This window comes from Python bivittatus, unplaced genomic scaffold (assembly GCF_059951505.1).
Source record: "Python bivittatus isolate LINGU-HERP-01145 unplaced genomic scaffold, Pbiv_v1 ctg000480_np1212, whole genome shotgun sequence".
NCBI classification, from domain to species: Eukaryota; Metazoa; Chordata; class Lepidosauria; order Squamata; family Pythonidae; genus Python; species Python bivittatus.
The window spans coordinates 85292264-85580621 of NW_028277075.1; the positions used below are offsets into that span (position 1 = coordinate 85292264).

The window sequence follows — 288358 nt, forward strand, 5'->3', positions numbered from 1 at the left end:
ACTTCCTACTGGTTTCAGACGTGGGCGGAGAACAAAATTCAGAGGAATTCAGCTGAGCAGGTTTCTGAGCAAGGCATTAAAAAGGAGGAAAAGAACGGGAATGGCGATGACTCAAAACAAACAGCGGAGCAAAGTCAGAAATGAGCAGTTTTCTTTTAATCCATGCACTCACGCGATTTTTTTTTAAAGGCCTTTCTCAAACCTCCCCAACGTCAATGGCCGGGGAACTCTCACAGGTTTGCAAGACCTGTTTTGAAGAAAGGAAGGGGCACACGGGGGAATCCCAGAGCCGAGGGCGACGTGCGAAGGGACTCGAAAGAAATACGGGCCAGCGGCTGGAAATAAAACCAAACAACCAATTGCAGGCAGACTTGGCGCTTCCGTTTCCTGAAGATCGTGTCGTTACTAAAGAAACTCTGGGAATCAAGATTAGGAGAAACGAAAGTGAAAATGCTACAAGCTGAGCCTGACTCGAAAGAGTTTTGCCGCTGTCAACAAGATGGCGGAGGGAACGAGGCTGTGCCCCTTTCCTATGCTGGTGCAGGGAGACTGGGGGAGCCCCGATCCCCCCAAAACTTTGAGAAACAAAATTCTTCGCTACTTCCAGAGCCGGAAAAAATCGGGAGGTGGAGAATGTGAGATCCTGCAGCAAGCGGGACAGATCTTGGTTTGCTTTGTCCAGGAAGAAGGTAGAGGAAGCGTCTTATTCTTTCTCGGTGCGGTTCCTTGGGAATTTTTACCGTCCCCCCCGCCCGCGCCCCCGCCCCCCGTTCCCGTCCAAATTTCCCCGTGCTCGTTTGCTGTGGGAGCGACAGAAGCTTTAAATGCGGCGTGGCTAGGAAAAGGAGGCTGGAATTCTGAATCTGTTCCCTGGCGGGCTAGCATGCTAGTTTTCCGAATCACAGTATCAGTTTTGCTGAACTCAACACAGTTCTTCTGGCGACATATCGGATTGTTGATAAAGTTGGAACGGAAATTAAGATGCTCTTAATGGGAAAAGTCGCTTATTTCCCCTCCCCCCAGTTCTTTCCACCCCTCCCCCCTTTCCAACCCCCAATCTCTCCAAAGCAGTTTGAAAACTATCTGCAGTCCAGTAGATTTTGGAATGCTGATAAAAAGAACCAAAGATTACTACTTTCTGGCAGTGTACAAACCATTTTAAACTCCAGACTTGGAAGTATCATCCTTATCAAGCCTATTTAATTGGCCATCTTAAGATGTGGAAAGTAGTTCAAACAAATTAAACGAAGATTGAATGCACCTTTTACTTGTATTGATGTAGGAAAGCTGGGGGGGGGGGGCGTGTATTGCTGAACTAACCAGTATTAAGCATGGTTGCAAACAGGTTGCATTTGCTGCCTCTTGTCTTTGTAAATAGAAATATTCTAATGGTTCCTGAAATTTATTTGTTTTACTGATGCAGTAAGGCGAAGAGTTCTCTCCCAGAAGATCCATGAGCTTGATTTGGCCGGAAGAGGGACATTACAGCTGGAAGTCTCACTGTATGAAACACTGGGCCCAGCTAAAGATAATGTGCCTAAGAAGAAAATAATTCCTGAGAAGGTAACATTAACTTCATAGATTTCATACCTTCAAAGAAAGATCAGCTGAAGTTTCAGGCAGCACATTCATATACTAATATTCCCCCTTCCATTTTATTTTTAGGCTCTGAAGGAAGAAGAACAAGCAAGAGAGATAGGTAAATTGTTGCCAGGTTTTAAAACATTGAGACAGTTTTATTTTGGGATGAAGGGAAATTTTGGAGATGGAAGCAGTCGCTGATGACAGCACATCCTTGGTTTTTACCTGCCAGTTCCATAATTCTGTGAGGAGCAGATGATCTATCTAGGCAGATTTTTAACTGTATTCTAGAGAAATATTCTAGAAAAGTATAGAAAAAGGCAACTCAGATGTTCAAAAGGATGAAAGAGCTATTTTATGAGGAAAGATGATGATGTTTGGGGCTTGTTAGCGTATAGAAAAAGGCAAGAAAAAATGGGACATGGTTGAAGAGTCAATACTAATACACAGTATGGATAAAGTGGCTACAGAGAAGAATGGTCCATTCAGAATATTAGCATATGGGGTTTTCCAGTGATAGTGAACAGTGGAAGAGAAAAGGAAGCACTTTCTCATAAAATGCACAGCCAACCCATAGAATTTGCTACTTTAAGATGTGTGTGCAGCTACTAGTTTGGGTTGCTTTAAAAGGGATTCAACAAATTCAAGAAGGGTTCAGCTAAATGTAATGTGTATTTGCTTCTTTCAGTGCAGGTGCAGTAAACCAGCTGGGAACATAAATATTCCTCCGCCTTTTCTATGACCCTTTAAAAATTAGTTACAAATTGTGGCTTACGGCAGTATGTAAACTCACTACTTTCTTTAAAGTTTATTTATTAAGCATAGTGTTAATAAGTTGGCATTTGCACATTTACTTCGATGAATCACTATGGATTGCTATGGATATTGCTCTTTAGTTGCCAGTATGCAGGGGTAAAATTGAGTTAATGCCTCCTACATCAATATCTGAATTGATCTTAAATGGAAACGGGGAGGATGATAATTGAGCTGAGTTGTTTGAAAAAGAGTACCCTGGCACTTTTAAATATAAAAATTAAAAATAAGTAACTTCAGTAAAAAACAAAAAAAAGTTTAAAATATGTAAATAAAATGTAAAAATAGTATGATATTATTATTATATTTTTATCCTGCCTTTTTTATATATAACTCAAGGTGGCAAACATACCTAATTGTCCTGCCGCCTACTTTTTTCCCCCACAACAACCACCCTGTGAGGTGGGCTGGGTTGAGAGATAGGAACTGGCCCAAAGTCACCCAGCCAGCTTTCATGCCTGAGATGGGACTAGAACTCACAGTCTCTCCTGGTTTCTAGGCCAGCCACTTAGCCACTACACCAAACTGGCTCTCTGGTCTATTTAAGTAACTTAAAAATATAAGCTAACATTGTACAGCTGAATCTTTTTATTTGTTCCTTTTTGAAATTAGAAGCGCAACAAGACTGCCAAACAGAGAATGTTATCTTAGTAAGTGAGTCAGCTGGGCAAGATCCATGTGCTGAGAATGATATTTTTGACTCCTCTCAAAGATCTTCACAAGTAGTTCTTGAAAATATTGATGAAAGCATCCAACTGAACACATTAACACTACTGGTAGATAATATCACTGCGCTTTCAGGAGATAATACCTTCCATATTGAACAGATAAGTGAGATGAAGGCTGCAGTAGTAACCTTTCAACAAAGCACTGGTAAGATCTGTAAGCTTGTTACTCAGATATGTAATATTTGGAGAATCCTGTGATGTATGATACCCTTTCCTAGTCTGGCGTGCTTCCAATATGTTGGATTGCAGTCCGTCACCCATAGCCACTTGGGGATTACAAGAGTTTGAACCCAACACAGCTATGGGAGCACTATAGCCCTTACGAAACCTGTCCCAAATCTGGGTCCCTTAAACGTTTTTGCCTTCAGTTCCCATCACTGCTGATCATTTTCTATGCTGGCAAGGACTGATCAAAGTTAGAGTCTGGAACACCTGGAGGACCTGAAGCTGAAGAACATTGTTGTATTACATAACACTTATTCATGTCTCAGTTGTTTCCCCAAAAGATTTTAAGATGCAAACTCTCTTGCTTCCATGCCTGCAGATTCTGAAATGCTGATTAATTCGCTCTTTCTAATTTCACTTCAAAAGGCTTTTTTTGGGGGGGGGGGTGTCATGGATTTTTTTTGGGTCATGAGTCAATGGCCCTGCATGACACTTATCTATCCTTTACCCTATCCTTATCTATAGCCCTATTTTGGAGGGCTATATTCTTTTTACATTGCTAAGTCATCTGAGTGATGGCTAAAGGAAAGTGTTAAAGGTAAATTGCTGCCATGAGACCACTTGGCCATATACTTTGTAGATGTGTTTCTCACAAGTAGATAAGAAAATACGAGCTGCCTTGTATGCCAAAAAACTATCTAGTTGGTTCAGCATTCTGATTCTAAAGGGTACGAATGGATGGAAGACGCTTGCTCTTTCTCCCACTTTTGAAAGACAGATTCATAATTGGGGGGGCGCTGTTCACCACTGCTATACTTCCCTTGTTTCCCAGTTCCACTGCATGATCTTATTTATTCACTCAATCTATATTCCACCCTTTTTCTCAAAAGAGCACTCAGTTCCATACAAAAGATTGATCTGAGCATGCAGGTTGTTTTTAATCTGCTACGAAATTCCTGGCGAAAGAGATGTGTCTTCCCAGATTTTGTCAATTTTGAGAAAATGGGAACCACCTGCAAACTCAACTCCTGGTGACCATATGGATACCTTCATGTAGTTTTCTTGGCTACAGTATGGAAGTGGTTTGCTTTTGCTTTCTTACAGGATGTTTTTCCATTCCCAGTTTAACTTTCAACTCGGGGTACTCCCTAGAAGTACCCTGTCCAAATAACAACCTGGGATTTGCTTAACTTTTTGAGATTGGCCAAGGTTTACAAAAACATACTGAGAATACAGATCTGTTGCAACATTGTAATTGAATCTTTAAAACTCTGTGTGTGTGCGCACAGAAGTGAGGAGGAAGCATACATTTAAGATCTTTTGCTTTCTGTTTTCAGCAGCTGCAAATTTTCTCAAGCAATGTACCAAGTACCCCAGATTCCAGCAGTACCAACTTACAGCCAGGCCTCTTGAATTGACTCACGTAGTCAAAGTTGAAAACATCCCAGCTGGAACATCCAAGGAATTCATAACTCTCTACTTCGAAAGTCCGAAACATGGAGGAGGGCAGGTGTCTGATATACAGATGTTACCCATGGAAGATTCAGCTTTTGTTAAATTCAGTGACTGTCAAGGTAATTGCTTCATTTTTACAAAAACCAGTTTGCTAACACTTGGCTTGAAATCAGAAACTCTGATATGGGAAGTTTGGTCACATAACAGTATTGGGCCTGGCACATGCATATCAACTGAAGTCCAAACGGCAGAATTGGCAGGGAAGACACAACAGCAGTAACCCTAAACTGGTTATTACATCGCAGGCCAAAGGTAGGAGCTTGTGAGACAGGCACTGTGCATTTCTTTGGCCTCTGCTGTTCTCCATGGATGTGGTTTATAGCTTGTTGAACATGTCTGGAAATACTTCACTCATGCCTATTGATTGGAAGAATGCCAATACTGTTTCTCTATCTGAAGAGAAAAATAGCAAGAGGAAGTGTAAAAACAACAGGGGGAATAAGTTTGTCAAACTTGCCTGGGAAGGTGCTCAGCGGAATTCTGACTGAAAGAGTTTGAGAAATGACATGGGCAAAATTTGGGAAGAGTGTCACAGCTTTATGTCAGGCAGGGCATATGCAGGGTAAATTTTTGCTCTTCAGCAAGTCACTGAAAAATGTATGAATGTGAGAAAGTGTACAGGTAGTCCTCATTTAACAATGTTAATTGGGACTGGAAACTCTGTTTTTAAGCGATGTCATAATTTGAAAAACCGTGTGACTGCGCTACTTAGCGATGGCAGTCCTGGTTCCCGTTGTTAAATGAGGACCATGCAAGTTGTTAAGCAAGGACCTCACATAACTGCGACTTCCAGCTTTGCATGTTTGAAGCCAGCAGAGAAGGTCACAAATCATGATCACATGGCCATGGGGACTCTGTGACAGCCATAAGTACAAAGTCTGGTTGTAACTAGGACTCATTCAATGCTGTCATAAGTTCAAATGGTGGCTGAAGGAGGGGTCATTAAATGAGGACCACCTGTATTGTATGCTTGTTGATTTAGAGCAAATGCATGATAAAAGGAATGGGCTTGAATTACGGAACATTTATTGAAGATATGGAGTGGAAAGTTGGTTGCTGAAAGAGATAAGAGTATTATATGATGGAAGTAAAGCAAGTTTGAGTGATAAATGATGGAAATAAGCATAAATATCCTAAGGTTAATGTTTTTGTGGAGCCCCATCATGTTTTTATTGTTATGGTTGTTTTTAATCTGGGCTGTCATGTTTTGTTTTATGTTTTTCACTATTTTAACTGTGTATCTGAATTTTGTAAACTGCCCAGAGTGGATGGCCATAATAAATTTAATTAATAATAATAAATAATTAATGGAAAGCTTAGTGAATTGTTCTGTTTTGAGCAGAGAATAAGACAAACATATACAGTGGTACCTCTAGTTACGAACTTAATCCGTTCCGTGACTCTGGTTGCAACTCGAGTTGGTCTCAAGTCGAGATAAATTTTCCCATAAGGTTCAGTATAAATACGGTTAATCTGTTCCACCCTCCGAATTTGGTCGCACCACGAGGCAAATTTCCCCATAAGGTTCAATGTAAATATGGCTAATCCACCCTCCGAATTTGGTTGCACCCTGAGGTAAATTTCCCCCATAAGGTTCAATGTAAATACGGCTAAACAGTTCTGAAACATATGCATTTTATTTTTAAACCTCAAAAACCTTCCAAACGCCACAAAACACACCACAAGCCTCACCGAACGTCTCCTTGCTACCGCGATCTCGCCCACAGGAAGCCGCGACCGCGTGGCAGCAGGGAAAATGGCCGCGGATCCGGTCCGTAAGTAGAGGCAAGTTCGTAAGTAGAGGTACATTTTTGGGGCCGGAGCTGGTTGTATCTCGAAAATGTCGTAAGTAGGGGTGTTCGTAAGTAGAGGCACCACTGTATGATGTGGATGAAGTATAAGGAATATTTGTGGTGACTTTGGAAGTGCCTTGGTTGGGGACATGAATATGCACATACATTTGTTTACAGATGCTGCTTTGTTGTTTGCTGAAATGCTGAATCATTTGCAGCAAATGTTAGATTGTATGGTGCAACAAGGAGCATGGGTCTAAAAATGAGTGTATCAGCGATATATTAGGTAGTTGTGTTTGATGGGAAAATGGAGTGCTATTTGTGCTATACACAAATGGCAAAAAACTAGGGCAAGTGGATGACCATGTGTACCTTGACAGAATTCTTATAAAAGAAGGGTTGAGGAAATTTTAAGATGCACAAATGTTGGCAGAAGGATACGGTGCATTATGAGAAATGAAATGAACAATAATGGCAGTGTATACCCACTTTGTTATATAGAAGTGTGTGTTGGGTTTGTCTGAACAAATATAAAACTAACTTGAATGCAGTCATAATAGGGTACTTACGAAGTGTGCATGTCTCACAAGAATGAATGGGTACTGGATGAATGTGGCTTGAATACAAAAACGAATGCCCAGTATGAAAGAAAAATGAAGTAGATTGAGGTCTTACAGAGAGAATGAATAAGGATTAAATTGCAAAACAAATATACAAATGAAGCATTGCTTGGGTTGAGAGAAAGAGATACACTGAGAAAGTTGTGACTGGATGGAGTTGATATATCCTCAAGAGGAGAAAAATGAGAACATAAAGAATAAAAGGCAATGAATTAGAGTATGGATGTAGTGGGAAGCAAGGATAGTTGACAAGGGTATAAATATATGAAGTTATATAGTGAATGCTATTGGTGTAAAATAGATTAAGTATATTTCCTTTTCGTTTTCTTACTTCATAGATTAGTTTCTTTAGCTTTCTATTCTTACTCTTTGCCTTCACTTTCTGCAGCAATTCTTATTCTGAGAGGGAATAGCATGACTGATATATATGTACAAACCTATCCTTAGACTCAAACTATACATTACAGTTGGTTGTTTGTTTTTTTTTGCTTTAAATTAGAGATGGGGAACCTGTGGCCTTAGAGATGTTGCTGAACTACAGCATCCCTCATCCTTTGCACAGCCATGCTATTTAGGACTTCTGGGAGTTGTAGTTCAGCTGTTACATGGCCACAAGAAAACTAAGTGGCCTCTGTCAAGAACTACATTGCTCACGATGAGGGGAAGATAAATTTTTCTACTGCAGAGAGAAAGAACAAAAGCTCAGGTTTAAAAAAAAAATTAAAAAGAGAATTGTACCATATATAGACCTGGTACCACAGAGGGATGGTACCACAGAACTTAAGGCTGCTTTGACCACCCTATGGGCGGGAGGGGAATTCTGGGTTCCATTACGTATGGAAGGCAGTATATCAGCAATGAGCAAATGAGTAATGTTGGAGATTTTTTTTTAAATGTTGGTGAGGAATCCCTAATTGATTGTTAGAAGCTGTGTTCCAAGAAATGCAAGTATTGTGTTCATTTTGTAAATATGTGGCTTGACTGTTCACCGCATGGTATCTGAATTATATCTGTTTATATTGCAACTTCTGATTCAAATTCTCAGTATATTCTATTTTATTTATTTATTTATAGCTGCCCTGACAGTATTGGAAAAGCAGCATTCATTTAATGGCCAACCAATCCTGCTTTATCCATTCTACGATTCTTTGGATACAGTTTTGTATGGAAAGGAGAGGCCACAAATCAAGATGCCAGAGTCTATCACTGTCCCTTTAGATCCTTATATATGGAAGTTTCTACAGGGAAAGGATACATTAATCCAAGAAATAGAGAAAGAAATGGCCAACTCTTTCTGTGAACTAATGTGGCCGCAGGTAACTTGTGAGCGTCCAGAGGTTATAATGTCTCCTTCAGCTATCTTAAGCAAGCAAAGAAGGTCCATAAAAGAATTGGTTAGGTCTTGGAAAGATAAAGTTTCTGAAGAGTTCACAATCATCCTGTCAAAGTTCAGGACAGTTAAATGCAAAATCATTCCAGAAGCATGGGAGACCTTAGAAAACAAGATGTTAAAAAATGTGTTGGCTGTGCCGGATGACTCCAAAACTTGTGTAACTCTAGCTGGTTTTGCATTCACTCTGGATAGTGTGGAGAAAGAGTTGAAGGAGTATATAGAACATTTGACCAATGATGCTGAAATAACCAGGCAAACTTTACAGGAAACATTGTCAATTTCCCCAGTAAAGTATAAAGTTTTGCAGCATATCTTGCTAGAAGAGAGTATCTGTGAAGAAAACACTGGGCTAAAATGGTGCTACAATGCTTCAGCAAAGCAGTTGCAGCTGAATGGAATACCTGCAGAAGTTTACAAAATGAAAAGTGACTTACTGGAGAAGATACACAGCATAGTGGAGAAAAATGTCAATATTCACTCTTCTATTTTTCAGTTCCTACAAAATGCAGACCCTGAAAAGGTGTCAGAGAACCTATTTAGGGCAAATAAAATTAATGCTGCCTATGAACTTACACGTGATTCTGTAGCATTGGTAGAACATTCTCCCAAAGGTCTCTTAAAAGCAGAGGAACAAATGAAGAAAGAGTTGAATCATGAATGCATTATATTGAAGGACCAGGAACTTGTCCGCATAAAGAAATGGAAGAATTTAGTTAAGCATCTGCAGAGCCTATACAATTCTGTCGAAGAAAGTGTAATAATTGATGACTGCATTGATTCGGGAGAAGATGCTAAAGTTGTTGTGGCTGGTTATACAAAAGCAGTAGCAGATGTTTACCAGCAACTTTCTGATTTTGTTGAAAGAAATACCCAGATGACAAAAGTAATTCCTACCAAGACAGTGGCTGTTGTACAATTTATAGAAAAGGAAAAGCAGAAGGTTTGGTGTGATTTGAAGAAGAAAGGCCTGACAATTAATTTTGGACTCCAGACAAAACAGAAGAACATTGTCTTGAGTGGACCTAAAATAGAAGTGGCAAAGGCAGCAGTGGTGGTGGAGCAAATGCTATCTTCACTCTATTCCATGAATGTAGTGTTTGATAAGCCTGGAGTGAAAGCCTTTTTCACAAACCAAGCAGATTTCTATGTTAACCAAGCAAAAACAAACTTCAGCTGTTTGATCAGATTGCAAAGAGATGGTGAGCAAAATGGAGACTCTGCTGAAAATGTAGAACACCTTCAGACCCAGGTAAATTTAAAAGATGGTGTTGTGATACAGGTCTGTATGGGAGATCTGACCTGTTACCAAGCTGATGTTGTGGTCAATGCAGCAAATGAAATGCTGAAGCACATTGGTGGCCTCGCAGATGCTCTGCTAAAAATGGCCGGCCCACAGTTACAAGATGAATGTGATGATCTCATACAGAAACATGGACATCTAAAGCCTGGTTGTGCAATAATCACAGGAGCTTGGAACCTGCCATGTAAACAGGTGATTCATGCTGTTGGGCCAAGGTGGAACAGTGCTGACAAAGAAAAATGTATACAAATATTAAAGAAAGCTGTAAGGGAAAGTTTAAAACTGGCAGAAACATACAACCATCGCTCCATAGCTATCCCTGCCATAAGCTCTGGGATTTTTGGATTCCCAATAAAAGAGTGCACTCATTCCATTATAACAGCCATTAAGGAAACCTTAGAAGAATCTTCTGAGAATGGCAGCCTGAAACAGATTTGCCTGGTAGATATGACCCAAAAAACAGTTCAGGCTTTTTCTGATGCTTTGAATGAAGTGTTTAAAAGTGGACCACCCCAGCCCACATCACTGTCTCCTCTATCAGTCAGTCAGCCTTTGGAAGGTGAAAAGGATCTTGTCATGATTTCTGTTGAAGGTCTGAAACTCTTCCTAGAAGAAAAAGGCATTGAAGATGCTATGGTAAGCATTTATATTAGCAGACAGACTGTTATCTTAAATGTAGCTAGGATATATTTTTATTCTTGAAATATACAGTTCATATTATGCTTCTAAAATGCTGATATTTCACAAAATTGGCATCTGAATACTGCCGTCCCCAATGTCTAGATGGATTTGTTGTGCTGGATTAGAATTAGATGCACAGCTTGGAGAATACTGGAATAATGTTTCAATCTTGACTAATTTTAAAGGCTGTTGTCTTTGGAGAGAAGACTGAACCAGGGATGTGCTGCATGACTTTGCTCTAGAAAATTGTACTTTTCACATCTGGACAAAAGATGTGGACTGCATTTCCATACTATGTTTATTCAGTGGGTTCTGTTAATGGAAAGGACATACTTAGCCCTTGATAAGAGAAGGAAGGAACTGCTGGTGATTTCCCTGCCTCTCCTCTAACCTCTTGAATTAATAATCTGTGCCAAATTGGGAAACAGTTTATTACAGTATGAGTCAAGGTGATGGGAGTTGCAAGGAATGAGCAGCCCTTTCCCCATACCATTCCCATTCCCTTTTGGAGTCTCCAGTGGATCAAAGATGTTTCATTTGTTTAGGGACTGTTTTCTCCTTGTAATACCTTTGTAATAGCATAATGCGTCAAAAAATACTCTGACAACCTAGGAGCTCAGTATGTGTATTACAATCTTGTTATATGTAAACCTCTTGGAAATAATTTTAACGTGGCTTTGATTCTAGACGGATGTTGTTGTAACCAGTGTTGGTGAAGATCTAAAGCTTGGTGTAGGCCCACTTTCAAAAGCTGTGCTGCAGAAGGCTGGAGACAAGCTTCAAGATGAGTATCATCAAGTGGTCCAAGGTCAAGGAGCCCTCGATGACTGTATAATTCAAACATACGGGCATAACCTTGCCTGTGTTTTCTTGTTCCATGCTATAGTTCCACAGTGGGATGCAGGAAAAGGGAATGCAATGAAGGTACTGATTCATTTTGCTTCCTTGTTTGCTGTAGTTGTCTTGGAATATAATGTTCATGAGTCAAAAGGGAGGATTGTTTGTACATGAGATTAACAATTCGGGTTAAAGAATATGGGGTTCCAATATTTCCTTTTATGCTCCCTGTGCATATTCAGAGCAGTTTTTTGCACCTTGCCAATATTTTCCTGGGCATTCTCAATGGTGCTGTCATACAGTTTTGGTCTTACATCAGCCTTTGTGTACCAGCTGCTTAGCTGTTTCATCAATTTGTACTAAAGTTACAAAGCATGTATGCTAAATTGTCCATTTTATTCCTGATTGCCGTATATACTTGCTAAAATGCACCTAAAAAATTAGGTTTGGCTTACAGTCAGGACCAGAAATATTGGAACAAGGATAACTGTTTTGGCACTTGGCCTCTGTACACCACCACATTGAAGTTGAAAGGAAACACACCCAGATGGGAGCGAAGTCAGGACTTTCAGCTGTAATTCAAGGGGTTTGGCAAAAGTGGGGCACTAACCATTCACGAAGTACATCCAGTGGCATACACACACACACCCATCGTTGGTGGCTCTTAAGTAATGGAACGAATGGCTAACAAGCAGCTGCATGGCCAGGTGTGGCCTGTTTCCTGGGTATTCCATGACCAATCAAGCAGATAAAAGGCCTGGAGTGGTTCTGAGTGTTACATTTGCGTTTGGTAGCTGTTCACTGGAACTCTCAACATGAGGTCCAAAGAGGTGTCTGTGCGAGTGAAGGAGGCCATCATTAGGCTGAGAAAGCAAAATAAACCCATCAGAGATAGCAAAAACATTGGGAGTGGCCAATACAACAGTTTGGAACATCCTGAAAAAGAAGGAATTAACTGGCAAGCTCAGCAACAGCAAAAGGCCTGGAAGACCACGGAAGACAACTAAAGTGGATGACTGCAGAATTATGCTCATGGTGAAGAGGAACCCTTTCACAACATCTAGCCAGGTCAAGAACGCTCTTGAGGAGGTAGGCATGTCGTTGTCAACATCTACAGTCAAGAGACAGCTTTATGAATGTAAATACAGAGGCTTCACAACAAGGTGCAAATCACTGGTAATGCTCAAGAACAGAAAAGCCAGATTAGACTTTGCTAGCAAACACCTAACAAAGTCTGCCCAGTTCTGGAATAAGATTCTTTGGACTGATGAAACCAAGATTAACTTGCACCAGAATGATGGGAAGAGAAAAGTATAGAGAAGAAAGGAACAACTCATAATCCAAAGCATACCACATCATCTGTCAAACATGGTGGAGGCAGTGTTATGGCACGGGCATGTACAGCTGCCAATGGAACCGAGTCACTAGTGTGTATTGATGACCTGGCTGCTGATAAAAGCAGGATGAGTTCTGAAGTGTATAGGGCTATACTTTCTGCTCAGATTCAGTCAAATGCTGCCTAACTGATAGGACACCGCTTCATATTGCAGATGGATAATGACCCAAAACCTACAGCAAAAGCTACCCAAGAGTTTCTCAAGGCAAAGAAGTGGAATGTTCTTCGGTGGCCAAGTCAGTCACCTGATCTCAAACCAATAGAGCATGCTTTTCACTTACTGAAGACAAGACTGAAGGCAGAAAGACCCACAAACAAGCAGCAGCTGAAGGCAGCTGCAGTAAAGGCCTGGCAAAGCATCTCGAGGGAGGAAACTCAGCATTTGGTCATGTCCATGGGTTCCAGACTTCAGGCAGTCATTGACTGCAAAGGATTTTCATCCAGGTGTTAAAGGCAGTCCTTATGTTTGTAATGATGATGGTTTGTTCCATTACTTATGAGCCACCAACGATGGGAGTGTGTGTATGCCACTGGCTGTACTTCCTGAATGGTTAGTGCCCCACTTTTGTCAAACCCCTTACAGCTGAAAGCCCTGACTTCACTCCCACCTGGGTGTGTTTCCTTTCAGCTTCAATGTGGTGGTGTACAGAGGCCAAATGCCAAAACAGTTATCCTTGTTCCAATATTTCTGGTCCTGACTGTATCTGCGGATGGGCTTATCCATGAGTATATATACTAATACTTTTCTAAAGTACCCATATATACTTGCAGAGAAGCCCATCCATGGATAAGCAGACCCTAACATTTTTAACTAAAATACCATGAAAAGTGTGGGTCAGCTGGGTGGCACACTTTTCATGGTATTTTGGTTAAAAATTTGGGAGTTGGCTTATACCAGAGTGTATACAGTATGCCCTCTTCCTAAAAATCAAAGGAAGCATGAAGCCAAGATCTATCTTATCTAGTATGCTAGATTCCAGCAATTTGCAGAATCCGGCTTTTTTGTCACAACATAGCCACTGGTTTTTCCAGTGGATCCCTGTTGCCTTTCTGCCACCTTCTTTCTGCATCGCAGAACCAAAAACCCAAGAAGTGTTCCAGAAAGAAGACGGATACCTTTTTCTTCCTTGAGGATCTCATGTTATTTTAGGAAGTTACCCATTCATCCTTCCTAATTTAATGCTGAGTTCTCTAAGCATCTTGTTGGCTGAGTATTGCTGGAAAAAAAAATGGGAACTGTAATTCCTGAGCCCTGAAAGTGAATCTACTTGTGTATAAAAGATCTCCCAGATGATACATGTGGTACATCTGGAATTGTAATGGTTTAGACGGAAACTTTTGAGTCAGTTGGGGTCAGAGGTAGTGATGGGCCGAAATCACCCAAGAATACCACGGTCAAGTAGGGGTGTGAATCCCTCTAATTTTAGTTGCTTTAATCAGAATAACACATTAGATCTCATACTATCAACATTTCTATCTGTTATTTGAGGTACTTCTTTGCAAGCCTTTCTTCTATACTAGAGCCATAGTTTTGATGCAACTGAATATGCTGAGTTGAAGCTGGATGTACTGTACCTCTCTTCACATGTTTTTCATATCCATGCCTTTATGTGTGAATGAGGTGGATATTTAAATAAAATACATGAACTCTTCATATCTGTTTTGGCTCTAAATTAAGACTTGTGGATAATACTTGGCCCTTTAAAGCGTATTTGTGAAATATTGCTTTATATTTTACAGAAACTTAAAAATATTGTGAGGAAATGCCTGGAGAGGACTGAAATGTTGTCATTAACGTCTATCTCATTCCCAGCCATTGGGACTGGTGGTTTTCATTTTCCACATTCTGAGGTGGCTAAATATATGTTTGAGGAAGTGCTTCAGTTCAGTAGACGGAAGAATTTCAATTCCCTTCAGAAAGTTCATTTTCTCCTACATCCAAAAGATAAAGATAATATAAAGGTAACATTGTTACTTTTCTGTCATAAAGTCTTCCAAATAAGGAATTGCACTTTGTTTTAAAGATACCTCAGAAAGTTTACCTTGAAAAAATAATTATAAGTTTCCAACAAAATATTAGGAAAACAGCAGCAAAGCTGGACTACTGGATGGGCATCTATTCCCCACAAACATTCATAGTGATGGAGCTGGTCCACACATCATTTTAAGCTACAATGTGATTTGCTTGATTTTGGCTAAATGTTTTGTGCTGTTCTGGTTTGTGGTGTAGTATGTTCAGATCCACCCAAACATGGTTTATCCCATAAACTATGATTAAACATTCTGTGCAATAGCGTAACATAGGACTCTCATCATATTTGGCTGTCTCTTTCCTCTTCTACTTAATCATCTCTTCTGCTCAGAGATAAAGAATTGTGGTACTAATGTTGTCAGTGATGGCTTTAGAGACAGACCAGTCAAGCAATTACCCATGGCCCCACTGTTTGCATGGGGGGGGGGAGGGCAATTTTGGCATAATGTTAGTAATTTTGTAAAAAAAAAGCTAGGATTAATAGCTTGCTGGCTTCCCCCTAGTCAAGCAGCTGATACATTTTATTTAAGATATTTGATACACCTATTTTTAATAGAAACACTCATTGTATCTTGGAGCCTCCAATGACACTCTCCCCCAGGACCCCCACATCTCCAAGTCCACCACCCTCAGCACTGTTATTGAAAGTTTAAGAGAATTGTTCCATGGTGTTATTGTTCCTACTTTGCATAGTTTTTGGAAACATGTGGATAACTTTTTCCCACAGGCATTTACAGAGGTTTTTCGATCTGGGATTGGTGGGATTCTTAAGGCTGTGCCACAGAGCAATGAAAAAATGGCAGGTAATAGATGGGCTCAGTTGGGCAGAACCTCCTTCTTTCTCCACCTTTTTCTTATTATGAGTTCTAAAGCTATATTAGATCCTAGCAGAATGTAACATGAGGGATCTGTGGACAGGCCTCCTTTTAAAAAAAGTAATAGGAAAGAACTACATCTTCAGAAGATGTTTTACATTTTCTTTCAGAATGGCTATAACCACCCATATGAAACCATAGTGTGGTTTGTTTGGTTTTGGTAGTTAATGCAGCATACAAATACAGTCATTGTTGTTTGTGAGCCATTGTTTAGTGTGATACATAAACTAGGATAGGATGGCTTGTTCAACAAACCCTAGATGATTACAGTGTTTACCTGAGTTATTATAGTGCATGAACTGAGTCACATTTTTTTCCTGTTTGAAATATCCTCTTCCTCACTAGCCAAAGATCTGTTTCAGTGCAACGTATGCAGTTTCAGTGGCCCTTTGTGGGGCAGCTTCTATTAAAATTTTTGGAACTTTGCTAGATCTTGATCCTAGATCTTCTAACTTCATCCTTTGGTAGTCATGGAAAAATCAGCAAAGTTTAGTGGCATCTTAGATGTATTGGATGTCCAAGGTGCCACTTTAAAGAGTTGTGCAGATCTTATTTCACCTGGATACATTAAAAAAAATGGATTACAATGGATTTTTTTACGGGATCTTGAGATAGGTATTTGTATCTTTTACAAAGAATAGGAGGATAGGGCTTAGTCCAGGGATATCAGTGCTATAACTAAATCATACTGCTTCTTTTCTCAATCACAGGTTTCTTCGGATCCCTTTCTACTTCAGTTTTAGGAATTAATGAAATGCACATTGGATCCATTGCATTCCAGTCAGTCACAGGGAACATTACAAAGGAAGATACAGATGTCATTGTAAATGTAACCAATGCAAACTTTAATGCCAAATCAGGTATTTAATTTCAAATGAACATCTTTTGAACATCCTAATGTGCTAAATGCTCATTCTTGGCAAGAGAAAAGGCTATTTGCATATGCAAAAGTGTGTGTCCATATGTGCGTGTGAATGAATGAATGAATGAATGAATGAATGAATGAATGAATGAATGAATGAGAGGGAGAAATTAAGATTCATTGAAATAGCTGAGGAATTTAAAACTCAGTTTTCTTGTAATCAGAGTCAATATTTCATGGTTTGACTCTGTTGGATATATTAATGCAGTGTCTGATTCAATCCCCATCTCACAAATAGACTTTTAAGAATATTCTTAATGTAAAATGTTTGCAAGCAAGGAGAGATTGTGGTAAAGCTCAGTGTTTACTTTCGTATATGCCTCCCTTCTCATTTCTTTACAGGTGTCTCCAAAGCAATTTTGGAAGCTGCTGGACCTGAAGTTGAAGCAGAATGTGCAGTACTTGGTAAGGTGCAACAAGTGGTCCCATTGGGTTAGATAGTAGAGGATTTGGGGAATTTCAGTTCCCTAAACATGGTTTGCATGGTGTTTCCTATGTTGTTTAATTATAGTTCTGAATATATTTGTTAGGTGCTATTTTGTACATATGCTGTTGTTGTTGTAAAGAAAGATCTACAAATCAGCAAGAGGCAACATGCTGATGAAAAAGAGGAGATAAATAATATATGGACCAAATTAGGAAGCCAGGCACAAAACCTACACAGAATTTTCAGTGGATTATTTGTGTTGCAGAAGGTAGAGTTTAGTTAAAAACTAAATTTGGAGCCCTCTTTTTCCATCTAGTTCCCACTAGAGCATTGGAAATTGTAATCCCAACATGTTTGGGCTGGGGAAAGAGGCTGTGTTTGGCCATTAGATGGAAACACACCTGCAAAAAGGCATTTGGAGATTTCTGATCATCTAATTGGAGCAGAGATGCAGCTTTAAGCTATGCTGTTATATCTGCCAGGTCTCCCTTGTTGACCTGTGGGGATTGAAGTGCACCACATCTGGAGGTTATCTGATCACCAAAGGCTGCCCTAAGACACTATGGTCAAATACTAAATGATGTTTCTGCTGCATATAAGGAACTCTAACTTGAATGGCTTTGTCAGTCTTCCTTCCTTGGCCTGCCTTTCTATCAAGAAAATACTCCATGAAGATTAGCAGTACTGTCAGTTATCTATTAGAAGCCTGGCAAAAGAAGTGCATCTTTATAGATTTTCTATGTAGAGAATTGGAGCCATTTGTAACTTATGAGTAAGTGCATTCTGTGGCCTGGGGCCATGCAGGAGAAGGCCCTCTCCTGTGTTACCAATAGAGGTGAATATGTATAGCTCAGGGTTGAACTGTGGTGTCCTTGGGGTTCTCTGAGCTTGGTTCTTTTCTTGCAAACGTTTCATTACCCAGCTAGGTAACATCTTCAGTGCTAAAATGGGATGGGTTTTGCTCTCTATTTATGTACTATGGCCTGCCTTGCCAGTGTTGGTGGGAGTTTTGTTTTGCTCCTCTGGTAGTTCTTTGATTAGCTTATGTTTACTGCTTGATTGTGTGCCTGGTGGTAACCTTTGCTTATCTGGGTGATGATTGCTGGTGATTGATTGCTGGTGAGGCGATCTTCTGGTCTTTTGTCTCTTTTGAATAGTATGTAGATGCTGTTTATCTCTATGTGTCTGTTAATTGCTGCCTTGTCTGAATACCAGGCTTCCAAGAATTCTCTTGCATATTTGGATTTAGCTTGGTCTAAAATACTGACAGTTTCCCAGTTAAAACTATGGTTGAGTCTGTCCACGTGTTGTGAGATTAAGGAATTTTCATCATGTTTTCTGACTGCTAGTTGGTGCTTGTGGATGTGCTCTGCTAGTCTTCTGCCTGTCTGTCCTATGTAGTGTTTGTTACAGTCCTTACACTGTATGTTGTAGATAACTCCTGTTTTTTCTTCTTGGGCTACTGGGTCTTTTGGTTTACTTAGGGTATTTTGGAGTGATTTTGTTGGTTTGTGTGCTACAGAGATGCCATATGGTTGTAATAGTCTGTTGGTGGTTTCTGAGATGTTTCTGATGTACTCAACCTACCTTTTTTGAGGTTCCACTCAACCTACTACAACACAACCTACACAAGCTATGAAAAGGATCACACTACCATACTTCTGATGTATCCCTTGGCCATAAGCAAGAAAAAGAGAGAGTGAGAATATGGGGTCTTCCTTATTTTCTCTACATGTGCCAAAGAACTTGTGGGAGGACTATATTTCTACAGTTTGCTGAAAAAGCTGAGTGTTCTTCTTTAAGTCAATGTGCCAAAAATGACTTGGTGGTAGGCAGCAAAGGGCAAGCAATTGTCAGACAAAGTTTATAGTTGGTGCTGTCTATTAAGAAATGTATTTATAGATAATCTACCTCTACAGTATACTGTATGCCAAAGACAGTTCATGGAGAAGCTATCATTTTCACTTTTCCAGCCTCTCAGCCTCACAATGGATTTATAACGACACAAAATGGCAGTCTAATCTGTAAAAGAATTATTCACCTGGCTCCTGATTCCAGCATCAAAACTCAGGTCTCCAAAGTGCTTCAGGAGTGCGAAGCAAAAAAGTATGCCTCTGTTGCCTTCCCTGTAATTGGAACAGGTTTGTAATTTTTTTTCCAGAGAATCATTGGTGCTTCTCCAGAATAGGGTTTTCATTAAGGAGGGGTATATGTACTAAATCCTAGTGACAGTTTCCTAAATTAGGTCACTGTTAAAAAATGTGAACTGCTGCAATGGATTTGCAATACTAGGCTAGCATCATGTGGACAAGTTCCAGTTTTCTGCTATGGTTCAACATGGCAGAGGAGCTGACATTTCTCTGTATTCCATCCTCAAAACAAAGTAGGATCAATCTGTTTTGTTATTGCTGACTTCTTAATTTCTCCTTCATGACTTCTCTTCATTTGCAGATGGCAGCAGCACCTGGTGTACTTAGTACTTGGATGAGAGGGAATAACAGAGGTGTAGGCTATACAGTGGTACCTCGGGTTACGAACGCCTCTGTTAACAAACTTTTCAGGTTACAACCAGCTCTGGCTGCAAAAATTTACCTCGGTTTGCGAACTCCGCCTCGGGGTACGAACAGGATACACAGCCATTTTCCCTCCCGTGACACGGTCCGCAGCCATTTTCCCTCCCGTGACACGTGGTCCGCGGCCATTTTTCCGCCCCTGACACGTGGTCCGCGGCCATTTTTCCGCCCCTGACACGTGGTCCGCAGCCATTTTCCGCCCCTGACACGTGGTAGGGAGGGGGACTCTCCCTCCAAGCAATAGCCGCCTCCCTGTCCTCCATGCCAGAACGGATTAACGGTAATTACATTGAACCTTATGGGGAAATTTCCCTCGGGTTGCGACCAATTCGGGGTGCAACCAGAGTCACAGAACGAATTAAGTTCGTAAACTGAGGTTCCACTGTACTTAGAAGTTGAAAAAACATCCTGGAAGAATGCAATGGGAAATCATTTATGTATTACTCTTAAGAAAACTACATGAGTATATCCACGAAGCCTTTAGGAGTTCAAGCTTGACTTGAAAGACATTTGACTTGACTTTGCTGTTGCCTTCATCCTGGTTTCAGGTTTTTATCCTAGATCTTGGGCCAATAACCTGGGGTCCAATACTCTTTTTCTTGTGGCCTTTTGAACCTTTACCCACCACATCGTGGGCATACCTGGGGGGCAAGAGGGGAAAATGATGTATACATCATGACATAATGGAATGGCTTGCATTAGACATGATGTAGCACCATGAAATGTGTTGTCAACATTTTCATGTCATTGCAGATTGTTATGGGTGCTGCTGCATGACACTACCTAATTTGAGAAGCATAATTGTTAAAAATCGGTTTCAGTTTTTGTGTGGATAGCACAATAGTATAGCTGCACAAATTCTGTAATTCACTTAACACATTTAAGAAACAAAAAAGGATAAAACTAGCATGGTGAACAAATGCCCAAACAAAGAAGTCCCCAAAGATTTAAAAAATCCCATAGATTTTGCATGCCCCCACCAGAGGTGTCTGTTGAATCTGGAGATTTTGTTAGAATAACAAAAAAATGTGTGCCATGACGTTACAACCTGATCTCCACCCCTTGCGTATGTGTGTGCAATGTCACAATGCACATATAAAAGGGGTGGATTTGGGATTGCAATCCAGATTTCAACATTTTCCCCCATGTGGCCATCCATTGCCCCCACTTTGAATCCAAACCCCCAACTCTGCATCATTGTGCCATGCATCAAGATTTTTGCCTTCATGCCTTGAAAAACATTAAAATGAGGTCCTGGCTGCAAAAGATCTGCCTGCTCCTGTAGTAGATCCAAGGGAAAAGTGTGGGAATAGAGAGCTGCTTCTTTGGGCCAGCACCCCATATCAGGAGATTCTAAAGGCCAAGATTGACCCAAGTGATGGAAGATAGCCAAGAAGTACATTAAATTCATGGTACATCTCTATTCTAGAAGGGAAATAGGCAACATATTTTACTTGATTGATTGATTGTTTGGCTGTTTTAAAAATGCACGTTGATTTGTGGGAACATATGAGAGTAATGCTATTTATCAAATTTAGCAACTCACCTTCCAAATGTAAGATTCTTGCATATCCTTGAATCATAGCCTGAATGACCAATAGGGATGATGAGAATTGTAGTTAAATATCTGGAGGGTTGCCCATCCTTGCTTTGAATCTCTCATTCTAATCAATATTAATGATAAGTGTAATGTATTGTTTTTTCTCTGTTGCATCTGATACAGGTCAGGCTGGAAAGAGTCCTGATGAAGCAGCTGATGATATGATCAGTGCAATTGCTGACTTTGCTGGAAAAGAGTTGCCCCAACACTTGAAAATCATTAAAGTTGTTGTTTTTCAGCCACATATGCAAAAAGCCTTTTATACCATTTTGAAAAATAAAGAAGGACTTGCATTGCCCACCTCAGAATCTATGTTTTCTAAGTTTAAAGGCAAGTGCAAGTATTGGGTTCATTTACATTCCTGTCAGTGTTCTTTTCCATTCTTTCCTGTTTGGTGTGCACTTACAGAATTTCCCTTTTGCTTACAGCATTTCTAACTGGTAGGAAGTCACCTGCTAAAAAGAAACGTTGTATAGTGTTGGAGAAGAAGATTGAGAGGACATCATTTGAGATCTGTGGCGAACACAGGAAAAATGTGGAAGATGCTGTAGCCTGGCTAAAGAAATTGATTTTCCATGAACAGACAGAAAATTGCATTGTTGATGACTTGATAGACATGTTTGATGATGCTGAGATAAAGAAAATGAATGATCTCCAGAAAAGATTGCAGATTGCCTTTCAGCTGGACAAGTTGCAGTCTCCTCCTGTCCTATTGGTATCTGGTATCCCCCGGGATGTCCTCACTGCCTCTACAGAAATTCAGAACCTATTAAAAAAACTTAAAGCTGACCAGGAAAAGAAATCCAAGGCAGAACTTGCTAAGGTTTTGGTTGAGTGGCAGTATTGTACAAAGGGGAATGTCTTTGTAGCTTTTGATATGCTGAGCAACCTTGATTTAGAAGATGCTAAAATCAGCAAAAAGAAACACATTCAAGTCCAAATTCAGGGACAGAATTTCATAGCAGACCTGGACAGGATGTGTGTTGTGGATAGCCAAGGAAAAAGTATACAAATTAACCGTGTTGGAAAGGTTGGAGGTAATGAGTGTCTTAAATAATTGAGATTGCATTAGTAGCTAGATGACTGTTGATCACCTCTCAAAAATCTCCTCCACAGGTTTTAAAGTGTGAAGGGAGAAGGGCAAGGGTACAAGACAGATGTATATGCATTATCACGTGGAACTTTTTTTTTTAATTAAACAAGGTGAACAGGCCATTTCTATGATTGGCATCAAAACCTGACTGCCAATTCCATATGTGCAAGGGTTATTCACATGCAGAGCAGGTATTCCATCTGTCCTTTTTCCAGCAAGAATTGTAGGCTTGTTTCTACCTTTTTGGTAGAAACTGATAGTATTCCTTTCCCCAAGGTGAAGGAAGCCAAGGTTAAGTTGGTACAATGCTTGTGAGTTCCAGTGTGCCTGGAGGCATCTTTCTTGGCATATATCAGGCTTCCTTCATCTGAATTTGAGGGTTTTTAACTTTTTCTTTAAAAAGAATAAGAATAAATAGGAAGGTGGTATGTCTTCCAGGCTCTAGAATCATCTTTATTCACAAGAATGTATTTGGATTCCATTGTAAGCACTCTAGGCGTATGGGGACTAGAAACAGTCACTGACAGCAACTCTATTAGAGTAGATGGTTGTTAAGTATGTCTTTTGAAATTGGACATGTCCACTATGGTAGCCAGTTTCTGAAAACATCTGTAACATGTTCTCAAAAATCTAAATTATTTTACTTGATCAATGTTTAAGGTGACCAAAAACAATTTCTTACCCCAGAGGTAGCTCTTAAAAAATGATGCCCAAAAAGTAAAAGCATTTACCATTTGTAAGCTTGTCTTATTGGCACTGAGCAGAACAGAAACTTACAAGACTATCAATAGTTCTTTTTTGGAAGCTAAATTTAAAGGAAGGGAAGGTGGTCAGTTGCTGCAGGAAAAGAGACAAAAGAGATGTGGTTTACAAGTGAGCAAAATGAAAAGATGGGGGAATTACAGTTGTTTGGAAGTAACACTAAGACTCATGCCTTTTAGTTTATGAGTGCTGTCAGGACAGTTGTGATGATGGAAGAAAGTGACCCTGTGCATGAATGTCAGACCACTGTGAAGATTTTTAAAATAAATGGAATGTTTAGCACAAGGGGAAACACCTCAAATTCCACTGATTTAAAGCTTACACACACTGCTGTTTTCTGGTGGGTTATGTGAATATGTTAACAAAATATTTATTTTGCAGACAAACTATTAGAATCCCTTCCTAAACAGTGGGAAAATATGAAAGGAAGTCATGTCAAATTGGTTTCGCTACAGCCTACAGCAGGAGAATATAAGGAAGTTGAAAAAAAATTCCAGATTGGCTGCCCTACCTACACAATTGAAAAGGTGAAATTTGACTGAGCAACAAGTTTCTGTATTCCAGCTGTTAGGTGGCTATCCATTGAATCTTCCAGAATTCTGAAAAGGGTCACTTTTGAGTTCCACAACTCTACATTCCGTAGAATACCAAACAGGCTTTTGTTTTAAATGCTTGAGTGGTTTGGTGCAGCTACTTGGAATCTGGCTGGCTGCAAGCTTGGCTCAAGAAGTTGTGATACATTGACATGGGAAGATAAATTACATTAAAGTAGGATAATGTGCAACATCCTGCAAGTGACAATATTCAGGCACCCACTGTATCTGTACAATTGGAGTATATGTGTGCAAGAAGCAGGAAAGGGGGGAAGGAGAAAAGAGCTAGAATAGCTAGGAAATACGTTTGTGGTTCACCTTTATTTATTTGAAGTCAGTGTCCATACTCCTTCACCATTTTACAATCTGAAAAATAAAGCATTTAATCTGGAGGTCAGCTAGTAACAAAGACTGTTGAACTCCTCTCCATGTCCATGTACCAAGACTGGAGTAACAGTCTTTGTTACTCCATGACATGGTTGTTGGTGTGCTATGTCTACCTGTGAACTGGGTCACAAAGCTTACCCATCCTTGCTGAGTCATTGTCTACACCTTCTTTCCCCACCTTCAAGTGTCTTCTGATCACCAACCACCCCAATACTGACAATTGAAACTTTATGTTGTTCTAGTAATTCGATCTTCCATAGTTCCAAGTGGTGGGCATAATAAATCTAGATCTACAGTAGTTGCTTTTGCATGCATTTGCCCCATTTGTTTAGCAATAATAACATTCCAAAGGGAACATAACTTAATGAATCTTGCTGCCATGATTTTCACGAGGAGCATTTTCTGAAGTTCTTACCCAAATAAGATAACAGTGAACTGGCCTTTCCATAGTCCAAAATAGCCACCATAGAAATTGCATTTATTTTGCCTGTGGTAAACTGCTAATGATACAGTATTAGGGATTCAGTCTATAAATATTTTTATGGTTTTAGTAGTTTTATTGTTTTTAATGATTTTTTGTGGTTGCTTTGTTTTTGTATTTTTAAAAATTTTTAGCAGTCACAGCAGTGAGATGGGCAGATATATAAATTCAACAAATAAATAATAAAAATAAATATGGTTCCTAATACCATGCTTGCTGAATAAAGGGAATGCAGGGGACAATAAGATCTTTTTGGTGAGAAGTAACACGTAAGAGACTTTTCTTGCCCATTCTTCACTGCAACCTTTCTTCTCAGATTGTTTATTTCTAATCTCAGTATAGTCACCAAGGGATCATGACAAAACTCTCTGGGAAAGTTAGTTGTATGATAAGGAATGATACTGATAAATGAAAAATAAAGTTCTATATTTGCAATCTTTGTAGATTGAAAGGGTTCAGAATCCTTACCTCTGGCAAGGCTATCAAGTCAAGAAACAGCAAATAGATAAAAAAAATGGCCATGGAAACAATGAGAAAATCCTTTTCCATGGGACTCCCAGTTCCACACTGATTCCAATTTACCAGACTGGCTTTAACCGCAGTTATGCTGGAAAGAACGGTAAGATCATTCTAAACAGATTTAAGGAGATATGACATAAAGCATTATGTTTCAAAGATGTATAAAGATCTTTAAAAAGCAGCTTCAACAGCTATTCAAATATCTAGTCATGAACAACCTAATGAAAGTAACCCTGGTCTTTATGATGTCTTTGTCTTGCTATTTTCAGTGAAACTTATTTTCATATAGATGCACGCAAGGGTGCAGGCATAGCTTGCCAGGTTCCTTACTTTTTAAATTAACTATTAATATTAATGCAAAAGCTGACTTGTTGCAAAACAAAATTCCAACCTCCAGCGTTTCCAAAGATACTTCTGGTACGGATCCTGTCAGCTTTCCCAGAAAAATAATGGGCAACTGCAGCTTTGTTTGGACGATCAGGAAGGTGTAGGAAGGACAGTCCTGTAGGGCTATGAGGACTACTGGGGGGCTACCAGTCCTGGGGAGCTACAAAGGGTAGCATGTTACATTCTAATAAATGTGTGCTATGTAGCCAGTTATTCATCCTGGGTGCTCATAGTGTGTTGGATTCCAAATGGATCCTCCAGTCAAATTATCTATCTGATTCTATTTGTCTATCTCTTGTCCTGTCCTGTCCTGTCCTGTCCTATCCATCATGGGGAATAGCCATGAGTAAGCTTGTGGTCCACGTATAACCAAGCTTGATAATCAAAATGATCCTTCAGTAGGGGCACCTTGCAAGGTTTAGTGGGAATCTGATTTTTGTTTTTTTTAAAAAGACATCCCTACAGAAAAACGGAAAAAAAGACTTGTTGAAAGGAACACACTGTCAAAAGAAAAGGAGAGGTTAAATGCTAAGAGAACAGCTTTATACTGTCATATCTCTCTTTAAATAACAACAAAAATGCTTGTAAATAGATAATGTACTAGATAAATGATTATAATAAAAAGGTAAATGTGTTATAAAAATAACATTTAGAATCAAAGTGGCAATTGATTATAAAATAAATACTTTATAAAAGTATTAAAATTGTCATAAGAGAGAAACATTGTAAACAGCTGCAAACTCTTAAGATACACTGTGTTGGTTTGAATGGCCACTTTCTGGGAGCAGGGGATTATAAAACTGAGATGCTACCACTACCACTTTCATGAAAAATAAAAGTTTCAGATTCCTTTCCATCAATTTGGTGTGACTGAATGAACATCAGTGGCTTTTTTAAAAATGTACTTTACTTGAATAGATTGGCTAGGTAATCTAATATCTGCAAAGAAATTCCATATTTGATTATTTTTAAGTAATGTCACAATTCATCTCTCAAAGCTAAAGTACCAATAGTGGTACTTTGCATTGGTTTTCTTAAGCATCTTTTAATGTTTTAAACCTTTTTTTTCCTGGTTTCAGCTGCGATGATTGGTAAAGGGACCTATTTTGCCATCAGTTCAAACTATTCTGCGGATGATAGATACTCCACCCCAGACCTTCATGGCAAAAAATACATGTACGTTGCCCGTGTTCTGACCGGAGATTATTGTGTTGGAAGAGCAGGACAAATTACACCACCATCCAAAAATAATGGTGGGTTTGACTTATACGACAGCGTAACTGACAACATGACTCAGCCATCGATGTTTGTTATCTTTCATGATGCTCAGGCTTACCCAGAATATCTAATTACTTTTAGAAGATAAGTTAACAGGCAAAAGGTGATTTACTTTTCCTCTCCTCTTACACTAAAAGCAAGTAACTTGAATGAACCTTTTTAGAATACTTGTCACTTGAATCTTGATCCAGTAGTTGGCTTCTCTCAGAATGGCAAAGGCTAAAATAATAGTAAGATCCAGTAGAGATCAGCAAATGATGTTGAATTCAAGGTAGAGAGGGTAGAACATGAAGATTTTCTGGATAGAGAATCTACTTGGAAATGGTAAAACACTGAGCATTGCAGTCTTGAAAAAGCAATGAGGATATATGTCTAGGAATGATCTATAAAGTCTGCCTAACTTACACTAATCAGCTTTTCAAAGGGTCCGTTTCAGTTTCAGTGAAAGTCATTATGCATGGCAGATGAAAGAAAACAACGGGTGCTTTTTCTAGGGGGACACACTGCTGCTTAAAACTGCCTGTTCCAGGTCAGTATTTTCTCTAAGTAATCTTTTCTGGTGGCTCTGCCCATACTGAATTTCACCATCATGTTGCTTGTCCTGTCCCTCCACTGATTTATCTGTATTTTCCAGGAGTATTCAGCACCTATTTCTGCATGCTAGAAAATTGCATTTCCTTCTGGTGCTTAGCAAGTTATGAGCGAGAATGTATTTTTCATTTCTAGAAAAATAGTTAGCAACAACATGCGTGAATTAAATACACCTATTATTGCTTGACGGTTTGCAGGTAGTGAGAAACCAAAGCTCAGCTGTAAAGCTGGGATAGTTTGTGCTACTTTCCATCTCTGCCTTAATCTGGACTGCTTCTATACTTAGAGTATTCTGCTATGCAGTAGAGAACAGCTGGTGAGAAATGTTACTATCAAATGGCTGTTAGAACAAAAGCCAGTTGCGCTTTGTGGCATTGTGTCAGAGACTGAAAAACAGTGGATCCACCCTACAGCCATGAATTGGTCACTCCAGCTTTAGAAAGCTGGTGGCCTCTTTGAAAGGACATGGATCCCACAGAGAAGCTGTAGAACATAGTTGTTTTCAAATACTGCCCTTACTACTGCATGAAAGAGTTGCATCCAGCTGCTAAACCTCACGAGTCAGAAAGTAGGCAAAGAGCACCAGAAAGAGCCATCTTCCAACTCCAGAGGAGAAGCTGCCTCTGGTTGGTCCTCCCCACTGCCATAAAGAAATACCATACCAGAGTGATATGTCCACTCCCATCCTGCCAGAAGATGCCAGTAGTTTATTAACAAGCATTATCTTGGTCTAAGTACTGAAGTGCCTGCATTTAAAATATGTCCAAGAATTACCTCTGTCATATATTCCAATAAAGTTTGTCTGAAAAATGCACGTTGTCTTCATGCTTATTCTTACACTGCAGGAGGGATGGCGGCTATAGGGGAGTTCCACTGGTTTAAACCAGAGTTCAGTACAGATGGCCTCCCAGATATTTCAGCTCCTCAACTGGCCTTGCTGATGAGAGTTGGAGTTTGTTGGAGAGCCATCTATTGAGCATCACAGAGTTTGGGAAAGCTTGTAACCATACAGAAAACTTGAATTTGTTTCACCTTGCATTGTGCCAACAATTCTACTTTTGCATTCAATATATGTGAATCAGAGGGGTTTCCCCCACTTCCTTTTCTAATCTGATTAGGGCACAGCAGATTACTATTCTCCTGGAATCATGTCATCTAATCAGGAAAAAGAACACCTACACCAATTTGCCATGCAAGGCCTAAAGTCCTTTTTATTAAAATTACCCTTGCAGTGCCAAATACTGGACAGTTCATGGTCAAAACAAGGCATGTTTTCCCTAAATAAAAAACATTGCAGGGGGGAAATCAATTCTTAAAGTTGGAGGAGAGTGGTATAGGGGTTAAAGAGAGTGGTGGTTAATGTGCTGGACAAAGTTGGGGAGCCTCAGGTTCAAGTCCACTGATGCTGGAGAACTTTGGACGTCATTTAGTCTGAGCTATTCCATAGGGTGACCGTTGTAGGAATAACAGATCTCATGTAAATCACCTTTTGCTCTTGGAGGAAAGAGAGTTATAATTCTGGTACGTATATAACAAGTCTCTTGAACCAGAACGAATCACACTACACACAATTAGAATAAGGTTTTTATTGGTTCTAAGTAATATTTCACAATTGGCCATGGAACACTTCTCTTCCAACACATACTGGCTGAAACAAAGCAAATGAATGGTATACCATGTGGAAATCAACGATTATGCTTTCAAGCCACTGCTCTCTGGAAAGAAAAGGCTGCCCAAAATAAAAAAAAAATGCATTGTTTCTCCCAAATAAAGACCTGTGAATAAGGAAGGGGAATTGTCTTGGATTAGAAAATGCCACTGAAAACAACGGGCTAGTGTGAGAAAGTTTAGTAGATAGAGTTTTAGAAACTAGTATTTTATATGAAATTAATTTTAATGGTTACTATTTCAATTATTGATTCATTTTCTCCTGAGCCTACTCTATTTTGGAATGTGGTTTCTGGGAGGTACCCACGGGGGAGGGGGGGAATCTCCAAGATCGGTTACAGCTGCAATCGGCAACCTTAAGTTGACAAAGTAGAGAAGCAAGGCACTGGCCAAGATTTTCACCTGCCCTTTCATTTATTGCCTATTCTTCCCCGTGGGGGAGGCAGGGTGCCATCTTAAATTCAGTGCCCATCTCCTTGGAGGTAAATACACTATTACTTTTCAGCCACTGAAAGGAGAGGGCAGTAAAGAAATTGCATTAAAAATGGGAAGAAGACAGTGATATAGTTCTACAATATTTTTACAGAAAGTGTCCTAGCAGCAGAATACAGGCTCCTATGTTTTACTGAAATTGGGGCATAAAAGTAACAATCTACTAAGAATATGCAAAAGTCTTTGAAGCATGAGACATCCCAGCAAGCAAGCATCCTTCCTCAGTTTGGTAGGATCATAGTTACTTCCACTGTCTAGATCATGTCTTGGAATAGGCAATGGGAAATCAATGGGGCGACGTAGGGGAATCTCATCCGACTGGGTACGAAGCATCAACAATGTCAAATTCTTCTCAGCCACTATCCTGCTTTAAGATTGTTTTACCAGATTAGGGATACCAGATTGTCATGTAAAATACAACAGTTCTCTTTTAATTCTGAAGATTCGTAACACGCCAAGGGCACAGACAGGAATCTTGCAAAGGGAAATTACCAGCTGGGATTCAAAAAGATGTCAAACGTTGTAATCATAGAGGCTCACTATGCATCTACTCATATCTAGGGTCCTTTGACAGTAACACAACTGCAGTGAAGAAATTAATACAGTTTGGTTCTATGTAATATTTTTGGATTGCAGCTTCAGTCAAAAGCATTAATTATTTGACCTTGCATCTGTAATCCTAAATGTAACACCATTAATTCAACAAATATTCTGAATTTCATCACTTTATACTAGATAATAAGGAATTCTGCCGAAGCTAATCCTTAATAATAATTAATCTTCCTCCACCACCATGTGCTAACTTAAAATGATATATATTTAGACAAGCTAGAAACTCTGGATTGCTGGCAGACATAAAAATGCTTATTCAATTCCTTTTGCCTTCAGCTCTTCTCTAACCCGTTTCAGATAATGAGGATCAGGGTAACCAAAACTAGAGGGGAGACAAGAAAGAGACTTGGTTAAACCAAGGCAGTACTATACACAAATGTTTAATAGCAATATCCAATGCTGAACTGAACTGTTTAAAAAAATACACTTATTTAACAGGGTACTTCTGAAGTATGAGTAAGGAATAAGTCGATGTATGTAATTAGATACAGTGAGATGGGTGGTGACAAATTTGAAATATATATATATATATAAATTTCATACAAAGATCTTCCTGATTTTTACAATTTCTACTGAAAACAGCTTACCTCTATAGTTCCTTAAGAAGCACACATTATAAAGTGTGCCTGGTAGACTTCAAGAAGCTAATGAACACTTTAGAACTGATTGTTTTGAAAAAAAAAAGATTTCTAGTCATATTTTAAAACAGATTCTATTCCACTGAAGGTAACTTTAAAGAGAGAGGCTTGGGTTCAGGGTCCTCCTTTGCAGAAAGCAGGGCTCCTGATTTTAAGGGAGGTTAAGAAAATTCATGGAAGGAAAACATCCCCATCTTCTTCCAGGCTCTTTGCCTACAGGCCCTTCCCAACTCCCAGGTTCCCCCCTTCAAACAATGGGGGATAGGAAAAGGGAATTTGCTCTGAAGAAGAGGAATTCAATCAGCATCCCTGCTCTTCATCAAATTCAATCCCACCCATTCAAAACATATTTGAAACACTTTAAAGAAAAACAAACCACAGAGCAGATAAAGGGTATTCCTACTATTACTGCATGGGAAGACTGATTACCACATAGCATTAGATCAACCATTCCTAGCATACACTGTATTACAAATCCCATGATCTCAGGCAACATGGGCATTGTAATCCCATATACCTAGAGGCCACCCAACAGGGGACAGTTGTATTAGGCTGTTTCACTGACAGCAAAATATCTATTTGTGATTAAAACCAAGAAATGTTTGCTCCACTGTGCTTGGCAGCAGCTGATTTGCTGAAATGGACTTTACTAGCACTTAGTGAGTTCAAGAAAAATCAAAATTGCACGCAAAATTATATCAGAGGAAATGTACTACTATTTCTTGAAAAAAAAATAACAACAAAATGTTGAACTTACTTTCTTTGTCCTCCAGACATACAAGTTTTGTGATGAATGTCATTCCAGGTAATGACATCAGTCATACCAGTTGTTCGTGACTGGCCCACTGTGAAAATCAAATCTTGGTCAAAGGCCCGTTGCAGCAGCTTCAAAATTTCTCTTCCTTCCTTGTTGTCAGGTAAGTATGCTTTACGGCACGTTCCGAAATAACGTCTCCCTGGGTGAGGATGGCCTTCCTGGTTTGGAAACAATATCAAATATTAACATACGCCGTGTATTTCAGATTCCTTTGCAAGAGGCTAACTGTTGTGCATCTATTCTGATCTAAGTGGAAAAGATGCAGCGGAGGGGGCATGGGCATGTTTGCCTCACTTGTCAGAACCTTCTTAAAAAGCAGTGCCTTTTCCTGGCACTGACAGGGTAGAATTGCAACCCCAGGAAAATATGTGCTCGAGTTACAGAAGCATTAAGGAGGCACCAGCAGCCTTAGTGCACCCTGTCATCCTCTCCTTAACGTGAACACATATTTTCCTGGAGCTGCAAGGCTTCCTGTGAGCCCAGGAAAAGACACAGCTGCTTTAAGGAGGAGCCAAGATGTGCAACACGCTACCACTCCTCAATCAGCATCTGGCTTCCAACAATGGGCCAGCCAAATGTTTCTAGGAAAGGCTCTCAATGAATTGATAGCTCACCTTTTCTTAGCTTCAACCACAAGCAGGATCTCCCCTCTACTGAAGATATAAAAATGGACTTCCTTGCAATGTGTTTGCTTCCATTCCATTCCACCCCACTCCCACAAATAGTCTGTCTGCTGTTTGCACCAACTGACCGTGCTCAGATCTTTTTAGATGGTCAGAAAACTTCCACTGAGGAACTTGAGAGATCTGACAAAAGAGGGACATAAAGGTGCCCAACCCCACCTACAGTAAACTCTTGGTTTTATCTATTGATTTCTACAGTAGCTCTTGTGACTGTCCCTGGAGACGCAGAAAAATAAATTCTCAACGTGACATAGGAAATGATCCAGGTTCTAACCCACTGAAGATAATGAGTTTTCTACAAATAAACCTGTGTCCCCAACCTGGCACCAAGGACACCAGTGCCAGCAAAATATCTCAGTAATCATCAGGCTCCTGATTTTATTTCTGTAAAATCTATTTTAATTCAAAATAAATGAGAAGCTTGCCTGTCAAAAAAAAAAAACAGCCTCAAGCAAAACCCAATAAAATATCTGGGCCCCACATAGGCTTTGCCATTTCAAGTAAATAGAAGAGTGGGGTGGTTGCAGCCAGACCTTCACCCCTATCCAAAATTGAAGCCCTCCTTCCCATAAACAGAAAGGTCTTTGGTACAAAAGGCAAACAGACTATTCGGGGAAGTGGGGTGAAATGGAGTGAAGGCAATCCCACTGCAAGGAGGCGCACCTTGAAAGGCCACCCTACAGTAAGTGGAGGATGGAGAACAATTTCATTATATCCCATAAATGGGTGCTTTGTGATTACCTATGTCTGCCATTGTTATCATTTTACAAGGGAAATGGACATCCTGTCTGAGAAAGAGCAGTACTGCTGCTCCAGACTTCTTCATGTCTATATAGAAAAATAAAAATACCCTCCCCCATCTCAGCCCTATTCAGTACCACCTCTTGGTCAGCCTTGAGTCCTGATTAATCAGTTCCGAGATGGATGACAGATTTTCTACCACGGGAGAAACAGGATTTTAATTTGTAAAACTTATTTTTCAAATCTCAGGATAACCCAATACTTTTTTTCTTGTCCATGTCAGAATAGGTTTTGGTTTTGCATATGTACAAACCAAGCCGATGAAATGATATGACAAAAAAGCTTCAACCAACTTCAAACCTTAGTTTCAAATTGCAACTCACTGTCAAAAACTGAATCATAGCTTATTGCCTAGAGTGCATTAAACTAAACTAATATAATATCTTATATTTCTATGCTTGTATTGATGGTGTGAGCTGCCTAGAATTATATGGAGGCTAAGTAGGACATAAACATTTCACAAGAAATCCCGATGGAAACATGCCATTTTATAGAACACTGCAACAGCTGTGATTGCCCAATTAGGAACCTAATCAAAGAGGCTACATTTGATTAAGAAAAGGGTTAGATCAGTGACGGCGAACCTATGACACACGTGTCAAAGGTGACACGCCACGTTTTGGGTGACACACCAGCATTCACCAACACCTGACAACTATTTTCCCTGTTACCAAAGAAACTCAGTTTGTTTTACTGATATTTCATTTTTGTAATTATTTGACATTTCTTTATATAATACATAGCACTACACATGATTGGACTGTACTTTTTTTTAAATAAATGAATATGTAAAGAATTGTTTCTCTTTTGTTCGGTGGGGGGAGGTGACATGCCAGCAGTCATTTTCTGAATTTTTGACATGCCGAGCCCAAAAGGTTCGCCATCACTGGGTTAGATGCACTTTTAGATGGGAAGGAAAACTTAACCATGGGACTCCTGAAAACTTTACAAGAGACAAGTCCAGTTTCTCACCACTTTGCCCATTCTGGATTTGCTTGTTTGTCAAACCATGCCATTTTCCAGATCCAAGCCACAATTCTTCCCTGCATAATAAGGGGCAAAATTACACACTTATGTTTTGCCCATTGGTGCAAATAGCTTCATGGTGGGCAATTTGAATTGGGAAACTAGCACAGGGAGAGAGATTAAGCCCCATCAACCACTTGTGTTAGCTTTCCTAGGATAATCGTGGTTCAGTATATTTGGCCATGGAACTCCCGCTGTCACCTCTGGCCGCAACTTCAACTCTGAGGAGACATAACGGCAGGTCAATACATACTCCACTTTAGCCTCTGCGTAGATGTTTAGAAGATAGTGAAGATTTCTAGATCTCTTGCTTTCACATTCCCAACTGAACTATTACACCATTTTCTTGGAAAGTAAGCATTTTTAAAAAATTGAAATACAAAGGGTGACTAAGTATTTCATAGGAACATCATACTGTTGCTCAAACTTACTGTCTGAACGCCATCAGGTATACTGTAAGTAATAATGATGGTTCCAAAGTCCTGATAACCAGGAAGGGAAAATTTAGCTTTGACGATGTCCATCGTCCCTGGGGGCTGATTTCCTTTTACCTTCCCATAGACGTGATTGCACACGGGGCAGACTGGTTTGTGTTTCCTTGCCTCTCTTATGCAGCCTGCACAAAATGCGTGTTTGCATTTGGGTAGCACTTCTTTCTGTTGGATTTTAGACAGGCAGATGGAACACTCCTCTTCTGGTTTGACTTCTGTTGCCTTCACTATTGGCTGCTCCTGAGAAGGACTTTGCTGCTTTTTGTAATGACTTTGTGTCTCAAAAGATGCACCTGCAGCAACGTCAACACTGGAACTAGCAATGGCTGTTGCTTCACTATTTACAGCTACAGATTCCTCAATATTCAGAGACTTCATGATGTGCTTCTCAGCAGAACATACATGTTCAGGAAGACCAGAAAGGATCAGGGAATTTTCATGTTGAGACAGTTGTACTGTGGGATATTCATTTTGGAAAGATGGAAATAAATCCTTCAGCTTTCTTTTCCCATCTGCCTTAAGTTTCAAGGGAATTTCTTTTTTACATGGCTGTTCTAAAATCTTCAGATATATAAACTGGAAATGCTCATAAGCATGTGAAGACTGATCCGAAGATGCATGTGACTGGGGCATAAAAATGATACATGTTAACTGACCATCACGACAGCTTCTTACCTCCATTCTAGTACAATATTTATGGTTTATCAATGCAATTTCTTGACTTAACTTTGTTTTCAGAAATTCAAATACGGCAGAGGCAACTTCAATGCCAGTTCTCTGTAAGTGGGGATCATTTTTTTTACTCCAGTTCTTTGCTGCCATTTCTTCTAACAATGCCTTTGCAGCTGAAACTTCCTTTGCGGGGCCTTGAAGAACAACTGTATCCTTGTGTTTTTTAATAATAATATTTTTGCATTTGCTTTTTATCATCTCACATGCATGGCTCTCAATGAAAGGAACTATTTCCTGTTTTAGATCTCCTGCTACTTTCTGGAAAAGCGAGACAAAATCCTGCTGAGCTTTCTTCATAGAATCTGGGTTTCCCATTGAAGCAAACCAGACAGAAGTCATTCCATTCTCACTGTTGTTTGTGGTTAGCTTCACACTGAACTTCTCCTCTAGTTCTTCAATTTGTTCCTTGTAGGCTTGTCTAAAATATTCAAAGATACCTGAAGGAACTTCCATGCTGGCCAGTTCTTCTAAATCATCCCTATATTTTCTGTTGCGGTCTCCCTTTCCTTCGCTCCAATTGTCCTGCTTTTTAGGCTGTGAAAATTCACTGCTACGATGGTCTCCAAGGAGTTTCTCAAAATGACGGTGTAACATTTCAATATCCTCATAATCTCCCACCACCTTTTCAACACTAAGATGATTTGAGCATCTCTCTATTTTTAAGGTGGGACATACAGCAGTCACCTGATTTCTCTCCTCTAGAGTGAGCAAGTCAGTATTCAGGGTGGCAGATACCTCAAGAAATATCTGAAAAGAAATGGGGGGGGGAAGCACATAAGAAATGTGAACCAATACAATAACAATGGTGCACCAGATTTAACATAAAAGTCCATTTTCTACAGCGAAGACTTCCAATGTGAGATATCTCCCTCCTTCTTGCTACTTCTTCACTCTCTGGTATCAGCCTATTCCTTGGAAACATGGAGAGGAGGCTTCTAAGAAACAAGTGGTCCAAGCACAGCCAATATAATCACCTACACTTGGGGTTTTAAGGAGGCCTAAAGGCTAATAAATATTGCAAGTTAACAAATGTATAAAAAGGGGGAAGTCAGAAACTTAATAGCTTTAAAAAAAATTTTCTTTTTTACTTTTTTGAATTTGTTAAACTTGTTTTGTTCATCTATATTTCCTTCTATTAACATATGTAAACACACACACACACACAGAGTTATACCAAATAACAATACAATGGGGATATCAGTATCAAGTAATTTAGCCTATGACCAAAATCTTCATTATATAACAAATACCTTGATGTATGCTCTTTACTTTTTCTTTACTTCTTGCTTTCCAATGTTATACTTTGGACAAAAAAGCCAATAATCATAATGCTTGTAACACTGATAACTTAAATTGTAACTAATAATAAAAGAATATCCACCTTTCTCTAAGTTATCTAAATAATGGAATGTTAAGAATTTAAGTATATTACATAAATATCATTGTATTGAAATAATATTGTATCAAGATTTATACTACCACAATAAAAAGGAAAAAAGAAAGAAGAAACAAATGCCCTTTCCCCCTCATTTCCTCTTTGCTTGGATAGCCCCACCAAAAATATTTCCACCTTCCCCCATTCACTAGGGGTAGTTGGGAGGAGCAGACGTGCTCCAAAGGCCATCATTTTGCTGGTAAACATACAATCACCTCCAGGGACTCTGGTATGTGGAATGCCACACACTGCAATATTCTTTGTAAATGGCAGAGAGCAAGCTTGGGTTTTGGAAAAAGTGAATAAGGGAGAAGGCTTTCAGTATTTCCATATGTGGGATGGGGTTTCTTAGCTGTTCAGATCAATTTAGAAGGACAAGATCATCAAAATAACAAGTGTGATTAATGTAAAATATTTAACGTAACAACAATCATCCACAGAGGAAAAAACCAGCTATAAATTTGATGTAATGGTAAATATCTTAAGCTCTTCTAAAGCTCAGTAAAAAGACAGATCTTTCCATTTAGGAAAGAGAGTTTTGGAACCATTACTGAGAAAAACATTCCACTGCTGTTTGAGTGGAAGAGTTATTTATTTATTTCAAATTTGGTCACTGCCCATCTCTCTAGAAAGTTATGGCCTTGCAGATATGTAGGGCAGATCAACAGTTTTCAATTTTGTGAAATCAATAGATGTTTGGAAAAGTAACAGCAACATTCAGAGGTAGGCTCCCAAGCAGCTGCTGATTTCATACTCTATAATATTATATAACATTATATAGGTATGCATATAGAGATGTACAGTACTGTGCAAAAGTTTCAGGCAGGTGTGAAAAAATGCTGTAAAGAATGCTTTCAAAAATATATATTGTAATTGTTTATGTTTATCAATTTACAAAATGCAAAGTGAGCAAACAGAAGAAAAACCCAAATCAAATCAATATCTGGTTTGACTACCCTTTGACTTCAAAACAGCATTAATTCTTCTAGGTACACTTGCACACCGTTTTTGAAGGAACCTGGCAGGTAGGTCAAGTTCTTGGAGAACTAACCACAGATCTCCTCTGGATGTAGGCTGCCTCAAATCCTTCTGTCTCTTCATGGAATCCCAGACAGACTCGATGATGTTGAGATCAGGGCTCTGTGGGAGCAAAACCATAACTTCCAGGACTCCTTGTTCTTCTTTATGCTGAAGATAGTTCTTAATGACATTGGCTGTATGTTTGGGGTCGTTGTCCTGCTGCAGAATAAATTTGGGGCCAATTGCACGCCTCCCTGATGGTATGGCATGAAGGATAAGTATCTGCCTGTATTTCTCAGCATTGAGGACACCATTGATCCTGACCAAATCTCCAACTCCATTTGCAGAAATGCAGCCCCAAACCTGCAAGGAACCTCCACTGTGCTTCACTGTTGCCTGCAGACACTCATTACTGTACCACTGTCCAGCCCTCGCCGAACAAGCTGCCTCCTACTACAGCCAAAACTTTCAAATTTGGACTCATCAGTCCAGAGCACCTGCTGCCATTTTTCTGCACCCCAGTTCCTATGTTTTCGTGCGTAGCTGAGTCACTTAGCCTTGTTTCCACGTCGGAGGTATGGCTTTTTGGCCGCAATTCTTCCATGAAGACCACTTCTGGCCAGGCTTCTCCGGACAGTAGATGGGTATACCTGGGTCCCACTGGTTTCCGCTAGTTCTGTGCTGATGGCAGTGCTGGACATCTTCCAATGTCGAAGGGAAGTAAGCATGATGTATTAAGTTTCCTTGGCCAACCACTGCATCTACGGTCTTCAACGCTGCCCATTTCTTTGTGCTTCTTCAAAAGAGCTTGAACAGCACATCTTGAAACCCCAGTCTGCTTTGAAATTTTTGCCTGGGAGAGACCTTGCTGATGCAGTAGTACCACCTTGTTGCTGTGCTCAGTCTTGCCATGGTGTATGACATGTGACATGAAACTGTCTTCCACAACCTCACCTTATTAGCAGTGTTTTGGCTGTTCCTCACCCAGTTTTAAGCCTCCTACACAGCTATTTCTGTTTCAGTTAATGACTGTGTTTCAACCTACATATGAAATTGATGATCATTAGCACCTGCTTGGTATAATTGGTTAATCATACACCTGACTCTAATCCTACAAGATCCCTGACTTTGTGCAGGTGTACAAAGTGTGCAAGTGTAAGAATTGATGCTGTTTTGAAGCCAAAGGGTAGTCACACTAAATATTGATTTGATTTAGATTTTTCTATTGTTCACTCACTTTGCATTTTGTAAATTGATAAACATAAACAATTACAATATATATTTTTGAAAGCATTCTTACTTTACAGCATTTTTTCACACTTGGCTAAAACCTCTGCACAGTACTGTATGTTCAACCTGAACAACTAGTGTTCCGCTACCTTTATTCCTAACTGGGCTATGAAAACAGGTGGGAAAACATGGGTAATGGTGGAAGAAAACATATCCCATCCCGTAGAGTTCCTGAGACTTACTCCCAAGGGGATATTATCAAAATGTGTCTCTACTATAATTTGACTCCACTCCTGCATTAAATTCCACAGTTACAATTAGATAAGCAAAAGGATAAGTAAATATAAGTTTGCTTAAGTAAGCTTCTACTCTGACCTACAAGTATAAAATTGCTTAAATAAGCTTCTGTGTATTCCCATGCAAGCATGTTTCCAGCAATGCACTAAATGTACTAGTTTCTAAAACAAGAAAGTTCTAGAGGAGGATGAGGAATGCCAAAGGAGTAATAAAATTCAACCCACGGTCTGCAACAAGGAATCAGATGATATTTTTTAAAAGGGGGATGGATAGGTTTAATTTTAAGAACATTTATTATCATCAGTTTCTGGGATTTGGGGCCTCTAGTGGAAATATCTAAGTGTTAAAGAGTTGGGAATAAACCTCTGACTCTAGTCCCCCATCTCCAGAACATGCTGACTGGAGTCATATGACACACTGAGGCCAAATGGGTTCTAGGAACTCAAGCAATGCACCCTCAGATTTGTATCAGTGCAAATGATGGCACACTTGAGGCTGGTTGCCATGATAATCCTTAACCCAATTTCACTGGCTGCTGTAGACTAACCATACCCACCATGCTACCCTACGCAAATGCCCTGGGAGACCCTGTCAACATCCCTATTTTACACCAGGAATTTAGGGAAATGAGGAATGTTTTGCCCTTGAAATTTTCCAGTCTCAAAACAGCCAGCTCAAGAACTCCAGATATGAAACAAAATATGGGCTTCAAGAGTTCTATCTCGAGGGCTGAGTAAAACAGGGATGCTTTTCCTAGCTTTGTGTCTGACAAGCAGGCAGGCAGCCAGAAGAAGAACAATAACAAAAAGGGCACACCAAACCTGTGGCTTGAATTTGCTAACTGGTAGGGTGGGAGGGTCATTATTATATAAAATTAATTTATAGAAAATACAATGTCTCACAACATTGAAGATTTAGGATTTTCACGGCCACCAATATTGTGGGGACAGTTGGGAGCTAATATAAGCATTCTACATTAAGCAAACTTAGAGGCTTACCTTTTTTGTAACACTTTTATTATCAGCTGCACATATTTCCTTTTGCTTGCTTTTAAAATCATTCTGAAGAGGCAAAGAGTTTGAAGAAGAAAGCGAAGTTGAAACTGAGCATATCAACTTGTTTGGAAACACTGTTTCTTCAGCATCAATCACGGTCATCTCCGAATCTGGCAAAATTCTTATCTCCAGGGTTTTCCCCCCAATTTCTACAGCATGGCCATGATGGGCCTTCACTCGGTTCTTTACTACATCAAGTTAAGAAAAAAAGAATTATTGAATATATTTGTCTTGCATATATTTTTTTAGTTATTACACTATAACAGAGTTCACACATCACACAAAGCCATGAAGCTGTTTGTTTAGCATTAGCATTGTATGAACTCAATCACAGTAGTTTGTAAATCTTATATTTGTATATGTGTATTTGTCGGTGTATATATACACACATATACACAGCTTAGCAGTTTATAGAAATCTAGCTTGCATGTTTAAAGCATACTGCTCCTGAAGCCCCAGAGATGCTGAAATGATGTCCTACATCATTCATAGGTCAGATTTAGACACCTATATAGGTTTAAACCCAACTTACCTTGGTAATGGAATTGCGTATATAACAATTTGGCCAGGCAGCCTGGCATTTCATGTAAGCCAGTTTATGAAATTTTGTGCATGAAGTGAGAGGCTGGTAGAAGAGTAAAAGATTGTTCTCTCTAATCTGACACAACCTCTTTATTCATGGAATAAGACCCCCCTCTATGGCCACTGCAGGAAGTGGCTGTGGAGGCAGAAGAGATGGACCACTATAACCTTCCCTGAGTTGAAGATTCTGCACTTCAAGTCCCAGAGTTCTCAGCAGCAACCATGCTGGCAGGGAATTTGAGAAGTCCATGCATTTGGAGGACAGCCTGGCTGATTATTCAAACCTCTCCATTATAAATACACTTGGAAGATTGGTGTATTACTACTCACTGAGAGATTAGTTTCTTCCCATAGTTTTCCCATGCAAGCAACTAGCTTTTCCTCTGAGTAATAAGGATGTGTTGAAATTTATGGGGTTACTCATAAGGCAACATCACACAAAAGCAGCCAGAAGCTTTCATGGTTCCTGCCACATTATAACTGAAATTAAACCAAAATCAAAATGAAACTCTCTATTGTAACACAAACAAATCTCAGTCTAATCCAAAAAGCTTAGAAATTCCTAATAAAATTTGTTTCCATTTCCATCTACTGGGGGAGAGAGACATAACAGAGCTTCGGCTGGATTGCCTGTCAGCATCTACACAGCCTTCTTCAAATGCTTTTTACCCGTTTGGAAACTCAACCAATTTTTTTCCTTAGCTCAATGCTTCCCAAACTTAGCAGCTTCCAGAGATGTGGGCTCCCAAAGTTCCCAGGCACCAGAGCCATTTCTGAGAATTCTGGGAGTTGACATCCAAATCTCTGGAAGTTGCCACAGTTGGGAAATATGGCTAGCTCAGTAGTTTCTTACAGGGGAGAAAGAAGTCCCCTAGTCTGTAGGCTCTGGAAAACATATGAACGTGTGACTTTGCAGAACACATTGGTTCATGAAAATAATTCCTCCTTCTAGTGTTAAAGCAGCCATGTCCTTTGCAAAGCTAGTACAGTTGCTTTGAAGGCCATCCCCAGCTGCCTGCCTGTGTCTGTTCAGGAAGACAACCCTTCTGCCAGGGTTGCTAGCAAGTGAGACAAGATGTGTGAACACACCTGCACAGACTCCTGGAGAAAGTTTTTGAAGCAGCTGTGCTGCCATTTCCAGAAGATGTGGCTGTATTAAAGCTTCAAGGGGTGGTCCTCTCTCACCAAAACACTTTGTGGAGGGCCGTTCTCAAATGGTTTGCAACAGCCATGCTAATCTGTATCATACCAGAAGGCAATTGATTATTAAGATCATCCAGTCTATGATGGATGGATGCAAAACACTCATCACTTCCCTCCTTGAAAAAAGCCGTTTCATGGGATTTTTTGGGAGCTGCAGTCCCCTAACTCTAATGTAAGCCAAATACAGGGTACAAAAGCACTTGCTCTAGCTGCAGGACAGTGTCTCAGAAGAGCACTGAAGTTGATGAGATCTGTTCTGCACTAGAAACAATCACACAATTTAAAAATGGCCAAGTCTGCCCTTTGGGGTTGCTGTTTCTATGCCTGCAAGAATGCCTTCTGTATTTTGGTTCCGTATGCACAGCACACTTTTAAACCATGGTTTACCAACTAGAAATTACTATGTCTCAGTGTGTTCTGGCTAACCCATAGTGTGGATTATTTTAATCATAGGTTAACATGTGTCAACACAACAATCAACACACAGGCAAGGAATAGGGACTTAAATCGGCACTTTTTTCCCCCAAGGAGGGGAGAAAATAGTATTGCCCTGGTTCATTATGTAGTAAAATCCCAAGCTGCAAGACAGGTGAAGCGAATATGCTATGGCCAGGCCTTTCTGTTGAATTTCAAAAACTAAAGATAAGGGGCACATTTCCACCCGGAGATCAGTCTCCAATGCTCCTCCTTCTCTTGCATTCTTGTTTCCCACATAGCTGGCTGCTGTTTGAGATTATCACTGCCCCTGACCTAAACCTACCCTTTTGAAAGACATTTCGGGATTGAGCACAAGCGTTTGCCAATACCCTCCACGAAATGCTTGGAAGCATTTCGGGGCTTTTAACAGCCTCGAAGCAATCTAGCAGGGGAACTGGCCTGAGAGAATACCCAAGAAGAAAGGTTGTTTATTAGCCTTCTGCCGATCACGCATGTATTGGAAAACCAGCCCTTCCCGGAGTGTGCGTGTGTGTGTGTGTGTTTAAAGTCCTAACATAGCGCGTCCTCCCCAAACTACCGTGAAATTTTATCGGAGGCAGAGCGGGATAACTACAATAGCTCGAAAATCCCACTGGAGCCATGAACACCGCCCGATCGCTCCTCCTCGCGCCGCCCGATACCTTCTTCCGACCAGAACCTCACGGAATAGATGCCCCGTTCACGGTCTTCCATTCGCACGTCGCATTCGCCGCCGCCGGATTTCTTCGGGGACTGGAAATGGATGGCCAACTTGGCCTCCAGCCTCTCTACGAACATGTTGGGAGGGAAGACCTCCACAAAGAGCGGGGTAACGCGGCTCGCCATGACCACAGCTTCTTTCTGGGCAAGGAAACTTTCGCTTTCGTTTCTTCCTTCGCAAGCGATCTCGCCCAAGATCCCTTGCACGGCCGTGACGTAATCCTGCGCCGCGCTGCAGCTCCGGAGTCCCGCGCCGCCCGCTGCCGGGCCGGGAGGGCGGCAGCCGGCGGGAAAAAGGGTTCTTCCTTCCTCGCGCGGGGCTTTTTCTCTGCCTTCGACAGCCAAGTGCCCGGGGGGACTCAGCAGCTGAGAGGGCGTTCCCCCTTCGCCACAGTTTCTAATTGTGCCAGGCCCTTCACAATAATAACCCGTGTCCCTTTGAGGCTCTTCTCGTAATGAGTGAAGTCGCTTTTCAAGTGGGATTTCCCATCTAGGAATTGTTGCTTCTGTGTACTTTGGATCTTCCCCACTTTAGAATGGGAGATTTATAGCACAGACGAGAGAAACATAATATGAGTACATAATATGCTTAGAGAGAGCCAGTTTGGTGCAGGGGTTAAGGCACCAGGCTAAAGAGTGGGAGACGGTGAGTTCTAGTCCCGCCTTAGGCACGAAGCCAGCTGGGTGACCATGGGCCAGTCACTCTCTCTCAGCCCCAGAAAGAAGGCAAGGGCAAACCACTTCCGAAAAACCTTGCCAAGAAAACTGTAGGGACTAGTCCAGGCAGTCACCATGCCTGAGCGTGCGCACACGCACACAAAATATGCTTAGAAGTAAGATCCACTGAGTTCAAAGGACTTATTCCCAGCAAGCTCTGGATCAGAGGGCAGCTAATGGTTAATCTCATGCAGTCCTGGATTAAAGCAAAACAAGCATGTGCTTAGGGTACTAAGGCAAGGCAACAGTCAGATAAAAACAGATAAGGAAGAGTGGCAAGCAAGGCAACAATCAGATAACAGAAATCTGAGTCTAGGGCAGAACTATAACCCAAGAAAGCATATCAGATGAGACCCTCCCTAGTTCTCACAAAGATAAAGGGAAGGAAAGGGGAAGCGTATTCAGACTTGCAAGATTCTGTTACTGTAAACTTATAATAAAAGTTTTTGTTTTTTTTTAATCTGCGCTCAGTCATTACCGACTCTGCAGTGACTACTTGGACGAGTCCTTGCAGTTTTCAAGGCAATTGTTTCGGAAGTGGTTTGCCAGAGCCTCCTTCCTAGAGCAGAGCCCAGCTGGCGAGCGCAGGAGGTGGAGTTTCCGTTGCTTCGCGCCCTTTTCGGGTGCGCGCGGTTTTTCGCGCTTACCAGCAACTGCTCCTGACTCCTTTTTTGCAAGGCGCCGCCAGCATTTTTCCTCCCACCGGAGTGAGAGTCCCCATTTATCTACTCACGTGAGTTTTCGAACTGTTGGGTTGACAGGAACTGGGGAGGAAACAGGAGCTCACCCTGCTAACACGAAGGCTGGACTCGAACCGCTGAAGCGGCGACCATTTCTGGCCGGCAACTTTCAGCGTCATTAAGCCGCTGCGACACCGCGTCCCCTATAATAAAAGTACTGTAATATTATTCATAACTTTGTTCATAACTTTTGTTTTCTAGTCTGGTCTACCTTGAAGGGCTGACAATGCCACAGAGATTTTCCCCCTAGCTATCATGCCCTTCCCCTTCATGGATCACTGCCTTGTCGTGGCGAAGGGGCTTGCATAACTCAGTGAAGCCATGAGCTATACCATGCAGGGCCACCCAGGACGGACAGGTCATGACAGTTCTGGAGATGGGCGGTTGAAAAATTTAATAAATAAATAAATAAATAAAATGTGGTCCACTGGAGAAGGAAATGGCAACCCACTCCAGTATCCTTGCCAAGAAAACCCCATGGACAGCGGTATGGTTCATGGGGTCACAAAAAGTTGGACACGACTTAACGACTAAACAACAACAATCATGCCCTTAACTCTTTCACAGCCACATTTGACTTCAGTTTCAATACATTTTTGTATTTGCATTTTCCCCTTATAATAATTTTATTAAAAATGCATTTAAAAAGTGTGTTAATATTTGCATTTTTCTTTGCTCTAGTTATAAGTAAATAATTTGCTTATATTGCTTACTACTATTTAGTGTTAAATAACTTTTTTTAAAAAAAAAAAAGTTTAGATTTAATATAGTTGTGGGGTTAGGGTTAGGGGGGATGGCCTGGAAGAAAACTGAATTTTTAATCTCTTGTTTCACCTTCAGCACTCGTTGAGTCTTAATGTCTTGTCAGTTAAGTAATGGAAGGGCCAAGGGGCACCATTGTTGGGTTATGCTGAGGGCATCAGTTAGCCATAACCCAGCCCTGCTCTCATGGGAGGCGTTGTGGCTGACCTCCATGTAAGCTTCAGTTCTACAAGGCAAAGCTCTGATTTTTAAAAACTTTTTCCAAATGAGCGGGGAAGAAGAATATTTAGCCAGCACTCTAATCCCAAACAGGTAGTCTAATCCCAAAGCTCTAAATATCAGTTAAGAAGATTAGCCACTTTATAAAGGTAAATATGATAAGTACATAAATTGCTGCTCTTCTGTACCTGATTGATCTTTGAAAAATCGCAGAAAAACCAGTAGTTTATCTTAAATTCCACTGATTTTAATGAATCAGGAGTCAGACCGGATCCTGTTTTTGAAATAGCATTTCCCCTGAAGTTTGTATGGGTCCATCCCTGTTATGCTTCTGAAGGGCATTGTTTTGATACACAATTTTATACTCTCTCATAATGTGTGGGCATGCATGTGACAGTGCACTCTATCTTACTTATAAAGGATTAACTTGCTTTGTAAAGACCACAGTGTTTCTTTCCCCCCACCTTATCTCTTTGTTGAATGCCCGATTGCCTTCCAAGAGAGCACACCATTCCCCCACCCCATTTCCTTTAGAAGCAATTAGCCAGATGCCTGACTGAACAAGTAAGCTATAAATTAGATTCGTACCGGGCAGGCAGAGACACCAAATTCGAAAGAAGTTACAAAGAAGGCCAGAAGAAATTCCAAAGAGGAACAAAGAAGAGATAAGGACCGACATGGGCGATTTCCTTGGTAACTAGAAGAAAAAAGTTAAACTTAGATTCACCTCTTTAGGATCCACCTTTACTCCTCCCTGGGTTATCCCAAAAATCCCTTATATGGACATGAGGGGATGTATGAATCTGATTACATTTGTGGATGCCTATAAAATCTTTGTTGCTTGCTTTGCAAGGTGTGGTTCTCCTCAACACGTTGCCACTGTGTTGAATGAGCCATCCAGAATATTTATTGGCCAATAAACTTCTGTTAGCTAAAAATAAGCCTCATCTCAAGTTAATTTGGTTCTCTAAACTTGGGTAAATGAATAAACAAAGGCTAGTGCCTAACACTTCCAAAAATTTGTAAGGCCTGTTTTTTCAATAGGCCCTGGGATAAGCAGGGTGTTTTCTGATCCCATTTGGTCTATGTTGTTTGTACAGGTAGTCCTCAGGTTACAACAGCAATTGGGACCAGAATCTCCATCACTAAGTGATGTGGTTGTAAAACGCAATGTCATGTGACTGCATTGCTTAGCAGTGGCAGTCCCAGTCCCTGTTGCCGTTGTAACCCCAGGACCACACGGGTCGTTAAGTGGGAAGAGGTGGAAGTCCCAGGCAAGTAGGCCAGCAGGTGTGCAGCCACTGTTGGGGGGGGGGGGCTGTGGACAGGCACTCCAGAGCCTGAGTAGGTGTATGGGTACTGTGGGGGGTGCTATGAGCAGGCACTACAGAGTGCAGGTGGGTGTGTGAGTCCCCAGGGGGGCAGATGATGCTGTGGGCAGTAGCTATGGAGCATGGGCAGGTACGCAGTTGCCACGGGGAGCAGGAGGCTGCTGCGGGCAGGCATTATGGAGTGTGGGCAGTCAAAAAAGTGGCAGGAGTGACTTACAACTTCCCGCCGGCTCCCCATTGACTTTGTGGGAAGCCTGCAGGGAATGTTGGAAATTGTGATCCTGTGACCATGGGGACGCTGCGACAGCTGGAACTCCAAGGACCGGTCATAAGTGCCTATCATTCAGCACCATCATAACCCAAGGACTACCTATATTGTTGTTTCCCTGATGTGAGTGGCTTATATGGCTTTCTGTTGGCTAGGTTTTGCCTATTTTAAATTGTTCTTTTATTTTAGTACATTGCCTAGAGTTGCTTCAGTGACTGAGGCAGCTAATGAATTGATATAGTCAGGAAAGAAATATCATGGGTACTTGTCAAATGTACCTAAACTCTCAGAAGTTGAAGATGTAGATGAAAGTGGTATTAGTTACTGAAATGACTTTGGAAATAATCAGGGGCATCCACAAGCCGGGTCAAAATCTGCAAGGTGGTGGGCGTGGTATTGTGATTCAAGCCCTGCCCCTTTTGTACCTGCGTGTAACATACATTCATCATTTATTACGCAAAATGCATGTTTTTTGCAGATACCAAGAGAATTGTCAGACACCAAGTATTCCTAATATTTCCCCCCCAGACTGGAGATCTTCAGCTGTCCAGAATTTGTTGGACTGCAATCCCCTCATCTTTGGCCAATGGCCTGGTGGGAACTAGTCCAGGATATCTGAAGGGCTACAACTTCTTCAGCCCTGGATTAAGTGCTAAGAAGCCACTTGACAATGGCATGGAGCTTCGGGCAGGGATCTCCATGGTAACTGGGCCAAAGGATTCTAAGGGAGGGAGCTGGTGTGTTCAAGGCAGTTCCTAGCTCCTCAACCCAGGGAAATGGAAGAAGAAAATAAGGACAACTAAGAGGCCACCAGAAAGAACAGGATCAAAATGGGGAACATGATGAAATTGCTAGTAAGTGAACAGAAAGGAAGTTTCAAACGGAGCTGTCCCAGCCTATCATGGAAGAAGGGTCATGGACATTATCTTGGAAAAGGCAGGGGAGGCTTAAGGAAAATCAGTGTGAAAGGACCAAACCGTTAAGGTGTTGCAAAATTTTTTTTCCCCCACTAAAAAAGTCCAATTACACATTCCCATTAAACTCTACCTTGGAATTAAATGTAAAACCAGAAAAATTGAGGTTTATTGGCATTTGTGATCACTGGCATATCCAGCTATCATTACTGTTGGAAGGTCTGATGGTAATACTCGATGCTGATACAAGTGGGGAAAAAATAATAAAGGATAAAAAATTTCTATGAACAATTGAGTTAGATGTGGGTTTGTTACAGTGTGCAATGCTTTTCACAGTATTGCCAAAATGCTTAAAGAAACATGCAACCCTCTTTCAAAAGACATGCTGGGGGAGGGGGTGGGGGTTGCACTGTATGGTATCACCATATGTATCACATGTGTCTGGTTTGTGTCTTATAAAATAAATCAATAAATTATTTGGTAAATTCAATTATATAGTAAAAAATGCATGCTATATGTTTTGTGGCGGGGGGGAAGACATACCACTTTTGCAGTACATGTTATTGAGATTACAATCCTATACAGTATATATACATGCTTGTCTGGCTTTTCATGATTTTTTAAAAATATCTGTCTACCTGAGAGAGCCAGGGTGGTGTAATGGTTAAGGCATCAGGCTAGAAGCCGGGAGATGGTGAGTTCTAGCCCCGCCTTGGGCATGAAGCCAGCTGGGTGTCCTTGGGCCAGTCACTCTCTCTCAGCCCTAGGAAGCAGGCAAGGGCAAGCCACTTCTGAAAAACCTTGCCAAGGAAACTGCAGGGACTTGTCCAGGCAGTCTCCAAGAACTGAACATGATTGAATGGAGTAAAAAAACAACAACCATTCTCTCTCTCTCTCTCTCTCTCTCTCTCTCTCTCTCTCTCTCTCTCAATCATCTAATCTCCAGCCCACTTTAGAGCTCACATGGCTTATTCCAGAAGGGAACCAGGAAGATACTTAATTACTTTAGCCTCCCCAACCAGCAAAGACCCTTTCTCAGAGACAGCTTGATATTTTACCCTTCTTGCTTCTTATTGGAAGATTTAGTGAAGTCCCACGTGCATGAAAACCTGTCCATGTAGCACAAACGCTACTAAGACCATCACACATATGCTTTTACATTTCTCTTTTGCCAATGCAGCTGAAAAACTTTCATTCTTCCTCTGTTGACATATGTTATAGGTCATAATGAAGTTTTCTTCTTGATTCTCTCCTCTCGGATAAGGAACAATTTATTACATACAACGTCACTAGATTTTGCCTGTCAGCAATGAAAATTCACAAGTAGATAATTAATGGTACAGAGAATGAGTAAACTTACGGAGAATTCCTCTTTTACTTTTATTATTTATCTGTTTTTACATCCTTTTGTAACCTTCAGAGACCCTCCTTTAGTTTGCAGTATTAGTATTAATATTAAGATATTTTTTCTAGAGATATCTTTGTGTATTAATATTATAGTATTGTGTTAGCAATCCTAGCTTTTAGTTATCTTTTATCTATTACAAGTTTCAGTGCTATTATTGAAATGGGTGTAATTTTTCCTGATCGTATTTTATAGTGGTCTTTGACTGAAATGAAGATGATAGAGAGATAGAGATATAGATATTACTAATTTATTTTATCAAGTTTATATGGCCACCCATCCCACACAAAATGACTCTGGGTGGCATACAATAAAATATGATTGATAGATAGATAGATAGATAGATAGATAGATAGATAGATAGATAGATAGATGACAGACAGACAGACAGACAGACAGACTAATCCTGTGTACATTCTGAAAGTAAATCTCATTAAATTCAGTCAGGGTTACTTCTAAGAAAATGTGTTAACTTAGCATATGGCTTGCATAGCGCAAATGGATTAAAACTTTGGCCTCCTTTTGTTGCATTGTTTCAGAAGAGAGATTGTTAAATTGAGGATTTGCAAATAAAGATCATATTCATAAACATTAATGTCAGTGGCTCTAGGTAGGAAATATTATTCTGATTGTTCTGCTATTATTTTCACAGACTTCCAGTTCTGAGACTACTCGAAAAGACAGTGCAGGTAAATAGTCTTGGTATCTTTTGTCATACAGTTTTCATTGAGGTTCCTTCTTTGCAGAAACAGCAGAATAAAGGCAATGGAGACAGAAATGTAACTCCTCTCAAGATTCCTGTACTCCAGAGATCCTCATACTACAAACTTCCATCCTGCATGCATGAAATTGTACATGTATGCATATACTGCTACATACAAGAAGAGCCCTGACTGTATCCAAAGATGCCTTTCTTCTAAATCTCTAATTCACCTGTGATGTGACGCTGATATAGCTGTTAAGCAGTTTATCATTTTGTTAGGGTGTGTCAAGCCCCCAAACAGTAATCAAGAAAGCTAGGGTCTCACGAAGTCTCAGTAGGCAGGTGTATTGCAAGGAAAAAGGGGTTAGGTTACAGAATCTTAGCAATCGAATATGCGTGTACTTTGGCCTCCATTTTATCTGCAAGTACATTAAGGTGAGTCTTCCTTGATGTCTTTGATCCTCTTTCTAACTCCCTTTTGATTTGTTTATGAGATGTGAACAGAACATCCATCTGGTCTTGTTCTACACAGTTTTGCAAACATTCCTTCTCATTCCCAGGCTCAAAGAATTCCATTGCTGGTTGGGACATTCAGCTGACTTCCTATCGTATCAATAGGCTAAAAATGGGAATGGTTAATGTCACAAGATTACTACATCATTTATGTTAGGGGAAGGGGGCATTCTGCAGAAATAATACCTTGGCGGGTAATTTTCTTTCCCAGGAGTAGAGGGGAGTAATTTCTTCAAAAATGTGCAGCAGGAATGTATGTTCATATTCGCCCAACCCACCAAATGTTAATTTCCATTTATCTCCCTAGAAATTAGGATTCCAATGGATGAGGAAATGTTATCGATTCCCATCAGTAACAGTGTTTATGCAATTCTTAAGAGAAGAGAGAACTACCTGTGTAGCCTGCTTCAGAAGAAGTTTGGCTGTATTTGTGTCCTTAAGAGCATAAGGAATCCCATGGAAGTATATCGGAAAGGCCTGAAGGAAGGAGTTGAAGTTTCTGTCTGGGTAGATGATCTCACGAGACATGAGGCTGATGCTTTGGTGAATGCAGCCAACGAATACCTGCATCATTTTGGAGGTCTGGCCTTTGCTCTCCTGAAAGCTGGTGGGCCAGAAATTGAAGAGCAGTGTAAACTTTTCATTGAAAAGAATGGCCCACTCAGCGCTGGCCAGATTGTGGTCACCAGTGGAGGAAGACTGCCCTGTAAGCAAGTTATCCATGCAGTAGGTCCAAGGTGGTCAGAAGATCAAAAGGAAGGATGTTGTCTCAAGCTGGAAGCTGCCATAATAAATATTCTGAAATACGTTAATGCTCCAGAAAACAATATCAAGTCTGTGGCCATTCCTGCACTGAGTTCAGGAATCTTCAATTTTCCTCAGGATTTGTGTGCTCAAGTGATTGTGCAGACAATCAGGAACTTTGTTCAACTTGCTCCATTATTTGGCTACTTGCAAGAAATCCACCTTGTAAACATTGATGAGACCACAATTGATGTCATGAAAAGGGCTTGCGAAGAACTGCTGGGTGTTAATGATATTGTGTCTCTATCGGGTACTGCTGATTCTATCACAGTCAATGAACTCTACCTGCAGATCAAAAAAGGGAATATAGAAACACAGCAAGTAAGTTGCTGTATGCTTAAAATCCTTATAGAAGGCGTGGATACGTTAGCTCAGTGTTGTCCAAACTTGGCCACTTTAAGATGAGTGGACTTCAGCTCCCAGAATTCCCCAGCCAGCCATGCTCATCTTAAAGTGGCCAAGTTTGGACAACACTGCGTTAGCTGCTGAATTTGAAGCGGGAGGCCAGACCCCACATTTGGCTTTTGTTTTGCTGCTGTGTGGTTGAGGCTATGATCACTTTTCTCATTATTTAAGTTTTAAGTACTCACAAGTACTGCATAAACAGTATTGTAAAGTAGGTTTCTTATCTTTTGAAAGAATGGATAGATTCTAGAAGTTCACTGCTTGTTCTTGTTTCAGGGATATTTCTACAGTATATTATTAGTAGTATTATACGTATGCAAGGAGAGTTCTGTTTACATATATTTCTTCTTGGCCAAAGGATGCTTACTTTTGTTTCCATTTTTCCAATGGGAGGAAGAAGGCAAGTATCTTGTAGATTATAATGTTTCTTGTGGGTGTGATGGCATGCCAAGAATTTTTTTTTTTTCCCTGAGATGCAGAAAACCATTAGACATATTGTAGCTCTACTGAAAATTATAGTTGTATTCCAATTACATGATGAGGAAGATACCTGGGCGACATCCAACATTAAATAAATTTGTTGCTATTCATTCAACAGGATATCCTGTGTGTTCCATTCCCTCTATGCCTGCCCCAAATGTGCTGTTGGAAGTCCCTGAACCGTACAGAACAATTCTGGTGGATATACATTCTGCCCTTTAGAATGCATCTCTTCTGAAGCGGGGGGAAGATTCTTAAGATTTCTTGCTACTGATGGAATAGTGTTCCTGCCCTGTAGAATTCCTTGTTCTGTAGAAACCTGGCATGAACAGGTTTCACATTTTACATTACTCTCTTCTAGGCTGCTATAATTATTAATTCTGTGACCGTGCAAGATGATCTTTCCCAAGGAACTGTTTCAAGAGCGATTTTGGAAAAGGCAAGTCCAGCTATGCAGGAGCAATTTATCTCTGAGTTACAGAAACTTCCATCAGACAGGCCCAATTTCATATACACGAAAGGATTCAATCTTGATTGTGAGTTTGTGCTCCATGTGGTTTGGCCATCTCACAGTGAAGGCAACAGGCAAGAGGTGATGTCATTTTCTATTAGCTTTACAGTATTTCATTCATAGGAATTTGGGGGGAAAATCAGCCTATATAATTCTATTTCTTTCTGGCAGGTATTAAAAACAGCCATTTCTAAAGGGCTTTTCAAGACTCAGGAGCAGCAGTTGTCATCCGTTGCTTTTCCTCCTCTTGGAATTAAAGATTTACATTTACCATCCAATGAGGTGGCGGAAATTATGGTGGAAGAAATCATGCATTTTGCAGAGGAACACACTGGGAAGAAGCTGGATGTCTACATTGTGATATCTCTGGACAACAATGATGTTTATGAAGTAAGATATTGAATGTTCCTTGCAAGTAGATTACAGGGGCCTAAGGAAAGCATATGGTATTATGCAGCTAGTATTGTCCTTGAGACTCAGGTTGCTGTCTTTGTGCTATTACAAGCAAAACTATTATGAGATGGAGAGTTGCTTTTCATTGTCCTGTAGAATATAGTTATTTGTGCTATTTGCATGGCAGATGAAAATGTTGATAACTGCTAATATTCTTGTCCTTTGTAACTTTTTTTGAAGATACTTATATCCTATGAATATAATAGAATCAGAGGGTTGGAAAATACCTTAGAGGTCCAACTCACTGCCCAGGACAGGAATCCTCATACAATCCCAGACAAATGGCTGTCCAACCTTTGCTTGAAAGCCTTGAAATTTATGTTGAAAATTTGTCTAGCAATCCATCTGATTATTAGCTTATTTGGTCTCTTACTCTGTAGCCATATGCACCATTCTCAGCCAGATTAGAAAAAGTGTAAATATATTAAGGTGGGATAACAAAGAAGGTGAGTGTCTTGCAGGCAAAATCTTTGAGGAAAGCTGTTTAGGAAAGGACAATTAAGCTATGATGTAATAGCCATCTTCTGATTTTTGAAAGGAGGTAATATGGAGGACCTTTGTTTTCTCTTTCTTCAAAGGTAGGTTATAAATCTGTAGCTCAAATAAGGAGAAAGGACTAAAAAAGAACTGCCTGGTAGTATAGACTTTTTAACAGTAAAACACCTTGCCTTGGAAAGTGAGGATCTCTTCCTCGCTAGTGGTATTTACTCAAAAGCTGGTTGACAATTTAGCAATTTGTAATAATGGATTTCCTGCATTGGCCAGAAACTGGATTAGATAATCTCAGAGGTTCCTTCCCAGTCTTTGATTATACAAAAAGCAATAAAGAAATTAATAGACCAAGCATGGAGAAAAGTCTTAATAATAAAGGAGGTAGTTAAAAACAGACCCTGCCCAAATAAAAATAGCTTATTGAACAACATTTTGTATATTGTCCAAGATATGCAATTTCAAAAGACAGCGCAATATATCTTCTTGTGAATGACAGCACAGTCTGCCATAATCCTTTGAATTCAGCATGGGTTGAGGACCTCCTCTACTCCAGACCTTTCCCTACAAGTTGAATTTCTTGCTGGGTTATCAAAAATCTGGGTCAGGAAAACAATGGCAAAAGTCCACTGAAAATAACTGTGTTGTGTTTACTAATTATTACAAATGATATAGTACTTACTCTGGGACATTAAGTCAGTCTTCTATTCTAAATGTCAGCTAAACTGTTAACATCAGTTCTATCTTCTTACTCTTCATGTGTTTGTCGGTAAATATGACTAAGAGTAAAGTCCTATCTATCTTACAGAGACTGATGAAAGCTTGCTGTTTTTTTGAAAGATAATCCTTTGTATTTATGCTGAAATTATACCAAACTCAGATGTCTGAAATTAAAGAACAATCTTTGTAATCACCGTAGCATTATGTATTGCTTGCTTCGCCAACTGAATTTCCAATCTATCCCACGCATTCAATATTGGGGACACACATCCCACTGAAAACTTATTGTTACTCTAGTTGCCATTTGACATGTTCATGGTGTAATATGAGCAAAAGATCCAAACTAGTGGTCATACTATGCCAATTATTCATTATTCCCTTCTTTTTAAAGGCTTTCTCTGACAAGCTTATGTCGGCGAAAAAGAAACTAGAAGAAAAGATGGACTGCAGCGATATTGATACAATGGGTAAAAATAGATAGGAGAGTTAAAATTTATTGAAATTCTCTGCTTAATTAAGTTATATGAACTGAAAAAGATTATTTGTCAAGACCCTGTCCTATTCAGATGTTAAGAGTGGGGAGACATGAACTAAAGGAAACTTTGTTGACAGTGATTCATCATTCATTATATTCCACTTACCCATCATCTAATGTCATTGTTTTTGACAATGGTGGTGATCCTATCCACTGTGGTTTGTAAATGATGGTTTTTGGTTTAGTATGAAATATGAACCCAGCCATTTGTGGCTTAGTCAGCAAATATGGTTTAAGAAGTTGTGACTTGGTACACTGTGAGAACCCAGCCATAGAAGGAGAAGCTGAAAGGTGGGTGGGATAAAAGAAGGGCTAGGGAGAATTAGTCAAGATAGGAAGGAGGAAGCATTTCAGGTGGGAATTTCCTTTAGATTTTAAAAGCTGGAAAATCTTCAAAAATCTTAACTCCTAATCTTATATAATCTTATCTAAAAGTGAATCTGATTTTGCTCAATTAAAGCTCCTGAGTAATTGTGTCTTAAAAATTGCAGAATTTGTACAATATGTATTGTATAAAAACATATTAAATATCTCAAAATTATAACCATACACCACTTCATATACTACCTGTTGTTCTTTAAACTATTCAGTTCTTTGGTTTTGAGAATTTCATCAACTCCATCCAAATATAACTTTGAGAAAGGCATTCATTCATTCATTCATTCATTCATTCATTCATTCATTCATTCTTTTTATATTTGTTCTGCAATTTGATCCTTATTCATTCTCTCTCTGTGACCAAACTACTTCAACATTCTGGTCACTCACTTTTGTATTCAGTTCACTTTAATTCAGACCCATTCATTTTTTACTGTATCACTTCTTGTTCTATTACATTAATTTTGTAAGTAACTTAATTCCCACTGCATTCAGCTTACTTTTACGATTCTCCTGACTTATCCAGTTCTCACTTGCATATCACAAAGTAGGCAGAGAAAGGCACTCTTATACCCAGCCATTTTCACATTTCTTTTGACAAACATTCCTCACAATAGGCCATATGTTACCATCTTCCTTTCCACTAGCATTTCCATGTCTTAAAAATTCTCCATACATTTTCTCATCTTTAAAAAAATTCTCCAAGGTACACAAATTAATCTTGCTCTGCATTTTTCTCCATTGTTATAATAATTCACTTTATTTTTCCTGTCTAGCACTGCTACCTTGCTCTTTGATTCATTGATTTTCAGACCCATGCTCCTCATTCATCATATAGTGTAACGTTTGCTACAAATCGTTTGGATTCTCAGCTAACATAACATTGTCTGCATACAAAAGTGCCCATATACTCACGTCCCCAATTAACACACCTCTAAAGTCACCTACAGCATTCCTGGTACTTTTATCCATAAATGCATTAAACCATTAGAGATGGTGACATCTACAGGGTCCCACTGCTTTTATCAGAGTGACATAAGGTCACAAGCTCTGTCCCTTCTGGGCATGCATGCACCAGTATGATTCCCCATACTGGAGAAGGGTCAGGGCTTGTATCACAACCCTGCAATGCTGCTTTGGTCAGTCTGACTTTCCCTCCCCCTGCCATTTGCAGACACTACTGACCAGGAGGACATTCACAAAACATGCCATTTATTCTCAGACATGGTTTACCTCCATCATAGATCACTCTTACCACATTCAGTCTCAGTTTTGGTCACTGATCATTCCACCAAGCAATCTCTTCCATTTGTGCAATCCCACACACTGCTGTGGCTCTCTGTAATATAATTCTTTTTACTTTGTTCCAAATAGCTTCAGTGTTCTCTTTCCTTATGTCCACTTTCCATGTGTTCTTAATCTTCTAATACATTTTCATACAGGACTTGGACTTTCATTTTCAGTCTTTCATTATAAACATCCATCATGCTTTTAGATTTATAGACATTCCTTTGCAATGTGTATATATGAATTTATGCTTAAACTACATCTTCAAAACAATACACTGTTTTCTAAGCAGACATTTGTCCAACAGTCACCATTTTCATCCCCTCTTGAGTCCCCAAATGGTCATCACTTTTTTGGAACTATCTAGTCTTATTCCTAACTATCCATTCGTGTCACCTATCGGAATAATTTCCCCCCAGATTGCATTCATTCAGATGCAATCATTCAGCAGTGCAAACCTTTTTTCTTTGTTTAACCAGAGATACAGACTGATGTCCAGGCCAATCCAGGTTGTGAAAGAAATGGGCCATTTGTGGAACTTATAGGATGCAGCCATGATATTTTGGAGAAAGCAGGGCTATGGCTCAGAGACATCATATTGGTTGAGGAAACTGGACGGATTGTTATAAGAAACCACAACATTTTAAACCTGAGCAGTGTCCAGCCTCTTGAACTGTCTCATCTCCAGCAACATTTTGGCATTACCATACTGGAGAGCGTAAGTGGAACAGGGACAGCCCTTGAGATTGAAGGGTCTCCCCGAGCTGTGATTGACGCAACCTTTGCAATTGAATTCATGCTACAGTCTACAGCCAAGCAAGAACCTCTGAGGATCGATGGTATGTGGCACTGTATAAACATATTTCATTGATAACAGATATTAATATAATCTTTACCAATTGACAGAATAATTTACTGAGAATCTTGGTTTCATTAACTTTTTAAAGGCAGACTTCCAGCCCTTAGAAAAAGCAGTTTAGAAATTTACAGGTAATCTTCATTAAAATTAAAATGAGTTTGGTTTCAGCATCTCACTCTGAATTGTCCGATGCTTGCTAACAGCAAATAGTGGATGGGCAGAATGCAAATAACCAAAGAAACAGAAACAAAAGTGCATAGACATAAGTTATACATTTAAATGTTTGTATAATGACTTTATACTTATAATGTAGAAAGTAGTAAAAATCCATGTTAGATAAATTAACAGAACAGAGAATTTCATCTGTAGAAATATCATTTGTACAAATGTCCCTATTCAGAACTAACAAATATGGGTGTTTAAAATATTTTTCTCATTTGAATGTGTCTGTGTGCGTATGCGTGTATGTACAGTCTCAATTTTTATTCTGTTATTTTCTACAGTTGCTTTTGGTATTAGCTTTGGTTTATTTTTCTTTTTAACTCTTCTTTGTAGTGATTTTTAAAAATTTTATACAAAAAATAGTTTTTAGGGCAAGTTATAGCATAGCATTATTCTATATTTATTTTTTTCCTTTTGTAGAACAAATGGAAGAAAAGAACATAATTCCATTCCTTTAAGTTTTCAGCTTATTTTTTCCGTCTGAAAGTCTTGGTTTAATTTCTATTAAGCAGTGTATTATCTGCATCCAGGATCTTTGGAGAGCTATCCTCATCAAGAAGGGCATGTGGAAATGGCAAGCAAATGCTGTTTTCAAATCACTCCAATAGAGTCCTACCTTCAAGAATTCAAGGACAAAGAAAAGCAGCTTGAAAAAGCTGGCCTCCGGGTTCTAAAGGTGAATGGCAAAATAAAGCTGGGAGAATATTGTGTTACATTATACCAGGGTTTCTCAACCTCATCAACTTTAAGATGTGTGGACTACAACTTCCAGAATTCCCCCAGCCAGCATTCTGGGAGTTGAAGTCCACACATCTTAAAGTTGATGAGGTTGAGAAACCCTGCATTATACAGTAGTTGTACCAAATTAACCAAGACTTAAACAAGATTGAAATCAGTCTAATGATTGACAGGGTTTCATTGATACAGAGTTTCTGGATGAGCCACACTGCAAGTTACACTGGGCATTAACTGGTTGCCACTTCTCCCTTTCTTTGAAACAGCCGACTGTTCAATACCAACAGTCAGGTTTGGATCTCAGGCTAGCCTTCCATGAAGGGAAAAAAAAGATATTATTTAATCCAGCTGAGGGATCTGGCAGCTGACTTTTGCTGATTTCCCATTCTGCAGCCCCAAGCATGATCTTCCATACAGCTCTGGAGGGGCCCCAAGTCCCCTGAAGCAGCTTTTATGGAGTCATATTGGCCTGTAGGAGTTAGCACAACTTGCCTCCCTCTCCCCTCCATTATCAGGAGTATCCTATAAGCAGAGGCTGCTCATGGAAACTTGGGAACTAATCATAAGTGTGATATAACTGTTGCTGTTTTTTTTTTTAATCAAATATGAGTCTTGGGGTGAATAGAAAATGTATTGCTCTGAGAAGATCATAAGATGGTGTCTGCCTGCTACAAATAATGAGCTCAGGCTAGATTTCAGAAGAGGCTACTGAGATCCCAAAATATGTGTCTAAATAAAATGAATAAGCAAGCCTGAAAAAAGGATAAGAACTAACAAACAATGACCTAATTCCTATTGTGAATGGAGAAATAGGCAGACTTAATATTGCGCAGAAAACAAATCCATATCTGGAACAAAATCTTGACTGAACATTGATTTATTTGTAAAGAAAACAGATAATCCTTGACTCAGATGTTTCTTTGATTCAAGCTACTTGGACTTTCCCAGATTTGGGGAGATGTCAAAATCCCACTGTTTTCCAGCTTCAGTTCAGCAACTTCTTGAGTTCTTTAAGTTCTGCCTTAAATGTCTAAAATGACCAAAGGTTTTCTCTGTAGTCAGCAGAGGGAGGAGCTGGGGTTATTTGCTGTTGGATATATAACAGACAGCATCTCCCCCCTGAGGAAACATTTGATTGAACTGGAAAAAAAAGCAGACCCTGCACCTGCAGGAAAAACGCTAGGAAGGAAAAAAATCTCTTGCTTGAGGAAAGATGTGCTGGAATATGCAATTTTTGCTGGTTGGCAGGTGAATTACATTCACAACAGTTATATTACTGGTAATAAACAGAACACATCCTTATTTTTCATTTGTATTGCAGATAGAGAAAATATATAATCCTCTTTTAGAATCTACCTTCCAAAGGATAAAAAGAAAAATAGAAGGAAGAAATACTGGAATTCCAGTATGTCACAGACTGTACCATCATGTCCCAGCTCAGTACTGTAGTCTGGTGTGCAAAACTGGATTTCAGAAAACTTACTCCTCATCACAAGGTAAACCACATACGTTCCTGTAATGGTGTAAAAAAACAATATTTTTCAGCATATTAAATGCACTATTCATGTGCAGATGGAATACATTTGAAACAACACAAACAGACCTAAAGTCAGTATTCTACAACTGGTTCTTAAATTTTAATTTCTATACTGGTGAGAAACAAGACTGGAGTTTTCATTCTTAGGTTTAAGGAACCTAAACTAGATTGTTTAAACCCTAAACTAAGGACTAGATTGTGGTACCTCTCCTTTGCCCTCTCAGGCTTCACATCTAGGCTTGGCAGTAAATAACAGACCACCAGACACTTAACCCTTAATTCACCTTTCAGCTAGACAAGGCAGAAGATTCCCAGAAAGATTAGAAGCTAGAAGGTAGGCAAGAATGCAGCCTCAAACATAGCAGCTGATTCCCCACTGCAGAGCATATATCTAGGCTCCAAGGTACTGTATAAACTCTAGGCTTCTCCCTCCTGCCCATTTGAATCAACAGGTATTTGGGTGGTTGTTTGATGGCTGTAGTATACCAAAATACCATTACCTAATGGCCCCCTTTTAGCCTGAGAATTAGTGGGGCCCACCTTTCCAACCTCAGCTATGATTACCCTATTTCTAATTGTTATACATAATTATAATACTGGGTATTTTCAGCATGGTTCCTAAGTTTGTTTACTGTAATCAAGTTAGTTCTCATGATTCTACCTAGTATATGGTTGACTGACTAAATATTATGCAGTCAGCTAGTCCTAATGAAAACGTGATAAAACAGCCTACACTTTGTTTTTCAGATCAGAAATATGGAGCTGGCATCTACTTTAAAAAGAACCCCAGGAAACTTATAGCAGATACCAGAGAAAAATGTGAAATGGACCACTTGATCTGTGTGTTTGAGGCAGAAGTTATAACAGGATCATACACAAGGGGCAATCGGAGCTATGTAGCACCACCATTAATTAATGCAAGCAGTATGAAACTTTATGATAGTGTGGTTGATGATATTCATAACCCTGAAATCTTTGTCATTTTTAATAGGGAGCAAGCTCTACCACTGTATTTATTGACTTGTTCTCTGCTTTGGAGCCCAGTTCAGAAGGCAAGTTTGGAAGCATCGTCCCAGAATCTCTGAAGCCTTAATGTTAATTGAAGTACAGGCATTAGTTCTGTGTTAGATTAGGTAACAAATATATAGCAGTTCTGTAGTGCAATGAAAAAAAAACCCTGCAACACTACGTTCTTGAAGTCTCCTTATTGTTTAATGTTATTTCAACAAAAGGCAGTTAAAATCATGTCATAATTTTATTTAAAACAGAACTGCTGCAGTCACAAGTCCTTATATTAAAATACCAATTTTAAGCAATCTGAACAAAAGGGTTTTTTATACAATAATGTGTATTGCAGAGTACACTAGAGTTTTTGTCTATCTAATTTCCCCAAATTAATCTCTCATAAATTCAGAAATTCTCAATCAGAATTCCAAGTAATTTCATATTTATATAAAGGGACTACAATCAGTACCGGGTAAGTGACCTACAATTGTGCAATGGGACTTACACTTGTTCTCAGCATTCCCATCTTTTCTGAGTGTCTGAGCAGATTTGTGGAGAGGGGTGAAAGCATTTCATAGATGAATGTGATTCCATTGGTAGTTAAATATAATTGGACTAAACTCTGTGTTTCTTAGGAAGGTTAATTGCCAAATTTTACAATATCTACAAGTATGAATTTTAACATGATAAACCAGATCATTCATTCATTCATTCATTCATTCATTCATTCATTCATTCATTCATGGATGGTACATTGCAGCACAATAACAATTTTGCACCTCCAATTACACTTATATATGTAGCACAAATATTTAGGATTGCAGTATTATTTAAATGTAGTACAAACTTTCAGGTTAGGGTTTTTCTCAATACTGCATGTTGCATTATCTGAAGAAGAGTACAACTACTGTGAGACCCAAGTATTTAGATGATATTAAGTTTCAATTACCTATTTTCAGACCTCCCATTCTGTTGCAGATGATTAGAACAGTGTAGCAATTCTGTGAATTATATGTATCATATAGCTTATCTAGTCACATTAAAAGGTATGGAAAAGTACATTGTGATGTTTCTGGTGCCATCAGGAAATTCCATTCTTCTCTCTTGTTTGCAGAGATGATAATTTAATGTATAAGAAAACAATTTTTTTTCTTTCTAGTATTTGTTATAACTGAACTATTTTGCACTTAATTTTAAAAGAGAGCTATTACTAGATGTCCACAAGTTAATTATCAAGAATAGATAGAAACCAGTTAACAAGAAATTAGAACTGAGTGTAAAGTCTTCTGTATAAAATGTCAATACATGAGGACTAATATATTAATATCAGTATTTAAGGAGTTCAATAGCTCAGTAAAATGTTGAATACTCAGAAACAATATTTGAAATTTGTAATTCACCACACATAGATTCTAGACTATAAGAACCGCTTCCATCTGCAGTGCTGGAAGTAAAAAAAAAAAAAAAGGCTATTTAGCCTGGTTTTCTTAAACCAACATTGTTTTTCTTTTAAGAGTTTGTGAAGGTACAAACCAAATACCAAAAGGAGTTACTTTTAAATGCTGCCCACAGTCCAACAAAGAATTACTGCTGCATGAGCCACTAAATTCACATATTTGCATCAATATTTGGGGATATACATATAGTCCATTCCATGCCACTGAACATAATGTCAGTATTTCTCTGCTCTTATTGCATCCTCAGAGTGTCGCCTGGCAGCCCTGTTCAGGGTCACTCAGTCCCTCCTGGGTAGGGAGGGTGCGGAGGACTACCTACAGGGCCGTGCAGAGGAATTTGCTGAACACCTGATGGATAAAATCGCTCAGATTCATTCTCAGTTGGAGGCCAAGCATGAGGCAAGTCCAGTGGAGATGCCCGGCAAGTGGTCTTACCCAGTTATCTGGGAACAGTTTGATCCTGTTGGCCCTGAGGAAGTGGACAGGGTCCTCGGGGCTGTTAACACAGCTACCTGTATTTTAGATTCTTGTCCCTCCTGAATGGTCAAGGCCACCGAGGTGACTTTAGGGTGGATACTAGTGGTGGTTAATTCACCCTTGCGGGAGGGATTGTTTCCAAAGCCTTTTAAGGAGGCTTTGGTCCGCCCCCTCCTCAAGAAACCATTGCTAGATCCCACCCTTCTGGACAATTTTTGTCCAGTTTCCCACCTTCCCTTTTTAGGAAAGGTGGTGGAAAAGGTGGTTGCGCAGCAGCTTCAGAGGATCCTGGAGGGAACGGAATATCTGGACCCCTATCAGTCAGGTTTCAGGCCCGGTTATGGGACAGAAACAGCATTGGTCGCACTTTTAGATGATCTCTGGCGAGAGCAGGATGGAGGTAGTGCATCCATCCTTGCTCTTCTTGACCTCTTGGTGGCTTTCAGTACCATTGACCATGGTATCCTTTTGGGTCAGCTGCAGGAGTTGGGGCTGGGTGGCCCAGTTTTGTGCTGGTTCAGCTCCTTTCTCCAAGGCAGAACCCAATCGGTGTTGAAGGGGGCAAGAGGTCCAACCCACGGCCCATACTTTGTGGGTTGCCTCAGTGTTCGGTGCTCTCACTGCTCCTATTTAACATCTACATAAAACCGGCACCATGGGATGAGATCAACCAGCACCATGGGATGAGGTATCATCAGTATGCTGATGATACTCAATTATTTATCTCCATCCTGGGTGACCTAAGTGATGCTGTGGCTACCCTTTAGTGGTGCCTGGAAGCTGTAGGGGCCTGGATGGGGGACAACAGGCTTCAACTGAACCCTGGTAAGACGAAATGGCTGTGGGTATGGGGAGCTTCATGATCTGGGAATTTATCATCTTTGGTTCTTTTTTTTTTTTTATAAATTTTTTATTTTTTACAACAAACACAAACAAACAATAACATAAAAAGCATAAAAAAAGCCATCTTCCATTTTAAACCGTGTGTCAGCCAGTTACCAATCATTTGTGCCATCCTTTCATAATCTTCACTCATCATTTATATAGAATCTCATGTCATCTATCCAACACATATTTATATATTTATCAATTATCAATTATTATTCATTTGTTACTAGTCTATAACACCAGCTTTCATAATAGGATTTATATCATTTTTATCCATTGATTATATATATATATATATATATATATATATATATATATATATATATAATCAATGGATAAAAATGATATAATGATATATATATATATAATAAAATGATATATATATATATATAATAATTTATATCAGTTTGTCAAGTTTCTATTAAATGATAGAAACTTATTCATTATAAAAATGATATAATGATATATATATATATAATAAAATGATATATATATATATATAATAATTTATATCAGTTTGTCAAGTTTCTATTAAATGATAGAAACTTATTCATTATAAAAATGATATAATGATATATATATATATAATAAAATGATATATATATATATATAATAATTTATATCAGTTTGTCAAGTTTCTATTATATAATTTGCTGATCTATTACATTACTATATCTTTTCATCCAACCATTGATAAAACAAATCCCATATCATATAGAATTGTTTATCTTCTTGCTCTCTAATTTCAAATGTTAATTTACTCATCTCTGCACATTCCATAATTTTCTTAATGACTTCCTCCTGCATAGGTACTTTTTCATTTTTCCAATTTTTAGCAAATACAATTCTAGCCGCTGTCAGAACATTTACAATCAAATATTTCAGTTCTTTACTATATGTTTCAGGTATAATTCCTAATAGGAATGTCTCTGGTTTAAAGTCTATATGTTGTTTTATCATTTTTTCCAACCATGTGTGGATTTTAATCCAATATCTTTTAGCTTCTGGGCATGTCCACCACATATGGTAATATGTACCAGGCTTCTGATGACACTTCCAACATTTATCAGACTTGTTCTTGTACATTCTCGCAATCCTTGCTGGAGGTAAATGCCACCTGTAAAACATCTTATACTAGTTTTCTTTATATGCAGTTGACATTGTCATTTTATAGTTTTGAGACCATAATTTTTGCCACTTCTCTAAATCAGTTCCGTATCCAAAATTTTTCCCCCATGCGATCATTGTATCTTTAACCTGTTCTTCCTCCATCTTAAATTCTAGTAAATGACCATAAAGTTTTTTAATCACCTTTTCATCAGTACCCATCAAAATTTTGTCTAAAACAGTCAGCTCATCATAAATACCTTCTGCTTTAAAATCTTTATCGAATCTAGATTGTATTTGCAAATATGAGAACCAGTTCATTTTTATACCTTGTTCTTCCAACGCTTGCATAGTTTTAAGTTCACCCTTTTCATTCAATATCTCAGTATATCTAACTGTTTGTTCCTTTTTATATGTTATTGAATAAGAAAAGGCTTCAATAGTGGATATCCATCATGGAACTTTTAAATAATATTGTCTTCTTGTCTTCTCCCAGTTTAAAAACAATGCCTCTCGAATATAGTGCCTTCTAAAGTAGCCCTGTGTTTTCGTTCCCTTATACCATAAGAAAGCATGCCAGCCCAACAACAGGTCATGTCCCTCTAAGGTCAATAGTCTATTATTTCTTAAAGTTATCCAGTCCTTTACCCACATCAGATTTGTCACCTGGTAGTATAATTCCCAGTTAGGCAAGGCAAACCCACCTCTTACTCTTGCATCTTGTAGTAATTTAAGCTTTATTCTTGCCTTTTTACCCTGCCAGATGTATTTCAATACAATTTTATTTAAGTCATCAAAAAACTCTTTCCCTAAACGAATTGGAATTGTCTGGAATAAATATAACATCCTAGGCAATATATTCATCTTAATAGTGGATATTCTCCCAATCATTGATAATTGTAAATTCTCCCATTTTGTCAGGTCTATTACAATCTGTCGTTTAAGTTTAACATAATTATCCTCCTTCAATGTACTACATCTTGGTGTAATATATATCCCTAGGTATTTAACCCTGTTTGTGACCTGTATTTCCAAGACTTCTTCCAATTCTTTCTTTTGCCTTGCTAGCATATTCTTTGTTAATATCTTTGTTTTATCTTTGTTTATTTTTAATCCTGCTACTTTTCCATATTCTTCTATCTTTTCAATTAATTTAGGTGCTGTTTCCAGTGGGTCCTCTAGTATAAATACTAGGTCATCTGCGAAGGCTTGCAATTTGTACTCTTCCTTTTTGATCTTCATTCCTTTTATTTCTTTCTCTTCTCTTATATTCCTGTTCAACACTTCTAATGTTAAGACAAACAACAAAGGCGATAGTGGACAACCTTGTCTCGTCCCTTTTGTTATGTCTATCTGTTCTGTTAAATCTCCATTTATCATGATTTTTGCAGTCTGCTTATGATATATTGTTTCAATGGCTTGGGTAAATTTTCTACCAAAGCCCATTTGTTCCAATTGCAGTAGCATAAATCGCCAATTCACATTGTCAAAGGCTTTTTGTGCATCTAAGAATATCAAGGCCATTTGCTTTTCAGGGTGTGCCTCATAGTATTCCAATGTGTCGAGAATTACTCTCATGTTGTCTTTAATTTGTCTCTTTGGCAAAAATCCGTTTTGATCAGCATGGATAAAGTTATTCAAATATCTTTTTAGTCTTTCTGCCAATATTGAAGCAAAAATTTTATAATCTGAATTTAATAAGGATATAGGTCTATAATTTTTAACCTGTTGTGGGTCAGCGTCCTCCCTTGGTATAAGTGTAATATATGCTTCAGTCCATGTTTGGGGTATCCTCTTCTTTGTCATAACCTCATTCATAACTTCCAATAGTTGAAGGCTCAATATGTCCTGGAAGGTTTTGTAAAATTCCACTGGCAGTCCATCTGGACCCGGGGCTTTCCCGACATTCTGCTTTTTTAGAGCTTCTGTTAATTCCATCATAGTTATATTCCCCTCTAACATTATTTCAATGTCTTTAGGTATCTGAGGCAATTTTGCTTTCTGTAAATATTGTCTTCCTTCTTCTTCTTGTACATTCTCTTGACAATACAATTTTCCATAGTAGTCTTGTATAATTTTTTTCTTGTCCTCATTACCAAAGCAGATCTGTCCTTCTTCATTTATCAATTGATTAATCCTTTTTGATTCTCTCTCTTTTCTCAGTTTATAGGCTAGCCATCTACCTGGTTTATTTGCATCTTCAAAGTAATTCTGTTTAGCACTTCTAATTTTTTGTGCCAGTTCCTCCTTTTCCATTAATCCCATTTTATGTTTAATTAGATCCATTTTAGCTTTAATATCTTTTTTTTGCGGGGATTTCTGTAACTCTTCTTCCAATTTTTTATGATCATCCTCCAGTAGTTTAAAAGTCTTTTTCTGCGTTATGTTTCTTTTCCTTGTATAATCTATTATTAAACCTCTTGTATAAGCCTTCATTGTATCCCAAAGATTCTGTAATGATGTATCCTCTTTTTTATTTTCATTAAAAAAGAAGGTAAGTTCTTTCTCTATTTTTTGTTTGAAATCTTTTTCTTTTAGTATCCTATTATTTAAAGTCCATCTAAATCTCTTCCGTTGTCCTTTCCAGATAACTACCATTGGATTGTGGTCAGCCCAAGTACTTGTTTGTATTTCAATTTCTCGAATGTTAGCAAATAAGTCCGCTGACATCCATATCATGTCAATTCTAGACCAAGATGTATGTCTGTCTGAATAAAAAGTATATTGTTTATTTGCCGGATTTCTTTCTCTCCATGCATCTTTCAAGTCTATTTCTTCTATCATTCGAAGGAAGGATTTTGGCAATGTCTTCCTAGTTCTCTTTGTCAATTTCTGTGTTTTATAGTCCAATTGATCATTCATTATTCCATTAAAATCTCCCATCATACAGATGTTAACATAGTCCAACTCAGCTATTTTCACATGTAATTTCCTATAAAATTCTTCTTGATTGTCATTGGGAGCATAAATTGCAATTAAAAGAATTTTAACATTATTATCTATTATTTCAACCATCAAGATCCTTCCATCATCATCCGCATAGATTTGTTCTGCTGGCATTGTATCTCTAATATATAGGACCACTCCTCTTTTTTTACATTGTGTCAAGGAAGTAAATAATTTACCCAGTTTTTTTTGCTGCAACAAATATTCGTGTTGTTTTTTGATATGTACTTCTTGCAGACAAATTATATCAAACTTTAACTTCTCTAATTTATGAAATACTTTCCTTCTTTTAATAGCCAGATTAAGTCCATTTATATTGATCGTAATCAATTTTCTTTCCTCCATGTTAGGCTTTATACGAGGGTTTAATTGCTCTAGTAGATCTTACTTCTCGTTGTTCTCTGGGAACACCATCTCCCCCACTTTCTTCTTTTTCTTTTCCAGTTGCTGCTGCACCTTCTTCTTGAAACTCAATTAACGATTCTTCCTTTTGTGTGTCTTCTTCTTTTCCTTTAAAGAATTCTGAATAGAATAGCTCTGCTTTTTGGACTGTATCAACTCTTTGTCTTTGTTCCTGCCAAGTGAACTGAAGACCTTCTGGAATCAACCATCTGTAGTTTACTCCTCTTCTAAGTAGCTCTTTAGTCAGGAATGAATATTGCCTTCTTATATCTCTTACTTTTCTTGGCACCTGCTTCAGGACTACGATTTCTTTATCTTTGTACTTTAGTGTTTTCTCTCTTGCCACCTGGAGTATCTGTGCCTTAATAGTTTTTTTAGTAAATCTTATGTGTACTTCTCTTGGTAGTTTATTTCTCATTGCATATCTCGTATAGACACGAAAGAGTTCATCCATCCCATCTGACATTTTCTCTGTGGTTATCTCCAATGCTTCTGCCAGTATTTCTGTCATTATTTCCGCAAGGTTTTCACCTTTTCCTTCCTCTATGTTTTGAAATCTCAAATAGTATTCTGATTTATCAATTTCCCATCCTAGCAAGTCACTCCTGGCTTTTTCGACTTCACTCAGTCGAGTATCGATATCTCCAATTTTCTTATCTCTTTGTATGTCTTCATCTTCAATCTTCTTAAATCTCTCCTCATATTTTGTCATCATCTGTTGTATACTTTCATCTGTCTTTTCAATTCTATGCTCAATATTCTCCGTCCTCTTTCCAATCTTCTGAATTTCTTGCATAATTGCCTGTAATGTCACTTCCTTCTCTTTTTCATATTGTATCATTGTCTGAATTAAACGTTGTCTCCCAGGAGGTGAAGAGGAAGCTACTGACGTTGATGGGATTGGGGCTGTTATTTTCTTGCTCATCTTGATGCTTAAAGCTGCAGAAAAAAGAAAAGAGGGAGAGAACAAGGCAAGAACCACAGATACTATTCCACAAAATGAGAATGAAAAACAATAGAAAGGAAGTAAAAAAAAAACCTGGAAATAAAAGGGAATGGAAAAGGAAAAACCTTCAGGCACTTGTCCGCCTTAATCCAATAGTATGCAGTTAAAAAAAATTAAAGGAAGAGGAAAAGAAAGCTAAATTTCTTTTCTTTTAAAAAAAAAAAAAAGAAAACCAGCTGAAGAGAAGGTAGAGAGGAAGAAAGGAGCAAAAAAAAAAAAGGAAAAAACAAAAAGAAAGAAAACCAAGGCTCTAGCAAGAAGTACGCTACTGCCACTAAATGTCCAAGGCTCTTGTGACTAAATCAGGCTTTCCACCTTAAACATTTTCAGAATCCACTCTCCGCTGTCTTGTTTATAGTTATTCAGGTGGCACCTATATAAACAGTTTGTGATGCACTTCGCTATCTTTTTAAGAGTCCTTGAGTATGAGTAAAACAAGTCACAGTAGAAAAAACAATATATATATATATATATCCAAGCCTCTAGGTGGCAGTGCTACTTTCTTTCATTAGCTTTCGCTTTGCTTTTCCTCTTTCCCAGCCGGGGAGAGAGGAGAGAAAAAGAATGAGAAAAGAAGAGAAAAAGAAATATGCTTCTTAAAACACTAAAAAAAAATCTTAGTCCTAATGCTTGAAATCAGAGATTATTGAGTATCAAACAGAAAAGCCAGTCCAGTTGAGTTTAAAAATGAAATAAACCACGCTCTGCCAGATTCAAGTCCATAAAAAGGGAAAGTTAAATAACTAAAAAATTTTTTCCCAAAGGCTTAATCTCGCCGCTTAGTCCCACTTTTCTTCACTTTTAAAAATTCACTTTGGATTACTTAGGGTGTTCTCTAAGCAAAATTGAATAATTAAGGTCCATCTCACCCGGTTGACACACTTTCTTCTTCCGTTTGGAGCTGTCCCGGCTTTTGCAGTCTCAATGGCTGCTGCTCCGTCGCTGGTTTCAGGGACTTCTCCCGGATCAACCAGAGATTTTGCGATATCCCTGGGATCAACAGGACGTGCCCTATCTAGTCGCCGTCTCTACGGGACGGCTTAGGTCCTTCGGGACCGTCCAGCATCGGAGATATCAGCTGCGATCTTGGGAGCTCCAGATCGCACACCGTACCGCCGCGACGCCAGCTCCGCCTCCTCATCTTTGGTTCTTGATGGGGTTGCACTACCCCAGACAGACCCAGTACGTAATCTGGGAGTCCTCCTGGACTGACTCCTGTTTGAAGAGCAGGTGGCAATCGTGGCTAGGAGAGCCTTTGCACAATTTCATGTTGTGTCAGTTACACCCCTTCCTCGATCGGGAGGTACTCCGCACGGTCACTCATGTCCTGGTCACCTCCCGGTTGGATTACTGCAATGAGCTCTACATGGGGCTATCCTTGAAGAGCATCCGGAAGCTTCAGCTGGTGCAGAATGCAGCAGCATAGACGGTTCTGAATGCCCCTGGGGGGCCCATATAACACTGTTACGCGAGCTGCATTGGTTGCCAGTTTGCTTCCGGGTCCAATTCAAGGTTTATCACCTTTAAAGCCATTCATGGCACAGGACCAGGTCATCTGAGGAGCCATCTCGCCTGTTATATCAGCCTGCCCCACTCGATCCAGCAGAAGGGGCATGTTGCAGACTCCACCAGTCAAGGAATTTTGACTGGTGGAATCTAGGAAGAGGGCCTTTTCTGCTGTGGCCCCCAATCTGTGGAACAACCTATCTCCAGAGGTGCGATGTGCCCCCACTCTCATGGCCTTCAGGAAGAATGTGAAATCCTGGCTATGCCAGATGACCTGGGGCCTCACACCAGTGGAAGTGGCTTGTGGGGTAATTGATGTTACTCCCCCATCATCTTGAATGTTTTTTAGTTTTTATGTATAGGGCTTTTTTCTGTAGTTTGACTTTTTAATTAATTAATTTTAATTAATGAATGGGCTATTTATTTTTTAACTGTTTGTGCCTTTTACTTTTATTGTGAACCGCCCAGAGTCACCCACTGAGGGAGATGGACGGCATACAAATTTAATAAATAAATAAATAGATAAATAAATACCTACCTACCTACCCTCTCTCCTTTAGATTTCTATATTCATGGGAATAATATAGAAATTTTGTTTACATTCTTAAAGCTACATGGATTTTGAAAATGTAACACTTGATTCTACTGTACTGTATCTTCTATATGCAGTTATAGAGTTGCCAAAGGACATCGTGACTTCACCTTTTCTGAACACAAGCACTCATCGACCATGAGTTCCATAAGCCTCATTAGATAGATCTCACTAGGTCATGAGATAGATCTCATTCTGTCATTCACAGAATGAATGACATAGGGAAGATAGATATGGGACTTTTATAGCAATCATAGCACATAGAGCTGAAAACTGGCTTCAAAGGCATGTAGACGGCTGGTATCAGTTTAACTGATCATAAATCTAAAGATATTTTTAGCCTCATTGTGGTACACACTTTTTTAAAAAATTAAACTTAATTTAAAGGGATAAAAACCAGACTCTAACATGTAAATGAACAAACTGACTCTTTGATTTTGCACTATTTTATTAAAATGTCCCATGTAAACAATTTCTACATTAGTCAAGTTTCCCTTTACTATCCCTATATAAGAAAATAACTAGAAATTATACATAACTTTACACATTCATTTGGCCCTCTAGTGAATTGCCTATGCAGTAACTTAAAAAATCCATCACAGACTAAATGTACAAGTAAATATTTAAGTTGTCAATTACCGCAGTAATTGAAAATCCCTGATATTTTTATCTGCATTAGTCTCTGAAAGCTATTCCAAGGCTTCTGGAATTTCTCCATCATCCACAATGAGCATGTGAAGAATTCCTTCCCTTCTCTTCCCACTGCTGATAGCTTTAATGCAACAGTTATGCTTTCCAATACTGAAATGTGTTTCTGTCCCATCTTCTACAAATTCACCCTGACAAAAAAATAAAAAAGGAGATGAAAAAGCTATTTAATGATTCTGTTTCAAGCCTTCATTAGCTATCAAATAATTATTTGTTTCAACAAAGCATAAAACATTCACAGTTGCGGCATACCAAGAGGACAGCAAACTTAACCTTCAACATTTCCTTGATTTTAGGAATTTCCAGAAAAGATAACAATTCAATTTCAAATGTAAGAGTGCAATTATTTTATCACTTTATGTATGGAATTTATCAAAGGAAAGTCCCATTTATTTTGTAGTAGAGTTTAGCTGTAAAAGGTTGGGAAAGAGCAAACCTTCCCCCACTTTTCTGAGTTTTTTTTTTTTGGTCTGGAAGCCAAGGCCAAGCTTCTGGAGGTGCAAGTCCTTCCCCTTTTGAAAGAGGCATAAGCATTCCAGAACCTGCATGAATCTCTATACTTTTTCCACCTCCCAGCCATTAAACTAAGTGATAAAAGGAGCTCCGACAGCAGCAAAGATAGTGGGAGCTTTCCTAGTGCTGACATATCTGTGGGTGTCCGGAGGCTATAGTTTTCTGCTGAAGGAAGAAACAAAACTCAAGTCAGGGAAAGAACCTGTTGTGAGAAAAGATGAGTTGGAGTATTGCAAGACTGAGAGGAAGACAAGGAGGGGCAGTGGCAATAGCCTGGTTAAAGGAAAAACAGCTTTCAACTAGGGCCACATGAGGACTTTTGTGAGCCCTACACACTTTTGCTTTGGTGGGTTCCTCCCTCCATAAAAATAATAGTATTAAAAATTACATTTCATAGGATTTTTAAATATATTTTCTGTAGTTTTACAAAGAAATAGGGAATAGTAAATAATATATGTTATTTGGTAATAATAATCAGTTGTGGCCAACTGATTATGTCTGTCACATACACCTACAAACAAGATACAGTGGAACCTTGGGTTACGAACGCCTCTGTTAACGAACTTTTTGGGTTACGACCAGCTCCGGCCGCAAAAATTTACCTCGATTTGCGAACTCCGCCTTGGGGTACGAGCAGGATACGTGGCCATTTTCCCTCCTGTGACAGGGTCCGCGGCCATTTTTCCGCCTGACACATGGTCCGTGGCCATTTTCCGCCCGACACGTGGTCCACGGCCATTTTTCCGCCCGACACGTGGTCCGCGGCCATTTTTCTGCCCAACACGTGGTCCGCAGCCATTTTTCCGCCCCTGACACGTGGTCCACGGCCATTTTTCTGCCCGACACGTGGTCTGCGGCCATTTTTCCGCCCCGACACGTGGTCGTAGGGAGGGGGACTCTCTCTCCAAGCAATAGCTGCCTCCCTGTCCTCCACGCCAGAATGGATTAATGGTAATTACATTGAACCTTATGGGAAAATTTCCTTCGGGTTGCGACCAATTCGGGATGCGACCAGAGTCACGGAATGAATTAAATTCGTAACCCGAGGTTCCACTGTAATTGGTTTGATGTTCATGTTTTGTGGGTTTTTTTGCATGTTTTTATTAAAAAGCATGAAAATAAGTATTTATTTAAAGGCATGAAAATAAGTAACTTCTACTTTATTTTTATCTTTTTCTGATTAAAAAAAATTAAAACACTGTGCCTATTTTGCCTAATGTATAAGTCAGTCCTGCTTTCAACAGTGAAGCAAAGAATAGAGATACAACGGCTTGGCAGAGCTGAAGCTTGCCTCCAAGTGACTCATCCAACAGACATAGCTACTAAACAAAACTATAAGGAAAGCAGTAACTTGATGACAAAAGGCTGGCAAGAGAAGTGGAAAAAAGAGAAATGAAAGTGAAATGTGATAGAGTGGCTGAAGTGAACTCAGCATCATTTAAAGAGACAGTCACCAATTTGGAGACACTGAAAAAGCTTGATTCATAGCTTATTTTGTTCCCAGACTGAAACTGAGATATGGAAGAAACATAAAAACCACAGTACTTAAATCTAAAGAAAAGGTACTAGAGTGCATTATGAATAATAAAGAGAAGTCTGGAGATTAGGAATTAGGAGTAAGACAGGCACAGGAGTAGGAAGGGTCAAGATTATGTCTTTATGTTTGTAAAAATAAAGTGGCACTTTTGCATCTGCTCAATAGCAGTGACTCCTGCATGGGTAAAATACAACTCTGCTTATCTTCTTTCTTGTGTCTGTATCATCAAAAAATGAACTTGTGACACTCCTATTGCTTATTTTATATTGGGTTGCTGTAGAACTGTAACTCCCAGCAGCCCCAGCCAGAATGATAACTGGTAATGTTTCTAGTAGTTATAGCATTTGGAAGGTCACAAATTTCCCACCCATTATAATCTTTAAAATTCTACAGGATTATGCTAGTTATGATTGCTTTTTATGGTATTTAGCCATCCCAGCTGTTGATTTTGTCTTAATTTTCCATTTCTTGGGGGAGGAGAGAAGGATGCTATTAAATATCATCTCTAACTTATGACTTGCTTAATTGTTTTCAACTGAAAGAATCTTCTTGAAGTTATGTTCTTTGATGTTACGTACCGCTGTCTCCACTTTTTTACCATTGCACCAGACATCCATTGTGTCTTTCTCTGTAAAAAATAATCACAAAAGGATTGTCACATAAATTATTATACACAATTTCAACATTTTAAGCATAACTAAAGCTGTGCCCAGACCAAAGCACTTCCATTGTTTACATTTTCTTTTATTTTGATTTAGTTGTACACAATGCTTAAATATAACATTCCTTAAGTCAGGATTTCAGTTAACATATGCTAAAATTGTGGTTGTCAATCATTGCTAATGACAATGTTTTACAAACTATATACAGTGGGGCAAAAAAGTATTTAGTCAGCCGCCAATTGTGCAATTTCTCCCACTTAAAAAGATGAGAGAGGCCTGTAATTTTCATCATAGGTATACCTCAACTATGAGACATAAAATGGGGGAAAAAATCCAGAAAATCACATTGTCTGATTTTTAAAGAATTTATTTGCAAATCATGGTGGAAAATAAGTATTTGGTCACCTACAAACAAGCAAGATGTCTGGCTCTCACAGACCGGTAACTACTTCTTTAAGAGGCTCCTCTGTCCTCCACTCGTTACCTGTAGTAATGGCACCTGTTTGACCTTGTTGTCAGTATAAAAGACCCCTGTCCACAACCTCAAACAGTCACACTCCAAACTCCATTATGGTCAAGACCAAAGAGCTGTCAAAGGACACCAGAAACAAAATTGGAGACCTGCACCAGGCTGGGAAGACTGAATCTGCAATAGACAAGCAGCTTGGTGCGAAGAAATCAACTGTGGGAGCAATAATTAGAAAATGGAAGACATACAAGACCACTGATAATCTCCCTCGATCTGGGGCTCCACGCAAGATCTCACCCCGTGGGGTCAAAATGATCACAAGAACGGTGAGCAAAAATCCCAGAACCACACAGGGGGACCTAGTGAATGACCTGCAGAGAGCTGGGACCAAAGTAACAAAGGCTACCATCAGTAACACACTACGCCACCAGGGACTCAAATCCTGCAGTGCCAGGCGTGTCCCCCTGCTTAAGCCAGTACATGTCCGGGCCCGTCTGAAGTTTGCTAGAGAGTATTTGGATGATCCAGAAGAGGATTGGGAGAATGTCATATGGTCAGAAGAAACCAAAGTAGAATGTTTTAGTCTAAACTCAACTCGTCGTGTTTGGAGGAGAGAGAATGCTGAGTTGCATCCAAAGAACACCATACCTCCTGTGAAGCATGGGGGTGGAAACATCATGCTTTGGGGCTGTTTTTCTGCAAAGGCGAAAAACATCAGGACAACTGATCCGTGTAAAGGAAAGAATGTATGGGGCCATGTATCGTGAGATTTTGAATGAACACCTCCTTCCATCAGCAAGGGCATTGAAGATGAAACGTGGCTGGGTCTTTCAGCATGACAATGATCCCAAACACACTGCCCGGGCAACGAAGGTGTGGCTTCGTAAGAAGCATTTCAAGGTCCTGGATTGGCCTAGCCAGTCTCCAGATCTCAACCCCTTGGAAAACCTTTGGAGGGAGTTGAAAGTCCATGTTGCCCAGTGACAGCCCCAAAACATCACTGCTCTAGAGGAGATCTGCATGGAGGAATGGGCCAAAATACCAGCAACAGTGTGTGAAAACCTTGTGAAGACTTACAGAAAACGTTTGACCTCTGTCATTGCCAACAAAGGATATATAACAAAGTATTGAGAAGAACTTTTGATATTGACCAAATACTTATTTTCCACCATGATTTGCAAATAAATTCTTTAAAAATCAGACAATGTGATTTTCTGGATTTTTTCCCCCATTTTGTGTCTCATAGTTGAGGTATACCTATGATGAAAATTACAGGCCTCTCTCATCTTTTTAAGTGGGAGAACTTGCACAATTGGTGGCTGACTAAATACTTTTTTACCCCACTGTAAATGGTACAAAATAATGCTAAGGGAAAAGGAGAGAAGGAATTTGAAGTGCCACATTATGATGTTGAAGATCCCAAGAACGATGTAAGCTTGGAAAAACCCTTCTTCCCCCCCAAAAGAAAAAAAATAGTTGTTTATGGTAGGAACACAGACAGACAGACAGGCAGATAAAAGCCAATAAAATGAAGCAGTGTAAGCAGTACTGGAGATATTTAGCCAAACAAAGTACAAGGGCAAGTTAGTACTTGTTTAATGAAATTCTAGTTTCATACAGGAAAACCCCCAAATTGCACACTAAAGAGTGAATAGGCAAGGGTTTTTTGGTGAAATTCTACAAATCACATGAAAATACTCCATTTCTAATCTCATTCTGGTCCAGCTGAAATCTCATTATATACATATAGTTCTCTAAGACTGCTGTTCATATAACTATAAAATAGTGCCTCTGCAGAAAAGAAAAAGTTAATAGACTTATACAATGTCAAGTAGCCACAGAAGGCTGATGGAATGTTGAGAAAAAAAAATCCAATGAAGGAAGAATAGAATGAACGGTATCCTTAACAGAAGCACGCTAAACTGCAACATTTTATTGCAGGTCCTACTTACTCTATGATTGCAAAAAAGTTAAATACCTATCAATTTGATAGCAAAATGGACTCATCTGAAAAAGGACAATGATTTTTATGTAAAAGATGCCTTATATATAAATATATAACTTGCAAATTTTTTAAAAAGGCACTTTAAAATAATATTTCTGAAAAATTCAATACTGCCTGAAAGAAAGCTGTGACCTTGTCAAAATTATGGTGGCTACGAAATTAGAGGGCAGGTGGATGTGAGTGTGCACTGTTATCAAATCTATAGCTGATAGCAGTTTGACAGAAGGACTTCAATTCTGAGTTGTCTTTCTGCAATCAGAAAAGCTCCTACTATTTACCAGGGGCTAGAGAATGCTGAATGTGACAACATTTTTTTCTAGGTATTAATGTAGCAGACACAGGTTGACAGTAGGCACAGATTTCTTTAAAACATGCTGCTATTAAAGCAAGCTTGTTAGTTAGTATCCTTAATCCTCATAGTTATGTCCACAGAAACACATATATCTAAGACGATCATGAAGTTTTCTGGATTTATAACAACATTTTTTCCAATTTGTTATAAGGTAATATAGTGCCAACACTACATAATTAAGATTCAACAGTAAATGTAAACCAATGCTAATAAATTACAAAAAGCTGAGTTATTAAAACTTAAAAATAATTTAACAAATCCTTTTCTAATCAAAGAGATCTTGTACTAATCCCAGAATATTTCCAGGATCATGATATATAACTAACTTTATTGATTATGTGCCATCAAGTCATTGTCAACTCTAAGCCACTACATAAATAGATTTTCTCTGTGATATTCACTTTATAGTTTATTTCAAATAAACGGGTTATAACATTAATGCACTTTGGAAAGTAATAAAATACAATGAAAACTGTACATAAACCACAGAAGAGACTTCAGGAAAATAACATACCTAAAACAACTCTAAAATCTGTACCATCTAGGTGTAATACCCAAGTGTTTGTTGTTTTTGACCGGTTCTCCAGATACTTCTTGAGGCTTTTTCCATCTATTTCCAGAGTATATTCATATGCAAATCCACTGACTGCATCAATATTAATGCTAGCCTTTGTTTTAGCCGCTCCAACTGTAAATGTCTCCTTTCCCACTAATTTAAACATCCATTCTTTTCTCATTATTTCCTATGTATGAAAAAAGACATTAATTAAGTCACCCTCCTTAGGGGGAGATGGGCAGCATATAAATTTAATAATAAATTAAAAAAATAATACAATGTAGCTGACCCTGACTTTTTATTTGGACAATTGGGACAGGAAGCTGCAAGAAGATGGGCTACCTACTCAGATTGTACTCACATGCTCATTTCCCCAATTTGGGGTAGAAGCATTTGCAGCACTGTGTTGGTCACTTGAATGAGATAGGCCTACTCTCCTTCTCCACCTTCATCTGCTTTTTTGCCCCTCACAGAGAAAGAAAACATAGCCAGAATTGATCCTGTGGGATAATTCAGCTATAAATCCAGAAGCTGGAGTTCAATTCCCATACGCCAGAATGAAAGGAATCATCATACTGTCAAGATGCCCTTTCCTTTGCTCTTCTGCTTGAAAAAAAGCAATATAGGGAAAGGAAGGAGGGGCTAAAGGGGAGGTCAACTGAGGGACCCTCTGATGTTAAAGGCCATTTTTCTCACAAACAGAAGTCTATTTATGGTAATGAAAACATGACTGACTCTGGCTGCAATAGATCAATAGGAGGAAAAAGTATAGAAAGAAAAAGAGATAAGGGAAATGCAACAGGAAAGAAATAAGGAGATAAGCTGGTATGGCCAGACAAGCCTATCGCAACACGTCTCTTGAGGAGTACTCTTTTAGCTAACCAGATCTACACAAAATATGCCAATTTTTCAAAGAACTGGGTGCATTTTATATAAATATCCTACCTTTCCATCTACATACACAACACGTTTTCCTGATGTGGTCCCATGTTCAAATTCAATTTTGTGAACACCATCACTCAGACCTACTTCCCAGACAGCCACCAGGTCTGTCATTCTGTCTAGGTAACTGTAGTGAGACATACAAGAACAAAACATTTAAATATATACATTTGACCTACCTCAAGCAGTACCATTCAACATTGAAATATGCTTCTAAAGTGGCTTCAACTTAGCGAGGGCCTCTTTTTGGAAACTTAATTAAATTTACAGAACTTACTATGCAGCCCTTTAAATTATGAGCTTAGTCTTTACCAAAGATTTTGGTCCCTGAGGCATATGCATATCCTTATCTATATGCATATTTATATCTTTAGTATACCTAATAAAAAAAAAGAAAACAACAGTGACACATTACATTAGATGTAGCAAAAATCACTCAGCCCAATTTTTAAAGACCTTGTTAAATCCTGAACAGAGTAACATTGATCAGTCTTTTCATTGTACTCATACAAGGTCAGTTTATAGACAGAAAGTGAACACATATAATTGTTCCAAGACTGAAAGTTTTCTTGGAATATTTATTCCCAGAAAATCCCAATTTTTACAATTTTCATTGTAAACCCTATAGGAAATACAGTACTGTGCAAAAGTTTTAGGAAGGTGTGAAAAAATGCTGTAAAGTAAGAATGGTTTCAAAAATATATATTATAATTGTTTGTTTATCAATTTACAAAATGCAAAGTGAACAAACTGAAGAAAACCCCAAAGTAAATCAATATCTGGTGTGACCACCCTTTGACTTCAAAACAGCATTAATTCTTCTAGGTACACTTGCACACCATTTTTGAAGGAACTCAGCAGGTAGGTCATTCCAAACATCTTGGAGAACTAACCACAGATCTCCTGTGGATGTAGGCTGCCTCAAATCCTTCTGTCTCTTCATGGAATCCCAGACAGACTTGATGATGAGATCAGGGCTCTATGGGGGCAAAACCATTTCCAGGACTCCTTGTTCTTCTTTACGCTGAAGATAGTTCTTAATGACATTGGCTGTATGTTTGGGGTTGTTGTCCTGCTGCAGAATAAATTTGGGGCCAATCACACACCTTGATGGTATGGCATGAAGGATAAGTATCTGCCTATATTTCTCAGCATTGAGGACACCATTGATCCTGGCCAAATCTCCAACTCCATTTGCAGAAATGCAGCCCCAAACCTGCAAGGAACATCTACCATGCTTCACTGTTGCCTGTAGACACTCATCATTGTACCGCTCTTCAACCCTTCGGTGAACAAACTGCCTCCTGCTACAGCCAAATCTTTCAAATTTGGACTCAGCAGTCCAGAGCACCTGCTGCCATTTTTCTGCACCCCAGTTCCTATGTTTTCATGCATAGTTGAGTCGCTTAGCCTTGTTTCCACGTCGGAGGTATGGCTTTTTGGCCGCAATTCTTCCATGAAGACCACTTCTGGCCAGGCTTCTCCAGACAGTAGATGGGTGTACCTGGGTCCCACTGGTTTCCGCTAGTTCTGTGCTGATGGCAGTGCTGGACATCTTCCAATGTCGAAGGGAAGTAAACATGATGTGTCTTCTATCTGCTGCATTAAGTTTCCTTGGCCGACCACTGGATCTACAGTCCTCAGTGTTGCCCGTTTCTCTGTGCTTCTTCAAAAGAGCTTGAACAGCACATCTTGAAACCCCAGTCTGCTTTGCAATTTTTGCCTGGGAGAGACCTTGCTGATGCAGTAGAACTACCTTGTGTCTTGTTGCTGTGCTCAGTCTTGGCATGGTGTATGACATGTGACATGAAACTGTCTTCCACAACCTCACCTTAGTAGGAGAGTTTTGGCTGTTCCTCACCCAGTTTTAAGCCCCCTACACAGCTGTTCCTGTTTCAGTTAATGATAGTGTTTCAACCTACATATGAAATTGATGATCATTAGCACCTGCTTGGTATAATTGGTTAATCATACACCTGACTCTAATCCTACAAGATCCCTGACTTTGTGCAAGTGTACAAGTGTAAGAATTGATGCTGGTTTGAAGCCAAAGGGTAGTCACACCAAATATTGATTTGATTTAGATTTTTCTTTGGTTCGCTCACTTTGCATTTTGTAAATTGATAAACATAAACAATTACTATATACTGTATATTTTTGAAAGCATTCTTACCTTATAGCATTTTTTCACACCTGCCTAAAACTTTTGCACAGTACTGTATATTACTTGATTAATTGAGTAACCTGATAATTTACCAAACTATTAGAACTTACAAAATTATCACTAAAGCATAATATACCACAGTATGTGTTCAATCCCAGCCAGTTAAATCTGGACCTTCTCCTGTCTTTCTGATAGACTTATGGTTCCAACATCAAATTAAATATAATACAGATGAAGAGCATCTCTGACAAGCTCCACATAACATCTTGATAGATAAGGAAATCCATTATATTAAACCTAGCAGAGAAATTAGAGTACCACATATGAATATGAGCACTGTATTTATTGATTTTACTTTGATGTTTTTGCTGATATTAACCACTGGGAATCCCTGTTGACCATAGCAGTATATAAAACAAAGAAATGAAGAGATATATATTTGGCTAAGACTTGTTTTAAAAACAGCACTTTCTATATCTCTTACCCTGTGGGGCACATTTTACCTTACATTATCTTCATTGTTAGCACTGTCCTTCGAAGATGCCATAGCATACAAAATGGCTTTTAATCCAATTAGCAGCAAAAAAGGAAACAAAGCAGAAAGAAGTAACAGCGAAAAAGTAAAAACTAAATGACAGATGTTTAGAAAAATTGTGTTCATGACACATCACCCCCATTTCAAGTCTTTTGTGCTGAGCTGGGGGGGGGGAATGGCTGAGGGAAGCGTTCTAAGTTCACTTCTTGATCTATTAGGCCCAATTTGCCAGTGGCTTTAAATTAATTTGGACACACAAACATTGCCTGTGCAGTTCACCTAGAAATAACTACCACTTATAATCATTCACTAAAAAGCAGGCTGAACCTGCTTTCCAAACATTTGCAAATGTGCACTAGCATTCATGAACTTACAAGGCACAAATAAATCAACAGATCTTGATTCTCGGCTAATGGATGCAACAAGATGCTACACAATTATTTAACAAAAATAAGAAATTTCTAAGCTGCTTACTTGTACTAATATATCAAAGCTAACATTAAAGGTCAGCAATCTCTTCCTTCTGGTTTCATTCCTGACACTTTTGAAACACAAAGTGCATTAAGTAATCCAGCAGCACATTTTTTAAAAAAAGATACAAGGTTTAAAATAGCAGGTGCTACAGCAGCACCCACATATTTTCCCCCCACTTGACTTGAAAGGTAGGTTATTTTAATTATAAACAAATAAGCACAGAGCTGGCATGCTATAAAGAAAATAAAAAGATAAAGTCCAGTATTATATGCATTTCCATGTTTTTCTTTAAAGCGGCAGAAGAATTCTACAGACATCCTTAAGAAATAAAAGGTGGTGGTAGCAGTAATTCAGTGCTTGGAAGATACTTATCAAACTAGAAAATAAAAAGACAGATGAGGCAATACAGAGTGCCCTGTGTGGTTAGTGAAACTGGAGATGAATTCTAGTTAATGATGTTTTATGATGGAAAACATTTCCCACAGCAGCCATTTTAACCTGCTTTTTTCTGACTTTGGCACTTTTTATATATCTGGCAAGAATGGATTAACATTACTCTACTATGAAGTAAAACAACAATAAATTCTGTGCTATCCAGGCCACTAGAATGCTTTTGTGTTGATGCAATGCTTAAATTTAAAAAGGATTCTTTGCTTAGTTCTCTAGGTTTCAGCTTGGTGAAAACTATAGCAAAATATTCTACAAAACAAATTAAATTAAATTCCAGGAATCAACTCTGAATTTAAAAAACAGGAAATGTGATCATGTCACAAATTAAATTTGACCTAGTTTGCCCATATGCTAAACTATGATGTATTCAATAAACCATAATTAGTTGAATTTGCAGAATACACCATAAAATACATTTACAAGTCAAATAAACTGAGTTCACACAACACGCTAAGCATCAAACGATATTAAGGCTTGCAGTGTTGTACGAATCAGCTAATAAATCACTTTTAACTTCATTCAACCCAGAGTTATGAATTCTAGAAATTTTACTGAAAAAGAGTTGTGAACAGGCCTCTGTATATAGACGTGCTCAAAGTTCAGGGAAGACAATTTTTCAAAGTGGTTTTTTTTTATTCCTGATTCATCTGAAATAATGAGGTTGGGCACAAATACTTGCATGGTTACAATCACCCTTCTACACAGAAAAAGCCATTCCCGTCTAGAGAAGAATTACAGCGGGCTAAAAGAATAATTCATACCACTTGTGGTTATTTTCCTTTCTAGGCAGGACTAGGGTTTGAGGTTTGTATACTCCTGTTTCTAGGACACGTCAACAGATACTCGCGTGACCCGGATTAACACCTTCCGGACCAGAAAAAAGACCATTTTCCTCCAATTATGCTTTTGAAGGGAACGAGGATTCGGCCCACTTCCACCATCGCCAACGATTAACGAGGCTGGTTCTGAATCCGGCTTAAAAGCGGGGCGACTTTGGAGCTACGGCGATTAACACGTTATGGTTCCGGATCCAGGCTGAAATACACCGCAAGAGCGATAGAGAAAAGGCTGGCTCTACCTGCCTCAGGGACAGAGCCCCCCGACTGCTTGTCGAAAGCGAGGCCTTGCCCGGGTCGGAAGAGGGCCCTGCCGGCTCCAGGTGCAGATAGCGGGTCTCCGGCCCTCACCCAACCGCGCTGGCCCAGCCCGAGGAAGAGAAAGTGGTGGGGCGGCCAGGGAAGCAGCTTCGCCCCTTTCCCCGCAAACCTCTGCGCTTGCCTCGGTACTTCTCACATTCCTGAAAGCCCGTGCTCCCAAAATGGCGGTGCGGCCCGAGAGAGAAGAGCGAGCGCGTCGCCTGGAAAGGGCAGCCGGCGCATCTCTCCTTCCCTGGCAACAGGCGCGCACACGCGTAGGGCCCGGCCGAGAGAACGCGTCCCGGGGCCTCCGCTACCCGCCTGGGCGCTTCATCTCTGCCGACTCCGGCTTCTCCCTGGCGCCGCCTCTGGAAACGCCTCGCCGGCTTCCCAGGCGAGCAAAGCTCCTCCCGCCCTTTCTGTGCCTTTTCGGGCTTTCCTCGGGGCCACAGCTCCGCTTCCGACTACTGCTCCTCTTCAAAGGCTTTCCCGGGTAGAGCCTCCACCGGGGCTGTTTTCTTCCTCGGAACAAGCTCCACTGCTTTCGGGGGGAGCTGTTGCCCTGGGAACGGCTTACTCCAAGGAAGCCTGCGTAGCCTCGCAGGGGCCGCTTCGGCTCCGCTTCTGTGCTGGACTCCTTTGCTCTCATCTGGAGTTAGGATCCTAAGAACAGCTCTGCTGGAGCAGGCCCAGGTGCAGACCCGTTTTAATTATAGCAGCCAAGCAGAGGCCTCTCGGTGATTGCAAGCAGGAGGCAGAGACCTAGCCCTCTCCAGCTTTTCTCCCCCAGCAACTGGGATCTATCTAGAGGTATGCCTCCAAAGCATACCTCGGGGGAAACACTGCTCTCCACAAATGTGGCGAATTCTCTCTGCAAGCCAGCCAAATGAGTGGTCGTGGTCATGGTCACCGTGGGGTAATAAATCCCACAGGTTAATTATGTCTTGCTTTCTAAACTTCCTTCCAGTCAGCTTCCTTGGATGACCCCTTTGAGGAGAAAAATTTCCTCTCGTGTTTCCATCCCATGGATGAATTCATAAACTTTCATCATTTCTCCTCATGGTCATCTTTTTTCTAGGTTAAATATTATTTAGACCTATTATTCAAATAATATTTAACCCAAATATTATTTTCTCACATGCCTCGCGTTCAAGCCCCCTCATCCCTTTGGTTGCTGTCTTCTGCATTGTTTCCTGCTGTATTATATCCATTTTCCAGTGTCGTGACCAGAACTCTACACGCTCCTCTAGACGTGGACATACTTTAGATTTGTGTCAGACCATCATAATGTTGAGAGTTTTATTTTCAGTCCCTTCCGAAATGATACCTGCTGTGGAATTTGTCCTGCCTCACATCATTCTAAGATCTCCACTGAGCTATCCATTCTGACCACAAACCTTCCTGATTTTTATTGATTTATTAAATGTGTAGGCTACTCAATCTCAAGACTTTCAGTGGCTCACAAGACATGGTTAGTTACAGACAGCTTAGACCCCCCCCCCAATAATTGGTTAGGGAATTTTTTTCCCCAATGAACATCACTTTACACTTAATCTTTTACCTCACTTGGATGGCCGTTCATCCAGTTTAAAAAGAGATCCTTCTGGCGTTCTTTTAGTTTTCACATCATGAACAGTTCTGCATCATGTGCAAACTTGGCCAGTTCACTATGTAACCCTAAGTTAAGATCATTTCTGAAAAAATTAAAAAGCACTGGTCCCAGGACAGATCTTTGAGGGATTCCCATTCTTACTTCTCTCCACTAGGAAAATTGTGTTTATTTCTACACTTTGCTTTCTGTTTTTTAAAAAGTTAGCAGTCCATCAAAAGACAGGTGCTCTTATCCCCTGACAGCTCAGTTAGGCAAGATCTTTTAATGAGAAACTTTGTGAAAGGCCTTTTGAAAATCCAAGTATACAGTGTCAACAGGATCACCTCCATCTCATCGATAGGGCTTGTGTAAGTATTTTGTGTGAGAGAGAGAAAGAGAGCTTCAACGGCAAGGATTTCCACTGAAAATAAATTTATAGCTCATTGGTACTATATTCTCTCTGTGTGGTTCATTCTCCATTAACTAAAGTGAGATCAGCAAGTGTATAGATCTATTAACATTTATTCTTAACTACCTCCCTCTGATTGCAATAAGATTCACCTATTATGTAAGGTATTATAGTTTTATAGTCTCACAGTTAAGTTATATGTAATGGGTTTCCTCCTTCTGCCATATATATGAACCCAAACAGATAGATGCTGCAGCACATTGTGGATCACAAGCTGAGCATGAGCCAGTCATGCGATGAAGCTGCAAACAAGCAAATGCAAGCCAAGGCTGAATTAACAGTAGTAGAGTGTCAGGAAATCATCATTCCTGTCTGTTCTGTGTTGATCAGACTGCACCTGGGTAGTTGTGCCAATTCTAGGTTCTGCATTTTAGGAAATGTATTGACAAACTGGAACATGTGTAAAGAAGAGTAATCAAATGATAAACAGCCTAGAAGGAAAACTTACAAGAAATCGTTGGGGAACGGAAAACTACAGGGAGATGTTATAACCAGCTTCAAGTATCTGAAGGGTTTTCATTGTAGAAGACAGCAGAATTATGCAGAGATGTTGCAGAAGACAAGACAAGCAACAATGGGTTTAAATTGTAAGGAAATAGATTTGGGTTGGACATCAGAAAAAATCCCTAATGGTGAGAGCCAATTAAAATGGAAAAAGATTACTTTGGGAGGTGATGGATTCTCTTTCACTAGAGTTCTTAAACAGAGTCTGGATGGCCATCTTTTAGGGATGCTAGAGTAATGGATTCCTGTATTAAACAGGACTAGATGATCTCTAAGACTTTTTACAACCCTTACATTCTATGATTCTAACATGCTAATCTGTCATTATGACTCAGTCCAAGTAATTCACTGGGTTTGCACAAAATATTGAACCAAAAACTAACTACACTGTCTGGCTTTGCATAACATGCTAAGAAGCAAACTACTAGCCAGGCACATTTCAGCTTAGCATTTTGAATGAACAGTTATAATGTATTGTCGAAGGCTTTCACGGCCGGCATTCGATGGCTGGTGTAGGTCTTCCGGGCTGTGTGGCCGTGTTCTGGAAGTTTTATTTCCTCACGTTTCGCCAGCACCTGTGACCGGCATCTTCAGAGTGCAGGAGCACAGACAGGAGCAGTTCTCTCTGTGCCCAGGGTGATGTGACCCTTTTGTGGGTATTTATAGAGATCTGCGGGGGGGAGGGGAAGAGAGAGAACTGCTCCTGTCTGTGCTCCTGCACTCTGAAGATGCCGGTCACAGGTGCTGGCAAAACGTGAGGAAACAAAACTTCCAGAACACGGCCACACAGCCCGGAAGACCCACACCAGCCATCGAACAGTTATAATCTTGTATGGGCCTCTGTATATCTCCAACAGATGTAGCACAGGAGGTGCTCACAGGAGGAAAAAAAACTTTTTTCAGAAGTGGCACCCTGCTTTTGAGATGTTTTTCTAAGAAAAGTTTGCCTATGTCGTCATATTTCCAGTACAAAATGAGGATCTTTTTTCTTGATTCTGATAAACTCTTTTGTGGTATTTTATTGATATCAGAAGCAATTATTGAGAAGCATGTGATATTTTTATAAATGGAAATGAGCTCCCCTTCCATTGTTTTCCTTCTGATCAGTGAACAACTACAGAGGATATTGATGCTAACAGGCCAGATCTCTGTTCTGGAGGCTCAAGCCCCTTCCCCAGAACATAACTTTCATTTCTTTTAAGTAGGAATGGGATAGTTGCAGCCAGCATCCCTATTCTCCTCTGAATAACTCTTCCTCTAATAACCAGTTAGAATAGTTCAACAGGCAGCCAACTCTTTGGACGAGATGTGAGGATGGAGGCAGCCTCGTCAATTAAAACGAATACCTGCGTAGCGGATAAGGCCCAAGAGCACCAGCAGTTAAAACGACGACGCTGCTTTCAGGGACTGACGTCCAACGTGCCTAGCATGGCACTTGGAGGGCTCTGGCATTTGTCCAGAGAGCTAGCTGAGCCTCAAGCCTTGCGCGCAACCTGGCCGTCGCCGTCGCCACCGCAGGATCGGCATGCGCGGGACGGCTATTCGCAAGCCAGCTCCCCACCAGCCGAGCGACGGAGACGCGCTCGGAAGAGGTGGAGACTGCAAGCCAAACCCAGGGGCGGCTCTACTTCGTCGCTTTCCTCCGACGCCCAATTCAGTTTGAGAGCCCGCCTTTAACGGCCGCGGCAGCTCTCGCCTTTGCCTTTCGCAGAAGGGGAAGAGGCAGGGGGAGAGAAGCCGCCTCTGCGATCTTGTTGCGGGAGAGTGGACGGGAGAAGGCGGCGAGAAAGAAGCCACCAGCCGCCTGGAGCCAGAGGGCGTGGTGGGGCAGCCGTGGAGCCGTCCTACATTTGGAGCGGTCTCCGGTGAACGTTAGTGTTTTGTCGGCTGAAGCCTTTATGATAGAGGCCTCTTGGCGTCTCTAGTAAAGCTTGGTTCATTTTGCTGATTGGAAGTTAGACGAGGACAGCAATTTTAGAAGATTATGATAGAAAATAAGCAGACTGGCAAATCGAACCGTAAGAATAATCAACATGGTCTAAGCTCAGTTACATGCCGTATTTCTGCTATCTGATGAAGCGTCCCGGGCAACCTGGTATCTCCCGTCCGCTTTCATTAGAGGAACTGCCCTTGCCTGCCACGGGAGTGTTACCCGCTCCAGTTTGCATCGTTATCCTACGCGTAATGTATTAGGCACTAATTAAGGGGAGGTATATCCAGTATTTTCACCAGATGTAGATGTAGCTCCTTGTAGTTCCTTTGTTCAAACGGTGTTCATTTGACAATGTCATCAATGATTGGTGGTAATACGAGCTCCATTTGACAGTGGTGCTGGGATTACCATCCTAAAAATGCATTTGAGTTTCAAGTCTCAAAATATTTGGGATATGTGTGATACTATGGAAGAGAATGTCTAAGAGTGTTCTTAATTCTAATCATCCAGTTGAGACTGATTGATTATGTGCCATCAAGTTGTTTTTTACTCCTAGTGACTACATAAGAGTTTCTCCATGATGACCTATCCCTAACCTGGTGTCTCCGGTCATCCAGTAGGAAAGGACTGTACAGTAAATGGTTTTCTTGCATGATTCAGGTTTTGCCACCAACTTGGGAAGTTTTTTTATCTCTTGCAGGGACAATCCTGCTTGATCATTTAATTTAGTAGCCACTGGTAGCCACAGGAGGCTGTTCAATATGCTCTTAGAAAGACGCAAGCAACAGTTTTGTTTCTTTTCATAAAGAAAAATGAGCAGTCCTAGTTTAGTTTTACGAATTTTAAGTATAATAGCAGCAAATCTGGGGCCCTTTCCCATTTTCCTTTAACCACAATGCAAGCATGCCCTGCCAATATGCTCTGTCCCCACAATATGCCTTTATCTCATCTGTTGTCATGAATGAGTGAGACAGCCTTGAGTCACCCCCTTGCTGTCTGGGTATTAAATGTTTCCCCCTCATGATACTATCCAAGAGCACCCTGAAGGGGTATTAAATTAGGCTTTGTTACTTATTAGGGCTATGCAGTGCTTTGGATTGGATCTCCCAAAGGTGCTTCACTGTGCAAACGTGGCACCTGCTTGGAACACCTTGAAGCAGTTCTTTCTATTCCCAGGAATGTGCAGTCACCACAGAAGATTCTCACATGTTCCAAAGGACATTTTGAAGATTGAATGCAAAATGCTGCGTAGCTATATCACCCATTAATATGGAGTGAAGTCAGAGGACTTGTTGTTGTTTAGTCGTTAAGTCGTGTCCGACTCTTCGTGACCCCATGAACCATATTGCGCCAGGCCTTCCTGTCCTTCACTGCCTCCCTGAGTTTGCTCAGTTTCATGCTCATTGCTTCAGTGATGCTATCTAAGAAGTCAGAGGACTGCTGTGACTCAAAACAGAGGTGGGATGGAGATGGACAATGGGAACAACAACTTTCATGCCAATTCAGTTTTCTGCCAACCCAGGGATGGCTTCAACTCAGTAGTGGGAAGGGCCCTATGTTAAGCAAACCTCACTTAAAAGTCTGGGAAGGATCGATTTGTCTCTGAAGGATTTATGCCCAAGGCGTCTTTTGGCAAATTAGTTAGATTTTTATATATTTGAGACATTTGAGAAATAAAACAAGTATATAGCGTAGCTTTGATCAGTTTTCCTCATGCTATTGTGCTATAGCTGTTTAATTTTTTGCCCCCTCCATGTTATCTTCCATTTTCAGATTGCAGAAAAGATTGGTATACTATCCACCAGTCAACTAAAGCCAAGAGTTCAAAATTATGATGACAGAGGTATATCTTTGTTGAACTGTACCTAAATAATAGCATACATTAAGCACACATAGAATTGGATTACTTTCAGCAAAAGTACAGTAGTTCAAAATGTGATATTTAATATTTTACATAGTTCAAATTTTGTATGACTAAATCATGTTTTATTATAATTTTGCTTTATTGTATATTATTTACATTAGTAATATAATATAATATAATATAATATAATATAATATAATATAATATAATATAATATAATATAATATAAATATATTACTAAGAGCAATAGGACCTTGTAAATAGAGGACCTACAATCCAGCAGGTAGTGTTAGGTTCAAAGCATGTCAGTATTCAGGGGTGATGACAGCTTGAGATCAATGACATCTGGAGAGTAACTTGCCATTTGTGTATTAAGCCATCCCAGAATCTTGACTAATCTAAAAGAATCTTAACAATGGATTATCATACCTCATTATAAGCTTTGGAGCTGTTATGTCTAATGTGCTTATGCATAACACTGTTCATGTATTATTTTAAATGTAAGACTGCAGTTTCCTGGAAGTAAAACTCCATAGGACTTCACTGCTGCGTAGGATGGGAAGAACTGTCACATAAATGTGTTTGAACATAGTAATGTGAATCCTAGATTTTCATAGAGCTCATTCTGTTCATTGACCCTGTTCATAGACTGATACAGTAGAGAATCATATGGAAGGGGAAGGAGGCAGTATTCATTAACTTCCTCTCTAACATCTTCCTTAGTGTTTCAGAGTCCCCCAGTCCTTTGGAACAAGGAGCAAAAAGAGCCGTGAGGAAAGGGATAGTTATTAAATTTGTAAGCCCTCCTTCAGTTTATGGAAGTGACTTAGTGGATCTCCACTGAGATGAAATTCCTACCAATGGTTCATTGGTTAGGATTCAAGCCTTAGTGATAAGCAATTTTATGGGCATCTAAAGGTACAGAGCATCTAAAGGTACAGACTGCCCAAAGGTGACAATAGAGGCTGTGTACCAGTGAAATTGAATACCTAAAATATCCACTAGAACTGGGATGATATAGGTAGACATTTTAAAAAAAATAAACTTAAAGATTTTGCATTATAGATTTTTAAATACTATTTACAGTAGATTGAAGATGTAGGAAACAGTCATTGGAGAGAATTATGGAAACTATCTAGTGATTCTGGCTTCCCTTTTTCTATCTCTCACTTTCCTTTTAGTTCCTTTTGTTTTTCTTCTGTGTATCTGTCATTTTGAATGGATCTGAGGGTAGCTAAATACATAACTACCTCATTGATAGAGCTAAAGTCTTCTTTGAGTGGAGGTACTTTAATGAAAGTTCAAAACTAGAAGGAGAGTGTTAGAAAAATGGAACTTGTGGAACAAATTGGGAAACTGTCATGATAAATGATGTTATTGGTTGATAAGTCTATATTAAAATCAATAAAATAGAAATTATATAAAATTGATTTATGAATTTTCAACTTTTATGTCATGTGTAAAACTGAGCAAGTAGTGAGTCTCTTTTTTCACTGTTAGGATGAAAAAGCAAAGCATTTAAAACTTGTGAAGGATTGTGGCATATAGCTATCTTTTTTGCCCCTGGTATGTTTGCTGCTGTGTCTATTTTCAGAATTTTACCATGAAGAAATAGTGATATTAGGTGAGGAATTTAGGAGGAATTTCAGAGGAGTGCAGTAGAGAACAACCCGGCCGTACTTTGTAATTATAATATGAGAAAACTCAGGTTCTTTTCTATTTCTTTCCACTGTAGCAAGAGCAAGAATGGGAAAATTTGAACAAGTTATTAAGGCAACATGGCTTAAGACCTGTGTGCCTTGATATACCTGGAAGTGGTGAAAATTTGTCAGGTAATCATACTCTTTTCTTTTTAAAATAGACTAAACTCATTATCAGTAGAATCTTGCATTTCTGTAACTACTTGAAGATTTAGATACTTAAGTGCTCATAAAATTATAACATATTATTTATTACTGATATTTCTATGCTTATCCACTCCAAATGGCTCCAAGCAACATGTGATACAAGGGAAACATTGGTGAAGAAATTTAGGACAGAAAAGGTTAATTTTCACCAGTTAAGGACAGGTTCAAATGGTCCTATCCCATAGGATGCAATGTGATCCCTTAGAATATAGGATTGTGTAGGGCACTCCTCAGTATGAAATGGCTGGGATATAATTACATGAAAACAAAATATATTTATAGTTTAAAACACTTAGAAGTACTAAGTTATGAATACTTGAATTATGCTTGCAGTTTTCCTTCAAGCAAAGAGTGTTGATAACACAGTACATTGTCAAGGTCTCAAGAACACAAACTTCTTTCCCCCTAATTAAGCATTCCCCATCAGGGCCAAATAGCACACCTTCCAGGTCTTCTAAAATTGAATGGCTTCCCCTTTTGCCAATACAAGTACCATCGCTTAGACTAGAGTTTCTCAACCTAAATAACTCCCAGAATTCTCCAGCCAGCATAACCATCACTGAAAATGTTGGGAGTTGGAGTCTGGAAGTTGCTGAGGTTGGGAAGCACTAATTTAGATGAGTATGATGCAGTCCATAACTCAGGTTGTGATTGGGCTCCTAGGCCTTAATCTCCTACCTTGTTGTATTCATTGAATGACATTAATATTCATGAACCAGGTATTAATTCATGAACCAAGTATTCATATAATATTGTGAACTAGGTTTTGTATGCCACCCAGTTGTACGCCACCAGAGTCACTTGTTGTAAGATGGGTGGCTATATAAATTTAATAAATAAAATAAATTAATAGTGATAGATGATTTTTTTTTTCAATCTGCGCTCAGTCGTTACCGACTCTGCAGTGACTGCTTGGACGAGTCCTTGCAGTTTTCAAGGCAATTGTTTCGGAAGTGGTTTGCCAGAGCCTCCTTCCTAGAGCAGAGCCCAGCTGGCGAGCGCAGGAGGCGGAGTTTCCGTTGCTTTGCGCCCTTTTCGGGCGAGCGCGGTTTCGTGCTTACCGGCAACTGCTCCTGACTCCTTTTGCAAGGCGCCGCCAGCATTTTTCCTCCCACCGGAGTGAGAGTACCCATTTATCTACTCACGTGAGTTTTCGAACTGTTGGGTTGACAGGAACTGGGGAGGAAACAGGAGCTCACCCTGTTAACGCGAAGGCTGGACTCGAACCGCTGAAGCGTCGACCATTTCTGGCTGGCAACTTTCAGCGTCATTAAGCCGCTGCACCACCATGTCCCCCCATTACATGCCATCAAATTGTTGTCAGCTCTAGTGACCATATAGATAGATTTTCTCCATGATGATTTGTCCCTAACCTGTTCCTTCAGCTCTTATTAATACTGTTCTATATTCAGCCCGTGAGGAAGTGTCTAGCGTTGGTTACAGATGGTGTCCGCTTATAATTCCTTATTGGTTAGATATTATTACTATGATGAACCAGGCAGTTAAGGGTTAAAGATGTTAATGTTTTATTAAATCATTTCCCTAAATCTGGAATCTTTCAATCTATAAAGAACTTTTATCTTACTTAGATCTTTCAGTCTGTAAAGAACTTGAGTTTGGACAGTTGCAAAAAAAAAATGGCTATGTAATGATAGAAGAATACTTGTGGCCCAGACTCCAAAAGTTGCCTTAATGAAATTTGTCAGTTCTCAGTCTTTGAATTTAAGGAAAGGCAAGCTCAGACTAAACAATTCTGTATGGTCTGTGTTTAAGTCATTGTTTAAAAATTGAATCATAGTATTGATATTGATGAAAGTTGTACTAATTTCTTAGGTCTTGGTTTATTAGTGAACCATGTGAATATAAGAATGTTAGGGTATTGTCAGCCTTTGGAGGTAGGCCAAGTCTGGAATCAGACACTGCAAGAACTGTTGGAACCCTACTTTATTGTTGTAGGTATAACAACAGAATCTTGAAAGCCTGCTAGAGTTTCCTCTCTCTTATACCATACAGAATTAAGACAGGATTATTTTTTGTCTTTTCCTTAAGCTTACTTCTTTCCAGGACTAAGATTCCATTTACAGTCTCTATTATCTTCATGTTTTACATTCCTTTGCTATCTCTGCCTCCCTCTACAGGTATGAGGCCTCCTATACTTCTACTGATGCCAGAGTCTTGAGTAAAGATGCTGCTACTAAGTGACTCTGTGTACTCATATTATGCCATGAAGGATGTAGAAATTGATATAAATGAAGTATAGTGTTTCCTAAAGAATGTACTTTAGTAGCATGCTTCCATCTAGCTCAGGGATATAGAAAGTGTCATAAAAGGCACCTGCTTTGTTATTACTAATTGGAATTGTTTTCCTGTGGCCACCTTTTACATGGTACACCTTTATCATTCTAGTTGATTTGTGAGATGCTTCCAAATAACGTATTTAAAAGGCATTTATTGTCACTTTTTTAAAAAATAAAAGATACAGAGAGAATTGTTATGGACAAACAGTCTTCCCAGGCAGTGCAGCATGCGCTGAAAACATTAATGGAAGAGACTGAGCGTCAACGAAAAATTATTCGTGGTTTGATAGAAGACAATCACCAGCTTAGGTAAGACATTTTTTCAGAATTCCATTGGGTCTCTAGAGCAGGGTTTCTCAACCTTGGCAACTTTAAGATGTGTGGACTTCAACCCCCAGAATTCCCCATCCCTGTCAAACAGAGACCCAGCTATAGAGGTACAACTTCAGATGAAACCAACTCCATAACCACAGTGCTTTTTTGACTCACTGCAAGTTAGACACTCCAGTTTTCCTGCCTGTTTGTTCTCTCAAGGGAAGCCCAGATGTATGCCAAGTAAAGAAAGAAAGAAATAGGATGGTTGGAAGTCTGAATTCTGCTTCCCAGCCTTGGATAGCTCTTTTAAAAAAATTAATCTTCAGTTAGTTAAAAATAAGAATCAGGAGAGGCATGGAGATGGGCAGAGGAAAAGTTCTGGGGACATTAGGACCAACCCCAGGATTAGGTGGTAGAATTCATATAACAGTTTCTACATAAGGGTGTGTGGGACAGAATTGTATTGTCTCATTTCCCACTTTTCAGTTAGCCTTGTCCCGTGGCCACTCTGCTTAGCTTAAAGGTTTCTTGGCTTTTCCATTCTGCTGCGGCCTCTTGGAAACTCCCTGCACGCTCTCCTCATCCTTGCAAAGTTTGCCATTTAATAGAGATTCTGTGAAAAGCTAACATTGGGTTAGAAGTCCCTGCTTTCAGAGTAGATTCATTTCCTTGAGTTCTTACCAGGCAAGGAATGTCAATGCAGCTTCTTTGCAGCAGGATGAGTTTCCTGTATTGCAGTAAGTCTAGGTTGACACTTTCTTCTGTATTCTGCATTTCAGGAGACATTGCTTAGACTATCTAGGTTTAATGTATTGCCCAGAATGCAGGGATTATACTATGAACCAAGCTCTAATGCGGTTTCTTTAGCTTTGGCTTATTGCAGGGGTGATCCACCTATGAATCTCTGATTTTGCTAAACTGTACTGGCTGGAATAGAATTGAACAACACGTGTGGGCCACAGATTGTCTACCCCACCCTATAAATAATTCCCCCCTTTTTGTTTGCAATCCATGCTTCATAACTTTACACATGAACCAAGTTGTTATGGCTTGTTCAACAACCGTTATTAAAACAAACATGATTTAGCACAATGTGTGAGCTTATCCACAGTCTTTTAGGTGGACATTGTTATGTTACTTTGAATTTGAACTGCTTAGCGGATAGCCTATCATTTTCATTGAAAGTTCTGTGTTTTTGTTTTTAAATTAGAGATGAATTACGCTTGGAGCGAAGTCGGGCTTCCCGACAGGAACAACGAGCTAATGATTTGGACATTATTGTGGAAAATGTCAAACATAAAATACGTCAGCTAGAAGATGAGTCCATAGCTAACGCTTCTCAGCAACATAACCAAGTCAGAGATCTTCAAAAAGATCAAGAAATTTCACAGGTACTTCAGTTCTAACTATTTGAAGTTCGAAATTCTGGGAAGGTTTGTTCATTAGCTGAGAGGCTTTTTAAGAACTATAGCAGCCTCAAAACTCATTCTAAATTGCATTATGTCATAGCAGCTTGTTGATATACAGTGGTACCTCTAGTTACGAACGCCCCTACTTACGAATTTTTTGAGATATGACCAGCTCCGGCCCCAAAAATTTACCTCGACTTGCAAACTCGCCTCGACATACGAACTGGATCTGCCTGTTCCACGTGGTCCGCGGCCATTTTTCCGCCCCTGCCCGTGGTCCGCGGCCATTTTCCACCCATTCCACGTGGTCCACGGCCATTTTTCCGCCCCTGCCACGTGGTCCGCAGCCATTTTCCACCCGTTCCATGTGGTCCGCGGCCATTTTCTGCCCCTGACGCGTGGTCTGCCGGAACGGATTAACGGTAATTACATTGAACCTTATGGGAAAATTTGCCTCGTGTTGCGACCAATTCGAGTTGCAACCAGAGTCACGGAACGGATTAAATTCGTAACTCGAGGTTCCACTGTACTTTCAGTGAATGTGCAAGAAAAAGAAATGAATAGAGTTATCTCTGTCTAGAATGCAGAGGATTTCCTTAAAATTGATAGTATGGTAAGACAGAACTTTTTTTAAAAATTTTGTCTTCTGCAGTTCTCTAATTTTTGCACACAGGCAGTGTACCGCCACCAAGCCAAACAGTTGCAAGAGCAGGAAGACACTGTTGCCCGTTTACAAAAGGAGCTTTCTAAGCTGGGTCTGGAAGAGCAGCAGCGTATTGCCACCCAGAACAAAATGTTCCGCCAGTTTTGTAAGCAAGCTCCCAGAACTCACTTGGATCAGCAGTAAGAAATTCGGCATGGTTTTTTTACGAATCTTTTTTTTAATATTCAGGAGAGGGTGATTTTGTATAGGTCTTAACATTTCCAAATTAATTTTTCATTATAGTATTAAATGTGATTTTACATAGGAATTCATGTTAGATAATTCTTCTCTGTATTGTACATTGTGCTTTCTTTTCCTTTTTTAAAAATATCCATGCTTAAGCTTTGATGTACAAATAAAAAGGATAATTAAAAACCAAAAAATACAAAAAAGCCCCTCACAACCCCAGTAGAAATATACACAAAGGAAAAAGTCACTTAGCTCAATTTATCATTTAACCTTGACCTCACAGAGAAATATTGATCAGTCTTGTCAGTATACTGATAGAAAACTAGTTTATAGATGAAAAGTGAACATATATCATGAAGCCGAGATTGAATCCTGGGCTTGCATTGTCTTCCTAACATCAAAGAGTAATCTTTTTTGCTGCACTGCATTTGCATTATAATGATAACAACCAAACATTTGGTATATAGTTTTAGTAAATTCATATCCTTAAACTATATCAATCTTTTTAATATCACATTGACAAATTTATGGATATTAAATCACCACTGAATGATAGTGGGAGATACTTATATCATAGTAATCTCCCCTCACCCATTTTACCCTTTCAGCATAATAAGGCTCACACCCAACTCTTTTTAAACATTTTCTCAGTTGTCCAATACTGTAAACTTGAAATATAATCCTTTGTTGGATTAGTCTCATTCTAAAATCATACCAAACACATATACATATATTTTTTAAAACACCTAGCCATTGATTTGTTAATATGGGGTATTCCAACTCTTTAATTCCAGAATTCTTGCAAATAATTAATTTCTATCTTAACAATACTGTTCGTTTATAAAAAAAATATTGTAGACCTCACATCATCCATACCTACATCAAAAATAATTCATAAGTTTTAGATGTTGCACCTGGGTCTAATTACACCTTTAGATATTGCACCTGGGTCTAATTACAAATTTGCAATGTGATTGCTATCCTATTAAATTGCTCAGCCTTTCTTTAGGGACATACAAAGCTTTCATCCGTATGGCTTGGCTTTATTTATGTTATTTACATAATACATCATTGATGCTTTGGTGGAAAAGTTGTATTCTATAGAATTCCAAAATTTGAATAGGATTGCTAATAAATAAAATGGCCCAGAATCATAATATGAGATATGATGGGTGAAACAATCTTGGAAATACCATTTTAGATTTCATATTTTTAAAAACCTGTGTCTACTTTCTCCTCCAGATGTTTTGGCCCCTAGTGCCCATCAGCCACAAGCTAGCAGTAACAGGGTGAAATTAACAGTTTCTAACTTCAACAGCTCCTCCCTGGAGGAATAACAACATTTGGGAACTGAACACCTAAAAGACGAACTTCTGTCATACAATGTATTTTGCATACTTTAATCAGTGTCAGAATTTTTGAATTGAGTATTATTGCATATATTTCATTTGCTCAATTTAAGTTGTATTATGCTCATTCAATATTATTATTTTCCTGTTTCAATGGATTTGTAAATGTGGATATTTTTTCTGATATATTGTAATATAACATTTTCTGCAAAAACCTATCTTCTTTCTCACCGACGTACATATATTTTACAAACTCTTGTCTTTGTACTTAATGGCTACCTTTCATAGTTGACTTTCTAGCAGAAAAATACAACAGACTACTAAGGAAAGATGCTGCAGTGAGTTAAACTTTGTCTGCAGGTTCACATCCTTTCTTGCAAAAGTTGTTCTTAGGGCAGAGTGCAGTATTATCAACATCTAAATTTTGCTGATTTATAATGGCTAAATTGTCATGCTTAGAGTACTTTTCTTTTTGCAGGATTTGTTGTCTAATTGACTATTATGAATCTCAGATCAGCCAAATGAGAAAAGAACTAAGGTGGGTAAAATGGTTGGTGCAAAAGGACTTATACTATGGCTGCAAGGTATACTGTAGATGCTAAAACAGTTAAGAGAGAGGTGGCAGCAGGGGGATTGCCAAACCTTTTTAGACTGCAACTTGCAGCATTCTCCATCACTAGTCATGCTGCCAAGGACTGATGGAAGTTGGAGTTCAAAACCATTTGGAAGATCACATTACCCATCCCAACTGGAAACATGACTGAGATATTTAGAAAGTTTCATTTAAAATTCGTGGGGTCAAGGAGCTGGCATAAAATCCTTACGCTGCATCCAACATTTTGTGAATAGACTTTGCTGCTTCTTTTGCATGTGTTCAGGCTCTCTGGAGCAAACCTGCAAAGGGGGAGGGGGAGGTAGATGGAACAATATGCATCTTTTCTGCCAACAAATTCATTCTGTAAATATAAAAGTCTGTTTTGTACTTCTAGAAATTTTCAGAAAATGAAACTCACTTTAACCCAATTTCCTGCATAGGAAATACAAGAAAGAGATCAATCATTTACAAGAAGAAGGAAAAGATGAGGAAGAGTTCTTGAAAAATATAGATGCAACTGCTAATTACAGAGCTCTGCTTATGGTAAGGAACTTCTGTATGATCCTAGAGGTAGATCTGGAAGCTGGACAACCATTAGGCATAAAGTTATAATTTTGCCAGTTGATAAGGTATAGTTTGGTTCACTTTAGATTGTGCTGAAGGCAAGTTTGATGGTGGTTGATAGTCTTCAAATGTATCCCGCTAATGTCTGCAAATGAAAAGCCAAGCTTAGGGAACTCGGTACAACCCAACATTCCAATTCCAATATAGCCTCTACCATCATTGTATGTATGTACTATGTACAGTATATGCAAAATCCATTTTTGCATTTACATTTTTCAGCAAGCATTCATTCTTCCAGCTGACCTCATATTGTCCACTATCTTTTCACTAGAATCTTCATATCTAATTTTTCCCTCCATTTTCCCATCTTTTGTAAACATTCTGCCAAATACACAAATTCATCTTCCTGGTCTAATTTACTAATTTAATTTGAAAGATAAAACCAAGCATTACATATTTTATATCTTCAGATATTTTCAAATAGTCAAATACATGGACTTAAATCATTGGAATTTTTATTTTAAAGAGTTTTTAATTTTTTAGAAAAATCTTAGCTATGGATTCCCTGGGTCAATCTTTAAGCAAGTCATTATTCTCAGTATAGCATATTCACTAATCATCTACTTAATTGTGAGGGCAAATGAGAAAATTCTATGTTTGCATGCATATGTATGAGTGTAATATTTGTAATAAATATTTCCAAGTCTTTCCAGACACAAATAATTGAAACAAAAGCTCGAAATGAACAACTTGTGCATGAAAATATTAATCTCAAGAAAGAAATGGAGACTAGGTGAGTGGGCAGAATAATTTAAGCATAGCATGTATGCATTTGATTTAAATCCTGGATCTTAAATTCTGTGTGAAAAGTATAAGCTATAGATAACCACTTAATAAACATTACTGAGAGCAACAGAAGCATGATCTGTGAATATTTGGTGGGGTATTACTGGCCATGTAAAAGTAATGGACATCAATAAATCTACAAGGCAAATCTATTCCTTGTAAAACTGACAGAACCATTTTCTTTCCTAAAGGCCAACTGTGCAAGAACTAAAATTTTACAAACACCAAGTGAAGAAGTTGGAGAAAATATTGAAGAACATCAAGTAACACATTTTTATTAAGCATTAATTATTCACCTGTTTTGAAGATGGACAAAAATAGGGACTGTATAGTGATTATTGATCTGAAACTTGGGGTTAGATACTTTAAAAGGGAGGAAGCCAAAATAGGAGCACGGGCCAAGGGGAAAGAACAAGGAATGTAACCCAAGTGCCAGTGAAATTTTTTATTGTATGAGCCTGATGCATTTCAGAGAAAATTCTTTTCAAGGGCATTGTATAGGCTGGTTGCAGCTTCTGAGATAAGTTGCTAGCACTACAAGGAAGCAAGAGAAGGATATGCTTTCAAGGGTCCTCAGTGTGGGATGCAGGACAAGTGTATGCCCTGATGAAGGGAGATGAAAATACTGTAGTTTATTTGAACCCCATCCTGTGATACCTAGGGACATTTATAGGTAACACAGCTTAGTGACAGAAAATAGGAGAATCATGTGGTGCCTTAACAACCTCTCATGGCAGTAATATATTGTCTGTCATAATTTGTGCTGCTACTTTTTTTTAGTAATGAAAGCTATGGTTTGTGTAAAACATTAAAAAATCATAAGAAAAAATAATTTGAATGCAGCCTCTGTTTCACATTTATGTGGATGCTGGCTGTAGAATTTATTTTAGATTTCATGATTTATAATCCATGTTTTTGTCCATGAGGCATGGATTATAGAGCAGTTTATTTAGTACTTCTCCCCCTCCTCTCTCGGATTGTTTGCTAGATCACTTGAGAGCAGTGAAGAAGAAAACATGAAAGAAAACAGAGAACTTAAAAAAAGTTTGGGAGGAAGCCAGCTGCAGGAAGTTTGCAGAAGATATTTACAGGTAGGTAGATTTCAGTTGAAGAAATTATACATAAAACATACTGTCAAGGGAAGAAAAAGTTTCCCACAATATGAATGAGCTTTATTGCTTGTTATTGTTTTATTGTTTTAAACTTCTTGGGCTTTATTGGTTTATTGTTCGTGACATTCCTCTTCTCCCCTTTCATGGCTTTGAGCGTTGTGATTTGTTATCAGAAGCAAGACACTTCCAATTTAACCTAACCTACTTATCACAGAACCATAGTTTGTTTTGAAATCAGGGCTTCAGCTTCCGATTTGTGCCCTAACTTGAGTTTTGACAAACCATAATTCCTTGAATTTATATGGCATCTTATTTAAAAGAGGAAGAGAAAGAAAAAGCGATGAGCTTCCTGCCATGGCTTCCCAGTTAAGTATGTAACTGAGCCAGCAAATATGCCTTTATTAAAAGCTTGTTTTCATTTAACTCCCTTTTCCTCTAAAAGCCCCATCTGGCACCAATAAAAGTGAAACTTTTCTTGAATCATACACCATGCTTTTTGACGGTATTGAGATTGATCCTACTGGGTTACCAGCTGGCAGCATGTATTTTCAGATGGCAGAATCATTCTGTTCTGATAACTGCTAAAACTATAGCTTCTGCATTGTAATGCCATACTTCTTACAGAGTAATCTAGTTGATACTGCTGTTCAGAAGTGGTAAATGTAACATTTGCAGTATGGAATACCTATTTTCTTATCATTTACCTCGTGGGGAGAACAGAACTACTGTATATCAGCTCTAGTCAGGCCAACATGAAATTATGTTTGCAGCTTTTTACACTGTGTCCCATGACTTCCAGACTTTCTTCCACTTTAAACCATTTTTATTATTTGTGTGAACTAGAATTTCCTCCATAGTTAAAATTACCTGCAAAAGAAGCTTGCAAACTGAATCGTAATGTAATGTTACCTCCCAGCCAGCCAAACTGATTTTGCTAAGTGAAATCACACAAGGAAGGATTGGAGCATGTTTGTTCATGCAGTACTAAATCATGATTTGCTGTTGTGCCTGTACTGACTCACTCTGGTGGCCAAAACAGTGTACTTAAGAAGTATAATATAGTTAGAAAGGCAAATCTCACTGAATAATACCATGCTTCTTTAGTTAAATAATATATTCTGTGTTAAAAATGTAGTTTCCTTGCTAAGAATTGACACAAAGGAAAGTAATGAAAGATAATACATTTGGGATTTAGTGGGTAGGAAGGAGCCTGATTATCAAGTACTTCACAGTAGAAACTCCATCATAGTCCTTGTTGGATCAAAATCCAACTGAAGTGTAGCTCTTTTAGATCTTATTATTTCAATGAAAGGGTTGAATGTTTGCCTAACTATCCATTTAAACTGGGAATTTTAACTAGGGCTGGACTGTGCTCAGTGTTATTCAGATGCAGGAACTGTATAATAGGAAGTGCCAATTTTTGGAGATGTACCGTCTTCATAAAATGTTCCAGCCAAGTGGCTGGCTAGAAGGTTTTATGAAGATAAAGAATGATTCCTTTTTCGAATATTTTAACTCTGAAGGTATTATCCAGCATTGATTCTATTATCAGAAGCCCAAGAAGAGCTCCCCTAATAACACTCATGCAGAAAAAGCGGCTTGGTAAAAGCTGTACTCAGGAGAATGAGGAGGAAAGCGGATTTGAGCATCTCCCTGCTGTAATTGAAATCTGGGCTGACCAGCTAATGGCTCTGAAGGTACTGGTGATCTTTGCTGTCTTCAGCCTTGGGACCCACCCCTGTCCCTGCTGCTGCCCCTTGTGTGCATGTGTTTTCCAAATATCTTTGTACTCATTTTCAGGAGTGTAATTTCAATGTACAAGTGGCTTAAAATAATAAGTATATCTTGCAGCAGAGAATTCTTTACACTTTATCAGTAGTATCCTAAGAAGTCTTTCTCTTCCCTTTGAAATATGTTGTTTTTAAACAAGGAGAAGAATATGGGAACCTGATAATGAACTTCTCACAGTATCCTGTTTAAATTCTTATATTGAACACCCAAAAGAATAATATGTCAACATCTTTGTTTTGTTCTTTCAAGAACTTGCATCAGTCCTTGAAAAAGCTAGTTCTGCAGTTAGTTCCTTGGCATACCAAAGTTATGCAGGATACCAATGAATGCATTAGAGTTGAGGACCTTCAGCTCATAGTAGAGAGAATCTCTGAAGAAGTAAACAATGAAGAAAAGGTAATCTTGTTCAAAAGTTCTGATTATTCAGATGTTTTAGTTTAATGTGTTTCTTTACATATGTGGAAATAGTATTTTGGTTCAGTGTGCATAAAGTATGACAAAACCATTTTGGTCCTCAGTGTACACATGCATTTGTATGTATGTAATGTGGGCTTATAATGATCTCAAGCCTTGATCTGTCAGTCTATTTAGAAAATGACACACTCGTTGTTTTCTAGTTATACCTGGGAGAATCCTAGACTTTAGACAGAAGACATCCCCAGGGTTCTATTATGTTTAATCAGGGTGGAATTCATCAATCCACCCATTTGCTTTTATTCATATCCTACAGAAAAGTCATATTCCGTCACAACAAACCTTGTACGCAGTTGTCTGTCATTTTCAAAAACTGTTTGACGTGAAGACGCTGAATGGCATTTACCCTCGAATGAATGAAGTTTATACAAAACTTGGCGAAATGATCAATGCTATGAGGAACCTCTGTGACCTCTTAGAACTAGGTATGAATCTGTTGCCTCTTCCTCTAACCTGCTCAGAGGCAGCCCAGGATAATGTGGGGATGAGCTCAGCTGTGTTCTTTGAGAGGGGTCTGTATATTGAAAGGACTATGATAACTTCACCATAATTTTTGCAGGAAGAGAATGGTTGACATAATTTTATCCCAGTGAAATGCTTTTCCTGCAACTTAAACTTAATTCCAAATTTATGCTGAGGTAAAAAAACACAGTCAGAGGATGGAATAATAAAATGCAAAACACAGCACAAAATCGCATTGAATGATACATATCTTGTTTGGTTTCATTTAATATTCATAGTTTGGTCTCATACAAGCTCAGCAAAAGCATGTTGCAAAAGACCATTAAACACAGCCCCCAGTTTGCCATCAACTTTTTGGGATTTACTGATTTTAAAAGCTCATGTAAGGCAGTGGCTCTGCAGCTCCTGGGACCGCATCACCTGGCCACAGGAGAGACTGGAAGTACACTTTGGAGGAGATCTGATATCAGATCTCTTTCTGACCCTACAGAAAAGCCCATAATCTTTTGTCAAGAATTCTGGCATGTAGGAGGATAAATGGGAAGCAGATTAAAGTCATACTATCGTTGGCTAAAATAAAGCAACTGATCTCCACAGTCCTAAATTCTCTTTCTCATATCCTAGAACTGTTCCAAGTACTGTTTTTTTCATTGCTTACAACAGAAGATTTTTTTCCGGCAAACAAATGGCAGGAAGGAACCTTCCTCCATCCCATCCTGTTGACATGAACCCAGTCAGTTTTGTGAAATGTCAGGGGCCTCTAAAATAATAGGGTTGCTCTGTTCATGTTTGTCTTATCCTTGCACTATCAGTGCCACAATCATTTTAGTAGGTGGTTGGTTTCACCTTCCCCTTAAAAACTCTTGCATGCTGTCTCGGCCCACATTTTCTTACGTTGCTTAGTGTGGGTGGGTGAGTTGGCAGCCACTTTGAGCAGCTTGCTGTTAATTTGGTCCCATTTAACTGTTGTGAAACGTTGTACAGAAACTGATGCAAAGTTTCTTCACAGATAGCTCAGCACCACCCAGTGTCCTGGTGAACACTGTTGGAAAGCTATGCAGCTTGTTTAATGAGAATGTGGCCTGGCAGGTAGAACAACTCCTAGGCACGCAAGACATTGAAAGGTATGTAAATCTTCATAGTTAACTAATAGTAGCTTTTCAAGGATGCATTCTAAATGCATAACGGAGAGAGAATGGTGTGGCATCCTGTCAAATATTTGAAGAACACTATCATGCCCCCCTCAGTCTTTTTTTTTCAAGGCAAAATTTAGACAGCCTTTTCAGTCTTTATTGGGCTTAACTTCTAGAGACCTGGTCCTCTTTGCCTTTCTGGGAAGCTGTTCCAGTTTCTCACAATGCTTCTTAAAACTGGGGTGTCCAAAAGTGGGTATAGTACTTTAGGTGAGGCCTGATCATAGAAGAAGAGAATGGAATACTTAATTCTTGTGATTTGGATATTACAGGTAGTCCTCACTTAACTAAGGTAATTGGGACCGGCAGCTCAGTCGCTAATGACGCGGTCGTAAAGCGCAACGTCACTTGACCACATGGTCCCAGCATTCCACATGGTCGCAGCATCCTGTGGTCACCTGATCGCCATTTCTGACTTCCTGCTGGGTTCCCCACTGACTTTGCTTGTTGGAAGCCAGCAGTGAAGGTTGCAAATGGTGATCACATGACCGTGGGACACTGTGACCATCGTAATTGCCAGCCAGTTGCCAAGCACCTGAATCTCAATCATGTGACCACAGGGACGCTACAACGGCTGCAACTACAAGGAGCGGTTGTAAGTCCCCTCATTCAATGCTGTTATAACTTCGAACAGTCACTGAACGAGTACTGAACGAGGGCTACCTGTATATTTCTGCTGATGGAGTTTAAAACTGCATTTGTCTTTTTTGCAGCCACATTACACTGTTGTCTCATACTCAGTTTACAGTCAACTATAATTAGTTGTCCAACATGATAAGATCAGGGTCTAGTGGGCATGTTGTTTAAATGACAAAATCAGGGAATGAACGTTTGTCAAATTGATATTTTTCAGCATTATCTACAAGTTAGAAGAATATGATGACTTTTTCCCAGCATTTCATGCTCTTATTAACAACTTGCTTTGTATTCTAGGTAAGCACTTTCTGCAAATTCTTGTTTCCATGATAAAATTAATGACAATGGATAGAAGTCAGGGCTCTCAGAACATTATTCCAGAATAATTTTGCTTCCCCCAGAATTTAAGGGCAACGTTTAGCTGTCTTTTTAAAAATATACCTCAAAGACATTTGTAATCATGTGGGATGATCCATTGTCCTTCTAAGGCAATGTTGCATGTGCCCCCCCCAAAAGTATTGGGAACAGCGCTCGAAGACTACCCAAGTTATTGCTGAATTGTAATTGTAATACATGTCTAGAAAGTAATCAATTATAATTAATTATAAATATAAATGTAAGTTAGTTTTTCCCTGTTTGCATCCTTCTCTGTTTGGAGTATACACCTAGGTGCTGCATACTCTTGCTGTCAGAACCAAGTAGAGAGGGATCTTAGGGTCACTGAGCAAAATTCATGTTAATTACGTAAGGATGGGATATATGGTGTTTCTGTATTGGCCAATTATTTTATTGGGGATTGCCAACCATTCAGAGCAATTCACTCATGTTGTTGCATCTTTTGAGAGGCTTGGTGCACCTGCTTTGAGGGCTTTATAAGATCTGCCCAGGGCCCAAAAATACTTCCTGTTGGATTGCCACTGAGGGTTGCTTGGCTTCACTGCCATTCTCATTGGCGGAGATGACCTTGGAAAACCCCCTTTTTGAAGTAGCCATGTTCAGCCTTCACATGGACATGCTTTAATGATTTTGTAGCAGTGTTGCAAGCAAAGGGCCCCTCTTTTGTGTGCACAGCTCTATGTCAGAAGCTGATGAATGTAATATAAGTAATACTTTTAATGTGTATTCAGGTCTGGTCATTTTGAGTGTTTTGTTCTATACTGTCTAGCCTGGAATTTTCCATTCTCAGACTAATTATAGCCTGCTTAGTTTATAGCCTACTTCTGATACTTTACAATATAAGGTATAAATAGGGCCATACCTCTTAAAACTCCACTGGATATCTAGAAATAGGTGATTGTTGAATTGAAAAGGCAAAGTAACATGTGAAAAATTGCTTTTGTTTCAGAAGTCAGAAGTCTCACAGATATATTACCTGCTGTGCAGAAGCTGAAATGGAAGGTCCAATAATATGAACTAAATATAAATCTTTAATATGTTTTCTACCTCTTATGTATTTTTGAATATTTTTATTAAAAATGTCTGAATGGACTCTTGATGATTTGTTATTTGCTTCTAACAGTATAGGAACCAAGTTTTCAAAGCTGATTAATAAGGATGGAATATTGGTAGTTAATAAGTTATAAGCAGCTACTATACCATAATTTAAATAGTTTATTCTTTAAAAGCACATTCCATCTGTAGTTTAAATAAACCGTTTCTGAATTATATTCTTTGGCATAATTAATGCAAAACTTGGATTGAGTTTTATCTACAAAATTTAAGGCAATGGTTGGATTCTAGAGTCTTGGCCTCTTTGGCAGCCATCCTTTCTCCTTAATCCCTTGGATCATCTGAAAAAAAACCACAGGATCCTTTAGAACAGGATTCAGTGAAATGTGAGGAAATGCTGCCTGAAGGAAGAGCCCCCCCACCACTGCACCTGCAGGGATGAGGGATTTGTTACCTTCTCACCTCCCAGAAAAAGAGGGTTCAATCCAGACCAAAAAAGTACATTCTGTGAACAAAACTAGCATACCTGTCGATGTGATTTCAAAAAGATGTGGACTCTGGTTTACTTGTGGCGCTTTGTGTGAGGGAATAGAGCTGGGAGGGTAAAACTAAGCAGCAACAGTACTCGGTCACCAGAGCCTGAGGATATGGAAAGCAGAGTGCTCTGCATCCAGAAGAGGATCCCGTGTGTCTTTGGTCAATCAACTGGGGAACTCCTCAAGTATATACTTACTGTTATGAATTTTACCATTAAAAGTTAATTCAGCCCTGAAAAAGTTAGAATTAAGAAACTGGTACTAATACATTAAATAAGTTAAGCATTATTGAAGTATAAACATTTACAAAATCTTATAGCAGTCTTCAAAGTTCCAAATATGCATGAAGTGTGCTGTTGATCAGGTGGGAAGGAATCAACTCTGGGGCTGTCCAGTTATTGTCAACTGATACCTGTAAAAGAAAGGTGGCATGATGGGCTAAAGCAGATCATCATCCACAAAGTTTTTTTTAAAAAAAAATTAAAGGCAATACTGCAGGGAATCATAGACTCCCAATGGGATTCAGCTTGCCTATGCTAGACACAGTTGCACCATCTGGCAGTCTGAGGGTGGGATTACCAGCTGCATAAAGTACAGCTGAATCACGGCATTGGTCCTACTTAGCTCAGAAACAGTCTTCCAGATAGCTAGGTTCACTTAACCTAAAATATTCAAAATGTGCATCACCATTTCAGGCTGTTTAAAAGCAAAATGTTTGGAATGACAATGAAGTCTGCGGCCTTTTCACGTTTTCAGGTTGATTTTGTTTCCTCCTTGTTTTATGAAATCAAGTTTTTAAAACAGCGACAGTGGTGAAAGAGTAGTGGAGAGTAATATTTAACTATTACTCAGACCATAGTTTCTTGGGTTATCCAGAAGGCCATTACTAAACCACAGAGCTACCGAATTTCTCATTTCTTACTATTCTACTTGTATTAAAAACTTGACCTGGCATAAATAGATCACACTTCTTGCTAGAGTTCTTGACATCCTCTTGATAGCAAAATTACTCTGATAGTGAGGTTGAAATTTGAGTTGCTGCTGAATCCCATGTAAAGCAGATGGGCAAAATATTGTAAAGCACAGCCTAGATATATGAAGTGCAATTCCTCCCTGGATTTTCCACTGGCTTTTTCGGGAGAGGAACCAGTATTTGAAACAAGCAGTTATGATTCCTTCTGCTTGGTCCATTCTGCACATTCCAGATCTAATGTCTAGTCCTCTTATTGCATCTAGCACTGTTTCACAGACTACGTCGCTACCTTTTTGTACGCCGAACATTCAAACATACCATTGAGAGAAGCCCTTGACTAGATCTTCCTTTGATAAGTCAATCAGCACCTTTAAAAGGAAAAGTCAGAATTGTTAACCTGCTTAATTAAATATTTGAGTTGCAAGCACATGGTTTAAAAAAAATAAAGTGTATTTCCAAGTATAAAACTGCCAAGCAAGTTCATAACACAGTACTGCTGTTTCTACCTCTCCACATTCTTTTAGATACCTTCACTCTAATAGAGTAGCAACATTTTGAAGTTATCTAGCAATCAATAATTATTATCTAAATAATTTGTATAAAAGGTTCTTATCTCAAGTGTACAAGAGTGGAGAGAAAGGGAAGAAAATAGTGAGCTATCCTCATACAATCAGTATCAATTGTTCACTTTCCTTTTTAAAGAGCATCTTACCTTTCCAAGTTCTTTCCTTTCATGTGAAATAAGTGACTTTCTGTTTTTCACTGCAATATCTAAAGCTCGTTTCTTAATGTCTTCCAAAGTGTCATAAAATTCAAATCTAAATGTATGTAAAAAAAATAGGTATATGCTAAATAAACAGCAATCCCCTAATACTAAAAGGTTACAGCTTTACCAAAACAATAAAAAAGCAATTAGAAAAAATACTTCCAATATGCAACACACTCTCAAATTCCAAAACCTTCTAGATTGCAGAGGCAATGCCCACATAGATTAGATCAGATGTGACTGAATCTGTGAAGCATGTTTTTCTAGGTTATGCCTGTTATTCTGATTTAAGATTGGCTACTCCAACCATCATTACATTATAGCTGAAAAGTCCTAAAATCACCTAGTCCATTGCAAAGTTCTGCTACTTAATGACACAGATACACCATGGTAAAGTTGCCCTCAGAGGACTGAATAACTAACTGCAGAGGTAACCTTGCTTTCATATGAAAATTGTTGAATGTTTTATCGTGTATCAGTTTTATTTATTATATTGGATTTCTGGGCAATGATTGTAATAAAGTTTTGATTTGATCTGATTCCTCAAATTCAAAATCTTGGATTACAGGTGGAATTATATAGGTCATCTGAATAGATCAGATATTTTATTTATTTTCATATATTTAATTTCTGCACAATCTCTAGATAGTGATCTTTCTTTCTGAAGCAGAAAGACGGTAGATCACTCCAGCATCCTTTTTGCATCTGAGAAAAATGGTTGACATTGAGACCTCGGATTGTTTCAGGTTGCACCCAGGAGTGGATGTTTTGAAAACAGCACCAAAGACAAGCTCTATGTGACCCCAACAGTAAAGTAAAACTTAAACTGAGCTCTAATTTCATCACCTAGTGATATTGCATGTTCCTGATGAGTATTATGGGGATACCAGGTGCAATATCTAGGTTTCAGCAGGAAGAAATGTCATTCTAGCATTTACTTACTTCTCATCATACTGAGGATTCAGTGTTCTTTTCTTCACAGTAGTTCTCCTTCGGGTTACCCATCTTTTGTCTGGGAGCAAGTAGATGCGAACATATGGATGTGCTCCGTGCCGAGAGCATGATATTAAATTTCTTATGGGTAGAAAATGATAGCATATTTACAATCAACAGACTAAGAAAGACCTTCTAAAGAAAAGATTCAGTCAATTTAAGCTTGCTGTAAATTTAATCTTTTCCTTGAATTTGAAAAAAAACTATCTAGAGGATCTTTGCCCATAATAGACATAATTCTTGGGACAGAATTGTTACTAAGGTTCAGCTGGATTGAAGTGAAACATCTAAAAGCTGTTACAATTCTCGGAATTATCGAACCCAATTTACAACAGTTCTTCACTGGGCAAAGGTGTGCAATTACATGGGGCTGCCCTTGAAGACCACCTGGAAGCTTCAACTGGTCCAGAATGCAGCAGCATGGGCACTGATGGGTATACCTTGGTATGCTCACCTAATACCTCTGCTTTCTGAGCTGTGCTGGTTGCCAGTTTGCTTCCAGGTATGATTCAAGGTCCTATAGGCCCCTTTATAGGCTTGTTACCTATAAAGCCCTATGTGGCATAGGGCCTGGTTACTTGAAGGACCACTTGTCTCCCATAGTATCTGCCCAGCCAATTCAATTTGGCAGAATTGGCACATTCCAGATTTCTTCAATTAAGCAATGCCTGGAAGTGCATCTTCTCTGTCACAGCACCAGCCCTCTGGAATGAGGTTCCTCCTGAGATCTGAATGTTCCCATCTGCTGGTGTTTCAAGGGGCCCTGAAGACCTGTCTCTTTGTCCAAGCCTTTGGTGGGGATGACTGAAGCCTCCTTTTAACCCAGACTGTTTTCTTTGGTTTCTACCTGGTTTATTATTCTGCCATCTTTTTCATTGTTTCTTGTTTTTAATGTCTTGTTTTTAATGTTTTAAATCATTTGTTTAAATGATTTAAACCAGAATTGTTGGGAGTTGGGCAGCCTATACATTTAAACAACAACAACAATACAGTCAGCCAACAATAGTGGCAGTTTCTGTTTGAATCCTCCAATCCAGAAAGTTTGGAAGTAAAACTGCTATACATATATTCATTCCATTAAGCAAAGATTAATTAAATAGTTGCCAATATACCCAAGGTGTGTCAGGAGAGACTGTGTATTCCAAATATTAAGAAGAATGGTATTTCTCCCAGAACAGAAACGGAGAAAGATTGCTAAACATTACCTGCATGAGTTGACCAACACAATGAGAGATTGCCTTAACGAAGCATACCGAACAGTGAGGTGAATCTCTCCCATAGACGTTCCATCAGGAAGTGTCCCACTGCAAGGTAATTGGCTTAATTAAAGGAAGTTCATGACTGAAGCAGCTGGATACCTCCTGCTTGCCTAAAAGCCAAACATCAAGTCTATCCCCATACACAAGCCAAATTTTTAAATTTGTTTTTTGCTTTACTTTATAAACAGATCAAAGAGGAAAAAAATAAAATGATATCAAAAAGAGAAAAGAAAGAGATGTGTATTTTATTGTACACAAGCTAACCTGACTTTAAATCATTCCCCAAAAGAGGCATTCTGTGTTTCAACTAAGACATATCTCTTGGTAGTTGTGGCAGTTCATTTCTCTCTCTGGTGTGTTTCAGTATATTTCAAAGCCAAACTAATATTAAAAGAAAAAGGTTTAGTCACAGTAGTATATATTCTTCTGGGATTAGGCAAAGCAATTAAAACCTGGTTATTTCAACAGACCTTTGAGGGGAAGATGATTTGAAAGGGATATGTGTTGTGGAAGAGTAGATATTTATATGGGGTTATGATTCCTCAGCATAGGAATATTTGATTTGGTATAATTGCTGATCGTTGGCTAGTTTTGCTCTTTTAATCTCATTTATTTATGATTGTATTGTAAGCCACTCTAACTCGGTTGAGGATATAGCATATAAGCCTAGTAAAATAAAGTAATAAGTAAAATTCTAACCATGGAATATCAAGAGCATTTACACAGAAAAATATAGGATGCATAGTTACCACGGCACCAGTCCTGGAAACGTAGTTGCATTTCTATAGCCTAATGCCCTCTACATTTGTTGAACTACTACTTCCATCACCTCCAACCTGCATGGGCAATGTTGGATGGTGGCGATGGAAATTGTAGCCCAACAGTTCTAGAGGAACTATTCTCTTAGAGCTCTGTATTAATTATTATTCTGTCCAGTATCTTATACTGAACCATAATTTTAATTGTAAAATAATCTTTAACTATGTTGCTGTCTTCCAGAAATAAGCAACCTGTGGCTCTTCAGCTGCACTATTGCATTTCCCATAATTCTGAAATGGGAAATACCTGAAAATTACAGTGAAGGACCTATCTCCCAGAAAATATAAGAAAAGTAGCAGCCCCTTCCATGTACAACACAAGGTCCCACTCACTTTGTATCATAACTCCACCCACTGTAGTTCTTTCCCCACAAAAACCATAATGTTGCCGCCGCCAACAAAAGGTTGCCCAGTTCTATTCTAGCCCAAGACCAGATCTTAAGAAATACAAGCCCTTCCATATGGGACTGTGAGTTGATACAGATTTACAGAGACATATCTAGGAACTTTAATTTTTCCATAATGCACATCTACAATTTAAGCACAAATATTCTAATCTGTCATATGGGGTTGACCCTACCTATTTTCCATACTATAAATTATTAAGGTAAGAGTGAAGCAACTATTTAGCCTAGCTAGGTCAGCTTTGTGTTACTGAATACAATTGTGAAATAGAATACCCAGCTAATGTTCAGTCTGACTTACTTATTGAGGTTCAGATTGCTGCAAGTTACATCCATCACTGAAGAGGCTTCAGTGCCTAGAGATGCCATGCTGGGGGCAATCTGGAGTCTCTGCAGAGCTGGCAATGTTGGGGGTACTTGAATGGTCTGTGGAGGTGTCAAGGATTTGGGGTCCAAGCCACCTGTAACTCCTTGTTCATTAATTCCAGCAACTGCCTCTATAACAATGGGCTCTGACCATTTTTCATTTATATTAGAGTTAGCATTGCTCTCCTGCTTGTCTTCTTTGGATTCAGGCACAGCAGATTCTTTGTTCCCCTGGACTGCCTTGGGCACTTCTAGTGGTGGTGGTGGTGGTGGTGGAGGAGGAGGAGGAGGACGAGGCGGTGGCAGCTGTGTCTTGTTTTGGTTCTCATCCTGTTCTGTGGCTGAGATAGGAACTTGTTTGAAGGCATTAACCCCATTATTGGTGTTTTCTGAATCAGGGACCTCTATCTCCAGAGCCTAAAGCAGAAAAATGAAGCTAGGCATGACCATTACTAATCATTAATAAAAAGCGGAGTCTGCAGAAGGCCTTCAAAATTGCTACCAAAATGTTAATGTTCAGTGTGAGAAAATGAGAAAAGTATTAATACATAGCAAGTAATTGTGTTAATTATAAATAAAATGTAGTTCCTGTCTTGGCCTCATCAATATATTGCACTATGGTCTTTATCTATTTGCTCATTCATTTGTTATTGTATGGCCGCCCATCTCAGTTGCATGACTGGGTGGCTAACAATTAAAAACAAAATAAAAACCATAAGCTAAAACTATAAACAACATAAAATAGCAACCAGACAAAAACATACAACAAATATCCACTGTTAGTACAGCCAAGAGACGGGCTCACCCCATTTGTTACCCCATTCAAGGACCAAGTGTGGCCTTCCGCCTGAAAAAGAGGCACGGCCTTCTCTGAAGGCAGAGTCTCTTCTAGTCACATTCCAGGGAATTTAGCTAAGAAGTGGAAGGTCTTTACCTGCTGATCCTAGAAAAGGGGAGGTGTCACCCCCCCAGTCAACACAGTGACTGAAAAATCACAGGATTCCTGTGTCCCACATATGAGTATGGAATATAGCATGTGCGGTGTTTACAGCTTAACGTTCTTGGACATTCGCACCTCACTGTTGTACTTGTGCAAAGGCTACAATTGTCTTGATAGCACACAGTTACTGTTTAATCTTAATAGCTTTTTGTTCTTTACATTGAAGGGTGGTATTTTTTTTTTTTTTACTTCAGTGGAATATCTGTGCCTGTAGTAAAAGGTAGGTCTTTACGTAGACGTTATTTCCTTCAAATGATGCCATACTTAATTACTTCATCAGATATTTTTGCAGAGATTTTGCCTTGATACTGGATTGATACAGGCAACTGTTCTATTATGGTAGAAATCATTGTTGCTATAATTCTTCCCATTTATGATTTTTTTTAGCAATAGCAGGAATTATTTTATTAAGTATGAAAGCGAGATCATTGTAAACTGTTGTGTAATGTCACTGAGTCAGCATACAAATAAACTCAGAAACAATTTGGACCCAGGTGATATGTGCTGTTGTCTTCAAACCAATTCCCATTTAATTGCTCTCGTGGGAAAGAATGCAAATCATACGTTGGAAATGTATCTATCACATATCCACTTAAGACTATTCTTTTGAAAATATGTGAGATTTCTGTTCCTAAACCACCTGGCTATTCTTTCAAAATTCAAAACCCATCTTCTGGAAAAGAAAATGTTCTATTTTAAAATATATTAAACTGATGATGTATATATTCAAGATAAGAAATTCCATTTTTTAAAATTGATCATTTACCTTATTTAAGAACTGTTTTCCACACATGACTTGGAAGCTATTTAGCCAACTATTCTGCATTATCGCTAAGATGCCCCTAATGACCATCTTCTTGGGCTCTGGACGTCAATAGATTTAAGGTGCATTTTTTAGGATTATGACTTCTGACATGCAGTAATTTAGTCTTAAAAATGTTAAGGGAGGTGAGGAAATAGGAGACTGAAGTGTTCCTTTCCTCTCTGCTGCTTCTCCTGCAGACCATTTCCTCTATTTATATAATTAATATGTATTTATTAGTAATATAAAGAAATGACATTCATGAAAGGAATGCAAACACCAGAAAACATTAGAATCTGGCACTTTTTAGGAAAACTCTAAACACAATATGTAGCTCCCTAGCTCATATTGTGCTTCAGCCCAGCTTTGCTTATTGTAAACCCTAACATCTGAAAAATATAAATCAGAGTCTATAAATTACATTTAACGTACAAGCATTCAGACATGTAGGTGATTAATGCAGCATTTGCATCAATCCCTTATCAAGCCAAGGTTCAAAAATGTATTATCTGTTTTTTTGTTTTTAATTAAAAATACTGTAAATTTATTCAGAATTACTGCTTGCTTGTAAAAACTAAGATCAGTTACTCAAATAAGTTCAGATGGAAAGTGTTCTGTAAGACCCAGGGAAGAATTATCAGCTGCTAAGATGCCACCCTAGATATGAACAAATACTCCACCTACATAATGTTATACTTACTTACAGAGACAAGATCAAGTGATACCTTTGATGCATTCAAATTCATAATCCATTTGGCATGGATAATACAAACCTATATATGACATAGGTTTGGTTTCAGTATAGTTCTCCAAGACTCATTATACTTAGGAGAAATACTTAGTCAAATTATTAGTTTATTAAATCTGATGATCAGGCTATCATTGTGCCTTACTTCATAGGATGAAAAGGATATTAATTACTTTCAGGAATGCAGAACAATTTTTTCCACTAAGAACAGGAAGAACTACAGTGGGGGCGGGGGGGGGGGAATAGAAGAAAGCTAAGCTTACTCTCAGCACAATTTTCAGCTTAACAGAACTGTCCACACCAGAATGATCCAGTTGAAAATTTTGTTCAAGTGTCATCTCAGGATTCCTTAATAAACGAGCAAGAGAAATCACCAAAGTCCCAAGGGCATTCTCCCGATCCTTATCTTTGATCTAGACCAAGGAAAACAGAGGCAGTGTAAATGGGCAAGACCAGTGAGTCCTGGTAGTATTTTAAACCCTCCCTTTTCAGATCATGTATACCACCATTATGCAAATCAGCAGCAATTTCTCCATTTGACATGGGAGTACAGTATTTAGACAAGATATATTGAGCGGAAATTCAGCAATTAACTGGGCTATTTAAAACTCTTTATGACCACCTTAACTTTTATAATAGATGAGAAAAAGCTAATGGTCATGGTAGGGGAGCTCTAATAATAAGAGAAGAATCAATTATATCTGAGCAGCTAGAAAGCTAACAAAGCATTCAAAGCTTACTTAACTACTCATTCGGTCAATATAAGGCATGAAGGCAGTGGAGAAAAGCTTCAAAAACAAGGCAAATAAATAACCACGCATAAGACTAGGGTGAGCCATGGTGCAACATGATATCTTTGATGCTATCTCACTCTACTGATCCTGCAACTTAAATTTTCACAAAAGTGCCCCAAACTCCACAGTTGATAATGCATAGACATATGGGCTATTTGCTTGTAAAATTGATCCATATTTTCATAGGTGACCCAGATTTACAGTAGGTCCTGAAGAATATGGTGTGAGAAAGTCTGCCTTACTGGCTGGAAAGGTGCTCATTAAAAACATTTCTAATCATATCATAAATGCATTTTTTTTTTTTTTACCAAAAAAGCACAGAGGAGACAAAATGGACAAATAAATACCCACATTTTGGAATGTCCTGACCAAACCAGTCATAGTGTTACTAAGTTGTATCTTTTAATTCTTCACTGCAAATGATTCATCTGTAAATGCTTTTTCTACTGGGAACTGTTCCCATAGGTTGATTGACTGATTGATTGATTGATTGATTGATTGATTGATTGAATGAATGAATGAATGAATGAATGAATGAATAAGCAAGCAAGCAAGCAAGCAATCCACTGGAAACAGTTCGTATGAAACCTACTGGCACTGTCAGACACACTGAGAAATATCTTGAATTTTGGTCAGATATACAAAATAAAAAAAAATCCACACTCAACAGTCTCCTCCTCTTTTTACGATGGACATGAGCACAGAAGACATACAAAAAAATAAATCCCAACTCTGCTACTTTACCAGGGAGAGAAAGAAGGAAACAAACTGACCTCCAAATGAAGAGACTGCGATGGAGCACTATGGACAAAGAAAGTGAATGCCTGCCTCCACGCCGGATCCTTAGTGAAATTACAAGTCTGTTTGAGTAAGAAAACCAGAAATGACATCTGGACATTAGATCAAACAGGTTTAGGCTGCATTCACAAAGGCACACTTCTGATTAGACATGCATAGAATTGCTCTATTCTGCACTCAAATCAGCTCAGTTTCCCTGGCTTCAGTGGAACATGCTTCAAAGTGTATAGAGCAGTGATGGCGAACCTTTTGGGCTCAGTGTGCCAAAAATTCAGAAAATGCCTAACTTGACTCTGCTGGCATGTCACACCCCGCCCCCAACAAAAGAGAAACAATTCTTTATGTAGTCATTCATTTAAAAAAAATATACAGTCCAATCATGTGTGGTGCTCTGTATTATATAAAGAAATGTCAAATAGTTACAAAAATGGAATACGAGTAAAACAAACTCAGTTACTTTGTAACTCAAATAGGGAGAAAAGTTGTTATCAGGTGTTGGTGAACCCTGGCGTGTCACCCAAAATGTGGCATGTCACCTCTGACATGTGTGTCATAGGTTCACCATCACTGGTATAGAGCCTTAAGTGTTCTCTTAGCAGGATGGAATATTTGGTTTGCCAGGTTTACGGAACTACAACTCCCTGAGTCCTAGCTAATATGGCGGAATGCTGGGAGTTGCAGTTCAGCAACATCTGGAAGCTCACCACTTCTCTTGCCCAAAGGAGACATGACCCATGCTTTATACATCAACCACCCCAACTACCAGTTTATATGCTTTCACCGGAGCTATTCGAAGAATTGTTTTCTGCCTAGCAGATCCACAACAGAATACTAAATATTCATCCTGAAATCTGACAATCGAGTAATCCTTGGGTAATTGACAGTCTGAGCGAGCTGCCTTACTTTGACCCTGAGGGAGAAGGAAGGTCTTTGTCACTTGTGCAGCAGGTTTTAAATACACCATTAACAAGGGCACAGTTGATCCTGAGTCCAGATGAATTAATCCTGAATTTAAAATGGAGCAATAGGGCGTCCCCTTTCCATCCCTTTAGGAATGATAATTTTCTGCATCAAAGGCTGCTTCTGAAGAACAGCTCAAAGGACAGGTTGGAATCCACCCCCGCCATCCAATCCAGGGCAGGCCCTTCAGTCACCTTGTTGCTGGCTCAGGAGCAAAGGCCCCTGTCTACCATGCCAATGTAATGTCTGCAGGGGAAAATCAAGGGCCACGTTAATGAGGGATTATTTAGCGCCTGGATGCACTAACAGCTCTCAGAACAGAGCTCAAGGAAAGCAAGTGCAGCACATATATTTAAAGATGAATACCATACTTGTGAGAAGGGTGATCAAATATTTGCTGAGTGATTATACAGAGTTCCAGTAGTATTAATCCAGAGCAGTGGCATTATATTCAAGTTCTTTACAGACCATACATATAGTATTTGATACAACAAGTACAAAGCTTCTCCCTCTTCTCTTTATTACTTTGTATGTCAAAAGAGCTTCCCAACACTTGGGCTTTAAGTAGGGTGTTGGACTGAGGGCCCTCTAATCTAATCCAGCAAGGGTCTTCTCAAAAGTTCTCAGTGGATGCAAGTGCAGTCACACAGTCGCAAGCACTCAATCATCTGCTAATTTGAGTTCAAAGCAGAAAACCCTCGAGGTGTCACCTTGCTCTGCCATTTGGAAACACTGAGCTTTTAAAAAACAAAACAAAAAAAAACAAAACAAAGCAAGTGTACTTTTTTAATCCATGTATGGTTCTCAGGACTGAGGTTCTCATTCAATCTCTTCTTGCAAAATTATTTACAGCACAGCAGGAAGGTTATTTTATTTATTTACAAAGTTTCTCTCTAGCTCTTTCATGATTAAAAATGAACTCAACATGGAGATTTCTGTTACAGCAATTCTGTTAAATACATATAGTATTGCTTTAGCATGTAGGGACCAGACATCAGTCCATAGTGGGCCAAGCATTTATATGCACCAAGCATTGTTTTTTATTGCTTTGAACTTTGGAAATCTGAACTCCATCTCCCAGCACTTCTCAGTTTTGGCCATGCTACCTAGGCTGTTGGGGCTATTCAGCAGTGCTTGAAGGGCCACAGGTTCCCCAGTCTCTATCTTAAAAATGTCTTTGGTACTTTTAAAACAATTTTTCAGAACTTTGCTACTGCAAACTCATTTCTACCTTATGAAAAAGAAGATCATGTCCATTACCTTGCTTCTGTGAGTTTTGTTGCCCACTGTGAGTAGGACAAAGGAAGAAGGTTCTCTTTCTATCTTCTGTTGTATTTACAATTTTGAAGTAAAAGACAGTATTAATAGCAAGATAAAATTCACAAGAGAATGCAAAGAGAGATAGGATAACATTTACTTGAATGTTTCAAAAGATTGGAAGACGGGTTAGAAGCCTTAACATGAATCAGAATTTAGTACTTATATGCTATCCAGCATTAATTCTTGGCTATGGTCAAATTAGAATGTCCACATTTTGAGCTAGAATTTGAGTATGGTACACAGTAAACAATTATCAATATTGCTGCTTTTTTACTGCAAATATGTTGAATGCCCCCTACTGTGTTACTCTTCCTGAATCTGGCATCATCTAGATGTGCCAGATGACAGCTCTATTCATTCCCAACCATGCTGGTAAATACCTGGATTTTGGGGATAATGGAAACTGTAGTCCCATAGATCTGATCACATTTGGGTGGTGGAGCTGAATTATGTCTTAAACCAGAGGACAGTGTGAGAAAACCAGTTAAGAAAGTTGAAAGTAGAATATGACTAAATTGCAGATTATATTTGCATTACGATGATGGGACATTGAAGCCTTGATAAACATCACCTGTCTAAACCTAATCTAGTAACATGGATAACCAGAGTTGTTATTTCTTCAACTGTGCAATGATTTTACCTTTATCTTATAATTTGAGAAGCAGTTGCTGAGTTTTGAAAATTATTTATTTATTTAAAAGATTTGCATGGCTGCCCATCTTAGGACACAGCTCTGGGCATCTCTTCACAACAATATAACTACAAAAACCATAAAACCAAAACTAAAAACCTGGCATCTCAATCATCCTCCCAGGATGCCACAATAACCAACCACAGGCTCCCACCACTCTACCCTATGCTTGAGTTTCTGATGTTTCTGTTCACAGAAAAATGCCACAAACAAAACAAAACAAAACAAAACCCCATATATTGCCTAATCTTTGTTTCAACGTTGTTCCTACATACTGTGCAGTTTTATTTCAAACAAATAATCTGAAATGGACAGGCTGTGACCCTCTCCAGTCTATTTACAGTGCAACAGAGGCCAACTTGCCCCTTTTGGACATGTGGCTCAGGGGCAAAGCAAGGGGGAGAACAGACTGACAGCTCAGCCCACTTCAGCTGAGCTGAATGTGAACAATGAGCATGTGAATGTGAGCAATGGTGGGTAAGTGGGTCATCTGTACAGATGAATGTTTACAACCTGCCATAGCTAACTGCCAAAATTAGATTTTTCAGACAGTGGGGTGGCTGGCACAGAATTGGAATCTTCACCTGAAGCTGTACCAAACATCGTTGTAACTCATACAGCTTGGCCAATCTATTGTATTCCCAAAGTGCCTCTTTGACCATTTTTGCATTTAATACCCCTGGTTTTTTTTTAAATACCTTCTAGAATTTATTAAATCATCCATAATGTATTCAGTTCAATACCCATTTTAAACACTCAGAAATAAGGGGCATTTACCTTGAGATATCTGTCTTTTCTGTATTTCTTTGCTCCATATTCACCACTGGAATATTCCAATTGATTTTTCTATATTAGGAAAAAAAAGGAATAAAAAAGGAATTTTAAAAAGTGAAGTGACATGATAGTGTAGGACTGCTTCCCCCAAATGTTTTACCTAGGATTTTTGTAATTTCAGTACTAAGCAGACTATTTTCTATCTGATCTGTTTTATCTGGGTTGATGGCCTTTATATTTTATGGTCCTGTTTGAGTTTCTGCTGCTTTTAATTTATTTTTATCCTTTTAAACTTAATATGTTTTCAAAATTAATAAATCAACTGAAGGGCAGTCCTAAAAATAATAAAACAGGCCAATATTGATCAGGAATCAAAGGCATACTAATGTTGCCAGCAATGGGAATCTTAGAAGACAGCTAGAAAAAACTAGCAGGAATAAATATCTAGCAGGAAAAAAAGTTGTTCTACCAAAGAAATAAAGCTGAAATTTGGATTATAGGAAACAGCAAGTGGCAGAAGCGAATTTTAGTAAAGTTAGGAGATTCAAGACTGCTTATATATATTGTGGACAAAGTAGGCAACCTGTGACTCTCTCAAAGTTGCTGAACTACAACTAACAGCAGTCCCAGGTAGCACGGTCAATAATCAGGAATGCAGGGAGTGGTAAATCAGCAACATTTGGAGGGTCTCTGAAAAACATATAAAGCTCAGTTAATTTTGTGAGACTTTGCAGCCTTCTTCATCTTGTTGTCCTGCTAATCAACTAGCACTGATTCTCTGCCTTGTCTTCTGAAACACTGATTTCCAACTATTACACACACAAATCATTTTTCATTACATATGTATAGGTGCCATGCATTTAATTCCAATTTTGGTTGGAATTAGCAATTATGTCAGCTACATGGGTATGCTTTGCAGAGAAACTACTGCATCCACTGCAAACCACATCTTGTACAAATAGCAAGCATACAGACTGTGGAAACATTTACTTCTGTGTAGCCAGAGGATATGTGAAAATGTTTTTACTTACAGGAAGGTTTAGAGCACTGTCCAAATACACTATGAGAATTGCAGTGGCAAGACCATTCCTATCCTAAAAACAAGCAAACAAAGAACCCCCCACAAAATTAACACGCAGATGTGAACACCACAAATATTTCAAGCCCTCATAGTTCTCTGTCACCCAACAGCTAGGGAATATGAACATTACTCAATAGTGCAACATTACCCCAAATGCCACAGAGCTGCAAACCCTGCCCAATCAATGCAAATTACATTTGCCACAGAAATGCTTTAAATACAGCTGCCACAAGAAATTACACAAGAAGGCAGACACCCCGGGCAATCTCTTTGTTCTGCATTCTTTCAGCTGTTTTGGAGCACACATTTCTTCTCAAGCCTCACAAAGCACTCACCTCACTAAGTTTCTCTTGACTGGTGACCAGAGAAAACCACTCGAGCTTTAAGTGGACATGCCCACTTGCTATCTTGCTCAAGGGAAACCACTTCACAAAGAGAAAGAAACCACATCAATGCCAGAATTAAACATAAGTTGCATCTTTATGTTAATCTGCATACAAGGAGAAATTCAGGAACTCATTTATCTTGGCATTTTACTGGGCCTAGTTTGAGATGATACACCTTAAAAACCTGATTCTTTTTAACTGTATTTGTTCAGCTGGAAAAGAGAAAACCACGACTGCTGTTTACTGAGGCACAATCAGCTCTAATTTGAAATACAGATGGCATTTAATTCTACAATAAATAACTGACAGTACTCAAATTATTTTAATTCTGCAGGAGGAAAGGATGGTCCTCCAGCTTTTAGAAAGTCTCTGTCAAGTTTGACTCGTGGTAATGTCTTAGACACATCAATATAGTTTTTTGATATGAAAGAGGCTTGTCCCAACCTCTTTTCCCAACAATGTTTCCTTAGCTTTGCAGCCCACCCAAAAACCCTGCAGTGCTGCTTAGTTTATCCTGAAAGCCAAAGTCAGATGCTGTAAAGAATTGGGGAGATGACTCTGAGGGAAACAGGCAAGAACCTTTATAAAAGCAAGAAGGAGCTGAAATGTTCCAACATTCCTGTTCCTGGGAAACAAGATAGTATTTGGAAGGGGTTTAGGCAGACCCCTCCCTGATTCAATGGGGTATAAGAGGGAGGAGAGGTAAAGTACAATCAGGCCTGTAAGATTCTGCTATTGTAGCCTATCTTAATAAAGTAGAGTTCTTCCTGTCTTCCTGTGGAGTCTGTTTCCTGATCTGGTCTATCCTGAAGGGCTGACAGCTGCAACCTAGCCGGGCCCTCCAGGTTTTACTCAAGAGCAAATGGCTCCTAGATTTAAAAACTCTCAAAATGCTAATTGATCCACTTAGCCTATCAACAAGCGGAATAAGATCAGTAATTATTTCATTACATGTGCACTCATTTACTCTAGGGTGCAACGGTTCCTGCACCATTTGATATGTATACTTGTACACATACAGTACATACTTGTGGTGCCACAAACCCTCAGTGTCCATGCATGTAATGAAATTTCCCTTGAAAACCTATGCCACCACAAAACTAATAATCTGTGGAGATACTCCAAGACTCTCTACAATATTTTTACTGTCCTATCTCACAACCTAGGCAAACATTTCTAATTTCTCAAAATAGCACTGAGAACTCACATGCCTGAAATGAAAAAATAGTCCTACTTAGCATTTACATTTGGTAAAACCTTCTGTTTTTATTGTTGATAAGCCACTCATAAAATATGGATGCCTTTCAAGAAACACCATGACATGTGTAAAGCCCAAAACAAATCTTACCTCATCAACAATTCTGTCTTTCATCACATCTGCAAGGTTTATAAGCAAGCTGTGAAAAAATACAGGAAGTCACACAAACAAAACCCTCAGGGATAGCTGTATTTGTTTTTGTAATTAATAGGTACCATATGCTGCAATGGAGGTTCATAGTGTTCAGATGCTTCTGATCTTACTGCACCTCACACTGAACTGTGATTTTCTTATAAATCATAGAATCTCCTGGAGTTCCATGAAATATTCTGGCTTCCAATCTGAGCAGATTTTAATAGAAAGAGAGTGCTCTGGTAGATTCTAAGAACTGAATGCTCTCAAGGAAGTTATTTGATTCTGAGCCTAGTTCAACATTACAAATTATAAAGTAAGCTTTCTGTAGACAAATAATAACTGAGATTGTTCTTCTTCAATCAATGTCAATATGCATAGGCTCAAAAAACATGGAGCTCTCTAGAGTGGCTTCTTCACTTATGAAACCTAATTGTGCTGCATATTTCTATTGGATATTTATATTTCAAAGCACTGCTTTGAAACCACAGCCCAGTCCATGAGTAACTCTCAAGTTGAGCAAGGTTCTGGTTTGCTTAGGTTTTATATTACAGATAGTCCTTGAGTTACCACCATTCGTTCAGTGACCGAAGTTACTACAGTGCTGAAAAAACAGACTTACAACTGGTCCCTGAAGTTATGGCTGTTGTAGGGCCCCCACCATCATGTGATCACCACTTGCAACCTTCCCTGCTGGCTTCGCACAAGCAAAGTTAATGGGGAAGCTGGCATGGGAGATTGCAAGTCACTCTGGTAAGTCTCCCCTACCCACCCTGCACCACACCCTCCTTCTACTGACTCTATTCTAGAGCAGAATGTGACATGAAAAAGTACCATTTGGGCTCATCTCCAATATGCAATATATCAGTGTTGTCCAAACTTGGCCACTTTAAGATGAGTGGACTTCAACTCCCAGAATTCCCCAGCCAGCATGGCTGGCTGGGGAATTCTGGGAATTGAAGTCCACTCATCTTAGAGTGGCCAAGTTTGGACAACACTGCAATATATACATTAAAAAGTAAAAGGTATAATTCTTCTTGGGACTGTACAATGCACATTGGGGGAATCGATATTTTCTGCATCAAAAATTTGTTGTGCTTGTTTTAAAAATCAGCAGATTAGAAGATGGGCTAGAACTAATTTTCCCCAACACTGTACTTTTTTATGACTTTTTTTGAAGCAGGAGCATTCAAATGTGTAACGGTCCACCTGCATTCAGAAAAGTTATACAAAAATCAGAACTGTCTGCTGTTTTGGAATGCATGGAAATGACCATACCAATTCCACTGGCTCTAAGCTGCCACATGGCAGAAAAAGATACAACATAACATTAAACACATACAAGAGGAAATTTGTATTCCTTACCTGCCCAAAAAGTCATCTTTATCTGGATCTTCATCATAAAGGTCTACTTCTAGATCTTGGCCGGGTACTTCATGAACAACAAACTGAAATGAGTGAAAGAAAAATTAAATAACAAAAGAGAACAGCTAGGAGCTATTGTTCTTGAAATGCCACTATGTACGTAAAAAGTCTTCCACCTCTTCTGTTGTAGGGCATTAAATTAAAAGTCTTCCAGTTCTTCTGAAGTTACTTGCATTGCCACACACACTCGAACTGAAGCGGTGGAAGAAAATTAAGTTCCTCCTCACATTCTTGATAATCAATTAAATTGAGAATAGGTGAAGTGTATCATGTAGTTTAACAAGGTGCAATTTGAGACAGAATTCAAAGGAGTATTACAAGGGGAAAAAAGGTGCAGGAACCATTAATGCATAAGCAGGCTCCCCGGTGAAACAACAACAAAAAGCTCTTTCAAATATTGTTCAGTTTATTATACTAACTGGTTTCATTGGAAAGCCTTTTCAAGAGAAATTACTATAGTAATTCCAAAAACTTCATGAAAAGCCCCTTCAGACAGCCTTACTCTCAGTTTCTTTAAAACACATCAGGACAAAGGGAACAATATTTGGAATGGTTTTTTTCGTTTGTAAATTAGTTTACAGTTATCCCAGTAAACTGTTTACTCCTGTAAATTAGTTAACAATTAATCCATTTCTCTTGCTGGCAACCAGACATATATTGTAATACCCTTCGGGTGCTTTGGACTTCAGCTCCCCTAAACGCTAAGCAAAATGGCTGACATTCAGGGATTCTGGGAGTTGTGGTCAGAATATCTGAAGAGTATTAGGTCGCATATTCGTACTGAAATACTGTTTCCTCAGTCACTCGATTTATTCTTTACTCAAAGTATTTACAGAAACAAAAGGTCTTTTAGAAGACATTTAGTTTTAAAAATACATTAATGTGGACTGTATTCCTATATTCACTTACCAGAAAAAAACCTCCCCTACCTCGGTGGGACTTACTTTCGAGCAGGCGTATATAGAATTATTCCTAGTATATGCAAAACTCCAGACACAACCACCAGCTGTTTCAGCATTAGGGCCCGATCCAGCATTACGTGAGTGGACTTGCATAACAATTTATTTTTTTCTTCCCCTTTTCTCCTTCACACTCTTGGAAATATGCCCCATCTCAAATCTGCCGCAGCAGATGCAGGAAGTGGTGGACTATTGCAAATAATTCTCAGCATTTTGTTTTTAAGCATGCAAGAAGAAGTGTTACCTCAAACATTTCATTCCAGATGGGATTCAGGTCTCTTTGTACTGTTTTGCTCCGGAACTGCACCAGGCCAACTCGAAGGAGTGCGTAAGGGTCCGATTTGCCTCTGATTGCCCCAAGGAAGTTGTCTTTTTGAACAAGATTTTCAGCTTCCAAAAGATATACTCTTATGACTCCCTTGAAAACATAAATTCATACAATCGTTAAATATTATTTAGAACATTTGTTCACCAGGGGATCTCTCTTTTCTATACTATTGTCAACATAACATTAAGGACAGTGGTGAATGTCTCTAACCACAACCCACAGAAACAACTTACATGAGATTTGCCAATAGTACATTTAACTTTATTACAAGAATCTATTTTGTTATTTTGCATTTTGTTTTTATCATAAGCCTCCTGTTGTGGAGGATAAGGAAAAAGGCCAATTGGTTTCCTTTCCTTGCCTCAAGGAAGAAGTCTTTTACATCTTAGGTTATGAAGAGTTTTCTCTAGTGAAGGGGGGAGGAGTGCCTGTTTGCAATCTTATGAAATCAAGAAATGGATTACCAAAATAAACCTGCATTAACTACAAGTCTACCACATATTCTTTACTGAGCCTTAGCATTCATTCATTCATTCTGACCTGATTCCTGCCAAGCCTGTTGTCTGCTCAAAAATTCTCTCCAAACCAGGAAGTTTTTTTAGCAAAAGAAAGCTTTCCCAAAACTTCTAAGGTTTTGTGTGGTATTTTGGTTGGAGAAGAGGGCAGAAGACAGAGGAACAGGCAAGTTCCAACTGTTAGTTAAGACAGAAAGATAAATCTTTGCCCTATAGCTTTCTCTCTGCTGTGCTGATTCAAATACAAGCATGGAGTTAAGCTTGCAATCTCTCTTTCTACCTTATAACAGGCATCACAACATGGCAGGTGTCTGGAAGAACAAACAAGCTGGGGTAGGCCTCATTCTTTTAGAAGGCTTCTTTTTGTATACTTTGAGCCAGATGCCTCACTAACAAGTTTTCAAAACACAACTCTGTCCTCAAACTTACACGTGGTATAGGAAACCGCAACTGAGCAACATTCATGTTCTTTTTCAATGGGATTGTGATTCGGTTTGGCAACACCAGCCGGGTAGCAATGAGATCTTGAATGAGTGAGTCTGACAATAAACTGAAATAATAAAGGACACATTTTATTTAAAACAAAATGGAAGAGTGTATGTGTGTCAAACTGCTCTGTTGAGCTTGTGTCTCCTGCATTATTTGTAGATTCCATCTTAGCAGACTGCCAAGGTTTGTTGTCCAGCAAGTGCTTTGGGATGCGGGGGAAGGGGGAGTAGGGGGGGTGCACACTCATGTTTTCTTTCAGCCTGATAGTTTAGGACCTTTTGTTAGAAACAGGTAAATCATTTAGGACAGAACAGCTTGACTGAAGAAGAAAACTTAGTAAAACAAGGTTATTTACTGATGTGCAGATAAGCCTGATTTAGTTATGCCTATTATTTTATGCCTTCAAGTTGCTCTTGACTCCTGGCAACTGCCTGGGCAAGTCCCTGCAGTTTTCTTGGCAAGATTTCAGAAGTGGTTTTCCCTTGCCTGCTTCCTAAGGCTGAGAGAGAGGGGCTGGCCCAAGGTCACCCAGCTGGCTTTGTGCCTCAGGTGGGACTAGAACTCACGGTCTCCCGGGTTCTAGGTGGGTGCTTTAACCACTATATGAAAGTGGCTCTATTTTATTAGAAATAAACAAAAGTGAAAGTGCATACTGACAGCAATCACAATAGGATAGTTTTCTTGTTCCTGTCACACCTACACTTTTCCCAGGAGGTACAAATACTGTATCTATCTATCAATGGGAAGACACAAAGCCAAGATGTTACTGGTACTCCAGTAAGGCTTGCAGTTTTCAGCCTACACCTTTGCCATTGAAAATAACCTGGGAAATCAATCAAACCCAATTCTTGTGAGAATTATACAGAAGTAAATTGAAGTATTTCTTTTCAGGGCTTTATAAAATATCCACAGATTGAGTCAACACACAAGTTGGGAGATGGGCTTTTCACATTCAGCTTTCTATACACATTAGATATTGTACTTCCTCAAAAGGAAGATAGCCTCAGATTTAAAATGACCTCCAAACATGAAAAGTGGATATTAAAACATTATAAGCACACAGACGATTATCCTGTGCAATGCCCAACCAATTCTGGAGGTTTCACCCCATATCCTATAAATGTACATTATATGAACACCTGTATATGTGCATACACATACACATTTTTCTAACAAAAAGGGGGACCAGGCCAAAAATGTATCAATTGAATTGTTAACTATAAATTGTAATTATTTGCTTGTTAAATAAGATGGCCGATTTACAAAACTGATTGATTCCCTAGCTGCATAAACCATCCATTTTCTCATAGTATTATTCCAGCACAGCGAAACATACATACATCCCTCCCTCCCTCCTTCCAACAGAAGAATCAGGAAACAAAGGGGTGGAGAGAAAGTGTAAGAAATAGAGGAACAAAGCAAGGAAAAAAGAACAGGGGGTGAGGGGGAAGGATGGAGGTGGGACAAGGCAAAGAAAGTAACTAGGCAGGGAAAGAAATAAAGGGCACGCTTGTTTCTGTGCAGCAAAAAGGGTTAAATTCACCAGGCAAACTCCCCCTCCCCACACACACACACCCTAGCAACTAAATCTTCAAGCATTTCCTTCAAGGATGCACTTCATGTTATTTTCTTTTATTTCAACAGCTTTTACTTTTCTTATCAGTAAATGTAAGACAACAAAACTCATAACCCTCCAAAATTCACAGGTAATTGCTTTCTGGAAACAAAAACCCTTCTTCCTATGGGGTAAATATGGCATTTTTCATTCATTAAAACAACCAAACAAAAAACAATATAGAAAAACATAAATGTATTTATTTATTTGTATTTCAAATTTAGGTATACATAAATAAATAAATTTATGTTTTTCTATATTGTTTTTTGTTTGGTTGTTTTAATGAATGAAAAATACCATATAAATGGCTCAGCGATGTCTTTATTTCCAGGTAGCTCAAAATGAATGTGGATGTTGTCAAAACCTCAAGTCCATAAGAGTGTTAACTTTCCTGTGGAAATGACTATTTCCTTTATTGAGTATTGACATTGGTTTTGCTCAGATGCAAGATGTGGCTTAAGTGGCAAAGCAAGCAAAAGCTCCCATTACAAAGCAAATAGCTCAAATGGCCATCACATTTCTAACCAGAAGTACAAAACAAAAAACAAAAAACTAAGAATCTGTAATAATTTTACTAGGGGGCACACTGTGTGGGCAGCTCTTATCCCCCTACTTGCTGGAATGCCTACTAAGGACGTAGGTTCTGCTTGATGGCCCCTGTGCTCCACCCACAATAGCCACCACTGTTTAGAATTGCCATAGAACAGTGTTGTCCAAACTTGGCCACTTTAAGATGAGTGGACTTCAACTCCCATAATTCCTCAGCCATGCTCCACTCATCTTAAAGTGGCCAAGTTTGGACAACACTGCCATAGAACATCTCTTACATTTAACCTCCTTTTTGAGATTTTAACATTTAGATTGTTCCCAGCTCAACCGTAACATCTGGGGGGCACTTACCTAATGCCTGGAGCATCTAACAAGTTTGTCAGCCCTGCCCAATTGATTTCCAAGTGCTGTGATAAGAATTAAAACAGCAACAAAAGTGCAAGGTTAATACTGAAAACAAATACAGAACTGCTCAAAAAAATATTTGTCAAAGTTAAGAACATGGAGAGCTGGTTTATATCAAGTCAGATGCACGGTCCATTGAGGCTCTATTGGAGATACCAGGAAATGTATCTGCAATCTTTTCTCCATGCAGAGCATATCACATAACATTGAGAAAATCAAGAATAAATAGCGAGTACAATAAAATCTCCATAATTATAACAATGAAGCATCTTTCATTCATCTGAAATGTTTATGGTATTTTAATTCAGCACAAGTATTGTGTGGCCATTCTGAGTGAATTCAGACTGTCAACCACCCAAGCCTTGAGGAATCATCTGGTCATTTCTATTACCTGCCCATTATAAAAGGCGTTTGGCTACTGCTACAAGTTCCATGAGCAAGAAAACTAACCATCTAGCAGGGCAGCTTCAGGGCAGTCACATTCCTGAATGGTTTGTGTTGATGAATAAGCATCATCAGGGCCTTGGTTCATTTCCTTCACGGGAAGCCTGTCACACTGACTGGATTCTTCTCACTTCCTTGCAATGGAAGGCTGAGACAATCAGCATGTGTCAACGTTCTAAACTTAACACATGTCTGTCAGGTGTATCTACTTGGCCAATGCCAGAACTCGCATTGCTAGTTTCAGGAATGACAGTGCATTCTGAGAGCTGAATTATCATAGAGCTGCTGAAGCTTTCTACCCTGCCTCCTCAGTGGGTTTGGAGGATACCACCAGAGGCTTAGAGGCCTCCTCCTGGAATACATCTTACTAAATAAAGCATCTCTTTCAAGGCATGTAGTGAAGGCAGTAAGTGTCTGAATGTGCAAGACTTTAAACATTAATTTTAGCGCAATGATGGAGAGAGGAGGCTGAGGAGTCTTGTGCCGAAGCAACACTTTGAGCTAATACTTTTTTTTTTTTTCTAGAAGTGTACAAAATGATTGAAAAGTCAGAGTGGTGTAAGGTCTCTAATACACAATATAAAAGCTGTGATCTTATCATACTTATAGGGTAATACAGTACTGTCCATCTGAGAAAGCATATTTCAGATGATGCCTTTCCCTTATCACCCTGTACTTTGGAAACACTGGTTGTATGTTAACTGAAACAGACCAGCAATAGGTTTACAGATTAGTTGGCTTCTGTAGCCTTTTTTCCCCAAGGGCTGTTCAAGCGCATAAAATCAATGTCCTTTATACGCCACAGTTTTAACTCTACTGGAGAGGATATTATTCTCAATTGTGTGGCTGTTTGCTGTGATAGTGTACTGAACCTCTGTCACATCCCAATGCTACTCTGCACAAATGGAGTATCTTGTTATGAACAGAGTAGGTGAAATACCTAAATTCCTGGTATGTTTTTCATATTTCAGTTCTGTAGATTTTACACACTAGAGGCTTTTCTGCCCTGCAGCCTTCAGCTGCTTGTCTCCCGTGCATAAACTGTCTGGAAATGAAGTCAGTTTAAGAAACCCTTTTCTGGATTTCAACCCTTCCTCCTCTTGGGCCACCGTGATGGACAGGTGTCTTGCCTGGATAGTGGTTAAGAAGGCCCCACTTTGGTGGATTCCAATGAGTCCTCCCTCCCCTATTCATGCCAGGAAAGCAAGGGCCAAATGCTTCCCCCTCTGTCAGCTTGTCTTTGGAGGACTGGTAAAAAAACCCCAAAGGTAGCAGTTTACAGTTCTTCCTGTAATGTGGGCTAGAAGGGGAACCTAGGCAGAACTTTTGCCATTTTCACTCAAACAAGCAGCAGGCAGGCAGGCAGGAGGGCAGGAAGGCACCAACATTTCATTGTTCCACTACTGAACTTAAACACTGCCCCCAGGTCCAGCCTTGAAGACACAGTGCAGGGACTTGGGGGAGATGCCCACCAGAGCATATACTAGCCAATAGGAACAGAGGCTGTGCAAGATGGAATGAAGTTCATTAGGCAGACTGGTCTGTTCTGCTTGCACCAACATGGAGAAAAAAACCTCTCCTTTAATGCAAAGCAAGAAAACTGCCTTCCCAATAGGCTGGGGGGGGGGGGGGGACTGAGGCAGCGGTAATGCAGTTCTGCTCACCTGAAATGGTGGTTGGCCCATCTTCACCCCGGGGCAAGCTGGCAGTATGGATGTCTTTTTAGAATTGGTTTCAAATGTGTGAAACTCAGGCCCAGGAAACATGTGCTTGGATTCATGTTTATTGTTTTAGATGGGTCTTGAAAACCCACTTGGTTCTTGGATGTTAGCCTGAATGTAATTCTTTACTTAACACTATTAATTGTTGGGTTACTTTTCCTTTAAATTGTTTCAATTTAGTTTTATGAGTGCTAGACTAGGTTGTATAGTATTTTAAACTGCTCTTTTAGTACTGAATATTTTTCTTTAAAGTTTTAATACTTTTATTTCTATACGCGAGCTATCATGGGGAGTATTTCTTCGAAAAGCTGCAGTGAAATATTTGAAGTGAAATAAACTGAACTCCTTCAGTAGCACTATTTCTGAATTACTCTCATAACATGTTTCAAAGCTATCTTCCTGTTTGTTTTGTTTTGGGATTCTTTGTTTAAAATTATGATTGGGAAGAAGAAATAATCTTTTACATTTTAGAAGGACATTCACAATTCTATTATAAAACAATATGTAGATCAGCAGTCCAAATATGTAAGGACACTATTTCTAAATTGGCAAAAAATCAGGAGTCTGGTAGTACCTTTTTCGACTAACAAATTAAAATCTTATGCCTTTTAATAAAATTTGTTAGCTGGAAAACGTGCTACCAGACTCCTGATTTTTTGCCACCACAGACTAACATGGCTCTCCTCCTCCTATTTCTATAATGGTGTATCAGAATTGACTTACAGGTTTCTGTATAAAAAACATGGTTACAGCTCCAAAAAAGGGTATATCTGTCAGAAGGGGCTCCAGGATTACTCGTAATGTTCCATACAACTGAAGAAAAAAGATTAAGGAAATAATATTGAATTAATCACCAGGAAGGAAAAAATATGAAATATCTTTAAAATGTATACTAAAGTTGTTCTGTACCTACCTGTAGTCCTTTCACTCCTACTTTAAGCTTGGAGAGCTCCATGTGAATTTCACAATCCCCTATATAACTGAGAAGGTGTTTAAATTAGCAGGGTATTAATTTGAAAAAACCAAAAAAGTGAAAGACAAAACATTACTCTTTTCTTATTATTCTAAAGAGCTTTCTTATATTATTATAGTATAAGATGAAGAACAAAACTCTGATTAAAAAGGCATAATAAGATTATATGTGAATACAGATTTAGACCAGATATATTTTACAATATCACTTCCCATTTGCTCTGGGAAGCAGACAACTTGAGGTAGTCCTCAGTTTAAGAACGAATTCCATTCCCAAGGTCTGTCCTTAAGTCAAATTTGTATGTAAGCTTGAAGAGTATTATTGTATAATACTTTATAAGTAGTATTGTGTATTTAACTCAAACCATTGTGTATTTAACTCGAATCATGCTGTATTTAACTTGAATTTTGCTGAAATAGGCTCCGTACTTACCTATGGTTGTCCGTAAACCAGGTGTTCTTGACCAAGGGACTACCTGTACTTTACTTTCTTATCACGCTAATGTTTTCTGCTACAGATAGAGTAATAAAGTCCTTAACCTATAGACTTTTATTTTTTTAGGGGGACACATCAAATAATATATTTGCCAAATTAACCCCATCTCCTTTATCACTACATAACTTTCAGGAAATTTGGTACATTTAATGAGTATGTATGTATGTATATATATATGTATGTATATACACACACACACACACACACACACACACACACAAAGAATCATGTTGAAAATTTATCTACTTTCCCCCCCCCCTCTGATTGCTTTTTTGCCAAACAAGATATAATGCATTAATATATATATATATATTTTACTTTTTCCTCACACAAAAATCCATTAAGGAAAAAGAGATAGAATAACTGCATACTATCTACTAATTGCAGTAATCAGAAAGCACCCTGGAATTACAAAGAAAGTTGATGAACCATTCAGATTCAAGTACTACACTGAAATAAGATTAACACTATTTTATAATAGGGCTCCGATGAAAGACTGCAAATTATGACTTCTACTACTACTACTGCCACTTAGGGTCTCAACAAATTTTGAGAGAATTTATAACAGGAACAGCAGTTCACACATAAAATACCTAAGAAGTGTCAATCACTGGCTAATCAAAGTTTCTGATCTTTAAACTATATTTAACATTAAATGTGAATATATATGAGTTTATATTGATTAATTGAAATGATTGCAGGCAAACAACCTGTGTCTACTGATAAATAAGATCTTTGCGGATTGATAGCAACAGAACTAATTAATTATCATCAAGATGTTGTCCTTCAAATTTCATGTTACAAGAACCCCAACTGTATTGAGTTTACACAACAGTTCTCTTCTTGTGGAGATACAAGCAAACCATCAAGTATGAACTCTAACATTTTCCTGTGTGATGGGGCTTAGAATCCAAAAGTATGAAGGCATTGTAATGAATACAGCACTGTCTTACAGCCAGGCTCATAACTAGGGAGGGCTGGAGAGCACTCCGCAAATCTCTTTTGGCCTCCAAATGTTTCCACTTAAATAGTATGCCCAATTGTATGGCTCAAAATAATGTGCCCAATAATGTGGCTCAAACAAGCAGCCTCCCACCCCCAATTCTTTCTCTGTTCCCTTCAAAAGTTTTGGTCTAACTACAGGTCTATTTATAGTCACACCAGTTTTACGTTCATTCTTTGCTCTCTAATAATGTACTGTCATGTCATAGTGAAAGATAGGAAGCATTTCCAAGTAGAAGCGAAGTCCAGTTTAGTTGACCTCACATGTCAATCTTGGCACTGTTTAAACTAAATATGCATTTCCTGCATGATCCCTTCTCCTGCTTTCAAATGTCACATCCTGCTGTCAAACTGTTTTTGCATTAACCTGATGATAGCATGCTTATTCAACTCCTGCAGCCTTCTGTGGTGTAAAAAGCCCTACTTGAGATTGTATTGTGATGCTACCCTAGGCAGCAAGAGGTAATAATTTCTTTTAGCACACCACCCAAAGTGTACACCCAAAGCAATAGAAGATGCTTCAATGATCAGAGTGTCCACCAGCAAAATCTAGTTTTGTTTTCTTCTGACTAAAACTAAATACATGATTATTTTTCAAAAATAAAAAATATTTGCCTCTGTAACCAAACCAAGCAGATGCAAATATGTCTAAGGAACACAAGAATCCTAGGCCAGGAGGGAGCCCTAGGGCCATGCTGCATATTGAGAGCAGCTCCATTTACTCTGGTGCATGAAGCAAGCCCATCTCTTACTCTTCTTCCCCAAAGACCATCCTGAAGTTCCCATCACCTCAGGCAAGGGTGTACTTGCAGGAGCTCTTTAAAGCACAGCCTTCATCTGACTTTGCTTCTGTGTAGAATGAGGCAGGAAGCCAGTATCCCCTGCTTTATCTTCAGAATGTGCTAAGTCCAAAGACCCTAAGCAGGGGGGTGCAGGGAACATGAAGCTTTTCAGGCATTTCTCCTGGGCTCATCAAGTCTGCCCACAGGAAACTGGGTTCCTGGCATCATTGGTTTCTAACTGTGGTCGAAGAGGATCAAGTTGATGGCTCCAGAACCTGAAAGATCCACTTGCATACATTTATTGGAGGAAGTGAAAAGTAAATTCTGTTCCTGCAATTGCAGAATCTGATAAAAAATGGAAGGGACTATGGGGAAAGTATGTTTCCCATACTGTTTCTTGCAAGAAATAAAGCATAATACTGGAAGCTAATGTTTATTCCAGAAATAGAAGGAATCAAAGAGCTAGTTCCTTTCAGACAAGGCAAAAACACCCCTAGTTGTTCTGGAAAATACCCCCAGTTGCCCTACAAAGAAGCAGCTTTGTATTTTGCCCAGTAATATCTAGTAACAAATCATGTGATGCTAACATTGCATTAAGTGTTTTCCTAGCTGAAGAACAAGCACACTTGAAATCCAGTTGCATGATTTGTTTGACTAAGATTATTGGAAATGACAAGAGGATACAACTTAGGGTTGAAATGTTTAGTGGCATCAGGTGTTTGTAGTCCCAAAACTCCTCTACCCTGCTAATGTGGTAGAAATGGCCATTCTGCCCATATGCCTGAAATGCCTTTTCAGTTCCCAGGCTGGGTTCACATCTTACATGCAGTTTGCATGGTTTAACTTAGCATGTTGTGTAAACCCAGCCAATTTAAACTTTTCTATAAACCATGGTTAAAGAAACTTCACCTGTATGAGTGATCACCTGAATCACAATGTGGACCATTTCAGCTCAGTACTAGCAAAAGTTGTGGTCCCGTGAGATCATTTTAGACATAGTTTTAACAGGGGAAGACACACATTTGGGGAAGATACTTTTCAGATAGTAAAGCAGACTGGGTGCTTCCAGATACGTATATGGACCTCAACTCCCAGAACCAATTCTCAGCAATGGCCAAGCTGTTTGACAATCTGAAAACCAAAGTCCATACATTTGGAGGGCATCCAGGTTGGGGAAGGCTGTGAGAATGTGCCTCATTTCACTTCATAATGTGGTAAGTCAGCCATGCATTTTTGCAGGGAGGACATTCCTTCTTACTCCCTTCAGTGACCTCTTGGCCTCTGCCTTTCAGTCTTGCTTTAATGGCTTGATGGGGCAGAATAGATTAATTAGTGGAGGCAGGAAAAGGAGAAGCTAAGCCAAGCAAAGCTACCCAATGAAATAGGATGAAGAGACAGCATGCTACAATCTCCCCTAAGGAGAGAATGGTTTCACATAATATGCTAGTTACATTGGTCACAAATCAATGCCTATATTTAGATTTAATTTGATTTCTACTTTTTAAATAACTTCCTATGTTACAGCACAAGAGTCATACTACTGAAATCATCATGACCATGATGGCTGAGTAATACACCGTAGACTGCCGGGCACATGCGTGAGCCACTTCAGTGACATGCAAGTAGTGTTGATGCCGGAGCGAAACAAATTCAGAAGCACCTTGGTTCCCACCTCATTTGCAAGATACAGTGGAACCTCGGATTACGAACGCTTCTGTTAACGAACTTTTCAGGTTACAACCAGCTCTGGCCGCAAAATTTTGCTTTGGTTTGTGAACTCCGCCTCGGGGTATGAACAGGATACCCGGCCATTTTCCCTCCTGTGACATGGTCCGCGGCCATTTTTCCGCCCGACACATGGTCTGCGGCCATTTTCCGCCCGACACGTGGTCCGTGGCCATTTTTCCGCCCCTGACACGTGGTCCGCGGCCATTTTTCCACCCCTGACACATGGTCCACGGCCATTTTCCGCCCCTGACACGTGGTCCACGGCCATTTTCCGCCCCTGACATGTGGTCCGTGGCCATTTTTCTGCCCCTGACACGTGGTCTGCAGCCATTTTTCCACCCCTGACACGTGGTCCGCGGCCATTTTCCAGCCCTGACACGTGGTCGTAGGGAAGGGGACTCTCCCTCCAAGCAATAGCCGCCTCCCTGTCCTCCATGCCAGAACGGATTAACGGTAATTACATTGAACCTTATGGGGAAATTTCCTTCGGGTTGCGACCAATTCAGGGTGCGACCAGAGTCACGGAACGAATTAAGTTTGTAAACCGAGGTTCCACTGTATACTGTATGCAATAGACTAAGGTTATAAAGTGAGACAAAAACGATATTAAATTGTCACTATTTAATATTCAATTAAAATTAAGTTTAATGTCAGTCTTTCCTCCTTGAAATCTGGAAACAGTTAATCCAAGAAAGGAGAACTCTGAGTAACGGTAACTACAAGAAGGTAGGCAAACGTTACCATACAGGAATTCTAGCAAGTACTCTACTTTCAAATGAGACATCTAATTTACTGTAGGCAAACCATGGCAGCAAAACCTCCTACTTTTTGGGTGCTTTTGTGAAGATGAGATATCTGCATCTCTTTGTTGCTTTGATAATTACTATTCCTTTTATTAGTATGAGAAATAACTTTCAGTATAAATTGTTAATATTACACTCTCCATGTATTTAATAATTTTTCCTTCTCTCTCATTCAAAATCAGAATTTGGTGGCAACTTCTGTCAGGCCGACGGAAACTACACCCAAAAGCTTGGAGAAGGGAACCCCAGTATGATAGAAATTCTTTCCCCTGTACTATCTCTCCTAGCAAAGTGTCCTGGTTCCACAAAACAAAACAAAACAAAACAAATATGCATATTTCATATGACTGCCTGAAAAGTAAATTACCCAAAACAGGCAGCTATGTGCTGAGTGTTATCGAAGCCGATCCTCCGTCTTCAAGCAATGGTAATCAGATCACATGACCGACACAGAGAACAAGGAAATACATCATGAGGTCATATAAGTTTGCGGATCACCAAACATAATGTGGCTCGGTGAGTTGAGAATGCTGCAAATATGTAGGCACTTTTCACAAATATTTGAACAAGGCAATTTTGAGGGATTAAGCAAACCAACAGAAAGTCAGTTATAAGTAGTAGCTATAAATATTGCGCTTGCCTATACAGTAGTCTAAACTACTCAACATAAGCAAATATTGTAATATGATAAACCAAAAAATGGAGAAACAGAAACACCTATAATGCTATTCTAAGAGGAAGTTGATAGTTTGTCATGTTGCCCCCTTATTTTCACATCAGCAAAACGCACCTTTGTTATCTCCCTCGACAGTCTAAAGGAGCTAAAGCAGCAATGAATCAGGGAAGGAATGTGGGCAGTGCCTAAGAATGTGGCTTGAAGATTTCAATAGTTCCACCTTTTCCCTCTGCACTGGAGGAAGGACTCAGCACCTACTCCCAATCTACATGCGAGGCGGTGTCCCCTGGGGTGCCTAACTGGATGAGCTGGTTTTTGAATCCTCCTCCCTTGATGACACCTATTCCTTATTTCTGCAGCAGGTGACCTCACAATAGCATCCCCTGTGAATCACGCAGGATTGTGGAGTCCAGCCAAATAAGACAGGTCTATTTGCAATGGAAAATTACCTCCTCACTCAAACTCTCCGTGGGAAAACACCCATATCACTTTTTCATAAAAATAGCTGGAGGAGAAACAGTTGCCCCGTGCTAGTTCGGTTTTCTCCTATAGCCAAATATATTACTCTCCTGAAGAATTTCAGCAATGCATCTTTAAAGAGCAGATTTGAAAGTATTCAGGCAATACTTAACCAAACATGGCTTCATTGAGTTCTATGCTTTTATCTATGCAGAGCACCTAAGGACATGAACACACAATATCACAGATACTCATGATTACAAAATTCAAGGCAAATGAGGTTGGCCATTACTATATTATTCATTTATTTTGCTTTAGGGCTGCTTCCAGACGAATAATTCCATGACCAATCATTAAACTACTTATAGACAGAATACAGTCAGCTTTCCACATCAAAAGTACTGCACTTTAGTTATATTCATAGTAAGTACTGTACTTAGTTTTTTTAATGATTCTGTTCTTGTTTCTAGATATTCGTAACAGCTTGGTTTTACTCACATGCATATTCTCTGCTAAATAGAGACCATGTTGAACAAACTGCAGCCTTCCAATCAGGGTTATCTCAGCACATTTTTTCTATAAATATAGCCTGTAATCATTATTCTTCATGGATGGTCTCAATCTAACTTTCCCATTTGAAGCAAATGTTCATCTCCATTCATCTGTATGCATGTTCTACTCTCAGAGAAACACTTCTATAACCTCATGTTCATCACAATAAATGTACCTCTGCAGATTCATATACTTACGCTTGAGAACAGGTGGTACCATAACTAGCCTCTATTACATTCGATAGCACTATTTTAGGAAAAGCAAAGCAATCAATATTAGCAACAGGATTCACAGAGAGAATTCACTGTTCACTGCTTATTAGTGAAGCTGATCAGATGCTTTCTAATGATAAATCATAGGAGATAATACAGTTCTATACTACCATATTTGCAAGTCCAGGATCACTTGTCTTCGGTCAACTTCTTTAGTATAAGCTTTCACTCCTTTAATTTTAGGGCACTGAAAACAAAGCACGCAGCAGTGTTATTCATACAGTGATGAGAAATATACCCATAAGAAAACCCCATCTATCTTAGCAAAAATATAATAACATCCAAACATCAAGCTGGAGCTATGATGATTCCAAAAAATATATTTTCTGCAGAAAGAAAACAAAATAATGGGTAGGAGAGAAAGATTACAGAGTATTTTCTACTTCAGAAGTATTGCGACTAAACCTTCTATCATTTCCAGTCACCAGGGAGTTGGAAGTTTTGCTCCAACACATCTGGGGGACAAAATTTGGGGGAAGGCTGTACTACAGCCACTGATTTTGCATTTTAAAATTCAGCCAGCTAAAATACTAGCTGTTGAATCAAATAGAAAAAAGACATCCAAAATTTAAAAACTCACTAAGAAAAAAGAAATGCTGATTACTACTTAGGATTACTGAACAAAATGAGGTACTTACTTAATTAACTGAATTAGACAATGCAAGGCATTTTCTTTCAATAATATTGTGTGCTTTTTTAAAAGGCCTAACAAAGCAAAGGATAGGTTCTTTACACTTTTTATATTAATACATTCAGGAACTAAGTGATTAATGAGTGAAAAGAGGGGGTTCTTTTGCCACTGATAGCCCCTATAAATACAGACTACTTGACAACAACTAGAATATTTAGAACAGGGTGGGAGCAAACACCGTAAGAATATTTCAGAGGACTGCCTTCTATCAGGAGATAGATTCTACAGTTGCAACATCCTTTTGTTATTTTTTTATACTAGCACCTTGAGGACCACTAAGTACAGCCAAGACCAGAAGATTCGGAGATCAAGAATCTATTTTGAGTAGAATAGAGTTCATAATCCTTCTGCACAAACATCTACTCTTTGGCTGGTGTGGGTCTTCCGGGCTGTGTGGCCGTGTTCTGGAAGTTTTGTTTCCTAATGTTTCGCCAGCATCTGTGACTGGCATCTTCAGAGAGCAGGAGCACAGACAGGAGCAGTTCTCTCTGTGCCCAGGATGAGGTGACCCTTTTGTGGGTATTTATAGAGATCTGGGGGGGGGGGATTGGGGGTGTGTGGTGGGGGGTTAGGGTGTGTGTGGGGTTTGGGTTAACGAGTGGCTGCTGTTTTGGTGTCAGAATACGTGTGTATCTTCCTGGGGATTAGGCAGGGTTTTTTCTTCTATTGAGTTGTTAACAAGTGGCTGCTGGGGGTGATTAGTATGTTCATAAGTTCATGAACATACTAATCACCCTCAGCAGCCACTCGTTAACCCAAACCCCACATCCCCCACACCCCCTAACACCCCCACCACACACCCCCAATCCCCCCTCAGATCTCTATAAATACCCACAAAAGGGTCACCTCATCCTGGGCACAGAGAGAACTGCTCCTGTCTGTGCTCCTGCTCTCTGAAGATGCTGGTCACAGATGCTGGCAAAACGTTAGGAAACAAAACTTCCAGAACACGGCCACACAGCCCGGAAGACCCACACCAGCCATCGTATTCCGGCCGTGAAAGCCTTCGACAATACATCTACTCTTTGTTACCCTAAACCTTCTACTTTCAGCTGAGTAATTTAAGGCATGGGTTTGAGCAGGTTCATTTTATTACAGCCATTATTAATAAAATGAATGTCAGAAATCCTTGCATTGCAAATCATCAGAAATTAAGCAATGGATCTAGATCTATCTTAAGCCTACCTGCACACAAAAAATACATTCATAAACTACTAGTCTGGCTGGTGGCAGTCATTTTCAAAGACATCACCTTACCTTATCTCCAAGGTGGATTCTGGTAAATGTACATGTTTTTAGATGTACATTTTTTGTTCTGATTTTTGGTTCAAGAACTTCCTTAAATGTCTTTTCTATAATTGCTCCAAAATATGGCCAGATCTGTTCAACAACCTATTCATGAAATAACAAAAGCCTAAAGTCATGACATGTTTATTACTGTAGTTTGCCATTATTATTTTAAAGACAGAATGCTAACTTTGCTTATGTAAATGTCTTTAAGTTTCTAAAGTGGCAGACAATACACTCATTGCAAAGAAACCGTAAAAATAAATGCAAAGTAAAAGATATGTACAGTTACTTGTTCAAATAGCTGATAATCTCCAGCAGCAAAAATGAACACTTGAGTGTTTTTTTACATAAAAAAACTAGCAGGCAAAGCAGATATCAAGACCTGGCAATAGCTAAGAGCAGGAAAGTTGAAGAGACAGAGGGGCTAATTCTGACTGCACAAGACCAAGCTTTAAGAACAAATGCATACAAAGCCAGAACTGAGAAGACAGCGACAGACAGCAAATGCCGCCTCTGCAAAGAAGCTGAAGAAACAGTGGACCACCTAGTCAGTTGCTGCAAGAAGATCACACAGACTGACTACAAACAACAGCATGACAAAATAATAACAATGGTGCACTGGAATATCTGTAAGAAATACTACTTGCCTGCAAGCAAGAACTGGTGGGATCACAAAATAGACAAAGTAATAGAAAATGAAGAAGCTAAAGCACTCTGGGACTTTAGAATTCAAACAGACAAGCATTTGCCACACAACACCCCAGACTTAACAGTTGTTGATAAGAAAAACAAAAAAGTCTGGATGGTGGACATTGCAATACCTGGAGACACAGAATAGAAGAGAAAGAACTGGAGAAAATCACAAAATATAAAGACCTGCACAAAGAAATAGAATGACTGTGGCAAAAGGAAGCAAAGATAGTACCGATAGTAATAGGTGCCTTGGGTGCAATTCCAAAACATCTGGAGCACCACTTGAAGGCCATCAGTACTGACAAAATCATCATCAGTCAATTGCAAAAGGCAGCTTTACTTGGAACAACTTACACCCTATGACAATACTTTTAATATTATTAAACAACAACATTTGCCTACCCCAGGTTCTTGGGAAGGACTCGACAGGTGGACAAAAATGCCAAATCCAGTGTAAACATCTGGCTGACTATGCAACAACCATAATAATACTAATCCCTTCCAAACTACAGGACAAGATTAGAAGATTCAGAAAAACTATTTTCAAGCTTGAAACAAACATTTGACAATATTGCTTTAATTTAAGCTGCGAATGAGATTCCTTCATGATTCCCCTGGGCTGCATAACATTTCCCAAAGTACTGAATGTTTTTCATCCCAGGCATGGCCTCTTGCTCCATTCTTGCTTCTGCTATGAACTTCTGAGATAACATTAGACACAGTAGTTCAATATTTCACTTTTCCTCAGAATCTAATATGCAAATCTTGCCACTAGGAAAGGGGGACATTTCATTCCATGTGTCACACAGGACCAAAGTCTGGTGCTGATGACAACTCTTCCAGTCAGTTTACTGCAATTCAACTAACACGGAAGATATTGTAGATTTGGGCTGGCAAGGATGAGTAAGACTATTACAGGATAGTTGTCAGTTGTATGAAGATCTGCCTCAGAGGTTTCAGTGCTAAGCACTTAGTAACAAAGGGAAAAAAAAAAAATTACTGCACAATTTGTTTTGGACGAGTCTTGGCAAAGGCAGATGGCAATACTTTTTCTTCAGCAGAGAAGAACTTTGATCAAACAAACTTCAGGGCAAACCCTGAACATCATACAAATCATACCCAACTTACCCCAGCCACTTAACTAGAGCAAATACATTTATTCATGGGTGATTCAACAGCCAGGTTACAAAGCAAACTTTGAAACAGGAACATTTCAGCGTTATGCTTATTAGATAACAGCTCCTTCCATATCCTGTGCCTTACCTTGTTCAGCCACTCTACCCGTTCAACATCAGGGAAGTGCACCTGGAAAGCAAGTGCAAAAGACACAGATGAAAACTGATTTCACTATGGGAATTAATAAGCAGGATGCAAGTAAAATGACAGGCCTAACAAGAGACCACTATAAGTCTGATACATAGGATGATTCTGTAGTGATATCAAATGTGCACCTCAATAATGGGTCTGTCCTACAGAATATACTTCATTTGCGGGTTTATACACATGAAGAGGCAATTACACAGAAGCAAAGAGAAAGCTCCTTATTGAAAACGGAAGACAAGATTAATTCAACTCAGAGAAATAGCTGTAGCTTTGTCGTACAGGGCATATTTTATATACGGGCGCATGAATTTATATATTTTCTCTTTATTATTCTGATGTTGGTGGGGCTGCTTTTTATGTGGAACTTGATTATTAGCTACCCAGAGCCTCCAGGAATGGGCAACATACAAATAAATAAAGTAAATAAGTAAAGGTGCAAAAAGTCTAGCCTCTGGAATTTCCAGTTAAAAGACGATCAAACAGTATTTCTGAAAAAGCTTGGGTCGGACAGCTTCTTCTTCTGAGAACAGACAATATTGGATCAAGTCAACCAACTGTCCAAGAATCAGTAACATGATGATGGCATCTATGGCAGTCCACCATTATACCTAACATGCAATCCAAGTTCTCATGCAAGATTTCAGGGCAGAGATCACCGAAACATTGACATTTCATTTAGCTTTAATTGTTGTCACCCCCGCTAATGGAAATAAATCTTAACTGTCAGCCTTATATCACAAGACAAAAACTCTTCATAGTAAAGCCAGATTTATTATACGGATGAAATTTGCTCATCTCCTCAACTTATTAAAGTCCGCTATAATAAAGCCCTATATTATATCTTATATTAATATCTTATGATAATGCTAGTAGGTAAATAGCTTTTCCCTAAAGACTGTGATCAAATATAATAATATTTTATTATATATATTGATATTATTTATTATTTTAAATTGATATATGATGATATGATATGATATATGATATGATATGATATGATATGATATGATATGATATGATATGATATCAGGCTAGAAACCAGGAGACTGTGAGTTCTAGTCCTGCCTAAGGCATGAAAGGTTAGGCTGGGTGACTTTGGGCCAGTCACTTTCTCTCAGCCCAACTCACTTCACTGGGTTGTTGTTGTGGGGAAAATAGGAGGAGAAAGGAGTATAAGATATGTTCACCACCTTGAGTTATTTATAAAATTAATAAAAGTGGAATTAAAAAAATCTTTAAAAAATCTTAATTAAAAGGGCCACATATTATTAAAAACCACTGTGGAATTAACTGTAAATCTGATCTAAATTAAGATGAGAAGATAATAATTTTCCTTTTAATTGTATTAAATATTACAATTAGATAAGTGTTTTTTAAGATTTCTGGGGGCCACAAATTACACCCTTCTTTAATAAAACAGACCTACGTAGGTTTAAAAACAAAAGAGTAGAATAATGAACATTTCTAAAGAAATGTTCATGGATTAGAAGTGCTTCACGATGAGTGTTATTAACCCCTGTGCTATAAATGAAAAGGCCAGCTGTTTCTAAGTCTCCATTCACTTCATGAATAAAATGTCACACTAAGTCCCTGGATACAGAAAAAGAAAGTGCCATTAAAAATGTGATCAAAGCACAATCACAAATTTAATTCAAAAACAAAAGTATTATTACTAAAAGTTATAAAATTATGTATCCTTCCTACACTGCATGTGCCTCTTAATTGAGGGGATGATAGTAACAGTATGTTGGCTTGCAAGGCACTCTCTAAATCAGAGATCCTAGTTAACATAGAATAGGGTGAGAGTGCTCGGAATCAACTGGACTTTGAGTGTGCTTGTACCATACTGGTCCAAAAGTGCCCACGTTTTCCTGCTTTGTGTCCTTACCATTAACAAGGAATGCTGCATGTGGCACAGGTACAACTAAGGCTGGTAATCTAGTCTCCTCTTTCGGTCTTACTAAAAAGCATTATGGACAAACCTTGATCAAAGCCATGAAGATGCAGAGGTCAATATTTATGGGCCCATTCAGTGACTTTGCTACTCTTTCTGCCCTTTGCATACACTTGCTTATCCTGAAGGTATGATAAGTATGTACTGAATGTGTGTGTATGTATGACTGCATATGGGGATGTGTGTATGTGTACACACACACACACATCATATATATTTAAAAAGATAGTACATATTAGGTGGGTAAACCATAAGAATTTAAGGATATAAGATAAAATTCAGTGCACTGTTACTTTAATTATATGGTAATACAACCAAAGAATTTTATGACTATAAAATAAAACCTATGGTAGGAGTCATGTTGAGATCAGTTCTCAGTGCAATTCAGTAAAAATGATGTTTGTTCCACACTCCAGAATCTAATCAAGCAAATACTGCAACAGAAATTGCACAAGATTTGTGGGAGAGAGAAATTATGGTAGATACAAATCTCTCTCCCTCTCTCTCTCTCTATATATATATGTCTGTGCACATGAATACTCAGACACAATAGATATATATCTTCCTTTTTTCACTGCAATTCTCGAAGATGCTTGTAACACTGATAAGCTTGTGTTCCATGTATAAGTACATTAACACCATACACAACATAATTCAAATGGGAGGGGGAAAAAGTCTCAGTTTGAGCAAAAGCTGGTGTTAGATGACATATGATGGGAGGGAAAGAACAGTCCAGCAGGAAGTGGAATTATATTCAGTACCATGTTTTAGAGATCACTGTCTGCCCGAGAGAAATGGTGGCCTTCCCACATTTCTCATTATCACTCTGCTTCATAGGAACACTTCCAAGGACAGTAGCCTCTAGTCAGCCTAGGTACTTTCTTGCCCATGATCTGTTACGGAAGCATGAGAAAATCACAGGGGTAAGCAGAAAAAGCAACCTTGCTCTCCAGTAAAATCAAACGCTCTTCACTGTCAGTTTGTTATTCACCAGGGGTCATTAGTGGGCTGGAAGAGTTGCAAGAAGCAGTCAAACGCTACTATTCAAGACAGTGATCCCACTCCCACCCCCAGCAGTAACTTTGGAGGGAGAGACAAGCTGCAGTCTGCCTGCACGGAGAAGGTATTGCCAACCAAGCAAAAGTCACTTATGAATAAACATGAGTATTGCCGTACTATTAGGTACGCTTCCATCCTACCAGGTGAATTAGGATAAGGCAAGTAGAAGATAAACCAGTCCCTACTGGTAAAGTTCTGGGTGATTCACAGAAGACTGCTTTGTAATGCAAAACAAAAATGCAAAGTAAACAAAATGATGAGCTACCTCTGGTTTACTCCAGGTATTTTTCACCCAGCCTCAATGTTCCTCATGCATAACATAGGAGCAGAGTGGCAGAAAGGTTTGGCCAAAGGCAGTTTTAGAGAGTGTTTGTTAGAACACGTGATATGAACTGACACAAATGTAGGCTTGATCTGTACCTCTATGTGGCTTATCCGGTCACACAGGGTGCAAGCGTTATTTTGCTCTTGATCTCACCCATTACTTTGTACCTCTCTCCAGATGGACTATAAGGCTGAAGCCTGCCCAGGCAGAATTTGACAGTGTCACTCATCATGACCTTAGCTAGTCTATAACCGAAGCAAATGTTTACTACTGCTGGTATAGTGCAAAGGAATGACATACGTCAAGTGCAGGTGTTTTGTGATAATTCCAGTGAACTGACCTGACTTGCCAAGTTTCTTTGCTTTTTATTCCAAGGAAGAGGATGCCTCCTATTGCAGGTAAGCATCAAAACCCTTCAAAATATGTACGCAGAAAGTTCATGAGTTGTTGGCAAATCCAGCTCTAAATGGACCTGACTGAAACAATTGTTCTTTACCCACCCTACACAAACATTCTCGCTAATGGTGTAGCAGCTACTGTATTGTCTCTGTGTAATTGAAAGAAAAGAGGTCAAGTTGAGGCATTCTGTTCTGAAAGCATAACATTCCTGTGATAACGAATTCAACAGTTCATAATTGGCAATACGTTTCCTACATAAAAGCTTTTACACAGAAGGGGAAGGAAAGCTGTACTTAACCTTTTACATTATGTTACCAGAAAAAAAGAAGTTTTAAAGACATGAGTAACTGGATATGCAGTTTTCTAAGATGGTGGAGTATTTGGATCAGTGAGCATTACAAAGTCTAAGTGCCAAATTTACCATGTGCCCGGTGCTTAATGCTTAGGTAAACCTACGGCCCAATTAATATTTGCTTATTATTACCTTTATCCTGTTTTTATTCTTGAAGGAAATTAAGACTGCTTGTAGAAAAAGATTCCCAACCAGCCTCCCATCCAAAAACTTACCAAACCCATACCCATTTAGCATTTGTGAGGTTTCTACATCAGGTTCCTTCATACTCTGCTCTGTAATGCCTCTGCCAAGAAATCCTTTGAAAGCTTTATTCCTTCATGAAACAGCTCCTGATTCAAAGAGTTAAGAGAATGCACTCTGCATATGGTCCTGAATTAAATATGATACTGAAAACTTTTCAAAGCCATAGGGCCTGATAGGTCTCAGGTGAACCTCAAAGGCTTCATTCGACTTGCACATCCAAGCTAACTACTTTAACAAATCCTGCAATGATGTGGTATTTGTAAACAAGACATTAACCCAATAGGAATAACTATGCAGCTATTTCATTGCATCCTAAATTTAGTTGAGCAGGCAGTCAAAAGTTACCAGTGCCAGAGCAGCCTGGGTTTTACACACTGCATTAAGCCATAATGTGATTTCCTTGGCTTTGCTTAGCATATTGAATGAATGGAGTCAAAATTGGTTTACTCAACTAATCATGATTAAACAAACCAGAAACAATTTTCTAAATATGTTCTTATTTTACCCAATTCTACTTCCACCCCTTTATTATGAAGCAGAGCAGAGTACTCGCAGAAATGTGTAATGTTGCTGCTGACATTGATTACAAGATACTGGGCTACAGTCCTTTGATGATAGGAGCTACAGTATAAAACATCTAGAGAGGACATTTGTACCATCATAGCTAAAACTTGCAATGATGAAGACAGCACAAAAGTGGGGAAAAGGCTTTTCTGCTTCTGTACTTGCTAACCTGGTCCTGATAAAACATCACTCAAGGGGTAGAGGAAGAGACACCAACTTAAATAAAGACTTCAAACCTTTTAATTAATCTCAATTCAAATTCAATTTGAATTTGAAATAATTCAAATCAATTATTTAGGGTTACAAAAATGCAACAGGCTACTGCAGCAAAAACAATAACTTGCAACTAAATAAGTTCACAATTTATGTTAGATAACAGAGTTTTAATATAATATTCATCTAGGTGGTCTGGAAATGTTTTAAATAAAGGCTGGATTAATCCTCACTGAGAATCAGAATAATATTCAGAGTATAAAAGGACAAATACAGTTGACTTGGTACTGATTTATTCTTATGGCCATAACCTCTGGGAGGTTGGGATATTATGATATTGGGATATTTTGATATCTGTCCCCTAAGAATGCTGAAGGGAGAGCATAACATGGGTTCCATGTCATGCTCATCAGCGCCTGTGATACATGAGTACATGAGTACAACTGTGGGGAAACATCTCAGGATTCTTTGAGAGGTCACTAATCCTTGGATATCGACTTAAATAGTTCTGATTCTCTGTCTCCTTATTTGGCTGTTTGATAACATCTTTAGCCATTTCAGATCCTAAGAATAATGAATTCTTAGGCCTGGGTGAGGTCAATGAACCTATGGCCTGGGTGAGAGGCCATAGAAGAGCAGTTTATCTGGGGGCAAACAGTATTATTGCATCCTCACTCAAAGACTAGAAGATGGTTTGAACTTTTACTTAAGAGAACTCTATCCTTGAGAAATACTGTAGTTAAGATGAAAAGTGGCTTCTGGATGAAGATCTATGGTGGACTCCGCGTCCCTGAAGAGCGGGGATGGCAGTGCAGTGGAGATCAGTGGCCAGATGGCAAATTTCCTTTTCAGACAAGGAAAGATTATAAGATTGCCCGCTTGAATTCTGGACAGCTGCTCCTTGTGAGGAGACTTCAGGAACTGAGGTTTTTCTGGTTTACTCATGAGTTGAGCAGCTGGGAGTTGAGGGATTTCAACCAAACTCAGAGCCATAATGCAACCTATATGGATACAAAGTTGGCACAAGCCTCACTTTCTTAAACACTTTCAGATGTAATTAATTTACAGTTAAAGAGAGATTTTCTAAGTGGCAGGATAAGAGAATTCCACTTGGTGTGTCAACATTCTTTTTGGACTAAAAAGGAAAAAAAAAAGTTTTAAAGATTTAAAAACTTTTGGCAAATATCTTAACATGGAGTGGATGTAAGAAAGTTTAAAATGGATAAAGGGGATAGTTATTTTAAAAGATTATTTTTTGGTGAAAGTGCTTTTGAATTAATTGGAATTAAAATAGACAAATGAACTGGACCTTCATGGGAATGTTTTTTGTTTACTATTAAAGAGTGCAGACAATTGGTGGATTTTACAAAAGAAAAGATAAAGGTAATATGAGCCAGACTGTGATGCTGAGCGTAACTACGGAGTGCCATTTGAGATGAAAGTATTAAGGGCACAGGAAGACAAAACGGGGGGCGGGGGGGGGGAGGGAAGTCTGCCTTTTACTCTTTCCCTTGCAATTGAGACACTTTCACTTTTGGATTATAATATTACAATGGAAACCACCAGAAAAGCGGCAAGAATGGAAGGGAGTAGAGGATCGCTGCAGCAACTTGCAGAGAGAGGAATTACACCAGAAAATGTTTGAGGAATTCGGCAATAAGTTAGCTGAATCACTTGATGCTAATTGACTAAATCATTGGATACTAAATTGACAGCTATTGAAAAAAGAATGGATCAGTATGAATAAAATTATTTAAATATCTTTTCAGTCTCTCTGCCAAAATTGAGGCAAAAATTTTCTGCCAAAGAGACAAATAAAAGACAACATGAGAGTAATTCTGGACACTCTGGAATACTATGAGGCACATCCTGAAAAGCAAATGGCCCTGATATTTTTAGACACACAAAAAGCCTTTGACAACGTGAGTTGGCGATTTATGTTACTGCAATTGGTACAAATGGGCTTTGGCAAAAAATTTATTCAAGCCATTGAAACAATATATCATAAGCAGACTGCAAAGATCATGATAAACGGAGATTTAACAGAACAGATAGACATAACAAAAGGGACGAGACAAGGCTGTCCACTATCGCCCTTGTTGTTTGTTTTAACATTAGAAGTGTTGAATAGGAATATAAGAGAAGAGAAAGAAATAAAAGGAATGAAAATTAAAAAGGAAGAGTATAAATTGCAAGCCTTTGCAGATGACCTAGTATTTATACTAGAGGACCCATTGGAAACAGCATCTAAATTAATTGAAAAGATAGAAGAATATGGAAAAGTAGCAGGATTAAAAATAAATAAAGATAAAACAAAGATATTAACAAAGAATATGCTAGCAAGGCGAAAGAAAGAATTGGAAGAAGTCTTGGAAATACAGGTCACAAACAGGGTTAAATACCTAGGGATATATATTACACCAAGATGTAGTACATTGAAGGAGGATAATTATGTTAAACGACAGATTGCAACAGTTTTGACAAAATGGAAGAACTTACAATTATCAATGATTGGGAGAATATCCACCATTAAGATGAATATATTGCCTAGGATATTATATTTATTCCAGACAATTCCTATTCGTCTAGAGAAAGAGTTCTTTGATGATTTAAATAAAATCGTATTGAAATACATTTGGCAGGGAAAAAAAGCAAGAATAAAGCTTAAACTACTACAAGACACAAGAGTAAGAGGTGGGTTTGCCTTGCCTAACTGGGAATTATATTATCAGGCGACAAATTTGATGTGGGTAAAGGATTGGATAACTTTAAGAAATAACAGATTACTGACCTTAGAGGGACATGACCTGTTGTTGGGCTGGCATGCTTTCCTATGGTATAAGGGAACGAAAACACAGGGCTATTTTAGAAGGCATTATATTCGAGAGGCATTGTTTTTAAACTGGGAGAAGACAAGAAGACAATATTATTTAAAAGTTCCACGATGGATATCCACTATTGAAGCCTTCTCTTATCCAATAACATATAAAAAGGAACAAACAGTTAGATATACTGAGATATTGAATGAAAAGGATGAACTTAAAACTGTGCAAGCGTTGGAAGAACAAGGTATAAAAATGAATTGTTTTTCATATTTGCAAATACAATCTAGATTTGATAAAGATTTTAAAGCAGAAGGTATCTATGATGAGCTGACTGTTCTAGATAAAATTTTGATGGGTACTGATGAAAAGGTGATTAAAAAACTTTATGGACATTTACTAGAATTTAAAATGGAGGAAGAGACAGGTCAAAGAAACAATGATTGCATGGGGGAAAAATTTTGGACATGGAATTGATTTAGAGAAGTGGCAAAAACTATGGTCTCAAAATTATAAAATGACAATGTCAACTGCATATAAAGAAAACTTGTATAAGATGTTTTACAGGTGGCATTTACCCCCAGTGAGGATCGCGAGAATGTATAAGAACAAGTCCGATAAATGTTGGAAGTGTCATCAGATACCCGGCTCATATTACCATATGTGGTGGACATGCCCAGAAGCCAAAAGATATTGGATTAAAATCCACACATGGTTGGAAAAAATGACAAAACAACATATAGACTTTAAACCAGAGACATTTTTACTGGGAATTATACCGGAAACATATAGTAAAGAATTGAAATATCTGATTGTAAATGTTTTGACAGCGGCTAGAATTGTATTTGCTAAGAATTGGAAGAATGAAAAAGTCCCTTTGCAGGAGGAAGTTATTAAGAAAATTATGGAATGTGCTGAGATGAGTAAATTGACATTTGAAATTAGAGAGCAAGAAGACAAACAATTTTATATGATATGGGATTTGTTTTATCAATGGTTGGACGAAAAGATATAGTAATGTAATAGATTAGGAAATTATATAATAGAAACTCGATAAATTGATATAAATTACTATATATATATATATATATATATATATATAATCAATGGATAAAAATGATACAAATCTTATAATGAACGCTGGTATTATAGATAGACTAGTAACAAATGAATAATAATTGATAACTGATAAATATATAAATATATGTTGGATAGATAATATGAGACTCTATATAAATGGTGAGTGAAGACTATGAAAGGATGGCACAAATTATTGGTAACTGGCTGACACACGGTTTAAGATGGAAGATGGTTTTTATGTTTTTTATGCTCTTGTTTGTTTATGTATGTTTGTGTTTGTTGTAAAAAATAAAAAAACTTTAAAAAAAAAGAAAAAAGAATGGATGAAAGACTTGTTAAGATGAAAGAAGAGATGAAAAAAGAAGTCAAGAAGATGGAAAGCTGTGTAAAACAAATATTTGGAGATATAAAACGAATGACAAAGTGGAAATTCTGGAGAGTAAGACAGAAGTTAAGGACAGAGAGCTGGAAAGAGAGTTAGATAATTTGGCACTACTGGAACTGAGAGAGAAGGAAATTTGTTTGAGATTTAGAACTATTCCAGAGGATTCTGGTGAAGATATTTGAGAAAAGGTTATTAAAGCTTTAGCAATTTTTTTGGATTGGGATGAGGAGGATACAAAGCCAGAAACTGATAAAGTATATAGAATAAATACAAGATTTGTGAGAATAAGAAATGTTCCAATGGATGTCTTGGTGCACTTTGTCAGGAAGAAGACAAGAGATCAAGTTTTCCAGCAGCAGCATTTTAATACAAGACTGAAGATTGATAATACAGAGGTAATTGTTCTTTAAAAAATACCTGTTAGAATCTTGTGTAAGAGGTAAGAGTATTGTTTTTTGGCTGACAGATTAAAACAGAAAAAGATTCCATTTTGATGGGATAAACTGGAAGGTGTAATTTTTACATTTAAACAGCAGAGGTTTTGAGTGAATTCTGTCCAGAAGGCATGGGAATTTCTAAAAAAATTTAAAGAGGAATTGGAGGAGTTTCAAATGGAGGCGTCAAATGAGACCACACAAAAACTTCAATAGGTGCAACAGGAAATTGAAAGGGATGATACTGAACTACGCGCTACAGTACTGAGTTTTCTAAATTTTTGGCTTGATTATGGATTAGAAATGCTTAACGTGGAATGTAAATGGAGCAAATGATCCTTGAAAGAGGGGAAAAAATCATTATTTGAAAAAATTGAAACAAGATAATTTGCCAACAAGAGACACATATTAGAAAAAAGGACATAAAATATTTGATTTTTAAAAATTTGGGTGAAGAATCTATTTCAGCAGGAATTTTAAAAAGAAATGGAGTTGTTTTGTATATAAATCCCCAACTAAAACCAGAACTTGTATTGACTGATGAGCATGGTAGATTTGTTGGGGTAGAAGTTAATTTGCATGGGACTAAGACTCTGATATTGGGAATTTATGCCCCAAATGAGGATGAAGTACTGTTCTACAAAGGACTTATGGAGAGACTAATAGGTTTCTCTTATGAAAATTGGTGTTTGATGGGGGACTGGAATGGAGTGATTTCCCCACAACTGGACAGAATTTCTGAGAAAAATATTAAAATTACTCAAGGCAAATTACCAAAAATTTTCTTTGATTTGATGGACATTTTAGGGCTTCTGGACATATGGAGTCAGAAAAATGGCAATTCAGGAGAGCACACCTATATTTCTGAAAGACACAGATCCTTTTCAAGAATAGATGTGATATGGATTTTGAAGATTTGGCTACTAAGGTTTCTAAAGTAGAAATACTTTACCAAGTACTTTTTTGGATCATAATCCTGTGTTTAGTTTATAAAAGGAAATCTAGTTCTTTTAGATGAAGACTAAATGAAACATTGTTACAGAAAGAAGCAATAGTGGAGGACTGTAAAAAGAAATTAAAAGAATATTTTGAAAATAATTTAGACAAAGGTACTGATTTAAGAATGGCTTGGGAAAGCTTATCAGAGGTTATTTCATACAAGTGAACTCAAAATAAGAGGCAGGAAAAGGCACAAGCTATTTTGGCTGAGATAAAGAGAGAAGAAGAAGAATTAAAGAAAATTCCAGAGAAGATAAGTATTTCTCAACAAATTAAGTTTTTCAACAACAGTTATCTATGTTAACAGTAAGAGAAATGGAAATAAAAATGAACTATGTAAAGCAAAAAACCTCTATGTTTGCAAACAAGCCAGGGAAATGGTTGGCATATAAATTATGAAAATATTGAAACTACAAGAGGGAGATACCATATTAAAAGATAGCACGGCCATGCAAAAAGCATTTCATCAATATAATCCTAACTTGAATAAAGCAAGTAGATAAGATGAAAAGTTTCAGTCTGGCTAGAAATTTTTTAAGAATGAATGAATGAATGAAATACACACACACACACACACACACACACACACACTGTATATATATATATATATATATATATATATATAGTGTGTGTGTGTGTGTGTAAATAAAATAGGAAAAAGAGCATCTGAAATATTAATCTAGACAATTGATACGGTTTAGCCAAAGCTATGTTATCTCTGTGGTGCTCCAATTGATACATTAGTAAGATTAGGATATAAGTTTGTATCCAGTGGTGACCATGCCTCAGTGAAGCAGGAACTGCTAGCAGTGGGTGGCCATACAACCAACCAGCTACCTTAATTTTAAAATGGACTAAATATTCATCTAATAAAATTCAAAATTAAAAGCAAACTATTTTGTCACCATATATGGTTGAGTTTCTTATCAATGTAGTCCTTTAACCATCCAGAATGCATTCTCCAGCAACTAATTTTGCATCTATGTATCACAGCTCCTGTTTCCCCAAAATACATGAATCAACAGATTTTCTGTTCCACTAATTTACTTTACACATTTTTTTTGTTTTAATTGCAACCAACTATGGGGAAAGTTCAGCCCAATAAGCTTCCTTGTTTGGCAAATGAAGGCCCCATGGGGCACCTTCTCGAAGTCTGTACCTTATGTCTCTATTCTCACCAGATGGCAGCATTCCCTAGGGTCTGCTCACCTGAAGCACAAAGGGGACGGGTTCCACGCTGACCACTGGAGAGCTGGGGAGCCAAGCTGCTGGGAACGCCTAGGACTTACGAGTTCTGCCTCTCCCAGGGTGCCATTACAGCTGGACCACTGGATGCAGTTTAGGAGGCCTATGCTTTTTACTGTATTCTGGCTTCATCAGGTGGCTTCTCAGACTGGCCTTGTCTGAGCCTGGAGGTTAAACAGGGTGGGCCTGCTTCACACTTGGATGACAGACCTCTAGCAAATGCTGAGTTGTAAGCTAGACTGGGAAGTAGAAAAGCACATTGGAAGAAGGCAATGGCAAACCACTTCCATACTGTTGCTAACCAAACTATATGGATGCTTCCAAGAAGTCACCAGGAGTTGGAACTGAGTTAAAGAATACTTTATTGCTGTTTTTCCAAACCAGACAATAACTGCAGTTATTCAGCATCACATTTTATTCTCTCACTCACCCACACAACATAGAGGTCCTATCTGCAGTACAGCCCAACACATGTAAATATTAGAGGAAAGAGACCAAGATGCCAATATCTGTGGGGGATGGGGCAGAGAGTAAGTAGTGAGAGAAAGAGTACCCATGGGTGTGGGCATGGACCTCAAAGGACTTTTTGCCTAACTTCCCCATAATTCTAGCAATGCCACTGCAAGTCCTTATTTTCCCAACGGACAACAACTTGCTCTCACAGCCAGGACTTTAGGGAAGGGTGGAGATTGCACAGACCCTGGAAGAGATCCTTAAGCGCAGTGCAACTCCCAGGCCAGAAAAAGCTCCCTGGCCTTGCTCCTGGCTGCTGCAAGTGGACGGTGTCAATGTTCCGTAAGTGTCATCACTCTGTAGGAGTGTGACTTTCTAATATTTTTTTTCATCAGTCAACCACTTTGTGCTTGGAAAAAGTGTTTTGAAAAGAGGTCCTAAAAAACTTCAGAAATGAACGTAAAACTTGCATCAACTATTTTTAACTATAAAGCATAATCTGCAGACGTTTAAAAGTCACATATCCCAGCTAAAGCCTTGCAGCAATAAACGCTAAACGCTGGGCACCTCTTTGGTTTTATATGGTTCCAAGGGGAAAGATTTGTAAAAGTGTGCCATTACAACTTCGGATCCTTTGCCCCAGACAAACTCCTACTGAGCTGGCCCTCAGGAGTCAGCCTTCGATGGATGCTCTTGAATGTTCAGTGCGCCAATCAATGTCCTGCACCATATTGCACAGGTTTACTCCACATCCTATTAAAAGTGGGCAACTTTCTTCTGATAAGTGGGCACAGTAAGCAAGTAGCCTTACTTAAAATAAATCAGGCTTCCACATCTTTGATCATTTGCCAGTTATCCCCCTGAATTTTAAACCAGCAGCTAAGAATGGCAAGCTCCCTCCCTAAAAAAAGAATGAGTGACAAGAGCCCTTGCCTTGCCCGTCTCCCATCTGGGGTGGCACATGGGCTACTTGCGGCGGCGGGGGGGGGGGACTTCCCTACTCGAAGCTATTTAATACCAGATACCAAGGGGGGGGGGATGGAGCGGGAGGAGCCTCTCGAGATACAGGTCCACGGGCTCGTTTGCAGAACCGCGTCCAGGAGAGCAAGCTCCTGAGCTTCCCGGGCTGTCCCTCGGGCCCCAAGCAGAGGGCAAAGGGCTCCTCCGCGCTACTTACCCAGGCAGGGAGCTGCTGCAGGGCGATTCCTTGGCTGATGGCTTGCTTCTCATCCTCGACCAGCCCGAAGGCTGCCGACAGCCGGGAACGCTTCTCTCGCCGGTTCCTTCTCCACCACATCCAGAAGAGCAAGCCGATCAGCACCCAGCTCGTACTGATCCCCAAGTAGCCGGCCAAGTAGACCGGGGCAAGGCACAGCAACGCCCGGACCGCGAAGGATCTGAGCTCACGGAGCACCGGAGGAAGTGGCTTCGCTTCGGACCGCGAAAGTTGTTCTTCGCTCGGCTCCATCTGAGCGGCGCCCGAGTCGGCAGAGTCCGCCTGCCCCGGCGCCGCAGCCGCCGACTGCATGGCAGGTAGAGCCGGGCGAAACCGCGAAGTACGACGCCACTCCTCCCGGGCGGGCAGGCGCTCAGCCCCGCAACGCAGCTCCCGCCGTCAGCCCGGGACGCTCCAAGCGCTCCACAGAGAGCATCCGCGGCGCTACTACTGCTGCTGCTGCGGCCGCTGCAGCCGCTGCTGCTGCCGCCGCCGCCGCCCATTGACTACCCTCCTCCTCCTCCTCCTCCTCGTCCCTCGGTGCCGCCCCGGCGAGGCAAAGGCAGGTCCCGCTCAGGTGCGCCGCTGATTTACGGCCCCGCCTTTTTCTCGTTCTCCCAGCGGCCGGGCCAGGCAGGCAGGCGGGCGGGCGGGAGAAGTCGCCCCGCTGCTGCTCTCTGCTGCCCCCTAGAGCGCCTCGCGGAAGCGGAAAGGAGAAGACTCGATGGGTTTGCAAAGGCGGACCCGGCAGTTTCCACACTACGTAGTGCTTCCTGATGGCGCTCTAAAGCCTGTCATTGAGCTTTGGGGCAGCGATGGCTGGATGGCTTTCTATATTACGAGGGTGAACGTTGCTACCAAAGACGACTTGGGGCTGTTAGAGCAGTTCAGTGGAGTTCTTGGTGCTGAGCTTGGTTGTTTGCTTGCAGATGTTACCTAGTCGGGTAATGCAACGTAGGTGAACAACCAAGTTCAGAGAGCGCCAAGGACACCACCGTTCAATCCTGAGCTACAGGTATTTTCTTCTATTGGAACAGCAGTTTAAGTTTTTTCCCCACTTGAAGGTATCCATGAGCCTCCAAAGTTGCCTTTCCAGCAAGACTTGTCCTGGGCTAGCAAGATGATGTGGGGCACAAGATCACCCCCAAGCCACATTTTCTGGAGGAATGGGGCCATTCGGACTGTTTTGACAGCATATCTTCTGCCTGTGGTTATTCCAAAGTGCCTTTCTCTGTTATTGAGCCTTTAAGCCAGTGTTTCTTAACCCTGGCACCTTCGAGACGTGTGATCATCAACTCATGCTGGCTAGGGAATTCTGGGAGTTGAAGTCCACACATCTTAAGGTTGCCAAGGTTGAGAAATGCTGCTTTAAGTCTTCCAGACCTTTCTGGGCAGGTTCTCCTCTTCCTGGGTCAGTCCCAAACCTGCAGCCACAACATTCTAAGAGCATTTTATTATTGACTACATGCATGCATTATAAACCCCTATAACAGCGTGTGTTACATATTTATACAAAACAATAAGCCAAAAATGATTGGTTTGGTTGCAGCTTAGCATGCTGTCTGAAACTCAGGTACAAAATTTAAATACATGATGAAATTCACTTAATGATCTTGAGTCACTTGCTTTTTTTTGCACAGCAGAATCTTCAGTTATGATGAAAGCGAAGTTAGTAAAATAATATAAAATAAAATAAAATAGTAAAGGTAAAATCTCCTTCAAGCTGAGCTTAATTCTTGGCGACCTCATGGACCTGTCCATGGAATTGGCAGGATTGTAGAAGTGACAGGCGATCCCCATCTTCTGGGATGTTTTTTGGCCCTCAGCCTGGTCTAAAGCCTGGGAACTTCCTGATAAAGTCTTCTATCCAAGTACTAATGGGGCCCAACCCCATTTACCTTCCTAGAAGAATCTGAGGATCTATGTTTCTGGATTATAATCTTAACAAAGGTTAATTTAACCTAATTTTCCTGATTTCCACGACACACTGAATCATACTATAATCATACAAACTAGGCTTGTATAATTTACTAGACTAAAATGTGGTTGGCTGGTGGTGGTTCAGTGTATCATGCAAGTACAGCTGTGGTATTATGAACCACTGAGGGATCCAAAAAACCAAAAAGGGTTATATTTCTTCAATTGTTCTTAGAAGTGTGATCATCAGGTAAAGGCTTCCTTAACATTAAGCTCAACTCTACCATTGTGACTACATGGATACATGTATGCAATTTTCTTGGCAACAGTATGAATGTGGTTTGTCATTGTCTTATTGTAGGATTTTTTTTTATTTTTTTTTGTGGAGTTTCCAGTCTAATCTTCTGCCCAGGATTTTTTGATGGTCTCCCATCCAAGTACTAACTAGATTTGACCTTCTTTAGTTTTTTGGAGATTAGCCGAGGTGAGTTGAGTAGTGATAAATAATTTCTATTACAAACTCAGACCTAAACTTGGGAAGATAATGAATTTAGAAATCTAATTTCATTCAAATTTGCTTAGACATACAACTATAGGTTGAATCCTACTCCTCTGAATATCTCTCTTCACACGTGTAATAAATAAAACTCAACAAAGACAGGAATCTTGCTCATGTTCCAGTCATACGTCTGTACACACTTCTGAGAAAATGTGGAAACCAGTGTTTGGAGAAAGCCAGACGACACACCATATCTCCATTGCAAGAGAACTACCTTTCATACACCACAATGTTGTTCTATAGGATTTGACAGCAATATGGCTGTTGGTTCCCTTCTGCAGGAAGGGATGGGAGGATTTTTCTTCGGAACAACATGCTAGATTAAAATCTTGTGTATTTTATTAGTTTGTGCCCAATGCCATCTGGTGCTTAGGTGAAAAAATGCAAGGGAAGATAGATCACTATTTACTTGATGCAGCCAGCTCATAATTGTAGACTATAAGGGAAATGTAGAGTGCATTAATTTAATTATCAAAATATATTTTAAATATTGGAAGTTAAATTGTGGATGCTACTATTTACACTTTCTGCAGCAACAAGATGTGTACTAGATGCAATAAAAGGTACACTTAAACTGTTTACACAGCCAGGTCAGCAAACTGGCGAAACTGGAATACCTGCATTTTATCATGTTAGATTGTTCCATGCATACAATAATTTGGACAGTTTCCATACTTTTAATGATGCTATAGGGCAAATGGCTTTTGGATTAACTTGTGTTTATACCATTCTAAAGAGTGCTAGCATACATATATTGGGGTAGACAATGTTATTCAGAGTGCAGAAAAAAAGTAAGAAATAGGAAAGACTAATTTAAAAAATTGTAAGCCAAATAAATGAAAGGCATGAGATAAGGAAAAAAATAGGAAACATACCTACAATTATTTTACAGCAACACTGTTCACAATACCCTTCTTCTTGCAAACCGCTCCTCCAAGAAAGTAAATGTACACGAATACAAATGTAGGTCTGAATCTTACATTTACAGCTTTGAAGTATATTCATTTGCATTTATTTAAACTAGGCTTTAAATCTATTTTTCTTATTCAAGTCAGTTTGTTTTTCTTTTCTCCCTATAATCCTGCAATTTAAGAAGTTAGCAATACATTTTACCCTAATTATGATGTAATTCTGACATTAGAGAATACACAGCTTTTCTATAAACATCAAGCATATAAAAATCATCAGCGTTTTTCATATTTTTAGGACACTAATAAACACCATAAATCAGTCCCTAATAACACAATTTCAGATATCAGTGAAAGCCATGATTCAGCATATTAATATGTACATTAATAAATACATTATCCTTCGCTAAGCAAAGCAGATGTAATCAGGTAACAACTAAGATGGGGAAAGTGAAGCAGATTTAATTACTGTATTCAACACCAGCAAACTTATTTGCCAACATTTGTTTGGGTGATGTTTTCCCTGGTTTTGATGTGATTTCAAATCAGACTTCCTATCTGCTCTGGCTGCCACTGAGACAGGTTTTATGTATCATCTTAAACTGGGTTCTGAACTGCCCCATGAAGAGACCCAAGACCATGTATTCACTCACTCCTGATCACCTTGGCTCTGTGTTTTCTGTCTTAATATACCTACTCCTGGGCTAGGCAAACGAGTGCAGCTCTTCTAAACTGTAACCGACTGCCCATGGTCCCTTGCCCCTGGCTCTGCTGGCTACAACTTGTAAGAACTGAAGTCCAAAACATCTGAAGAATACCAGGTTGCCTGCTCCTGACCTAATCCATTTTACACATAGACTGAAAGATACCAGGGGAAGCCATTGTGTTTGACTCAGTAATCCAAGAGATCAAATACTAGATGGTGGTCCAGCTTATATTACATACTATTTATATTATATCCACTCAGCACAAATACAGAATGTACTACTTTCTCTGCATTTTATTGGAAAGCAGTAAGTGCTCTTTCACAGGAGACACACAACACTATACATGCATGTATATAAAAATAATTTATATGCGCTTGTGTATACACTGGACAGTCTAAGAATTTAAACTGGATGAACAAATATATACATATTAACAATAGCAATCAAAGAGGCCACATACAAGGTTCACAGGGTTGAAAGTAAGAAATAAGATACACGGAAAGCCAAAATGGCAACTACCCAATGAGGATTATCACACTCTTAGACTTATTTGACACTCTTTCCTGTACTATTGTACAAAGTTGGCCTCAGGAGATGTGTTTCATTTTGTGAAGCAGAAGCTTCTACACAAATGTACTTTAATTCACAAAGTTATGGTACCTTGCATGGAAGTATAACAGTGGGAGCTAGGGATCAGCACAATTTGACAATCTGGAAATGGGAAAATGCTGGAATGTTCCATTCCGCCTTTGTTTGGCATAGTTTAAAAGGGGAACAGAATATTCTAGAGCTCTCTGGAATGTTCTGTTCCTGAATCACAGAATGTCCCTAATGTGTGACTCACATTATAAGAAGCATAGAAAATGTGACTGACACTTAAAAACATTCAAGCCTGTCCCAAGGAGACAATTTAATTTAGGATCATATTCTTGTCAACTGCTTTCTCTTTCAGTTTCTCCATAGCTTCTGTAATCTTTTGTCCATATATATTTTTCTGATTCAGAACATACGAATCCACGATGTCCCTCACATCACTAGATATAAGAATACAGAAAAAGTTCAGAGCAAGAACATATGAACTAGGTTGTTTTTAGATCAGCAAAGGCCTGTTTTAAATAAACAAGGCTAGGCACATGTCTAGATGACTTGGAAAAGAAAGGATTTGCAGTGCAAAGTTCTATATTTGGATCATACCTGGAAGTCTTAAAATATAATCTTACATTACTATCCATATTCTGCTATTGTTTAAAACTATTCTTAGAATTCAAGTACAGGCAGTACAATCAGACTAACAAAACATATTCTATTTTTGCCATAAATTCTGCTTTAACTAGGTTGTCCTAGTTTTGTCCTCAAAGCTGGACATCCTGGCCAAATTATAAAAAAAAAAAAAGGTCCTGGAAAAAATGACTGTACAGACCCTCAAGAGGGGAGGATGGGTTTACCCATTTGTCACAACGTGTTTCCCCTTGGCAGGCAAAGGTGGAGTGAGTTTAAATGGCTAAACACCGTCTCTCCCTTTGTGTGCTGCAGCATGAGTTTAGCATTTGATAAAATTAACTTCCCCCTGCGAGTAAGTTTCAAAAACAATTCAGAACTGCAACACGCTAAAAAACATATCTTTGAAATATATTCCAGTTTTTTTTATTCTATAGCTCCACTAGCATCATTGTTGCTTTTTCATAAAGCCAAATAAAGTGGGAAATCTTCCAATCTCAAAGAAGTTAATTATGGAAGCCCAACCCAGAATAAACCTTAAAAAATGAGGCATCAAGAAATCATTGAGTATTATTAAGCCTTTTTAGAAGCAAGCACCACTGTCCACATCCTGTATGAAAGCGAAAACACTGCTTTGTGAATATTTGCAATTCATTTGCTGAATTTTATTACAATCCAGCCTGTCCTTAGTTTTACTGCTAATTTTCTTGAGGGCAGCCAGCAGTAGGACTTTGCCCCTTTGCTCCTTTGAATCCACTGAATATGGCCATAAGTAACTTTTGCACATCTAACAATACAGTTCATTATGATTTCTATTAGCTGTAATAGTAAAGCAACTCATTGGCCTTTACAATTCAAATAATTCTGTTACCTGGAAACGGGCACAGATCTATGTAGAGATGTAAAAGAACCAATTTTAACTTCTGCATTTCCTTCACTAGAAAGAGAAATAAAAAAGCAATGATAATTGTTAAAAAAAAACCTTCTATCACTGGGTAATACCTTTAATATGAGCAACACAAAGGACTGCACAAACATTTGAGTTTTCCAGAATGTCTTATCAGGCATGATGTTCAGAAAGAAACTAAGAAGTGCAGGGATGGGGCAAAGAGTGATGAAGCAGGGGCTGAAGTCTCCGCTCTCAACTCTGCCTGTAGGAGCATCCCCGCGTGAGCAATCTTGTCATCAGTGCGGGTATGTGACTTAAATAGAACTGAATGCAATTTAAGTTACACGTCTGACAGCAGGGTCTCCAGAACCTGTTTGTCAGAAGTGGTGGCAATTTATGGTGGCATAATGTAGCAGGCTGGGCACAGCGGCTGGCTGCATGGGATCACACTTTAAGGGACAATTCTCACCATCACCTCTGTTGCCTTGAGACTCTGAACTTAAGATCAGAAAAACTTAATCAAACCTAGATGCTCAATATATGTCAGTCAGCATCATAGTGTATTGCTTTGCCACAAAAATCCAAACAAGCTTCAGACTGTAAACTCAAGGGAGGGTTGATTAAAAAATATAATTTTATTTCCTTGCCTTTAACCAGTGCTACAGAACCGTGCTTCTGACTGAGCTTGAACCTCATCTTTACCTAACCCTATCCTTTTTTGTGATTGAGGATGAAACCATCCATAAATTATTATGGAGTATTCCCAAGGTTCATAAAGCATTTAAGCCTCTCTTTCTCACACACACGAGAGGCTGGCCAGCTATCTGTTGAGAATATTCTACCCTTACATTTCCTGCTCAGAACAACTACATGGAGTTTGGGACAGTATGTTGCTTACAATTCACGTTTTAAGGATCAGGGCACAGGTTTTGCACTTGCATGAGATTACAATGGAAACAGACGTACCTTCCCTCTTTTGATCTATTCTCTTCTGCTGAGAAGTCAATCTGTGGAAATTCGGCTTTTATCATCTGCGGTGTAAGTAAAACAGACGCCTCTCCTTCAATCACTCTAAAATTTAAGTTGCCAATTATTTTACTTTTTAAGATGTCTGACTGCAAGCAGAAATCTTATGAGCTTTTAACCTCTTATGATATAATCAAATCCTAGTGCTTCATATGCAGTAAAATTATTTTGATAGAACAGCAGAGAGAAAACTTACTCATCAACTACATTTTCCTTGTCTTGTTCTGGTAACTCATGCAGAATTGGAGGCACAACTTTTGGAAGCACGTCTGTGTTATAAGGATCAATGCTGCAAAAAGTGCAATTATACTGAGATGTTAAGGGAAGAATATGGTACGGACAACTGAAATTAACCTTATGGCTAGCTCCTCCAGCTGTGTTGGGACTACAGTTCCTCTAATCCAAAGAAGCATTGCACTCTAACACAGCTGGAGAGTTCCAGGTTGAATAAGGGTGAACTACAGCGCCAATGTCATTTTCCTGGCTTTGATATCAACATCCTTTTCTTTCAAATGAAAAATAAATAAATGAAGCATATTCTGAATACAATGCCAAGCCTTTTAAAAATAAAAATGCAATACAACCAGCAGGAGCATGATGCCATATTCATTACAGGATCCTCCCTATTATACCACTACTTTTCCATGCTTTAACTCTGTTTCCTCTTCATGATCTAGAATATATGGTGTCTGACCTCACGCACTGTGAAGCTCAGGTTTGTTTTAACCACGGTCTGTGGAATAAGCCACACTGGCTGGTTCACTCACTGCATCAAGTGTTCAATCATTTTCCCACATTTAGCTGGGAAGTAAAGTATAAGTTTTCTGGTCTCTGCAAACCATTCATAATGGCTCACACATAAACTATGTATTTCATTTTCAGTTACGTATGCCTAGAATAAACCAACCACAAGCTCCAGGATTTGTATCTATAGCTTCATCATTTGTTCTGAGCAAGGTGCTGAATGATGAGTAGTAATCACATTGTTTGCTACTGACTTTATCTAAGAAGTGTGAGAACCTAAACAGCTGAAAAGTAGGGTATTAAAAATATTCCATATAATCAACTTATATACTGTGTCTAGAAGCAGTATTACTCTACAGTAGAGGCAGCAGTTTAATCCTCTCTAGATATTTTTAATTTCAACCAACCCTATCAAGTATGGCAAACAGCAAGGGAATGTAGGGGTTGTGATCTGAAACACCTGGAAGGCATCCTCCTTCAAGAAAAACAGCCTGTAAACACCGGACGTTTGGGGCAAGGGCTTTCCACCGCTTCTTACAAAGCTGAACGTTTCCAAAATTTTTCTATTATCTGCTGAAACTCTCTTTACCATTTTCAGCAGTATTCCAAGTGAGAAGAGGTCACTTTGGTCTATAAAGGGAAGATGCTTTTAATAAGAATGATAATTATTCTTACCAGAATGGTGTTGCCATGCTATTCAGAGCTGGTACGTTTGGTAACGTTGAACTGATAACTGGTGGGAATGTTCTCCAGTTAGTTACACCACGAATCACTTCCTGAAATGACCATAAACATATTAGCGAATGCTGTTCGCCATCTCTGCCACCTGTTAAAGTTCAAGTAACAAGTTTTAAATGAACAATGCAAAGAAATCAAGGAAAACAGTAGAATGGGGAACTGCTAGGAGGTCAAACCAGTCAATCTTAAAGGAAATTAACCCTGATTGCTCATTGGAAGGACTGATAATGAAGCTCAAGCTCAGATACTTTGGTCACCTAATGCGAAGAGAGGACTCTTTGGAAAAGACCCTGGTGCTGGGAAAGATTGAAGGCAAAAGGAGAAGGGGATGGCAGAGGATGAGATGGTTAGATAGCATCACTGAAGCAATGAGCATGAAACTGAGCAAACTCAGGGAGGCAGTGAAGGACAGGAAGGCCTGGCGCTATTGGTTCATGGGGTCACGAAGAGTCAGACACGACTTAACGACTGAACAACAAGAAGAAGTTTTACCTTGTGATGAAGAAACTTCTTTTGTGTAATTGCAGTGCCAGATGGGTATTTATTGCTATTTGCAAATTTTGGAAGAGGGCAAATATGATATTCAATGTTGCTTTCGGTATAGGATAGTGGTAGCTTGAACTCAAACAGTCCTGGACTAGGATTCTGAAAAGACAAAGAAGAGAAACACTGAAGCAGGAGCACTCTTGGGCTGACTGGGGAAAAAAAGGAACAACTAATTGTGGAACAAAAACAAAGAAAAGCTTACCATCATCTTGTATAGCTTTTGCTGCCATTGAAAAGGAAGCATGCCAGCGTATAAAATCAAGTCACCCAGGAGCGAACGCCAAGACTGGCAGAAGGACTATTAGCCTAGCAATTCTGAATGTTCTGACTAGCAGTCCTGGTGAGTTTAACTCATCATGCTAAAATATGGTTTGCTCCTTTTCTGCTGTGGGAAAGTAGCCGCTCTGGTTTGTATCTTAGTGGGCCATGCAAACCTAACCAACAATGCTCAAATACCGTAAATCATGCCTAAAAACCGTTTTACAGCTGGAGGCTGCATTAAAAAAAAAAAAAAAGGCTTCCATCCAAGGGCCAAATGATACTTGGCTCCTGATGGAGTGACATCACTGGAGCATGAAGGGCTATAACTTTTTGCCCTGGGAGGAACTGTTTGTTTAGGGAACACCCTAGCTAAGATTTATTGAATAAGCAACACTGGTTGCATTCTCACAATACACTTAAAATACTAAGCCAGAACCAAACAAATCATACTATGCTTCAGCACAACATGCAGATGCAACCCTTGTATCAACACACTTCAGTGGGCAGTAAGAAACATCCAAGAACAGGAATAAAATCCAAGATCATAGCAAACAGATGTTAATTACCTCTAGACTAGACTGACCATTCCCCCAATATTAAATAAAGTGTGTGTGAGTGTCTGTATGAACAAGATCAAACACATGTCCTAAAATTCTACAGCAACAATCTTAAATGTGTACATTACTCATCCTTTGTTGGTGGGACAGCTTCCTTGCTCTGTCTTTTTTACTCACAAAAATTTGAAGTGGATGATGGCTTGGAGGGTGAAGCAAAGCTTCAGGAGCTTTCAGGTTTAAGAGGGAAGTGTCTAGTTCCTCATCCTGTGCAACCAAGGATTTTTCTTCAGAAGCAGGCATTAGTGGAATCAGCTCTTCCTGAAAAATGGCAGAAAGTAATTGCATGTACAAAACATTACAAAAAAGCAGATCTGAAACCAACAAAAAAGATATATAAAACATTGAACAGACTAGTTACCTCAGCGCCTGACTTCAGAGTTTGAAAATATTTTGGAACCTTGTAACTATTTGCTGCATGATGTATGCAGAATGGTTGGTATCCCATGCTACTGAAATGCTGGGGTACCTTGGGATAAAACAAAAAGCAAAAACAACAGACATCCTTGATAATCAAATGAATGAACCAAATTAAGTTTTAAATGTACAGTATCTTATTGTTCATGATTAACACACCCAGCATATAACTTGGTACAAAAGACCTCCTGGTATAGGAAAGATGTTCAGATATGTGCTTTGAATCTGAAGCAGAAAAGGTCTTTCATAGGCACAGGTGGGCATACATGTCTCTCTTGTTGGACTCCCTAAAGAGGGTGCACTGGGCTCACACAGTACTTGTGCAATCCCAAGAAAATAAGCATTTGAGGTAAGAGGTGCTGACAGGGTGAGACAAGGGAGTGGGCATGAAGGCACTCCTGGGGCCTCCTTATTTGATGATGGTACGGCTGCTATTCAGAACACCCTGCTCCTCTAAAAACAGCCCCCCTCCCTCCCAATTAGAAATGAACTACTGTCATCTCTGGCTGGAGGATCTGAAGTCCTACACACCTGGAGGATGCCCAATTGGAATGGCCACTGTGTTAACTTCTACTACTTCGTACATTAAATACATTAATTTAAACACAGAACTTGACATGATCAATTGTAGCTAACCTTTAGGTCAAAAAAGTGGTGGAGCTGTTTGAGTTTAACTGCAGCAGACTTGACAGGAACTATACCCAAAACTTCTGGTGCCTGGAGGGAGAAAAACCCAACAAAACCAGTTGGCACGTGGACATGTATTTCTGCTCATTTTTTAAAAAAATCCATCAGTATCAGACTGATATACATTTTGTTCATAGTGTAGCTTATATATCACATTAGTCAACCATGATTTGTAAAAAATAAATTATCACACATATATTTACTTGGTTCACATTTAATACTAGGCTATCATACGGTTGTTTCTGTTGCTTACTGCAATGGGAAAACTTACTCATCACAGTTTAGCATTATGTGCAAACCAATGGCTTGTTCAACAAGAATGTTTAAAAGCATCCTGGCTTCACGATGTGTATAAATGCAGCCAAGATTATTTTCACGAGGATCAAAAGGAGAAGTGTGATCACATCATGGCAGATCCAGCAAAGAGCCAAGACAAGGATGCAGCCATTTCTGCCATTCTCTAACCTAAAGTGAACTATGGCTTGTAAACTACAATGGCTGGTTCACACAACAAACCGACAACAATAACAACAACAACAAGAAATAAAGTAGATTTTGCCATAGAGCATCACATGAGCAAAGCCAGTGGCTCCTTCTATTCCAAATTACTACAAGAAATTGCCAGCCCACTATCCACCTGAGCAAGATGACAAAACCCTTTAAAAAGAGTCCAGGTAATACAGTAACAGATGGAATGGTCCTTCCGTTGAGAGAACTCCTGGCTAGGCAGAGCTACCCCACACAATGCTAATACTTCCAGGGCTGCAAATTCTTTCATGTTCGAAGAGGGAAATTGTGTAACTCTCAGGATGGCCTTTTTATCTCCTTCCACCTTATCCCATCCTGTAAACTCTCTAAGAGACTGGATGAGTTGCACGCGTTAAACTTTGGCTATGTTTATATATAGTTTATTCAATAAACTACAAATGGCTGAGTTCACAAAATACACTATGCCATAAACTATGGCTTGTAAACTACAATGGCTGGTTCACACAACAAACCGACAACAATAACAACAACAACAACAAGAAATAAAGTAGATTTTGCCATAGAGCATCACATGAGCAAAGCCAGTGGCTCCTTCTGTTCCAAATTACTACAAGAAATTGCCAGCCCACTATCCACCTGAGCAAGATGACAAAACCCTTTAAAAGCTGGAATTGTATCAACAGAATCTTGATTTTCATAAAAAAAAATTTTCCATCCTGGCAGAGAGAGAGAGCCTTTTGAAAACTAAATTACTGAGGGTGGCAAGCTTCAGAGATCCATCTTTCCTCCCTTCCTGTCCTATCCCTTCCTTCTTCCATGATAGAAATGTCTTTCTATTTTTCATTACCATCCCCTTTGACTCTGTTCAACTTGCCCCAACCCTTTCTTTTTATATTCTAGCTATAGTTTGTTTGGTTATAGGGGTTTTTATTTATTTTTGGTAAACTGGTTGTTAGCCACCCATAGTATGTATTTAAGATGGGTGGCCATATACATTTTCTAAATAAATAAATAAATTTATGAACACATTTTCTGAATCAGCTTTAACTTAAAAAACAATGATGATCATACTGGTTCATGTAAGAAAAAAAACCCAACGCCTATCTTAGGATAATACCTTTAATAGGATCATCTCAAAGGACAATCATGGAATTCTTTTCCTTGGAAAATTAAGAGAATTGAATTTTAGTACTCACAATGTTCACAAACTTGTTTTGACAGCCTTATTGATGCCAGGTCTATAGCTACCAGAGACTGGTGACTACAGAAAAAAGAGGGTTCAAAGAGGGTTCCTCCTTTTTTTCAGGACTCGATGTTTGTAGCCTCCTGGTGGGACTTACCAGTTCATCAGCCCACTGTGGTGGATTGTAGGTAGGGAATTCAAAAGGCTGTATTCGAGTTGCAGTCAAGGCAAAAGGCATTCTCTTCTCCTCATCGGTTATAGCAGCGGTGCTGGATGTTTTAAAACTGCTGCATTCTGTCGCATGGAGATAGACATGGACAAATGCTAAGATCAGAAGTACAAGAAGGTTGGGTAAGTGACATTTCATCCTCTCAGGATGTACAGAGAAGCACCCTGGTGCTTCATCTACTCATTTACCTGCTCTTGATTCCAAGAACGTGAAAGAAGATAAGCTGTATCCTTTCTTCTTTTCCTTGTGCTCTATCACTTGACTTTTATGGGTCAAAGCAAATGGGACAATTTACCCATATTTTGCAGCTTCAATAGTGAGGTGTGGCCCATTGACAAGGGGATGCAGCACAGTGAAAGGGATGGACCACCTGATAATGGCAGCCACTTCTTCATGGAAATATTTTTCTAATTATTTCAATGTAATAAATTTCATGTTTTCACATTTTACATATCAGGGCAGCACATAAAGTAGTATTTTCTGAGCTGCCATAATTACCTTGCAACATATGAAATGACTTGCATTTGTAAGGGAAGCTTACAAAAACTGGCAATAGCTGTATATAATTCTGAGGGTTTACCTGATATCAATCTCTTCTCCTCCTCTTCTTGGTCTCTAAAACGCTTAAATACGTCACGAAGCAAATTTATCACTTTATCTAGCCGGCACTGAACCAGGACCTATGAAAATGATTAAGAACTATTCAGTGGATTTTCAGTAAATCTGTAAAAGTGATCTCTATCTCTGAGATATGATCGGCTGGTGCTGTCAGTCAGTCAGCCTGGAAAGTGACAGACTCAGTTTTTTCTATTAAAAAACATAAAGTTTTATAGAACAATCTTGAAAACATATAGACAAATAATCCCGTGGCACATTAAAACTTTTTTAAAACAAGGCACAATAAACAAACACACTAAAGATATGTATTAGAGACAACAGGCCAATACATTGTTTTTATGGAATCCAAGAATGTACGCACACTTTTTGCAAATAGGTCAAGAACTGCAAAATGTTCAATAGTCTGAAATGATGTAAAAGTATTGAGGGCTGGAAGATGATCAGCAGGCTGTAATGCATTAATTACTCAGAATTTGGTTATTGTAGTTGTAGGAAAAGATGGCATTCTTCATCTACCCTAGATAAAGAATTCCAGAAGTATGGTGACTACAACTCCCAGAATCCCCAGCAAACCTGGTCTTTGGTTATATAGGCTATGACTGTGGGAGCTGCAGGTCTGAAATATCTGGAAAGTGCTATATCATGGGGGATTGCTGAATAACAGACTAAACATATTGGAATAAATATACTGCATACCTAGGCTTATCCTAACTGTAACTGAACACCCACATTTCCAAAAATAAGCTTCCAAAAATACAGGGGGAAAAAATTATTAAGGGAGCATTAAGTTGCATGGTAAAGTTTTTGATTCTGGTTACTAGACAATTGCTAGCCATAATCTGTCAAATTAAGCATTGTACTCAGCCAGTTAACTTTCTTAACCATGATATCGGGATTGAGCCAATTACAAAGCAGAAAGTGATGTAGCAGCTTTTGTTATTGTCATTTATTTATTTATTTGGGGAAATTAACTATCTCATTTTCTGTATCCTTCAAGTACTTAACCAAAAAATCCTAATAAAGTATTGAAAAGAGTAAACATAACAACTGCAACAGCAGATTAAAAGCAAACTAGCTAGTAATATGAACATTAAAACAGAAGTCAATCAATAGAAGAGTGTCACCAATGTGGGGAAAAGAAATATAATGTCTCATTAAAACCTGGAATTGAATTATGATAATTTTATAATTCTTAGATAATAGGATATTATTCTTAGATACTGGATATTATTTATAGTTGTGCATCTGAAAAATTGTATAGAGAATAATATGTGCACAATATTGACTAAGCTGAGATTATGTATTTCAAAAGATTTTAATTTAGCAGACCGCTTGCTTATTGAAAATTGAGAGACATCTTTTCTAAACTTGAAGATTTATGGGTCAGGGTCTACGGATATCTAATTTAGAACTGAGAGTTATGAATGTTAAAGGTTAACATAATTTTATAATATATATTAGTTGGAATTCCTTCATTTTAATGCTCAGAATCCTTGATTTTAATCAGAATTTAGAACTTTTCACATCAAAGCAAAATATTAAGGGCAACATCTCTATATGGAAAAAGAAAACATAAACAATATTTATGCAATCCTATTATATGTACTCAAGGAAAAAAAAGGCCAACAGGAATCCACAGAGTTTATTCCTAGGCAAAGGACAAATATAGACCAACCCCCCCCGCTTAAAGTAAACCGAAAGGTTTTGTGGGATGAAGATGCAGACCCGTATGCATGCGTGCGTACACCGTGAATCTGTAACAGCTCCAACAAATGCAATATTAAAAAGCTCTCATCTCTTAGACAAAGCGATCAAATATATCCACAAGATAGAAAAGGCTGTGCAAAGAATAGTACAGCTCTCTGCAGCTGGTATCTGCATACGTGTATTTACCTGCAGCAATTTGTTTCAGTACCTTTCGCGCAGCTTGTTGGAATTGCTGCTGAATTCTATGCTTGTGGTACCAAGGATTGTTAAGCAGAAGGTCAAAAGTAGGCTGAAACTGGGGACACTGTTGGCACACAAGAAAGAAAGTTGCAGCCAGTAAATGTTTATGGTTTGGAGTTCTGAGCAATAATGCTTCCAAATTAATGTACTACGTCTAATTTAACAATGGAAAATTATACCTCAGTAACCCTGAAGTCTGAACCGGTTACTTAAGCAGCATGTATTTATAAGTAAATGTGTTATCTTTGAAGTTCTAGCTCAGCTTTTTTAATCTGCTACCTTCCAGATGTTTTAAGCTTCAACGCCCCTGAATCTGACTATGCTAGGTGGAGATTATGGGGAGTTAAAAATCCAACACTTCTGGAGGCAGGTGGCTAGGGAAGCTTACTCATAATCAGAAGTTTATAACGACAACATAGTTTGTTTCTTTTTTACCAACTTCGCATGAATTAATTCTAGGAGACATCCTGTTAAACCTGCTATCTTCCAACTGAGCGCTGTGCAATGGCTGTGCAATGCTAATCTAATTTTCAATTGTGCGTCTCCAAACATTTAGATCTCTCCACCCATTAGTTTTCTGATAAGAGGGCCTGACAAAGAAGATAAGCGAAGTGGATTTACTTGTATATTGTGACCTGTAATTCCATCTACCTTTTTAACCTTTTTAACAAATCCATACCTCACTGATGTCTCGGACGATACGTTTCAAAGAGATTTCAACATGCTTTCTTTCAAACTCCTTCTCCAGAATGGGATCTCCTCTTTTAATCTGGTTTGGCACCATCAATCAATCAATCAAAACAATCAAAACAATAAAACATATTAATCAAAAGCATTGTGTTTAGTGGGGTAGTTTTCCAAGAAGTACAAGCAAAGCTCATTAGCAAAATGTTGCATGTCAAATGTATTTATCTGATCCACATGGTTGCTATTACCATCCACACAACAAATCACTGTTAATGTAGAGCAGGGATAGACATGCAACCTGCCAGATGTTTTAAAGTACAGCTTCAACACTTCCTTGCCATTATATTGGTTGGAACTAGAAGGTATTGAAGTCTACAGAGTCTGGACAGCCCAAGGTTCTTTACTCCAATGACAGAGTGGGGCTGTTTCCAGATTGAAAGCTCCAAATGCCAAAGCATCACTGCTTTTCTCCGTAAGTGAAAATTTAATTGCAACATCGTACTTACAGGAATCTAATGGGATTTATATATGGCTCGTTTCCTCCTTAACCTATTTCAAAGTGGTTTCTTCTCAGGATTATTTGATTTCATATTTGTTTGAATACCCATAAGCATACTATACACTCAAGAAGAATGAACCAGTTGGTCCTGGACCAAACACTGTGTGCTCTATTGAGATGATGATCAGCAACAGAAACTATATACTTTGAGCATATGATGAAGCAGATGATGACCTACAAAAAAATGACTGTTCTTGGGAAGATTGAAGGAAGGAGAACAAGGGTTAAAGTGGACAGATGGAATCAAGTTCACTGGAATGTCCTTGACACAGCTATGGATTATTTCCAAGGACAGACTGTGATGGTGGACATTCATCCATAAATTGCTAAGGGTAAGGCTCAATTCAATGGTATCTAACAGAGGCATTGACAAATGAGGGATTTAATTAGAATAGCTAAAAGAAAGAAGTGATTGCAGATTATATATGGATTCTTCAGACAATTTTGTACAGTTGAAAGCAGTAGGTCAATCTTCAACCTATTCAGAATGAAATCCAACTATGTTCAGTGGGATTCATTTCCGAACCATGAGTACAGGCCTGCAAGGATAATCATCAAAACTATGCAGCAAGCTACATTTGAAGGGGAAAAGGTGATCTGGAACCTGCATGGAAGCGCAATTATCATCTGCTGATACCTGCTTAAAGACTGATCATGTGCCATCAAGTTGGTGTTGGCTCTTAGTGAAGCAGCACCTGTTCCTGGGCTTATACCTTCATACTCACACAAACCCAAGCAGACATATTTTCCACTTTCAATCTGGATTGCTGCACAGCCCCAATAATCATTTCAAGGTGCTTGGGAAGGGATTGTAATTATAATACCATCTATCTAGCTCCATATACTTGCTGTTCATTAAAACATGTCCCTTTCTGAGTTGGAGTAGATAGATATCTTTTGAAAAAAATAAACTGAGAGAGATATGAATAGTTGTGGGAGAAGCTGGCCCTCAATATGATTATAAGAAAGGACAGAAATTAAAACAAAGTGCTGGGAAGGGATAGATCTCCAGTTTTACAGATGATCTAATGTTCTTCTATGGGACAGAACATCATCTAAGCACAATTTGAGATATACAAAATGAAGTACTCCAAAAGAAATAAAGCAGTAGTGCTATCACTGGATCCAACCTACAAGAGAGTATGGATAGATATTCCAAAAGGGACTGTCCAACAGACAATCTCCTTTTCTCTTCTGCTGTTCTTTTCTTTTGACATTGCATGTGAATTCTGAAGTTAGGAAAATAAACAATTTTTTAATAAAAATAACGTATACAATACAAAATATTATGGCAGCAAGGATGATGCCTGTTTTGTTTCAAGATAAGATCCCATCCTCTTCAGTCTAAAAAATTATTCTATCCTACTTGAGTGGGTCTCTCATATTTCCCAGAATGTATAAAATGAGGAGTTATTTTTTATCCTCTATCCTCACCTTGTAAAGTTCTTCTTCTTTCTGCCGGTCTTCAAGGATTTGCTTTTGAACAGTTGGACATATTGGATCTTTACCTAAATGAACTTGCCTGTGTTTGAAATTCAAAAGAAAATAGTTTTTACTTTAAAAAATCAGTTCAGAAAAAGCACTCTTGATTAATAATTCTTCCGCCTGGAGAAAAATATATTTAATACAAAATTTCAATAGCTTTTGTACATTACGTGTCTACTGACTGACTTACTACTGTCACTTCACTATACACTTGTCAAACTGATTATCATATACTGTGCTGATGCATATGACTGACGGTGAGTAGACAGGATGGATGAGAATATTCTAGAGTCTAACATTTTAGAAACCCACTTGTTTTAGTCCAAGAATTAAGCACATGTCCAAGTCCAAGAATTAAGCACACGTCCAAGTCCAAGAATTAAGTTTTAGTCCAAGAATTAAGCACATTTCTCCTCCTGAAGTACAAAGGATTTTAAAATGCTTAACTTGGCTGACTTATGGCCCACATGAGTTCACAAATTTACAGTTGAGGGGACTTGTAATTAATAATGAGCAAGCCAGGCCAAGGATCACAATGGCTAATTCATAAACATGTAAAATCATGCCTTGTTTCAACTCTGGTTGTTAAACATATCACAATGGCTGGATTCACAGAGCACAGTAAGCCATAAATCATGGTTGGTAGGTCATAAGTTAGATTAACATATTATATTTTGCCAGAGCTTGTTTTGACATTTCTTTATGACTTAATCTACGATTAATTAACACGAACAGAAGCATTGCTGCAAAGCCACCAATGGATTGGTGGCTTTGCAGCAATGCTTCTGTTCGTGTTAAGGCAAGACACTCGATTTTCTATGATTCCACCTTACTACTTCTGCTTTCTATGCCATATCCCACATCATTCTAAAAGATCTCCCAAGCCTTATCATCATCCTTGGATGTGTTTATACAAAACTACCATTAGACAGATTTAAAAATGTCTCTTCCCACTCCTGTTGGTATTTGCTGCTCACCTATAATGAAACTACTAACCACAATCTTTAATCACAATACCATGTAATGACTATAACCAGATACAAACTGAGAAATGATAATTATTTGAATTTTATTACAAGATCTCTTTTACTAACATGCTAAGTGGCAGAATGACTTAATTTGATTGGAAGAGTTAGGTTCATTTCCTTCCTTTTGCATAAGTGTGACATCACTCACCACTTAAGTTGATTGATTTGCTCTTCCTGTATATCCTGTTTGACTTTTAATTGAAAAACAGCTTCTTTTATCTGTCGTGTTTTAGTTCCTCCGTCACCTTGTCCTCCTAGGACTGCATAACACAGAAATCAAAAGCTATTGATCAGGACATTCAAAGGGTAATGCATTATTTCCTTCAGCATGGTATTAAGCATATTTCACATTATTAAATATCTGCAAGAAGCAGAATTATTGAGAAGTTGCAAGACTTCAAAACTCTACATTGATACCCAGAGCATCCTCAGATATTTAATTATTATTAAGTAAGTTTTATACTGCTTTCTATACAACGGCATCTGGAAGTTATTTGTAAAATATAAAATATATATAAAATAAATTTAAAACAATATATTTGCAATACACACATAATAAATTAAGGAGAGAAAGAAAATAAAAGCAGGGGGGGAAAACCCCAGCAGATCAAAACCCAGCTTCATAAATATACAAATATGGCTGGGCTACATTAAATGAAGTCAGATGACTTCTATAGAAGCAGGAAGTTCCTCAGTTTTCAAATCTCCTTACTATGGCCATTAGCCAACTTGAATGGGAAGGGGGTTGCAATCACTTAGTGTACACTAATATACAGATGTATATTAGAGAGTAAGAAAATAAAATCAATCAACTCTCAATAAAAACAGTAGCAATACAAACTCTGAGTTTAATGTACATCTCTTCTACATATGCTGACCATAGTCTGTTTCTCTTACATGTGCAAACTCCATTTAACAGAACTTTAGTTCTTTATTAAGATTAAAAAAATCCTTTAACGTGAAAGAAAGATTTTGTCAGCTAAGTATCTTAAAAACAACCCTATTCTTTAAAATGAACAAAAGCACAGGAATGTGCACCTGGGATTTCTAAACCAAAAACAACATAAAAGGCAGAGGGCAGTAGACTTCCTTAGTCCAGATAATTAAGATTATAACCCTAGAACTGCCATCAAATATAGCTGCTGGCTTAGCTAGATAGAAAGTCTTGGAGTTGCAGTCCAACACATCTGGAGGGGACCCATTCCAAGAAGGATGCAGTTCCAAAATATGTAGTAGAAGAATGTGCAAGTATTCCATACATACACTTAATTAGACTTATGAATTTGTTTGCTGCTCTTTATTCTTTCTAACCCAATGAAATGTTGGAAATGCAAAGAGGCTTAGGTCTCTGTCTGTCTGCCCATCCATTATCTATCTAAAAACTGAACACAACAAGTCCGGATTTGGTATGTTTGGAAAGCTGGCATAAGAAAGATCAAATCTGAGAATGGGCCATATCCAGCTTGGGGCTGCAGAAGAAAATCTTTCAGAACACTCCCCATGCATCCCTGTGAGACAGGCAATTGGGCAGTGGTTCAGAACACTGATGACTGCTCCATTCTAAACCCCCTCCTGGTCACATGACCCAGAGTGGAGCAAATGCAGCTTGCTTTTTGCTTCCCAGAGCATACATCTACACACAGGTATCACATAAGGGGAAAGCACACAAACACACACCCATTAACTCGTTACGCAGATGAAAGTACAAATCACTCCAATAGCCACTGCAGTTAAAAAAAGTTGGAAAGAATTCCAGAAGCCATGCTGTGCATGCTTTCCCTACCTTATTTTTAATACATCATAACCATATCTAGTAACTCCTACCATGTTTATCAGACCCTGCACAAACATCTAGCATAGTCGATTTTTTTAACTTTTAATTTTAATAATTTTAATTTAATTTAAAGTTTTAACAGTTTTAATCAAAATAGGAGGCAGGCGAATTAGGTATGTTTGCTACCTTGAGTTATATATAAAAAAGGCAGGATAAAAATATAATAATAATAATAATAATAATAATAATAATAATAATAATAATACAAATTTATTACCTTCTCTTAAATGTTTAATCTTCAGTTTGCCTGGTTCTTGAATCAAAACTGTTGCCACAGCATAAGGATTTGACAAATCAACAGGGAATCTCAAGTTTTTATATTCAATAGCCTATAAAAATAAAACATGTCATGTCAGAATAACTAACGGATGTTATTTCCTTCCTTTATAGCAACAATTTATTTTGTCCATTCTCTACCTGTACTTTCTGTAGCGGCTTGTGTTTTTCTTTCAGTGACATTGTTTTCTGTGGCAGGCATACCACTGCTTTTTCAGCAGACTTTGGTATTCTTTGCAAAACTGACTCTTGGTTCTCAAAGTCTCCTCTTCTGGAATCGGGGAAAAATGTTATAGTACAACAATTTTAGAGGGGGAAAAAAACCACATTAACTTCATGATCTGGGTGACAAAATCCCAGGAGGTAAAAATCTAGGCATCTCCTTGCTCTAGAAATGTAAAGCTCCAGCAAAGAGAGGACTCCTTGGGAAAATTCCATGTCTGTAGCACACAAATAACCCACATCCAGTTACACACCACAGAGAGGGAGGAAAACATGTCCCTTTCCACCAAATGCATTAAGCTGGTTCCTGCTATTTCAAGGAAAGAGAAAGAAAGGAATGTGCCAGAGCTCAGCAACAGTGGATTTGGGGAATAATGGAATGTGGTGGAGGTAAGCAAACCAAAACTGTTCTCCGATTCAGATTTTCATCTGGACCAGAGAAAAATCTGAGACCTTGTAGAGAATGCTTCTCCTTTTGAAACACACTTTATGGTGATTTTTGAAATCTGCTTCTGAGGCCAATTTTGGCAAATTGCTCAGATGGAATGGAATACACTTTCACTTCTCCAGACTCAGTTGCAATTAAAATCTTTGCATGCTATTTATTTTAGACTGGCTTGTTTTGGTCATTACTCCAAAATAGTCTATTCTTTAAACGTCTTCAGGCCAATTTTCTCCCTGGAGCTATATAGGCTTAGATATGATTGAATGTTTCTGGAACTATGTTATCCTGATTGAAATAGTATGACTTGTGGAGTCCTTGGTGCTCTCTGAGCTTGGTTGTTTGCTTGCAGACATTTCATTACCCAACTAGGTAACATCATCAGTGCTAGTGAGTGTGGGGTTTGCTCCCTGTTTATATACAGTAGCTTGCCCTGCCAGTGTTGGTGGGGTTGCGGTTTTCTCCTTGCTAGTTCCTTGATTAGGGTATTGTTTTCTGCTTATTTGTCTGCTGGATTGTTTGTCTCTATTTTCCATCAAACTGTGCAGGGTTTGTATCTGACACTGGTGGGTAGGGCATGCTGTCGTAGGCATTCGTGCTCCTTGGTGGAGGTTTGCCTACATGCAAATTTCTCCTATTTGCATGCTTTCTGACATGTTTGACGCCCAAACATGGTCATAGTACAGTATGACTTTTTTCCCCCCACAGACTTCATCTTTGCCCCCATCATGGTAGTGATCAAACTGCCCCCTCTTGGCACCCGTCAATGCTTCCTCCAGCCAATTAATGGATGGAGTATCAGAAAGAGGAGGCAGCTGATTTTCTGCTGCTTCTCTTCACCATATGCCTTGTTGAATTAGCTAAACAATGAGGGAAGGGGGAAAAAAGCAAGCTGACCTCTCTTCAGGGAACAGGAGAGCTGCTTTTCTATGCAGCAGGGAATGGGGAGAAGCCATAGCGCCATGGCTGCTTGGAGGAGGAGGAGAGGAATCCAGGAGGTAGGATGAGGCTGCAATTCCTACCAATGTGAAGCTACTTGACAACTTTGGAGGAAGTACTGCAGTTAAACAATCATTATAGTGTTTCCTCTGGTGTTGGAGCTAACTTGTGGAGTTAATCAGCTTGGTTTCTGAAAACTACTGGAACCTCATAATACAGTAGGGACATGCAAGGGTGGTGCCAATATTGGTGAGTCCCTTGCATGTCAAAGGGGTCTGTAGCTACTGAACCATTTTACAAGGACTTGCTTCCACTTGTTTCTTTTTACATTAAGTGACTCTGTTGTTGACATGCTGCCCCATACCCTACAACTCAAGTGAGGAACTTTTCACCCAAATATCTATATACACTTACTCCTGGAAGGAAAGTTTGATTTTAGCAATGATATCAGTACTGCTCACAAAGGGTTATTAAAAATATTTTTTACAATCACTCCAAACAAGATGATTATGTGGATGCAGAGTAAATTAACTTAAGTCCTCACTGAAATCAACAGGACTCCATTTAGGGCTGATCCACATGACTAGCTTACCCCAACATGAGGTAGGAAAATCTGACACCATCCTACCCACACCCACCCCGCTGGGAAGACAAGCTCCGCGTGCCCTTTTTTTTTTTTTTCCCCTATCTCAAAAATAGTGTTTTCACATTGTGCTGGCTCAGGCAGTACTATCTGGTTTGCCTGAGCTTCATTATATTGCGGGCAACTACTTCCATTCCAGCTATTTATTATGTGCTACAGCAGAAACGCTTCCTCCCCTCCAGTCATTGGGGTCACTGTTCTCCATGGCCAATTGTTTTGTGAAATAACTAACAGTTTTGCTACTTTTCCCTTCTAGCCCAAATGACAGGAAACCAGACAGGACAGTACTTTCTTTCCACTGGTCCAGGAAGGGTACAGAAGCAGGAGAATCCACCAATTAGGGGTCTTGGTAAACATGGTCTGGGCAGAACATCAGGCCATCACTGAGGCCAAAGCTGGTTTAGTCAAGGAGCTACAGACTGCAGTGCAAAAAAGCCCTTAATCAGGATTGATATTTTACACTGATTTCAATGGGAGATAAATGCAGTTAATATTTTCAGGAACCAACATGATATGTTTTCGGGAGCTTGACTCACTCAGTTTTTACTTGCACCATGATGTTGTTCTTTGAATAGGAAACCCTCAGTAGGAAAGATATTCTGTAAAGATCTCTGTTAAGCTTAATTCAAAATATATTCAAAACATTGTAAGCTTCACATACGTTAAATTTAGGTGTGGGGTACACGTTCCTGTGAATGTACTCGTGTAAGGTTTTGAGTTAAACTGCGAAATCCACAACTGGATTTTTATTTGGGCTGTCCCATATTCAAAAGGTGCAAATGTAATTATTACTTCTGCTTTTCCACTGGCTGGAATTATTCCTGTAATGAACAAATAAAATGAAGTTAATGAATTTACTCTAAAATTGTGCCATCACTTTCCTATCTAAATATATATACTCTTTCCATGTGTGTATGCTGTTCTAGAGGCTGCAAGAGAGAAAAGATTTTGATTAGCTGATTGGAAAACCAATTATTGGTAGACAAAGCAATTCTCAGCTACTTGGATCTCTATCTAAAGAGGATTAGGATATGCTTTCCTTGTACCCATAGTACAGTTACTCTTCCTACTGGCACAAGGTACCAAAAGAACATTTTGGAATTAAAATAGTTTGGAACCAAACAACTTTTGAATTCAAAAGCCTTGTTTCCCTGGAAGGATTTGGATCAAGTTTCACAAGAATCAATTTAGAGCTAGTATAATAAATCATTCTGCTATTCTGAATAGGTGATAGGGTCAATTTCCCAAAAGTAAGATGCACTGCACCGAAAAGCCCAATAAAACTACTATTGCCTGTGTGAATTGATGGGTTTTAAAAGTTGTGGGCGTTCTGCCACACTGCTTCCCCTACAATTTCAGCTAGGATTGCTTTCTAAGTAGTTAGTGACATGGCTTTCCCTCATTCATCCTTCTTCAAACTTTTCCATTATTTTTCTTATTGTTTATTCCAATGTCTGGACACAATGATGAAAATAATTTAAAATGAACATAAAGTGTCTTGATTATGAAAGGCCAATTTTGGTTAGTTCTACAAAGAGAAGGTCTGTGAACCATGCCTGGCCTATTGAGGCTGGCATCCAAGGCAGGCTAAGCTTTGGAAAGACTTACTATATTTGGAAGACTTACGCTTGAGCAAAGGTATCTGTTATCAAGATGCAGTGGGAAGGAAGTATATTCATTGTAAGCCGATTTGCTTGGGGGATACAAATTTACAAATCACTATGGATAGGTTCACATAACACACTGAGTCAAAATCCAACAAAACTCAGGATGGCTTAATGTGATGCATGAAATCCTCCTGCAAGATAGCCACTTAGATAGTTGGATTTATATTACTATGTAACATTTCAAACAGTCATGAAACAGGATTTTCCCTTCAGAACTTACCTGATATGGGATGCACAGTAAAGGCTTTGTGGGGTTGAAGGTACTCAACCTGAAACTCAAAATCTATGGGGCAGCTACACTGCAGAGGGACCACATATCGCTTACTGAAAAAGGAGAACAGGACTGAATAGCAAATAATTATATTCAGATGTTTAACAGATCACTCCAGCAGTAGCATGACAAAAATGTGCTGATATGACGACATGAAATTAGGAGCTTGTAAACAGGAGAGCAATTTTCAAAATAATGCCTGCCACATATTAAAATTAAAACCTATTCTAATTCAGATGATTTGCACCCAAAATTTATTTAAAATGATTTCATACTATTATTGGAGAACAAACTACTTGAATATGCAGCCCTGGTCAAGCAACTGTATTAGATAAGTCATGAAGTCATATTTTATGAAAGTTGGCAGCCTTGTATTAATAATTGAAAACACTGTACGTATGTAATTTCTTTTAGTAAGATTTAAGCTTTTTCATTATGAAAGCTCATATGATAAAAACAGTAATAAAAGAAAAAGCAGCTTCATGATTTCATGAGTAAAAAATAGGCCTCAGCTGATTTTAATTTAGATATTCTTCCTTCTTTAAAATTAACAATTAAGACTTCACAGCAATAATTATCTGGGAATAAATCCTGCTGAACTCAATGAGGCTTACTTAATAGATCTGCCACATTATGCCACTTATTTTGAATTAAAAACATGCAACCTCACAGACTTTACTATATTTGGTAAAGCTGCACATTTTTAATTCTGTAAATTTAATTCAGTAAACTAATCTAGAAAAATCACTAAAGCTGAGGCTGGAAGATTACAGTTCTTCATTCCCATTAATGGGATCCTTCAAGTGGAATGGTATTAACAATAAAAACAAACACTGCTCATAGAAATAACTTGCTGGACAGTTTTCCTCTCTATCACAGGGGATATTCAAAAACTAGATTTCTTTACCTAAACAGGTACAATTGAGGAAAACTGAACCTATAACTTGACACTTGCTTGTAATATATACTGCTTATACAATATTTATACCACTGATAAAAATTAAACGCTTGTTTAAAAGTGACTGTGATTATGTGCATGAGTTCATTCCATGTTTAGGACAGTAGCCTAAATCAAAAAAGAAGCTTTACTCCAAACCTCAGTATGGAATATAGGGGTGAAGCACTGAATCCAATTTTGCATAACCCTCTAGGCCAGTGTTTCTCAACCTTGGCAGCTTTAAGATGTGTGGACTCCAACTCCCAGAATGCCCCAGCCAGCTTGCTCTAGGCCTTAATGGGTTCGGGGAATGGGGCTTCAGGGAATGGGCTTTCTCCATAAAATCCTATCCTATTGTTTCAATTTGTACTTCTATTACTCCCTTCTTGAATATCTTATATATTTTTTCCAAATTGTACTTTTCTGAATAGATAGCAATCCCTGCTTCACTGACTAACTATTGTTTAGAAAAAAATCTGAATATTCTCCACTTAAATATATTCCATTCCAAGAACTCCAATATAAATAAACTGTCTCACTAGAATCCTGTCTAGCCGATTACAATGGAATGTAGTTTACATACAGTACTTCCTTAAAACAATTATTTATTTCTGTCTTTCTTGTTTCCACGAATAATAAAAATAGTATCTCTCTTTGATAGTTGTTTAAGATGTCCAATTTGGGAAGCAATTCTGCCCTTTGCAAATAATGGAAGCCATGGATGGATACAATGATATGGGCCAAGGAACAAAGCAGGAGGGTCAGGAAAAGAAGGGCAGCATTTGTAAAAAAGAAAAAAGAAAAGAAAAACTAAGATTTAAAAACAAAGAACAAGAAAATATTCTAAGAAAGAATAGCTGCCTAATCCTACACAGATGTACTCAGAAATATTTCTCAGTTCGTTTAACAAGTATATTAGATGGGGAATTCAAGCATCCTTAAAGTTCAATTTACAACAGCTCTTGAGAAAGTAAAGCAAGAGTGTCTTGAAAGCTCAGACAAGTAGGACTGCTATAAATTTCAGACCTGTGGCCCTACTCCAGCAAGAGATACTTGACGTCCACAGCATAGAGCACACAAAAATCTCTTTATGTCACTTTTTCCAACTATGTATGCATCTGTTTCTACAACAGGAAAGAAGTTCAGTGCATGAATATATACAGTAATTGAAGTTGGCATCATGAACTGCAGGTAAGATGGCTCCCTTCACCATGAGGCATGTGGCTATTTTTGAATATAAAATTTTTACTACTACTAATAACAGCAGTAATCCCATTCAGTCTATACTACGAGTACATCATTATTTCACAGGGGTCTTCTTTCTGGGCATACAGTCGTTCATTCCCACCAGTTTAGACAGGAATGCTTTATCCAGAAAAAATGGTGAAACAAACCCTGTTTTCTTTTCAAGAGACAGTAAGATCAGGAGAAATTTAAAAAGAAAGGAAAATACCCTCTTCCAGCCACATTTTGTTAACAGATTTAAGACTCCAGAAAACAAAAATCTATCTATCTAGATTTTTTGTCTCCTACTTTCATTTTCTCTCCCCATGGTTTTCACACACATTCTCAGAGCCATCAGTGAGCACAACTAGGGTGTAATAGTTGTCCAATAATTTTACAAAGTACTTCCAGAATTATATTTTACAGTGCCTGGTCACCAAATGAAAAATATATAAATATGGTTACAGTAAAAGCAGCTTCAATTGTATTTCCTGATTGAATTAATGTTACATGCAGATGAGGCATTCTGTTCTTTCCTTGCTCACCAGCCAATTATAATTATGCTAATTCTTTTATCATGCATGAAAAGCAGATGGAAGAAAAGTTATTGTTTTAATAACCACTTGCCACTGTCCCAAAGGAACATCAGACAGATTAATGTAGGATGGAAAGTCTACATCATTCATCACGGGATAGGCATGCAAAGGGATCAGCAAAGTTTCATCTCCCTGAGAAGAAAAGAGAAGGACATAGACTGTCACAGGAGAACTGATCTATGGGGAAACTAGTTCTGGTCTCTTACACAGTTAAGGCTGCACTGCCCACATGCTTAAATAATGATGGGGACACTTTAATCCCCACCTAATAAAAACATGCAGCATAGGAAAGCCTAATTCTATATATTTTCCTAGATTTAAGACCTAGGAGGGCTAATCCTATCACCATTCCTGTTCTGGAAGTTTTGCTCTGGAAAACAGTGAGCCATCCCAAATGACTAGATTAGCATGATCTGGGAGAAAAATCCATTAATTTTTCCACTTGCATACATATATATACATACAGGTAATCTTTGCTTAACGACCATTTGTTTAGTGCCCAAAGTTATGAAGGTGCTAAAAAAAAGTGATTTACAACTAGTGCCCAAAGTTATGACCACTGCAGTGCTCCCATGGTCACATAATTGTGTTCCGGATGCTTGGCAACCAGCTTGCATTTATGACAGTTGCAGCGCCCTGGGGTCACGTGATCACCATTTGCGACCTTGACAATTGGCTTCTGGCAAGCAAAATCAATGGGGAAACCGTATGATTCACTTAACAACCATGGTGATTCACTTAATGACCTCCACAAAAGGTCTTAAAATCGGGCCCGGTCACATGATTTGCTTAACAACCGCATCACTTAGTGACCTAAATTCCTGTCCCAATTGTGGTCATTAAGCAAGGACTACCTATACACATACATACATATCATGCTATTTCTTTTAGGGTAAGAAATATGCTGAGTGTAGAAAAGTAGTAAGAAACAATATACCAAAGTAATTGAAGACAGGCGTTTAAAAAAGAAAAAAATAGTTAAATCTAGTTACAATTCATTGTGCATCAGTATACTGCATAGACCTCCTAGTTGCAAGGCAATCTCTAGATTAGAGATCCTAGCTTGGTTAGAGTAGCAGAAGCACACTTACAATAAAACTGGTTGAACTTGTGGCAAATTGGCAAAAATGTGCCAGAAATGATTGGTATTGTCCTTACCATTAGTATGGAATGCTGCGTGTAGCACAAATGGAATTAAGGCTGATAACCTAGTTTACACATTCTATCTTATGAAAAAAAAATATGCATGAATGTTTTCATGAACATGAGAACATTCTCATAAGCATAAGAATCCAACTAGTTCCTAGGAAAACAGTGAAAAAAATGCTGGAAACATGTCACCTACTTTATTTTAAACTAAAGTATATATTCCTTTTGAGCTTCTATTTTTCCCAACTATATGCTTTATCTCTTGATTGGGCTCAGAACAAAATAACTTGAAGAAAAGGGATAACTAAAAGAAGCTCACTACTAAAGAATAATGAGCAAGCTAAGCATAGTAAAATTACTCATTGTATGAGTGGATATCATGAACAGTCAGCACTATATTTATTCACATTTGCAGGGAAAGAGAGAGTTCCTACCTAGGCCTATTGCCTTTTCTTACCTGAGAATGGATTCGGATGCAGTCATAATAGTATCGCCATTCATCAGGACAGAAATCAACCATTACTGTAAAGGATAAGCCAGGGACAAGTCGCTGCTATAAAACAGAGCAGAACAATTTCCTAAGAAAGGCTTCAAACCATTTGTTTTGCAATTTGATGAAGTTCAAAAAGGGAGAGACAAACTAAATGTGAACACTCTCAAGGTTACTGAACTGACACTTACAATTTTCCTATATTTGATCTGGAAGTATTTTGTATCAGGTGGAATAATATGGACGTTTATAACTTCTCCAGAAATATTTATGAGTTTCTGTAGGATAAAACAATTAGAAAGAAAAAAGATGTTCCTGTCAGTTTTTTAGGCATGATTACAGACAGAAGGTGATGTACATAAGTGTAAAAAAATAATGATTAACATGTAAGATGACTTGGAGATTATGGGTGGAACAGAATAGAGGAAAAAGCTTGCTAACTGGCACTACTGTAATCAATACAGTTGGGTAATACCCCTGCTGCAGGAACTGCATTGGTTGATAGCGGCTTCTGGGCCCAATTCAAGGTGCTGAACATAAAACCCTGTCCAGCTTAGGACCTCATTATCTTCCGAACCATCTTCTTGTAGAATCTGTCTGCCCTACACTGTCTGGCAGAAAGAGAATACAAAAGTGGCGGGATGCTGGGACCTGGAGAATCACATTCTCAGGAGCAGCTCCATCCCTCTAAAAGCACATACCCACAAAGGTCGGATGTCCCCCTACCCTTACGACCTTCAGAAAAATGGCGAAGGGAGTTGCGTTTCAGAGGACATTTGGGTAGGCATGTCTCCCAAGGGTAGCGATAACTTTTATGAACAGTATTAATTTACTGTTTTTAAAATTGTGTTTTATGTATGCTATTATTTTTATATACTGTAAGTTGCTTTGAGTCATAAGGAGTAGACAACATAAAAATGTGGGCAAATAATAAATGGATAAATAAATGCATGGACTCATTTCAGCATATTAGCTCTCAACTCTTTCATTACCTACCAGCACTTGTTGGTGATGTTTTTCTGTCTCAAACCCTCCATAATGCATTATGGCAGGTTTAGCCTGTATAACATTGTTTCTTAATAGCTTTGTATAAATCTCTGAAATAAAAAGAAACAAATGCAATAATTGGCACAGCCAGACGATAGCTCCAGGAGTTCACCATGGCTAATTTATTCTATTTGTTTTAATATTAGGTGGACTGACATAATCTTGCCCAGGATCTTCCTTGCACAAAAAACAATCCAGAGAGCCTACCCAACAACAATCTACCCATTCCTCAGGCTGACACTATTTTTTTTTCTTGACCAAATATTAGGCCTCATCCTAATGTAGTATTATCTGTAGAATTCAACGGCAGATCAATTATATTTTCTGTTCATTCAATATGAATGTTTAGAATGTTAGAGACAGAATCTATGTTATGATGTATGTCTTGAAGGAATATAAAGAACCCTGCTTGCGCAGTGAGACTCTCCTTCTCCATTGGCAATCCCCTATGTTTCCCTTCCCCAACCACTGGAGAGGATCCTCCAACCTCAGGAGTGGATTGGAACGGATGAAGAAGGAGGAATGCTTACCATTAACAGATATGGTAGCACTAGTGGATGGCCCTAACTGGTGATAACCTATCAGAATGAATTATTTTATTTTGAAATGACCTTAGCTGCAACCAAGATCATCCCTATAAATAGATGTGATATACAATCAAGTTCATCAAAATTAAGGTAACCAGCAACTCTTCTTTGCCTGAGAACAGTCAACTAATCACCTACTTGATTCCAGGAGGTGGTTGGGAACATCAGCTTTTTTCTTAGGCTCCTCCACCAAGCTGTTCAAAAGAAGGGACATAGGCTTTCTAAGAGGTCCTTCGGTGCTATTGAAGTCAGCCTGTATATTAGTCACAACTTCCATCTTCTTAGAATTTATGGCTTCCAGGATATCAAAAAGATCATTCCTTGTTACCTGATATAAAACATGTAACATGATGTATGCAAATTCTATGTGCACCAATAAATTTGTTTAACTAATGATGTGATATACAAATTAGAAAGATTTTCCAAAGAAATTTAAAAAATGATTGCTGTCCAAAGCTTGAAATGAATTTTTCCCTGTGGTTTCTCTCTCTCTCTCTCTGTTGTGTATATTTAAGTTGAGAGTGTGCACTCTTCTCTTAAGTCTGTGAACTTGATTGCTTTGAAACAGTTGTGCTTTGTGGGGCTGAATGGGACTAAGAATGTGATTCAATATTGGGGATCAGACTCTACTTCTGCTTTGTATTCAGCTGTTAATTTTTTTTTAAGCCTACCAATTCATATGAGCAAATATTTTGCATCTAGATATGTCTAATGCATCACACATATTGTAAATGAATAAGATCTCCATAGAGACCAATTTGACATACTCCCAGAATTCTCAATGTGCCCGCTGGCCTAAAAAGACTGGGGACTCCTAACTGTTCTTTTTCAAAAGGTATTCAACTGGATACAGGGCAGATGTTCAGTTTGTATTGGTTTAAACCAGGAATGATCTCCAACCTTTTTTTTTTAGCCCTCAAAATCTCTTCATACTGCAAAAAAGGGCAGAGCTGTTTTTGGTTGGAAAACTTGAAAACTATCATAAGCCAGTTAAAAGAAAAGCTTTAAAACCTTGGGGAAAGCCCAGAAAATCCTAGCTGTATGCATGTGTGAGGCAGCCTTGTCACTTTCCTTGTCACTTCAAGCACCATTGCAGTCTCTCACACACACACTCCAATTGTGGCCCCACCACCACCCAAAAGCGGCTTGTCCCAATTTAAGCATTAGAAACACAGAGAGATCTATACAATGAGGTCCATTACCCACATGCATATTGAAAAGGGCTAGAAGAAAGTGACTTAGATGTTTTACAAGTTAGGCTCTGATTGGTTTATCACCTACACCACTATCTGAACATGTTAGATCCTTATTACCAGGTGGGAAGCCGAAAGAGTGCAACAGCACCACAGTTTTGTTTTTAAACACACAATGCAGGATCTGAAAGAACAGTACACAACAAAAAAGCAGCATTATAATACAGAGTTATATCCACAAGGGTTGGAGTCAACTTACAACATCACACAATTGTAGACCACTGTTAATATGACAAGTCAGAATCAAGTCTGGTTGGGATTCCTAATGAACAAAATTCCCCTTTTCTCTCAAGTTGCAGTAAAAATTCATCTACTTTCATTGTCTTCCTTGGATCAGGCCAAATGAAATGCTCAGCTGCGTAAAAAGTCCCCTGCTCCATTAACCTGCATGCAGACTGGTTTCATTCCTGAATGTTTTAAAATAATAACATTTGAAAGAGATACGCAATGAGAATCAAATTAGAGTAGGGACCCAATCTTGGTTGCTAATTACTTTTTCAATCTTCTCAGCCATACAGGCAATGAGAAGGCCACACTACAATTCTGTAGTGACAGCTCTTGTTATTAGAAAGTTCAGTATCCAAATAACTGCAATTGCCAGATGGATTAAGGTACCTCAAAAAGTAAACATACTTACTCAGACAACAATGCATCTTTTTGCCACAGAAAGGGATCATGCTTCAATTATACTTTATGTTTTTGGAACATGTCTTTAATCAAACTGCAGATCTATTTTTCTCATGCATCGGCTGCTCCAAAACAAATAATAAGATAAACTTTCAAGGTCCACCAGCTGTTTTTTTAACAGCTTGACAATTATTCTTCTCAGGCAATATTTAGAAGTATCTTAACTTTTCCAGTTTCTTCTTCATTTGCTAAATATTAATATGTGGCATAACAGCAGTGGCATTTAAAGTTTTAAATAACTTTAGGATGAGTTATTTACATAATGAAGATAAATGTAAAACACAGCAGAAATTAGATGGGATTATATGTTCAACGGGAATCAGCTGAGTTATCTAAATATAAATCTAGCTTGAGGTTCAACACAAAATATTAAACTATAAAATGCCAGTTCCCAAAATATGACTTTTTGACAGCTGCCACTGCCAATTCCTTCACATATATAGGGGTGAATATTTCTGAGAATGCTGTTTTCAACTTATTGCTGTAGCTTCCACATCTCTTTTTCAAGAAAATGTAATACTTACTTGCCTCAGCAGGTAGCCAAGAGGGTTCAAAAACTCTACGAGACGGGGCAGCAAAGTGACAGAGAAAAGTTACTCCTCCTTGTCTAGATTTTGCAACCTAGATATGGTAGGTAATACCTGAATGCAAGACTATTAGGCAATACTAGAACTGTAGGCTAAACTAATCATCATCATCGTTCTGGAAGAGGGCTATGGCAAGCCACTTTCTTACAATTGGCAAGAAAACTGCAGGGACATGTCCATAAAGTCAACAGGAGTTGAGTGTGACTTGAAGACAAACTTTAACAAAAAACTTGAATATGATTAATATTGGACAAAACATATATGGCCAAATTCTTTGTAACATCAATAGATTAGATATAGTGTGGGTGGCAAATCTGTGACCTACCAGATGTTTTTTTTTTAATTACACTTTCCCACTGTTCCATGCAGCATGGCCAATGGAGAGTCAATGTAGCAGGACTTCCAATATACTGTATGGTCATAAGTAGTCCTGACTAATATTCATACTGTGAACAGTGGGTTATAAGGAACAACAAATTACAATATTTGTATCTTAAAACACATTAAAAGGGTCCTGTAGAAAAAAATTGACTAGTTCTAGTAAGAGCCAGGTTCAAGTCCTTGGTTGGTCAGGATGTTTCTTGGGGGACCCTGGGCCGTTCCCCCTTTTTCTCAGCTCACACTCCCTTGGAGGTATGCTTGCAAAACACATTAAGCCAAAAAGTCCAGTCAATAAAATTACACATGCCATCTTTTATTATATAAATTATTGTACTGTCCTAGCTCAGAGAGCTAACTATTCAGGATTTATAGAAACTGGACCTCGTAACCAACCATAAACTTTGATTACAGCATCTTGGTTCCTATAAATCTGAAATGGCAGCCCTTCCAGCCTATGCTGGAGGAGTAGCTTACTCGTTGTTGTTTTTTTTGGACAACATGGAGAAAGAGTAGGAAATACAACAGAGAAGCCTGGAATTCTGAAGAGACCATGCAAGGTGGCATTCCAGGAATACTTCTGGAAGACTAACAGTCAACTATTTGGGTAAATACACTAACAGAAATACAAATATGGTAGAACTATACAGTAGGGGAATAGTTTTATTTATGGCTTGCAGTGCAGGAATGAAAGGGCAAGCCACATTGTCTGCCATGACCATAGTCCTCCTCCTGCACTGCTGTTCAAGTAAACCACAAAGGCCTGCTGGGTGTGTCCCCATGGTACCCATGCCACCAATGTGCCAGTGGGTGTCTAGAGCTTTCCTTTTATATTACAGCACAGCTGAGATGGCCAAAGTGCATATTCCTTTCTTAAAAATATATAAATTTTATAAATAATATAAAAATATAATATAAAAATAGATATATAACTGACAATCTGGTACCGAGAAAAAAAGCAAGCCAGCTTCTTCACATGCTTATACATAGGTTCATTTGGGAGGGGTGCTGATAATTTAGCGGCAGGCAGAATGCCTGCTCTGTCTGGGGGGAAAAAAACCAACCACCCTCAGTTCAATGCCTAGCACCTCCAATTAAAGCCTCCTGCTGTTTTCCCTTAATGGGGATAAGTGGGTTGGACTAGAAGACCTCTAAGATCCCTTCCAAGGCTATGATTCTTTGATCTGGGGACTAGTTAAAGCAGAGTTCTGGTGAAGTGGGCAAAAAGCCTGCAGTAAAATGTGCAAGTGATAACTTTTTCTCTAAGGCAAAGCAGAAAGAGTACCACTAGATCAAAGGGGGCAGGCGCTGCTCCGAAGGAAAGGAGTTTGCATTTGCAGCGGCCCCCAGGGACTCGCAATTACCCCCCTCGGCCCCTCCCACTTTCATTTGGTCCTTCGCTTCGAGGCACCGGCGAACCTACCAGGGGTGCAGGTCCTTCCGCAGAGGTGAGTCTAAGCCGGTGCACCTGCGGGGCGCGATCTGCAGCGCAGAAACCCCTCGCAGCCGTCCGCCTCCAAAGCTTCGGTTGCTAAGCTGGTCGTCAACTGCGACGTTCTAGAGCGCCAAGCGGGCTTTGGACCGTACCATTGCCTAACTCTGGGAGGGGAGACTAGGAGAAGCGACCACGTTTTGACGGACTGTCAGTAAAGCGCAGAACGTCTCTCTCTGCCCTGGAAATCAGAGTGCTTTGTGTTGTTCGGGCTGCGTTGCAACTCTTGGAAAAGAAAAAGTTGGAGTTGAATAATAGAGACCGGACGGTACAATTAATTAATAGCAATTAATTAGCCGAGACGGCTGGGGGATTGCAAGACCTTAATACGTGTTTGAAAGAGAGGAAATGGGACAGGTAGCATTAAGAAAGGGGGACGCGGTAAGCACACCGCCCATTCCTTTTACGTTTATTATCTCAGCCATACGTATGTAGTTCAACTTCCAGGCAGCTACCCAAAGCTATATCCAACAAAACATCTACTAAAAAAATAAAACAGTGAAGAGCTGAGAGGAAAATGTGCCGGCCCAGCCGCTGTAAAAATACGATGACACATTTTTAGCTGCTAGGACTACATATTTCAAATGCGCCTAGTAACAGTAACTTATATTTTGCCGTGAGTATTTTATATTGTGTATGTGTGTTTGCGTGAGTGTTGCCCAGCTAGGTAGCAGCAAATAGCTGATCTGGATAGTGCTTGGGTAGATTGATAGATTGAGAAACTAAAACATAATCCCAAAAGAAGGCAACGGCAAACTGCTTCAGTACAATTTCCAAAAACCCTTTATGGTTGTGTCTGTGAAGCCACTGGGCTCTAAGCTTCATTTAAAGAAGATTTTGCCTTTTTAAAAATACAGTACAGTACTTGCCTGTTTCATATACTTTCAAATCAACCCAGAGGGTAATGTAGCATTAGCACATGGCCTCCAGCACCAGATTATTTCCTTTGGCCCCCTGAGGAGCATGGAATGGAAAAGTATTGTGCCTGTGATTCTTGCAGGACAACAAGGATGTATTCACCCATAGCTGACCCTTCTATGTTAGCCTATATCTAACCTAGATAACCTATTAAATGTTATCAGGATGTATTCACCCATAGGTGACCCCTCTAGGTTAGCCTACATCTAACCTTGGTGACCTATTAACTGTATTCACCTGTAGTTGACATCTCTTGAGAAAACAAAAGTTATGGGGATGGGTCCACTGCACAGAAGAGATCAAAGGGAAATCCCAGTTAAGGTGATGAAGAACTTCTTGAACAATCAATAATCTCTAAATGTTATATCTCCTTGAAGCAAAATGTATAAAAACCCTGATCTCTTTGTGTTCGGGGAGCCTCTTTAGATAGAGGTATCCCCTTTACTGCTGCGCACCAATAAAGGAATTTTGCTCTAAAGAGTTTCTTGTGTCCGGCGAAGTTATTGGCAATCGTCTCCGGGCTAAGAACCCCGTTTTGGGTCCAATACCCCAATGTCATGGTGAAGGAAGCGTCTTCTTGCCATCTTCTGACTTACTGCCTTGTGTTGTTCTCTGTGTCAGCAGTGGAGACCTTATGGCCCACTCAAATTATAGCTTGCAGCTGCTCCAACTAGTAAGCCCTCTGTCAAGAAATGCTGTGAGATGAAACTCAGCAATGGCTGCGCATTTCGTACCCCTGCCAAGATATGTCTTCCTTCCAGCTGAAACAGAGCAGGTATACTTCCAGGTCTGGATTATATCTTTTTGCAATTAAGTCTGTGGAGAGGAGGCAGGATACATATGTTTAAATAAATAAAATAATTTGGGCCTGTTTCAGCTATTGAGAAAAATGTTCCCTGAAAGTAGCAGATTTGCAAATGTACCATACATAGTCGAAGAAAGAGACCTTGTGCTGTAAATAGTTAAGTGGTTAAGGATTTTTATCATTTCAGCAGCATTGTGATGAGATAAACTCTGCATTATCTGCAATAAATACTTTACCCAGATATTGGAAACCGGCCTAATGGAAGAGGAAGCTGTGCTGCTACCTGAAGTATATAAATATGAAACTGCAGACTGCAGGTAGAACTATTGCCTTGTTCCAGGTAAAATAGGTTTTGACTCTTAGGATGTTTGTTTACTTTCTGCTTGTCAAACTTCACCATCCCGGGCAGAGGCAAGGCTATATTGTTTGTGGCCCCTTTTGCATGCAGGCCTTTGAATACTGTTGGAAGTGATTCTGCTACTAAAAGGTTCTACAAGGTCTTCAAAAAATAATAATGTTCTCTGCTATGGTTCCCTGTGTAATGCACGTCCCCATCTCGAAAGGAAAAGTGGGCAGCATGCTACTTTACTATAGCAATCTCAGGCAAAAGGAAACTAACATTTGAAAAATGGGCTGATTCTTTAAAAGAATCCCTTTATTATTTTTGGACTTGCTGCCTAATTCAAAAGCAGAACGAAAGTTAGAAAGTTAACAGAAAAGTCTGTGCTGGATTTTGATGCAGTACTTAATAGGGGACGGAATGTGTTGCGGGGCAATGTAACACTCATTCATCCCCTTCGGTTACTCTGAATGAGGTTGTTGGAGGAAGAGTGGCTGGGGTAGCTGAAACTTTTTTCTCAATAGCTGAAAGAGGGTTTCCTCTATCTCACAGTGGCTTGCTAACATTGCTGGTTTCCCATTGCTGGAAAGTAGTGATTTCAAGTAGGGTTTCTTGCACGAGTATGGGAAGCCTAGTCCACTCTGTTTCAGAAATTATGCTCAAGATTGCTGGTTTCTAGCTACAAAAAAACCAGAAATCTTGACTCCTGCTGGTACAAATGGGAAACAACAGGTTTCCTCCCCCCCCCCCCCCATCAGTGCAAATTTCTGGTTTCCTATTGCCATTTGTAAATAAATTTATTTGTAGTGGAAAATGAGTGATCTTGTCTGTACCTGCAGCCAGCTGGTCACTGGTTGCCTACTGCCATTAATAGATCGTTTCCATTTGGAATGCATCACTTCTCTGCTTGGGATAGATCAAACATGCATTGTCCATCCAAAGATGGAGCACCTATGCTGCAATTATGATGCATTTAAAATCAGAAAATTTTATTCAATCAGTTGCTTAAAAATATAGTAGCAAGGCAGCAATGTCAGATTTTTGAAAATATCTAAGTTAATGAAAATAGTGGATGGATACATAACATTATTATTTGAGCTACAATGGCAATAGGAACAGGAGTATTTTAATTTTATTTTATGTTAGAGATTTTTTTCACATTTACATCTGTTTCTCAATCATGTGGTTGAACTAACAGGAAAGAAGGTAGGTAAAAAGGTTTAGAATATAATATCCAAGCAATAGTTTAATATGGCTGGTGTGGGTCTTCCGGGCTGTGTGGCCGTGTTCTGGAAGTTTTGTTTCCTAACGTTTCGCCAGCATCTGTGACTGGCATCTTCAGAGAGCAAGAGCACAGACACGAGCAGTTCTCTCTGTGCCCCTGTCTGTGCTCCTGCTCTCTGAAGATGCCGGTCACAGATGCTGGCGAAACGTTAGGAAACAAAACTTCCAGAACACGGCCACACAGCCCGGAAGACCCACACCAGCCATCGTATTCCGGCCGTGAAAGCCTTCGACAATACAATAGTTTAATAGATTAAATTGAGCTACTTAGGCAGCAATTCTTGCAATGAAAAGAAAATGAATTATACAAAATATGACTGACTGAATCACGGCAAAACGGAGCTGCTGTTTGTCCGTCCTGGCTCCCTGTTAGTTTCAGTTTTGGCTCTAAACATGGGCCTTGCTCCCCCTGAAGCTTCTGCTTTTTTAACAGGTGGAGCTTATGGCAGGGAAGACTTTGTCCAGCTTCATCTGGCCAGCAGTTGGGACCATGTCTGGAGCAGAGGGCTCTGGCAACAGTAACTCCTGCCCTTATTACCTCCACCCTACATTACTGCAACGTGCTCTGTGTGGGGCTACCTTTGAAGATGACTCCAGTTAATGCAGAATGTGGCAGTGTGACTGTTGACAGGTGAGGGCCATTTTGCAGAATTACACCGGTGTTCCTGGTGCTTCATTGGCTGCCTGCTTGTTTCTAGCTTCCACTCAGGGGGCTGGTAATTTGGGCGGATGGCCCTACATGGCTGAGGTCTAGGTTACCTTCAAGACTTTCTGCTTCAAGTAAAATCTACTCACCCTTGCAGTCAAATCAGGAAGGGATGCTTTGCATTCCTGCCCCTCACGAAATCTGGGGCTGGCAGACCATTTCTATGCTTAGCCTGGTCCCATGAAACAGCTTGCCGCCTGAGGTTCAGATGGCTCCTGAAGCAATGAAGATTATACATTTTTGTCCCACATTTGGGATCTGATGTTTTTATTGGCATTTTTAAATTTTAACCATTTTAACTAATGATACCCCTGGTAGATTTTTTTTCTTTTTTCTTTTTATTCTTGTTTGCTTTATACTATTGTAAACCTAAAGCCTTGATTTGGTGGGTTAGAAATGAAATGAAATAAATTAAAAAATAAATTCACCATTAAGAGATGCAAAGGAATGGATTAATCATCTTCATATTGAAGAATAATTAGTTTTGCACCTTGGGCTAATCCTTAATCTGGTTTATTTAGTTTTGGATTAGCATGATGTGTGAATCCAATCATTGTAGTTTATAAATCATACTTGCAATGTGTGAACTTAGCCAATTATGATTTATTCAGTGGATCATGCAACCCATAGCTTTGTGCAATATGTGAATCTTGTGTATTGGTAAGAGACTGGGGCTGATGTGTAATTTTTTTTTATAGCCCAATACATTATAATTTCAAAAAATAAATCAGGGTGTAAATTTTGCACATCCTTATTTAGGAAGAACCAAGGTGAACCAAATGCAGTACAGTTTAGTTAGTTAGGCACCATTGATTTGGGTGATTTCATGGTGTTCTACTGGTTTCATGGTGATTCCTGATCACTCCATAGAGAAATGCTTGCTGTCCCAATTTATCTCCAATAATAACTTGTAGCTCTTCCAAGTACTTTCCAGTAATCTGTCTCATTGAATCTATCCATGTTACTATTGGCTTCCCCTTCTCCTACACTCAGCCATCCTAAACATAATCATTTTTAGTCCATCATCTAGGCAACATATGTGAATATCTGCTTGCTTATCATCACCTATGACTGACTGAGTAGTTAATCTTGCAGTTCATGGTAATTAGTAACCATCTCCAGCTCCAGGTTTTGAAGGCATCTATCTTCTTTCTTTTACTCTTTTTCAGTGTCCAGCTTTCATAACCATACATTAACAGTGGGAAAACTATTGCTTTAACTATTTTGATCTTTGTTGTTATTGAAATATCCTTTATGATCTTACCTAAAGATTGCCACTACTTTCTTCTCAAGGATTTTTCTTGTCCAGCACACTTCTTTTGTCCAGCACACTGTCCATTTTTATCTGTCTTGAGCCCAACAAAAGAAAACTCTCCACCACCTTCTCTTCTGTAATAAGCTCTTCCAAGTCCTCTCTACTTTCGCCTAAAGTGGCATCATCTGTGTACCTCAAAGTATGTTTTGAAACTTTCCAACTTTCATTCTAGCTGTCGTCTTTTCCCCTCTCACTATGCCTACAATGCATTTGTTGTGTGAGTTAAACAGAAATGGAACAATATGCATTCTTGTCTCATTTCCTTTCCTTTCCTTTTCTGAAACATTCTGTTTCTGAAAATTCACTTGTACCAGAACTTGAAGTTACCATAATATCTAGTTTATCTAGTTAACTACCCAGAATTGTCCTGCAGTGAGATGGGTTGTGACAAATTTGAAATATAAATATTTTTTTAAAAATCTATCTATCTATCTATCTATCTATCTATCTATCTATCTATCTATCTATCTATCTATCTATCTATCTATCTACCTACCTACCTACCTACCTACCTACCTACCTACCTACATCAATATAGCCTATAGTTATTAAGAAGTTTCTAGCTGTCCCTCTATCAGATTTATATCCTATCTTTCCCTTTTGTTTAGGGAATCATATTGTTATATCAGGATAGATGACTTTGTACTGATGTTGTTTTCTGCCCAAGGAGGCAGAGTGCCTACCCCATCCAACAGCCATCCTGTGACTGGGTTCGGCAGGGATGGAGCATACATTTTTGTCTGTCAAAGATTCTCGGGGAGTATCTGTGCTCCTCGGGCATGCAGCTCGTGCTGGGCAAACACTAGCAGAGTGTGTCAGCCTCGCTGAATCACCCCAGGGGAAGCAGCTCTTCTCCTGCTAGAAATTGGTCTGTGTGGCCACCCTATTCCTTCCAGGCTCTGGAACAATTTCTGTTGTTTTTCATTTCTTGGCAGATTTATCTTTGCTTCAGTGACAGATTTATCTTTGTTTTTGTGTTGTCCCAAAACCAGTCCTGTTCCCTTATCCATGGGAACACAAAGGATTGATCTTTCCTCTTGACATGAGGTGATAACAGTGAGTAATGGAAGAGAGAGGTAAAAATACCTCGACTGCACAAACCCTGCACAGGGTGCCTGTGATGGGATGTGTAGGCATCCTGCTGGTATTCAGGGACAGCTATAACAGCACGGGCAAGATGCAGACAGCCAAGAAATCCAGGAGAGGGAGAAGTGAGTGAAAGGAGCAAGAATTGCTGAAGGACACCCAGGAGCCCATGGAGGCAACTTGTGATCTGTGTCTGAGAAGTGAAAGGAAGAAACAAGCGCTAGCCATGTGGACTTTTCTCATAGTTATCTTCTCATCTCTGGAGCTAACGGTAGGTACTGGAACTGATCAGGTGAATACTGTGCGTGGTGGCAAAGAAGCCAATGTCTCTGAGTCCACCACTTAAATGGGAAAGGAGAAAAATATGGGAGAGTGAGATTGGAGCAGTCCAATGTGCACTTACATGGGAACAAGACCTTTAAAATGCAATGGAACTTACTTCTGAGTCAGTGTCTATGTAGGATTGTGATGTAAAATGGGAAAAAATTGAGTCGTGGTCTCCCAAACTGGGATTTGAAATTGCTTAAAATGTCAGACAAGAACACTTGCAGTAGGATTAAAAAAGTGATGAGAGCGCGCTTTAAAGACTCCACTCTGCCCTGATAAAAGATAAATTGTAAGTTGCATAGCTCAGTCTGGTTGTCAAAGGTTCTTTGTGCTTCAAAGACCAAAAAGTGTAAGTGCTGTGTGTTATAGTGACAGAATCATCAGCTCATTACACAGTCTGTAAAAATATAATTTATGATACCAATTTGCTGTATTTTCAAGAAGCATATAAAGACAGCTGCTAGTCAAACATAAATATTTGATTATGTCCTGTATAATAATTTATTGTAATTGATACACTCATTTCATACTAAAATTAAGAACTGTGCTAATGTATGTCTGATTAAAAGCTTATTTCTTGCTCCTTCCCTCATGTTAGAATATTGTTTAATATGGGCTAGAAATGATTAGTTTAAACTGAGGCACAAATCTCATATAGAAATGAAACAAAGATGAACAATAAATCAAGGACAGGTTAAAAATATGAATAATCATCAGATGAGACAGCATGCAGACAATTGTATAAATAGATAAAAATAATTGTTTCTAATAAAAAGATGAATATTTAAATATTCAGTTTTGGGTGAATTATTCAGTTTATAACAATTTATTGAATTGTTCATTTAGAAACTTTTCTATTCACAGAGGGTAATCAGTTAAGAGAAGTTAGACAGTAAAGCAGATAATATATTATTCCATTCATTTTTATAAGTTTTAAATCACTTTTTTTTTTTGCTACAATAATATTGAGTAATGATAAGTATCAGAAGTCATCTGTGACTTTTCAGATATTTTGGCTACAGTCAACATTACATACAAAATATATGACTTGTGATTTAATTGTGCCTCAGTCTTGCATAAGCTGTAGTAAAGTTGTGATGTGGCACTGAGGTTCTGAGATACGAATTTCCATAATTCTGGCCTATTTGCAAAATGATTCCATTGACAAAGCGTCAGTGTGACTTTGCTCCTTGGGAGAGCAAAATGCCAGGAGTTGCAACCAGACAGAAGCCTTCTCCTATGGGGAACCACCTGCCCTGCAGATCTCTCCCTTTCTCTCTCTAATTTTATCTGAAACACAACCAAGAAGAAGGAAAGATGAAAGGAAAGAGCAAAAAAGAAATAGAAAAAAGAGATTCCCAAGCCATATAAAGCTAAATAAGAATTTATTTAATAAATTTAATAAATTTATTTTATTAATAATTATTAATAATAAACAATACATAAATAAATTTAATAACTAAGAGCTGCTTGCAGATGGGCGGTGACAAATTTTAAATATAAATAAATAAATATTTTCAAAGTAACATTAGATTAGTATTGTATATAAAGGTGACCTTATATCAACTTAGCATTTTCAATTTGTTGTTAAAATCAAGTCAATACTTAGCAAAGGCGGCCAATATAATAAGAATTATCAATCAGAATAAACTATTAGAGCTTCTAATCTAAGAGTGTCTAGTCTTATCCTCAGGCAAAATCTAAAATTTTAAGGCCTTTTGTTAAGAGAAACCCGAGTTTCAGATGTGATACAAGTCTGTGTGCAAAATTATAGCCCATAAAAAGTTTCCAAATTAAATTCAGCATCAGGCTTGCTTTTTAAATTAAAAAAAAAAATTGCACTGATACAGACATCCTTTGCTTAGTCTGTCAGTCCTCTGAAGAAGCAGCATCCTGCAGCCATAGAGGAAACCTAGCAAATCTATCCTTGCTGCATTTCTTTTGGAGCAACAGAGGAGTGATTGATTTCTCAGCTCAACTCAACTCATGAAGACCATGAGAAGCTCTATGATGCTTTGGGAACCTTTTCTGGGGATGTGTAGTAACAGCAATGATTTGGGATGTATGCAACCCTTGTGTTTGGAATGGCCCCAGAGGATGATAACTTAGAACCCAAAACAATGGGTTATTAAGAAGAAAATTGAACCTGGCATCAGTTTTTATCTTCATGCTCACCACAGTTCACAAGCTATGCCTCACTTATTTCTTATACTTCTGTAATATGCTGACTCTGTGTGTGGGTTTGCATATTGTGCTATCCCAAAATGTATTGCAGGGAGGGGAGGGCTATTGGTTTTGGCTTAACATGTTTTGTAAATCCAACCTATTGCTTCTTTATTTAATCTGATGGAAATATATTTGTTTCTGCAAAAGATCATGAGATTTTACAACTAAGGGTAAAAACTGGTTTACGTTCCTAGAATACAACTGTCATGATTAGTAACTACTGTACTTATCATGCTGGCTGGGACTGTTGGAAGCTAATCCAGTATCTTGAGAGCCAACAGTTTGTCCAATCTTTCCTTAGGCCTTTAAGATAAGGGTCCTGAGCAAATCCCCTTATAAAATATGTGTGTTAAGCTATTAAGAGCTGTCTAGATCAGTCTTTCTCAACCTTTTTACCCTTGAGAACCCCTTGAAATAATTTTCAGGTCTCAGGGCCACCCTGCATAAAAATTATTATATCTACAGCTCATGGTACATTAGTGTGTTCAATAAGCTGAGTTATGGTGTGTAAACATTCTCACCACTGCGAGTGCTAGCATTGAGTGGTATGCAAAGTTCAAAAAGCAATGTTCATTTCTTTTCAGTCGAGACCTGTTGCAGTTGAGAAAGGCTGATCATCCTAACTTGGTACCCTTCAACAAGTCCCATAGTTTCCCAGCAAACATAGCCAACAGCCATGATAGCTTGGGATGACAAGTTAATGTCCAAAACATTTGGAGGGCAGCAGCTAAGAAAGACCAAAGTCTTTTGTGCAGTATTCATCATGTTCCACCATGTTATAGTTTCCTCTATACTTTGCTCTAAACTCCCCCCGCCCCCCCATGTACAGTACACATTCAGCAGGTGCAGCAATTGTGAGAATATCTTGTGATAAGTATGTGCTATCATACCTACTGCAAGACTTATGAGTTGCTGACCAAGTGGAGCACAGCATTGTTTCATGCTCTTCCCTTTTTCAGGCAACTTACTTCACACACATTTATAAACACCACTTAGTATTTAGAATGTTGGGCATGGAAACCAATTCAGCCTTTGAATAACTTCTGGAAACAGTAGGTGATGTTTACTTATTCTGACATGTTTACATCCTGTAAGGTGAGGGGAGAGGTTTTGTTCTTTTTTTGAAGGACAGAATACATCTCATTTTGAAATAAAACAGAAGACTTGTTGCCAGTCCTGGCTTGTCTTGGGCAATTCTGATTTATTTTTACAAGTTGAATGGAAGAATTTGAACTTATTGTACTCTATATTTCTTACAAACCCAAACATATGGTTATAGGGGTCAAGTTTCATCAGGGCTACTGGATACAGGCTGCAAAAATCTGGGCAACCAGTAGATGATAGCAAATAGAGTTTTCTGTCTTTCCTGCCATTGAGTGGTTTTCCAGAAGTTTGCAGGCCACATTTGGTACCCCTAAATTCTACACTTGATGTCTTCTGTTGTAGGGTTTTTCCCCCAAAATAATGCTCATCAACTTTATTCAACATCTGCCATTTAGGACAAAGAGAGCAAAGCTCCCTCTTCCACAAGCATGATTCACTCTGTTTGTAACTGCTTGCTTCAACTTTAATGTCCATCAACATTAGGCTCTGATCACAAGTGAAGTTGCTACTGTGACTCTGGTGTAGTGATTAAAGAAACTTCCTCAAGTAGGTACATTCCCATTGTGTTGGAGTCTTGTCATCTCCTATCAGCATGGACAAGGTTAGGACAGTTGGTAGACTAGAGGTGGTAAACCTATGGTCTTCCAGATAGGTTTAACGTATGACTCCCATCATCCCTTCCATTTGGTCATATGAAAAGTTGAAGCCCAGGCCCCCATCTGGAGGTCCACATTGGTGTATATCTCCAAGATGCATGTAGCTCCCAAGATTTTCTGTGCATCCCCTCCTCAACTCCTCATGATTTCTAGTAAGTAAATTAAAATTAAATGTAGTCATTTTAAGACAAGGTGAGAAGATGGATGGGAGTGGAGAAATCAGCATCAAAACCTGGATGCAGTCCAAGCAAAATAAGAGTTTTCCAATGGATACTCCTACTTTACCCTTGCCTTAGCACATTCTGTAAAATCCAAGTGTGACCCTCAACTTCTCAAAAGTTGGACACTCATGCTATAGACCGTATGGCTCTAGGCTGAATTTCTAGCACCTCTATTCAGAAAGAGCAGAAGAAAAGAAAGAACTTCCCCTAAGAACACAGCAAGCTATTGCCTGTCAGAATTGGAAATACAGTACTGGCTTGAAGGACAAAGTAATTTGACTGTTATAAAAATAACTTACTTTTTTTTTTTTAACTTTCCTAAATTATTTGCAAAAAACCTCAGTGACTGTTCGGTGTTCTCATTGATGGTAGAGACCTCCTATAAGTCACCTATCCAGGATTGAAGACAGTCTTCTTATGGTAAACATGGCTACCTTTGCTTTCCATGGGATACATCTAATACAGATGACATACATTTGGATGCAACATCTACATTTGTAGTTAATTAACCTATAATGTTAGGCTAAACAAGTTGAAATGTTTTTGGTTGAGTTACAGCCATATTCTAAAAGGCCTCATAAGCTTAATTCCAGTAAGATCACAGCCCTTACTCAAAGGGATGATTCAGCTGCACAAATAGGAGGTCTTCCTAATGTATATCTGATGAGTTGTTGCATGCCCTAAAAGGAATGCCCTAAAAATGAAATGTTGATTTGGATCTAGCCAAATTGTACCCCTTTCTAATTCCTTAGTAGAGAAATCTCACATGTTTGATGTGTTAAATATTCTATGCTTTTCCCCTTGGGTCTACAGTTGCTCTTTGTGAACTAATTCCCCTTTTGCTTCAGTTTTTGGATAGCTATCCAGTTGGGCATATCCCCACCTATGTAGAGAGAAGGAAAGATGGATTAAGAAATCCAATCTAAAAGGCAATCAAATTACTCTAGCATAAACTGGCATGTGAATCAGAGTTTCAAAGTAAATAAACAAATAGAATTTGCTATAAACAACACACACCAAATCTGCATGAAGAATGGCTGGGGCAGCCTATAGGGCTAGACAAAGCCCTTGTGGACATTCAGCAATCCTTCACAGGAGGTGGCATGTGAAGATGGACTATGTTATCATCAGTTCTGGGACATCTATTGCATAAAACTTTCTAATTTATACACATAATTGATTTTAGTGGAAGAAGCTGACTGATCCTACCCTTTTATAGTGTGTGAAAGTGGTTTAGCTCAGCCATTCCCATGGAAGCAGCTATTTCTTGTACACTAGACAAGGTCGGTGTAAATCAGGCTTGCATAAACTGACCTGCAAAGCCAAGCATACTTTACCAGCCATATAAGGCAGTCACCAAGAATGTTGTAAATCTCTTGGGGCTGCCTATTTTGAATTACAAAAGGTTACCCAGGATCTCCCTGCTAGCAATACACAACTTATAGTCTGAATTTCAGTGGTAGTGCTTGAATTGTGGAGGCCTAGAGGAACAGGGGTACTTTCAGCCTCCTGCAGATCAACTCAAAAGACACAGTACAGCTAACTGGATTGTAGTTGCATTTGCAAGACCTACTACACCACAAACTAGCCAACCACATTTTAACATAGCATGTTGTACAAACCCAGACCATATAATAAGTTTCTTAGGAAAATCCAGAAAACAGTGTTGATGAGTAAATAATTTTCAATTTAGAGTACATTGTACACTATTTGTATTAAGAAAAAAGATTGTAAGAATACAAAGAGGTATTGATAGTGAATGGAATGGGGACAACCATCATAGGCATCTCCAGGGAGGGCAAGAAGGTGCAGGGGGGGGGGAAGTGATAAAATGTGCATTGTGATGTCACAACACAAGCCCCGTGACTTCCGCACTTGCATCATGACATAAGAATGCATGTGTTGTCATTTTTATGTCTTCCCAATTAGAAGCATATGCCTATGACAGCCATAATCTGTATAGATGGAATAACTGCTTTATGACTTTTGACTGATTGTGCTAAAAGCCTCATCTGGAAGTTTTGTGATTTGGTGACTGGAATCTAGTACAATCTGGTGTAATGTGGATCAACTTGAGAAAGGCAGTTTTTGAAACATGAGGTATCCACATTACAAACTAGCTGATCATTTTGTCCTTATTGTTTGAATCCCCTTTTCAGGACTGTTATGGAGTTGTTACAGTTGCTGAGTGGAGAAGGAAGGAACTCTGTCCTTTAGGATGCTTCACCACCACAGCAAACAAATCCCAGGATTAAATTCTAATGCATTTGGGCTCAAGATGAGCTCAGAAGACAAATATTAAGTCACTGCCTTATTTTAAAATGCTGTAATTATAACTCAAAAAAAGGATCCAGCCGCTACTATGCTTTGAAATCAGTGTAATGAATGAGTGATAAAATAATGCTTTTTAAAACAGCAGATTGGAGCTTTCATTTCATCATGCGAAATCAAAAAAATCATGAGGATGGAAGAAGAGCTCTGTACCTCGGCCCTTGCCCAGGAAGAAGCAAACAGAACAGCTGGAAATGAATTGCTCAGGAGTTCAGGTGTGTCCAAAAGGATGAGTTGGTGTCATCTAGATTGTTGTGGGTTTCTATGAAAATAAGTATTCATAAGGTGGTGATAATAAAAGGACCATGGATCAGTTTGGGGCAAAATTGTGTAATATCCTGAGTGGGATCCAAGAGAATAAGTTATTCGCGTAAATATGAATCTGGAATAATCCTAGTTTGACAATTGCAGGTAAATTTAATGGGCAGGCAAGGTTATTTATCAGTTCTTTAAAGCAGTGTTTCTCAACCTCAGCAACCTTAAGATGTGTGGACTTCAACTCCCAGAATTCCCCAGCCAGCTGGTAATTGAAGTCCACACATCTTAAAGTTGCTGAGGTTGAGAAACACTAGTTTAAACTATTTGAGACATTGCAAGAGAAATTTGGATTGCCCAAAATTGCAGAATGGCAGTATATTCAATTGTGATATCTTGTAAACTTCTTGTTCAGGCATTCTGTTGCTTCCATTGGAAAATATTTTACCAGGGTTGTCTCTTTGTGTTCTTGTAAACTTATGCTTGTATCATCAGCTTTTAGGCAGCTTGTCTTCTGTTAGCCATTTTTTTTAAATTGCCTTTGGTTTTTCCAACCATTTAGGTTTTTTCCAAGATTCCTGCCTTGCACCAGAAATATTTAAGCTTTGGCTTTATTATTACTGTTTCTAGTGAGCAGACTGGTTCTACTTTGTCTAGTATGGAATGATTCACTTTTGCAGTCCAAGGTACTTTCAGCAATTTTATCCAGCACCACAATTAAAGGGCCAACATTTTTTCTTCATTCAGACTTTCTGATGGTCCAGCTTTCGTTTACACCTAGAAAAACCATGGCTTTGACAATCTGTATCTTAGTTATCTAACATGAAATCTCTACATGTTAAAATCTTCCCTAGATATAGTAAGTGTGTGTATGTGTGTGTGTTGTCTAGTCTTCCAAGAATCAAAATTCCTTTATTTCATGGCTACAGTCACCATTTCTGTGAATTTTTGAGCCTATGACATAAACTTTTACTACTTAAAATTTTTCTCTGCTTACTTGCACTGGCTAGCTTCACCTGCTGACATTATTTTAGTTTTGTTTTAATACTGAGCAGCAAACTGGTTTTAGTACTCTCTTCTTGCAGCTTTAACAAGATTCCTTAAGTCTTTCTCATTTTCAGCCATCAAACTGATATAGCCTTTGAGGTTGTTGATATTTTTCCCAGCACTTCAAATTCCAATTTCCATTTTTTCTCATATCTTCTGCATGTAAGTTAAATAAGTAAAGTGACATCATGCAACCTTGCTGCACTTCTTTCCCAAGTTTGAATTACTGTATTTAGTTGCTCCATATTCTGTACTTTTGCTAGGGCCTTTTGTACAATCATCTGAACACAGCATTTGGGGTCCCATGAGACACAGTGCAGTGGTTTTTATTCAGTCTTGATTTTTCCCATAAACCAGAGTCTTCAATAAGCAACTTGTGTTCCAAGTTACAGCAGAAATGTGATCTCTCATTTGCAAGTTCTGTGATTGAATTGCTCCTGTTTGAGGCAGTTGAGTGATTAGTGATGAAGTGCCCCTTACTTTCACCTTTTAATTAAACAACTTCTGTTCCACACTTAGAAATGGTGGTTAATCCATAGTTCTTCTTTCTTATTACCTTTTTTTTTTTTTTTGCATTTTTATACAAAACTTTGGAAGTGGAGGATTATAAGAAAGGAAGAAAGAAAGATCACAATAATCCAATATAAGGCATAGAAGATTAATTAAAGGGGAACTAAAAGGTAACTTGTAATTAGTTTTATAGCTGTACTGATCAGGGAGGTATACCTCATAGAAAAGCTGCAAGATTAAACTGTTAATTAATGTCACAGTAGGATCTTCTCTTTCTCTCTCTTCCTCTCTTTTTGGCCCATGTGTATTAATAAAAAGATAAAAGACTCATTTGGAACCAGTTACCAGTGCAGCTGTTTATTCAGACTAAGGGTTAGAGCTAAGGATAGGGTTGTACAACTTGACTAAGCTATGGTTTAGCTAATTTGTGATTAATTATGGTTCAGCATGTCCTGTGAATCCAGAAAATCATGGTGTGTTGAACACATCTAGCCTAAATTTCTGATATCCACATCTCCTGTAGGAGCAGGGATGTGCAGGACATCAAAAGGAAAGAATCCCAAATCATGTTGTCTTGCCACTTCAGAATAGGCTCTCTGTGTGTCAGTTTGTGCACTGAACAACAAGAGTTGAGATTAACTTTGAAAAACCAATACTAGGAATAATCTGCTTGCCAAAATCCCTACAGTTTATCTGTAATACTATAACTTGCTGGAAATCGCTAAAAGCTTCCTCAGATACCACAATTTTGAATTATTACAGTGCCCATGTTAGATACTAGAACATGAACTTGTTTAACTATTATGACTACTTTGCTGTTTTTGCATTTCTTCTGAAAAATGGAAAGCACACTGCCTAGCTCTCTCAAGGGAGTGACAGTATCAAAGGAATTAGTATATAATTAAACCTTGTGTGAAAAGAGTATTCTGTTTGGTGGATTTATGTCCCTTTTTATGATGCTGGCAAAACACTAGTCATGAGGAGGTGAGCTTAAATATTCAGGAGGATTAGCAGTAGAGTTGCTTTCCGGGAAAGGGACTTTTGGAACAATGGTTGATTGAAGAATAATGCAAGTGTGCTTCTTCCTGGTTTTAATTAATTAGGTTTCATTGATCTAGTCAGCCCTTATCTAAACAAAAGAATGACCTTGCCTGCCTTATTAATCAGTGCAGTGAATTCAGAGATATCTGTCCAACTTGTATCCGCTTTGAGGTATGTTTTTGCTCCTTGCCCTCCAATGCTAATCTCACACAGCTCTGAACACCAAAGTAAAGATAGGCCTCTGGTGGAAGATAACAGGACCAATTCACCTCTCCCTTCTTTCTTCGGCACACTCAGCAGTCCATTAATAAAGGCTCCTGGGATGGCATAATTTGTGACTACTGGCATTAGTTAATGGAGGCTTGTAGACTGCCAAACCCTGCGCTAATTGGGTTATATATGATGCAGGCCTAGCTGATCTAAATCACAGCAGGTGCATTGTGAGACTCAGGGTAAATAGGAGGAACCCTTTCATATATTTCCACCAGCTATAAAATACCTGTGGCATCAGAAAGAAGGTGGATAGAAGGCACGGCGTGAGGCCAGTGCTCACTTCTACTCTGTGCTTCACAGAGGTTGATTTCCACACATTGGTTGTTGCAGGCACAGCACTTGGATTGTGACACGGTCCCCCCCCCCCCCCCGCCCCTGGTTGGACATTTGCTATTTTGATGTGTTTTTCTTCTTGCACCTTAGGCAGATGCCTTGGCATGTGGGATAATCTTACCTGCTGGCTGTCTTCTCCCATTGGACAAACTGTTAGCGTACCCTGTCCCCAAGCCTTTCAAATAGTCACGGGACAAACAGGTAACATGAACACCATGATTTAATGGTCACAGCTCACATTGAGTGGGACCTAATGTGGGAAAGGCCAGATCGCACACATTTTCAGAGGATCTGGGAGTTGTTTTAGGCTTTCGGAGCTGAAGGAGTTAGTTTGCTTTTCAAACTGTATTAGACCTACTTCTGCTCTTATACCAAGAATTTTGCCTATTTCTCATCTCCAAAGCCCAGAACACTACAATTGCTCATTTTTGGCACCAAAGTGCAGGGTGAGCTCTGAGAGCTGCAGAACCAAGCAAAAAGGTAACAGGTCCAAGAATTGGCTTGCTTGCTTGTTTGTTTATAGGCTACTACGCTCAAAGTGACTCTTGCTGGTTGTTCAGTTGCCTAGACAGTTACTGTATTGATGAAGATAAACTCATCGGTGGGTATTAGCCATGATGGCTAGGAGGAATACCTGATTCCAGTTGATGAAGAGCAACAATGGAGGGCAACTGTTGCCTTCATGTCATACTTGCCAGAAGAGTGGCATGAAGAAGTGCCTTCCCAAAAAAATTACTTGGGGCACCCTGAGAAAGAAGATAGTGCATTAGATGGATCTTTGGTTCCATTCAGCAGGGCTTGTTTGCTATTCTTACGAAATGAACAAAAATGTCTGGTTCACATGTTACTCTCATAATAAGTTGTATAAATCTAGTTAATGGTGGTCTATTCAATAAAATATTAATTAGCATGCTCTCAAAGATATTTAGTATAAACCACGATGACGCAGAAAATGATAGAATGTGCATTGTGACATCACCTGGGCCTTTTGTATTTGTGTCCTATCAGTATATCAATCCAGTCAATGCTGTACTTAGCTGTGGGTTCATATTACAGTTGTAAACCTTTTGGTCCGTGCACTTATAAGTGTTTTAGCCCTGGCTTCCTATCTATAAAATGAAAATAAAGTAGATTTTCATTAAAAAAACAAACACCATCTTTCCTTATACCAACATTAGAAATGGGAAGTAATGTTAGAGCTTTTTATCACATTATAACTAAACAACCAATCTGCTATAATTTAACAATAAATTCAGATAATTTTTGGTTGTGTATTGAAAGTGGCATTTTCCTGTTGTTTATATTCCAGTACTTAATTGTGGGTTTTTTTGTTCCTGTTGTTGCAATACAGGGTTTATGTATCGTAATTGCACCAGGGAAGGCTGGTCAGAAAAATATCCAAAACCATATATTGCTTGTGGTTTAAATGCAGAACAACTTAATGCTCCTATAACTGAGTGGGAATCTAAGGTGAGTTCACCTGTTCAAACGTAATATTCCTGCATGTGATAGAATATCCTTTATGCAAGCTCAAAAGCTGGTCTGATATTTGACGCATGTGTAGAGTACAAAAAAAAAAAGCTTTTAAAAAGTATTTTATGCATGTGTAAAAGCATATCCACTATTTTGCATATGAATAAATTAGCTACAGTTATGTAAAAATCTTGATGCATATGCCAAGGTCCGATCACCATTTAGCAATCACAGAAATGTGAAAGTTCACATAACAAAAAAAAATCCACCTCTGTCCCTAAGTCAGTGATGAGCAAACTCAGGGAGGCAGTGAAGGACAGGAAGGCCTGGCGCGATATGGTTCATGGGGTCACGAAGAGCCAGACACGACTTAACGACTGAACAACAACAACAAAGCAGAATTGCTGTTTCAAGGCAACAAATGCTGCTTCAGAAATGGATGGTGTTGCTGCCTCAGGATTGACAGGATAGTCTGGGGTCAGTTGGAGGGAGATTCTTGGCTCGACCAGCTTCCCATCTTCTGGGATCTCATCTTAGCACCATGCTGGCATGATTGGGAGAAGAACTCCAAATGCAGAACTACCATCACATGGGCATTAAGAGTGGTGAAGGCCACAGGGATTAGCCACCATGGCAAACATAGACTTCTGTTCTCTTTTATTATTGTGAAGAGGGAGGGAGGATGTAGGCAGGCAGTTATTGGCAGGCAGGTGAGCACTGATTGGCTGACAGTTCTTTCTGCTCAGCTATTCGACAAAAGAGCAAGCGCTAAGTGATTGGAGGTACTCTGTGAACTCTATAGTGCCCGTGTAGTATTCTGAATAGGTCTGAAAATAGTCAAAGCCCTCTCACTCATTCTTAGGTGCATTTTAAAGTGGATTCAGAAGGATTGGCAGATCAGAAAGACTAATTGTCTGGAAGTGTCCTATGTCTCTGGAAGAGTTTCTTGTTGGTATGACTGCACCTAGACATTCCTCTGACCTCATGGAACTGGATCTTCTCTTGGTGCACCAAAGGACTAGGTTCAGTGAAACATATTGAAGGACAAGTAGAGTGCAAATCTGGCTGGCTCAGGTTAAAATCCACCAATTTAAGAACTGATAGGGCTACTATAGATCTGTGGTACTGACAGACTTTGAAGGAGGTTTCAACTTATTTCAAATGGCATTGTACTTTTCTTAAATCTATATGTTTGAAACTTGAACGTGCAAATGGATATGTAGGTCACCCAAGGGGGATAGGAATACATTCTATCTTTTTTATCTGATTAGCCAACTATGCCCTTTGATGGAGGAATTGGATCAAGCTTTTGTTTTTCACACACTACTCAATTACAGCATAGATTACTACAATGGCTTCCATGAGGAGTTGTTCTGCAGACTGCCTGAAAATTTAACTTATTTGAGAATGTTGCCAGCAGACTTAGATCAGAAGGTACAATATACAAAAGTGGGATGTTGTCATCATTAGTTTTCTAATTTATTTTCTTGCCCACTTTTAAGCAGGCACTAGAGACTTTTATTTTTGCAGACTTTTTTAAAAAATAGAAATAATGTGCTCTTTTATTCTCAGTGGTTATGTTTTATGAGACTGTTTTTATTTTGCAATATAGTTCTTTTGTAATTGTTATGCACAGGTTTTAAGTGTTTTGTATTCTGTTTGAATAGACATAGAAAGGTGGGATATAAAAACCACAGAAACAAAGATAGACATTTTATTATCAGTGCAGAAAATGTACTGTATGTTTGGGTCATTTTAATCTTCATTCTACATGTGTTTATTCCTTCTGTTCGGTTACTTGGATTCAGAGACAACAAAGCTGCTCCATGTAAGAAAAATGATTGTAAATAGCAGCACCTAGTGATCCAACATAGTACTGCCCAATTCTACAGCCTCCTCAATAAACATGCTTTCAAAATGTTGAAATAGCAGAATTGTATACATGACTGCTGTTGCATTGAATTAGGCGTGGCCTTTGAGGGTCATGTGAACAAGGCAATTCATCATGCCCTCAGATCATTGATTCCTGATGTACTCATGTAAGTACTCATGTAGGTCCTGGCTGGTTTCATCTATGGTGCTAAACCATGATTTGTTTTCATCATGGTCTGTCAAAACAGCCATAGTGACTGAGTTTACACATAACTCTAAATTGTAAACCTGGGCTTACCAATCATAATGGCCATGTTCATACATTGAACTAAGCCCCAAACAAACCACATTCTGGTCTAATATAATGTGTAAACCCAACTTCTGATTTAAATATGCTCCAAGCAATTGCACACCTGGCTGGGAATGTTTCTTTGTTTTGGTCCCTCCCTGTTTTAAATCAAGCTGAATTCTACTAGAGGAATAACCAGGATTTATAGGGAAAATCAATTGCATTAATTCATGGTGGGTGCTAAGCTTATTGCAAATAAAGACTAAAAAAGATACATTGGCATATTTTTTTAAAGGCAGCCTTGAAGGGCTTCTTGCATAAACACAACTTCTACCTGGAAAAAAAATTTCTCCTTGCATGTTTTTTTACAGGTATCTTATCTGATGAAATTGGAGACAGTGTACACTGTTGGAAGCAGCATCTCCCTCATAGCCCTGGCAGCAGCCTTGGGCATTCTGGCTTCTTTTCGGTGAGGAAAAATGATCCAGCCATTCATTTCCTTTCCCTAGTTTATCTTGTAATGAATATGTCTGTGTGTACTAAATGATATGAAAGGCTGAGATACTTTGAATCCTGTTCCATTTGTTGGTGGGGATGGGAGTGGAGAAATTCTGAGAATCGCAGGTCTGACAGATTGGGGAAGGCCGGAGTACTTTTCCATGATACATTCAGAACATACCACCATACAGCGTCAGCTGCTTTTAATTGATTGTATGATACTGCATTTAATTGGATTTAAATGGATTTTGTATTTTTATGTTATGTTTCCCTGAGAGCTGCTATGCAAGAAAATAACGTAGTTCACATGTCAGTTTCACCATGAAGTTAAGATACAGGAGCCCAGCTAGGTGGCAGGACCTAGCAGGCCTCATATGATCTCAAAAAGCAAAACAGGGTTGGGGTTGGATTAGTACTTGGGTGGGAGACTGCCAGGAAACTCCAGGGCTTTAGGCTAAACTAGGAAATTGGGGGGGAAAAATCATCCTGGAAGTAGGCAGTGGCAAGCCACTTCAGTCAGGAAGCCTACATGTCTGTGTTTGTAAACTCACCCAAGTTGAGCTGAACTCATTTGAGTTTTTACCCTCAGATACAGGCCATCTGATAAATCCACAAATGTTAACCTGGAGGAGCAGTGTGCTCTTCTTTGCATATAGTTGAGTTCTAGGCAATATGTTCTACCTTGGATGCAATCCCCAGTGTCACTAGTGAGTCAGTTCAGGAAAAAGACTTGGAAAGACTTCTGGCTGAGATCTTAGAAAGCCTGCTGCAGATTAAAGCAGATGATTCCAAGCAGGATAGGCTTATGGTCTCTCTTCTCTAGATCTTCATATGACTGATAAGAATCCCAATTTCGAACCCTGCATAATGCCTTTTTCCCCTTTTTGAATAGGAGACTTCACTGTACAAGGAATTACATCCATATACAGCTTTTTGCTTCATTCATCTTACGGGTGATTGCAAACTTTATCAAGGATCCTATACTGTCAAAGGACACCGATGATGCTGTCTACTGTGAATTACACACAGTAAGGAAGCAGAAATACCCAGCCACCCAGTTCATTACAGCATGAAAAAAGCTACTTGAGAATGAAAAATCACTCCTGTTTTACCCCTATTAAACAGTTGCTTAAAGAGAAATAGTTATTGCCATGTTGTTTACTCTGGTATCTTTCTCTTGTTTAAATAAAAGTGCAGTTTGAGAAGTTGTTAGTGTTTAAAGTGGCACAAGTTGTATTTAGTTTTTCCTTGATCTTATAATGACAGTAACAACTCAATTAAAATTACCAGCATAAATGAATTAAATAGTCATATAAGATCAAAGAAAAAACATGGGGCAAATGTATTTGTATGCAATTGTGGTTAATACATAGTTATATCACACTGAAGAAAATGGGGCATGTTTCACCTAGATAAGCTAAGATAGCAGGACCTAATAGTACTTTTTAACTTGCTAAAGGCTGTCTCCTGCAGGAGATCAGATATTTGCAGAACTAGATCTAATGGTCTTGATTAACTTTAGAAGAAACAGCAGTAGAAGCAGTTTTACCAGTATAGTACACTCAGAGGATCTCAGGACTGTGACAGATACTTGATGAAAATGCTACCCCAGCCCATGGCTGCCATGAAAAATAAAAATTCCATGTTGGGGGCTGTTAGGAAAGGAACTGAAAAGAAACCTAGTAAGCATATAATATTCATCCAGCGTGAGCACATGTAGCTCTGTCTGGTGGTGATTTTTGTATCTCAGCAGAATATGTAGAATTATGACTTGGTTTTAGGCTTCTGTTATGACAACAGAATGCTAGAGTAGGTGGTCTGATCTAGCAGTGGTTCTTCTGAGGTACTGAGACCAAGGAGCTGGTAGACCACATGGATAAGGCACAATGGAGCAAAGAATCTCTGGAAAGGAGATAAAACGTACCTTATTTATTATGTTTCTTGTTTCCTCTTCAGGGCAGGTGCAAGATGATCATAGCCTTTGTTAACTTCTGCATCATGGCAAATTATAGTTGGCTTCTTGTAGAAGGGCTTTATCTTCACAGCCTGCTGGCCATTTCTTTCTTCTCCGACAGAAAGTTCTTCTGGTGGTTTGTTGTTCTGGGATGGGGTAAGCATCCACTTAGTTTCCAGACAAACATGTTGTCTGGGGATGTTCAGTGACCTATTGCAAACCTCAGCTTATTCCCCTTGCCTACTCCATGGCAGTGGCCTCTCAGTTTCTCTCCTTCCTACATTGCCTTTGGATCACTTTTTTCCTTCCTTGTTTTGCCTTCTTGCTTGTTCCTCTTCTTCTCCTTTTTGCTCTGTCATTCCTCCTGTTTCTTCTTCTTTGTCCTGGACCTTTATTCCTCTTCCATCTCTTTTTCTATGCTAGGGGGAAAAATAACATTTATGTCCAAGCTCCTACCCCTGACATAGCTGAATATTTATGGAACTTGCAAACAGGTGTACCATTCCCTCCAAACGTGGTGCTGTACAGGAATATTGGATTGCAACTCCCATCACCGCCACCCAGCACCCTTAGTGTTCGTGCAATACTCAGCTGTGAAAGGGGGGATTGTCTTAATGGGTAAGGGCATTTTTAAAGGTGATGTACTTCAGCCTTCTCTTAGATATGTTGGATCCATCCTTCTTTTGTTTTTTTAGGCAGATCCATTTTTCCTTTTAATAAGTCATTGGATTTTGTTATTATTATTCAAAATGTTCAGCTAACATAATTCAGGTTTTTTCCCACTATATTATGAATAGGCACTAACAACAAAATTGTTTTCTCTACTGCAGGTGTTCCTAAATTATTTGTAATTGGATGGGTCATAGCCAGGCTCTTACATGAAAATGCTGGGTAAGCACATTTTCCAAACTCAGCAGTGTGTTTGGAGATCATGCTAAAACATGGTTGGTTTCAGCTATGATTTACTGAATAAAACAGAATACTAAGGCATCACATGTGGGCAAAGTGCACCATCACAAAATGTTCTGATCCTGTAAGAAACTATTCTGAATATTCTGGAAGTGATCTATCCTCAAAACAAGGCTGTTCTGAATTTGTCCAGATTAACTTCTGGATCACTCCTGGAGTATTTGAAACAGCCTATTTTGGGGTAAGTACAACTGGTTTCAGGGTTCAAATGTTTTGTGGTAGAACTCTTTTTAAGCTCTAAAATGGCAGGGTTCATATTGGTTTGCCAAAATGAAACAAATCACATATTATGGCTTTGTGTGAATCCAGCCAATTATATATTAGTGTTGTCTCAGTTATTGGTCCACAAAATGTATGTTAATTGGTTTAAAAACATTGCAATCCTATTCTTTACAAAGTGCTCAGACATTCTGAGAAAAGAAAGGAATTCTGAAATTAGGTTGAAGGGATGAGCACTTAATAAAAAGCCAGATCATATATTCCACTTCCTGAGTTTCAAATCTGTTTCTCTGTATTGGGTCCCTGAGTATGGCATTTTGAGAACTATTGTGGGGAGAAACTGGAGTGCTTTCTGAGACGGGGGGCAAGTAGCACTACCAAGGAGAGGCATTGCACAGTTATGCCAACTTTTCCTTTTTAACATACTTTTGTGGAAAAGAACAAAATGCAGTGGGAATATATGGATCGATTGCAAAAACAAAAACAAAAAACAACCAGGGGCTGCTTTACCATTCCATGACAGGGTCAATCAGGGCAATTGCACATCTGTCTAGATCCCTAAAATACTCACTTAAGAACTTACCCTCTACAAAAAGACAGTGCCTGTGGCTCTTTCTGAGGGATAACATTCCAGTTAATCTGGTTTCAAACTATTTTCACATCTGTTGAATAAATATCACAGGGAGATACCTTTTCTCTTGCTAGCTACTTGTCCTGGAACTCATTTTTATTAATAACATAAAATAACAGGGTTATTTTACCTTCCCCAAAGGTAGTGATAGTGATCCTACCCCCTGGTCTGATGAATCTAGCTTCCCAGGAACAAGCAGTATACAGTGAAACATAGGCTGTTTGCCTCCATTTGGATCCTTCTGCTGGGGTAAACAAATTCAACGTTATTTAGAATTTCATTAGAAGTTGAGATCCCAGCTTCTTCTTGCCAAACCAGTCATGATTTTTAGCCTGGGTATTTGAGGAAGCAACACACTAAATGATAGCATGGTACATATTTTGGACTGACAACATGCAGTATAAGTTGGCAACACACTTAATGGGGTATTTGGCTCTTTGGGCTAGCAGGAGAACTCAGCTGAATCCAACAGACTATAACAGAGTTCATTATAGTAATCCAGAACTATTCTATGAGAACACAGTATCTCTCAGGAGCTTTTTGCTATAATTACAGGTGTACAGTTGTTCTTTGCATTTCTTAGTAAGATAAGACTCCAATACAAATTCTAAAAAAGCAGCTATTTTACTCTCTTTTAGCAAAAATGGCAGGTCCCTTAACATGTTTTTTAAAATTGTGTGTGTGTGTGTGCGCCTTCAAGTCAGTGTTCACTCCTGGCAATTGCCCGGACTAGTCCCTGCAGTTTTCTTTGGGAAGATTTTCAGAGGTGGTTTGCCCTTGCCTGCTTCCTAGGGCTGAGAGGGAGTGACTGGCCCAGGGTCACCCAGCTGTCTTTGTGCCTAGGCGGGACTAGAACGTCCCCGTCTCCCACCTAATGCCTCGACCACTACACTAAACTGGCTCTTAAAATACGATTATTGTACTGTATACCATTATGTTTTTTGATTTTGATAATTTCCCATCCACTAGGGGGAGGTTTTGCAATGCTCACATTCAAAGGTGAATGCAATCCAGTACTGGGTTCAGAGATTGGGAAATGAGTTGAACAAATAAAATGAAAGAAAAGGGAACTGAGAAGCTGCATTTTGACAAGTCCTTCAAACTTTTTTTTTCCAAGAGCCATTTTAGTATAAGATTTTACAGTTAAACCAGGCCAGCTATTTACCCTTTTTAGGGCTTCAGCAAGCTTGTAAAATAATCAGATGAGAGAAAGTGGTGTAGGTTCTTGGGCAGAGGAGGTATACATAAATAATTTTCTTCTGTTCTCACAACAGTCCTATAAGGTAGGATTAAAGAGAGTGGCATCATGCTGAAAAAAGATGTGAGCCAAATCTCTCCTGTGGAAATCCAATAACCCATATTGGTGGGTGGGAGAGATTTATGAACTGATTTCATTGATAAGCACTGTGCTTGATGATAAAACTCTACCATTGGTATTTGGTTATTTTGTCTGTACAGGAAACATACCTGTGTTGCAACCATCATGGTGAAAAGTACAGGTAGGTCTCGATAAGTGCTAATAATGAATCCCACCAAATGGTCACGTTATTCAAATTTGCAGTATTCAAAGTGATATTTCTATGAAAAATAGGGTAATTGGTTCCAGCTTAACAGAAGTAGGCAATGAAAATTTTTAAACATAATTTTATATGATTATTAATGAAATATAACAATAAAAGATTAAGAGAACATACTTACAATTTAAATGTATTTTTAACAAAATCACAGAGTAGTTATAGAAAGCAAAATAAAAACAAAAACATTCTAAATATCATTCCTATTTAACTAGATAGATAAATCTCATAAATATTTAAAATAAATTAACCAAGTGAACTAAAGACAAGCTGGAGGATAAACCCATGTCCAAAGCTTACCTGCTATCTCCTGTAGTTCTTCAAAATGAGCCTCTTCTTTTTTGAATACAACAATTCTATACAACAATTAGCGTCTAAAACGCCAGTGGCAACTGTGTATATGCTAGCCTCAACTGTGCGCACACTAGCCTCACATTAATTGAATTTTGGCTTGCGTTAAACGCAACCTGGTATCAATTTACAATTTGCACTAAATCGAATATCGCACTATTTGAACTCACACTAATCGCGACCTACCTGTATATATGCCCATGTGAATCAACCTTTAGATCTGCCAAACAACAGAAAAGTGAAAGGCTTATGTAAAGACTCCTTGCTTTACTACATCACTGCAGATGCTTGAGTTCATCTGAACTTTTCAAATCTTCCTTAGAACTTCATCTACTATGCCCTCTAGCCCGAACAAGACTGTCCCTCTGCCCCACTCTCGCAATGTACCCTCTTGAGTGTTCTAGTAATTACATGTGCATGCTGTAATTTGCACCAATATGATAGATGGTGAGAGATATCTGATGGTTGCATTCGTCAGTGATATGGTGTTTTCTAGCATGTTCATTAGTATCCTTACAATATTAATAAATAGAATAAAATTGATCTATAAAATAAGGAAACACAAGTGAGATGTTGCTGATAGTGGATAGAGGACAGTGTTTTCTAGCATGTTCACCCACTAAACGCTTACCTTTCATTCATTTGACAATTGCAGTTTTGTTTTGTTTTTTTGCTGTCTTTACAGATGCTGGGATATGCATCTTACATATGCCCTGTGGCTCATTCAAGGCCCTGTGGTGGCTTCTATTGTTGTAAGTCTATTTCATAGTCAATTTCCCCATATGAATACTTGTCTATTTCTCCACTAGTAAGCTATAGCAATGTCTATTATGGTGCTGAGATTATTACTGTTATCTAGGATAAAGCTTGTATCTCCTCAACAATGGCTGGGTGATCCTAGAAGATGTAATAAAGTACTGGTGGGGGAGTGGAGCAAGTGCAGTGAAGAATTACTTCGATGTTTGTTTTTTGATGTTATCAGCAACATCTCACTTTCCTTGTTTTACAGATCAATTTTATTCTATTTGTTAATATTGTAAGGATTCTGATGAACAAGCTTCGATGGCCAGATGGAAGAGGCAAGGACTCCAGTCAATACAAGTAAGGTGGTTTCTTTAACCAGCTTCACAAATAAACTCAACAGGAAACCAAGTGACCATGGGGCAAAGGTTTTCTTTGTTTGCATGTCATGGATCTGTCTAGAAAGCTGCCTCGAGGATAATTGCCCCAATAAAGTGAAGGGTGCTAAACCTATCTATCTTTCTATTTAAGGAATCTGCTTTTATGCTCAGCTATGTTATTAGAAGCAGGGAAAAGAACAGGATAGAGAGCTCAAGCTACTGCAACAGGGAGTCTCATCTCTTGCTAGGAGACTTAAAAGTCAAGTGTGCAGCATAATAGGAGGGAATGAATCCACCCTGTCAGCATATTTGGGGAAAACAGGAAAAGAGGTTGTTCAGGGAAGGCAAGGTTTCCATAACTTCTAGGTTCACCATCAGAAACACGTAGGAAAATATGAGGGCATTTTGAGAGGCAAATCCCTCTAATGTCTTTTGTATAGCATTAGCTGAATCAGCTGGGGCAATCCTTCTGCAGTCACCCCACAGGGCAGGTTTCTCAACCTAGCATTATCCTCATGTATTGGGTTACCATTCTCATAATTTCCCATAAGCATGGCCACTGGCTATGCCATTTAAGTGGCAATGTAACACATTGAGGTGGACCCCAGCTACACAGAACCTATCTGTATCCCAAAGCCAGTGTTAAACTGGCCCTCTTTTTCTATTATTATTCTCTCTCTCCTTGCTCCTAGGAGGCTTGCTAAATCAACACTGGTGCTCATCCCTCTTTTTGGAGTTCATTACATTATCTTTGCTTTTTTCCCTTTTGATACCACAAACGGCATCATGGAAGTTCAGGCTCTGTTTGAAAAAGCCTTAGGATCTTTCCAGGTAAGAGGGGTCTAGATCTCTTGATAAAAATTCCTTAGATACTTAGCTTTGGATCCCAGAGAATGCACACAAGCACAAAGGTAGTTAAGTATCTCTAGCCACCTTCCCCAATCTGGTAACCTTCAGATGTGTTAGGATTACAATTCCCAGAATTCCTCACATAGTTCCTTGGGTAGGAGGTGGTGTCTGGTTGGAGGAGACTGGCTTACCATGTTTAAAGTTCACACTCAGGTTAGTATAACTCCTATCTTCTGTATAGGATTATCTTATGCTGTTTCCCGCCCCCCCCCCCCCCAAAGCACCTTACATGATTACCAGCTTAAGTGATAAAGGCATATTGTAAAAAGAATATGTGGGATGTTGCAAACCACCAGCAGGTTCAGCAAAAAATAAACATCCCATCATTAGCCTTGGTCTTTGGAATTATCTAAGCTGCAACGTGATCTCCATTCACCACATGCATCAAAGTTCGGTGTGATTTTTTTTTCTTTTTTAATGACGTTCCATCTTCCTTCTGGAGTGGCAATCTGCCATTTGCTATTGTGTATTTCATAATGAATATTTGCCTGTTTTGTTTCAGGGTTTGGCTGTGGCTGTGCTTTACTGTTTTCTTAATGGAGAGGTGAGTTTCCCATGGACTGAGATTTAGTCATGAATCCTGCTGGATAAGATCAAAAGTTTGTCTAACCCAGCATCCTGTTTCCCATGGCAGTCCACCAGATGCAGGACTGGAGAACAATAGCACTTTTCACCATAGGTTCCCCATCAGCTAGCACTAGGGGCACACCGTTTCTGACACTGGGACATATGTAATATATAGCCATTATAGCTAATAGCCATTGATAGCTTCACCCTATGTAGGGTTTGAACATTCTATTCTTATGTGTTTATCATAAGGATGGAGAACATATAACAAAGCTACTAATCCATGTACATAACAGTATCAACCTTTAAAGGTAGGAGGAAAGAATCCTTATGAATCTTTAGCTTAAGACTTAGGTCACTCATGGCACTAAATCTTGGGTTACCAGCATGGTACCCATGGGCATCAGTGTGCCTCTTGGGCTCCATGCTTCACCTAATTTTTATTTTATTAATTTTGATCCTTTTAATGAAATAAATGGGAGGCTAGCACATTGCAAAACAAAGTGCCAGTCTCAAACTTCATCTTTATTTCAAGGATGCCCTTAAGTCCCACACATATCTCAGAAGCAGCCTTAGAAAATAAAATCCATTGGAGGTAAAGTCCACCTGTCCAGGAAAAAGAAATAAGCAGAAATGATAGTGATCTTAAGGGGATAGAGGTATGGTTAATGGAGCAACCAATTTGTTCTTGATAAGGGAGTGTTTGATGATCAGTCACTCCCACCACTGAAGTCATTTTGTGAACATGCCCTAAGATGCTTTCAAAATTCCAAATGACCCAGTAAGGATAGCAGTGTTCGTGTTATTGATTTGCTTTTGACTTCTGTGATATGTGAAGGCAAACATGTGTTGTGTGAACTATATCACTCTGCTCTGTTCAAACACTGACTTTAAAAATCTCAGTACAGCATGATGCATGAATGTGGCTTATCCAAACAATGGTTTCTTAGCTATTGGGGCCCACTTCTGATCTGGTTAACATGGGAGCTTTTTGGCAGCTGAGCTGAACTGCTTGCCATCCATCTACGAGTGGGCAGAACTTTATATAAGCATGGAATCGGCTGCTCCTCCTCCTGCCTTCTCTTTCAAGGCACTGCAGCTACCTGATTTTCCTCCCAGGTGATGGATTTTATGTACCTTGAGGCTGCTCTTGGATGGTGTTGGAAATGGGGGTGGGGGAGACACCCTGCTTTAACAATGGGACAGCTAAGGACCATTTAAACTTGCCTCATTAATGGGCTGCGGACAAGATCCAGGGAATGTCATGGAGCCTGAGAAAAAGTTGGGGCAAGGTATGTTTATGAAGTGGTTAAGATCAAGTGGGGAAAGGGCCATAGCCGTGCAGAAGAGAAGCAAATGGAAAGAGAAGAGCTTCCTGTTTTCCATAAGTTTCCTTGGTGAGCTTTACTAACTCCTTTATTCTTTAACTATCTCCTTTACTTCTCCGGTTTTGGAGCATCAAAATCCTGTTAAATGCACAGAAGATGAGCAGTTGGAAAAAAAAAAGTGACACCACTGTTCTTTAGAACCACAGCAGGAACATGTAGCTGATGTCTTTTCACCGCCCATGTTTCCTAAGGGGCTCCCTACAGGCCACTGAAGTTCTTTATTCGGATCTGTCTTTCCTGTAGTTGCGAATCTGACAGAGGGGATCTAGTACAAGTTGGGGTCCCCCCCTTTTTTAATTCCATGCTTGTGCTGCCCCTTCCCAAAGTGCTTTCTAAATCATTGTCATTCAGGTTGATGGGAAAGAAATTGGTTGTGAATTATTTTTCTCAAACCAGAAAAATATTTAGATAAAGTTACCGTGATTGGGATGTGGAATTATGCCCCAGTACAAGCATCTCCCCAGCTGATTGCTGTTTCTCAAGGAAGAAATTGGGGTTAGGGTGGGGGAGAAATATACCTGTGGAAGTCTTTCAGATCAGGAAGCAGAGGAGCCACTGGGACTTCCACAGGAGGCTTCGGCCTCCCTTTAAAAATAGCTCCAGGCTACGTTCTCACAGCAACCTTTGTGCTGGGCAGCTTTGCTGATTTAATTCCAGCCACCTGTAGCCCAAGAGACATGGCCAAATCGTCCCTGAAACTCCAGGGGGCTTGGGGACACTTTGTTTTCTCAATGGCTGGAGTTCTTGCCTCCTACCCCCTCCTAAAACCAGAATTTGGAGCCGTCTGGTCAAATTGACAGGCTGCCTTACCAAATAATGTGCCTTCTGGTCAGCTTCTAATAAGTTTCTGTAAAAGGCTTGATTTGCTAGGGTTATATAAGCCATCTTTATCAGCATACCCAATCTTAAACCTTCCCAGGCAGTTGCTAGCTGGTTTAACAAGGCCTGGAAAAGTTCCTCCTCTTGATATTCCCAACTGATATCAACAGCCTGTACTGAACTTTGACCTATCATCCAGTTGGAAAAAAGCATCTGGCTGCTAAACTTCCATGTCACGCCACCATCATTGCTTTCACTGGAAATTTGTGTGCAGGACAGCATCATGGCCAAGCAGCTTTCTACTTACTCCAAACTCCAAAAGATCAGATGTAGGGAAAATAGCCAAATGCCCAGAGAAGAAAAGAAGAGAGTAGTAATACACACACACACACACACACTTATTTATTTATTTATTTGCTTACTTACTTTCTCCTTGATGGGGCTGAGATTTTTCTTTTATTCCAGAAGTTGCTGTACTTTGGGGTTGTGGTGGGGGTGGTGCACTTACTGGATGATAAGTTTTGCACTCTCTTATTGGTTGGCTGTAGGATGCTCTGACTGTCTCATGCTGGTCCCCTCCGGTTCTCAGCAGAGAATGAAGATGATCACATGCAACTGAGTTCAAAACATTTTGGAGGAATTGGAGAGTGGAAACAGGGCCGTGTGAAAGTGCCCACTGAGCCTATAATAAAGCAAACAAAACAGGGCCTGCCAGTACATTCTGCCTAGGAATGTGCTGCAATTTGGCTGTGAAGCTGGAAAGGTGTTTTGAAGCAAGTTTGGTGTGCATGCTGTTAGTGTTGAGCCCGGCTTGGGGCTGGGTGTATGTTTTCACACAGTCTCACTTTCCTCACTCATACACACTTGCTGTGGGACGGTCAGTTGCTCCACCCTTTAGGAATCCCTTTTCCAGGTATCCCACAAATGTGGGTTAGTCAGCCAGCCCTTCACTCTGGGAATGCCTTCCTATATGAATCTGTCAGTAGGTTATACCTCTTGGGCTACCCACATTCACTATCAGTAACAGCCAGTGGACCACACTCTGAGATCATCCCTTTGGGCTATTCACGTTCAGCTGCTGGACTTTGCGCTCAATTGTCAACTCCAGGAAAACCACTTTCCAGTTTTCTTGTATTTATTTGATATTTTTCTCAATCATCCATTTCATTCTCTCAAATGTGGCTACTCCACAGCTATGCAAAACACACAATTTTTTTCTTTTATGTTCATTTGAATAAGCTGCAAGCGTAAGTTTAAGAATTAGACCAAATTAGAATCAGACCCTTTTGCTTTTTTAATTGGTTAAATAAGAGTTTAGAATTAATCACTGGAAGTTGACATGTGGTTACTAAATTCATCACACTATTCCAAACCTGGGTGGGAGAAGGGAACATAAGGGAAAGGGGGAAGAAAAGAAGAAGATGGGGATTAGGGAAAGTTCTTAAAGATCTTCCTAGAAGACTTTAAGTACAAACTTTCCTTTGTCTCTCACCATCCAGGGTAGTCTCGATCTTTGTTTTTTTCAGGGCACAACTGGGTAGAGAAAGAGTGCTGGGTAGAACAGGAACTGACAGACTAGTCAGGCTTTAGGAGACTAATGTAGAAGAGTACAGAGATAGCCTTGAAGAAGGTATGCAAGAACCATGACAAAAAGATCAGCGCAGAAAGTCAGAAAGGATTAAGAAAAAAACCCCTCAAGATTGCCCTGGATTGACTCTCTTGGGTATAAGAAGGAAGGAGAGAGAAACTCTGCAGGCTTTCAAGATTCTGTTATACCCTAAAACAACATGGTACAGTTCCAGTAATTCTGGTGGTGTCTGTTCCCTGACCTGGCCTACCTAGCAAACTTTTTCTGAGTACATCTCTCCTTAAAACCTTTACAGTACAGTGTCCTCTCCTGTTACCTCAGCCTGTTCTTTTTATTGGTTCTTCACCACATTTCTCCATTTATGGGGCTTTCCGATCTTCCTTTGCCCTTGTCTCCACCTTTTCTACTTGTATACCCATGGGACTGCTGACGTTTTAGCTTTGCTTCCTTCCTCCGCAGGCAGGTAGTAGCCAACCACACATCATCAGGGCAGGACATTGCGTGAGAGCGATTTGGTCTTGTTATTGACTGCAAAGGTTTTGCCCTGACCCCTGCACCTTGGACAGGGAGAGGGCCTCCTCTTTCTCTTAAGGAAATCAGGAGCTTTCTTACTAAACTGAAACTTTTTGTTCAGGTCCAGCAGGAGCTTCATAGAAAGTGGTGGCAGTGGCACTTAAGGAAGCACCTCGGTTCCCATAAGCATCACAGCTCTTTGTTTCCAAATGAAGTAAGTGGGCTCACTCAAGTCTTGCAGCTGGCAAAGCCTGGTCCTCAGGAGGAAAGACGATCTTCTAACTCAATTCTGAGTAAAATGTAAAGGCTTCTAGTGCAGACAAGAACATGCTAGTTACTCAGAGGAAACCAGAAACTTGCATTTACCTAAACAGGCGTTGTGATTCAGGATTTAAAAGCTAGTTGTCAACTCTACCTGAAGCCTGACTTAAGCTACGGTCGAACCTTGCTATCATATGGATTATTTTGCAAAGATGATGTGTGAAAAGTCATTCCCAGCTGAAAGACTCATCCCTTTCATCTTGCTGGTTTTGTTTTTTGGAATCTACCACTTCAGGAGAATATATGTTCTCTTCTCTTTTTGGTTCCTTATTGGAGTGCTGATTCTGAACAATATTGTCATTTGGACAAGATATGACTCTGACTTATAAACTGGTTATATTTCTTGGGAAAATGTTGTATTGGGTGAACATGATAGAGTGCAAGTTTTCTTGCAGCGAGAAGAGATCCCTTTAGCATCAAAGCCACACCCTCAATTGGTCAAGGGATTTTGCTAGGAACTGTGTGGACTTATGAGTTTGCTGTTAGGGATCTAGGCAACTCAGCTGCCATGATGACCTTTACAACCTCCTCTTGAGAACTGATTTTGGCTCTGACTGACTTTGGGACTGCCACCTGGAAGCTAGACTACAATTCACTTTGTGAGAGACTGCTGTGTATCTTCAGTTCATCTAAGGCAGAAGCTGGATTGGGAAGATAACATATCTTATGTCCATTTTTCTGATCTGATTTCCTGTTGTTTTCTGAGCCTAATTCAAGCAATTGTTTTTGATTGACAAAGCTCTAATGAGTTTGGGAGGTGCCAGGCATATACCTGTGGGTATGTATGGGCCTTTGAGTCAGTGTTGACTCCTGGCGACTGCCTGGACAAGTCCTTGCAGTTTTCTTGGCAAGATTTTGCAAGTGGTTTTCCCTTGCCTGCTCCCTAGGGCTGAGAAAGAGTGGGGCCCAAAGTCACCCAGCTGGCTTTGTGCCTAAGACAGGACTAGAACTCACAGTCTCCTGGTTTCTAGCCTTAACCTCTACACCAAGCTGGCTGTATATACTTGTGGCTCTTCCCAATTCTGTGGGACTACAATTTCCAGCATTTCTGACCATTAGCCAAGCTGACAAGGACTGATGAGAGACAGAATATAGGAAGATCTGAAGAGTTCCTTATCCCTGCCTTCCATTGGTTGTTTCTCATTATATCCAATGTATAATGACCTTATCAATCTGTTGTAAGAGTGCTCTCTTAGCTACTTAATCTCTGTAATAATCAGCACATCAGTGGCATTTGCAGTACCTGTCTATTTTTTGTGAAAAGCTCTTCTCTGGAGGAATTTATCAAAACTCTAGCTAATTTAAGTTGGTTGTACAATATTCAGACTACAGGTAGTCCTTGTCTTATGACCACAATTGGGACTGGAACTTCCATCACTAAGCGATGTGGTCATTAAGTGAGTCATGTCCAATTTTACGACCTTTTTTGCAGTGGTCATTAAGCAAATCCAGCTTCCCCCATTGACTTTGCTTGTCAGAAGCCCCCTGGGAAGGTCACAAATGGCAATCATCCGACCCTGGGATGCTGCAACCATTGTAAATACATGCTGGTTGCCAAGCACTCAAATTTTGATCACGTGACCATGGGAATGCTGCAACTGTAAATGCAAGGTCTGGTTGTCACTTTTTCCACCACTGTCATAACTTTGAATGGTCGTTAAATGAATGATTGTAAGTCAAGGACTACCAGTAGTATAAGTAGTTCATGTCTGTCTTCTGCTAGTTTTGATGAATTGTGTGTTTTTATCAGCGAATATTGATATAGATAGTGGCTTGAGCTGACAGAGTTTCGGTATTGTTCTGTGGTTAGGACAATACAGCTGCTTTGTGGAAACTTTCCATTGTGAAAGTTAGGTATGTGTTTTCATATTATTGCATCTGATTCTGGTTTAACTGCTCCCTGTGCCAAGTGTCTCCCCAGTGAAAGTACTGTTGTAGCTATCAGTAGTCATGAAAATAATACTTCTGGGCCATATGATGCAATTTCAAGAGCCACAGCCTGATGGGTGTGGAATTTTATTTGTTTTACAGGAGCTGCTTGTATCACCACATACACACAAAAGTTCTTTCTGAGGATAGTCAGAGCCAACAATGAATTTTCTGGGCTCTCTTCCCCCCTAAACCAGCTTGCCACAAGCTGATGGCCCCTAGGTGTGTTAGACTATAACTCTCATCACCATAAGCCAATGTGTACAAGGATGGTGGGAGTTGTAGTCCAAGATTCTTGGACATTCCTGGAACATTTAGACATCTCACACACACCTACAGCTATATTCTGCCCAGTTTGTTTTTCTATGGTTTTGTTCACACATTGTACTAAGCTCTAGTTTGTTCGGTTTTCACCTAATGCTGTGGGGCAGGGGGTGTCAACCTAGCACCCTCTTTTCATGGTTCTTAAAGCTGAAAACTCTCAGCATAGAATTTTACCATGTTATGATGGAGAACAGATGAAAGCTTTAGTGTAAGCAAAGAAAATCTGTCTAAGCTGGCTGATCCGTTGCTGAACAATTCTTACCATTAAGATTTTTTTTTCCTGATTATAGCCTGCAATGGCTGGAGGAGATCATTTAATCCAACTCCCTGCTCCTGCATAGTGCTTTGGGGTGGGAGGAACCAGTTCCCTTTTGTATTCCTTGGTTTTTACTTGGTGTCACTGTGTAAAGCATAAAAATAAATCAACCCCCATTCTCACATAGCTTTATGCCCAGAGAATAAAGGTCAGCAGTTCTGGCAACTGTGACCCAAGACCCTCCACCAAGGATCTCAAGTAACTTAGAGGGGAGGGGGCACATTTTAAAAAAAAAATCTGATTAAGCTTGTACAGGCAAAATGGGAACATGGTCAAAACTCACTCTGGCCTTTTCCCCCTAAATTACCTGCATGAGCTCTCAATGGATAATTGCTATATACAGCAAACATAACTGTGTTGTGTGGCCTTATAAAACTCAATTATAAATATATAAATAACTCTTCTGACTCCTAAATTAAAATTCAATTATTAAAAACGATATATCTATTTCTTGTCCAGTGCCAATGAAATCATTAGTCTTATTCATGGGGTGGGCATCACACAAATTGATTTGCCATTTTAAGCTGCCACCAAGCTTGAGCACCAACCCACCGAGGTGCTGCTTCATTTCTCTCCCAGAGTGGCCTCTGGCTATCTGGCCCCGCGCCACAGGATTTTTAAGATGCCCCTAGACTCTTTGGTGTCTTTGTTGCAAGACTATTAGTGGCTGTAGTCTCCCTTGGTATCAATCACTATCTGGAATGTTATGTGTAGTCACTCTGCTGTCATAAAGTTGTGTTTGTATACTTGGTTATCTGAACAGAAATTCAAAAGTAAAGCAACCTGTTTGTTAGCCCCAAGTGAGAGAAAAGTAAACAGTCCCCAAGGTAGGAGAGGAGGAGAGCTGTCACACATCTTCCCAGCATGCTTGGATGGTTCTCTGTCCTGATAATAAAATATCACACAGGGAGAAGTATCCTAAATATGAAGAATTCCTGGAGTAATTAAAATTAGAGTCTTTCTTAATTCAACTTTGTCATCCTTAAGCTTTTGTACCAATAGAGGCGAATATGTGTAGCTCAGGGTTGAACCGTGGAGTCCTTGGGGTTCTCTGAGCTTGGTTCTTTTCTTGCAAACGTTTCATTACCCGGCTAGGTAACATCTTCAGTGATGTAAGCTTTTGTCTTGCATAAAACTTTGCACAAATGGTAAGAAGCATTATCTATGTCAATTTAGTTCTGGCCAAGCTTCCATCTTGCATGCTCTCTTTACCCCCCACCCCACCTTTTGTATGTAAATAAACATGCACGCCTTAATGTGCACACTTGCTGCAGACAAAAAGTCTGAGAGGACTAAGTAATACCCATTGGCAGATAGATAGCTCTACCAATATTCCATGAGTCATTTTTGACATGTCTGTCTTGCATACTATGACCATTTTGAAGCAATCCTTTACTGAATGAATTGACATGATTTACAAGCCTAAGCTAAATATTCAGTAAAGATGTTGCTTACTATCTGAACAGGACTTCCTAGTTGGATTTGATCAATGCGTGTCTTGCCACAACCTTCCTCAACTTCATGCCATTCAGAGATGTTCAATGTGAGTAAGGGAGACAGCATCCTCCAGCCGCTACTTATCCCTAGAAGGTGTATATCCCCACCATGAGGTATACCTGGATCACTATTTTTTTCTAAAGAAATTCAGTCTCTTCTGCTAAGTACTCTGTATGTGGGATCATACAGTCCAAGGATCATATAGTCCAACAACTATGTACCATGCAAAGCTGAAAGCAGTAAAATATAGTGCCAGGTGTTTCTATAGTCTTAGTTTTTATTTTAAAAACTCATCTAGCCATTCAAAGTTTAGGGAAAAGTCAGGAAACACTCTGGATAAATACATTGTTCAGGAATCGTTTAATAGTCTAGTGACCAAGCACATTGCATCTCATTTCTGTACACTTTACTATCTAATGAATCTTTGCTCAAAATTCTTAAGTTACATCCCTTTTTCTAATTTTGTAGTTTTGCACAGCAAGCAAGTTATCAGTTTACATCTACTTTACAAAGATTTTTTAAGTTCAAATTCTGATTTCTCTGAGAATTTTTTCCAGCTCCTTTTCTGTATCATTTAGTGCAAGTACAGGGGTTTATGTGTGTACATATATATTCACTTGCATTTGCTGTATGTCTCCCAGCTGTGACATTTATAGGTGACTAGAATTATCCATTTAAAAAGTAGTTTATTGAACATTTGACATTCAGATCCTAGATATCTTCCAACTTTCTTTTACAGTTTGTAGAAAACAGTTTAGAAAAGCTTACCTATTATAACTTACTTAATAAAACAATAATTATTAGAGATAAAGATCACCTAAGTAGTTTATTGAACATTTGACATTCAGATCCTAGATATCTTCCAATTTTCTTTTATAGTTTATAGAAAACAGTTTAGAAAAGCTTACCTACTATAACTTACTTAATAAAACAATAATTATCACAGATAAAGATCATCTAAACAAACACTTTCTGGCATTTACTAGCAAATAGCCTTTAATAGGACAAAGAAGAGTCAACTGTAAATAGTATTTACAGCTCTTTCAGAGTGTCAGCTCAAAATTGGTCTCTAATGTATTGTAATTGGATAGTTTTGAAGGCCTAATTTAATCAGAACCATCGTTTTTGAAAGGCAAGGATGATGACCATTCATTCAGCCCATGAAAAGAAAGGGTTCAGCCTTTTGAACATGAGCTGAAATTCCAGGCAAAGGATTGAATCATCAGAGCAAGAAAAATGAAAATAATACAGCAGCAAACACAGACACTAGCAGTATATCATCCGAGAAATCTGGAAGAATTCCACATTTGTTGTATTGCAAGCTAACCATTTGGAAAGCTCCATGGAGATCAAGGTTTGTCTTAAGTTCTTTAGATTATATTTTTCAAGGTAACTTCAAATTTCTTCACCAGGTGGTTGGGAAAGCTGTTGAATGAAATTAGTAACATGATAGACATCTGGCAACTGGGGAAAAAAAGCTATTGTTTTTAAAAACTATTCTCAATGTGAAAACATCAAAGCTCCAATCAAACAAATGTATCTTTCTTCAGATTCATACAATTTAATTTATACAGACCACAAAACAATACAGATAGATATGATTTGCTAATTGCAGGGCATCCGTCACCCTGGGAAGGATCTGGAGATACTTCATTGTAGTAACATCTCATGTTCTTCAACTGTGCAAAGTCTAACCATGCATAAGAGGTAATAATAAAAACGCAAGTTAAATGAAGTGCCAAGATCTTCCTAAGGGACAATGAATGGGATATCTTCTTTTGGTCATGGTAAACAAAAGTATATGATGCTGTTAGCATGGTATGTGAAGCTACTGCTTCTATCATAATTTGTCTAGTTAATTGACGAGCAGACTCTTTCCATTTATGGTCCTCTTAATATATTACACTATAACTCCCATTGCCCAAGGCAGCCTATGAAATGCTGGCTGGGGTTAGGCATTTAATCCGAACCCACCAGATTGGGGGAAGCTTGTTTAGACTACCAACATACTGGCTCTTTATTCCCAAGTAAAGATGGTTTGGAAGCTTCAAACATTTTAGAGGTAAACTTAGTAGAATAAGTAGGGCATTCCTAAATAGTCTTACAGCCAGCTGTAAAGACACAAGTATAAATAAGAATTAGTAAACCCAGAATTCAGTCTGGCATGCAGCTTTTACTGGAATACAGTGTTTCTTTCAAAAACAATGGTTCAGTGCAATTTCTCCATAGACAGTCTGACATCTTATCTGTGTGTTTCTTATGCTACTGATTTTTTTTTGTTGACAGTAATGGAAAATTTGGATTGGCAGTATAGGATATTTAGAAGTAGAAAATCCACAGGGATGGATTCAAACATTTAAAATGTTTTAAAATGGCAACAACTGTCCCCAGTTTATTCAACTTAATGCATTATTGTTACAGTAAAACATTATGAAACTACAGTACACGATAAAGGACACAAGTTGTTAATGAATAATAGAGAATTAATGTTCTAAACCTACGCTAAATCTGATCTACAATTTATTTCATTCATACTGTAGGAAAGTCTTAGGGTTGCAATCTTACAAGCTATATGTCAAAAAAAGGAGTGTATGAGTCTCCTATTTTTACCATTACCGCAAGCAAACATCTACGGTAATAGGGATGACCCTGTATTCTTAGCTGAGAATATACTTTTTAGAGGGATAAAAACTTAATTTTCTGTAATTGTGAAAAGCAGGAAGTAAAACTGAACAGGGCATTTTGTGGTTACATCCTCTGTAGTTAGAAATACATGGAGTTGCGATGTCTCTATGAAAAAAATATTTCTAGCTTGCAGGAAGGGGTTGACTCTCCACTACAATTCATTAAACTGCAATAGCACAGGGCTCTTTTTAAAAGATTATGTTAGATGGATAGCTTGCTTCTCAGCAGGAAAGGATCTTAGGATCCAGTTTACTCTGTTAGAAAATGCATACAGTGCTGGCATGATGTATAAATTATGTATAATGAAAGAAATAATAAGCACAGCTTTTAATAGTGGCTTACATCTGGCCATGTGAAAATGCAAATTATTTGTGTTTATTTGAAAGTGAAGTTCTGGTTGGCACTGCCCTATGCCCTCCATAGTACAAATATTTCTTGAGAAGAACACAATGCAGGGTAAGAACAAAACACATTCACACAGCGTACGTCTTATTCCACTTGGCTACGGAATTTGGTCCCCACCCAACTAATTGAAAATAGTGAGATTTGTTGTCTTATTCATTTCAGTGAGATACTTAAAGGATAATGACTGTAACTGGACTAAGGACATTGAGGCTTATGAACTGAGTTTTAAATTAAGCAAGTTACTTTTTGCTATTCCATTACTATGGTTAGATGCATTATTTAAAATCCCAACAGGTTATAATTTCCCATTTCCAGTACTCAGCATCCATTATCAACTGAATTTGGAGACATCCTCTAGAAAGTAGCAAGCTGTTGGAAATCTTTTATCTTATGCTATAAACAAAACAAAACTAAACAATTCCCCTCAAAAATGACCCCCTTGGCGTCTTTCTCAAACATTGATGAGCTGCAATATATTCTCAGGGTATTTGGTTGAGCTGCTGTTCATCATGTTTAATTTTTTCTCATTCTGTTCCATGGAAAAGTTAAGTTGTTAAGGTGAAGTCCACTGATTCCATTAAGGAAGAAAAGGAATGTTGCAATAAATTCACACCAATAGGTTAACGTAAAACTTGTGATAGTGATGTAGTCCCTCAGAAGGATTAGAAAGGTCACCACTCCAGCAGATGACAGCAGAAATGAGAAAAGAATGAGGACTGAGCCCATGGACCATTTTTTCCTTGAGTTGATGTCTTCGCAGACTTGAGAGACCATGAGAAGTTCCAGGCCAAAGATTGCAACAACAACAGCGAAAGATGCCATACTTCTTGCAAATGTCATTCCTATGCTTAACCCTCTGATATTGGTCAGAGAGAGATCAGTGGTACATTTCAAGGTGCTGTTGCTTCCAATGGTACAGAAATGCCACAGCCCGAAGAGTTTTCCTTTTGTAAAAAGCCAATGGCCATCACATACTGCAATGGACAATAAAACAATGGCAATTGCAACGCAGAGAATAATTAAGCTCCTAATAAATGTCTCAAAGAATGATTTCTTTGGTCTTCTACGAGTAAGTAACCACTGGGTCTTCAGGAGAAATTCCCAAAGAAGAAAAAGGAAGAGAAAAAAAGAAACATAGCTTTAGTTGAGGTAGAACAGACTATTTTGTTAAGAGCTGCATCCCCTTGGGATTATCTTTTGAAAGCCAGAGTGCCTGTGATAGCTGGAACTGAGACAGACAGTAGCTGTGGAGCCAGACCCCAAAGTGAATCAGGCCACATGTATTCTCTCTTTCTGACATTCCCTGTTCTCTGGTTCTTTATCTTTCTGCTATTCGTTCTTTCTCTCAGCCCCACAGGGTGACCAGGCATGTTGCTCTTAGTAAAATCTAGATTGCTCACTTGCAGAGTTTCTGAAAACAGACTGAGGGTTGTATAAAGTTACCATACTGTATCTCTTTTAAATAACAGACAACAAACTGTGATTTTTGGCATGCCAATTCATATCGTCAGTTAAAGTCAATTAAATATACTTTAAAGACCATTTATACACAATTGTTCCGAGAATGTCTTAAGAAGAATGCATACAGTTTAAACACTATTAACGCATTCCATGAATTCTACAGAATAGAAGCCCTGTAAATCTTCTGTTAATTATTCTATGGGAATGTAACATTTGGAAATAAAGAACATTATCTGTAATTTGTCATTCTCAAGGAAATGAAATGAAACTACAATAATGTGACTTCCTTTGAATTTTTTTGCATACACATCCTGACAGACAACTATTCAGAGAAGTCTCAAGATACAATTTTTAATACCAGCGGATATAGCTAGCAGCATGCGTTTTGCTAAAAGAGCAGAGACTGATTTTTGACAGTCACAGGAAATCCCCACCATCACCATTACAAAGTAAGCTCTTAAAATCTCTCTGTGTAAGCACAGATCTATTTACCCAAATGGACTGTCTTATTTTCAGGCAAGTATTTCTGATTAACACAGTTCCACTAGCTATCTGGCTTAAGACCGCTAGAAATTTTCAAAGGAAACATTCTAGCTTGGCTCCCACAGACTTAAACTGACCTAGCCCATTTGGTCTGCAGAGCTTCATACAGGACCTTTGCTTTTCCCCTAAATCCCCTTTTGAGGAAGAATAATGGAATACAGGCAAAACTGGGAAGAGAGTTGGCACAATCCAACTCACTTTGTCCACATGCTGCTTTTCCCCACTGAAAGGGAATAACAGGAAATAACACTGCAGGATTAGACTTGTTTTGCCTTTACTGTATCTTTCCTCACCATAGCTGTATCAAAGTTCTACTTTTACATCTTGTGGAAATAGTGTTAGTACATTATGAATCCCCAGCAGTACATCTTATTTTGACTATCTCATGCATGCACTACAAAGGCAACAGCCTTTTCATCTAGGTGTCCTCCAACTATTTATTTGTTAGATTTACCTTTTCTTTAAAAGTTCAACATCACTTATAGCAGGACCTTCCTTCATTTTGTCTCCACAAGAGCTACCTTCTGAGGTAGGTTGAGCTGAGGGACAGTGACAGATGCAAAATCACCCAGTGAGTTTCTTTGGCTAATGGGAAACTAGAACCTGGGTCTCCCCAGTTCTAGTCCAACACTTTGATCACTATACTGTGCTGGCTCTTGATGTTTATCTGGCATTAAAAAGTAGTTTAATGATAAGGTGCAAAACCATAACCATGGTTATAACACTTACTGGCATAGCCAAAGCAGCAATCCTTCATTTGCTATTTTTTAATTGCTTTCCCTCATCTGTATCATACTATACTGTACTCATTTTGTAATATCATTTATATTTTACAAACAACAGGCTGGAAAGACCCTAATCCCAAAGGACTGTAGTCTAAAACAGGCCAGGGGAACAACTCAAGAAAAAGAAGAGAACAGAATAGGCATTTTTTCCCATGACATGCAGTTTGGCTTGGTTACACTACAGTATTGAGGTTGGGAGAAAGATCTCAAGGCTTTCAGGACAGATGAGTTTGAAGAAGGTTTTTTTAAATAGTTTCTGGCATCAGGGACGTCAAGGGAGAAGTCATTTCAAGATGTCCAGGATCAATGGAGTTGTAAAGAGTGATAGCAACAGGAAGAGATGTGCTGGAATATCAGCATGGAGGGATAAAGCAACAGAAGATTTTACAAGTAAGGATAAGGAACTCCTGCAAGATCTGTATGGATGATACTTCTGAGTCAGCTACTCAGCAGGCAATTAATTCACATCTGGCACCACTTGATCATGGATGATCACATGTGGTGGTCATTTTTGAAGTCATCCAGCTGTCTTTTTTTTTTTTTTTAAGTGAATTATCACCTAATAACATTGTGGGGGCTTACCTATCCTATCCCCTTCTGCTTCTTTTCTACCTTCTTCACACAATTAAGTGAGGAGTTTAACTTTGAAAAACTTGGGGCTTGTTTCTAGCTAAAATTAATTCCCTCTTCTTGGCATTAACATTGACTGGGGTTTATTTCACTGTGTTGTGATGTTCACATGATCCCCTAATACCCTCTTTAACCCAGTTAAACATGCTATGTGAATAGGGGCTGAGGGGAAGATACGAACAGATTATAAGCCTTTGGTGAGCTAAATGTCTAATAGACATAGGTGGATGAAAAGAAGACAAGAGAAGACCAAGAGGAACAAAGAGCATTAATTGGCAAGAAATGACCAGGCTTTTGTACAGAAAGAAAAGACAATTTTTTTTATAAATGTTGTCAAAAAATAAGGAAAGAGGGAAGAGGCTATACATTTCATTTTGGACAAACTGAATGTGAGAAGATAAAGCAGCAGTACCTACTATAGCAGAATGGGGAATCAGTAGCTCTCCAGATGTTACTAATCTAAAACTCACCCAAACCCCAATCATCATGGCCAATTATGAGGAATGCTGGGAACAGCAATATTTGGAGAACTACTGATTTGTCATCCTTGCATTTAAGCTTTTGAAAACTCTAAAATACACCATAAATGCTAAAGATGATTACAGAAAGAGATTGAAAGTTAATCTTGAGTTAGTCAGCACTATTCCATTTCTGAGGAATTTAGCTCCAAAAGTATTGATCAAGAAATATTCTCTTATGTTTCCTTTTTTCTTAATTGCCATTCCTGTGGCGCACTTTGTTTTGAAAATCCCTCTTGTACAAGACTTGCTGTGCACAAGCCAGTTTTGCTGAAACATCAGTAACATGCCAGCAAGGGACAGACTTGCTGATCTTTGTAAACAACTCATTGCATTATAAGAAAAAGGAAGGAAATTGAGCAATTTGAGGATGGTACTTTGGTTCTTAGATGCCCCCACCCCTAAAAAAGGTAGAGAAAGCACATCAAGCATAACTTCTTTAATTCTTTCCAACCTCCTTATCAGCAATAGCTATAGGAGGCATCTGTATTTGCTTCTGTGTAATGAAGTAACACATTCCATCTCTCTGGGTGAATGTGCCTCCTTTCTTACCCCATGTCTGTGAGTGTTTGTGTGATGCCTGCATTGGGAAGCGGGGGGCTGCATATACTCTGCTCACATGACCAGGAGAGAGACAGGCTTAGAATGGAGTAGTTAGAATGGAGCCCAACTGATCACCTATTAGGATGCACAGGCAGATTTTTTTTTTCTGGAATATTTTTCTTTGCAGTTTCTGGCCAGATTTGGCCCATTTTCAAACTCCACCTTCTTTTGGTGGCTTCTCCTATTGTATCAGGTTTTGTCTAATTCTGTTCATGGTTTGGACAGTCATCCTGCTGATGGGCAGATAGACGGAGTCTCCTGAGTCTCTCTACATAATTTCTTTCCAACCTTCTGTTGTGTTGGAAACATTTCATTTTGTGTGTGTTTCTACTCACCCCACTAGTTGGATTTGCATGTGTTTATCTGAATTCCCCTCAGAATATTATCAGGTTGGATGCATATATGTTGGTATGTGTGTGTTTCTGTTCTCCCCCCCCCCCCCATGTTACATCCATCTTGTTTTAGTGGTGGGAAGCATAGGGCAGGCTGTAAATGCTCCCTTCTGAGTCACATGACCTTCCACCTTTAAAGAGAGGATGTTTAATTTTGTTTTTCTTAATAGCTCTGCCCTGGGTCACATGATCAGGAGGGGGAGCTTAAGAATGGACATTAAACATCAGCATTCTGAATCACTGCCCGGCTGCCTCTTCTATAGGGACATAAAGGGGGTGAGTAGAAACACACACAAAATGAAATGTTTCCAACACAACAGAAGGTTGGAAAGAAATTATGTAGAGAGACTCAGGAGACTCCGTCTATCTGCTCATCAGCAGGATGACTGCCCAAACAATGAACAGAATTAGACAAAACCTGATACAATAGGAGAAGCCACCAAAAGAAGGTGGAGTTTGAAAATGGGCCAAATCTGGCCAGAAACTTTTTTTCAGGAAAGTTTTCTTCCAAGCCAGATCTGCCTTTTTCAAATTCAGTCTTTTTTATGCCAGCTTCTCCCATCACACCCCCTAATTTTTCATCTCATTTGGTTCACTTCTTGGAGGGTCACCCGCCAGACAGAGCCTGAAGCCCTTTCGTGTAACATTGCATTGGGCTGGAAAGAACTAAAACCAGCACTCTTTACCTGAAGCCCAATCTTCAAACGTGTTTTTTCCCAGCCTTTAAACCCTTCCCAAAGCCGTGCAACCGTTTGCCCACAAAAGTGAGACGCCTGTTATCCCTGTGCGATAGTAAATCTAGGAAGGCCGATTTAAAACTGAACTTCAGGGGAGCGGGGAGAAGACAGTCTGTATGATAGAAGACTTTCAACTTTTCAATATTTGAGTACCAGACCAGTGCTTGGTTAGGGAAACTTTCCGTCTAAAAGAAATGCAACAGTCAGGATTTATGGTTTTTCGGTGGAAAAGCTCCCCCCCCCCGCCTCCCCGCGTTTCAAGAGAGGATTTGCAGAGAGCAACAGGTGATAAAGAAGTCCGAGTCGGTCGCTGCGAGGAACCGCTCCGCCTGGAGGGCGAAGAGCGAACGCGTATCGGGGAGAACAAAGGAGCCGCCGGCACAAGCTTCCACGGATGGAGCACCCGCGCCCCGCAAGCCCCGCTGCCCGCGCCAACGAGCGCCTCTTCCACCCCCGGGACGCGGCAGTCTCCCCTGCTTCCGCTGCTGTCCCCAAATTACCTGCGCTGCTATGGCTGTCATGGTGACTTGCGCTCCTTGCGGAGGCGGAAAGCCGGAGGGGAACTTCGCTCCGCTTTGTCCCTGGCGCTGGCGGGAAAAGTCTCCGGCGCCCCCTTCAGCGCCAGAGGGGTTCGGGGCAGAGCGGCCCCCCGGACAACATCCCCGGAGAGTCGGTCAGGCCGGGCGGCGGAGTGCCCTTTGAGTTTTCGCTCTGACTGAGTCAGCAGCCCAGCAGCTCCGGGAGGAGGAGGCGGGCAGAAGCGGGGGGGGGGGGGGCGGAGTGCTCCGGGGAAACAAGGCGCGCCGGGAAGGGGCCGCCGCCGCCGCCGCCGCCTGCTGTGCCACTCTCGCGGAATTGAGGGAGGTCGGTACTTAATGCAAGACGCCCCCTCCTCCCGCTTTTTCCAAGAAGGTGGCGCTCTCTCTTACCCCGCGTGACTGAACCAGTTTCCTGACTGAACCCGAGATTTGCTAGGTTCGCACCGCACGCTGGGCCACAAAGGGAGCGTGTTGGCCGGCTGCGTGGCTGCCCCACGCTGGGTTAATAGAGGGGTGGCTGCTTTGTGGTGGGGTCAGTGGGTCCTTCAGACTTCGAGGCTGCGTTGCACTGTCAGTGGCTGAATGCTTCGACCAGTGAATCTCGGGATCCTGAATTAACCCAATTGCTTGAGGTTGCGCAACAGGCTATGAACTAATCACACTGACTGGGCTCGCACAACAGACCGCCGCAAAACCACCACCACAACATCTAAGCAAAGTTAACACTCATCAAGATGAGTCTTTTAGGCAAATACAGCCAGGATGTTGCAATGCCTCAGTCTCAACTTACTGCCTGGATCCCACCAAACGCCGGAGGAAGAATTGCAGAGCAGCGACGCTCACTGCTTATCCTTCTTAAAAAGCAGCTGAATTAAGAAGGTTAAGGGCTAGAAGAATGGATCAGATCCTTTAATGGTGAACCCCACTCCCATCAGTCAGTCAGTCAGTCAGTCAGTCTCAGCTACTTGTAATCATAGAATCACGTCCACGTTGACTTTCTGGCGACAGTACCGCACCTCCAAAAGGAAGGCTATCAGGATGGCCACTAGATGGCGGCAAAGAAGTGAGAGTTCGCCGTCTCTCTCGTCATCTCGTGACTGTCGGGAGTTTTCCAGACAGTCTGGTAGCCCCGTCCCAATGCTAGATTAATTGTGAAAATGGGAATGTTTCTGCTTTCAAACTGTAATCAGTGACTGGGTTGTGTGATTCCTGAAGCACAGCCCAGTTACATTTTCATTTAATGTGTGTGAACCCAGCCTTTCTGGTTAATTTCTGGGTCAGTGTGTTGCACAAGACAGGAAATTAGAGTAATTAAATTATGGATAAAGATGTAACCTGCTCTGCCCTATGCTGCTGATCCAAAATGCTACACCCTCCCGCCAGAATTAGACGGGTTAAAGACCCATCTCTCAACCACTGTGGCATACACAGGAATATGACGGGTGTCATTCACTGGTGGCCAGGATAAGCAAAGAAGATGGCACAAGCCAAATGTTCAATAACGATCAGGGAGATTTTCATTTGTATCAGCTGCAGTGCAATCCCAAGCGCTTCTTACAACATATGTAAAGAATTGCCAACAGAAAGGTGGAGTTTGCATAATATATTAAGCTGTAATACAGCTTCAGCTTATGTTGTTTGAGCCCAAACTTTCTGGTTTGTAAACCACAGTTTATGGCTTAGCATGTTGTATAAACTTAATCAGTTGCAGTTTATTCAGTAAACCATGGCAAAATAAGCACTAGTTTAACACTGTGCAAATCCAGTCAGAGTTTAATATCTAGCATCAAATTTCATTGTTGGTGTGTTCAGCTGGGAATCAGTATCCTCAGATTCTATATGGTCATCCAATTTATATGAGACCTGATTTGCATGGCACACTGGATCATAAACTAGTTACAGTAGTTGGATTCGCACCACATATTGAGTCCAAAGCTAATCAACACATTTTAACCAAGAATGTTGCATGAACACAACTTTCTCTATGTAAACCTAGAAAATTGTTTTTTTCATGGCTTATGGAATTAAGTTAAACCATGGGTAAAGGTGTCATGAAAAAACCCCTTTAGCAATGTTTTCTTGCTCTTGATCCTGAAATGGATTCAGAACAGCTGAGTATTGAACTAGGGTACCCTTCCCAACCTAGTGTCCTTCTGAACTACAGTTTCTATGAAACTCAGAGGTAATGGGAGCATATTGCTGAAGCATGGTTGAGGAAAAGCATTCTGACACATTTTGTAGGTGAACAGCTTACCATCATGTATGCCCTTATCTGGGAGTTAAGTCCCACTGAGCTCAGTGGGGTTACTTCTAAGTAAACAGATAAAAATAAGTACTGTATTCTTATTTCCAAGAGGGAAAAATAAAGATAGTTGTGGCTGTTTGGGAGAAAAAATAATAAAGTAAACTGCATAATACTTATATTAGATAGAACTACAGAATCCAGTGGACCAGTAAATGGCAACAAAATTTTAAAGTTTTTCTGTCTCTTTGTTGTCATCTAGTGCAGTGTTCCTCAACCTTTGCAACTTTAAGATATGTGGACTTCAACTCCCAGAATTCCCCAGCCAGGATGGGGAGTTGAAGTCCACATATCTTAAAGTTGCAAAGGTTGAGGAACACTGATCTAGTGGTTGCCTAGATATTTACAGCATAGAACTACAGCTCTAAAGACCACCTTTAGAATTCACTGAAATTCTTTTACAGGTTGAACTTTAAGAAAGAAAAAAATCCCTCAGAAGTGGAGGAGAGAGAGGAAAACAAATGGAAAGGGATGGAGGACAAGCCTTGACTAATATGATAATGAGACCATTGGGTTTTTTTGGGGTCATCTCTAGTTTTAAACCAGCTTTTCCAAATCCAGCATTGTTCAACTGTGTAAGACTACACCTCTCTTTTTACTTAGCCAACATTGGTATGCTGATTGGATGATGGCAAGTATAATCCAATACATCTGGACGGTGCTAGGCTAGGGAAGGGTGTCCTACCCTCCCAACTGTTTATTACATCAAGCATATTATTCCATTTTCTCTCCCTTGTTCTTCTGTTCTCAAAGGCTGCTTTCTCATTCTCAGAACAGGAGGACAGCCTTTTGTATGAACAAGAATGTATCATGAAGACACGGCCCATTCTGAAGTGCAGCAAATCTGAAATAATATCCATACAGGAAAACAAAAACAAATCAGGATTCTGGCGATCCCTTGTTCCAGGAGTGATTTCAGCTTTCCCCCCTATTCACTTGATTTTCTGCAAGCTGGTGGAAGGAGAGGGAGAGGAAAAAGATGCCTAAAAATGTATTTTTTGAAATTGAGACTAATCAGCTATGCAGTTGATTGATCAGATTCCCAGTAATAATGAGATAAGTAGTGTTAAAATATATGCATCAAATAATATGCCTGGGAGATGCTATTGGCAGAAATTAAGGTTTGAAGAGAAGTAAAAGCAACACTGTGTAATGTTCTAATTTTGTTGGATGAACCATAAATCCTACAAGAACAAAACAAAGGAGGAACAGCAACATTTAGTTGATAGAATGCCACGTTAGGAGTAAAAAAAAACTTGGGTCCAAATTCTATCTCAGCCTCAGAGCTTATTGTCTGACCATTTAGCATCTGTTCAGCCTGATCTTTCAGATGGGATTGATGCAAAGATAGAAAAGGTAGCAGGTGTGCTCCCAGGAACTCCTTGAAGAAACAGGAAAAGTGCTGAATATTTAAATATACCATTATTATTTAAAATGTTATGTGTTTAAATTACTTGTTAGCTAGGTTGGCCCAAACACCGGGCTAGTATGGGACTCAGTCCAGGCTAACATTTCCAATTCAGCTGCTCCATACGACAATTTCCCTTTGAATATCCTTTTTTTAAAAAAATTCAGGATGGTAGCTTGGGTTGATAAAAAGATCTTTCTCTACATTCACCTAATCATGGTCCAGTATGCCTTGGCTAATTTTTTTTTTTTTTGGTGCCATGTATACCCAGTGATATTTTGTCTCCTGTGAGTTAGACAGCTTAATTCATCCATAGCTGTACTGCTGTTAAAATAGAATTATCTCCAAAAATGTTCTATGGCTGCTGCAAAGTGTGTAAAATTGGTTACACTTTGCTACCTATTATGTCAGAGGAGAAGCCAGGTGACCAGTAGTGGATGAGATATGAGCAACGCTTATTGGCTGCTTTAGGCTGATGTGGGCATGCTCCTCCCCCCTACTCCATCTGTGGTCAACCTTGTCTGCTGTCATTCTGCTGTATGCAGCAATGCTCTGCTAACTGTCCATCAGAATTCCATACTAGCACTAAATTGCATATGTTTTAACTCTCTGGTCCTTACTGATTTTACTGATTACACAAGAGAGAAATAGTGAAACAATGGAATGACTGGGCCAAACCACCTCTCCCACTGCCTCCTGGATTAAAGTCCTCACACAAAGAAAGGTAAAGAAGAGCAGAGTAATTCCAAGTAAAGTACTGTGGAGTCCTTGGGGTTCTCTGAGCTTGGTTGTTTTTGTGCAAACGTTTCGTTACCCGGCTAGGTAACATCCTCAGTGCTAGCACGGAATGTCTGCTTATATACCGTGGCATGCCCTGCCAGTGTTGGTGTGGGTGTGGGTTTTGTTTTGTTTTATTTTTTCCCCCTCTGGTAGTTCCTTGATTAGGGTATTGTTTACTGCTTGATTGTATGTCTGGTAATAATCTTGGTGTTACCCTAATCAAGGAACTACCAGAGGGGAAAAAAATAAAACAAAACCCACGCCCACACCAACACTGGCAGGGCATGCCACTGTATATAAACAGAGAGCAAACCCATCCCATTCTAGCGCTGAAGATGTTACCTAGCCGGGCAATGAAACGTTTGCAAGAAAACACCCAAGCTCAGAGAACCCCAAGGACTCTACAGTTCAACCCTGAGATACACATATTCTCTTCTATTGGTAAGTAAAGTACTGCTTGTGACTCAGCTCCCTTCTTGACTCTAATCCAGTGTTTTTCAACCTTGCTGGCTGGGGAATTCTGGGAGTTGAAGTCCACACATCTTAAAGTTGCCAAGGTTGAGAAATACTCCTCTAATCTGTTTTAAAAAAAAAAAAAGCAAAAACTTTGTTCAGCTTGGATAAGAAGAGAATGGGATATAAGAGGAGCCACAAGAATGAGTGTAGATATGATGGAGTAATCCAATCAGACCGACCACATATCTAACGCAGTGCCACGACTGGCAGACATGCAGAAGAGGGAGGACAGCAAAGCTACAGGAATTAACCAATTGTTGCTTCTTGCATCTCATTGTCATCTAACCCCATTATTTGGTTTATTTGCTTATGAACTTTATATCTGGCCTACACAAGGAAACAAATGCAAAATAATGTTTTATAATATCTCAGAACCTATCTGCATGAAACCTTTCAACTGAGGAAAGCATTTCATATGTCTGATAGCTGAATGAGTCTGCAGAGCTTTTCACTGCTAAGTCTTTACAATGTTACAAATCTCCATTCCCTCTTATAAAGCAGACTCACACATCTACATGCTCTTCATAAAGGAGATAGCCCAGCAAGAATTGCACAACACACAATGTCAGAAGACGCAGGAGAAATACGGCACTTGGGCAACTCTGATGAGTCTGGAAAAACTGGAACCAAAGTCAGCATTTTGCCTTTTGTTGATCGTTTTTAATCCCCATGAAAGTGGCATCATTATGCTAAGATGATCCATGAGCAATGTTCTACTATTCCTCTATCTCACACTTTTCTTATGTTCACAAGTTGGAACTAGTAGGGAATGTGGATGGCATAGTTCTTGAGGTATCAGGCAGCAATAAAGGAGATCCAGGTTCAAATCCCCATTATTTTTCAGCCCAGCCTGGCTCAGAAGGTTCTTCTTAAGAGGATAAATGAAGTACCCCCCCCCCCCAATCTGTGCAACAATAAAAAATGAGATAAATGAATTAGCTGTCCAGGAATTGCAGAATGAAGGAAACAAGTAGGAGCAAGACTATTTTGACTTTGGCGCTCCTTGCCTATGCAGTGAACTGATTGTTGGAGCAGGATGATGGAGCAACAAGAAGGCTCTGAGTACTATAGTTTCTCTACCCTTTGTGGCTTGGATATAGATTTATAGAAGGGTTCCTTTGGGCTGGGGGTTGTGCTCTCATAACATATTGGGAGGTAAGTCATTAAGCCAACCACTGAGAAGGGAAATGAAAGGATAACTGAGTAAAAAAGTTTGTTTGTTTGTTTTTAACCTGGCAAGAAGGTCTCTAAAATGGTAGCAATCTAAGTCAACCTTCAGGTCTAGCTCCTGGCGGTGTCCTCTTGTGGGTGGCTTCCTTCTCTCATATTGGACTCTAACGAATTTATCTGGCTGTGGTGACAATGCTCCAAGTTGAAGAATGCATTTAGCCATGCTTTAAATTTCCTGTAATGCCTCCCAGATCTAAGCCAAGGGCATTCTGGGACATTAAAAGAGTAGTTAGGTTGAGATACTCCTTTTTTCTCAGAACATTAAGGCCTCAGAGAGAATTGAAGAAGGGATCAGACCATGCCGCAAAGATAGCAGTGCAAGGGTCCTGATGTCAGCCTGCCTACTCTGCTTTCCTTCCCAGTTTAAGTGCCAGGGATGAGTGTGTGCAGATGTACCACATGACTCATACAGAAGAATGGAAACAAAACCCCCCTCCATCTGACTTCACTAATCAAATGTGGATATGATGAAAAATACATGAGCTTCGCATTCTATGAACCTTAAATTAGTAGGATTCAATTATAACTGACATTATTTTTCCTTATCAGTTACTGCTGATATGACTGCAATTAGGCCCTCTTCCAAGATGCTTCAAAAGGAATATCTGGACTCAACACCCCATGAACTGATGAACAGCAGAATTCCTCTACATGCTTATTTTTATGGAAATAGCATTGTTCAATAGAACTTATGCTTTAGTGTGTTTACAATGAACTCTTTGTGTGTGTGTGTGTGCGTGCGCGCGCATGCAGGTTAGCACTTATTCCTCCTACTTTTTTCTTGAAGGAATAGGTGCACACACACTTCTTGGTGAGACATGTTAGTCACGCCTAAGTTCTTGAAACTTTCTTTGGCTTGTAGCCATGGCTTTTCAGAGAGACACGCAAATTACAGAGCTGAGTAGCTATTATGCAAACAGATCAGTGGAATACAACCCTCTTGTGGGTTTTTTGCTTCTCTCTAGTCTGAATTTAATTTGCAATTTATGCATGCTTATTAACACGGGCAACTCTAGAAAATGTTTGGGGCCTTTGGTGATATAGGGTGGCAAAGACTTTGATTAGGGTAACATGGTTTTCTCTCTTTCTCCCTCTCTCTCACAAATATTCTGTGATTAAAATACTGAGGGATAAAGAGGATAGAGGGAAATATTTCAGAGGTGTGCTTGCTTAACCTTTGTTTGCCCAGGAAGCATTCTCATTCCTAGACAAGTAAATGTCACTGACTACATGTAGGGAGGGAGGGAAGCACATTCAGATTTGTAAGCTTCTGTTACTATAGCTGTTTTGGTAAAAGTAGCTTTGGGTCTACATGGGGTATGTTTCTTCTGGTCTACCTTATAGGGCTAACACTACAGTAGAATGTATAAGAGCCTTTCCTCACTTGCAGCTAGCTGCAGTGCCAACATGCCCTCGCAAACTCTTATGTCTGCTGTGATGTCGCCTTCAGCTGATTCCCAGCCCATACAGGAGACAGTCTTAAGTCATCCTTAGCTTATCTATCACAGGTTTGACCATGGATACCATCTGATGCACTCTCCCAGTCATTCTGTCAGTGGCACAGCTTGGTGAACCATATAGGGTGGAATCAGCCTGGCATCTATTGACCACTTTAGCTGGGCATGCTTCCTTTCCCTCAGTCCCTGGGCACTCTCTTCCAGGGCCATTCTGCTTTGAACAGTGGGGAGAGTTGGATTCTTTCAAACTGGGCTCTTCCCCTGTCAGATCTCTGAGCTGATGCCCAGCTTGGAGACTGGATCAGCCTGAAGAGCAGCTGACCAGTGGGAGAGGAGCTTCCCAGCGAAGTGGATGTGGGAGGCAGTGAGTCAGTTCTCAGGGTCCAGCCCTCCCTAGCAGTCAGCAGCTTTGGAGCATGTATTGAGTGCTCCTCTGGAATAACACTAAATCTGACAATCTAGCTATCTGTCAAGACTCCCACATTAAGAAGAGTGACTGGTGGATGTGTTCCTGCCAGCTAGTGGTGTCCAATAACAGAGGAGGAACACAAAACCAGGGGGATCCACCAGTCCCTTCCCCTCATGTGTCCTCTACACCATAAATACATACAGCACCCCTTGCTGACATTGTGCTGGCAGGATAGGAATTGCCAATGAGATTAGCAAATGTTTGGTTTTGATAGTTTTCTGCTGGCTCAAGAAAGGGCAGATAGCACAGTAATTTAGCCCCGAGGAAGAATCCTAAATACATATGCATAGAATTGTGCCACAAATAGTGCATTCCTTTCTAGAGATTTGTTTTCTGCTATTTTCTCTGAGAAGGGGGCATTCTCCCTCTCTTTTGTTGTTGTTGTTCTGAAATCTGTAGTACATCTGTGTGTTCTTCTGGCTTTTTCTTATGATTAGTGCAATATCTTTATTTGATCATCTTGCCTGTTTTATCAAATATTATTCCTTACAAGTAATGATCCATAGTATCCTGTGGATCACTTTTGAAGTAGTGTTGTACTTCAAGACCTGCTTCCACATAATTATGATTTAATTAAATATAAGGAATGATAGTCCCTTTAGTGGGATTATATGTATTAGAAGCTATTTTCTCATTTTTGACACCCTTTTTGTTAGAAACCAGAAATTAAGCTTTTCTCCAAATGCAGTTTTAAAGATCAAATTGAACAGAAGTTAACAAAAAAACACAGCAGAGATGTACATTTAAAGGATAGACCTACAGCCTTTCATAGTTCAGAGGGCAGGCTAAAGGTCTTAGACATTAACATCTGATTTTGCATACACTGGATTAGATAGTGTTCCAGTTACCGAAAGAAACGAGAAAACCTTATCAATGAGATTAAGTGGTCAACTTTTGCACACTTTTGTCATATTTGATCAAGTGGTTCCTGCTTCAGAAAAAGCTACAAGATGAGAATCAAAAAGAAAAACACCCTATTTTATCAGGCTGTGTAGCAGTATTGCTACCAAAGTCCAAATTTGCTCCTGCAAATATGGCAATTTAAATTTTAATTAGAGCATAGTTAGGATATTTGACAACTCCCTTGAGCAAGGATAGACAACTGAGCACTGGTGGACGTCAAAATGCCAGGAAAGCATACTCAATTCCATAGTCCAAAATTTAATTTAAAAGTTTAAACTTTTTTTTTTTTTAAAAAATGGGAGGCTAGCAACTACAAAGCAAAGCACCTGCCTTTATTATCAGAATGCCTCTGGAGCCCACATAACCCTTAAACATTCTTGGAAGATAAAAATGATTCATGGTGTCTGTACTTGTTGGAAAGTGCTTCAGTTTTTCCAGGAAAAGAGACACAGGTGTGCAGAAACCTTTTTGGAAGATTAGAAACTTGGTGGCAAACAACCTCATTGGTTTATCTTATGTTAAGATGGGGTATTGTGATTAGCCATTCCTGGCATGAGAGCCATTTTATGAATAGGAAAGCTCTCTGTGCCAGGCTTGTAAAGATTGGGCCTCAAAGTTTTGTGCATGCGTGCCATATAGGAAAACTGTGAGCACCTTCCCTCACAGATATCCCTAGTATCTGTGCTGGGATAGATCCCATACTATGAATCCAAGTATAAGATACCTAACTAGGTAGTTCTGTAGCCTAACTTTGCCTAACAAGCTTCATAGCACAACATTCATAAGACAGCAATTTCTTCTTCATCATTGCATAAAATGTGTGGAGAACCAGTAGCCGTCCAGATGTTGCTGAAGTACAACTTCCAAGAGCTCCACACAGCATGGCCAATGATAAAGGGTGCTGGCACGGCCATAGGTTTCCCACTCAGCCATAAAGTGTGATCCATTATTTTACTTGACATATTGCAACTTTTTCATGCCATTTACATACAGTATCTCAAAGAACAAGGCATCCATGATGGCTACTGAAAGAATAGTAGTCACTTATGAATATGCAACCTTTTGGAATCTCCAGATTATACTGTCAAAAGCAAGAACTTACAAAATGTGTGTTGGAGGAGAAGGTTGACTTGATATTAAAATGAGAATGTCTTTCAATGTGGGGTGTGGAAAGGATTTTTTTTTTAATCCGTTAAATCATGTCTGATTCTTGGAGACTGCCTAGACAAGTCCTTGCAGTTTTCTTAGCAAGGTTTTTCAGAAGTGGTTTGCCAAACTGGAAAGGAATTACAGACATTCAAATTAGGTTATGCCTGGTGCTGTGATGGCTTCACATTATACCTCAGATTCTTATGATGAAGAAAGAACCATTGGTTGATCTCCATTTTCAAAAAGTATAAACAACCCAGCTCAACTGGAACCCAAGTAAGCAAAACATAGAGATTACTTGAGAGGTAGAAAATTGAAATAGGGAGAATGGAATAGTGGTTAGTTTAACAGAACTGTAGATCATTTGTGATTATAACAAATTGGGTAGCCTTTCAGTCCTAGCTTGAGAAAGTCTATGAATAAATTCTGAGATTCAGATGGTATAAAATATTTTCCTCTAATACTACTGTAAGCTAAATTCAGAATTATTTGGATCAGATGAAACAAAGATAGCAGTGTTCACTAAAAGAAAATAAGTTGTTGACAAACTATTGGGTTCATTCCTTTCAATAGCTGTGTAAAGGCAGCCAATATTATTATATTACAAAGCCAAGGAAATAGGTGAAAGTGATAGTGCTGGTGAAAAAGGAAGGTAAAAGTGAATTCTCATCCAAATAGGTTTGACACTGAAGTTGTTTAGAGTCCTTAGATATTTAGAAAGACACAGATTTTGAATGCAGCTTATCACAAGGCAAATAAATGGAATAAAAATAAGGTTAAGGGCTCATGCTTTATCTTTAGGTAATAGAAGCAGACTTTATACAATTTGTTTTCAAGGCCATAAAGTTTCCTTTGAATTGTGCTTGACTCCTGGTGATTTCACGTCCATGTATTTTTCCTGGCAACAGTACAGAAGTGATTTGTCATTGATTTCTTCAAGGAAGTGCTTTTTTTTTTTTTTAACTTCTCAGTCTCGTCTCTTTTTTTAACTCCTACCACCTTGGTATTCCCTGGTAGTCTCCCATCCAAATATTAACCATGCCTGAGTCTGCTTAACTTCCCAACTGGATTGAAAGCAAGGTTTCCTGTTCTGGTTATCTTTAAAAGTAAAGGAGTTCAGCATATTTGATGAAGAGGTAAATAATAATAATAGCAGCAGCAGGAACAGCAATAATAGTACCAACAACAACCCTGGAAGCACTTTTGAGCAAAGCAAAACATATTTGCCATACATTTTGAAACAATGTGATAATTAGAATTTTAAAAGTAGTTGGTGGGTGCAGAGAAAAATGCTTATCAGTTTTAGCTACATTCTGGTGCAAGTATTCACTGAGGGTCTTTTGCAGATGATCCCTTCAGACCAGTTTTAGAATTTAGCACTTACAGCACACACAGAAAACTCCTACTATAGATATCTTTCAAAACTATTCAAGAGAGAGAGGAAAAATCAGAATACTAATAACCTGAAAAAGATTGTAGCCAAGCATTGATTCGTTTTGGATTTGAACAGGAAAACAAACTCAGAAATAGATCCAATGTCCCTGGACAACTCAGAGGAGTCTTCCAACTCCTCACTGAGACCAAGAAGAATGGCTTCACCAGGCACCATACATATTATTATTTAAATATGTTATATCTATTGCAGTCAATTCAATTCTCGTTATTCACGGTAATTACATTCTATAAAGTCACCACAAACACTGAATTAGCAAATACTGGAATCTCCGCTGGGAATGTGCACATCAGTGACAGCTCTTTGAGGTAATCCAGACAAGAAGCACCAACCATGAGTACCAACTCTGCCTTTATGGCAAGGCTAGAGTAACAGAATCTTGCAAGTCTGAGAGTAACCCTCCTGTCCCTCACTTTTACTCTCCCCAAAACTAGGGAGGGTCCTTTCTGAGATGCTTTCTTCACCCCCACCCTTCCTTTAGACTCAAATTTAGTTTATCAGACCATTGTCTAGGCTATGGCTCTTCCTCCTGTCTCCCAAGGTCCTTCCCATATACCACTACAATCAGGCACCTCAAGTTTTTCGCCATCCTACATGTCCATGAATGACCATGAAAGCACCACAAGTATTGATTTTGCAGTTACAAATCAATGTTAGCGAGTAGGTGAATTTGCAAATACGGAATCCACAAATAACGAGAACTGACTGTATATAGCAAGGATACCAGTCCAAATGGCTGTTAAACAGCTAAGTGGGCTTTCTTTGGTTTCCTGTGTCATTTTGTGGTGGAAGGATAGGATTTAGAGTACAATGCAAGCATGATCTTTCTCATACCCAGGAGAACCAACCTGCAATCAAGGATCATGCTTTTGACTACAGGATAGGCATAGCCAGATTTATGTCATATTGACTGGATGGGTACAAAGAAAGGGAAGTTTTGTTCTACAAAGCTCTCCTTGACTGCTGTATTCTTCTGTCCTGTACCTAGAGCAAGAATGAATGTGTTGCTCATTTAAAGGAGCTCAGTGCACTCAGTTATCAAATTTTCCTTCTTCAAATGGAAGTCCTCTGTAATAATACTGTAAACCTATTCCAGGAATTTTCTGGTCATGGGTACATAACCTTCTCATCTAACTCCATAAGCATGAAAATCCTTTTCTCTCAGTTGCATTTCTTTCTTAGGGGCTTGCATTTTCAGAAATACCATAGGGATTTCATTTTGGAATGGTTGAATAGAGATGTTCACCAGAGGGCTCAGCTGCCCTCCAAATAATTTACCCAGCCTGCAACACTTTGAAGATGCTGAGTATGGTACCTAGGAGGGTGTAGAGGGCCGGCTGAGCTGTCAGCAGCACTCCAGGAAGAGAAACAGCCTGGCAGGAACACTTCACAACTCAGCCTGAGTGGTGAGTCTCCTGGCCACAGCAGGGCCTGGTTGGCTGGGTCATCTAGGCAGTGCCCCAAGGCCTCTCACAACGAATTGTGCTGCCCCCAGGAACTCCTGCCTGCTCTCTTATGCCATGTTGGGTCCTGTTTCCGAGAGTTGGCCTGGCAAGACTGTCTGGAACTGTCTGGTGTGTCTACCCCATCATGAGGGTATGAAAGGAGTGGGAAGGACCAAGAGCAAGCAAGATCTCTCTGCTTTGCAAATGAAGGATGATCCCAACCCAGCAGGGACAGAGAAGGAAAGGCACACGAGATAAAGACCAAAGGAAAGAAAGTAGAGGAAAGGAAAAGAAAAGCAAGATGCAGGCAGTTATTAGTGAAACAGGTTTTTTAGACTACATCATTCCAGATATGATTCTGCAAAAATATTACATGCCAACCTATAAAATAAAATCAAATATTAATATTCTGATCAGTGAAAAGTGGCTAAAGTAAAATTGCTCAATGTCACAGCATCCCTTTGCAAGGTAGCTGTTTCTTAGTAATTTTTATTTAATAAATGTAATAGAATACCACTATCCTCTTGACACTTGAGTTACTAATGACTTCTGTTATCAGTGTATGAAAAGTCTTCAGTGTTGTAGTCCTCATGGGGCACTCACAATTCTTTCCAGTTCCTGATATTTTGACCTCCTTAAATAGTCTTGTATACATAAGAGTCTTGCTAACATTAATCCTCCATTCTTGATCCCAAACTTTAGATATTTCTGGTTGCTCTAGAAGGCAGTGCTAATCTTTTATATTAAATAAGCAACTGTTGGTTTCTGAGCTAGAGTTAGAAAATACAGAAAAATTCTACTAACCTTCTTATGGAGGATTATTTCAATTACGATAGTGTTAGGTACTTTCACTGTCCTTTAAAAATTTAGCTACAGTAGCTTAAGCCAGGAGGAAAAAGAGACAGCTCAACTTTTGCTTAGATGTTGGTCCTCTATTCAAAGGGAGCTGGCTCCCTCTGCTGACCAAGATTGCTTCTAAAGCGTTCACTCAATCTTGGATTCTACTTTTTGTGTCACTGTTGCCCCACTATATCTGTTATACATGATAAAGGCTGATAGGTTTGCAAGATGGAAATATTTTATACAGTCTGGCCAGATGTACCTTCCTACACTTCCTGGTTTTAATTCAGTCGTGTATTATTTTCTAGCCTAATGTCTGTTCAGGAGCATATGACTATGTTCATGCGCCATGGGTCAGTTAACACAATGTTACAGCTTTGCTTGATATACTAAACCATCAGTAGATTGAAATGCAGTTGAGTAGTTTATGGCTCAATATATTGCACTCTTTCAGCCTAAGGCGAGGCTCATGCAACACATTGTCATAATGCCTTATGGCCTAGTATGTTAGGCAAACCCTGCCAATTCTGGTTTATTCAGTAAGTAAACTATATGTTGCATGGACAGAACTGAAGACTTATTAAGACCAATAAGGTCTAATGCAGTCAGAGTTCTATTATTTTACCTGCACATGTTGGACTGACTCCAACTCAATGTTCCAAAAGGAGATTATTTCTACAGCTGCTTTTGGATGGGCATTTTTGCAATTACTATTTAGAACAACATAGCCAGTGTCAGTTTGCAACTTTGATATTTTGTGTAAAAGCAGCAGATAATTTCAGCTGCCACTACGGCCAGTAAACCTGTACCAGCTAAATATGCTGATCGCTTTTACATAGAGACAGCAGATTCCCAATAAGGGATTTAACTTGATCCATGTTATGGTTACTTTACTCTTTCTACTACTCAGGCCTGACATCAACACAAGGTTTCAACAGAATACCACTTTACATTTCTAAGGAGCAGAAACAAATTGAAATTCACAGTACTAGACTTGCTTGCAGATTATGCTAAGCCATGTTATGACTTAGCAGGAGGATGATCATACATCCCACACATCCAGTTTGCCTGGAAAGTCCTAGTTTACTCCTGTTGTCCTGGCGCCGTCTCCAGTTTAGCATTTGTCCTGGACTTTTTAAAATTAAGCTTTATTAATAGTCGTTACTCGTGGAGCAAAGCCAGTGCTACAAGTCCTGCATTTTGTCTTCCTTTTTTAACCTGCATAGGTATGGGCAAGACGAGCCCTGAGCACCCTTTCCCTACTTTACCTTCCTTGTGATGTCTTGGTCAGCCGCTGTCTTCTTCCCTGCTACACCATGAACTCCTGAGCCATTGATCCTAGCTAGTTTTTCACATTTCAGCACAAAAGACCCTGTTTGTATAACAAATTATATGGTCACTCTACTTAGCGGTGACCATGCAAATTAACAGGTACGGCTAACCAACCTGTACAGTACATTGCACAATCCAAGGACGTGCTTTCTCTGGCTTGGATCTTGTTCGCAGGCCACCCTAAACAAACCATGCATGGAAAAATCCATAGTTAATCATCCCATTTGCAGAGGAACGAAGATGCAAATCTGCTTGTCTGTGATTAAGTTTTCATATGGTTTAAGATTACACGCTAACATGGTAATTGGCATGGGATAGCCTTAGATCTAGAAGGGCATCTTAATGGGAGTGAAGTTATCTGCCTTCCCCAAACACTAGGCAAGCAGTTCACATAACTGGACAGCAGGCTGGCTAAGCTTCAGTTGTTGCTGAGCTGCTAGAACAGCCTACATACCAGGACCTTGAACATCCAAAGGAGGAAACAGGCAAGTCAGGGGGCTGGCTTATGCAATACTAAAATGTGGTTTGCATATTTGTGAGTAAGCATATGATGTGACCCAACCATCTGTAGCTTTTCCAGTAAACCATAGTTAAACAAACTTCACCTCTGCATTTTACTATGAATACAGCCATGAAAGCTTTTTGGCAATGGGAAATTCTTCCTTAGCTCTTTACTGAGGAACAAGCAAAAGAAGCTGTCATTACCAATCAGTTGGACACTGACTGACAGGGTATTTTTATTCTATAAACCGTTAGAAGGAAATTACACAGTGATTAATTCAGAAGTAGCACACTTTTGGCACTGCAGTACTGTGCACTATACAATTTAGGTATCCACACTGTTAGTGAAGCATATTTCCATTCAGGCAGGAGTTCATTGCATTCCATATTTGTCCTTCAGCTCATTAACTTTTGCTATATAGGCTTTCATTGCATCTTCTTTCGACATACCTGAAAAGAAAAAGATTTTGCTGGGTGAGCAAAAATATAGTATGAAATTACTGACAATTCCTGTTTATTTTCTACCCCAATTTCTCCCTTCTGTGTCAAGCTTAAAGTGTACTAAGGCAGCCTAATTTGGGAGTTGTTGTGTAAGTAATGGCTCCAGTGTGCCAATTTGTTGCATAAAGATAGTGACTTTATTCTTTATGCCTATGAAGAAACAACAATGGCCACTTCTGTGTAATTTCAGGTTACAGAAGAAGATTGACAAAACCTGTTGTGAAAGTTTGGATCTGAATGTACTCCACTTCATGCCTATCACTGCATCCTTTGACAACAGAACTTCTTTCTGTCCACAAAGTGACAATACTAGATATTGGATGAGCGAGGGTTTGGGGTTCCCCCCACGGAAACTATGGACTTAATAAGAACAAGGCAGAAAGAACTAATACTGTAAAGTCAGTGATATTTACTTTACAGATTAAGTGATATCAATAATAAGTGTATGAATATAGTTTAAATAACCAGGATGCATGCTATTTTCCTTTATGAGAAATCATCAAGATCAAAAGACCGTTTGATGGCTTCCAGAAGTGTGGCAATTAAAAGCTCCCTGCAAAGCCTCCATCTTTTTTACCCCTGTAAACTTCCAGGGGAAAAAAGTTCAATAGTCAATTAAAAGAATAGTAAGTATACTAACATGCTATCTTTTGCTGAACACTGTGCATTTAACAGGACTCCTGCTCCTAGCTTAAGGCCTTGCGGTTAATGACGTTGAGACCTGATTTAAAGCCATAACTTTCAGTAGACGACAACCAACGCATCTCATCAGTTCAGTTTACCTGGGAATCCTGATCAACTAACCAAATTTTCAGACTCTTATGATTTTCAAGCTATAGAAGCCTAGGTGACTTTCATGTAGAACCGTCAATATTCAAATAAGACTCTGCCCAGAGAGCAACATCGGCTAATGTAAGGGATTTCTTATCCTTCCACTTCTTCGAGAATTTTAGATTGGCACTGAATGTCCATGACTCCCTTGTGCAAATGAAGCATGCGTAAAGAGTTAACTGCCTTTAATACCACCAACAAATCACCTGTAAGAACATTTGCAGGCTAAAGATTTGGCTGGGATGGCACTTTTAGGTTTCGAGTCACATCTGTTACTTCATTTGTCTTTGCCAAGGCCTACCTTTTAAAGCACTCCAGGCATCCCACTTGGCTTTGCCTTTGAAATCAAGCATTCCAGGGCGTTCTGAAACAGAACATTTTCACATGGCTCTTAGGTGTGCGTGTAGGACAAATCACAGCTTTGAGGAGAGTTCACATGAAGAAAGTAAATTTCGTTAACTTTACAGGCTATGCAAGAAGGATGAGCAGAAAAAGTTATTTAAAAAAAAAAAATCTGGAATCAGGCAGTTTTGAAATAGAAATGCAAGGCTTTCCTGGTCTATTTTGTATGCTAAATTAAGTGCTTATAAATTTAGTCTTGCTTACTGAGAGACTGAAAATACATTTTTAAAAAAACAGACAGTAATGACTAGCCACAACATTTTAAGTGTTTGATTGCAGGAGGGTGGACAAGATCTTGCGGTGTGCTGAAAAAATTCTAACTGTTCTAACTTAAATTATCATCCTGGCAGTGTGGGACAATTATTTAGCGATCCATGACTTTGCTACTGATAACTGTAGTCTTTTTCTGCCCAATCAACAGAGTGTAGTTGTTGCTAGGTCAAAGTACCCTACAGCGTATCTGCTAATTATGGCTAACAGTACTTATGTCAAACAGTTTTCCTATACAGCCTGAAAGCCAGCTACCATTCATCAGTATCTGAAGCTGAGCATGACCTCCACTACAATGGAGACCTTGACATACATATGAACAAGCTCTGTTTGCATCATTCAGTTCAGCATGTACGCTCCTGCATAAGTAAGATTCCTCTGCTGCACATTAGGACACAAGGATTTGAAAACATGCTCTATATTGCATTCAAAAGTACACTTTGTGAAATGGTTTTTAAATTCATCTTTAAAAACTAACTTTTACCTCCACAAGAAACCACTTGCTTTTCATACTCAAGTATTCCACTTATAACTTTGTTCTTGAACTTTCCAGAGTAACATTGGTAACAACCAGCTGTTCACCTCTGGATCACTACTACATATTTTAGTTGTTCATTAGTCCTGTTTAGTCTAGCCTTTATTAACCTGTAGGAGAGACTCACCTGAACGGGCCACCCAATTTCAGAAGCTTTCCAGGCACACAAAGAAGGATTTTTGTATCACAAGCTACAGGGAAACAATCCTTTAAGGCTGGCATTTGGCCACTTCTGGCTCTGTTTAGGAAAAGACACATGGCTTACCTCTTCAACTAGGTTTTCTGAATGTTTATAACAGGATTTTGTGAATTTTAAGTTTATGTTAATGACTGTACTTTGAGTTTCTGTCTGTACACTGCATGTAGCTCCTGGTTGACAGGATGCTGACAACGGTATGTTGGCTTGTAAGGTAGTCTCTAGATTAAAGGTCCTAGTTTGCACTGAATAACATGAGCATGCTTGGGGTAAAATTGGGCTTTGGGTGTAGTTATGGCCTACTGGCCAAAGTATACCAATGCTGACCAATAGTGTATCCCAAAGGTCAATATCCATGAGGCCACCTGGTGACACAAGATTCACTTAACTTCCTGTTCTCTTATCTCCTCCCTCTAATTTATTTTGCTCAATGCTTCCTACTTTTTTTACATTTTACAGAGTGTTGTTTATCCCAAAGTATGATAGGTATGTATGTACATACATAGCATTAATTATTTGCTTTATTTTATATCTGCTTGTCTCCTTTATCATTCCAATAGATGGAACAACAAGATGTAAAACAAATAAATGCATGAAGACATATCCTCAATTTTTTATTTATTTTTTTTGGTATTTGGTTCTAATAAGTAGCTCCTTTATTAATGAAACATAGAAACAGATTCCATTCTGAAAATATTCACACTAGAGTTCCATTTTCTTTTAGGTAAGAGATTATGCTCTTTATTATATATTACTTGTAATTATTATACAGGTAGTCCTTGATGTACAACCATTCATTTAACAACAGTTTGAAGTTATGACGCCGCTGAAAGAAGTGTCTTACAACTGGTCCCTGCACTTACGACTGTTGCAGCGTCCCCACAATAACCTGATCAAAATTTGGGCACTTGACCCCTGGCATGTATTTACGACAGTTGCAGCATCCTGCGGTCACATGATTGCCATCTGCGACCTTCCCAGGGAGCTTCCGACAAGTCAATGGGGGAAGCAGGATTTGCTTAACAATTGTGCAATTCGCTTAATGACTGCAGCAAAAAAGGTTGTAAAATCAGGCACGACTCACTTAATGACCGCATCATTTAGCAATGGAAGTTCTGGTCCCAGTTATGGTAATAAGTTAAGGACTACCTGTACAAGTAATTGCAATGTTGATTGCAATTTCAAGAATTCAAGTAAGCTGACCTACAGTCCTGGGAACCTTAGAGCCATTGTGAAGACAAAAGATGGCACCTATGTTCTGGAGAACTTCAGTGGAACTCTGACGATGTTTGCATGTTTACACTGAGCAGAAAAACTTGAGCAATGAGAATGCAGAGTGCCACTTTTAACTCTTCACCGTGCTTGCTTTATCCAAGACTCTAGACTCACTGTGTTGTTTGAACTCAAAATGAATAGTCTCTTAGATTCCTGGTTAACCTCAACAGTGTATTCATCGATACACCTAAGGTAAAATATCCAAGTGAAAGGGATCTAAGATGGCACCCATTCTTACCTGAAGATAAGAATCTGAGTCTGAAACCTTGGTAGAATTAAGCATGTGGATGGTTGAAAATAGCGCTGTGTACATTCATACAACCTAAACGTTTCCGTTTAGCATGTTGATCTGTGAACATGGTCACTGACTGGCTCTCAGTGAATGGTGTGTGCCTTTGCCCAGTGAGATGGTTATCTGAGCAGAGCAGCCTCTCTTTCATTGACAATCTGCAAATTTTGGGGGGGGCACTATTTGTTCCAGTTGGGTCACAGGAACAAAGGAAACAGGGTTTTTCTACCTATCTCCCATGAAATATATTTTGGAGACCCATTCCATGCCTAAACTTTTGGCCTAAGTACAAAAGCAATGTGGTTCAACAAATCTACCACTTTAATTCTCGAAGTTGGCAATGAGACTGTCTGAAAAAAATCCTCTGCTTGCAAGGAAGAATGGATGACCTTGAGCTTGAGTTGGCAGCACCAACCTGAGAAAAACTGAGCTACTGTCCCTTGCTTCCCCAGCAGAGACACCAACATTACCCAGCCAAGAGTTTCACATTCTCTTCAAATGTCCAACAGTATCAGTACTGTTGCAACTGTATTAGGAGAGAGGCTTCCGTGTCTCCTTTTTTTGATATCCAAGTTGCCCCTATGCTTCCTTTCTTATGAGTTACAGAAACAAAATTATTTGAAACTATAAGAAACATCTAAGTACAAAATAGGAACAGTATTTCAAATAACCCTAAAGTTTGGGTAATCACTGAATAGGCCAAATCTTTAAGTAGGTTACTAGATAATAGTAGGTGGTGACTGAAACGGTTTATGATGTAATGAGAAAGAATTGCCTCCAGGCTTAATTCTCATGATTAACACAAGTGTATTCTCATGATTCTTTAAATAGGACTATTAGACTACCACGTGCAAAGACTTACCTTTCTCACACAGGAGATCTTGAAGCAGAGGCAGGGAATCTGGTACTATTTACATAAATCAGACCACAACTAACACAATCACCTGCCATTGGCTATGTTGATTGAGGAAGATGGCTCATGAAGGCCAAGAAATCTGGAGCTCACTAGGTTGCTTATTCCAGTTTAAAGGTTTTATGAAACAGATGCTTATGGCTCATTTAACTTAACTTGTTTTATTAATAACCTCTCCATAACATATAATTAACCAGGTCTGTATTAGAAACCTTAGTTAAGTATAAGGTATTAATTCCTACCTTTGATTATCTACCTTGCTTGGAACATGAATCCTCCCAAGGATCAAAAGATACTAAGTCTGAGTGTAGAATATTTCTTAAGGCACTAACCACAAGGGCCGCCATACTTGGTCTCTATTGCTTTCTGAGGATTAGCTAAAATGAGTAGACCAAGAACGCTAAGATTTATTGTAGTATCACACTGTTTGCAGCCTCCAATGGAGAGAAGCACATTGGCCAGAAAATTCTGGAAGCTGTTGTCCCAGGACATCTTAAAGAGGGGGATGGCTACCCTTAACACTACAAGCACTGTGTCAAAGAACCACTGCAACAGCTGTGACCAGAAATGTTACAGCAACATTTTGGTGTCATGATTAAGGTGCTGGACTAGAAACCTAGAGTCCATGAGTTCTAGTCCCCCTTTGGGATGAAAGCCAGCTGGGTGATGCTGGGCTAGTCACTCTCTCTTAACCCAATCTCCTTCACAGGGTTGTTGTTGTGGGGAAAATAAGAGCCTGGAACATTATGTATGCCACCCTGAGTTGTACAAAATAAAGGCAGGATGTAAATCTAGTGTTGGGAGGTTTAACATAAAATGAACCTATTTTAACAGGTATGTTATAGTTGTGACTATGCCATACGTGGTATAGTGGCTGGCATGTTGGACTAGGGAGAAGCAAGTTCAAGTCCCTGCTTGATCAAAGATAGTTCAAGGTCTTAGAGACAAGATGGGACATAAACACAATTTAAATATATTTCTGGGAATATATTTTACCAAGAAATTTTAACATTCCAGGGACTTATGAGCCACTGAGGGTTCATGCCATATATTGAGAGTTAATTATGCTTTTAGGACTCTCTGGAATAATGATCTTATAGGCATATTAAAGTGGTGTTTGCCTGTAGCTTAACTCTGACCAAATGAGAAGTTCTCAATCTGGAAGTCAAGCTGAAGTATTGGCAAAACTATCATGAATATAACCTATTATGTATTCACTTTAAAATTTAAGAGTGTATAGCTAAATGAACCAGATCTTGACTTCAGTCCAATATTCATTTGTATTTTTAGCATATAGGATTTGTGGAAATAGTTCTGTTCACATCAATTCTGAAAAAGTTTTTGCTCAAGCAAGGAGGTTGGACTCCTAGATTTTATTCATTTATTTGAGATCCTGCAACCTTGTGCAGATATAGTCACTAGTTCTTACCTGTATTTACATCTCCAACTGTAGCTTGCTTGTAATGGCTGTAGATATCTAGCATTTCTGCATCTGTTGGCTGGGTCTTCAGTTTCTTAACTTCTTCAGCAGCTTTATCAAACTCTGCCTATTTCAGTAGTGGCAGCAAGAAAATATATTTACTGCTCCCATTGTTGAAAGCTGACAATTCTTAATTGTATATAACACAAGGATTGTAATTTTTAAAGTGTTCTTCAGTTTCACCTAATTACAGCACATTTAATGGAATGCAAGTTTCACTGAATTCAACTTGAATTATGGGATGCATGCATATAGGGCTCTAATTTCAACCTTTATACAGAGACACGAGTATTTAGTTGAACAAAGACTACAGAGATCAAAAGTGTGATACTGGTTGTGAAATGTTGTGAAATCAATTTCCAACACTTGGCAGCTGAGCAATTTTCAGAACTGTAATTGGGTCTCCTTCCTACGCTACACAATTTATGCATGGACTACAGTTTAAGAACAAGTTCTGTTCCCAAGGTCTGTCCTTAAGTCGAATTTACGTGCAAGCTGGAACAGTATTATTGTACAATGCTGTATAAGTAGTATTGTGTAAACGTGAATCATTGTATGTAACAATGTAACAAAATCTGAGTTGCACTGTATGCAATACGCTCCGTTCTTACTATGGGTCATCCTTAAACCGGGAGTTCTTAACCCGGGGACTACCTATTCATTCCTACAAATCACTTCCACTGAAAGTTGTCAAGTACGGTACCACCAGTAGTTACACTATCAAACTCCAACTGCTTCAGTGTTCAACTGTAGCCACAATTGTCAGTTGTTACACTGATGCACTGGAAATACAATACTTATTTCCCCCCTCCCCCACCCCGCAAGAAATCAGATGTTTTATTGTAGGCACTTTGAAGACACTTCAGCTGCCGACAAAAACTTAAGGTCTATCCCTGAACATGTTTTCTCAGAAGCCTCGTCGGTTGACCAAATATTTAAACAACATTACTCTTGCATTCACTGCAAATGGCCAATCACTGCCGAAAAAGCTTGCCAAGAAAACTGCAGGGACTAGTCCTGACGGCTTTGCTAGGGGAAGCCGCAAGCGATACAAAATGGAAGAATTAGTTGGACTATGAAGCTTAGCTCGGCGCGAATTCTCTGGTGACGAAAGGAAAGAAAGAAGGAGCGGGGGGGGGCGGAAAGCATGGCACGCACGTATTCCCTTCCCCCCATGCCAGACAAAAGACCGTCTGATTCAAAGGAGAGAGAAAGAAAGACGCTTTTGTCTATTCGGTACGGCGGGGTTTAGAACTCACCTGCGTCATGATGGCAAGATACCCCAGTGGTCTTCGGCAAGAACGAGGGTAAGACCGGAGCACCCCCAAACTACTGAGAGCGCGCTTCCCCTTTCTAGTGCCTTTGCAGCGCCACTATTTCACTCATCAGCCCAGTTAACGCCGACCAATCACAGGGGAAGGGCGGAGAATTCCGAGGATTCGTTCAATCGCGTTGCCCCGAAGGGTGGAATAAATGGTCGCCAGAGATCTAACTAACTTAAGAGGGGCGAATGAACCTCACGTCCGGTTGCGGAGGGTAGTTTGGGGACTCCCGCCGGAATAGGTCAAGGTCGGATAGAAGAGGACAAAATCCTGCCAGTCTGTTTCACCATGTTTCACTTCCCGACCTGTATATAAGTTTCTTCAATGAGATGTTCTGAGATTCCCATTTTTTTCTGAGCACATCCCACAGCTTGATGTGATTGACACAATCAAAGGCCTTTCTATAATCGATGAAGCTCATCGTGACTTTTTGGTATTCTTTGGCTTTCTCAGTTATCCAGTGTGCATTAGCAATAATGTCTTACGTTATCGGCCTTTTCTAAAGCCGGCTTGAACATGTGGCATCTCTTTTTCCATTTTGGGCTCTAATCTGCATTGGATGACCCTAAGCGTTATTTTGCTAGGATGTGAAATTAAGGATATTGTATGATAGTTTGCACACGCTATTAAGTCTCCTTTTTTTTGGTATTGGGATATAAACTGACCTCTTCCAATATGTTGGTTTTCTTCTTCTTTAGTTTAACTTGGAGTTGCACATGAGCAGTTTAAGGTCTGTTTCACAGTCAGCACCTGGCCATGTCTTTGATGCCATAATTGAGCTTCTCCACCTCCTTTTAGTAATAATATAGTCAGTGGCAAGGAAGAGGGGAATAATAAATAAATAATAAAAATAATGGAAAAGGAAAATAAATTATTTAATGCCAATTTCCAACTCTGTAACTTTTAGAGCATATTACTGGGGAGTCAGGTCCCTTTACCTAAAGTATAGAAAATGTCTCTAGAGAATTTCCTGTCAAGAAAGAATACATAGTGGAACTTTAGAATTGGAAGATTCTGGACAAAATAGGTGACAGCATTGATTTACTAATAGAAATCTCTGTTGCCCAGAGATTCCAAGTGATATAAAACCCACTGAAAAACTAAATTTGCTTTGATAAAGAAGATATCAGAGTAAATAAAACAGTGGACAAAAACTGCCAAAATAAAGCATAACAACTTAATGTAGATTTCTAGCTAAATGCCTATTCCACAGAAATCAGCAGAGTCTTTGAATCAAAGGACCCACTTGTCTCTCTGAATCCTCCCAGCTCCTTGTAGATCTGAAACCTTTTTTCATAGATTCCTGTTCCTTACTTTGATTCCCAGGATTATGCACTTTGAAATGCATTTTAGGTTGTGGTTTACCCGCACTTCCAATGAAGGCTGCCTAGTAAGGTCCTCATGAAGATGCAAACTTTGCCATTTCATTGGTCTGTTTTCAGGAATTCTTGTGTATTTCTCCCATTCTTGGTCCTCATAGAAAGTATTCTATGTGCTGCCACAAGGAACCTGAAATCTACTTGCTAAATAATTGAGTTCAGCCCTTTGATATGCCACTGGCATCTACCCAGGTCGGAGGAGAAATATAGAACTCCACGTGGCCGATCAGAAAATGGTGCGGAAATTACATCACGGATGCATAATGTCAGAATGCAAGCCGTATTTAACCAAGAGAAAATTCTCGCCTTCCTCTACATTATAACTTATGGGTTCTTTTTTGTGTGATTTGCTCTCTCTCCACAGTGTATAAAAATGCCCATAGTTGACAAGTGGAAGAAATTCTAGTATTTTAACAATACTGTGATCGCCCCCAGCAAGACAGCAATCCTGTCGTTTTCTGGTCCAGGTTTATTTCGAATCAAATAAATGATGCTAATAGAGGCAAATATGCATAGCTCAGGGCTGAACTGTGGAGTCCAAGCTCAGAGAAACTCAAATAAATGACTTTGGGGGATCACGAAACTTAGACTGTTGAGGTTGGAGAAACAGGTAAAGGGTGCAGTAGTGTAAGAAAGGTATTTCATTTTTGAGAATTCTCAGCCTTACTTTCAAATTTGAATATATTATTGGAGCGCTTTGCATGATTGTGGTAAAATGCTCTCTTGGCTGCATCCTACTTTGCAACCCACTCGGGAGAATAAGCATTTATAATAGCAATTTAAAAATATCCAGCTTTAAGGGACGAGTGGGGAAGAAACCTACCAGAATCACTTGGTGAGAAAGTTGAATTATTTTGGTAAGACATACTTTATTTTAAACAGGCATGTAACACTAATTTTTTGTTTAACAGAAATCTCGAAGTGGATTACAATAAAATCGGCATAGATACAAGATGCGTAACATTCTTCCTGAAAGGTTTAGGTGATCAATGAAAAATCTTTATGATTTGAGGTCAAGCTAAGTAGAGAAAGGAGAAAAAGGACGACAGGTGCGTCCGAAAGGAATTGCGAGGCACTCAAAGATGCAAAAAGAGAAAAGAGAATTCTAGGCTTCGTCATTGGGTGGAACGCAAAAGTGGGAGAAACAGCCAATCACTGATGAGAGGGGCGGAGAATAGTAGGAGCCTCGAGACCGGCGTCTTTCTCTACCAGGAAATGAGAGGCGATAGGGGAGGACCCAGCGAACGAATGACGTTCACGTGCCTTGTAGCCACGTGATTCTCTGGCAGGGGCGGGGTTTGAACCTCTGCTGGTGCGAATCTGCAAGCGAGGGAGGGAAGCGAAGCTCTTGGCTCGGCTGGGAGAAAACTCGGATTCTAGCGAAGTTGTCACGGGGAGCGGCAGGTGATTTTGGAGACACAAAGACATGCACTGCGATGCAGCTGAAGGAGATGCGGACTGGGGTGCCATGTGAAAGGTTTATCCTGGTACTTGAAGTTGGGAGGCGTTAGAACGTGGGAAAGTACTACGCCAGGCGGAGGCGCTTCCCCGGTGCGCGCAACCGGGTGGGCGTTTTTAATTAAAGTCCATTGGAGTTGGGTGGCTAATAGATATAAATCAGTATATAAAAATAATTAAATTAAAGCCTGCTCTGTATAGCTTTATTGCTCTTATTGCAGCAGTGAGTTCCCACGAGACTTCTGTAATGCACAGATATATATATGCACCTGTACGATAAAATGCACGTGCAAATAGGAACTTTGTATTTTGATTAGATTGCTCCTCCCCATTGTGTATCGACTGACGTGAAGCATTCTGTACTATGACAGGCCTCTACCCTTTTGTATGGCCTTTTTTGTAATGGTCAGATTACTGTTGGACTCACTGGCAGTACCAGACATGGCCTGAAGAAATCCGGACGATCCCTAGATCGCAGCAAACAGTGCTTCAAAATAGAAGGGCCTCTCTGCTGTCACCTTCTGGTCGTTTGGACTTTTGCAGGCCAGATCGGATAACCCTAGGATTTGCCTTCTTTCCGAAGGTGGATGAAATCCGTTTCTAATATCTGTGAACATCCTGCATTATATGAAACATGATACACAGTTTGGGATCTGCAGGGAAAATCTTAAATTTAGATTTTTAAAAATTAAAGGGACAGAGGGAAAGTAGTGGACAGTGGGAGAAAGAATATGAAACTAGAGTGAGTCAATATCCACTAATTTTTTTTAACATCACCTGTTTTCTACACATCTTTTAATGTTTCTTGTTTACTGTCCTTTTTTCAAAATAGGACTCAAATGTTTCTAAATTTCTGAAATAGGTATTAAATGAATGAAATAATTATGAACTTTTTGCAAATATCTTTGTGCCCCCTTATTCTCATTTTCCAAAGAAAACAAGTTCTTTCAAAGGTAATAATTCAGTGTTTTATTATGTTTTCCCCTTCCAGGTAGTTTGTGGCTAATTCACATGTCATCTGAAAGTGTAACAGTTACTGTTCGTCTTATTCGCTCTTTTGAGCATCGTAATTTCAGACCAGTTTTGTACCATGATGTTAACCTGGACCAGACTGTAAAAGAATTTATTGCGTTTGTGAAAAAGGGTAAGAAGCTGTGAGGGTTGACTTTGCTGCTCAGTATACTGAAAAACTAATTGGCAGAAGAGAGAAAAAAAAGTGTGGTGGGGGGAAATCTGCTGATAACTGTCTGACAGAAGAATTGGAGCATACACTTTTTTGCATGCAAAATGCATATTTAGGCAAGGCTGGAAAAACAAAACAGAACTAGAGTGCTGCAGTCAGCCAGCCAGGGACATCACTAATGTGTTGGTTGGGCCAGTTGTTTGATTTGATTATATATTATCTCCTTTGTTCTTATAGTGTTTCTGTTGCACCATGATTTGGAAAAGTCAAACTCAGTAAAGTTCTATATCTCCCAGAATATATGCTTTCTCAGGGATGATCCACCTCATCATCATGCAACGTTTTTTATAGTATATGTCAAGATATTAAGAGAGCCAGTTTGGTGCAGTGGTTAAGGGATAAGGCTAGAAACCGGGAGACAGTGAGTTTTAGTCCTGCCTTAGGCATGAAAGCCACCTGGCTGACTTTGGGCCAGTCTTTCTCTCTCTCAGCCCTAGGAAGGAGGTAAGGGCAAACCATTTCCGAAATCTTGCCAAGACAACTTCAGGGACTTATCCAGGCAGTTGCCAGGAGTCAACACTGTCTCAAAGGCACTTGAAAAGAAGCTGAAATATTAGATTGAGGATTCTCAATTATATAATTTCAGTCTATAATCCGTAACATCATTATGGTTATTACATCAATTGTCTGTGTTAACTGTGTTTACAGGTAGTCCTCTTTTAGTAATGCTAATTGGGGCTGGAAAGTCTCTCGTTAAACAACACAGTCATAAGTCAAAAAACCATATGACTGCAACAATTAGCAGTGGCAGTTCTGGCAGTCCTGGTTGCTGTTGTTAAGCAAGGACCGTGTGGGTTGTTAACTGAGGGTCTCATGTGACTACAACTTGCGACTTCCTGCTGGTTTCCCCATTGACTTTGCTTGTTGGAAGCTGGCAGGGAAGGTTACAACTTGTGACTATGTGACTCTGGGACACTGCGACTGCCATAAATGCATAAGTACCACTTGTTCAGTGTCTGTTGTAAGTTCACATGGTCGCTGAATAAGTAGTTGTTAAATGAGGACCACTTGTATTGGATGTCAAAGTTAAAAAAAACACCTGTAAATGGCAAAAAACTTCCACATTGCTGCCATGAAAACTCTGTGGAGTATCCATGTAGTCAGAAGAAGTCAAGCCTGCCTCAAAGATGTCTTTACCAAAATGTGAAGATCCTCATCAGTCAGATTCAATCCCTGATGACTATGTGGATACAACTATGCAGTTTTCTTGACATGCGAGTGTTTTGTCACTGCCTTCTGGGGGATGTTTTTTTTAATATAAATTTTATTTATTTATAAATTAATAAAATAAATTAATAAAATAAATAAAAAATAAAAAATAAAATTTATTTATAAAGAACAAAAGCTAACATAAACTAATAGTATAAAGAAAGAAAAGAAAGAGTGCAGAAAGAGAAAAAAGCTTTTGATTTCCTTTGCAGCAGGTATAAGTACAATTATAAAATTATCTCTTACTGTATGATTATAAAAAAAGCTCACTTTTTTCTATTATCCAATTTTTTTCTAATAATCACAATCACAAGTCATAAGTGCATTTTTTTCCATTTCATGCGAAAAGTCTATAAGGCATTTCCAGTCAACTGTAAATGTAGATATTGTTTTTTCTCTTATCAAAGAAATTAATTTAGCCATCTCCGCAAATTCCATCATCTTCACCAACCATTCCCATTGTAGGTATTGCCAGATATTTCCATTTTTGAGCATATAACAATCTCACTGCAGTTGTATATAGAAACAAAGTTCCATGACTTTTTTTCTAGCTGCCTGTCCATTAGTCCCAAAAGGAAAGTCTCTGGATTTAATTGTACTTTAATTTTTAAAATCTTTTGAATTAATGTATGTATTTGTGTCCAAATATTTTTGGCTTTTTTACACGTCCACCAAACATGATAAAATGTCCCTTCATGTTGTTCACATTTCCAGCAAAGATTCAAAGTACCTTTATACATTCTAGACAATTTCTCTGGTAACAAATACCAACGATACATCAGTTTATAAAAGTTATCTTTAAGTCTAGAACATAATGTAAATTTCAGTCCTTTCAGCCATATATTTTCCCATTGTTCCATATGTATATTATAACCAAAGTTTTTGGCCCATTTTATCATACATTCTTTCACTTGTTCTTCCTCTGTCTCAAATTTCAACAAAAGTTTATGCGTTTTAGCAATAACATGTTTATCATTAGTACATAATTCTGTTTCAAATTCAGTCTTACATTGTTCAAAACCATAAAATCTTTTATCTACTTTAAATCTTTCTAACAATTGTACGTAAGAAAACCATTGACAAGGATATCCTTCTATTGTTAAATCTTCTGTAGATTTTATTTTACAATACTCTTGAGAAAATTCTAGTACATCACAGTAAGTTAACCATTTATGTTTACTTATCATTTCTTGTCTATAAAATGCTTGTGCTGAGAGTCACAAAGGTGTTTTCGGGCAGAACCTAAATTTATATTTATTCCATACTCTAGGAAGCCTGCCTGACATAATGATTTTTAAAATGTACATTCAACTTAGCTTTGTCATACTATAGATATCCATGCCACCCAAATCTCAGATCATGGCCTTCTAAGTTCAGTAACCTTCTATTTCTTAACAACACCCACTTTTTCATCCAAACTAAACGGCAGGCAGCAAAATATAATTTCAAATCTGGTAAGCCCAATCCTCCTCTTTCCTTCGCATCTTGTAGTACCTTATATTTAACTTGTGTTTTTTCTGCTTGCCATACAGATTTAGATATATCCTGCCATTGTTTAAATGGTACATCAGTTGTCAAAACATTCTAGGTAAAACATTAATCTTAATCATACAAATTCTACCCAAAAATGACAATTGTAATTTGTCCCATCTTGACATATCTTTTTTAACTTCATTCCATGTCTTAACATAGTTATTCTGAAATAACATACAATTCATATTTGTCATAATAATCGCCTAGTATTTTACCGTCTTCTCAATCTTAAAACCTGTTCTATTCATCAATTCTGTTTGATCTTGTATCTTCATATTTTTTGTTAGATAACCTCTAATAACTTGCATCCCAGACCATTCTCAAATCAGTATCTTTATTTACATTATTTTCAAAAAATCTTTTAATTTCTTTTTTACAATCCTCAACAATTTCATCTTTTTGTAACAATGCTTCATTTAATCTCCATCTGAAAGAACTCAATTTTCTTTTATAAATCAGACTCACAGGGTTATGATCTGAGAAAATATTTTGGAAATTTTAGTAGCCAAGTCACTTGAAATCCAAATCATATCTATTCTTGAAAAAGATCTGTGTCTTTCTGAAAAAATAGGTATACTCTATTGAACTTCTTCTGTCTCCATACATCAACCAACACTAAATTGTTCATCAAATTAAAAAAAAAACTTTTGGTAGTTTACCCTAAGTAATTTTAATATTTTTCTCAGAAGTCCTGTCCAGTTGGGAGGAAACTACTCCATTCCCATCCCCCATCATACACCAACTTTCATAAGAAAAGTCCATTAATCTCTCCATAAGTTGTTTATAAAAAGTCACTTTATCTTCATTTGGGGCATAAACTCCCAGGACCACTGTTTTAACTCCATATAATAGAATTTCTACTCCAACAAATCTGCCACGTTTGTCAATTAATACAAGTTCTGGGTTCAGTTGAAGATTCATATACAAAGCAACTCCATTTGTCTTGTTAATATCTGCTGAAATAAATTCTTCAACCCAAAGATTTATAGGACAAATATTTTATATCTTTTTTCCTGATATGAGTCTCTTGTAGGCAAATAATGTCTTGCTTTAATTTTTTCAAATAATGAAATATTTTTTTTCTTTTTTAGGAACATTTGCTCCATTTATTTTCCATGTTAAACATAAAAATTTAGGAAAGTCCAAACCTGTAGCGCCTAGTTCAGTATATCTTTTTCCAATTCCCGTTGCATCTGTTGTGGCTGTTGTGTAGTTCCTTCTGAGATCTCCATTTCCATCTTCTCCAGATGTCCTTTTTTTTTTTAAACTGCACTCAGTCGTTACCGACTCTGCAGTGACTGCTTTGGACGAGTCCTTGCAGTTTTCAAAACAAGGTGTTTCGGAAGTGGTTTGCCAGTGCCTCCTTCCTAGAGCAGAGCCCAGCTGGCGAGCACAGGAGGCGGGGTTTCTGTTGCTTCGTGCCTTTTTCAGGCGAGCGCAGTTTCACGCTACCAGCAACTGCTCCCGACTCCTTTTGCAAGGCGCCGCCAGCATTTTTCCTCCCACCGGAGTGAGAGTACCCATTTATTTACTCACATGAGTTTTCGAACTGTTGGGTTGATAGGAACTGGGGAGGAAACAGGAGCTCACCCTCTCCTCTTCTGAAGAGATTTCAGTCTGAATCTTTGCTGTTTGAAAGTAAAACATCGCACCTTCCAATTTATCCCATCAAAATAGGATCTTTTTCTGTTTTAATTTTCCAGCCAAAAAGGAATATTCTTTTCTCTTACGCAAAATTCTGATGGGAATCTCTTTCAAAACAATTGTGTCAGTATTATCCACTTTCAGTCTTGTATTAAAATGCTGCTGCAAGACTTGATCCCTTGTCTTCTTTCTAACAAATTGCACCAAAACATCCCTAGGAACATTCCTCAATCTGGCATATCTGGAATTTATTCTATAAATTATCAATTTCTGCCTCCATATTTTCCTCTTCCAGATCAAAAAAATTTGGCAAAACATTAAACCGCTCTGTAATCTTTTCACCTGGAGCCCCCGGAACAGCTCTAAATCTCAAACAGAATTTTTTTTCCTCTCAATTCCAGTAAAGCCAAATTATCCAATTCTCTTTCCAACTCTTTCCCTTGGATTTCTGACTTACCCTCTAAAATTTCCACTCTATCATTAATTTGTTTTACCTCTTTAGATATTTTTTAAACATCTTCTTTCCTCTCCTTTCTTAATTTTATAAATCTTTCATCCATTCTTTTTTCAAAAACATCCATTTTATTTCCCATCTGATCAAATTTATCTGCCATTTGTTCCAAACATTTCTGAAGTATACCTTGTGTAATTGCAGATTGTTCTGGTGAGTCCCTTCTACCCTCTCTTGCTATTTTTCTAGTAGTCATTTTTAATCAAAAAAATGAAAATGTCCCAAGCAGGCAAAATAAAAAGACAAGCCTGAGTCTTTACCTTATCTTTTATTATGCAGAATCTACCACTTACACACATTCTTTAAAGATAGGTAGCAAGCATTCCCACACTGGGCTATTTGCTTTAACTGGCTTAGTGAAGAATTAGGGGGTTCAAAGCACTTTCGTCAAAAGTAAAAAGAAAAATAGAAAAATAAGAAAAAAAAGATTGTCCCCTATCCATTTAAAACTTTCTTAGATCTTCTCTTAATTAAACTTTTTGCAAATAGTTCTTGGATCTTTAAATCAAAGGCTTTCTTGTTTGTTTTTCTAAATCTGAAAAGAAAGTTTATCTCACTGCAGGGAGTCTTATCTTTACTGCAGAGGAAATCTTTCTTCATCTGTAATTAATTAATTCCCAAAGTGATTAAGAGATGGGGAAAGCAAGGCTTTAATGTCCTTATCGGCTCTGCCAGTTAGGAGCGTAGATGGAATTCCAGGGCTCCTGGCAGCTCAACTCCTGATTTAGCTGCAGAAACTTTATGTTTCTGCAGTTTAATCAGAAGGAACTGCTGTCTGGACCACATGTGGTCTATCTCACAATCTCCCTTTGATCCATGGAGATGAACACTGGCCAGAATCCATCTCCCAGCTGGTGTTCTCAGCTGCAGCAGCTCTCCACACTTCGGGAGAGCGTCAGCCTACCATTCTTCCCCACCGGAAGCTCCTTGGGGGAAGCTTTCTCAGTCTAGCCTACAATTCTGGTGGGCTCCCATTTGAGTACTAACCAGATCTGACCCTGTTTAGCCTTTCAAGATCAGTGAAAGTTGATTAGGTGCTGCCATCTGTTGGACTCTTTGGGAGAAGATACCATTGATACGTATTTATACTTCTTTGGAAGTGAGTTCCATTGGATTTGGTTGAGTCTGACTGGAATTTGAAATGCAGCTTATTTTCTCTTGGTCTAAGACAATGGTCCAGGTGTTTACATACATTGCTAAATGTAAGGGAAAACGATATTGATTTTCATTTTTTCTCCCCCTCTAGATGTCATGTCAAGGACAGGACTTCTGCCACCCTTTAGAAAATATACATATGGTAATTTTCTTATTTTTAAAATAACAGAATAAATATTAACATGTAATCTGCTTTGAATAAAAATTAAGGAACAATAAATGAGAAACTATTGAAAGTGTGGATATCAATTTGGCTTGGTTTCCTAATTCATTCAAACTTTCTTTGAAGATTTAACTCACAAAAGTCAGGGTTGGAGATCAGGGAATTATATAGTAAGCTAGGGATCGGTGGAGCTAGATGCAGTGTGCATTCAGTTTTATTTTACAGACAGCAGTCTGAACTGTAGAATGCGTATGTTGTAGGAGACCTTGGGCTGGGGGAGCAAGTGATTGAAATAAGCTACTTCTGGAGACATATTCATTTCTTTTTTTCCTTTTTCCTTTTATTCCTTTTAACTTGCCTCTGGTTTTTAAATCCTAAATCAATAAATAAAGACTTGCAGTCTTATTGACTTACGATGCTCATTCTGGGCAATGGTGCCGGTCTTTAGTACATGTATTCCTTTGAGCCAAGCTAGTGAAGGAAGGAGAATTGCCAATTGCTTCCTCTTGAGTAAACAGCATAACTGAGTTGGTTCTTCCCTGGAGCTGGGAGGTAGTGGCATCAGTGTTGTGGGTGGAGGGTTTAAAATGCCCTTATAGGAGCCAGCAAAACCTACTCCATCAACTCCTTGCATGCTCCGTTATAGTAACTCTTGGTATGGATGGCACCAGGTTCCCATTCCTATTTCTATAGCTTGCCAAGGAGCATATGTGGATATAGCACATGATCATTCAAGGCAAAACAGGAGTTATATAAACATGTATACCTTATTAAAATGGTCTAGAAATATGTTAGAATTGAATCTTAGTCATAATCTTGTTTTATATAATATTGTCATGCCTTACACTGCTTTACTGCAGAGGTGGGCAAGGTGTAGTCCTGTAGATGATGGTGGACTTTAATCCCCATGATCCCTCATCATTGGTCATGTTGTCTAAGGTGGAGGGGAGTTTGCAGTATAGTCACCCGCCGGGGGAGATGAGCGGCATATAAATTAATTAAATAGCTAGCTAGTTCTAAGTGGAGGAACAGAAGGTTCTGCCCAGAGGAGCCATGTCAATCTAATTAGAGGAGGTGTGAATTGATGAAATAAGTTTTAGCCATGGACTTTGTCTGAGATCTTTTTCAATTTCACAGTCTAGTCTTAGGGTCATGGGATTTCCTGATTGTCTCATATCCAAAATTAACCAGTTCCAACCCTGCTTAGTTAATCCCCAGTGCAATTTTATCTTGGTCCTTTTAGCTCTACTAAATATTACACTTTGACAAAACAATTCCCTATATTTTGATTAGTAATAAGTTACATTATAATAGAGTTCTATAATTTCTAATGGTGTATACATTCCATTACTCTAAAGCCCCTTTTGTTAGATACCATCAGCGTTATGAATCAATGATGTTATAGTCTTCTTGGGATCTGGATCTGACAGCTATGCTGTGTATGCATCAGTGGAAACTAGCGGTCAAAGACATTGCAGACTTTCAGAAACTAATGAGAGTTGTAGGAATCAGGAATATATTTAATACGAATTGGGATGAGGATTACATATTAGAGAAAATGTGAAGAAATTGCAATTAATTTCTTTAGGGGACAATAGAATTTAGGTTATTAATTCATTAAGGCTTTGAAATTTAATTGTTCTCTGGGATTGTCTGTTTCTTTTCTATCCCCCTCCTTCATTTTTAAAGACCTGGTTTGCACATAAGGCCAGATCATGGTTTGCTTTACTATAATCTGTTGAATAAGTTGTCTGATTCACTCATCATGCTAAATTCAATTTTCAATTCTGAGATGGGCAGTCCATGCCCCCATTCTGGCAGCCCCAAAGGCTGTCCTCAGAGAAATTCAGTAAGGTATTGTATAATCCCAGTTTAGAAATGAATTCTTGTTCAGATCTCCCATTTGCCTTATGTAGTGCTAGTTACCTGTTTCTGGTATTGGCTCCAGTTCTAATATCTGAAAGGAATCTCCTTGTATGATGACTTGGCATATCTTAAAAAGACAGTAATTATTTTTGAGTACTTGTATGTAAAATGGTTTCAGGGTTAAAGATGCAGTGAATGTTGAAGCAAACTGGTAGTGGCACTGCAGAAGGTTGGTGAGGAGCTAATGGTGTGGCCTACTTTTTCTTTCTGCACAGATAAGATAACAAACTGTTGTAAATCACTTTTACCAAGCAAGTTTTGTATTGTAATTTCCTCCCCATGCATGCTTAAAAAAGGTTACTTAGCAAACTTTGCAGATTGCATCACTGTATTATAAATCACTCTTGCTTTTGAGCCCTTTATCTGTATGCTTGTAACAATTAAGATCAAAGGAACAGTATGGGTTTTCTAGTATGATACCTGCAGAAGGGAAGGAAATTAGAGATATGTCAGAAATAATGTTTCATGGCAGAGGATCAAGTGTCTGAGTTCCCAAGTTATTACAAGATATATTATCAGACCATCTCCGGGTGTTGGGGACTGGAGACCAAGTTTTACTTTAAAAATATCCCTGACAGTGGATATGACCTGAATTATGACCAAGTCACTGGTAAGATGTGCCACTAGGCCAACCCCAAGTGTTGTGTTGTTTATATTCCCAGAGACAAGAGATCCCAGACTCTGAACCAGACTAAAGACCCAAAAAAAGGTACTACACCACTGTCAGCTGGTTCAAGGGGGTGTATCTGCTGTCATTCTGGGGGTCCTGACAAGCTGAAGGGGTGTAGTTTGGAATGCCTTTTCTTTTAATCTGTAATTCTCTTTCAATAGCATTCTTGCCGGCATTTCATTCTGTCTTGAGCCTGATTTGAATCTATGGACCTGCTGGCTGCCAGCTGATGCCAACAAAGCTGGATTCCTGGCAAGACCAGCTGGAAACATTAGGAATGAAAAATATCAGGCACCGCAATTCCATTGTAACTAGAACTTTTCCTCCTGGAGTTGTATCTCTTGGATCTCAAGTTCACATTAGCCTGGATGTTATTAATTCATTGTGGTATTAATTATCAGAGTTGTCCTTGGGGTATGAATTTTTTATCATGATCCAAAAATGCCTTTTGGACTTGGCTCATGTGCTGAAATGCCATTCATGACCCACAATCCTTTGAAATAAGTTTATTCCATGCTTCTGCATTTCAATATCCAGCAACTAATTGTGAGGTCAGAAGGGGGAGCCAAGTAGGAGCTGGAAGCATGGAATAAGAACTTACATGCTGAAAGAATTTACATAAAAAATAAGAAGCAAATGAGAGCAGAGATAAACAAGTAGGATCTTAAAGATGAATTTGATAGATGAAGTAATATTTAAATCAAAACAAAGAATTAGTAAATTAAAAGGTACATTAATGAATAATAGGAGTCCAATTATTGTGCAATAATGCAGATATGGGATGGTTTGAAATAATTAGAAGCTTAGCTATATCTCTGTTAACATTCATTTAATGACCATGTCAGTTTTTCGGTAAATGAATTTTACTGAATGTACTGTAATGTATTGGAACGTGCTAATGTAAAGACAGTGCACTAGCTGGGAAATGTTTAAAAGTAAATCAAATAATGCACATCCCTTTGGTACAGGTAAAGAATTATATGTTTTGTTTTTATTCTATTTTTATTGTATTTTATATTGTTTTTATTGTATTTTAATATTTATTACTGTTTTTTTGTGAACAGCCCAGAGTCACTTTTTATGAGATGGGCAGTATCTAAACTGGATAATAATAAATAAATAAATTAATTAATATACCTAGTGGGATTAGGAATGACTCTTACAGTATTTAACTAATTTTGAGGATATAGTTCGAGTTTCAAAATTTTCCTAGCAGAATTGCATTGCTTGCTTGCAGAACAGTATTATTTTTTAAAAAATATATATTAAACTGGCTTAGAAAATGTTATGTCAAAAATAATGATTGGCAATATTGTATAACCAACCTATTGAGATTAAGAGACAGTAGATGGCAGAGTTCTATAGTAAAACCCTTGCAGAGTACACTGAGAATAAAGCTTGAAGTAGGAATTAGTATGTTTTCAAGTATGATGATTTCTTAATTTCATTAGTTTAATTTTTATCTACATTATAAATGTAGGTATAAGTGTGAAAAAAGTCAAAGTGGTGTTTTAATAGTTGCTGCCACAATCTGGCAATGACTTGAAATCACTAAGTATTGCTTAATACAATTCAGTCCCATTGTTTTCTCATTCCACTGAATAATCTTATTTTCAAATGACAAGAAAGAAGCCCTTGAGGATTTGATTAGCGCTCTCTTTGTTGTGAAAATGGTGTATTTTCCCCCTTTGGAAACATTAAATATATCTTGCATTCTCAAATATAACAGAAAATGATGCTGAGTTAAGTCTTCCCATATGGGTTGGTGTCAAGGGAATGGATTTCTCCTCTGATGATATCTACTCAGGATAGTTGGGTAGCAGAGTGGGGGTGGGGTGGAAAGCAAAGTCAGATAAACAGAAGTTTGCTTGTGAAACATTGGTTATTGCCCAAAGATGAACATGGTAAAAGCTGTCAGTTCTAACAAACCTTAGTTTTGATTGCTAACAAGGAGCATTCATCTGATGCTTAGCAGTTCCATATAATTATGTGAGGAAAAAAATAGATTAAGCCATTCTATAAGTGGCTTGAAGGTTTTTTCCCCAGTAGGTCGGTTGATAAAGAGAAATTCAGCTGCTATAGCATGAGCTCAGTTTGTTGATATAAATAATATTCAGTATAAACCACATTCTTAGCTTGCTTCATACCAGATTTTATTTTGTGTTTATAATTAAACACATGGATTATAAGTGGAGGGTGTAATGAGTAGGTATGTATGCTAACAGAATTTTATGTCAATAGCTGGACTAGAAACAGGACTGATAATTTCTTAAAACAAGATGAATTAGGGTATTAAAAAATCACAGTCCACATGCTTCCAAATCACATGATGGTTACTTGACTGGAACTAGAAATAATCCTAGCAATCTAATCTCTAAACTAAAATCTGTGTGGTTTCTCTTTTAACCATCTAATTATAAAACAAGCATAAAAGAACTGAACATTGGAATCCATACTGGAGTGTGAATCTGAATAAAAAGACACTGGGTGTTGCTGCTTGGTGTCTTTGAATAGTCTTAATGATACTGTTCTGTGTTCGTGTTTAGTGCATTTCGAGTATAAGATTTGTATATGTGTAAATCTGAAAACATTTTATTTTAAGAGAGAGGTCACAGTTGATAACATTTTTAAGGCTGGCAACAAGTTAATTGTTAAAACCCATACGAGGATGTATTTATGCATGTTGCATTAATTTAGTTTGTTTATAGTGCTTTTATACTGCTTCAATAAAAAAGACACATGGAAGCGGCTTATAATTTTATAACCTAAACCTAAAAACCTTTGAAATAAATACTAAGGCCAGTGTCCAAATTAATCATAATGGAATAAATAATAACTGGCTGTAATCTTCTGTATGCCTACTTGGGGTCCATTGATTCATTGAGATTTCCTTCTTTTTTTATGGGTCTAAATTTGTGCTTGTTTATCACAAGTGCTATCACTTGGGGAGGAAGTGCTTTTGTACAGTATTTCAAACTCTGATATCTGTCTACTTCTAGTTAAATTAATAAAAGTAATACTACTGCAGCAAGAATGAAGCATGCACAAAATCTGGGAAGTAACAATGAGTGTTCAAGATCAAATATGTCTCAAAGTAAATAATCTCTTTCAGACACAATGAAGATTATCCATCAGGCGCATGGCTCTAAGGTACATTTTATCATTGCTTCCTTACTTCTCCCTAGATTTTTCTAAATTCTTTTTCTTGAAGTTGGAAAATTTCTACTCCCTCATTCCATTCCCCTCCTTTTCCTGCATTTCTAGACCAATGAACTTGTTGTGAGTTTAGAAGATGATGACAAACTCATTTTGGCAGAAGACAGCACCTTGAAAGTAGCTGGAGTAGGTAGGTTGTTCATTTGAGTTGACTGAAGATGTGGTTCATTATGCTTGCCTTTATCCTGAAAACAGCTGACTATATTTGGATAGCCAGCCGAAAAGCAAACACTACTCCTGATGCTCGATGCACAATCTGGTAATTATTCAGGAGCAGGAGAGGAGGGCGGCTTAATGTAGATTCAAATCATTGGGCTTAAGGGCACCATGTCTCTCCCTACAGAATGCTAACGAAGGCATTTCTTTAAAAAAAAAAAAGATATGCTTAGAACTCTGTGGAGAATAATTTTAATTGATTGACAGTTTGGTTATTAGTAGCATGTCTGCTTAGTCTTTTCAGTAACATTTAAACTTTAAATTTAAGAAGAGGAACGAGTGAAGAGACATGAGAGAGGCATCTGTTTAATAAAGCACAGTGTTGGAATCACCCAGATCTCTGAAGCAGAGTGCCCTGGGGTATGTTATGCTGTAAGAAATGTAGGGAAAGAGGCTTGTGTAGGCCAGACCAGGTGACTGCAGGGTGTCAGTTAAATATTGATTTGGCAATACAGGTAGTCCTTGTTTAGTAACTGCCTTGTTTAGTGACCATTCACAGTTAGAATGGTGATGAAGAAGTAACTTTGTGACCAATCCTTGCATTTACAACCTTCACAAGTCTGTAAAGCAAAGGAAAGCTAAAATCGTAAAATCATGATGTTTCACTTAAGGACTGAGTTGCCAGTCTCAATTGTGGTTGCTAAATGAGGACTACCTGTACCTCCCCTTCAGAGCCCAAATATATAAAATTCTTTGGACGTGCAGCATCCTGCTTAAAACAGTATATTCATTGTTATTTATTTAATCAAACTAATAGGATACCTTAATCTCAGTCACAATTTTAGGTGGCTTTAAGCACTTAAAGTAATAACTCAGAATAGGAAATGATCAGGTGTACACATTAGAGAAAATGAGGGTTTTGAATGAAGTGTCTCATTAAAATGGCTGAAAATGGGAGAAGCTGATCATAGATTGGTGTAGATTTTTTTTTTAAATGGAAAGCTGTACACTGGACAGGTGCAAATGTACATAACCAATGGCCCATGGGCTATATGGATCCTCTAGTGTTTTCACCATAATCCGTGATTCTAGAGAAACCTTAGACTTATTCAAATTTTCCAACTACAAGGAAAGAGCTGTCTAAATCATCAATTGTCTGGATGGCTGGGACTTTAATCTTGCATAGCATCAAGCATTTCATGATTAGGAGTATTTTCTTGCTGTGATTTGTTGCTGGAAAGTGATGAGGATTGCTGCAGTGGATCAGTGGGAGGGTGTGTTGATGAGATGTTCCCCAACCATCTTCTCTGCATCAGGATGATGCAATGGTGAGAAGTTTTAAACTCTTCACCCTCCAGAATCATCCCTACAAGAAATGCCACTCCCCTCCTCCTCAATTTCATGACACGGCATTCAGTACAAGAATAGTGAACATAGAGGGAAGGCTGTCTCTTTTTTGCTGATATTTAGCTTCCTTAAGAAGATTTTGACTCATAATGCTCAGTGATGGAAACGAGGAGGTGATCATCTTTGCTGATTTTTTTCTCTGTGTCCCTGGAACCAGCTTCCAGTCTTGTTGTTTTCCTAAAATGATTATTCTGGAACAAGGAATGGTTTGCCATCTTCCAAATGTGGTCTGGGATTTAACATTTCAGGGAAATATTAAACCGCCTCCAGAATGACCAGATCAGTATGTTCAGGGAAAACATTGGACTACTCCAGAAGACACTGGAATGCTCTGTTAACAGGTCACGCAGTTTGTTACACCCCAACTGCTGGTCTTGGAGTTGAGTATCCAATCTGTAGTCCTCCAAACACCATGAGATTACACCAGAGAAATTCCACAGCAAAATGGCCAAATTCTGGTGCACAATTTTTGATACTGTACAAGAACTCCAGAATAATGATGGGAATGATTGCAAGGTCTCACACACACATTCCCCCCTCCCGTTTCCCCATAATCTCCAAGCCCCACCAGACCAGAAAGCTTTGGACATCCCTTGCCCACCCCCACCCCCTGGATGAAGTTTTCATCTGACTGGAAGTTCTTTTGTGGGCCATCCATCCTCCCAAACAAGGTGCCTGAAAGTTGGTTTGTTTGTTCATTCATTCAGTTTATATAACCGCACATCTCAGACCAGTGACCACTTCTTGGTCCTGCTCCAGTCTAGGGGCCACAAACAGGGTTCTGGGCAGCCTCATGTGAGTCATGGGCTGTGGGTTACCCATCCCTACTTTAATGAAAGCCTTAAATATTCCATAAAACAATCAGTAGTGGATCTGTCCCAGGAGGAACTCAGTGCCCTAGGAAAATATGACTTCTGATAGTGAAGAGAGGATAGGAAAAGTAGAGTGTTACCTGATCATTGGACAGGCTGTCCTTTCTGCCATTTGGTCCATAGAAACTTTTCTTTCAATATTTAAGCCTCCGAGTAAGGGTGGTTATGAAACCCCCTAAAAGTACTAAAAATTATCTGAACAATTAAACTGACAACTGAAGAGAATATATTGTTTAAATAAGATATTGTGAAATGACTTGAATGTCTCTCTTCGTAAGATAGAGCTAGCTTGTAGGCAAGAGAAAGGAAATGCGGGTTTCTTCTTTTGTATGCAATGAGTGAGCGAGTATCAGCACTGTTTGTGTTTATCTATTATCTGCAGTTTGTATGGCTTGAATAGCAACGATGATAACCATAACCATAAGAATAATTATAATGCATTAGAATAAAAAAAACATAATAAACATTAGCAAAAGAAAACAACAATGCCTCAGAGAGTAGGCACATCATCCTAATCCATAGCTCATCGCCAGTCTGTCTCAAGGCTCTCCAGAAAAGGAGAAAGGTTTTTATGCCTTTCTGTGGTTTTTCAGGGGGAGCCAACCTAATCTTGGGAGGAACACTGCTTCCAAAAAAGGGGGCAGCAGCTGAGCATTGATGCTTTCTCTCCTTTTTTCATAGAAAATGGAATAATTCCAGGGGAGAGAATTCCAATATTCAAATAAACATGGAACATTTTTGTTCATTTGTAGAAGTATTAGAGTGAGGGTATAAATCTGAAGCTTACCCCTGTTGACTCCCTGGGTCTACAAACCCAGATGTGACCTGAACAGGCCGTCTTGGGGGGGTGGGGGGGAGGATAGAATAACTTTTTTTTGTTTTTGGCAGTAGTTATCTGATAAGCAAGGCTTAAGCTCGTGCATTTCATCCAAAAGTTCTGTGCAAAATGCCTGCATTCAGTTTTCATTCCTCCCGGACCCACTCCTCTCTTTCTGCAGATTTCCTAGTCAATATTCAGTCATAGCTCTCCCCGCCCCTGCTCCTTTCTTCATGAGACAGGCAGACTTCATTAACTTATGGTTTAATTTTAAAAAGCGAGTGCAGAACTTGGTGGCTTCACACTTCAAAAGGCTCCCACATCTTCTAATTGTGATGACTTTCCATCAGCGATGTGTCTGCTCTGAATTAGTAATGTTGCTGACTTACTGTTTTAGAAGAAGTCCTTGACCTGCTGGTGGGAAGAACTGTGCCTGCTCTGAACCTATGTGGTTCCTTTAGCTCTGCTAGATCCCCTGTGAATAATTAGAGGCATTTGAAGGTATTGCTGGAGAAGCCAATTTGTGTCTTTCACTTTGCATATTGTTGAAGCCTCATGAATTAATCATTGGCAGGGGGGAAAAATTAGCTTCTTCAGTCTCACATTTGATGGGTCATGAGGGAGAATGTAAAGTGACCTGTAAAATATTCTACTGATCCTCCAAGTATTAAATTATTACGGCTACAGGTTAATTTCAGGGGGAACTCCCTCCCTTCTCACTGGATAGAACAAGGAACTTTAAAATACAGATTTAGCTGTTTCCTTGTATTCTGAAGAGAACTAGTACTTTCAGCTTGTGGAATGCTGTCTGAATGTCTTTGTTTTGGATTTTGTTCTTAATCAAGGGTGCTTCCCTAGATGTAAAAAGTTGTTAATCAACAACAGCCTTAAATGACAGCTTAATTATTGCTATTATATTTTTCCATGATGGGAAAACTCTTGTCTTTATCAAGTAGGTGAAATATGTGTTCTCTCATTTCAGCTAATGAAACAGAGCTAGCATTTTTCTGCATGGATGATTACAGAAAATATAAAACCCATCCTGTTGCAACCTGGTGAAGACCAAGGAAATTGAGGGAATTTTTTTCTGCATCATTTATGAGAGGGTTTATCCTGGAATCCTGAAAGTGTGTGTTACAAGCATTGCGATTTCTGTTTACAAGAATGCAAGACCCATCGCAGAAGGGGAGAATACAAACTGTGACATTGCTTTCTGGCATGATTAATTTCACTTCCTGAAATGTATGATGTTTTATAATAAACAAATATATATAAAACTGCTGCATGGTTATCCCCATGGAGTCACCAGGATTCAGGCTTGACTTGAATGAGACAATCTTTTTGTTCATTTTTTCTTTTACTGTCCCATCCTCTTCTCCTTTAATGCCCAATCTTGCTTGTAGCCTATACATAAAGAGAAGAGGAAGAAATATGCATTCACACTGACTTTGAGGGGGAGGTAACAAGGATTGACGTTGCCTGGTTCATGCAATTTTATTAAGCCAAAATGAAACAAACCACTTTATGGCTTATTTACTAGCCACTTTATAGACCTTCCTTTGTGATTTAATGTGATGCATGAGGCTTGCCAGTTGTGATGTTTTCAACAGACCATAGTTAACTAAATCATAATGCAGTGTGAACCCAATCTGAATGAAGAAGAGTAATTTGTGAAGAATATTTGAATTGGAAGATGAGGAGAGAGCTGTTCATTCCAAACTCACATTAAACCTTTCTTGATTTGTGATTTTTGATTTTTTCAGATTTTGCTGCTATGAAAATAGTGACAATGATCAGACTTTTTGATACCGAATAGAGTTATTTAGAATGTAAATGCTAGAAATTAATGTGGTCTAGAATATTTTGGGGGGATATGTATGACTTCTTATGATTTTAAAAATTCTGTATGCAAAAATTGCTCATTTTTGGTTCCTTGATTAGAACAACAACTCAGGAGGCGAAGATAGTATTCGGCATGATAATTGGGAGACGTGTCTTTGGTGCATAATGTGCATCGGGATCTGGCAATGAGGCAAGAACGTTAGGGATCTAGCAGTTATTTGGAAGAGAAAGAAGCTCTTGTACGTGCCCTTCTCACTTCCAGAATGTATAGATGATCCTGTTTTGGAATTACTACATCATAAGATTTAAGCTTCTTTAGATATAGAAAAAGGTGGGTTTATCTTTGTCACATGGGAAAGATAACTTTCCCTGTAGGGAAAACAGAATGTTTAGTTAATCTTTGGCTTCAGGGTGAAAACTTAATCACTGGATTCTAGAATGAATGCCCAAATTAATTAGCTATAAGAAGAATAATGCCCAAATGAATCTAGCTATAAGAAGAAAAATAATCAAGATAGTTGGAAGTATAATTAGGCCTACCAGATCTGGCTGCAAAAATCCAGGCCACCCCAGCAAAGATATATAGAAAACACCCTTTCCTGCCATCTAGTAAGGATTTTTGCAGCCTGGATACACTAGCCCAAGTGTATACTAGCAAGAATGGGATGCTTTTGTCTGAAGTCCTCACTGAGAAAGGGGTTGGATTCAGTGACCTAAGTGACCCCTTTCAACTTGATATGAATTTGTAGCTAGTACTGAAAATATGCCAAGAATGGGGGACAAAATATTGGAAGGGTGCCCACCATTGTTACCACTGGCCATATGGGAAGTAATTGGGGGGAAAATTCACCCATTCTCCTTAACCATCCTGAGTTTTTCCATTTCCATACAAAAGGAAATATTCCTACATCTTTGATTTTGGCTCCCAGCATCAACAGTGTCAAATTTAGTCAAATTTAATGGGATAGATTTGAAGTTTGGGGTAGCTGAAGGCTGATGCAAGCATGTCATTTTAGTTTACTGATTTTCTCAAGTATTCCGCATCTCCTTGGAGTCATTCAGTTAGTACCAAGCACATGGTTAATTGACCACAGGCCAAGAAACATACTACACTGAAATAGTGCAGTTTACCCAAATGCTGGTTCCAAGGAATGGATTTGTCTGCAGCAAAAGCCACAAGGTGTCAGCATAGCCTATCTTTTCATGTAGGAGTGGGTAAAAGATGTCTCAGCAAACCAGCGATTGGTGAATTTAACTTAAGATGCCCACAGTGAGTGTCTAGTGAGATACCAAAGGCTGCTGAGAAAAATGTACACCATGCGGGTTTCTAAAAACTAATATAAATGTGTGCACATCTTGTA

The 288358-nt window shown here is 39.0% G+C and overlaps 11 protein-coding genes across 25 annotated transcripts in view; 5 read left to right on the forward strand and 6 right to left on the reverse strand.

Moving 5' to 3' along the window:
- The first annotated feature begins 429 nt into the window (after nt 1-429).
- LOC103066506 (protein mono-ADP-ribosyltransferase PARP14) lies at nt 430-28150 on the forward strand. Its single transcript, XM_088146471.1, has 17 exons — nt 430-689; nt 1424-1563; nt 1666-1699; nt 3007-3267; nt 4625-4861; nt 8290-10544; nt 11277-11513; nt 14563-14784; nt 15582-15657; nt 16440-16589; nt 16994-17056; nt 19052-19219; nt 21375-21581; nt 21680-22288; nt 23488-23633; nt 25012-25186; nt 26553-28150. Exons 1-17 carry the CDS (start codon nt 500-502, stop codon nt 26837-26839), a joined length of 5457 nt encoding a protein of 1818 aa, XP_088002597.1. The 5' UTR covers nt 430-499; the 3' UTR covers nt 26840-28150.
- Nucleotides 28151-28913: 763 nt separating this feature from the next.
- On the reverse strand, nt 28914-43497 carry DTX3L (deltex E3 ubiquitin ligase 3L). Its single transcript, XM_088146472.1, has 5 exons — nt 43243-43497; nt 40283-40527; nt 34511-36049; nt 31510-31727; nt 28914-30436 (listed from the first exon to the last, which is right to left on the reverse strand). Exons 1-5 carry the CDS (start codon nt 43424-43426, stop codon nt 30367-30369), a joined length of 2256 nt encoding a protein of 751 aa, XP_088002598.1. The 5' UTR covers nt 43427-43497; the 3' UTR covers nt 28914-30366.
- A 4670-nt stretch (nt 43498-48167) lies between these two features.
- On the forward strand, nt 48168-61372 carry PARP9 (poly(ADP-ribose) polymerase family member 9). The gene is made up of 10 exons (XM_025177011.2): nt 48168-48191; nt 50309-50345; nt 51180-51997; nt 52923-53153; nt 53244-53462; nt 55126-55201; nt 57414-57773; nt 58546-58691; nt 60072-60246; nt 61035-61372. Exons 1-10 carry the CDS (start codon nt 48168-48170, stop codon nt 61370-61372), a joined length of 2424 nt encoding a protein of 807 aa, XP_025032779.2.
- Nucleotides 61373-72103: 10731 nt separating this feature from the next.
- On the reverse strand, nt 72104-84932 carry FAIM (Fas apoptotic inhibitory molecule). Of its 6 annotated transcripts, none has more exons than XM_088146473.1 (5): nt 84498-84932; nt 79421-79544; nt 78434-78662; nt 75010-75059; nt 72104-72512 (listed from the first exon to the last, which is right to left on the reverse strand). In XM_088146473.1, exons 2-5 carry the CDS (start codon nt 79529-79531, stop codon nt 72363-72365), a joined length of 540 nt encoding a protein of 179 aa, XP_088002599.1. In that variant the 5' UTR covers nt 79532-79544; nt 84498-84932; the 3' UTR covers nt 72104-72362. The 6 variants fall into 6 exon arrangements, with proteins under 6 accessions (XP_088002599.1, XP_007440641.1, XP_015745799.1 ...); XM_007440579.4 differs by having other exon boundaries at nt 84307-84932; XM_015890313.3 differs by having other exon boundaries at nt 83802-84931.
- Nucleotides 84933-88386: 3454 nt separating this feature from the next.
- Nucleotides 88387-107867, forward strand: CEP70 (centrosomal protein 70). Of its 5 annotated transcripts, none has more exons than XM_088146476.1 (17): nt 88387-88758; nt 90447-90516; nt 92273-92369; nt 94921-95050; nt 96267-96447; nt 97139-97308; nt 99185-99244; nt 99742-99844; nt 100570-100658; nt 100903-100974; nt 101700-101802; nt 103347-103520; nt 103864-104010; nt 104345-104513; nt 105560-105674; nt 106597-106676; nt 107725-107867. In XM_088146476.1, the coding sequence occupies exons 2-17, from the start codon at nt 90505-90507 to the stop codon at nt 107784-107786; spliced, it is 1764 nt and encodes a 587-aa protein (XP_088002602.1). In that variant the 5' UTR covers nt 88387-88758; nt 90447-90504; the 3' UTR covers nt 107787-107867. The 5 variants fall into 5 exon arrangements, with proteins under 5 accessions (XP_088002602.1, XP_025030416.1, XP_088002603.1 ...); XM_025174648.2 differs by having other exon boundaries at nt 88387-88611; XM_088146477.1 differs by having other exon boundaries at nt 88387-88605.
- A 129-nt stretch (nt 107868-107996) lies between these two features.
- ESYT3 (extended synaptotagmin 3) lies at nt 107997-159143 on the reverse strand. Of its 2 annotated transcripts, XR_015797185.1 has the most exons (24): nt 158584-159143; nt 144817-144858; nt 142828-142962; nt 140990-141066; nt 134051-134117; nt 133861-133950; nt 130919-130974; nt 128344-128464; nt 127316-127489; nt 126053-126135; nt 124646-124694; nt 123247-123336; nt 122862-122924; nt 121834-121902; nt 120306-120371; nt 118061-118147; nt 116757-116906; nt 113879-114360; nt 112302-112400; nt 111046-111177; nt 110050-110155; nt 109656-109705; nt 108672-108776; nt 107997-108169 (listed from the first exon to the last, which is right to left on the reverse strand). XR_015797185.1 is itself a non-coding variant. In XM_088146474.1 (23 exons), exons 1-23 carry the CDS (start codon nt 158932-158934, stop codon nt 108740-108742), a joined length of 2676 nt encoding a protein of 891 aa, XP_088002600.1. In that variant the 5' UTR covers nt 158935-159143; the 3' UTR covers nt 107997-108739. The 2 variants fall into 2 exon arrangements, 1 of the variants encoding a protein (XP_088002600.1); XM_088146474.1 differs by having other exon boundaries at nt 107997-108776.
- A 2746-nt stretch (nt 159144-161889) lies between these two features.
- Nucleotides 161890-190754, reverse strand: CFAP221 (cilia and flagella associated protein 221). The gene is made up of 24 exons (XM_015887628.3): nt 190541-190754; nt 189765-189865; nt 188960-189046; nt 188736-188831; nt 187161-187261; nt 184322-184425; nt 183096-183255; nt 180330-180459; nt 180130-180241; nt 178227-178338; nt 177000-177087; nt 174999-175088; nt 174288-174383; nt 172335-172434; nt 171683-171819; nt 169803-169883; nt 169111-169218; nt 168870-169010; nt 167821-167973; nt 167266-167366; nt 166043-166135; nt 165787-165891; nt 164803-164868; nt 161890-163747 (listed from the first exon to the last, which is right to left on the reverse strand). The coding sequence occupies exons 1-24, from the start codon at nt 190749-190751 to the stop codon at nt 163624-163626; spliced, it is 2697 nt and encodes an 898-aa protein (XP_015743114.3). The 5' UTR covers nt 190752-190754; the 3' UTR covers nt 161890-163623.
- A 10448-nt stretch (nt 190755-201202) lies between these two features.
- On the forward strand, nt 201203-232904 carry SCTR (secretin receptor). The gene is made up of 13 exons (XM_015887627.3): nt 201203-201524; nt 208207-208333; nt 211668-211778; nt 212929-213047; nt 215583-215680; nt 216602-216737; nt 217666-217819; nt 218494-218554; nt 222093-222159; nt 222417-222508; nt 223221-223359; nt 223940-223981; nt 228434-232904. Exons 1-13 carry the CDS (start codon nt 201423-201425, stop codon nt 228614-228616), a joined length of 1431 nt encoding a protein of 476 aa, XP_015743113.2. The 5' UTR covers nt 201203-201422; the 3' UTR covers nt 228617-232904.
- A 93-nt stretch (nt 232905-232997) lies between these two features.
- Nucleotides 232998-242197, reverse strand: TMEM37 (transmembrane protein 37). The gene is made up of 2 exons (XM_007425536.4): nt 241959-242197; nt 232998-236875 (listed from the first exon to the last, which is right to left on the reverse strand). The coding sequence occupies exons 1-2, from the start codon at nt 241977-241979 to the stop codon at nt 236303-236305; spliced, it is 594 nt and encodes a 197-aa protein (XP_007425598.1). The 5' UTR covers nt 241980-242197; the 3' UTR covers nt 232998-236302.
- Nucleotides 242198-257977: 15780 nt separating this feature from the next.
- DBI (diazepam binding inhibitor, acyl-CoA binding protein) lies at nt 257978-265890 on the reverse strand. Its single transcript, XM_007425537.3, has 4 exons — nt 265734-265890; nt 264424-264541; nt 259416-259478; nt 257978-258232 (listed from the first exon to the last, which is right to left on the reverse strand). Exons 1-4 carry the CDS (start codon nt 265740-265742, stop codon nt 258156-258158), a joined length of 267 nt encoding a protein of 88 aa, XP_007425599.1. The 5' UTR covers nt 265743-265890; the 3' UTR covers nt 257978-258155.
- Nucleotides 265891-268434: 2544 nt separating this feature from the next.
- Nucleotides 268435-288358, forward strand: part of CUNH2orf76 (chromosome unknown C2orf76 homolog) — a 20193-nt gene continuing 269 nt past the window's right edge. The window contains exons 1-6 of one of the 5 annotated variants that reach the window (XM_007425538.4): nt 268435-268579; nt 269625-269777; nt 276020-276070; nt 281800-281837; nt 281952-282033; nt 286138-288358. The exon at nt 286138-288358 is cut by the window's right edge and continues 267 nt beyond it. In XM_007425538.4, the coding sequence (XP_007425600.1) occupies nt 269645-269777; nt 276020-276070; nt 281800-281837; nt 281952-282033; nt 286138-286214 (381 nt within the window). In that variant the 5' untranslated portion in view covers nt 268435-268579; nt 269625-269644 and the 3' untranslated portion in view covers nt 286215-288358. Of the gene's footprint in view, nt 268741-269624; nt 269778-276019; nt 276071-281799; nt 281838-281951; nt 282034-286137 lie in introns of all 5 variants that reach the window. The other 4 variants (XM_007425539.3, XM_088146480.1, XM_025164966.2 and 1 more) reach the window with 4 other exon arrangements.

Excerpts from the sequence above, each read along its gene's own strand:
- ESYT3 (XM_088146474.1), bottom strand. The coding sequence starts at position 158,934 with ATGCAGTCGGCGGCTGCGGCGCCGGGGCAGGCGGACTCTGCCGACTCG. Across the intron at positions 144,859-158,583 it reads TGCAGCAGCTCCCTGCCTGG|GTGCACTTCCCTGATGTTGA; the intron begins GTAAGTAGCGCG and ends CTTGCTTTCCAG. Across the intron at positions 141,067-142,827 it reads GAATCCACCTTGGAGATAAG|TGCCCTAAAATTAAAGGAGT; the intron begins GTAAGGTGATGT and ends CTTTGTTTTCAG.
- CEP70 (XM_088146476.1), top strand. Across the intron at positions 92,370-94,920 it reads AAGTGGTGAAAATTTGTCAG|ATACAGAGAGAATTGTTATG; the intron begins GTAATCATACTC and ends AAAAAATAAAAG. Across the intron at positions 97,309-99,184 it reads AGAACTCACTTGGATCAGCA|GATTTGTTGTCTAATTGACT; the intron begins GTAAGAAATTCG and ends TTCTTTTTGCAG.
- PARP9 (XM_025177011.2), top strand. The coding sequence starts at position 48,168 with ATGGGGAACATGATGAAATTGCTA. Across the intron at positions 50,346-51,179 it reads TACTCGAAAAGACAGTGCAG|AAATTAGGATTCCAATGGAT; the intron begins GTAAATAGTCTT and ends TTATCTCCCTAG. Across the intron at positions 53,154-53,243 it reads GTGAAGGCAACAGGCAAGAG|GTATTAAAAACAGCCATTTC; the intron begins GTGATGTCATTT and ends TCTTTCTGGCAG.
- TMEM37 (XM_007425536.4), bottom strand. The coding sequence starts at position 241,979 with ATGACAGCCATAGCAGCGCAG. Across the intron at positions 236,876-241,958 it reads TGACAGCCATAGCAGCGCAG|ACCCAGTGGTTACTTACTCG; the intron begins GTAATTTGGGGA and ends TTTCTCCTGAAG.
- DBI (XM_007425537.3), bottom strand. Across the intron at positions 259,479-264,423 it reads AGTTGGAGATGTAAATACAG|AACGCCCTGGAATGCTTGAT; the intron begins GTAAGAACTAGT and ends GTTCTGTTTCAG. Across the intron at positions 258,233-259,415 it reads TGCCTGGAGTGCTTTAAAAG|GTATGTCGAAAGAAGATGCA; the intron begins GTAGGCCTTGGC and ends TTTTCTTTTCAG.
- DTX3L (XM_088146472.1), bottom strand. The coding sequence starts at position 43,426 with ATGGCGAGCCGCGTTACCCCGCTCTTTGTGGAGGTCTTCCCTCCCAAC. Across the intron at positions 40,528-43,242 it reads GAGGTTCTGGTCGGAAGAAG|TAAAGAACCGAGTGAAGGCC; the intron begins GTATCGGGCGGC and ends AACTTGATGTAG. Across the intron at positions 36,050-40,282 it reads ATAAAAGTGTTACAAAAAAG|ATATTTCTTGAGGTATCTGC; the intron begins GTAAGCCTCTAA and ends ATTTCTTTTCAG.
- CFAP221 (XM_015887628.3), bottom strand. The coding sequence starts at position 190,751 with ATGTTACATGTTTTATATCAGGTAACAAGGAATGATCTTTTTGATATC. Across the intron at positions 187,262-188,735 it reads GCATCCGAATCCATTCTCAG|GGAGATGAAACTTTGCTGAT; the intron begins GTAAGAAAAGGC and ends TTTTCTTCTCAG. Across the intron at positions 171,820-172,334 it reads GGAGAAGAGATTGATATCAG|AATGCAGCAGTTTTAAAACA; the intron begins GTAAACCCTCAG and ends TCCATGCGACAG.
- LOC103066506 (XM_088146471.1), top strand. The coding sequence starts at position 500 with ATGGCGGAGGGAACGAGGCTGTGCCCCTTTCCTATGCTGGTGCAGGGA. Across the intron at positions 690-1,423 it reads TTGCTTTGTCCAGGAAGAAG|TAAGGCGAAGAGTTCTCTCC; the intron begins GTAGAGGAAGCG and ends TTACTGATGCAG. Across the intron at positions 3,268-4,624 it reads AACCTTTCAACAAAGCACTG|CAGCTGCAAATTTTCTCAAG; the intron begins GTAAGATCTGTA and ends TTCTGTTTTCAG.
- FAIM (XM_007440577.4), bottom strand. The coding sequence starts at position 79,573 with ATGTTTTGTTCTTGTATGTCTCACTACAGTTACCTAGACAGAATGACA. Across the intron at positions 78,663-79,420 it reads TTGTGTATGTAGATGGAAAG|GAAATAATGAGAAAAGAATG; the intron begins GTAGGATATTTA and ends TTTCATACATAG. Across the intron at positions 72,513-75,009 it reads GTAAAAAAGTGGAGACAGCG|GGTGAATTTGTAGAAGATGG; the intron begins GTACGTAACATC and ends TTTTTTTGTCAG.
- SCTR (XM_015887627.3), top strand. The coding sequence starts at position 201,423 with ATGGAGGCAACTTGTGATCTGTGTCTGAGAAGTGAAAGGAAGAAACAA. Across the intron at positions 222,160-222,416 it reads CTGTGGTGGCTTCTATTGTT|ATCAATTTTATTCTATTTGT; the intron begins GTAAGTCTATTT and ends CTTGTTTTACAG. Across the intron at positions 223,982-228,433 it reads ACTGTTTTCTTAATGGAGAG|GTCCAGCAGGAGCTTCATAG; the intron begins GTGAGTTTCCCA and ends CTTTTTGTTCAG.